This window comes from Pseudophryne corroboree, chromosome 9 (assembly GCF_028390025.1).
Source record: "Pseudophryne corroboree isolate aPseCor3 chromosome 9, aPseCor3.hap2, whole genome shotgun sequence".
NCBI lineage: Eukaryota > Metazoa > Chordata > Amphibia > Anura > Myobatrachidae > Pseudophryne > Pseudophryne corroboree.
The window spans coordinates 255,552,217-255,840,574 of NC_086452.1; the positions used below are offsets into that span (position 1 = coordinate 255,552,217).

Here is a 288,358-nt window from a genome sequence, read left to right on the forward strand (position 1 = left end):
CATGCTGTTGGCCCTGGCCTGGGCCAGGCGCGTGTCAGAATTGGCGGCTTTATCCTGTAAAAGCCCTTATCTGATTTTCCATTCGGACAGGGCGGAATTGAGGACTCGTCCTCAGTTTCTCCCTAAGGTGGTTTCAGCGTTTCACCTGAACCAACCTATTGTGGTGCCTGCGGCTACTAGGGACTTGGAGGACTCCAAGTTGCTAGACGTTGTCAGGGCCCTGAAAATATATGTTTCCAGGACGGCTGGAGTCAGAAAATCTGACTCGCTGTTTATCCTGTATGCACCCAACAAGCTGGGTGCTCCTGCTTCTAAGCAGACTATTGCTCGTTGGATTTGTAGTACAATTCAGCTTGCACATTCTGTGGCAGGCCTGCCACAGCCAAAAATCTGTAAATGCCCACTCCACAAGGAAGGTGGGCTCATCTTGGGCGGCTGCCCGAGGGGTCTCGGCTTTACAACTTTGCCGAGCAGCTACTTGGTCAGGAGCAAATACGTTTGTAAAATTCTACAAAATTGATACCCTGGCTGAGGAGGACCTGGAGTTCTCTCAATTGGTGCTGCAGAGTCATCCGCACTCTCCCGCCCGTTTGGGAGCTTTGGTATAATCCCCATGGTCCTTACGGAGTCCCCAGCATCCACTTAGGACGTTAGAGAAAATAAGAATTTACTTACCGATAATTCTATTTCTCGTAGTCCGTAGTGGATGCTGGGCGCCCATCCCAAGTGCGGATTGTCTGCAATACTGGTACATAGTTATTGTTACCAAAAAATCGGGTTATTGCTGTAGTGAGCCATCTTTTCTAGAGGCTGCTCTGTTATCATGCTGTTAACTGGGTTCAGATCACAAGTTGTACAGTGTGATTGGTGTGGCTGGTATGAGTCTTACCCGGGATTCAAAATCCTTCCTTATTGTGTACGCTCGTCCGGGCACAGTATCCTAACTGAGGCTTGGAGGAGGGTCCTAGGGGGAGGAGCCAGTGCACACCAGATAGTCCTAAAGCTTTCTTTAGATGTGCCCAGTCTCCTGCGGAGCCGCTATTCCCATGGTCCTTACGGAGTCCCCAGCATCCACTACGGACTACGAGAAATAGAATTATCGGTAAGTAAATTCTTATTTTTACTTACATACAAGGCTATTAACCAAACTGCACCATCATACATCTCTTCACTCATCTCAAAATATCTCCCTACCAGACCTCTCCGCTCTGCACAAGATCTGCGTCTCTCATCCACATGTATTACCTGTTCCCACTCAAAATTACAGGACTTTACCCGGGCTTCACCCACTCTGTGGAATGCACTCCCACGCACAATAAGACTCTCCTCTAGTCTCCAAACCTTTAAACGTTCTCTGAAAACTCATCTCTTCAGACAAGCCTACCAAACTTCAGACCCACACACATAACCTTCACAGCTTCCCTATCAAGTTACATCCCCTCTGTACAGTCCACATAAACTCACATTTTGTCTTCCAACATTGCTGGGTGATCATATCATATAAAAGAAATTTAATACAATACCAGAGTTGCGCAGTGAAACAGAATAAGCTGCCCAGACACACTGTTCAGTTGGGGAAAAAACACCAATTCCCAATGTTACAGAGAGAAAAGAATGGTGAACAGAGTACCACTGGCGCTGGATCCGTATGGATGTATATGGGCCCCCAATAACGGGATCCTGTACCCCTATAATAGGATTTAGTCCTTAAGGTGGTAAACAGTAACTCAATAACCATTGATGTAAAATCACATGTAAATATTTATTATTAAAAACATACAATACGTGAACACTGAAAGTGCAAGGTGACCATGGATAATCCAAAAAAAGTGACTTGTGCTTTTTTTCTTTAAAACCCACAAAGATGCTCTCACCCTCTTACTGTGGTGCGGTGGGCTAGCTTATGAATAAGCTGGTGTGGTCCTAGGCTGAGTTAGCCAAGCACCACCGCAGAAGGATTATCAGCATGGATTCACTTCCAGTTCACCTGTATTTCTCCTCAGTCCAAAGCTTTGGTACTCTGTTCACCATTCTTTTCTCTCTGATCATATCATATACAACCCATTAAGAACCTAGCAACCTGGGGAACCATTATGTAACAGGTAGCATCTATCCTTGTGTATCAATGCCTATTTCCCTACGGAATATGCTGCGCTATATAAGAAACTGCTAATAAATAAATAATAAATTACACAGACAGACTGGCAGGGAATCGCAGCTCCTCCACAAGGACTCCAGATTACCTCAGCAGTACCAGAGGGTCATAGCAAGAAAGGGGAGCAATATTAGAATACTAAGCCCCTATTAAGGGTACTTAGTTTGCGACGCAGCTAAGCTTGGAACTAGCTATAAGGGCGCGGTGTGGCTGGCTCCATCATACTCTGTTTCTCCCTAGAGGGCTCTGTGTGGGTTAACTGTGCTTTTAACCTTTCTCCTGTGTGGGTGTGTTCTTTCACATTTTACAATGTCAAAGGAGAGTGTCTCATACATGGCAGAGTGTTTTTTTCCCAGGGGGATCACTGCAGTGTACTCAGGATAGTATACATTCTCAGGCTAGTGGGTACGAACCAGTATGGTTGGATTCATTTAAAGGGAGGATCTCAAATATTTCACATAAATTGTCCCAAAATGAGAGAGACGCAATACTTAAGACAGTCTGTGGATGACCTGATGAATTGAGATTCAGTGTCCATACCAGCGTCTCAGACCCCTACCATTTGTCCAAATCCTGCAGGCTGACACTGATGATGATGTATCAGATGCAGAGGAGGGTGAGGTGGACTCGGGAGGGGGGGATGCAGCTCTGTCACAAGGAATACAGGCCCTGATAGAAGCTATTAGAGATGTCCTGCACCATCCTGACAAAGTGACAGAGGAAGATGAGGAATTTATTTTAGTGTAAAAAAGAAATCCTCTGCTACTTTCCCTGCATCTAAGGAATTAAATTCCCTATTTGAAGAAACTTGGGTAAATCCTGACAAGAAGTTTCAGATCCCTAAAAGATTAATGGCATCCTTCCCTTTTCCTCAGGATGATAGAAGAAAATGGGAAAACCCACTGATTGTTGATGCATCAGTATCTAGGTTGTCACGTAAGATAATCTTACCTGTCCCGTGGGGCAGCCTCCTTAAAGGACACTGCTGCCCGCAAGATTGAGACAACTCTCAAATCTCTGTACACATTTACAGGGGTGGCCCAAAGACCCAGTATAGCTTGTGCATGAATCACTAGGGCAATTGCTAAATGGTCATGTAACCTAATTGAGGGGTTAGATTCCTTACCCAGAGGGGAGATAGTTTTACTCCTACAGCATATACAGGACTCTGCAAATGTTATGGTGGAGGCCATAAAAGAGATAGGCTTGCTCCATGCACGCACCACGGCCATGGTAGTGTCAGCACGCAGGGGCCTATGGCTAAGTCAGTGGACTGTGGATGCAGATTCCAGAAAAGGTGTGGAAAGCCTACCATTCACAGGTGAGGCCCTGTTTGGAGATTAACTGGATACGTGAATATCCAAGGCTATGGTAGGTAGGTCTACATACCTTCCGTCTGCAGCCCCCCAGCTAGGAAGACCTACTCTGCTCCAACTCTGCAGTCCTTTCGGACAACAACATTTAAAAATAAAGCCAAAGGTTCTTCCACAGCCTTCAAAGGCAATAGAGCTAAACCCAGAAAAGAAGCAACTGCAGGTTCATAGAAACAGAACTCAGGTTCTGTTTCCTCAAAGCCTTCAGCATGACGGTGGACCGCACTGCCTGGAAGACAGGCAGGTGGGAGCCCGATTAAGAGATTTCAGTCACATATGGGCGACATCATGCCAGGATTCCTGGGTCAAAGAGTTCATCGCCCAGGGGTACAGACTGGAGTTTCAGGAACTCCCACCTCACAGATTCTTCAAATCAGGCTTACCAGCTTCTCAGGAGGCAAGTCTAATTTTACAGGATGCAATTCAAAAACTGGTACAGATTCAGGTCATTGTTCCAGTTCCACCTCAGCTACAGAATAAAGGTTATTATTCCAACCTGTTTGTGGTACCGAAACCGGACGGTTCGGTAAGACCCATTTTAAACCTCAAGTCACTGAACCCGTATTTACGGGAGTTCAAATTCAAGATGGAGTCTCTAAGAGCGGTGATCTTAGGTCTGGAAGAAGGGGAATTCCTGGTGTCTCTGGATATCAAGGATGCGTACCTTCATATCCCAATCTGGCCGCCTCATCAGGCTTATCTAAGGTTTGCATTACAGGACTGTCACTGCCCGTTCCAGGCCCTGCCATTTGACCTCTCCACGGCACCGAGGGTGTTCACCAAGCTAATGGCAGAGATGATGTTTCTCCTCCACATACGGGGAGTGGACATAATTCCGTACCTGGACGATCTGCTGATAAAAGCACCATCCAGGGAGCGGTTGTTGGACTACATTGTCCTCTCAGCTCGACTACTCCGGGATCACGGGTGGATTCTGAACCTATCAAAATCTCACCTGGAACCAACATGGAGCTTCCGTTCCTGGGGATGATACTCGATACGGAGGCACAGAAGGTATTCCTTCCATTGGAAAAGGCATTGGTAATCCAGTCCATAGTGCGGGATATTCTAAAACCAGCCCAGATATCGGTGCATCTATGCCTCTTACGAGATGCTGAAGTACGGAAGGTTTCACGCAAGGCCCTTCCAGCTGGATCTTTTGGACAAATGGTCCAGATCACATCTACACATGCACCAGAAAAATCATCTGTCGCCAAGAGCCAGGATTTCTCTTCTGTGGTGGCTTCAGACTTCTCATCTGACAGAGGGCCGAAGGTTCGGGATTCAAAATTGGATTCTGCTAACCACAGATGCAAGCCTCAGAGGTTGGGGAGCAGTCACCCAGGGGGAACACTTCCAAGGAAAATGGTCAAGTCAGGAAACCATTCTTCCAATCAACATTCTGGAACTAAGGGCCATATACAACACCCTTCTACAGGCATCACATCTTCTTAGAGATCAGGCCATCCAGGTTCAGTCGGACAATGTGACGGCGGTAACGTAATAAACCGACAGGGCGGAACGAAGAGCACAGCTGCAATGTCAGAGGTAACAAGGATTTTCCTCTGGGCAGAAAGACACGCTGTGGCGTTGTCCGCAATCTTCATTACGGGAGTAGACAACTGGGAAGCAGACCCGGAGGCCTTCACCCGGAGGTGTTCGGGTGCTTGACACGTCGGTGGGGAATTACACAGATCGAGATGATGGCCTCTCGTCTCAACAAGAAGCTGTGTTCCAGGTCGAGAGACCCACAGGCAGTGGCGGTGGATGCTCTGGTGACTCCATGGGTCTCTCAGATGGTGTATGTGTTTCCTCCACTTCCACTGATCCCAAGAATTCTCAAAAGAATAAAAAGGGAAAAGGTTCAAGCAATTCTCATTGCTCCGGATTGGCCAAGAAGGGCTTGGTACGCGGATCTACTGGAAATGCTCCTGGAGGATCCGTAGCCTCTACCTCTTCAAGAGGATCTTCTGCAACAGGGGCCATTCGTCGATCAAGACTTACCGCGGTTACGTTTGACGGCATGGAGGTTGAGCGTCATATTCTAGCCCGGAAAGGCATTCCGGACAGGGTAACTCTTACCTTGATCCAAGCCAGGAAAGGGGTAACGTCTAAACATTACCACCGTATTTGGAGAAAATACATCTCTTTGTGTGAAAACAGGAAATTTCCTGCGGTGGAGTTCAACTGGTACGTTTTCTACTTTTTCTGCAGTCAGGTGTGGATGTGGGCCTACGCCTGGGCTCCATAAAAGTCCAGATTTCGGCCTTATCCATTTTCTTCCAGAAACAATTGTCTTCTCTCCAACCGCCCTTTGGGATCTCAACGTGGTGTTACAGTTCCCTCAATCGGAATGGATTGAGCCTTTACAGGAGGTTGACGTTAAGTTTCTTACGTGGAAGACCTTCACACTGTTGGCCTTGGCTTCTGCAAGACGTGTGTCGGAATTGGGGACGTTGCCTCAAAAGAGCCCCTATTTGATTTTTCATGAAGATAGAGCTGAACTCAAAACTCATCAGCAATTTCTTCCAATGGTGGTGTCTGCGTTTCACATCAACCAACCTATTGTGGTTACCGACACCTCTACTACTTCAAAGTCTCTGGATGTTGTGAGGGCTTTGAAAATCTATGTGAAGCGGACAGCGCGTCACAGAAAATCGGATTCGCTGTTTGTGGTCTATGGTCCCAATAAAATTGGGTGTCGTTGCTTCAAAGCAGTCTATTGCTCGCTGGATCAGGCTTACTATCCAGCATGCTTACTCTACGGCAGGTTTGCTGGTTCCTAAATCTGTACAGGCCCACTCTACTATGCCGGTGGGTTTTTCCTGGGCGGTAGCCCAGGGTTTCTCGGCTTTACAGCTCTGCCGAGCGGCTACTTGGTCAGGTTCGAACACGTTTGCTAAGTTCTACAAGTTCTATACTTTGGCCTCTGAGGACCTTCAGTTTGGTCAATCAGTTCTGCAGGAACCTCAGCACTCTCCCACCCGGTTTGGGAGCTTTGGTACATCCCCATGGTACTAAATGGACCCCAGTATCCTCTAGGACGTAAGAGAAAATAGGAATATAATTACCTAACGGTAAATCCTTTTCTCATAGTCCGTAGAGGATACTGGGCGCCCGCCCAGTGCTTCGTGTGTTCCTGCACTGTTACTTGGTTAAGTATTGTTGTTGGTTCAGCTGTTGCTGTTCCTCATCAAGTTTGGTTAGCATGACTTTCCTCTTGTTTGTGTGTGCTGGTTCGAATCTCACCACTGTCCTTTAAATCCTTCTCTCAAGATATGTCCGTCTCCTCGGGCACAGTTTCTAAACTGTCTGGTAGGAGGGGCATAAAGGGAGGAGCCAGCACACACACTTGATTTCTTAAAGTGCCTAATGCTCCTAGTGGACCCATCTATACCCCATGGTACTAAATGGCCCCCAGTATTCTCTACAGACTATGAGAAAAGGATTTACCGGTAGGTAATTCAAATCCTATTTTTTCTCAATTTATGTTTATTCACCTAGCCCACTTTCTCAACTCTCTGCAGTCATTCTTACACTCTCATTATTCTGCAGTCTCCACTCTCAAAAAATAATCAGTCATCTACTTCCAACAAATTTTAAGAGTCACTTCTGTAAACTAAACCTGCAGGACATCGCTGCTGCTTTTGACACTGTCAGTCACCATCTTCTCCTGTACACCCTTTACTTCATTGGTCTTAATGACACCGTTCTTTCCTGACTTGCTTGTCAAACCATTTTTTTTTCTAGTGTGCCTACGTCTCTCACATTCTCCTGCCCATTCCCACTATTTGTGGATGTGGATTCAGATTACTCTTAAATCTACAGTACCTCTCCTTTCCTGATGTGCCATTTATTTGCCATTCCTTATATCCAACTATTCCTCATTCTTTCCATTTTAAATGCCATCTTCCTCTCCTGACACTCCATATGTCCTTCAGTATCTAATTCAAATTACCCACCCTACCCTACAAAACATTGAATAATAATCTCTTCTCAAAATACTCTTCATCTCACCCTGTTACCTCTGTCTCCTGTAATCATGTCTTAACTCCCACCTACAAGACTTCTATTCTGCTGCTACCCTTTAACAGAATTCAATACCAACAAAGTCTCAAATATCAAACCCAACTATGTTTATTATTATTATTATTACTAATAACAATAATAATAATAATATCTTGTAGTTATTTAACGCTGCCAAGTGTCTATATTGTTGTACAGGGAAAATTAGAATAATGCACAGAAACAATGCAGTACTAAAATTAACAAACAAAACAACGTGCTGGCAAGAATGCACAAATTAAAGTGCAATTAAACATACTTCAAAGAACTGTCATATACATATGCAGCTGATAAAAAAACAGGTAGTGTCCTGGTATATATATCACAGATAAGCAAGTAAAATATAAACAAGCGCAATCAATTGTCAATTAACCTAATGTAGATAGTATGTGATTACAATAAAGATTTTTTTATTCACGTAAAATCTGTATATATATATATCTATATATGTATATTAGTTCGTTATTGAGCTGGATCGTAACTTCAGGTATAAAAATAAGGTAAATATAAATTCATATAAAGTCATATAAGGTCAGACAGGTAGAGGATACTTAATCCCTCTCGGTACATTCCTTGTGCACAATATGAGAATATGCTAGAGTAAATTTTGAAACGCAGTCCTGTGACATTTTTAGTTAATGCAACAGATTTTATAGATTTTATTTGGAAAAACAAATCTTTTTATTGTAATCTCATATTATCTACATTAAGTTAATTGACAATACTCTGATTGCGCTGGTTTACATTTTACTTGTGTAGCAGTAATAAAATTGTCTAATAGACAAAAAAAGGGTAAAATTAATTATTAGAACTTACCCTACTGCCAGCTATACTTCCCAAACTACTGGTGTTCCAGTCTGAGGAACAATCGCTCATTTTGTTTCAGTGTACCCTTGTAATGGTTATATGTTCAGGATCCCAGCAGCCGAAATACTGACGCTGGAATCCCTTCAGCCGTCAGAACACCGATGCCGGCATCCCAACCAGGTCAGCACCCCGACGCCGGTATACCAACAGCTGGAATCCCGACCAGGCACCACCCAGAGAGGTTAGGGTTCGGCTGTGGGAATGTGTGTGTGTGTGTGTGTGTGTGGGGGGGGGGGGGGGGGGGGGGGTTAGAGTTAGGCACTAAGCAGGAGGTTAGGGTTAGGCTGCGGTAATGAGGGTAGAATAGTTGCCGCTGGGATCACATACTGATCACCCCGTACTGTACCCTTCGTTTTCATGGCTGTATTTATTTAGGCCATCTTTTATGTTTTGTTTCACCCAATGTGCTCTGCATTGCACTGTGACATCTCATACGCCAGTAATAATAACAATTGTATTTTGCTCGACAAACCACATCCTGTTTAGTTTTACTGTGTTTGGATTAACATAAAGAAATATAAAAACTGTAGCTTGTGTGTTCGTGATATGCCATGCCTCCTGAATGTAAGTATTTGTATATCTGTGGTTTCTTCATAAATTGCACTTGGGTATTGCATAACACAGCTGCAAGAATGTTATTCAAAAAGTAAGTGTTTAAAGTGGAAAAGCTGAGTAGCAAGTTAGATAATATTTAGAAATTCACTGTAGTTTTTTTTGCAAATTAAAACTACACTGAAAAGGGACAAAAGTTTGTTCATCTCCCTTTTTCAATCAGTATTTAGCATGAACTATAATCTCAACTTTCTGTGGTGTGAATAATTGTATTTTTTTTAGAATCAATTTTATTAAACTTTTTCTAGATGCTGACATTACTGCATGTAGAAAAAGAACAAGGGTATGTATCACTTATGGTGTATATACACTTTTCACAAATATAGACGGTGTGAGATAAAATAGTCCATAATTTATTTAAAATAAAAATTTAAAAATGCAATTTCACATTAGAAAAACACTGTACACAGAATGGGGTCTGGTATGGAAGGTAGATAGTAACTAAGTCGACCACTATTGGTCGATAGGGTCTTTAGGTCGACATTGTCTAGGTCGACAGGTCAAAAGGTGGACATGAGTTTTTATGTTTTTTTGGTGTCGTCTTCTTCGTAGAGTGACCGGGAACCCCAATTAGTGCACCGTGTCCCCTGGCATGGCTCGCTTCACTTGCCATGCTTCGGGCAAGATTATCCACGTGGATCGTTAAGTATGAAAAGGTTCAACAAAGAAAAAAATTGTGAAAAACTCATGTCGACCTTTTGACCTGTCGACCTAGTTACTGTCGACCTAGAGACCGGATCCCCACAGAATGATGTACCTTTAGATTAATATGGTATACTAAGATTCCCCATAAACGGATCTGCAGTATTAGTTTGATCAAATATGTCCAGGATATTATGTCCTGTCAGGACTAGAGTCCTGATGGTGTATTGTATAATGGGGGACAGGTTTTCAATGTTATCTTATCCTCAGTTCTTACACCCGGTACCTGCTCTCATAGGGTCCGTGAAGATGAAGGGAGCCAGCCAGCACCTCTCCTGCAAGAAAGCGGCACAAGCAGGTTTGCTTAGCGGCTTATCGTGCACCCGCTCTCCGGCTTCTGGAATTGCTGGATCTTCCGTCCACAGAACTAAAGCTCCCAGGAGGTGTGGGGCTAGGACGGAGCCGGGAGGTGTCTCTTCTGCAGGAGTTGTGATGCCGCAGATATACTTGACAGCTAGATGCACACCTACTCTCCCGGTTGCTGGAAATGCCGGGTCTCCCGTCCATGGACCAAGGCTCCCAGATGGTGTGGGGAGCAAGGATTGCATACACTATCCCTACAGCCAGGGAGTCTGTAGGAACTATCTGCTCATAATCTGGACAAGGAGCCTATCTCTATCACAGCCCCACGTCATCTGGGAGCCTTGGTCCGTGGACAGGAATCCCGGCATTTCCTGCAGCCGGGAGAGTAGGTGTGCACCTAGCTGTCTAGTAAACCTGCGGCTTCACAACTCCTGCAGGAGAGACTCCTCCCGGCGATCCATGCCAGATCGTCCTAGAAATGCCCACCTTCAGGTAGAACTTTCTACGTATTGAGGTTCCTTGAATCAGTCTGTTGGTTGATAGGTTTGATTACTGCATCACGTGAAGTGTCTCTAAAAATGGGTGAGGTGTGATATGTTGACATTCATAGGACAATATTTAAATTATATTTCTCTTACGTCCTAAAGGATGCTGGAGTCCATATTAGTACCATGGGGTATAGACGGTCCACCAGGAGCCACCATGGGCACTTTAAGAGTTTGATAGTGTGGGCTGGCTCCTCCCTCTATGCCCGTCCTACCAGACTCAGTTTAGTTTCCCGGTGGAGCGGGCACAGCTAGGGGAGCTCCTAGAGTTTCTCTAGTTTTATTATTTTTTAAGAGTAAATAGGCACAGGGAGGCTGCTGGCAACAGCCTCCCTGCTTCGTGGGACTTAGGGGGGAGTAGTGCCCCACCCTCTGAGGTTAATGGCCACTATCTCCGCTGACAGGACATTAAGCTCCTGAGGTTGATGATCGTTAGCCCCCGAGGCGACCGCTCACTCCCGCAGCATGCCGCCACCCCCTAACAGAGCCAGAAGATTGCAGTGGTGAGTGTGTCACCAGTGACCCGACAAGCGGGGAGCCAGTGTGAATGGCGGCAACAGGGAGGGATCGCAGTTCTGACACTACGCTCCAGACAGGCTCAGAGGTACTTAGGTGCGGCACTGTGAGGGGCGCCCTGGGCCAGCGCAATACCTTTGAAAAAATGGTCACTCAGGCTATCGGGGACTTAGGTACCGCTGCTAGCGCCATTACCTCAGGCCAGTATAAAGATTTAAAGTGCGGGAAGACACGCCATGTTTGGGGGCGGAGCTTCTCCTCAGAGCGGACCCAGCAGCTCACCAGCGCCATTTTCTCCCTGAAGATCCACACCAAGAGACGCTGACAGGGAGCGCTGTCCCTCCACATAACTCTAGGTATCCTGTGCGGAACCAGGGGATTGTAGAAGGTGGGGGAGACTATATATAACTGTTTAGTCTATTAAGGGTGGACAGTCAAAGCCAGGCAGTTATTTCATAACTGCCTACTGGGGCTCTGTGTATGCTGGCTCCATTAACTCTGTGTTTCTCTGAAGGTACTCGGGGGAAACTGTGACTGACATTTTCGTGTGTGTGTGTGTGTGTGTGTGTGTGTGTGTGTGTGTGTGTGTGTGTGTGTGTATGCAAATTTCTCACATAACAATGTCCAGGGACTCTGTGTCCTGTGCGGCAGAATATGTATCTTCAGAGGAATTCATTCCCTGTACTCAGGAATGTAATATCATGTCTCAGCCTTCTGACTCTGAGCCGCATTGGTTGGCTTCCATTAAGGGAATGTTATCCCAGATTTATTCTAGGGTAGCCTATGAGACTGAAACACAGGTTTTAAGAAAATCTGTGGAGGTTTTGTCTGGTTCCCCACTACCTCATCAAAATCCCCAAGTATATACCCAAAGAAATGTGTCCTTGCCCAGATTACGCAAGTCGACACTGATACCGACTCTGACATGGCAGACGGTGATGGGGATATGCAAGGGGGGTGAGGCTTCCCTTGCTAAAGGGGTACAGCTCATGATTGAGGCCATTAGGGATGTTTTATACATTACTGACAAGCCCCCTGAACAGGTTGAGGAGGCTTATTTCACTGACAACAAGAAGCCCCTCTTAACTTCCCTGCATCTAAAGAATTGAACGCATTATTTGAAAAATCCTGTGAAAAACCGGAGAAGAAATTCCAGATCCCAAAGAGGGTTCTTGTTGCTTTTCCCTTCCCTGAGGAGGATAGGAAAAAGTGGGAAAGTCCACCTATAGTGGACGCATCTGTCTCTAAGCTGTCGAAAAATGTGGTTTTACCTGTATCCGGGTCTACAGCATTGAAAGAACTGGCAGACCGCAAGATTGAGACTACGCTCAAATCCATATACACTGTTTCAGGCGTGGCTTTAAGGCCTACTATTGCCTGTACATGGATTTCTTAAGCCATAGTAAAGTGGTCATGCGCATTGCTTGAGGAATTAGATACTATGGATAGAAGTGACATTGACATGTTTTTACGTAACATACAGGATTCTGCAGGGTCCATGGTGGATGCAATGAAGGACCTGGGTAATCTGACTGCAAGGACATCGTCCATGGCTGTCTCAGCACGCAGGGGACTCGCTACGCCAATGGTCTGCCGACGCAGAATCCTGGAGAAGTGTGGAGAACCTACCCTTCACAGGTCAGGCTCTATTTGGGGAAGCATTGGATGCGTGGCTCTCCACGGCAACCGCTGGTAAGTCAACCTTTCTTCCCTCAGCCACTCAGACGACGAAGAAAAACCTTTTCTACGTCCACAACGCAGTCCTTTCAGACCGCAATGGCTAGAAAGTCCAAACCTCCTACCACTTTCTTCAGAGGTGGTCGAGCAAAATCCAAAAAACCTGCACCCGCAGGTTCCCAGGAACAGAAGCCTGTCTCGGTTTCCTCAAAATCCTCAGCATGACGGTGGACCTCACTGCCTCAAGAATGGGCAGGTGAGAGCGAGACTCAGACGTTCCAGTCACGTCTGGGTGTCATCCGGCCTGGATTCCTGGGTGCAGGATATTGTGTCCCAGGGGTACAGACTGGAGTTTCAAGAGCTCCCATCTCACAGATTCTTCAAATCAGGCTTGCCAGCTTTGCTGACAGACAGGGCTATCCTTCAGGAAGCCATTCAAAAATTAGAAAGGTCAGATGTCATTGTCCCAGTTCCATCTCATCTGATAAACAAAGGTTATTATTCAAACCTATTTGTGGTACTGAAACCGAATGGTTCGGTCAGGCCAGTTTTGAACCTAACGTCGTTAAACCCTTGTCTAAGGGAATTCAAGTTCAAAATAGAGTCTCTGTGAGCGGTGATCTTAGGGCTGGAGGAGGGAGAGTTTCTGGTATCTCTAGATATCAAGGATGCGTACCTGCACATTCCAATTTGGCCGCCACACCAGGCTTATCTCAGATTTGCGCTGTTGGACTGTCACTATCAGTTCCAAGCACTGCCATTCGGCCTCTCCACAGCACCGTGGGTGTTCACCAAGGTAATGGCAGAGATGATGATTCTCCTCCTCAAGCAGGGGGTGAGTATAATTCCGTATCTGGACGATTTACTGATAAAAGCATCTTCCAGGGAGAGGTTGTTGCAGTCCATTGCTCTCACGACTCGACTGCTCAGGGAACTTGGATGGATCCTGACTCTTCCAAAGTCACATTTGGAGCCGACAAGGAGATTGTCTTTCCTAGGGATGATCCTCGACACGAAAGTGCAGAGGGTATTTCTACCGGTGGAAAAAGCTTTGGTGATACAAACAATAGTTCGGGATGTCTTGAGACCTGCCCGGGTATCGGTTCATCAGTGCATTCGCCTTCTGGGTAAGATGGTTTGCTTCCTACGAAGCTCTACAGTATGGAAGATTTTATGCACGGTCTTTCCAATTGGATTTCCTGGACAAGTGGTCGGGATCTCACCTACACATGCACCAGAGTATACGTCTGTCGCCAAAAGCCAGGATTTCACTCCTGTAGTGGTTACAGCTGCCTCACCTTTCGAGGGAAGCAGGTTCGGGATTCAGAACTGGATCCTTCTAACCATGGATGCAAGTCTCAGAGGGTTGGGCGCAGTCACCTAAGGGGAAACCTTCCAAGGAAGGTGTTCAATTCTGGAATCCATTCTTCCAATAAACATCCTGGAACTAAGAGCCATGTACAACGATCTTCTACAAGCGGCACACCTTCTACAAGATCAGGCCATTCAAGTACAGTCGGACAATGTAATGACAGTGGCCTACATAAACCGACAGGGTGGAACGAAGAGCAGAGCTGCAATGTCAGAGGTAACAAGAATCTTCCTCTGGGCAGAAAAGCACACAGTGGCGCTGTCAGCAATCTTCATTCCGGGAGTGGACAACTGGGAAGCGGACTTCCTCATCAAACACGATCTCCATTCAGGAGAGTGGGGTCTCCTTCCGGAGGTGTTAATGGGAAGTAACAAGTCTTTTGTACCTCAAATAGACATGATGGCTTTCCTTCTCAACAAGAAGCTTCGGAGGTACTGTTCCAGGTCTAGAGACCCGCAAGCAGTGGCGGTGGACGCCCTGGTAACTCCGTGGGTATTCAAGTCAGTGTACGTGTTCCCTCCACTTCCACTCATTCCAAGAGTTCTAAAGCTCATAAGGAGAACAAGAGTTCATGCAATCCTCATTGCTCCAGACTGGCCGAGAAGGGCTTGGTACGCGGATCTTCTGGAATTACTGCTGGAAGAGCTGAGGCATCTTCCTCTTCGCAAGGACATTTTGCTAAAGGGGCCGTTCGCTTATCAAGACTTACCACGGCTACGTTTGACGACATGGAGGTTGAGCGCCAGATCTTAGCTAGGAAGGGTATTCCAAGCAAGGTCATTCCTACCCTGATACAGGCTAGAAAAGGAGTAACGTCAAAGCATTACCATTGCATTTGGAAAAAGTATGTGTCTTGGTGTGAATCCAAGTAGTTTCCTACGGTGGAGTTTCAACTTGGACGGTTTCTCCTCTTCCTGCAATAAGGTGTGGATGTGGGCCTGCGTTTTGGATCCATAAAGGTCCATATTTCGGCCCTATCCATTTTCTTCCAGAAACAACTGGCTTCCCCCCCTGAGGTTCAGACTGTCTTGAAAGGGGTTCTGCACATCCTGCCTCCCTTTGTGCCTCCTACGGCACCCTGGGATCTTAACGTGGTGTTGCAGTTCCTGCAATCAAATTGGTTCAATCCTTTACAGGAGGTTGATGTCAAGTTTCTTACGTGGAAGGCTGTCACCTTGTTGGCCTTAGCTTCTGCTAGATGTGAGTCGGAATTGGGGGCTTTGTCTTGTAAAAGACCCTACTTAATCTTTCATATCAACCAGCCTATTGTGGTGCCAGTGGCTACTGACTCCTCAATTCAATCAAAGTCCATGGATGTTGTAAGGGCTCTGAAGATCTATGTGAAGAGTACTGCTCGTCACAGGAAATCGGAATCTCTGCTTGTCCTGTATGATCCCAAGAAAATTGGGTGTTCTGCTTCTAAACAGACAATTTTGCGCTGGATCAGGTTCACTATCCAGCATGCTTATTCTACGGCAGGATTGCCGTGTCAGAAATCTGTTAAGGCCCAATCTACTCGTAAGGTGGGTTCTTCCTGGGCGGCTGCCCGGGGTGTCTCAGCTTTACAGCTTTGCCGAGCGGCTACTTGGTCAGGGTCGAACACGTTTGCTAGGTTCTACACGTTTGATACTTTGGCCTCTGAGTACCTAAAGTTTGGTCAATCAGTTCTGCAGGAGCCTCCGCGCTCTCCCTCCCGTTCTGGGAGCTTTGGTACATCCCCATGGTACTAATATGGACCCCAGCATTCTCTAAGATGTAAGAGAAAATAGGATTTTAATTACTATACCGGTAAATCCTTTTCTCGTAGTCCGTAGAGGATGCTGGGCGCCGTTCTCCTGCAGTTGTTATTTGGTTCAGTACTGCTTTGTTCTTAGTTGAGTACTGTGTTGTTAAATGGTTAAGTATGGTTCTTCAGCGGTTGCTGAGTTTTCAAGCTGCTTAGCTTGGTTTGCCTTGTTTGTTTGAGCTGGTGTGAATCTCCCCACTATCTGTGTAAATTCCTTCTCTCAAAGTTGTCCGTCTCCTCGGGCACAGTTTCTATACTGAGTCTGGTAGGAGGGGCATAGAGGGAGGAGCCAGCCCACACTCTGAAACTCTTTGCCCATGGCTCCTGGTGGACCCGTCTATACCCCATGGTACTAATATGGACCCCAGCATCCTCTACGGACTACGAGAAAAGGATTTTCCGGTAGGTAATTAAAATCCTATTATCACACCCAATCTTCTTTCTAAAGTGATCCCCATTATCACGCATATCGTACCCATAGTAATCAGGTTAGATGCGTAAAGGGTTGGGTGCCTTGCTACCCCAGGAGTAGCGAGCTGAAATGATGAATCTACACCCGTCAGCAGAAACAGAACGGGTGTGGAAGGGGGCAGAAAGAATTGAATACCACCCATAATGTCAACATTGGCATAATGTCGACATTGATTAAGACAATGTTCATCATATAGACAGTGATGAAACGTCCAACAAGATTTGGATATACAGCGCTCAATAGGTATTAGATGGTATGATATCCTTAATAGCCATTATCAAGTATGAGCTGTCCTTGCATTATATGCAATACACCGTATCAACAATGTTAGCAGGGCACTCCAGGGAATTTTATCAGTCCTGTAGCAGTGTTTTGTATTACCACAGAATATGGTGTAGTAATAGAGTACAGTGCCAATTAATTGTAAAAAAATGCAACATGTTAATAATCTACCATATTACAGGTCAAGTATCCCTTATCCAAATATTCCAAAATACGGAATTTATCCAGTGAGATAGTGAAACCTTTGTTTTATGATAGCTCAGTGTACACAAACTTTGTTTAAAACACAAAGTTATTAAAAATATTGTATTAAATGAGTTTCAGGCTGTGTGTATAAGGTGTATATGAAACATAAATGAATTGTGTGAATGTACATACACTTTGTTTAATGCACAAAGTTTTTAAAAACATTGGCTAAAATTACCTTCAGTCTGTGTGTATAAGGTGTATATGAAACATAAATGTATTCTGTGCTTAGACTTGAGTCCCATCTCCATGATATCTTATTATATTATGCAATTATTCCAAAATACGGAAAAATCCGATATCCAAAATACTTCTGGTCCCAAGCATTTTGGATATGGGATACTCAACCTGTATCTAAGTCTAGAGTTGCATGATATTACAGTTTATTGACAGGGGGTGATTCAGACCCGATTGCTGGGCTGCAAACTTTGCTGTCCTGCGTTCAGATAGTCGCCGCCTCCAGGACTTACTCTTAAAGTGTGATCACAACAGGCTGATCGGGGCCGGAGCTGACATCACACACCCTCCCTGAAAACGCTCGACCACGCCTGCGTTTTTCCGGACACTCCCAGTAAACGGTCAGTTACCTCCCACAAACTGCATCCTCTTGTCAATCACCTCGCGAACGCCCGTGCGATCTGATTTTTCGCACCATCACGTCGCTGACCAGCGATGCCCTTTGTTGCTGTCCGACGCCTGTGAGCATTGCAGTGCATACGCATGCGCAGCCAGTACCTGATTGCCTGCTGCCTGCTGTGCCACAACGCACAGCAACGATCAGATCTGAATCACCCCCACAGTACAATATTCTGCAGTAATACCAAACACTGCTATAGGATTGATACTATACCTTCCAATATCCTCGAGCGCCCTACCGACATTTATGATATTGATGAAATATCGACATGTTAGAATGACAAAATATCGTCCCTCATTGGTTTGCAGTAACTTACCTGCTCCAGCTGCATCTTAAGGGTCCCAGAGGTCATGTGAGTGTGATCCCCATCAAAGGGGTGTTGTATGGTTTGCCGGCGGTTGGGGTCCCGGCGACCAGCATACCGGCGCCGGAATCCCGACTGCCGGCATACCAACAGCTGGGAAAGCGCAAATGGGCCCCTTGCGGGCTCGCTGCGCTCGCCATGCTGCAGGCATGGTGGCGCATTATGCGGGCATGGTGGCGCGCTGTGCGGGCATGGTGGCGCGCTATGCGGGCATGGTGGCGCGCTATGCGCGCCACGCTATCTATTCTCCCTCCAAGAGGAAGAAAAGTTGCCGGTTTGCCGGCAGTCGGGATTCCGGTGCCAGTATGGTGGTCGCCGGGAGCCCGGCCGCCGGCAACCTGAAGACCACCCCCATCAAAGTCACCTGATGGAGCAGCATTCCAGTGACTATACCAGCCCATAACATAGGGCCTAATTCAGACCTGTTCGCAGCAGCAAATTTGTTAGCTAATGGGTAAAACCATGTACACTGCAGGAGGGGCAGATATAACGTGCAGAGAGAGTTAGATTTTGGGTGGGGTGTGTTCAAACTGAAATCTAAATTACAGTGTAAAAATAAAGCAGCCAGTATTTACCCCGCACAGAAACAAAATAACCCACCCAAATCTAACTCTCTCTGCACATGTTATAACTGCCCCCCCTTGCAGTGCACATGGTTTTTCCCATTAGCTAACAAATTTGCTGTTGCGATCGGGTCTGAATTAGGCCCTTAATCCCTACTGTTAACCCTCCTTCTAGTGCCTAACCCTAATCTCCCTCCATAGCCTAAAAATAACCTCCCGTCCCGCAGCCCACCCATAATGTTGACATTCTGATAATGTTGACGACATAGCTATTGGAAACGGTCTGCTTAATAACTACAGATGTGGCCATGATCACCCGACCCTCGATTATTCACAATCTGTGTCGTTTTCCACGACCAATGTGCCCGTGGCCATGCGCAGACACGTGTACCAACCCGCTTATATATGTATAAGTTATATGTAATGTTGTATGTTTGTACTGTATTTCAATTTGACCCATGTATTTCCCATCATTGCCAATGGTAGTACATTTCTTATTAAAATGCTTATTATGGTTTTTTTACACTGAACCAGTGTAAATAATACTGTAAATATATCCGCATGTAACTGAGCAACTACAAATAGTTGTCATTTTCAGTTTCTGGGGGAAGGGGATTGTTTGTATTTTAGAATTTATGAAAATGACGGTGTAATACAGTGTATTATGCAAACACTACAGTCTGTCACTTAGGGGGTAATTCAGACCTGATCGCTGCTGTGTGTTTTTGCACAGCAGGCGATCAGGTCCAAATTGCGCATGCGTATGCACCACTATGCGCAGGCGCATCGCACGGGTACAGAGCAGATCGCCACTCAGCGATGGTTTTGTGCAATGGATCCGTTCGCACAGGCGATCGCAAGGAGATTTACAGGAAGAAGGCGTTTGTGGGTGTCAGCTGACCGTTTTCAGGAAGTGTCTGGAAAAACGCAGGCGTTTTCCAGACACTCCCGGTCCCGGACAATCTTATGTGATCGCAGCGGCTGAGTAAGTTCTGGGCCGTGCAGAGACTGCACAAAATCTGTTTGTACAGCTCTGCTACACATGCATTCGCACATTTGCACAGCTAAAATACACTCCCCCTGTAGGCGGCACTATCTGATCGCAGCAGTGCAAAAATCGTTTCCTAGCGATCAGGTCTGAATTAGGCCTTTAGAGTCAATTGCAGATTGTTACATAATTTTACATAGTAACGGTTAGTAGTCAATCCTTATACAAGTAAAGTATAATCAAAGAGAAGTCTCAGTGTTCTATATCTAACGTCAGACATTTCTGATACATAACCTAACAGGGACATTTTCTAATTTAATGGTCTTATAAAATATGAAAATAGCACATTAGTGTGCATGATTACTTAGTAAAAACATTACACGCACGTAAATAGGAAAATATCTGCATGCTAAATTGCTCAAAAAGGATTGGCATTTAGGCTTCTCACAGATGGCTTATATCAAGCTATCATGTTTTATTATACAATATCCGTTTTAGGATACACTTATTTGTTGTATTCAGCCATTATTGTGTGTCAGACTCATACACTGGATGTATTCAGCAGGCATGAGAAGTTACCTCATCATGTATCACTCATTTTTTTGTTTTAGATATAATGTTATGTGGGGGAAACATAATGTGGATAATGTTTTAACCTTCACAGAAACTTTTTAATATTTTGCTAATCACAGAGTACTTCACATACTTATACTGAGATGCTGCTACAGTACAATACATTGTGCACATGATGACATTCAACTCTTGCCAGATAGAGCTCTGCTGTAATGCAATACATTGTATAAGGTGAAATTCAAATTTGCCAATAGAGGGTGCTGCTATAAAACAATATGAATATGCTGTGTAATGTGAAAAGGTCATGTGTAAATAGCAGCATTCAGCCAGTGGCAAACTAGAGAGTACTGGTCCGAGGTGCAACAATATATTTCAGCCCCAGCCCCCACCCACTTATATTCCAAACAGGAACAGCTTGCGCCTTCAACGAGCACCCTAAACAGTGGGTGTGGTCTCATTGAGAAGGGCGTTATCACACAATATTACCCCAATACAAATTACGCCACACAGTAGTGCAACTTTATTCGCATTACACTGAACAGTAGCTTTTTCAAGTGACGCCACATAGTGGACCACACAATAGTGCTCCTTAGACACGTTATGCCACACAGTAGTGCTCCTTATACACATTATGCCACTGCACTGCCGCAAGTTCTTCCAATGCATCCAGAATCACTCTATTGATCTGAAATCAATATTATTTTATTTATTTATTATGAAGCAAAATGATTAGTGAAGCTACCAAATCAGTTTTCACTAATATCCCTGGCATATTTCCCATATGGTGGGAAATTTTACTTAGCGACAAACACTGAAACACACTTTTCCAAAGTATATAAACCACCATATTTAGTAAGCAGTTTATTCTCAAATGCTGCAAAAATGCAGCAAAATTGTTCTAAATCATGAGTAGACTCTTAGGAAGTGTGTTATATAGGAGCTGCATGGATATGTCACCCATAAATTTTAAGCAGTCCTAGGTGGGCACTATAGAAGGAGAGTACACTGCCTAGGGTCCCACCACCATAGTGCCCACCAGCCATAAACTAATCAGCATGGGGCTATATTCCATAGGGAAATCAGTGTCCAAATATATATTATGCATCCCCCGCAATAGGAGAAACCATCCCCACGCTGAGAGTTCTAAGGCTCTTCCAACACCTGTGCAGCAGTGAGTGTGAGACAGTCATTGATTAAATACAGAAAATCAGTACAATTCATTTTGCGGTCTGTTAAAACAAACCCGGTAGGCAGATATGTATTTTTGGACTGAAAATTTTTATCTCAACCCTTAATTATTCTAGCAATATATATGGAAACATAGAATTTGACGGCAGATGAGAACCACTTGGCCCATCTAGTCTGCCCCTTTTTTATCCTTTAGGCAATCTCAACCCTTTTTGAACCTTAATTCTTTGTAAGGATATTCATATGCCTATCCCAAGCATGTTTAAATTGCTCTACAGTCTTCGCCTCTACTACCTCTGATAGGAGGCTATTCCACTTATCCACTACCCTTTCTGTGAAGTAATTTTTCTGTAAATTTCCCCTGAACCTGCCTCCCTCCAGTTTCAGTGTATGTCCTCAAGTTCTAATACTTCTCTTCCTTTGAAGAGTGTTTCCCTCCTGAACTTTGTTAAAACCTTTGGAAAATTTGAAAGTTTCTATCATGTCTCCCCTTTCCCTTCTCTCCTCCATACTATACATATTAAGATCTTTTAGCCTTTCCGGGCAAGTTTTGTGATGTAGGCCATGCACCATTTTAGTTGCCCTTCTTTGTACACTCTCTAATGTATTTATATCCTTCTGGGGATATGGTCTCCAGAACTGGACACAGGATTCCAGATGAGTCCGCACCAATGACCTATACAGTGGCATTATTACTTCTCTTTTCCTGCTACTGATTCCTCTCCCTATGCAGCCAAGCATCTGACTTGCCTTTCTCATTGCTTTGTTGCATTGCTTTCCTGCCTTAAGTCACTTGAAATAGTGACTCCTAAATCCCTTTCCTCCTCAGTAGTTTCCATTATAGTACCCTTGATACTATATTTAGCCTTTGGGTTTTTGAGACCCAAGTGCATGATTTTGCATTTTTTAGCATTAAACTGTAGTTGCCATGTTCTTGACCATTTTTCAAGCCTAGCTAGGTCATCAATCATTTGTTTTACCCCTCTTGGTGTGTCTACGCGGTTGCATATCTTTGTATCATCTGCAAAAAGGCATACTTTCCCTTCAATACCATTTGCAATGTCACCAACAAAGATATTAAAAAGAACTGGTCCGAGTACAGATCCCTGGGGTACTCCACTGGTAACTCTTCCCTCCATAGATTGCACTCCATTTACTACAACTGTCTGTTTCCTATCCTGCAACCGGGTTCTTATCCATTTAACTATTTTATAATCCACCCACACACTTTCAAGTTTATTTAGCAGTCTGCGATGTGCGACAGTGTCAAATGCCTTACTAAAGTCTAGATATGCTACATCTACAGCTCCCCCTTGATCTATTATTTTCATCACAGAGTCAAAAAAGTCAATAAGATTTGTTTGGCATGATCTCCCACCAGTAAATCCATGCTGTTTTGGATCCTGTAAGTTGTTTGATTTAAGATATTCCACAACTCTTTCTTTTAATAGTTTTTCCGTTACTTTCCCTACTACTGATGTAAGGCTTTCTGGTCTATAGTTACTTGCTTCTTCCTTGCTTCCACTTTTATACAGTGGAACTACATTTGCTCTTTTCCAGTCCTCTGGAATGGCACCTGTATTTAGTGACTGGTTAAATAATTCTATTAATGGTGCCACCAGCACATCTTTTAGCTCTTTTAGTATCCTTGGGTGTATCCCTTCTGGCCCCATTGATTTATCCACTTTTAGTTTTGAAAGTTCAGTTAGGACCTTCTCCTCTGTAAATGTACTTTCATCTACCTTATTTTTATGAATGTCCTTGCAACTTAACTGTGGCCCCTTCCCTTCTCCTTCTGTAGTAAATACTGAGCAACAATAATTATTTAGGGGATCTGCTATTGCCTTGTCTCCCTCCACCAAATTCTCACTCTCTGTCCTAAGTCTTATTATTCCTCCATTTGATTTTCTCCTTTCATTTATATACTTAAAAAAAAGTTTTGCCCCCTTTATCTACTGACTGGGCCATTTTCTCCTCAGCTTCTGCCTTTGCACGTCTGATCACTTTCTTAGCATCCTTCCGTCTGTCAAGATACACCTCTTTGTCATTATTATTTTGAGTCTGTTTGTATTTCCTAAAAGCCATCTTTTTTGCTTTCACACTAGTTGATACTTCTTTTGTGAACCACACTGGCTTCCTTTTCCTGGTGCTTTTCCCAACCCTTTTGATACAAATGTCTGTTGCCCTTAGTATTGCACTTTTCAGTTTTTCCCACCTCTCCTGCACCCCTTCCAAGTTCCTCCAGTCCGCCAATGAATCACTTAAACATCTCCCCATTTTTGCAAAGTCAGCATTTCTAAAATCCAACACCTTTGTTTTTGTGTGACGGGTTGGATCCTGTCTTTATACTAAACCATACTGCTTGATGATCACTGGATCCCAGGTGCTCACTCACATATATGTCTGATATCCTGTCACCTTTTGTAAGAATTAAATCTAATATTGAGTCTTTCCGAGTGGGCTCCCTCACCAATTGCTTGAGAGATGATCCCTGTAAGGAATTTAGAAATTTGCCACTTGTAGCTGAACTTGCAAAGGACCCCTCCCAATTTACATCAGGTAAATTAAAGTCTCCCATGATTATGACTTCTCCCTTTAAAACCATTTTAGAGATGTCCAACAATAGGTTCCTGTCCAAATCCTGCCCCTGGCCTGGTGGTCTATAGATCACCCCAATGCGAATAATGTCCTTCTCCCCGGTTTCTGTGGTGACCCAAAGGGCCTCAGTTTTGTCCTCAACATTTTGTATTAAAGTAGCATTTATGCTTTTTTTCACATACATTGCTACCCCTCCTCCTATTCTTCCCATTCTGTCCTTCCTAAATAAATTGTATCCTGGTATAGCTATGTCCCAGTCATGATTCTCATTGCACCATGACTCAGTAATTGCAACAGTATCCAGGTTATCCCTTGTCATTATCGCAATTAGCTCTGGAATTTTGTCTCCTAAGCTCCTAGCATTTGCACACATAGCTTCAAGAATTTTGTCTGTGCATCTGTTATTAGTAGCCATGTCCAGACAGTACAAAATAAATGACAAGTTTAAAGTTGAAATTACCTGTTTGGTGATGTTGTTCAGTGTTTGGTATTTTTTTTATTTTCACTAATCAGGAATCTCTGCCCCCTTTAACTATGAAGTGTTGAAACTGGCCGCCACTTTCATAGCACAATTGCTCAATTCCCCTGTAATATGCCTTGGTGACTTCAACAACTTAATGGATCATAGACTAGATAAATGGAAGGGGTCTAGTACAACTGAGCTGGCGAACGAACCCTACAATTTTGCAAAACGCGTCGAAACTTTGGGCCTAAGAGATGCTTGGAGACAAATCCATTAATCACGCAGTACTCGTGCTTCTCCAAAACTCATCACTCCTTTTCCCGTATCGATCTTATCCTGACTTCACCCACATTATTAGCAAAAATTATTGATATACATTACAAAACAAGAGGACTGTCTAACCATTCTCCCGTGGTTATGTTATTAGATTGGGAGTGCCGGAGGGGACAGATATTCTGGAAATTGCATCGTTCATGGTTAATACAATTAAAGTCTGCCTCTGTCCTAATATCGTTGTGGGAGGACTATTTCTCTAATAATGAGGCTACTGCAACTGCATCGGTCGTATGGGATTCTTTTAAGGCCTAAATGCGAGGCACCTTAATACAGCGCATAGCCGATCTCAATTTGTTTTTCAGAAAAAGAGAATCAGAATTAGAAATGACTGTATGTCATAAACTTGAGGCTCAATATTTGGAGGATGGCCTTGAGGATACCAAACCTAGTTAGGATGAGGCTCGGAATACCTGGCTTTCACACTTAAAAGAACATAATGCACGTAGTCTTTTGTTTCGATCGCATCAACAATACATGTATGCAGACAGAACAGGCAGTTACCTGGCCCACTTAGCTCGCTTTGACCACCCTTCCAATATAATAGTCTAGCTTTTTGACTCCAAGGGCAATGAAGCTAACACCACACCAGCTATTGCAGATATGTTTCTTTCTTTCTCTAACGTCCTAGAGGATGCTGGGGTCCATTTAGTACCATTGGGTATAGACGGTTCCGCAGGAGCCTTTGGCACTTTAAGACTTTTTTACAGTGTGAACTGGCTCCTCCCTCTATGCCCCTCCTCCAGACCTCAGTTTAGAAAATGTGCCCGGTGAGACAGGACGCACGGTAGTGGAGTTCTACAGAGTTCTACTGGAAAATACTTTATTAGATTTTTTATTTTACAGGGAAGTTGCTGGCAACAGCTTCCCTGCTTCGTGAGACTTAGGGGAGGAAGTAGGAACCAACTTCTCATTAAGGTTCATGGCTCTGCTTCCGCTGACAGGACACCATTCGCTCCTGAGGGGTACTGAACATAGCCCAAGCCTGGCTAGCGCTCACTCCCACAGCACTGCCGGAAGTCAGAAGAGTGGTGAGTATATCACCGGAGACCTACAGAGAGGGGCCCTCTGGTCATCATTGGTGGCAAAAAAGGTACAGCGCAGCGGCAGGACGCTGTGCGAGCATGCATCTCAAAACACACAGCCCTTCACAACACAGGGTGCAGGGGGGGGCACCCTGAGCTGCATGGAAAATCCTTACTCTCTCTGGCAAAATGGTAAATACATGTATATCCTCTGATTTACAAACCCCAGCCAGTATAAAAATCATTGTTGCTGAGGCAGGATCGCGCCGTTACAGGGAGCGGGGCTTCTCCTCAGACTTGCCAGACACTCACTCAGCGCCATTTTCTCCTGCACACAGAGAGAAGCTGACAGATGCTGTTTCCTCCTCATAACAATGCTGAAACAAGTACCAGGGTGTTATAGAGAGGGGGGGGGGGGGGGAGTGTTTATTACATTAGGTGAGCGTGCCTAAAATTGAAATAAAGCGCTGAAGGTTTTGTATAATAAATATACATATACAATTCTCTTCATATAGGGCGCAGTGTGTGAGCTGGCAAATCTCTCTGCGTTTCTCTGACAGATTTTAGTGTGGGTCTGTCACCGATAGCTCCCCTGTGTGATTGTGGTGTGAAAGTGCACGTTTGTGATATGTCAGACAATGGAGAGAGCTCTTCCCCTGAGGAAGCCATTTTAGATACGCAGGAGTGTAATGTGGTGGCCCTTCCCTCACAGAAGGAGCCAGAGTGGGTGAGAAAATTACAAAGTAATATGTCAAAGCTTTATAGAAAATTCTCTGAGTCTGAACAACAGACAAAATACTGGAGAAAGTCAGTGGAGGATGTACTATTTGCTGATCCCTCCACGTCATCCACACGGGACCCCTCAAATTTCCAAAAGAGGTCACTTGCGCAGATTATGCAAATTGACACAGACACAGATTCCGACACAGGTGTCGACACTGGGGATTTGAGAAGGGTGGACCCCAAGTTAGCAAAAAGCATTCAATGTATGATAATTGCTATTAGGGAGGTGTTAGAGATTACAGAAACAACACCTGTACCTGAGGAAAAGCCTTATTTTAATTTATATAAGAAACCGGTGAATACTTTTCCTCCTTCAAAGGAATTGAATACATTCTTTGAAAAATCCTGGTCTAACCCAGAAAAGAAATTTAATATTCCTAGAAGAATACGTTTAGCGTACCCCTTTCCTGAAGAAGACAGGAAAAGATGGGAGTCACCCCCATGGTAGACACCTCAGTTTCTAGTTTGTCTAAGAAAATTATTTTACCTGCCCCAGGGTCGGCTTCATTAAAGGAGCCTGCTGACCGTAATTTAGAGACAACATTAAAATCCCTTTATATGGCTACCAGAATGTTACTCAGGCCCACCATTGCTTGTGCATGGGTAGGTAATGCTATTGAAAAATGGTCAGACAACTTGCTAGCAAATATAGACACAGTTGATAAGGATGATATGGTCTTAACTCTCGGTCACATAAAGGATTCTGCTGGATACTTGGTGGAAGCTATGAAGGATATTGGTTTATTAGGATCAAAATCCTCAGCTATGGCGATTTCAGCTCGCAGAGCACTGTGGATTCGCCAATGGAATGCAGATGCAGAATCAAAAAGGAATATTGAAGCGCTTCCCTACAAGGGTGAGGCGCTATTTGGGGACCAGCTGGATGCAATGATTTCAACGACTACCTCAAGTAAATCAGCATTTCTTCCTTATGCAGCGGCACCTGCAAAGAAAGCCTATCATTCGCATCCGATGCTGTCCTTTCGGCCCAACAAACACAAAAAAGCCAAAGGTACCCCCTTCTTCGCATGAAGAGGGCGGGGAAGAGGTAAGAAACCTACAACAGCATCAGGATCACAGGAGCAGAAGTCAGCCACTGCTTCTGCTAAAACCACAGCATGACGCTGGGGCTCCCCTGCGGGAGTCCGCTCAGGTGGGGGCGCGTCTTAAACTCTTCAGTCAGATCTACAAATAGTATCCCAAGGTTACAAGTTAGAGTTTCAAGATCTCCCCCATGCCGATTTTTCAAATCAGCCTTACCAGTTTCTGTTCAAGACAGAATAAATATATCGGAAGCAATACAGAAACTATGTCAGGACGAGGTAATTACCTTAGTCCCTTGTCTACAACATGAAAAAGGATTTTATTCAAGCCTGTTTGTGGTACCGAAGCCGGATGGCTCGGTCAGACCGATTTTAAACCTAAAATCTTTGAATCTTTACCTAAAAAGGTTCAAATTCAAGATGGAGTCCCTGAGAGCAGTAATCTCCAGCTTGGAGGAGAAGGTATTTATGGTGTCGGTGGACATCAAGGATGCTTACTTGCATGTTCCCATTTACCCTCCACATTAAGCATACCTGAGGTTTGCGTTTCAGGACTGCCACTACCAGTTCCAGACATTGCCATTCGGGCTCTCCACAGCACCCAGAGTATTCACCCAAGTGATGGCACAGAGATGATGGTTCTCCTTCGCAAGAAAGGAGTCAACATAATTCCTTACCTGGACGATCTCCTGATAAAAGCGAGATCCAGGAAGAAGTTAGTGCAGAACATTGCACTATCCCTGACGGTGCTTCAAAAGCATGGTTGGATCATAAACTTTCCAAAATCACAGTTGGAACCGACGATGAGATTATCATTTCTGGGAATGATACTGGACACCGAGGTACAGAAAGTATTTCTACCGGTGGAAAAGGCTCTGGAAATCCAGAAGATGGTCAAACAAATTTTGAAACCAGCACGTGTGTCGATTCATCAGTGCATCCTCCTGCTGGGGAAGATGGTTGCAGCCTACGAGGCTCTACAGTATGGCCGATTCCATGCCAGGGTGTTCCAGTGGGATCTACTGGACAAGTGGTCAAGATAGCATCTACACATGCACTAGAGGATACTCCTGTCGACAAAAGCCAGAGTCTCACTCCTGTGGTGGCTGCGCAGTTCTCGCCTTCTAGAGGGAAGCAGGTTCGGGATTCAAGCCTGGATCCTAGTGACCACGGATGCAAGTCTCCGAGGTTGGGGAGCAGTCACGCAAGGGGAAAGCTTCCAAGGAAGATGGTCAAGTCAAAAAACACTTCTTCACATAAACATACTGGAGTTGAGAGCCTTCTACAAGCGGAGCATCTTCTTCAAGATCGTCCCATACAGATCCAGTCAGACAATGTAATAGGAGTGGCTTACATAAACCGTCAGGGTGGAACAAAAAGCAGAGCGGCAATGGCAGAGGTGACAAAAATACTCCTCTGGGCTGAAAGACATGCAAGAGCTCTGTCAGCAATCTTCATTCCGGGAGTGGACAATTGGGAAGCGGACTTCCTCAGCAGACACGATCCCCATCCAGGAATATGGGGCCTCCACCAAGAAGTCTTTTCAGAGGTAGCAAGTCGTTGGGGCGTTCCTTAAGTAGACATGATATCATCTCGTCTCAACAAGAAGCTTAAAAAATATTGTTCCAGGTCGAGAGACCCACAAGCAATAGCAGTGGATGCACTGGTGACCCAGTGGGAGTTCCAGTCGGTGTATCTGTTCCCTCCACTTCCACTAATACCAAAAATTCTCAAGATCCTAAGAAGAGAAAAAGTTTGTGCGATCCTCGTTGTCCCAGACTGGCCAAGGAGGGCTTGGTATACAGATCTTCAGGAGTTACTGATAGAAGATCCTCGGCCTCTTTCTCTTTGCGAGGACCTGCTTCAGCAGGGGCCGTTTGTTTATCAAGACTTACCGCGGCTACGTTTGCCGGCATGGCTGTCTTAAAGTGCCGAAGGCTCCTGCGGACCTGTCTATACCCCATGGTACTAAATGGACCCCATCATCCTCTATGGACTACGAGAAAAGGATTTACCGTTAGGTATATTAAAATCCTATTTCTCTAACGTCCTAGAGGATGCTGGGACTCCGTAAGGACCATGGGGTGTAGACGGGCTCCGCAGGAGACATGGGCACTTTAAGAAAGACTTTGACTCTGGGTGTGCACTGGCTCCTCCCTCTATGCCCCTCCTCCAGACCTCAGTTTGAGACTGTGCCCAGAGGAGGATGGGTGCACTGCAGGGAGCTCTCCCGAGTCTCCTGCTATGAAAGTATCTTTGTTAGGTTTTTATTTTTCAGGGAGCCTGCTGGCAACAGACCCTGCATCAAGGGACTGGGGAGAGAGGAGCAGACCTACTTAAATGATAGGCTCTGCTCCTTAGGCTACTGGACACCATTAGCTCCAGAGGGATTGGAACACAGGTTCGTCCTGGGCGTTCATCCCAGAGCCGCGCCGCCACCGTCCTCCTCACAGAGCCGGAAGAAAAGAAGAAAGAAGGCTTCAAAGGCGGCAGAAGACTTTGTGAGCTTCACTGAGGTAACGCACAGCACTGCAGCTGTGCGCCATTGCTCCCATACACCTCACATACTCCGGTCACTATAAGGGTGCAGGGCGCAGGGGGGGCGCCCTGGGCAGCAATATAAACCTCTGCTATGGCAAAATGAACTATATACATGTACAGGTGGGCACTGTACATGTATATTTCTCTATCGTCCTAAGTGGATGCTGGGGTTCCTGAAAGGACCATGGGGAATAGCGGCTCCGCAGGAGACAGGGCACAAAAAAGTAAAGCTTTACTAGGTCAGGTGGTGTGCACTGGCTCCTCCCCCTATGACCCTCCTCCAGACTCCAGTTAGATTTTGTGCCCGAACGAGAAGGGTGCAATCTAGGTGGCTCTCCTAAAGAGCTGCTTAGAGAAAGTTTAGTTTAGGTTTTTTTTTCTTTACAGTGAGTCCTGCTGGCAACAGGATCACTGCAACGTGGGACTTAGGGGGAAAGTAGTAAACTCACCTGCATGCAGAGTGGATTTGCTGCTTGGCTACTGGACACCATTAGCTCCAGAGGGATCGAACACAGGCCCAGCCGTGGAGTCCGGTCCCGGAGCCGCGCCGCCGACCCCCTTGCAGATGCTGAAGCGTGAAGAGGTCCGGAAACCGGCGGCTGAAGACTCCTCAGTCTTCATAAGGTAGCGCACAGCACTGCAGCTGTGCGCCATTTTCCTCTCAGCACACTTCACTGGGCAGTCACTGAGGGTGCAGAGCGCTGGGGGGGGGCGCTCTGAGAGGCAAATATAAACCTTATACAAGGCTAAAAATACCTCACATATAGCCCATAGGGGCTATATGGAGATATTTAACCCCTGCCTGACTGGAAAAATAGCGGGAGAAGAACCCGCCGAAAAAGGGGCGGGGCCTATCTCCTCAGCACACGGCGCCATTTTCTGTCACAGCTCCGCTGGTCAGAACGGCTCCCAGGTCTCTCCCCTGCACTGCACTACAGAAACAGGGTAAAACAGAGAGGGGGGGCACATTAATGGCTATATATATATATATTAAAGCAGCTATAAGGGAGCACTTAATATAAGGATATCCCTTGTATATATAGCGCTTTGTGGTGTGTGCTGGCAGACTCTCCCTCTGTCTCCCCAAAAGGGCTAGTGGGTCCTGTCTTCATTAGAGCATTCCCTGTGAGTTTGCGGTGTGTGTCGGTACGTGGTGTCGACATGTATGAGGACGATATTGGTGTGGAGGCGGAGCAATTGCCAAATATGCAGATGTCACCCCCCAGGGGGTCGACACCAGAATGGATGCCTTTATTTGTGGAATTACGTGATGGTTTATCTTCCCTTAAACAGTCAGTTGAGGACATGAGGCGGCCGGACAATCAATTAATGCCTGTCCAGGCGCCTCAAACACCGTCAGGGGCTGTAAAACGCCCTTTGCCTCAGTCGGTCGACACAGACCCAGACACGGGCACTGATTCCAGTGACGACGGTAGAAATTCAAACGTATTTTCCAGTAGGGCCACACGTTATATGATTTTGGCAATGAAGGAGACGTTACATTTAGCTGATACTACAGATACCGTAAAACAGGGTATTATGTATGGTGTGAAAAAACTACAAACAGTTTTTCCTGAATCAGAAGAATTAAATGACGTGTGTGATGAAGCGTGGGTTGCTCCTGATAAAAAGTTGATAATTTCAAAAAAGTTATTGGCATTATACCCTTTCCCGCCAGAGGTTAGGGCGCGCTGGGAAACACCCCCTAAGGTGGACAAGGCGCTCACACGCTTATCCAAACAAGTGGCGTTACCCTCTCCTGAGACGGCCGCACTTAAGGATCCATCAGATAGAAAGATGGAAGTTATTCAAAAGAATATATACACACATGCAGGTGTTATACTACGACCAGCTATAGCAACTGCCTGGATGTGCAGTGCTGGAGTAGTTTGGTCAGAATCCCTGATTGAAAATATTGATACCCTAGATAGGGACAATGTTTTACTGTCGTTAGAACAAATAAAGGATGCATTTATCTATATGCGTGATGCACAGAGGGATATTTGCACACTGGCATCTCGGGTGAGTGCTATGTCCATTTCAGCCAGAAGAGCCTTATGGACACGACAGTGGACAGGCGATGCGGATTCAAAACGTCACATGGAGGTTTTGCCGTATAAAGGGGAGGAGTTATTTGGAGTTGGTCTATCAGACTTGGTGGCCACGGCTACTGCCGGGAAATCCACTTTTTTACCTCAAGTCACTCCCCAACAGAGAAAGGCACCGACCTTTCAACCGCAGCCTTTTCGCTCCTACAAAAATAAGAGAGCAAAGGGCTTGTCGTACCTGCCACGAGGCAGAGGAAGAGGGAAGAGACACCAACAGGCAGCTCCTTCCCAGGAACAGAAGCCCTCCCCGGCTCCTGCAAAAACCTCAGCATGACGCTGGGGCCTCTCAAGCGGACTCGGGGACAGTGGGGGGCCGTCTCAAAAATTACAGCGCGCAGTGGGCTCACTCGCAGGTAGACCCCTGGATCCTGCAGATAATATCTCAGGGGTACAGGTTGGAATTAGAGACGGATCCTCCTCATCGTTTCCTGAAGTCTGCCTTACCAACCGTCTCTTCCGAAAGGGAGAGGGTGTTGGAAGCCATTCACAAGCTGTACGCTCAGCAGGTGATAGTCAAAGTACCCCTATTACAACAAGGAAAGGGGTATTATTCCACTCTATTTGTGGTACCGAAGCCGGATGGCTCGGTAAGGCCTATTCTAAATCTGAAGTCCTTGAACCTCTACATAAAAAAGTTCAAGTTCAAGATGGAGTCACTCAGAGCAGTGATAGCGAACCTGGAAGAAGGGGACTTTATGGTATCCTTGGACATCAAGGAGGCGTATCTACACGTTCCGATTTACCCCGCACACCAGGGGTACCTCAGGTTCATTGTTCAAAACTGTCACTATCAGTTTCAGACGCTGCCGTTCGGATTGTCCACGGCGCCTCGGGTCTTTACCAAGGTAATGGCCGAGATGATGATTCTTCTTCGAAGAAAAGGCGTATTAGTTATCCCATACTTGGACGATCTCCTAATAAGGGCAAGGTCCAGAGAACAGCTGGAGACAGCTTTAGCACTATCTCAAGAGGTGCTAAGACAACACGGGTGGATTCTGAATATTCCAAAATCCCATTTAATCCCGACAACTCGTCTGCTGTTCCTAGGAATGATTCTGGACACGGTTCAGAAAAAGGTTTTCCTTCCAGAGGAAAAAGCCAAGGAGTTATCCGATCTGGTCAGGAACCTCCTAAAACCAGGAAAAGTGTCAGTACATCAATGCACAAGAGTCCTGGGAAAAATGGTGGCTTCTTACGAAGCAATTCCATTCGGCAGATTCCATGCAAGAATATTCCAAAGGGATCTGTTGGACAAATGGTCAGGGTCGCATCTGCAGATGCACCTGCGAATAACCCTGTCACCAAAGACAAGGGTGTCACTTCTGTGGTGGTTGCAGAAGGCTCACCTATTAGAAGGCCGCAGATTCGGCATTCAGGATTGGATCCTGGTGACCACGGACGCCAGCCTGAGAGGCTGGGGAGCAGTCACACAAGGAAGAAACTTCCAGGGAGTATGGACGAGTCTGGAAAAGTCTCTTCACATAAACATTCTGGAACTAAGAGCAATCTACAATGCTCTAAGCCAGGCGGAACTTCTCCTGCAAGGAAAGCCGGTGTTGATTCAGTCGGACAACATCACGGCGGTCGCCCATGTAAACAGGCAGGGCGGCACAAGAAGCAGGAGTGCAATGGCAGAAGCTGCCAAGATTCTTCGCTGGGCGGAGAATCACGTGATAGCACTGTCAGCAGTGTTCATCCCGGGCGTGGACAACTGGGAAGCAGACTTCCTCAGCAGACACGATCTTCATCCGGGAGAGTGGGGTCTACATCCAGAAGTCTTCAACATGTTAATAGACCGTTGGGAAAGACCAATTGTAGACATGATGGCGTCTCGCCTCAACAAGAAACTGGACAAATATTGCGCCAGGTCAAGAGATCCACAGGCAATAGCTGTGGACGCACTGGTAACTCCTTGGGTGTACCAGTCAGTGTATGTGTTTCCTCCTCTGCCGCTCATACCAAAGGTATTGAAGATCATACGGCAAAGAAGAGTAAGAACAATACTAGTGGTTCCGGATTGGCCGAGAAGGACTTGGTATCCGGAACTTCAAGAGATGCTCACGGACGAACCGTGGCCTCTACCTCTGAGAAGGGACCTGCTACAGCAGGGTCCCTGTCTTTTTCAAGACTTACCGCGGCTGCGTTTGACGGCATGGCGGTTGAACGCCAGATCCTAAAAGGGAAAGGCATTCCAGAAGAAGTCATTCCTACCTTGATTAAGGCACGGAAGGAAGTCACCGTGAAACATTATCACCGCATTTGGCGAAAATATGTAGCGTGGTGCGAGGATCGGAGGGTTCCGACGGAGGAATTCCAACTGGGTCGTTTCCTACATTTCCTGCAATCAGGATTATCTATGGGTCTCAAATTGGGATCCATTAAGGTTCAAATTTCGGCCCTGTCAATATTCTTCCAAAAAGAATTGGCCTCTGTCCCTGAGGTCCAGACTTTTGTCAAGGGAGTACTGCATATACAGCCTCCTGTGGTGCCTCCGGTGGCACCGTGGGATCTAAATGTAGTTTTAGATTTCCTCAAATCCCATTGGTTTGAACCATTGAAAAAGGTGGATTTGAAATATCTCACATTGAAAGTGACTATGTTACTAGCCCTGGCCTCTGCCAGGAGAGTATCTGAATTGGCGGCTTTATCTTATAAAAGTCCTTATCTAATCTTCCATTCGGATAGGGCAGAACTGCGGACTCGTCCGCATTTTCTCCCTAAAGTGGTATCAGCATTTCATCTGAACCAACCTATTGTGGTGCCTGCGGCCACTAGCGACTTGGAGGACTCCAAGTTGTTGGACGTTGTCAGAGCCTTAAAAATATACATTGCAAGGACGGCTGGAGTCAGAAAATCTGACTCGCTGTTTATATTGTATGCACCCAACAAGTTGGGCGCACCTGCTTCTAAGCAGTCGATTGCTCGTTGGATTTGTAACACAATTCAACTTGCACATTCTGTGGCAGGCCTGCCACAGCCTAAAACTGTAAAAGCCCACTCCACAAGGAAGGTGGGCTCATCTTGGGCGGCTGCCCGAGGGGTCTCGGCATTACAACTCTGCCGAGCAGCTACGTGGTCGGGGGAGAACACGTTTGTAAAATTTTACAAATTTGATACCCTGGCAAAGGAGGACCTGGAGTTCTCTCATTCGGTGCTGCAGAGTCATCCGCACTCTCCCGCCCGTTTGGGAGCTTTGGTATAATCCCCATGGTCCTTTCAGGAACCCCAGCATCCACTTAGGACGATAGAGAAAATAAGAATTTACTTACCGATAATTCTATTTCTCGGAGTCCGTAGTGGATGCTGGGCGCCCATCCCAAGTGCGGATTATCTGCAATACTTGTACATAGTTATTGTTAACTAATTCGGGTTATTGTTAAGGAGCCATCTTTAAGAGGCCCTTTCTGTTGTCATACTGTTAACTGGGTTTAGATCACAAGTTGTACGGTGTGATTGGTGTGGCTGGTATGAGTCTTACCCGGGATTCAAAATGCCTCCCTTATTGTGTATGCTCGTCCGGGCACAGTACCTAACTGGAGTCTGGAGGAGGGTCATAGGGGGAGGAGCCAGTGCACACCACCTGACCTAGTAAAGCTTTACTTTTTTGTGCCCTGTCTCCTGCGGAGCCGCTATTCCCCATGGTCCTTTCAGGAACCCCAGCATCCACTACGGACTCCGAGAAATAGAATTATCGGTAAGTAAATTCTTATTTAAAGAGCCCCCGCAATGTTTTACATATTTTGAGCGGGACAGAAGCCCGCCGCCGAGGGGGCGGGGCTTCTCCCTCAGCACTCACCAGCGCCATTTTTTCTCCACAGCACCGCTGAGAGGAAGCTCCCCGGACTCTCCCCTGCTTGACACACGGTGGTAGAGGGTTTTAAAGTAGGGGGGGGGGGGGCACATAATTGGCGCACATATATATATATAATACTACAACAGCGCTACTGGGTAAACATTCTGTGTTTTTTCCTGGGTCATTTAGCGCTGGGGTGTGTGCTGGCATACTCTCTCTCTGTCTCTCCAAAGGGCCTAAAGGGGGAACCTGTCTTCAGAAAAGAGATTCCCTGTGTGTGTGGAGTGTGTCGGTACGCGTGTGTCGACATGTTTGACGATGAAGGCTCACCTAAGGAGGAGGGGGAGTGCATGATGGTCAGGTCGGCGACGCCGACACCGGACTGGATGGATATGTGGAATGTCTTGAATGCTAATGTAAATTTATTACATAAGAGATTAGACAAAGCTGAGGCTAGGGAACAGTCAGGTAGTCAGACCGTGCCTGTTCCAGTGGCACCGGGACCTTCCGGGGCTCAAAAGCGCACATTATCCCAGATCACTGACACAGATACCGACACGGATTCAGATTCCAGTGTCGACTATGAGGATGCAAAATAACAGCCAAAAGTGGCTAAGGGTATTCGTTACATGATATTGCTATTCAAGAAGTTTTGCATATCACGGAGGAACCCCCTGTCCCTGACACGAGGGTACACATGTATAAAGAGAAAAAGCCTGAGGTCACCTTTCCGTCCTCATATGAGCTGAGCGAATTGTGCGAAAAGGCTTGGGAATCTCCAGACAGGAGATTACAAGTTTCCAAGAGAATTCTTATGGCGTATACCTTCCGACAAAAGGACAGGATACGATGGGAATCTTCGCCTAGAGTAGACAAGGCGTTGACACGCTTATTAAAGAAGGTAGCACTGCCATCCCAGGATACTGCTACCCTCAAGGATCCTGCTGATCGTAAGCAGGAAGTTACCATGAAGTACATTTACACACATTCTGGTACTATTATTAAACCGGCTATGGCATCGGCCTAGGTTTGTAGTGCTGTCGCAGCATGGACAGATTCCTTATCTACGGAGATTGAGACCCTAGATAAGGATACCATCTTAATGACCCTAGGGCATATCAAGGATGCTGCATTATATATGAGGGATGCTCAAAGAGACATTTGTTTACTAAGCTCCAGAATAAATGCTATGTCTATTTCTGCTAGGCGACTCTTGTGGACCCGGCAGTGGACGGGGGATGGCGACTCAAAGCGGCATATTTAGTCGTTGCCTTACAAGGGGGAGGAGTTGTTTGGTGAAGGCCTCTCGGACCTTGTCTCTACTGTTACAGCAGGTAAATCAAATTTTTTGCCTTATGTTCCCCCACAACCTAAGAAGGCGCCGCATTACCAAATGCATTCCTTTCGTTCCAATAAAAGCAAAAAGGTACGGGGTTCGTCCTTTCTTGCCAGAGGTAAAGGCAAGGGAAAAAAGCTGCACACAGCTAGTTCCCAGGAGCAGAAGTCCTCCCCTGCGTCTGCAAAATCCACCGCATGACGCTGGGGTTTCCCTGGGGGAGTCAGCTCAAGTGGGGGCACGTCTTCGATTTTTCAGCCACATCTGGGTCCACTCACAGGTGGATCCCTGGGCAATAGAGATTGTTTCTCAGGGATACAAGCTGGAATTCGAAGAGATGCCTCCTCACCGGTTTTTCAAATCGGCCCTGCCAGCTTCTCCTTCAGAGAGGGAGTTAGTGTTAAATGCAATTCAAAAATTGTGTCTCCAGCAGGTGATAGTCAAGGTTCCCCTTCTGCAACAAGGGAAGGGGTATTACTCAACCCTGTTTGTGGTCCCGAAACCGGACGGTTCGGTCAGACCCATTTTGAATTTAAAATCCCTAAACCTGTACTTAAAAAGGTTCAGGTTCAAGATGGAATCGCTCTGGGCGGTCATCGCCAGCCTGGAGGGGGGGGATTGGATGGTTTCCCTGGACATAAAGGATGCATACCTTCATGTTCTGATATTCCCTCCTCATCAGGCGTTCCTGAGATTTGCGGTACAGGACTGTCATTACCAATTTCAGACGTTGCCGTTTGGGCTTTCCACGGCCCCGAGGATTTTCACCAAGATAATGGCGGAAATGATAGTGCTCCTGCGCAAGCAGGGTGTCACGATTATCCCATACTTGGACGATCTCCTCATAAAGGCGAGATCTCGAGAGAAGTTACTGGACTGCGTTTCACTGTCTGTGAGGACGTTACAGCAACACGGCTGGATTCTCAATATTCCGAAGTCACAGCTGGTTCCTACAACGCGTCTGACCTTTTTGGGCCTGATTCTGGACACAGACCAGAAAAAGGTTTTTCTTCCGATGGAAAAGGCTCAGGAGCTCATGGCTCTGATCAAAAACCTATTAAAGCCAAAGAAGGTTTCAGTGCATCACTGCACACGTGTCCTGGGGAAGATGGTGGCGTCTTACGAGGCCACCCCCTTCGGCAGGTTCCATGGGAGGACTTTTCAATGGGACCTACTGGACAAGTGGTCCGGGTCTCATCTACAAATGCATCAAAGGATCGTTCTGTCCCCCAGAGCCGGGGTATCCCTCCTTTGTTGGCTGCACAGTGCTCACCTCCTAGAGGGACGCAGGTTCGGCATTCAGGACTGGATCCTGGTGACCACGGACGCAAGCCTCCGAGGTTGGGGAGCAGTCACACTGGGAAGAAATTTTCAAGGTCTCTAGTCAAGTCTAGAGACTTGTCTTCACATCAACGACCTGGAATTGAGGGCCATATACAACGCCCTATGTCAAGCGGAGGCATTGCTTCGCGACAAGCCAGTCCTGATTCAGTCGGACAATGTAACAGCAGTGGCTCATGTAAACCGCCAAGGCGGCACAAGGAGCAGGGTGGCGATGGCAGAAGCCACCAGAATTCTTCGCTGGGCGGAAGGTCATGTAAGCGCACTGTCAGCAGTGTTCATTCCAGGAGTGGACAACTGGGAAGCGGACTTCCTCAGCAGACACGACCTGCATCCGGGAGAGTGGGGTCTTCATCAGGAAGTCTTCGCACAGATCGTGGGTCAGTGGGGACTGCCCCAGATAGACATGATGGCGTCCCGTCTCAACAAAAAGTTAAAGCGGTATTGCGCCAGAACAAGAGACCCTCAGGCAGTAGCGGTAGACGCCCTGGTGACACCTTGGGTGTTCAGGTCGGTCTATGTGTTTCCTCCTCTTCCTCTCATACCCAAGGTGTTGAGAATTATAAGACAAAGAGGAGTGAGAGCAATCCTCGTGGCTCCGGATTGGCCACGAAGGACTTCGTATCCAGATCTGCAGGAGTTGCTCACAGAAGATCCGTGGCCTCTTCATCTACGGCAGGACCTGCTGCAACAGGGGCCCTGTCTGTTCCAAGACTTACCGCGGCTGCGTTTGACGGCATGGCGGTTGAACGCCGGATCCTAGCGGAAAAAGGTTTTCCGGATGAGGTCATTCCTACCCTGATCAAGGCTAGGAAGGACGTGACATCAAAACATTATCACCGCATATGGAGAAAATATGTTTCTTGGTGTGAGGCCAGGAATTCTCTTACGGAGGAGTTCCATTTGGGCCGTCTCCTTCACTTCCTTCAGACGGGAGTGAATTTGGGCCTAAAATTAGGGTCCATAAGGGTTCAAATTTCGGACTTATCCATTTTCTTTCAAAAGAATTGGCTTCTCTTCCTGAAGTACAGACTTTTGTGAAGGGAGTTCTGCATATTCAGCCCCCGTTTGTGCCTCCGGTGACGCCTTGGGACCTTAATGTGGTGTTAAGTATCCTTAAGTCACATTGGTTTGAACCTCTCAACACGGTGGAGTTGAAGTACCTCACTTGGAAGGTGGTCATGTTGTTAGCCTTAGCTTCAGCAAGGCGAGTTTCGGCACTAGCGGCTTTGTCACATAAAAGCCCCTATCTGGTTTTTCATGTGGATAGGGCGGAATTGAGGACTCGTCCTCAGTTCCTTCCTAAGGTGGTCTCATCTTTTCATATGAACCAACCTATTGTTGTGCCTGTGGCTTCGCGTGACTTGGAGGATTCCGAGTCCTTGGATGTGGTCAGGGCTTTGAAGATTTATGTGGCCAGAACAGTTGGGTCAGGAAGACTGAAGCACTGTTTGTCCTGTATGCAGCCAACAAGGTTGGCGCTCCGGCTTCTAAGCAGACTATTGCTCGCTGGATCTGTAACACGATTCAGCAGGCGCATTCTACGGCAGGATTGCCGTTACCAAAATCGGTTAAGGCCCATTCCACTAGGAAGGTGGGCTCTTCTTGGGCGGCTGCCCGAGGGGTCTCGGCTTTACAGTTGTGCCGAGCTGCGACTTGGTCGGGTTCAAACACCTTTGCAAAGTTCTATAAGTCTGATACCCTGGATGAGGAGGACCTCCTGTTTGCTCAATCAGTGCTGCAGAGTCATCCGCACTCTCCCGCCCGTTTGGGAGCTTTGGTATAATCCCCAAGGTCCTTACGGAGTCCCAGCATCCTCTAGGATGTTAGAGAAAATAAGATTTTACACCTACCGGTAAATCTATTTCTCTGACGTCCTAGTGGATGCTGGGAACTCCGTAAGGACCATGGGGAATAGACGGGCTCCGCAGGAGACTGGGCACTCTTAAAAGAAAGATTAGGTACTATATCTGGTGTGCACTGGCTCCTCCCTCTATGCCCCTCCTCCAGACCTCAGTTAGAATCTGTGCCCGGCCAGAGCTGGATGCACCTAGTGGGCTCTCCTGAGCTCACTAGAAAAGAAAGTATTTGTTAGGTTTTTTTATTTTCAGTGAGATCTGCTGGCAACAGACTCACTGCTACGAGGGACTGAGGGGAGAGAAGCAAACCTACCTGCTTGCAGCTAGCTTGTGCTTCTAAGGCTACTGGACACCATTAGCTCCAGAGGGATCGAACACAGGGCCCGACCTCGATCGTCCGTTCCCGGAGCCGCGCCGCCGTCCCCCTTGCAGAGCCAGAAGACGGAAGATAAAGATGAAAAACGGCGGCTGAAGACTCCTGTCTTCATGAAGGTAGCGCACAGCACTGCAGCTGTGCGCCATTGCTCCCATAGCACACCACACACTTCGGTCACTGTTGGGTGCAGGGCGCTGGGGGGAGGGGCGCCCTGGGCAGCAATTAGTTTACCTTTTTGGCACAAATAGCACATAATACAGTGTATAACACTGTATATGTGCAAAAAACCCCGCCATTAACATTATAAAAAGCGGGAGAAGCCCGCCGCTGAGGGGGCGGGGCTATCTTCCTCAGCACAGCCAGCGCCATTTTCTCTTCACAGCTCCGCTGGAAGGACGCTCCCCAGGCTCTCCCCTGCAGTATCCAGTACAACAAGGGTAAAAAAGAGAGGGGGGGCACATAAATTTAGGCGCAATTTGTGTTAATAAGCAGCTATTGGGAAAAATCACTCAGTATAGTGAAAATCCCTGTGTTATATAGCGCTGTGGTGTGTGCTGGCATACTCTCTCTCTGTCTCCCCAAAGGGCTTTGAGGGGTCCTGTCCTCAGTCAGAGCATTCCCTGTGTGTGTGCGGTGTGTCGGTACGGCTGTGTCGACATGTTTGATGAGGGCTACGTGGAGGCGGAGCAGGAGCCGATAAGTGTGATGTCGCCCCCTACGGGGCCGACACCGGAGTGGATGGATATGTGGAAGGTATTAACCAACAGTGTCAACTCTTTACATAAAAGGTTTGATGACGTAACAGCCTTGGGACAGCCGGCATCTCAGCCCGCGCCTGCCCAGGCGTCTCAGAGGCCATCAGGGGCTCAAAAACGCCCGCTAGCTCAGATGACAGACACAGATGTCGACACGGAGTCTGACTCCAGTGTAGACGAGGATGAGACAAATGTACAGTCCACAAGGGCCATCCGATGCATGATTACGGCAATGAAAAAGGTGTTGCACATTTCTGACATTAACCCGGTTACCACTAAAAAGGGTATTATGTTTGGGGAGAAAAAGCAGCCAGTGACTTTTCCCCCATCTGATGAATTAAATGAATTGTGTTAAGAAGCGTGGTGTTCCCCTGATAAGAAACTAGTGATTTCTAAGAGGTTACTGATGGCGTACCCTTTCCCGCCAACGGATAGGTTACGCTGGGAGACATCCCCTAGGGTGGACAAGGCGCTCACACGATTATCTAAAAGGGTGGCACTGCCGTCTCAGGATACGGCCGCCCTAAAGGAGCCTGCAGATAGAAAGCAGGAGGCTATCCTGAGGTCTGTATATACACACTCAGGTACTATACTGAGACCTGCTATTGCTTCAGCATGGATGTGTAGTGCTGCAGCAGCATGGTCTGATACCCTGTCAGACAACATTGATACCCTCGACAGGGATGCTATTTTGCTAACCATAGAACATATAAAGGACGTCGTCTTGTATATGAGGGATGCACAGAGGGACATTTGCCGGCTGGCATCTAGAATTAATGCAATGTCCATTTCTGCCAGGAGAGTATTATGGACTCGGCAGTGGACAGGTGATGCTGATTCTAAAAGGCACATGGAGGTTTTGCCTTATAAGGGTGAGGAATTGTTTGGGGACGGTCTCTCGGACCTCGTATCCACAGCAACAGCTGGGAAGTCAACTTTTTTACCTCAGGTTCCCTCACAGCCTAAGAAAGCACCGTATTATCAAGTACAGTCCTTTCGGCCTCAGAAAGGCAAGCGGGTCAGAGGCGCATCCTTTCTGCCCAGAGGCAGGGGTAGAGGAAAAAAGCTGCACCAGACAGCCAGTTCCCAGGAACAAAAATCCTCCCCTGCTTCCACTAAGTCCACCGCATGACGCTGGGGCTCCACAGGTGGAGCCAGGTGCGGTGGGGGCGCGTCTCCGGAACTTCAGCGACCAGTGGGTTCGCTCACAGGTGGATCTCTGGGTTCTACAAGTGGTATCTCAGGGATACATGCTGGAGTTCGAGGCGACTCCCGCTCGCCGTTACCTCAAATCAGCCTTGCCAGCGGCTCCCAGGGAAAGGGAGGTAGTGCTGGCGGCTATTCACAAGCTGTACTTTCAGCAGGTGATAATCAAGGTTCCCCTCCTTCAACAGGGACGGGGTTACTATTCCACATTGTTTGTGGTACCGAAACCAGACGGTTCGGTGAGACCCATTCTAAATTTAAAATCCTTGAACACTTATGTAAGGAAGTTCAAGTTCAAAATGGAATCGCTCAGGGCGGTTATTGCAAGCCTGGAAGAGGGGGATTTTATGGTGTCGCTGGACATCAAGGACGCTTATCTGCATGTCCCCATTTATCCACCTCACCAGGAGTACCTCAGGTTTGTGGTACAGGACTGTCATTACCAATTCCAGACGTTGCCGTTTGGTCTGTCCACGGCACCGAGGGTATTTACCAAGGTAATGGCCGAAATGATGATACTCCTTCGGAAGAAGGGAGTTATAATTATCCCGTACGTGGACGATCTTATAAAGGCGAGGTCCAAGGAGCAGTTGTTAGTCAACGTAGCACTATCTCGGGAAGTGCTGCAACAGCACGGCTGGATTCTGAATATCCCAAAGTCGCAGCTGATTCCTGCGACGCGTCTGCTGTTCTTGGGCATGATTCTGGACACAGAACAGAAGAAGGTGTTTCTCCCGGTGGAGAAGGCCCAGGAATTGTCATCTCTGGTCAGGGACCTCCTGAAACCAAAACAGGTGTCGGTGCATCACTGCACGCGAATCCTGGGAAAGATGGTAGCTTCTTACGAAGCAATTCCCTTCGGCAGGTTCCATGCAAGGATCTTTCAGTGGGGTCTGTTAGACAAGTGGTCCGGATCGCATCTTCAGATGCATCGGCTGATCACCCAGTCCCCGAGGGCCAGGGTGTCTCTGCTGTGGTGGCTGCAGAGTGCTCATCTTCTCGAGGGCCGCAGATTCGGCATACAGGACTGGGTCCTGTTGACCACGGATGCAAGCCTCCGAGGTTGGGGGGCAGTCACTCAGGGAAGGAACTTCCAAGGACAGTGGTCAAGTCAGGAGACTTCCCTTCACATAAATATTCTGGAACTAAGGGCCATTTACAACGCCCTGAGTCAAGCAGAACCCCTGCTTCAAAACCAACCGGTGCTGATTCAGTCAGACAACATCACGGCGGTCGCCCATGTAAACCGACAGGGCGTCACAAGAAGCAGGATGGCTATGGCAGAAGCCACAAGGATTCTTCGATGGGCGGAGAATCACGTGCTCGCACTGTCAGCAGTGTTCATTCCGAGAGTGGACAACTGGGAAGCAGACTTCCTCAGCAGGCACGACCTCCACCCGGGAGAGTGGGGACTTCATCCAGAAGTCTTCACGCTGATTGTAAATCGTTGGGAACGGCCACAGGTAGACATGATGGCATCCCGTCTCAACAAAAAGCTAAAAAAATATTGCGCCAGGTCAAGAGACCCTCAGGCGATAGCTGTGGACGCACTAGTGACACCGTGGGTGTACCAGTCGGTTTATGTGTTCCCTCCTCTTCCTCTCATACCCAAGGTACTGAGGATTGTAAGAAAGAGAGGAGTAAGAACTATACTCATCGTTCCGGATTGGCCAAGAAGAACTTGGTACCCAGAACTACAAGAAATGATCTCAGAGGACCCATGGCCTCTGCCTCTCAGACAGGACCTGTTACAGCAGGGGCCCTGTCTGTTCCAAGACTTACCGCGGCTGCGTTTGACGGCATGGCGGTTGAACGCCGGATCCTAACGGAAAAAGGCATTCCAGATGAAGTGACTCCTACGCTGATAAAGGCTAGGAAAGACGTGACAGCACAACATTATCACCGTATATGGTGAAAATATGTTGCTTGGTGTGAGGCCAGGAAGGCCCCTACAGAGGAATTCCAGCTGGGTCGATTCCTGCACTTCCTACAGTCAGGAGTGACTATGGGCCTAAAATTAGGATCCATAAAGGTCCAGATTTCGGCCCTATCTATTTTCTTTCAAAAAGAACTGGCTTCACTGCCTGAAGTTCAGACGTTTGTTAAGGGAGTGCTGCATATTCAGCCCCTTTTGTGCCTCCAGTGGCACCTTGGGATCTTAACGTTGTGTTGGATTTCCTGAAATCCCACTGGTTTGAGCCACTTAAGACCGTGGAGCTAAAATATCTCACGTGGAAAGTGGTCATGCTATTGGCCTTAGCTTCGGCTAGGCGTGTGTCAGAATTGGCGGCTTTGTCGTGTAAAAGCCCTTATCTGATCTTCCATATGGACAGGGCAGAATTGAGGACTCGCCCCCAATTTCTCCCTAAGGTGGTATCAGCGTTTCATTTGAACCAACCTATTGTGGTGCCTGCGGCTACTAGGGACTTGAAGGACTCCAAGTTACTAGATGTAGTCAGGGCTTTGAAAATCTATGTAGCCAGGATGGCTGGAGTCAGGAAAACTGACTCGCTGTTTATCCTGCATGCGCCCAACAAGCTGGGTGCTCCTGCTTCAAAGCAAACTATTGCGCGCTGGATCTGTAACACGATTCAGCAAGCTCATTCTGCGGCAGGATTGCCGCATCCTAAATCAGTAAAAGCCCATTCCACAAGGAAGGTGGGCTCTTCTTGGGCGGCTGCCCGAGGGGTCTCGGCTTTACAGCTTTGCCGAGCTGCTACTTGGTCGGGTTCAAACACATTTGCTAAGTTCTACAAGTTTGATACCCTGGCTGAGGAGGACCTTGCCTTTGCTCATTCGGTGCTGCAGAGTCATCCGCACTCTCCCGCCCGTTTGGGAGCTTTGGTATAATCCCCATGGTCCTTACGGAGTTCCCAGCATCCACTAGGACGTCAGAGAAAATAAGAATTTACTCACCGGTAATTCTATTTCTCGTAGTCCGTAGTGGATGCTGGGCGCCCGTCCCAAGTGCGGACTTTCTGCAAGACTTGTATATAGTTATTGCTTTAATAAGGGTTATGTTATAGTTTCATCGGTTTGGACTGAGACTATGTTGTTTATTCATAATGTTAACTGGGTAGTTTATCACAAGTTATACGGTGTGATTGGTGTGGCTGGTATGAATCTTGCCCTTGGATTAACAAGAATCCTTTCCTCGTACTGTCCATCTCCTCTGGGCACAGTTTCTCTAACTGAGGTCTGGAGGAGAGGCATAGAGGGAGGAGCCAGTGCACACCCAGAGTCAAAGTCTTTCTTAAAGTGCCCATGTCTCCTGCGGAGCCCGTCTATAACCCATGGTCCTTACGGAGTCCCAGCATCCTCTACGGACTACGAGAAATAGATTTACCGGTAGGTGTAAAATCTTATTTTTTTTTTAAAGATATTTATCTGTCCCGTCTATTTTGCGCTGCAGCTGTCACTCCTCTGTATGCTATGCCCCCTCTCCTTCTCCTGCCATGTCTCCAGGGACTTCTGCCATGTGCAGGAGGGACTTCCCATAGGAGCATAGGAGCCATTTGCAGTAGCTGGGATCAGAGTCTCCGTTTGATCCGCACTGATATTGAGGCACGGAGAATGTGAGCTATGTCCTCTCTCTTTCTCAGGGGGCTGTCACCCTCCGGCTCTCTTCCTCTGTTCTACCAATGGTCAGATAATTTAGAAAGTAATAGAGGCAATAAGAAGTTCCCCATTTGTGCCACTTTCTCTCTCCACATCTGTGCCTCTTCTACACACCATTATCTGTTCTCTTGCCCCCTTCCATTATCAGTGCATCTGCCCCCACTCCTTTATCTGTGCCTCTTCTACACAACATTATCTGTTCTCTTGCCCCCTTCCATTATCAGTGCATCTGCCCCACTCCTTTATCTGTGCCTCTTCTACACACCATTATCTGTTCTCTTGACCCCTTCCATTATCAGTGCATCTGCCCCACTCCTTTATCTGTGCCTCTTCTACACACCATTATCTGTTCTCTTGCCCCCTTCCATTATCAGTGCATCTGCCCCCACTCCTTTATCTGTGCCTCTTCTACACACCATTATCTGTTCTCTTGCCCCCTTCCATTATCAGTGCATCTGCCCCACTCCTTTATCTGTGCCTCTTCTCCACACCATTATCTGTTCTCTTGCCCCCTTCCATTATCAGTGCATCTGCCCCCACTCCTTTATCTGTGCCTCTTCTACACACCATTATCTGTTCTCTTGCCCCCTTCCATTATCAGTGCATCTGCCCCACTCCTTTATCTGTGCCTCTTCTCCACACCATTATCTGTTCTCTTGCCCCCTTCCATTATCAGTGCATCTGCCCCCACTCCTTTATCTGTGCCTCTTCTACACACCATTATCTGTTCTCTTGCCGCCTTCCATTAAGAATAAGAATACTTTATTGTCATTAATAAGACAAGACAAATTAAATGTCAATGAAATTTTCCAATGAACATCTTGCACAATAAAACAAACAATAAAACAAGTCTTACTTATAATTTATCTCATTTTGGGGGTAATTCCAAGTTGATCGCAGCAGGATTTTTGATAGCAATTGGGCAAAACCATGTGCACTGCAGGGGGGGCAGATATAACATTTGCAGAGAGAGTTAGATTTGGGTGGGTTATTTTATTTCTGTGCAGGGTAAATACTGGCTGCTTTATTTTTACACTGCAAATTAGATTGCAGATTGAACACACCCCACCCAAATCTAACTCTCTCTGCACGTTATATCTGCCTCCCCTGCAGTGCACATGGTTTTGCCCAATTGCTAACAAAAATCCTGCTGCGATCAACTTGGAATTACCCCCTTTGTTAAACCGTTTAGTGCACGTATAGCTGTTGGGAAAAAACTATTAAGTATACATTTTTAATGCGTACGTACACTTCTAAAGAGTTTTTGTGATGGTAATCTCTCAAAAACTAAGTAATTTGGATGACTAGAATCTGCCAATATGTTTCTAGCTCTTTTTAACACTCTCTTTTCATAAAGATCATGTATACATGGAAGGGACACACCAATGACCCTGCCTGCAGTTCTGACCACACGTTCCAAGGAAATCTTCTCAGCCACTGTACAGTTTCCATTCCATACTGTTACTCGTAACACTCTCTACTATACTGCGATAAAACTTAATCAGCATATCTGTACTCAAACAAGCAGCTTTAAGTCGTCTTAAGAAAAAATGGCGCTGCTGCGCCTTCTTAACTAAGAAGGTACAGTTTAAAGACCAGGTTAGGTCTCTGGAAATATAGATGTCCAAAAACTTGAAAGAATCTACCTCCTCAATTTGCATACCATCCACAAAAACAGGAAGTAGCGGTCTTCGACTACCTCGCCTAAAATCAACTACCAACTCCTTCGTTTTAGATGTATTTAAAAGCAAACAATTTTCCTTACTCCATTTTAACAATCTAAAAACCTCCTGTCTATACGCATCCTCATCATTTTTCACTAATCAAACCGACTACCGCTGTATCATCTACCTTAACAGATTCGACAGCTGAAAAACAATCGTATGTAAATATGGAATGTAATAATGGGCTCAGGACAAACCCCTGATGCACACCAGTTTTTAGCTGCACCTCGCTAGAAACAAAACTACCTAGCTTAACTACTTGGGGGCGATCAGTCCAAAAATTTAAAATCCAATTGCACGTAAACCCATTTAAACCTAGAGAAAAAAACTTAGAGACCAGAGATACTGGTATTATGGTATTAAAAGCAGAACTAAAATCCACAAATAAAATTCTTACATATGTCCCTTTCTTTTCTAAGTGGTTCTGCGCCTGGTGTAATACAGTCAAAACTGCATCATCAGTAGAGCGATTCTCTCTATATGCAAATTGCAAAGGATCAAAATTTGCTGAAAAATTAGATTTAATATGTCTTAGCATCGGGCGTTCAAAGCACTTCATAACCAATGAGGTCAATGCAATAGGACGATAATCGTCTAGACATTTAGGCACGCTCTTTTTTACCACAGGAATAATGGTCATTGCTTTGAAATATTTGGGAACTATACAATGATATAAAGAAACATTAAAAAGCAACGTAAGGATACCCACTAACTGATCGCTACAGTCCCTAAGGATTTTACCCTGAATCATATCAGGACCAGCAGCTTTACCTATAGTGACACCACGCAAACATCTCAGGACTTCTTGTTCGTCAAGTATTATGGGGACCTCACCTAGTCTAGTCTCCAGGGCTTCAACACTGAAATTATTTTTCTTGTCAAATCTGGAGTAAAAAGTATTTAACTCTTCTACTAGGGAACTATTCTCTACCCTTTGCTCTATCTTTTTTTGTTTATAATCAGTGATTTCCTGCAGACTCTGCAACATACTCCTAGTATTGTTACTTTGACTAACCTTGACCTCCATTCTTCTGGAGAAATCAATTTTAGCCTTTCTAATTCCTTTCCTCAGATCAGCCCTAGCTGCTGTATACATCACTCTGTCCTTTGTTTTAAAGGCCTTGTCTGTAGCCCTGACTAAAGAGCGTACCTCAGCATTCAGCCAGGGTTTCTCATTGGCATAGACCCTAAAACTCTGTTTCATAGTTACACTCTCAACACAACAGCTTATATAGCCTAATACCGTAGTTGCTAGGAGATCAACATCAATATCCCCTCCTATACTAGACTCCTCAATTAGCAATTCCCAATCTGTAAATGCAAAGGTATCCTGTAATCGCACCACCGCATTCTGGAGCCATGTTAAGACAGACTTTCTAGTGGGCCTAATACGCCTAACCAACTAACTAACAAACCGTACATAGGAATCAGAAATAATGAGATTTGATCTGATTTCCCAATATGTGGAGAGGCCATACTCTCGTAAGCAAGGTCCATGTTTGTATAAACTTGATCCAAAATGTTTACACCCCGTGTCGGAACATGGACATACTTATAAAACTTCGGAATAAGTAGTTGTAAATCAGTCTGGTTAAAATCCCCTGCTATAATAAAAGCACAGTCCACGTATTTGGATTGTAACCCTGCTAGAAAATCATACGAGATATTTAACGCACAATCCTTATTTGCCTGAGGACAAATATAAACAACCATCACTATGACAATAGAATATACCCTAGGCAAATAATGGGGCCTACATTTAATCGTCATATACTCTAAATCCTCTGAACAATAAGATTTAATCAAAATAGCATCTAAGCACCACTTATTATTCACATACATGCAGACTCCGCCACCTCTAACTTTACCCGAGACACTAGTTCTGTCTGCTCTAAATAAAGTCCTATCCACAAGAGTCAGTGCTACATCAGGCACAGAACTATTTAACCACGTTTCAGTAAAAATCATTAGTGAACTGTTCCGCAAATGTCACTTATTGGCTATTTTCATTTGAATGTCATCCAATTTACTAGGCATGGACTGGAGATTTGCCAGGAATAAGCTAGGCAAAGAAGGGCTTTAGGGGGCGGAGCTGTAGCCTGGTTTTAACCCCAGACCTCTTTCCTCGCTTCTGCCGCCTCTTCGTGGGCACCGTTTCCAGCCTCCAGCAAAGTCGGGCTCCCAGCGTACCCCCCCAGTACCTTAATCCTTGGCCAGCTCTCCTATGATGTTGATAATGGTAGTGACTGCGACTACCTCCACCTTCCTGGCCAGTATCCACATCCAGATGCTGCTGATCTTGCCATGCCCTCCATCTGGAGAGTGTAACCGGCGTCCTGGATGCACCCCCCACCGGGATCTCACCGCTAGCCGCCGCTGCGTCTCCTGCATTCACGCCGGCAGCCCAGGCACCTTGACCACCGGTCCTAGCTCCAAAGCCAAAGGTCACTTCTGCCCCGGTAGACAGGATCCCCGGCTCCTTGCAGTGCTGCCGCAGCCCTAGCAGAACCTCCCGGGGGTAAGCAATCCCCATTGTACCGGAGTAGATTCAATTAATTAATAACAAAACTTGCATTCAGCTTGCTTTCTTGTATGTACCATTGCAAATAGCATAGGTACAAGGTGTTTAAAGCCGATGCGACCAGGCACGCCGCCATTCCGTCTCCTCCTCCTGATGCCCTCACATTATAAGTGCGTCTTCCCTTACTCCTTTATCTGTGCCTCTTCCACCTCCACCCCTCCATTATCTATACTTGTACCCCTCTCCATTTATATGTGCATCTGCCACCCCTCCATTATATGTGACTCTGTCCCTTCTACATCTATCTGTGCCTCTGTCTCCTCAGTTATCTGTGCCTCTGCCCCCCTCATCTTATGTCCCCCCTCTCCATCTGTACCTCTACACCTCACCATATCTGTGTCTCTACCCCTCATCTTACCAGTGCCTCAAACCTTCCCCCCTCTCCTCCTCTCCCCCAATTGGGGACAGGCTACTGCTGATCGGGGACAGGCTGCTGCTGCTGATCATGAACGTGGTGTCCTGGAGAATGATTCTTAGTGCAGTGCCACTGAAAAGGTTTGGTCCCTCTGAGTGCAAGGCCACTATATATAATATACACACTAGTATAATGGTTGGACCTATTCATGTCTCTGCCCCCTTCATCACAAATCTTCATTACTTACCTAATTCCCGGCATTCCAGACGTGATTAAGGGGACTACTGTGTCGTGTAATGTGAGTAAGGGGCACTTCAATGCTGTGTAATGTGAATAGCCAGGACTACTTAGTTGAATAACGCAGAATAGCAGACACTACTTGGTGGTGTGATATGAATAAGGTTGCACTACTGTGTTGCGTAATTTGAATTGGTACTAATTTGTGGACACGCCATATCCCCATGAGGCCACACTACTTTATGTTTGGCGCCGCAGCATGCTTATTTAGAATATAGGTGGGGGGGTGCCAGTCCCTTACTTAGTCAGGGGCATTTAGACCCCCTAGATACAACCCTGCTGGTCACTAATGATTGTGGTGATTATATTCCCGAAAAATCTTTCACTTTTACTTCCCTACAGTATTTGAAGGAAAAATCTAAAGCATGGTGTAAATTGCCCCTCACCGTGATGGGACAGGTAAACCTTATCAAGATGATAATCCAACCTAAAATATTATATGTTCTTCAGCAATCCCCTGTCTATGTCCCTGCATCCTTTTTTTAGGCAACTAAACAGCATGTTATCATCCTTGACTTGGGCTAATAAACATCCTAGAGTCAGTATAGACACTCTTACCAGGACTAGATCAGAAGGGGGCCTGGCTCTTCCTCATTTTGGATTATATTATTATGCTGCCCAACTAGCGCATATTAGATTATGGGTACAGGACCTTAGCCCAGCATCCATTCCTGTTGTCCTAGTTCAACATGAAGGCCTACCGCCGGTCACATGAATACCACCCATTCAAAATATGTTATACATATACAGATATAATACAGCAACAACCAAAATATCTTTTATTGGTTTAATAAAAACTTTAATTTATAGTTTGCCAGCGCTTCCTCTTTTGTTTGTTGCTCTTTTTATTGGAAAAGGGTTTGTACACCCTATATGCAGGGAGACTATAGTGGCACTGGGAAATTGGCCGGCGCTAGGTTTTTCTTTTATTCCTTTTAGATATAATACAGGTCATGCATTAAAACCTCTTCTTTTTGTTCTTTCTTCTACTTTCTTTTTTCTCTCTCTGTTTTTAGATTGGTTAGATGTAAAAATATTTTTTTTCTTTTCTTAAATTCCCCATAAACCCACATCTCTTTATTTAATTAATGACAAACACAGAGTTTAATCTGATATTTTTGTTTATTCACTCAATGAATCATATTACATTAACTGGTGCAGTCTTATGTACAGTTGTACAATTACTTTTTATATATATTTTTTTCAATTGATATCGTTAAATAGTTGGAAATATAATTTGAAGGATACAAATTTCCATTTTTGTTTTCTTTGTGAAGGTAATATTGACTGAATATCTGTTGGTATCTATTGTGCTTAATGATTGTACAGGTTACAATGTATCCTCTTTTTCTAATCAGCAAACAATGCTACACTCTGTAAACTGTTGTGCCTAATAAAAAATTACTTAATTCAAAAGAAAATACAGAAAATATTTTATTTTATTATACTTTATTAGTGCACTAGTTATTTTTAGACATGGAAAGCTGAGGACCTTGTCTCATGCAGTAGAGACAAAACTCTTACCTCTACTTATTGCTCCCTATGTGCCTCTCCCCATCGCAGCCATCACCAACCGCTCACATGATAGGAGTGGGAGAGAGAGGGGAGTATTCAGTTATGTATAAGTGCTGCCTCTGGTGGAACGCCCCTCTGGTCACATATGTCATTTTTCACTGGTAATTGGAACCCCCCCCCCCCCCCCATAGTGATGATGCATCTAAAAGAACAAATTTAAAGTAATTTACAGGTTTGTAGGACAATACTGATATGTATTTTGCAATCATGTTTTCTCTAACGTCCTAGTGGATGCTGGGAACTCCGTAAGGACCATGGGGAATAGCGGGCTCCGAAGGAGGCTGGGTACTCTAGAAAGATCTTAGACTACCTGGTGTGCACTGGCTCCTCCCACTATGACCCTCCTCCAAGCCTCAGTTAGATTTCGTGCCCGGCCGAGGTTGGATGCACACTAGGGGCTCTCCTGAGCTCTTAGAAAGTTATAGTCTTAGAATTTGTTCTTTTCAGTGAGACCTGCTGGCAACAGGCTCACTGCAGCGAGGGACTAAGGGGAGAAGAAGCGAACTCGCCTGCTTGCAGCCGGATTGGGCTTCTTAGGCTACTGGACACCATTAGCTCCAGAGGGATCGACCGCAGGCCCAGCCTTGATGTTCGGTCCCGGAGCCGCGCCGCCGTCCCCCTTACAGAGCCAGAAGCAAGAAGATGGTCCGGAAAATCGGCGGCATGAAGACTCAGTCTTCACCAAGGTAGCGCACAGCACTGCAGCTGTGCGCCATTGCTCCTCTCACACACTTCATACTCCGGTCACTGAGGGTGCAGGGCGCTGGGGGGGGGCGCCCTGAGGCAGCAATAAAAACACCTTGGCTGGCAAAAATACCTCAATATATAGCCCCAGGGGCTATATATGAGGTAAATACCCCTGCCAGAAGTCCATAAAAAACGGGAGAATAGGCCGCGAAAAAGGGGCGGAGCCTATCTCCTCAGCACACTGGCGCCATTTTCCCTCACAGCTCCGTTGGAGGGAAGCTCCCTGGCTCTCCCCTGCAGTCTACAAGGGTTAAAAAAAGAGAGAGGGGGCACTAAATTTAGGCGCAGTATACATTATATATATATATAGATATAAAGCTATAGGGGACATAACTCAGTTAGTCCCTGCAGTATATAGCGCTCTGGTGTGTGCTGGCATACTCTCACTCTGTCCCCCCAAAGGGCTTTTGTGGGTCCTGTCCTCGTTTAGAGCATTCCCTGTGTGTCTGCGGTGTGTCGGTACGGCTGTGTCGACATGTTGAATGAGGAGGCTTATATGGTGACGGAACAGAGGCCGATATATGTGATGTCGCCCCCTGTGGGGCCGACACCAGAGTGGATAGAGAGGTAAAAGGTATTAACCGACAGTGTCAACTCCTTACATAAAAGGGTGGATGACGTAACAGCTGTGGGACAGCCGGCTTCGCAGCCCGCGCCTGCCCAGGCGTCTCAAAGGCCATCAGGGGCTCAAAAACGCCCGTTCTCTCAGATGGCAGACACAGATGTCGACACGGAGTCTGACTCCAGTGTCAACAAGGTGGAGACATATACACAATCCAACCCGTGACTTGATCCCGGCAATTAAAAATTTGTTATACATTTCTGACTTTAACCTCTATAAATGGGTTTTAGGTTTGGGGAGAAAAAACAGGCAGTGTTTTGTTCCCCCATCAGATGAATAAATGAAGTGTGTGAAAAGCGTGGGTTCCCCCGTTAAGAAACTGGTAATTTATAAAAAGTTACTGATGGCGTACCCTTTCCGGCCAGGAGGATAAGTTACGCTGGGAGATATCCCCTAGGGTGGATAAGGCGCTCACACGTTTGTCAAAAAAGGTGGCACTGCCGTCTTAGGATACGGCCACTTTAATAGGTACCTGTTGATAAAAAAAAAAAAAAACAGGAGGCTATCCTGAAGTCTGTATTTACACACTCAGGTACTAGACTGAGACCTGCAGATAGTGCTGCTGCAGCGTGGTTGGTGACCCTGTCAAACAGGGATAATAGTGGGCAAACATAAAAACATATTAAAGACGTTGTCTTATATATGGGGGATGCACAGAGGGATATTTTGCCGGCTGGCATCCAAAATAAATGTAATGTCCATTCTGTCAGTAGGGTATTAGAGACCTGTCACTGGACAGGTGATGCTGACTTAAAAAGCGCATAGAGAGCCTTATAAGAGTGAGGAATTATTTGGGGATGGTCTCTGGGACCTCGTATCCACAGCAACTGCTGGGAAGAAATAATTTTACCTCAGGTTTCCTCACAGAAAAAGGTACAGTCCTTTCGGCTTCAGAAAAGCAAGCGGGTCAAATGGCGCTTCCTTTCTGTACAGAGACAAGGGTAGAGGGAAAAAGCTGCACCAGTCAGCCTGTTCCCAGAATCAAGATTCTTCCCCCGCCTCCTGTGAGTACACACCATGACGCGGGTGCTCCACAGGTGTAGCCAGGTACGGTGGGGGGCCGCCTCAAAAATTTCAGCAATTAGTGGGCTCGCTCACAGGTGGATCCCTGTTTCTTCCAAGTAGTATTTCAGGGGTACAAGCTGGAATTAGAGATGTCTCCCCCCAGCCGTTTCCTAAAATATGCCTTGCTGACAACTCCCTCAAGCAGGGAGGCTGTGCTAGAGGCAATTAATAAGCGGTATTCCCAGCAGGTAATACTCAAGGTGCCCCTACTTCAACAAGGACGGGGTTACTATTCCACACGGGTTGGGGTACCGAAACCGCATGGTTCGGTGTGACCCATTTTATATTTAAAATCCTTGAACATAAAAAAATTCAAGTTCAAGATGGAATCGCTCAGGGCGGTTATTGCAAGCCTGGACGAGGGGGATTACATGGTATCCCGGGACATCAAGGATGCTTACCTGCATGTCCCCATTTACCATCCTCGCCAGGAGTACCTCAGATTTGTGGTACAGGATTACCATTACCAAGTCCAGACACTGCCGTTTGGACTGTACATGGCACCGAGGGTGTTTTATCAAGGTAATGGCCGAAATGATGATACTCCTTCAAAAAAAGGGAGTTGTAATTATCCCGTAATTGGACAATCTCGTTATAAGGGCGAGGTCCAAGGAGCAGTTGGTAGTCGGGGTAGCACTATTTTGGAAAGTGCTACAACAGCATAGGTGGATTCTAAACAGTCCAAAGTCACAGCTGGTTCCTATGACACGTCTACTGTTCCTGGGGATGGTTCTGGACATAAACCAGAAATAGTGTTTCTCCCGGAGGAGAAAGCCAAGGAGTTGTCATCTCTAGTCAGAGACCTCCTGAAACCAAAATAGGTAGCGGTGCATCATTGCTCGCGAGTCCTGGGACAAATGGTAGCTTCTTACGAAGCAATCCCATTAGGCAGGTTCCATACAAGAACTTTTCAGAGGGACCTGTTGGACAAGTGGTCCGGATCGCATCTTCCGATGCATAGGCTGATAACCCTGTCTCCAAGGACCAGGGTATCTCTACTGTGGTGGCTGCAGAGTGCCCATCTTCAAGAGGGCCGCAGGTTCGGCATACAGGACTAGGTCCTAGTGACCATGGATTCCAGCCTTTGAGGCTGGGGGGCAGTCGCATAGGGAAGAAACTTCCAGGGACTTTGGTCAAGTCAGGTTATTTCCCTACACATAAATATTCTGGATCTGAGGGCCATTTACAATGCCCTGAGGCCAGCAAGGCCTCTGCTTCAAAACCAGCCGGTACTGATCCAATCAGACAACATCACGGCAGTCGCCCATGTAATCAACAGGGCGGCACAAAAAGCAGGATGGCGATGGCAGAAGCCACAAGGATTCTCCGATAGGCGGAAAATCATGTGTTAGCACTGTCAGCAGTGTTCATTCCCGGAGTGGACAACTGGGAAGCAGATCTTCTCAACAGACACGACCTCCACCCGGGAGAATGGGGACTTCCTCCAGAAGTCTTCCAATAGGATTGTACACCATTGGGAAAGGCCACAGGTGGACATGATGGCGTCCCGCCTTAACAAAAAGCTATAAAAGATATTGCTCCAGGTCAAGGGACCTTCAGGCGATAGCTATGGACGCTCTGGTAACACCGTGGGTGTACCAGTCGGTTTAAGTGTTCTCCCCTCTGCCTCTCATACCAAAGGTACTGAGAATAATAAGAAGGCGAGGAGTAAGAACGATACTCGTGGATGGCCAAGAAGAGCTTGGTACCCAGAACTTCAAGAATTTATATCAGAGGACCAATGGCCTCTGCCACTCAGTCAGGACCTGCGGCAGCAGGGGCCCTGTCTGTCCCAAGACTTACCGCGGCTGCGTTTGACGGCATGGCGGTTGAACGCCGGATCCTGAAGGAAAAGGGTATTCCGGAGGAAGTAATTCCTACGCTTACTAAAGCCAGGAAAGAGGTTACAGCAACTCATTATCACCGCATATGGCGAAAATATGTTGCATGGTGTGAGGCCGAAAGGGCCCCAACAGAGGAATTTCAACTAGGTCGATTTCTGCATTTCCTGCAAGCAGGAGTGACTATGGGCCTTAAATTGGGTTCCATTAAGGTACAGATCTCGGCTCTGTCGATTTTCTTTCAAAAAAGAACTAGCTTCAGTACCTGAAGTTCAGACATTTATAAAAGGAGTGCTGCATAGTCAGCCCCCGTTTGTGCCTCCTGTGGCACCTTGGGATCTCAACGTGGTGTTGAGTTTTCTTAAAATCACTTTGGTTTGAACCACTAAAAACCGTGGATCTGAAATATCTCACATGGAAGGTGGTTATGTTATTGGCCTTGGCTTCTGCCAGGCGAGTATCAGAATTGGCGGCTTTGTCTTGTAAAAGCCCTTATTTGATTTTCCATATGGATAGGGCAGAATTGAGGACTCGTCCCCAGTTTCTCCCTAAGGTGGTGTCAGCGTTTCACCTGAACCAGCCTATTGTGGTGCCTGCGGCTACTAAGGATTTGGAGGACTCCAAGTTGCTAGACGTTGTCAGGGCCCTGAAAATATATGTTTCCAGGACGGCTGGAGTCAGAAAATCTGACTCGCTGTTTATCCTATATGCACCCAACAAGCTGGGTGCTCCTGCTTCTAAGCAGACTATTGCTCGTTGGATTTGTAGTACAATTCAGCTTGCACATACTGTGGCAGGCCTGTTACAGCCAAAATCTGTCAATGCCCATTCCACAAGGAAGGTGGGCTCATCTTGGGCGGCTGCCCGAGGGGTCTCGGCTTTACAACTTTGCCGAGCAGCTACTTGGTCAGGGGCAAACACGTTTGCAAAATTCTACAAATTTGATACCCTGGCTGAGGAGGACCTGGAGTTCTCTCATTCGGTGCTGCAGAGTCATCCGCACTCTCCCGCCCGTTTGGGAGCTTTGGTATAATCCCCATGGTCCTTACGGAGTTCCCAGCATCCACTAGGACGTTAGAGAAAATAAGAATTTACTCACCGGTAATTCTATTTCTCGTAGTCCGTAGTGGATGCTGGGCGCCCATCCCAAGTGCGGTTTATCTGCATTACTTGTACATAGTTATTGTTAACTAAATCGGGTTATTGTTGAGCCATCTGTTGAGAGGCTCTATTGTTTCATACTGTTAACTGTGTTTCATATCACGAGTTGTACGGTGTGATTGGTGTGGCTGGTATGAGTCTTACCCGGGATTCAAAATCCTCCTTATTGTGTACGCTCGTCCGGGCACAGTACCTAACTGAGGCTTGGAGGAGGGTCATAGTGGGAGGAGCCAGTGCACACCAGGTAGTCTAAGATCTTTCTAGAGTGCCCAGCCTCCTTCGGAGCCCGCTATTCCCCATGGTCCTTACGGAGTTCCCAGCATCCACTACGGACTACGAGAAATAGAATTACCGGTGAGTAAATTCTTATTTTAAATTGCACTGTAATTTTTTTCTCATTGATACAGAACAACAACATGATTCATATAAATCTGATAACCCTACAAGCACTGAGACATGCACTTTGAAAAAAGACATGCTATCTTCTAAAGGCCATCAGAATATGGGTAGGTGTGAAGTATACTTTTCTATAAAGTGTAGTTGACTGCATCATTAGAATGAATTATTGTGATGTTATTAAACATGTACAGAGTGCAAAAGAACATTTTATCCATTCTAGTAGAAACACCCAGTCACACATTATTGATATGCAGCATTAAAAGTTTGTGTAATGCTACAACTACAAGCCAGCAAGCTCTGGTTTTTATCATACTCTCTAAATTGCTGGGTCATTTGGAGTATAATGTAGATTTCTCTGACGTCCTAGTGGATGCTGGGGACTCCGTCAGGACCATGGGGAATAGCGGCTCCGCAGGAGACAGGGCACAAAAGTAAAAGCTTTAGGATCAGGTGGTGTGCACTGGCTCCTCCCCCTATGACCCTCCTCCAAGCCTCAGTTAGATTTTTGTGCCCGGCCGAGAAGGGTGCAATCTAGGTGGCTCTCCTAAAGAGCTGCTTAGAGTAAAAGTTTTGTTAGGTTTTTTATTTTCAGTGAGTCCTGCTGGCAACAGGCTCACTGCATCGAGGGACTTAGGGGAGAGAAGTGAACTCACCTGCGTGCAGGATGGATTGGCTTCTTAGGCTGCTGGACACCATTAGCTCCAGAGGGAGTCGGAACACAGGTCTCACCCTGGGGTTCGTCCCGGAGCCGCGCCGCCGACCCCCTTGCAGATGCCGAAAAGTGAAGAGGTCCAGAAACCGGCGGCAGAAGACTTTTCAGTCTTCATAAGGTAGCGCACAGCACTGCAGCTGTGCGCCATTGTTGTCAGCACACTTCATAGCAGCGGTCACTGAGGGTGCAGGGCGCTGGGGGGGGGCGCCCTGGGCAGCAATGATAGTACCTTATTCTGGCTAAAAATACATCACATATAGCCCCTGGGGGCTATATGGATGTATTTAACCCCTGCCAGGTCTCAGAAAAACGGGAGAAGAAGCCCGCCGAAAAGGGGGCGGGGCCTATTCTCCTCAGCACACAGCGCCATTTTCCCTCACAGAAATGCTGGTGGGAAGGCTCCCAGGCTCTCCCCTGCACTGCACTACAGAAACAGGGTTAAAACAGAGAGGGGGGGCACTTATTTGGCGATATGACTATATATATTAAAATGCTATAAGGGAAAAACACTTATATAAAGGTTGTCCCTGTATAATTATAGCGTTTTTGGTGTGTGCTGGCAAACTCTCCCTCTGTCTCCCCAAAGGGCTAGTGGGGTCCTGTCCTCTATCAGAGCATTCCCTGTGTGTGTGCTGTGTGTCGGTACGTGTGTGTCGACATGTATGAGGACGATGTTGGTGAGGAGGCGGAGCAATTGCCTGTAATGGTGATGTCACTCTCTAGGGAGTCGACACCGGAATGGATGGCTTATTTAAGGAATTACGTGATAATGTCAACACGCTGCAAGGTCGGTTGACGACATGAGACGGCCGGCAAACCAATTAGTACCTGTCCAGGCGTCTCAAACACCGTCAGGGGCGTTAAAACGTCCTTTTACCTCAGTCGGTCGACACAGACACGGACACTGACTCCAGTGTCGACGGTGAAGAAACAAACGTATTTTCCTTTAGGGCCACACGTTACTTGTTAAGGGCAATGAAGGAGGTGTTACATATTTCTGATACTACAAGTGCCACAAAAAAGGGTATTATGTGGAGTGTGAAAAAACTACCTGTAGTTTTTCCTGAATCAGATAAATTAAATGAAGTGTGTGATGATGCGTGGGTTTCCCCCGATAGAAAATTATTGGCGGTATACCCTTTCCCGCCAGAAGTTAGGGCGCGTTGGGAAACACCCCTTAGGGTGGATAAGGCGCTCACACGCTTATCAAAACAAGTGGCGGTACCGTCTCCAGATAGGGCCGCCCTCAAGGAGCCAGCTGATAGGAGGCTGGAAAATATCCTAAAAAGTATATACACACATACTGGTGTTATACTGCGACCAGCGATCGCCTCAGCCTGGATGTGCAGCGCTGGGGTGGCTTGGTCGGATTCCCTGACTGAAAATATTGATACCCTTGACAGGGACAGTATTTTATTGACTATAGAGCATTTAAAGGATGCATTTCTATATATGCGAGATGCACAGAGGGATATTTGCACTCTGGCATCAAGAGTAAGTGCGATGTCCATATCTGCCAGAAGTTGTTTATGGACACGACAGTGGTCAGGTGATGCAGATTCCAAACGGCACATGGAAGTATTGCCGTATAAAGGAGAAAAAGACAACGTCTTTTCAGCCTCAGTCCTTTCGTCCCCATAAGGGCAAGCGGGCAAAAGGCCAGTCATATCTGCCATGGGATAGAGGAAAGGGAAGAAGACTGCAGCAGGCAGCCCATTCCCAGAAACAGAAGCCCTCCACCGCTTCTGCCAAGTCCTCAGCATGACGCTGGGGCCGTACAAGCGGACTCAGGTGCGGTGGGGGGGGTCGTCTCAAGAGTTTCAGCACGCAGTGGGCTCACTCGCAAGTGGACCCCTGGATCCTACAAGTAGTATCCCAGGGGTACAGATTGGAAATTCGAGACGTCTCCCCCTCGCAGGTTCCTGAAGTCTGCTTTACCAACGTCTCCCTCCGACAGGGAGGCAGTAGTGGAAACAATTCACAAGCTGTATTCCCAGCAGGTGATAATCAAAGTACCCCTCCTACAACAAGGAAAGGGGTATTATTCCACACTATATTGTGGTACTGAAGCCAGACGGCTCGGTGAGACCTATTCTAAATCTGAAATAGTTGAACACTTACATACAAAGGTTCAAATCAAGATGGAGTCACTCAGAGCAGTGATAGCGAACCAGGAAGAAGGGGACTATATGGTGTCCCGGGACATCAGGGATGCTTACCTCCATGTCCCAATTTGCCCTTCTCACCAAGGGTACCTCAGGTTCGTGGTACAGAACTGTCACTATCAGTTTCAGACGCTGCCGGTTGGATTGTCCACGGGACCCCGGGTCCTTACCAAGGTAATGGCCGAAATGATGATTCTTCTTCAAAGAAAATGGACGATCTCCTGATAGGGGCAAGGTCCAGAGAACAGTTGGAGGTCGGAGTAGCACTATCTCAAGTAGTTCTACAACAGCACGGGTGGATTCTAAATATTCCAAAACCGCAGCTGTTTCCGACGACACGTCTGCTGTTCCTAGGGATGATTCTGGACACAGTCCAGAAAAAGGTGTTTCTCCCGGAGAAGAAAGCCAGGGAGTTATCCGAGCTAGTCAGGAACCTCCTAAAACCAGGAAAAGTGTCAGTGCATCATTGCACAAGGGTCCTTGGAAAAATGGTGGCTTCTTACGAAGCGATTCCATTCGGTAGATTTCACGCAAGAACTTTTCAGTGGGATCTGCTGGAAAAATGGTCCGGATCGCATCTTCAGATGCATCAGCGGATAACCCTGTCTCCAAGGACAAGGGTGTTTCTTCTGCGGTGGCTGCAGAGTGCTCATCTACTAAAGGGCCGCAGATTCGGCATTCAGGACTGGGTCCTGGTGACCACGGATGCCAGCCTGAGAGGCTGGGGAGCAGTCACACAGGGAAAAAATTTCCAGGGAGTGTGATCAAGTCTGGAGACTTCTCTCCACATAAATATACTGGAGCTAAGGGCAATTTACAATGTTCTAAGCTTAGCAAGACCTCTGCTTCAAGGTCAGCCGGTATTGATCCAGTGGGACAACATCACGGCAGTCGCCCACGTAAACAGACAGGGCGGCACAAGAAGCAGGAGGGCAATGGCAGAAACTGCAAGGATTCTTCGCTGGGCGAAAAATCATGTGATAGCACTGTCAGCAGTGTTCATTCCGGGAGTGGACAACTGGGAAGCAGACTTCCTCAGCAGGCACGACCTCCACCCGGGAGAGTGGGGACTTCATCGGGAAGTATTCCACATGATTGTGAACCGTTGGGAAAGACCAAAGGTGGACATGATGGCGTCCCGCCTGAACAAAAAACTGGACAGGTATTGCGCCAGGTCAAGAGACCCTCAAGCAATATCTGTGGACGTTGTACCAGTCGGTGTATGTGTTCCCTCCTCTGCTTCTCATAACCAAGGTACTGAGAATTATAAGACGTAGAGGAGTAAGAACTATACTCGTGGCTCCGGATTGGCCAAGAAGGACGTGGCACCCGGAACTTCAAGAAATGCTCACAGAGGACTCATGGCCTCTGCCGCTAAGAAGGGACTTGCTTCAGCAAGTACCAGGTCTGTTCCAAGACTTACCGCGGCTGCGTTTGACGGCATGGCGGTGGAACGCCAGATCCTAAGGGAAAAAGGCATTCCGGAAGGAGGTGACCGCAAAACATTATCACCACATGTGGCGAAAATATGTTGCGTGGTGTGAGGCCAGGAAGGCCCCACGAAGAAATTTCAACTCGGTCGATTCCTGCATTTCCTGCAAACAGGAGTGTCTATGGGCCTCAAATTGGGGTCCATTAAGGTTCAAATTTCGGCCCTGTCAATTTTCTTCCAGAAAGAATTGGCTTCAGTTCCTGAAGTCCAGAAGTTTGTCAAGGGAGTATTGCATATACAACCCCCTTTTTGTGCCTCCAGTGGCACTGTGGGATCTCAACGTAGTTCTGGGATTCCTCAAATCACATTTTAAACCGCTCAAATCTGTGGATTTGAAATATCTCACATGAAAAGTGACCATGCTGTTGGCCCTGGCCTCGGCCAGGCGAGTGTCAGAATTGGCGGCTTTGTCTCACAAAAGCCATATCTGATTGTCCATTCGGACAGGGCAGAGCTGCGGACTCGTCCCCAGTTTCTTCCTAAGGTGGTGTCAGCGTTTCACCTGAACCAGCTTATTGTGGTACCTGCGGCTACTAGGGACTTGGAGGCCTCCAAGTTGCTAGATGTTGTCAGGGCCCTGAAAATATAGGTTTCCAGGACGGCTGGAGTCAGGAAAACTGACTCGCTGTTATCCTGTATGCACCCAACAAACTGGGTGCTCTTGCTTCTAAGCAGACGATTGCTCGTTGGATTTGTAGCACATTTCAACTTGCACATTCTGTGGCAGGCCTGCCACAGCCTAAATCTGTCAAGGCCCATTCCACAAGGAAGGTGGGCTCATCCTGGGCGGCTGCCCGAGGGGTCTCGGCATTACAACTCTGCCGAGCAGCTACGTGGTCGGGGGAGAACACGTTTGTAAAATTCTACAAATTTGATAGCCTGGCTAAAGAGGACCTGGAGTTCTCTCATTCGGTGCTGCAGAGTCATCCGCACTCTCCCACCCGTTTGGGAGCTTTGGTATAATCCCCATGGCCCTGACGGAGTCCCCAGCATCCACTAGGACGTCAGAGAAAATAAGATTTTACTTACCGATAAATCTATTTCTCGTAGTCCGTAGTGGATGCTGGGCGCCCATCCCAAGTGCGGATTGTCTGCAATACTTGTACATAGTTATTGTTACAAAAATCGGGTTATTATTGTTGTGAGCCATCTTTTCAGAGGCTCCGCTGTTATCATGCTGTTAACTGGGTTCAGATCACAGGTTGTACAGTGTGATTGGTGTGGCTGGTATGAGTCTTACCCGGGATTCAAAATCCTTCCTTATTGTGTACGCTCGTCCGGGCACAGTATCCTAACTGAGGCTTGGAGGAGGGTCATAGGGGGAGGAGCCAGTGCACACCACCTGATCCTAAAGCTTTTACTTTTGTGCCCTGTCTCCTGCGGAGCCGCTATTCCCCATGGTCCTGACGGAGTCCCCAGCATCCACTACGGACTACGAGAAATAGATTTATCGGTAAGTAAAATCTTATTTTTTCTTCTCTGGATAATGCATCACCTTGTGTATTTTCTTTCATGTTTTTTCGTTTCAGGTCTTGTAATAGCGACAGCTGTTGCTCTTTTAGCAGTTCTAATATCCTTTCATTACCTAAGTGAATGAATAATACAAAGTCACATTGACATGTCCTGTTCTTCAAGACCTCTCATGTGGAATGCATATACCAGTTGTAAAGGAGAAGTATGATAGCGCATTTTATTTGCTGATATTTTGCCATTTAAACTTTGGATTAATTGTTTGCTATAATGTAAAGTTATACCATTGCATGTATTTGTAATAGTTAATCACAATAAAATGTTCACTTAATGCTGAAAATAATTTGCCATCATTTTTATTTACCTATTTCTTTCCAATTTCAAATACAAAATGCTTTTTAACCTAATTAATAAAATGGCAGTGTCCCACTTATTTTCCCCTTATGACCAATACTATTGTATGCAATAGGCATTATTTTGTGAGATGGAGTAGTATAAGCAAATAAAGTGATTCAGTTGTGGCAGTTAAATATGGTGACAAAGTAGCCTGATCTTTCATGTACATTGTATTCTTGTGAATACCTACAGTAGGTATACTGTATTTGTTTTCCTTTTGAGCTGACATGTACTGTATATTCATGTAAACATTGTCAATTTGTCTATTGCTTTGCAAAATAAAAACATAAATAAAATAATAAAATTAAACTTTAGTCACAAAGTAGCCTAGTCTATATTTGTGGCCAAATCAGATGTTACAAGACAAACAGAGTAGTATTTAGCCCCTTCAGTGGTGGGTTTTACAAAAAAGGACACACCTCCCATGGCGAGATTTTACATTTTGGGAGTGCAGGGGTTAAAGTACGGGGGAAAGTGCAGAGGGGCGATTGCTCATGGGGAAACACCCGTGGGCATCTCCAGCGTCAGTGCTGATGCAAAAAAAAAACCTAAAACACTGGGTTTTTAGCTAAAAAAAATACACACCTAGCATGGTGTGTATTTTATTCCTGGGATGCAGGGGTTAAGTGCAGGGGGGGGGGGGGGGGTGAGCTGGAGGGGATTTAGCAAGTGCAGGTGGGGCGGGGTGAGCAGGCAGGGATCGCCCGTGTCAGCGCTTATCCCCGGCCGCATAGCGGCGCCCGGGAAGCAGCATAAGCCATTACACTGTTAAGCATGCCCCCGACACATAGGAGTCCGGGGGTGGGCTTAACTTAACTCTGTAATAGCTTATGCTGATTCCCGGGCGCCGTCACGCTGCACGGCTGTACCTGGGGAATCAGTCAGTAGCATGCCTGGAAATCTTCCGAGGTACCCCGGAAGATTTCCAGGCATACCACTGAAGGGGTTAAATGTGTTCCGATCAAGTCATAAAAATAAATAGAAAGTACCCATTAAATAAAATAAGGCACAGAAGGATATGTTTTTTCATGAATTCACAAAATGATCCTATTAGAACTGTCTGTTTGTAGTGTGTCCTTGTTGTATTCTTTCTAACCATCAGGGGTCACTAGGCCCTTTTAAATAGTGATCTGCAGTTCTGGTTTCTGCCAGAGGGGCTGCTGTCTGGACAGTGCTGTAGATCAGGTGCCTGGTGATTGATTACTAATAAGCAAAGCATGGACTTTGGCTTTGTGCTAGCCTTATGCTGCTTGGGCCCAGCATTCATTGCTGGTCATTAGTGTTGTGTTCCAGTCTTCATGTGGAAAGGTTGCTGGTCCTGCTCTGACTTCCTGGACTTCTGAAGCCGCATAACCCGTCTACCCTGCTGTTTCTCAAAGAGGGAAAACTTTGTGTCGGTCCTGAGTCTGTGCCTGAAGCCTGCTGTTATCGGTCATTATTTGTCTGATTACTGGACTCTTGTTGCTACATACTGCTTTGTTCTGAACTCTGTATAAGTGTGCTCCAGTGCTCTAGAGAACTTTGCATCTCTCCAAACTACATCTTTGTAAGCTTATATCCAGCTCCTCAATCTGCCATCTGTTCATAATATTTCAGTAGCTGCAAATCTAGCAAACTACATTCGTGAACTGCTACCTTGTCATATTTACAGCGGTATCATAGTATTCCTCATTCGTGTATGCCAGCATGTCATCTGCTTATTTGTATTCCTAATGTTTCTGCATATCCAGCTACTGTGTATCTCCAATACTAAGTTGTCTGTTATCCAGCCACACCCAAGTTGGATTCCTTGTACTGTTGTGTGTCCTACAATAAAACACCTCAAGTTACTCTGCTACACTTTGTGATGCTGCGTTTCTGGTACTCTCCGGGGGTATGGGAGGGGGTTCATAACAGATCCAACATTTGCAGAAAAAGTATGTAAACCTCTAGGGTTGAGGTATGACAACATTGAACTGCAATGACTTTAAACATTAACAGTACTTTCTCTTACGTCCTAGAGGATGCTGGGGACTCCAAAAGGACCATGGGGTATAGACGGGATCTGCAGGAGCTTGGGCACACTGAAAAGACTTTGACTGGGTGTGAACTGACTCCTCCCTCTATGCCCCTCCTCCAGACCTCAGTTAGACTTTGTGCCCAGGACTGACTGGACACACACTATAGGGGAGCTCTCCTGAGTTTCTCTAAAGACTTTATGTTAGTTTTTTTATTTTCAGGGAGACCTGCTGGCTACAGGCTCTCTGCTTTGTGGGAGTGAGGGGAGAGAAGTCAGACCTACTTCTTCTTAGTTAAGGGCTCTGCTTCTTAGGCTACTGGACACCATTAGCTCCAGAGGGTTCGATCACTTGGTGCGCCTAGCTGCTTGTTCCCGGAGCCGCGCCGTCACCCCCCTCACAGAAGCCAGAAGAAAGAAGTCGGGTGAGTATGCAGAAGGCAGAAGACTTCAGGACGGCAGAAGACTCCAGTAACGAGGTACAGCGCAGCGCTCCATGCTCCCACACACTAGAAATTGCATCCGGGGGAAAAGGAATCAAAAAGTTAGTATTGGGTGTATGCTATAGGCCGCCTGGTATCAACGTATCTGATGAGGAATTGTTACTAAAGCAAATTGAAAGAGCAGCAGGAGTAGGAGACATAGTAGTGATGGGAGATTTTAACTATCCAGAGATAAACTGGAAAAACGATTCATGTGATACTGCTAGGGGCAATATGTTTTTAAACACGCTTAATGATAACTACTTAGTTCAACTAATTGAGGAACCAACTAGGTACAATGCAATCTTAGACCTGGTATTAACAAACAATGGGGATTTGGTATCAGGTAGGGGGAACCCATAGGAAACAGCGACCACAATATGGTCACATTCAATATCAGTTTTCATAAACAGCCCTAAACTGGCTCAACTAGGACTCTAAACTTTAGCAAAGCGAATTTTGAAAAGATGAGGGTATTTTTCAGGGATATTGAATGGGAAGGTTTGTTTTTAGGAAAAAATACTACGGAGAAATGGGAGGTACTAAAATTCCTGCTAGCTAAAAATACACTCAAATTTATTCCTACGAGCAGCAAAAAAAGGAAAAAAATCATAAACCGATGTGGCTTAACAAAAAGATAAAGGAACTTATGGGCAAGAAAAGGCGAGCATTTAAAAAATACAAATCTGACGGGGAAGCAGAGTCATTTCAGCACTATAAGGAATGTGACAAAATTTGCAAAAAGGAAATAAGAGCGGCTAAAGTAGAAACTGAAAAACTAGTAGCAAAGAAAAGCAAAGCGAATCCCAAAAAATTCTTTAAATACATTAATAGCAAGAGATTAAAGAAAGAGAATATAGGCCCTTTAAAAGACAAGTTGGGAGTCTTAAGCAAAAATGATAATGACATAGCGGACACACCAAATGAGTTTTTTTCAACAGTATTTACTAGAGAGGACCCAATTCAGGGACTAACACATAATCTCAATAATGAGAATATCCCACTGATAGGTACTTATTTATGCGAGGAAGTAGTCTGTGACCGATTAAAACAAAGATTAATAAGTCACCAGGTCCCGATGGTATTCATCCAAGGGTTCTAATGGAGCTTCACTCTGAACTTGCAAAACCGCTATTTTTGATCTTTAAGGATTCAGTAATATCAGGTATGGTTCCCAAAGATTGGCGTATAGCGGAAGTAGTGCCTATATTCAAAAAAGGAAGTAAAGCTGAACCAGGTAATTATAGACCAGTTAGTCTTACATCTATAGTGGGGAAAGTATTGGAAGGTATTCTAAGAGATAGTATTCAGAAGTTCCTTGAAGTCAATAAGGTCATTAAAAGGAATCAACATGGGTTTATAAAGGACAGATCCTGTCAAACCAATTTACTTGGCTTTTATGAAACAGTAAGCGCAAACTTAGATCAGGGTAAAGAGGTGGATGTAATCTTTTTAGATTTTGCCAAAGCATTCGACACTGTACCACACATGAGACTTATCTACAAGCTACAAGAATCAGGGCTAGGAAGCACAATATGCACTTGGGTCAAAAACTGGTTAGATAATAGGGAGCAGCGCGTTGTGGTTAATGGATCTTTTTCAACTTGGACTGAAGTGCTAAGTGGTGTGCCGCAAGGCTCAGTATTAGGACCGCTATTCAATATTTTCATTAACGACCTAACAGAAGGTCTAGAGAGCATGGTGTCAATTTTTGCAGATGATACCAAATTGTGTAAAGTTATAAATGCGGAGGGGGATGCTGAGTCGCTTCAGAACGACTTAGTTAAATTAGAAGCTTGGGCAGCGAAATGGAGAATGCGCTTCAATACAGACAAGTGTAAGGTAATGCACTGTGGTAACAAGAACAAAAAAAACACCTACCTACTAAATGGGGTAAAATTAGGGGATTCTGTACTGGAAAAGGACTTAGGTGTCCTCATAGATAGCAAACTAAGCAGTAGTACCCAAAGTAGGACTGCAGCAAAGAAGGCTAATAAGATATTAGCATGCATAAAACGGGGAATTGATGCTAGGGACGAGAGTATTATACTCCCGTTATATAAATCACTTGTGAGGCCACACCTTGAATACTGTGTACAATTCTAGGCACCTTACTACAAAAAGGATATCCTGGAGCTAGAAAAGGTTCAAAGGCGGGCGACCAAACTAATTAAGGGTATGGAGACGCTGGAATACGAGGAAAGGCTTGCAAGACTAGGCATGTTTACACTGGAAAAGAGGAGATTAAGAGGGGACATGATCAACATTTACAAATATATAAGGGAACATTATACAGATCTGGCGCAGGACCTGTTTTTGGTTAGATCAACACAGAGAACTCGTGGACACTCGCTCAGGTTTAGAGGAGAGGAGATTCCGCACAATACGGAGTAAAGTCATCTTTACGGTAAGGACGATACGTGTTTGGAATTCCCTGCCTGAGGGAGTTGTAATGGCAGACTCAGTCAACACCTTTAAGAATGGGTTAGATAAATTCCTAATGAATAAGGATATCCAGGGTTACGGGGCATAGTCACGCACTATGGTTATTATAAAAAAAGAGGGGTAAAACATAACGGCAGTCATCAACTTCAGTCAAAATTTTCTACAAAATAATCGTAAATAGGAGACCACAAATAGGTTGACCTCGATGGACAATTGTCTTTTTTTCAAACTTAGATACTATGTTACTATGTTACTTCACCAACGGCACTCACAGGGTGCTGGGGGGGGGGAGCGCCCTGGGCAGCATGTTACTGGGTCTGGGAGCTGGCAAAAGGCTTTTCGGTGCCTCTGCACCTTTTTCAGACCCCCGCCGGCATTTTCATATTTCAAATTTTAGCGGGCTGAAGCGCGCCGGGAAGGGGCGGGGCTTAGCCGCACAGCTCACCGCCATTTTCTCTCATCCACGCCGCTGCAGAGAACGCTGGCCCGGGACCTCCAAGCTCCACTACAAGTTACAGGGAGCTAATCGGGGGGGAGGAGGGGCACAGTTATTGGTGCATCATTATTGTTTTCCATAACAGCGCTTTCAACATATATTGTGTTCTGGGATATATGAGCGCTGGGGTGTGAGCTGGCATACTCCCTCTGTGCTTCTCTATCTAGGCTTCCTTGTGGGTCTGTCCCCTGGCTGAGGCGGCGTGTGTGTGTCGGTGTGTCCATACTCCATGTCGGCATACTCCATGTCGGCATGACGCTGAGTGTTATTTCTCGGAGGAGGTTGCTGGGGGAGCAGATGTGGGTCTGGAGTTGGCCCTGTCGGCGCAGCTGACACCTGATTTACTTACAATGTTAAGTACGCTTAATACAAATGTGGCCTCTTTGTCTAAAAGGTTGGATAAATCGGAGTCTCAGACTAAGGTATGGAGGAAATCCATGGAGGATGCTTTGTCTCAGGTACAGACCCAATCAGGGTCGCAAAAGCGGCTTTTTACTCAGGTGGTAGATACGGATACCGACACGGATTCTGATTCCGATGTCGACTTCACTGAGGCTGCTTTACATCCACGATTAGTTAAGAGTATTCAATACATGATTGTGGCTATAAATGATGTTTTACATATTACTGACGAACCTGCGGTGCAGGAAACAAGGATTTGCTTGTTCAAAGGGAAAAAACCCGAGGTGAAGTTTCCCCCCTCTCATGAAATTAATACTCTTTGCGAAAAGGCTTGGGAGTCGCCGGATAAGAGATGGCAGATTCCCAAGAGAATTTACATGGCGTATCCTTTCCCCTCTGATGACAGGGAAAAATGGGAGTCGTCTCCAAATGTCGACAAGGCTCTATCCCGGTTGTCTAAGAAGGTGGCGCTTCCGTCCCCTGACACGGCAGCTCTCAAGGATCCGGCGGATCGTAAGCTGGAGACGTCTCTGAAGTCCATTTTCGCTAATACGGGTGCATTGCTCAGACCTGCTGTGGTGTCGGTATGGGTGAGTAGTGCTATAGCTAAATGCTCTGAGAATTTAGCTGCTGATATGGATACGCTTGATAAAGATAATGTTCTTTTAACTCTTGGTTATATCAAGGAAACTGCAGATTACCTGAAGGATGCGGCGAGGGATGTTGGGATCAAGGGCCAATGCCATGGCGATCTCGGCCAGGAGGGCGCTGTGGATTCATCAATGGAATGCTGATGCCGACTCCAAGAGAGCTATGGAAGCTCTCCCCTTCAAAGGTAATGTCTTGTTTGGTGACGCTTGGCTGACCTGGTGTCTACGCAACGGCGGGTAAGTCATCTTTTCTTCCTTATGTTCCACACAACAGAAAAAGACACCACATCAGCAGATGCAGTCCTTTCGTCCCAATAAATACAAGCGTGGAAAAGGTTCGTCCTTCCTCGCTTCAAAGGGTAGAGGAAGGGGAAGAAAGTTGCCTGCAGTATCAGGCGCCCAGGACCAAAAGTCCTCCCCTGCCTCTACCAAGTCCACCGCATGACGCTGGGACTTCCCTGGGGGAGTCCGGACCGGTGGGGGGCCGTCTGCGAATCTTCAGTCAGGTCTGGGTTCAATCAGGCCTGGATCCTTGGGTCCTAGATATAGTATCTCAGGGATACAAGCTGGAGTTTCAGGAGGTGCCCCCTCACCGGTTTTTCATTTCGGACTTACCAGTGTCTCTTCCGGACAGGGAGCTGGTGAAGGCAGCAATACAAAAGTTGTGTCAACAGAGGGTCATTGTTCCCGTTCCCCCGTCCCAACGGGGGGAGGGGTTCTACTCGTGCCTCTTTGTGGTACCGAAACCGGACGGTTCGGTCAGACCGATTCTGAACCTAAAGTCCCTCAATCCATACTTGAAGGTTTTCAAGTTCAAGATGGAATCTCTTCGAGCTGTGATTTCCAGCCTAGAAGGGGGGGACTTTATGGCGTCAGTCGACATAAAGGATGCCTACTTACACGTCCCAATATATCCTCCGCATCAAGCTTTCCTCAGGTTTGCGGTACAGGATTCTCATTACCAATTTCAGACGTTGCCGTTTGGGCTTTCCACGGCCCCGAGGATTTTCACCAAAGTCATGGCAGAAATGATGGTTCTCCTTCGCAAGCAAGGGGTTACCATTATCCCGTACTTGGACGATCTCCTGATAAAGGCGAGGTCCAGGGAACGGTTGCTGAGAAATGTGGATTTGTCTCTGTCCGTTCTGCGACAGCACGGTTGGCTGCTAAATCTGCCAAAGTCTCAGTTGATTCCGACCACCCGGTTGCCCTTTCTGGGCATGATTCTGGACACGGGCTTACGGAAGGTGTTTCTTCCGGAAGACAAAGCTCTGGAATTGCAGACGATGGTCAGGGAACTTCTGAGGCTGAAAAGTGTGTCGGTTCATCAATGTACTCGGGTTCTGGGGGAAATGGTTGCGGCGTATGAAGCCATTCCGTTTGGCAGGTTTCATGCCCTGGTGTTTCAGTGGGATCTGCTGAGCAAGTGGTCCGGGTCTCATCCGCACATGCTCCGGAAGATAAGTCTATCTCCCAGGGCCAGGATTTCTCTCCTGTGGTGGCTTCAAAGTTCTCACCTCCTAGGAGGGCGACGATTCGGTATCCTGGATTGGGTCCTGTTGACAACAGATGCAAGTCTCAGAGGCTGGGGCGCAGTCACCCAGGGAAGAAATTTCCAGGGGAAATGGTCGCTCCAGGAGTCTTGTCTCCACATAAATGTTCTCGAGTTAAGAGCCATTTACAACGGCCTGCTACAAGCAAGAAGCCTTCTTCAGGGTCGGCCTGTCCTGATACAGTCGGACAACATAACAGCGGTGGCGCATATAAACCATCAAGGCGGAACAAGGAGCAGGGCGGCTATGGCGGAGGCCACAAGAATCCTTCGCTGGGCGGAACAGCACGTGAGCGCTCTGTCAGCAGTCTTCCTTCCGGGAGTGGACAACTGGGAAGCAGACTTCCTCAGCAGACACGATCTCCATCCGGGAGAGTGGGCTCTTCACCAAGAGGTATTTGCAGAAGTGACAAAGCGTTGGGGAACTCCGCTGATCGACATGATGGCGTCTCGCCTCAACAAGAAGCTTCCGAGGTATTGTTCCAGGTCAAGGGACCACCAAGCCAGTGCAGTGGACGCCCTGGTAACTCCGTGGGTGTTTCAGCCGGTGTATGTGTTCCCTCCACTTCCTCTTATTCCAAAGGTACTGGGAATCATTCGACGAGCAAGAGTGCAAGCGATTCTTGTCGTTCCAGATTGGCCAAGAAGGGCCTGGTATCCAGATCTTCAGGAATTACTTGTGGAAGATCCTTTGACGCTCCCTCTAAGAGAGGACCTGTTATTGCAGGGACCATGCGTGTTTCCAGACTTACCGCGGCTGCGTTTGACGGCATGGAAGTTGAGCGCCAAATCTTAGCTCGGAAAGGTATTCCCGGGGAGGTCATTCCCACTCTCCTTAAGGCGAGGAAGGAAGTTACGGCGAAACAGGAAGTTACGGCGAAACATTATCACCGTATTTGGAGAAAGTATGTTTCGTGGTGTGAGACTAAAGCTGCTCTTGCGGAAGAATTTCACTTGGGTCGGTTTCTCCATTTTTTGCAGGCGGGCGTCGATGCCTGCCTGAAATTGGGTTCCATCAAGGTGCAGATTTCGGCTTTATCTATCTTCTTTCAGAAGGAATTGGCTGTTCTTCCTGCGGTTCAGACTTTTGTGAAGGGAGTGATGCATATGGTCATGCTGTTGGCTCTGGCATCTGCCAGGCGGGTGTCTGAGTTGGCGGCCTTATCTCACAAGAGTCCGTACTTGATCTTCCATTCGGATAGAGCAGAATTATGGACTCGTCAACAATTTCTGCCGAAGGTGGTTTCTTCGTTTCACATTAACCAACCTATTGTGGTACCTGTGGCTACAGATGCTGTGGCAGTTCCAAAGTCTCTTGATGTTGTGAGAGTTTTGAAGATATACATCGCCAGAACGGCGGTGGCCAGGAAAACAGAGGCGCTGTTTGTCCTGTATGCTTCCAACAAGATTGGTCATCCTGCTTCGAAGCAGACTATTGCACACTGGATTTGTAGTACGATTCAGCAAGCTCATTCTTCGGCTGGGTTACCGGTGCCGAAATCAGTGAAGGCCCATTCTATCAGGAAGGTGGGCTCATCTTGGGCGGCTGCCCGAGGGGTCTCAGCACTTCAGCTTTGCCGAGCAGCTACGTGGTCGGGTTCAAACACCTTTGCTAAGTTTTACAAGTTTGATACCCTGGCTGAGGAGGACCTCATGTTTGCTCAATCGGTGCTGCAGAATCGTCCGCATTCTCCCGCCCGGTCTGGAGCTTTGGTATAGACCCTATGGTCCTTTTGGAGTCCCCAGCACCTACCGGTAAATCCTTTTCTTCTAGTCCGTAGAGGATGCTGGGCGCCCATCCCAGTGCGGACGGTTACTTGCAGTATATTCTTATTAGTTGCATTGGTTTACACACGGGTTGTGTATTGGTTGTTTCAGCTTGTTGCTGTAGTTAAATTCATACTGTTATCTGGTATACGGTTACTCCGGTTGTTCGGTATGTTGTGCTGTGGGCTGGTATGTTCTAGCCCTTAGTTTGAACAAAAATATTTTCCTCGAAATGTCCGTCTCTCCTAGGCACAGTTCCTATAACTGAGGTCTGGAGGAGGGGCATAGAGGGAGGAGCCAGTTCACACCCAGTCAAAGTCTTTTCAGTGTGCCCAAGCTCCTGCGGATCCCGTCTATACCCCATGGTCCTTTTGGAGTCCCCAGCATCCTCCACGGACTAGGAGAAAAGGATTTACCGGTAGGTACTAAAATCCTATTTTATGATCAGTCCAACACTTTACATACCCTGATCCTGCCCAATATTTCTATTGGATTGAGCTATGGACTTTGATTTTCCTTTCATAAACATGCAAATTATTTTGCACTAATCTTACAGACGGATGTGTTTTAGTTTTTTTGGGGGGGGTTTTGTGGCTCCTGCAGAATTCATAACTCCATCACTGATGCTAAGCCGTCCTTTTCACATGACCGCATATCAGCCCCAAATGATGATCTTGCTATACTCCCACCACCACGTTGAACAGATGATATCAGATTCTTTACTGTATGTTAGAATGCATTAATCAAGTTTTATCCAAATATAAAATTTCTCATTTAAGCCAAAAAGTTCTATTTTAGACTCATACTTCCACAGAAAATTCTTCCAATAATCTTCAGGCACAACCAGGTGGGTGTTAGCTGTATTTAAACAGGCAGCAATGTTCATTTTTGAGAGTAGTAGCTTTCTCCTTGCTATTCTCCCATGCACATTTTTTCCATTTTTGCCTGATGGAGGAATCCTGAACACTGACATTAACCGGTACAAAAGAGGTCTGCAGATCCTCTAATGTTACTCTGAGGTTCTTTGTAAACTCCCAAAATATGATATGCCTTGCTCTTGAAGTAGTTATTGTTGGAAGACCACTCATAGCGAGAGTATTGATGCTGTGGAATTGTTTCCATTTAACAAAGTGACAGCGGAATGTTGTAGGACATAATTTTAAGAAATTGTTTTGTTATCTTTTCCAGCCTGATGAGTATCACAGCGTCGTTTTTTGTGAGATCTTCAAGAATCTCTAAAGGCATTGCATGCATTCAAAAACATATGTTAAAGACCACTTTAGTAAATTAAGACTTTGTATTGTGTTTTTGAAATAAGACCGGTCCACTCAAAGTCACACTCTATTGACTTTTTAATACATTTTAATATAATAATAATTTTATATAGCGCTCTTTCTCCAATAGGACCAAAGGCGCTTAACAGATAGACTGAACATAATACAGTACAGAAACAGTGAGGTACACAAAAGCTTTTCATAAAATAAAGAAAGTATGGAGGTACTATAGGGATAATAAGGGAATGCTTGAATAAACAGGAAAGTCTGAAGTCTATTTTTGAAGGATTCTAGAGTGGGGACCTCTCAAACTGTGCAGGGAAATTAGTTCTAAAGAGTCAGAGCCACATGGTTAAAAGCTCGACCCCCAGATATATTATGGGAGATTCTAAGTACTGCTAAAAGTCTTTCACCTACAGATCATAGTAATCGAGCAGTGCAGTATGGAATAAGAAGCTGCTTCAGGCCCTGATCATGTAGGGCTTTGAACGTTAGTAAGCCAATCTAGAAAGCCATTTGCCAAATTACATGCAGCCAGTGGTGGGAGTAGAGAATAGGTGTTATGTAGTTGGAATGGGTCTGTTTGGTTAACAGTCTGGCAGCTGCGTTTTGTACCAGCTGTAAATGGTGCATTTGTTTTGCTGGGAGACGAAAGTAGAGGGTGTTGTAGTAGTCTAATCGAGATGATACAAATGCATGTATGGCTCTTGGTAGATTTTCAAAGGGAAAATAAATGCTTGATTCTAGATATGTTCCTCAGATGAAAGAATGATAAGTGTCAAGCCACCATCCGGGACAATGCCAAGATTCCGTACATTAAGAAACTATAGGATAATAATCCTTTCACTAGTATTGGGCGCTGAATAAATTAAAATTGTGTGTACATATGTATATACTCTTAGAAAAGTACCTATATCAAAGATCATGCTGCTCCTAAGGGCAATCTGGACACCATAAAACAGATAAAACAGAATAATCGTTTGTATTGTCAAACAATTAGGAGCGCTTAAAATTCACAGATTTTATTACACTTATACTGTACATACATTATAAAACTCTTATAAGATCAGCAGTGATTCCGTACATGATTAGTGTTTTGTAATTCTGAACCCCTCAAGTGTAAGTCCAGTTGGTTGGCTATGCTGCAGTCTTGTCCTTTGATGTTGAGATCCTGTCTTAAGGACCTCTGTTTTATCAGGATTCAGTCACAGCCAGCTGGCACTAATCCACTCCTGGAACTCAGCTAGGCAGTCATTTAGGATTGTTATTGGATTCTCGGTACCTATTATTTGAAATCACTTCTTACCCCTCCCACACCCAACCCTATCAGTGCACAAAACCTTGCTTCCTATTTCAAGGATTAAGATTGATAAAATTCAAAATGAAAGGGAAATGGTATATTCTTCCTCACCCAGCAACGCCCTCCATTCCTTCCCTGAATCCCTCTGGCACCATCTCTTCTTTGATCCCACAAATGTTGATGAAATATCCACACTTCTCATTCTCCTACTCTATTACCTCTCTTTCTCTTACGTCCTAGAGGATGCTGGGGTCCACATTAGTACCATGGGGTATAGACGGGTCCACTAGGAGCCACTGGCACTTTAAGAGTTTAAGAGTGTGGGCTGGCTCCTCCCTCTATGCCCCTCCTACCACACTCAGTTTAGAAAATGTGCCCGGAGGAGCCGGTCACAGCTAGGGGAGCTCCTAGAGTTAGTTTAGGCACAGGGAGGCTGCTGGCAACAGCCTCCCTGCTTCGTGAGACTAAGGGGGGAAGTAGTGTCCGGCCCGAGGGGTCTGAGCCACTATCTCCGCTGACAGAACACTGAGCTCCTGAGGATGCTGATGGTTAGCCGCTCCAGGCGACTGCTCACTCCCGCAGCATGCTGCCACCCCCTTACAGAGCCAGAAGATTTCAGTGGCGAGTGAGTCACCAGCCCCCCTGGCAAGCGGGGAGCCGGTGTGAAGATGGCGGCAACAGGGTATGGAGCGCAGTACAAACTGCACTCCGGGGCTCAGCGGTACATAGTGCGGCGCTGTGAGGGGCGCCCTGAGCCAGCACCTATACCCTACACTGGCCAGCAAGCCTGTCAGGGTCCCCGGATCACTGCCAGCAGACATCCTCAGGCCAGTAATATAAAATGAAGAGCGGGAATCAGCGCCATGTTTGGGGGGCAGAGCTTCTCAGAGCGGACCCAGCAGCATTCTGCGACATTTTCCTGCCTGCAGTTCCTGTACAACAGATGCTGACAGGGAGAGCTGTCCCTCCAAGCAACTCCAGCTATCCTTTGCGGTACCAGGGGGTTGTAGAAAGGGGGGGGGGGGGAGGCTGTGTAAAGTCTGTGTAGTCTGGTAAGTTACACAGATAGCGCTTGTAGTTTTATTAGTTCTACCTCAGAAAGCGCTGTGTGTGGGTTGGCTCCAACTCTGTGTCTCTCTGTGGCATACTTGGGGGGAAACTGTGTCTGACATTTCCCTGTGTGTGGGGGTGTTTAATATCTCCCATAGCCATGTCTAGGGACTCTGTGTCATATGCTGCAGAAGATGTTTCCTCTCAGGAGGGATCCATTCCATGTACACAGGATTGTAATGCTTTGTCTCAGATCCCTATTGTTGAGCCTGAGTGGTTAACTTCTATCACAGGAATGATCTCTCAGATCTCTACTAGGGTAGCTAATACTGAGACTGAAACTCAGGTGTTAAATAAGTCTATGGCAGTTTGGTCAGGCTCTGTTCCTATTCCTGCAAAATCCCCCAGCATGTTCCCACAGAAACGTGCCCTTGCCCAAATTATGCAAGATGACACTGATACCGATTCTGATACTGCAGACGGTGATGGGGGTGTGCTGAGGGGGGCGGCATCCCTTGCTAAGGGCGTGCAGCTCATGATTGAGGCCATTAGAGATGTGTTAAATATTACTGACACAACACCTGAGCAGGTTGAGGAGGCTTACTTCACTGACAATAAGAAAGCCTCGCTAACCTTCGCTGTGCCTAAAGAATTAAACGCTATATTTGAAAAATCCTGGGAAAACCCAGAGAAAAAATTCCAGATCCCAAAAAGGGTTCAGGTTGCTTTTCCCTTCCCTGAGGAGGATAGGAAAAAATGGGAAAACCCACCCATTGTTGACGCATCTGTCTCCAGACTATCTAAAAAGGTGGTTTTACCTGTCCCTTGATCTACCGCATTAAAAAAAACGGCTGATCGTAAGATTGACACTACACTCAAATCCATTTACACTGCTTCAGGAGTGGCGTTACGGCTCACTATTGCCTGTGCATGGATTTCTAAAGCCATAGTAAAGTGGTCAGACACATTTCTAGAGGATTTGGATACAATGGATAGAAGTGACATTGAATTGTTTTTACGTAACATACAGGATTCTGCGGGGTTCATGGTGGAATCCATGAAGGACCTGATTACGCTAACTGCACGGATATCTTCCATGTCGGTCTCAGCCCGCTGGGGACTCTGGCTACGCCAATGGTCTGCAGACGCGGAATCCAGGAGAAGTTTGGAGAACCTACCCCACACAGGTCAGGCTCTATTTAGGGAAGCGTTGGTTGCGTGGATTTCCATGGCAACCGCGGGTAAGTCACCTTTCCTTTCCTTTGCTAAACCTTCTACGTAGAAACCATTTTCTTCAGCTGTGCCGCAGTCCTTTCGGACCGCAAAGGCAAAAAGTCCAAGCCTCCTACCACTTTCTTTAGAGGTGGTCGTGCAAAATCCAAAAAGCCTGCACCCGCAGGCTCTCAGGACCAGAGACCTGCTTCTGGTTCCTCAAAATCCTCAGCATGACGGTGGACCACAAAGCCTGGAGGACGGGCTGGTGGGTGCGAGACTCAGACGTTTCAGACACGTCTGGGTGTCGTCCGGCCTGGATCCCTGGATACAGGATATTGTGTCCCAGGGGTACAGACTGGAGTTTCAAGAACTCCCGCCTCACCGATTCTTCAAATCAGCTTTGCTGACAGACAGAGCTATCCTACAGGAAGCCATCCTAAAATTGGAAAAGTCACAGGTCATTGTCCCAGTTCCAACTCATATGCAAAACAAGGGTTATTATTCCAACCTTTTCGTGGTACCGAAACCGGATGGTTCGGTCAGACCAATTTTGAACTTGAAATCGTTGAACCCTTACCTAAGGGCGTTCAAATTCAAAACGGAGTCTCTCAGAGCAGTGATTTCAGGTCTGGAGGAGGGAGAGTTTCTGGTATCCCTGTATATCAAGGATGCGTACCTCCACAATCTGATTTGGCTGCCGCACCAGGCTTATCTCAAATTTGCACTGTTAGACAGTCACTATCAATTTCAGGCACTGCCGTTCGGCCTCTCCACAGCACCGAGGGTGTTCACCAAGGTGATGGCAGAGATGATGGTTCTCCTCCGCAGAAAGGGGGTGAACATTATCTCATATCTGGATGATCTGCTGATAAAGGCACCGTCCAGGGAGAAGTTGTTGCAGTCCATTGTTCTCACGACTCATCTGCTCAGGGAACACGGTTGGATCCTGAACCTTCCAAAATCACATTTGGAGCTGACAAGGAGGTTGTCTTTTCTGGGAATGATCCTCAACACAGACGTGCAGAGGGTGTTTCTGCCAGAGGAGAAAGCATTGGTGATTCAAACAATGGTCCGGGACGTCCTGAAGCCAGCCCGGGTATCGGTTCATCAGTGCATTCGCCTTCTGGGGAAGATGGTTGCCTCTTATGAGGCTCTACAGTACGGAAGGTTTCATGCTCGGCCCTTCCAACTGGATCTCCTGAACAAGTGTTCGGGATCTCATCTTTACATGCACCAGAGAATACGTCTGTCACTGAAAGCCAGGATTTCACTCCTCAGGTGGCTGCAACTCCCTCACCTTTTGGAGGGCCGCAGGTTCGGGATTCAAGACTGGATCCTTCTAACTACAGATGCAAGTCTCCGGGGCTGGGGCGCAGTCACTCACGGGGAAACCTTCGAAGGAAGGTGGTCAAGCCTGGAATCCAGCCTTCCAGTAAACATTCTGGAACTAAGAGCCGTCTACAACGGTCTTCTCCAAGCGGCCCATCTTCTGCAAGATCGAGCCATTCAAGTGCAGTTGGACAATGTAACGACGGTGGCCTACATAAACCGACAGGGCGGAACGAAGAGCAGAGCTGCAATGTCAGAGGTAACAAGAATCATCCTCTGGACAGAAAAGCATGTGTTGGCGCTGGCAGCAATCTTCATTCCGGGAGTAAACAACTGGGAAGCGCACTTCCTCAGCTGACACGATCTCCATCCAGGGGAGTGGGGACTCCATCCGGAGGTGTTCACGAAGGTAACAGATCTTTGGGGAGTACCTCAAATAGACATGATGGCCTCTCGTCTGAACAAGAAGCTTCGGAGGTATTGTTCCAGGTCAAGGGACCCGCAAGCCGTGGCAGTGGATGCCCTAGTGACTTCGTGGGTGTTCCAGTCGGTGTACGTGTTTCCTCCACTTCCACTCATTCCAAGAGTTCTAAAACTCATAAGGAGAACAAGAGTTCAGGCAATCCTCATTGCTCCAGACTGGCCAAGAAGGGCTTGGTACGCGGATATTCTGGAATTACTACTGGAAGATCCAAGGCCTCTTCCTCTTCGGGAGGACCTGCTACAGCAGGGGGCGTTCGCTTATCAAGATTTACCGCAGCTACGTTTGACACCATGGAGGTTGAACGCCAAATATTAGCTCGGAAGGGCATTCCAAAAAAGGTTATTCCTACCCTGATACAGGCTAGGAAAGGAGTAACGTCTAAACATTACCATCGTATTTGGGGGAAAAATATGTATCTTGGTGTGAGTCCAAGAAGTTTTCTATGGTGGAGTTTCAACTGGGACGGTTTCTCCTCTTCCTGCAAGCAGGTGTGGATATGGGCCTGAGATTGGGATCCGTAAAGGTCCAGATTTCGGCCCTATCCATTTTCTTCCAGAAACAATTGGCTTCCCTCCCTGAGGTTCAGACTTTCTTTAAAGGGGTTCTGCACATCCAGCCTCACTTTGTGCCGCCTACTACGCCCTGGGATCTTAACATGGTATTACAGTTCCTCCAATTGGATTGGTTCGAACCTTTACAAGAGGTTGAGGTCAAGTTTCTTACGTGGAAGGCAGTCACTTTGTTGGCCTTAGCTTCTGCTAGACGTGTGTCAGAGTTGGGGGCTTTGTCTTGTAAGAGCCCCTATTTGATCCTCCATGAAGATAGAGCTGAGCTCCGAACACGTCAGCAGTTCCTTCCAAAGGTTGCATTGGCATTTCATATCAACCAACCTATTGTGGTGCCAGTTGCTACTGACTCCTCAATTTCATCAAAGTCCTTGGATGTTGTAAGGGCTCTAAAAATCTATGTGAGGAGGACTGCTCATCACAGAAAATCGGACTCTCTGTTTGTCCTGTATGATCCCAAGAAACTTGGGTGTCCTGCTTCTAAGCAGACGATCTCTCGCTGGATCAGGTTCACTATCCAGCATGCATATTCTACGGCAGACTTGCCGTGTCCTACGTCTGTTAAGGCCCACTCTACTCGTAAGGTGGGTTCTCTCCGGGTGGCTGCCCGGGGTGTCTCGGCTTTACAACTTTGCCGAGCGGCTACTTGGTCTGGGTCGAAAACGTTTGCAAAGTTCTACAAGTTCGATACTTTGGCCTCTGAGGACCTGAAGTTTGGTCAATCAGTTCTGCAGGAGCCTCCGCGCTCTCCCTCCCATTCTGGGAGCTTTGGTACATCCCCATGGTACTAATGTGGACCCCAGCATCCTCTAGGACGTAAGAGAAAATAGGATTTTAATTACCTACCGGTAAATCCTTTTCTCGTAGTCCGTAGAGGATGCTGGGCGCCCGCCCAGCGCTTCGTGATCCAGCAGTGGTTACTTATTCAGTACTGGTTAGTTCTTGGTTAAGTACTGTTTTGTTACTTAGTTAAGTAATATTGGCCCTCATTCCGAGTTGATCGGTCGCAAGGTGAATTTAGCAGAGTTACACACGCTAAGCCGCCGCCTACTGGGAGTGAATCTTAGCTTCTTAAAATTGCGACCGATGTATTCGCAATATTGCGATTACTAACTACTTAGCAGTTTCAGAGTAGCTCCAGACTTACTCTGCCTGTGCGATCAGTTCAGTGCTTGTCGTTCCTGGTTGACGTCACAAACACACCCAGCGTTCGCCCAGGCACTCCCACCATTTCTCCGGCCACTCCTGCGTTTTTTCCGGAAACGGTAGCGTTTTCAGCCACACGCCCCTGAAACGCCGTGTTTCCGCCCAGTAACACCCATTTCCTGTCAATCACATTACGATCGCCGGAGCGAAGAAAAAGCCGTGAGTAAAAATACTATCTTCATAGTAAAGTTACTTGGCGCAGTCGCAGTGCGAACATTGCGCATGCGTACTAAGCGGATTTTCACTGCGATGCGATGAAAAATACCGAGCGAACAACTCGGAATGAGGGCCATTATTCAGCCGTTGCTGATTTTTCAAGCTGGTTAGCTTGGTTTGCCTTGTATGTGTGAGCTGGTGTGAATCTTGCCACTATCTGTGTAATATCCTTCTCTCGAAGTTGTCCATCTCCTCGGGCACAGTTTCTAGACTGAGTCTGGTAGGGGGGGGCATAGAAGGAGGAGCCAGCCCACACTCTGAAACTCTTAAAGTGCCCATGGCTCCTAGTGGACCCGTCTATACCCCATGGTACTAATGTGGACCCCAGCATCCTCTACGGAATACGAGAAAAGGATTTACCGGTAGGTAATTAAAATCCAATTTTTTGATCCTGTACCCTCACTCATTAGTAAAGCTATTGTCTTTTGTTCTCATCCCACCGTAACTGAAATCTGTAATCTCTTTCTCTCTCTCTCCACTTCTAAACATAGAAACAGCTCCCCTCCAATCTGTCCTCAACTCTGCAGCTAGGCGTATCTTCCTCTCCCTTCGCTCCACTTCTGGCACACCCCTTCGACAAAATCTTCACTGGCTCCCATTCCCCTACAGAATTCTCTTCAAACTCCTCACCCTCACATACAATACCATCTCTATTTTCACTGCTCCCTACATCTCCAATCTCCTCTGCCTTCATACTCCCTCCCGCCCTCTACGGTCGGCCAATGACCGTCTCCTCTCCTCACTGTTTCCCATGCTTGAATTCAGTATTTTGCTCATGCTGCACCTATTCACTGGAACGTGCTCCCTCGCTCCATTAGCCTCTCCCCGACCTTGCAAAGCTTCAAACGGGCACTGAAAACCCATCAAAGCATACCCTTCCGCTGTATAACCTAATCCTGAGGCTGCTCCTCCAACCCCCTGCCTCATGTCTTAACTATCTCTGCTGTGCTTACATCCTGCCATTACGCTACGTCCCACTTGCTTGCACCTCATGTCATCTGTCGCCCCTTCTCACCAGATTGTTAGCTCCTCAGAGCAGGGCCCTTTTCCCTCTTGTTGTCAAAGCCCTCTTCGCCTCACATTTCACTTACAGCGCTCTCCTACTCAGCAACCATCTTTACCCACATATTCTCCTGCTGGTAAATGCTCATCTCTATCTATGGCCGCCAGGCCCAAGTAGTACAGTGATTACTCCCTCGCTACTTACATCTAATCTGTACTGAGAATTGTGGTGCTCTTTGTTACCTGTACTCGATCATTATTATTTATTTACTGTAATGTTAAGTCCTGTCTCCCTGTACTGTTCTATTGTATGCCCTTTGTACGGTGCAGCAACACACTTGTGGCGCCTTATAAATAAAATGTTATAATAATGATATCCAGAACTGAAAACAGTATTCTAGATGATGACGTACCAATGACCTATATAGTGGCTTTATTACTTCTTTCTGCTGCTGATTCCACTACCTATGCAAACAAGCATCTGACTTTTCTTCTTCATTGATTTGTTACATTGCTTTCCTGCCTTTAAGTTCCCTGAAATAGTGACTCCTAGATCCCTTTCCTCCTCAGTAGTTTCCAGTGCCTATAATACTATATTTAGCCTGAGACCCAAGTGCATGATTTTTAGTTTTTTGGCAATAAACTGTAGTTGTACGAATTCCCAAAGAGAGGGAAGAGGAAAAGAAAACTAGTTAATGCTAGTGTGCACACAATCCCCAACTAGAGAATACATTTTAAATGTATAATGTTTATTGTTCCACTTAAAAATAAACAATCCCCAAATAATAAGTATTGTGCCTTTAAATGCTTGATGAAAATGCTTAAAAGTTTGATGTTGAATGCGTATTAATAATATGAGTTTATAACATTCAGGCTACTGCTAAAGGGAATTTTTCCCAATAATTGCATTGAGGATTGAATTAATATTGTATTACAAGTAGAAAGCATCCACCCATATATTCATTATTATTCTTGCTCTGGACATATATAATATACAATACCAATTTGTTCTTGTTATCTGCTCCCTATCAGTATATAAAAGGAGTGCCTTACATGTGAGTTACTGTATGTCTTTTTTAACTTTCCAGCCACTTGCATTAAAAGTATCCACTTATGACCACTACATGCAGGATTTGGCAGAAGTTATAAACTTTATTTATTAATACATTCATATACGTTTAAATCCCAATTGTTGCAGATATAGTACTGTACACAAATTATCCACTACAAGAACATCTGTAAAATGTCCAAGGTTATATAAAAAGCAGGCTCTGTATCCAGGTAAACACATCAATTAAGTACTATCACAGTACAATAAGTGTTTATGATACCAGAATCTAACGCTCATGAATGGTAAATCAACAAAAACATGGAAACACAAATAAGGAAGCACATCAGCTCTTGTTTTTAAATCTTTATTAAAATGTAATTTTTTTTTTACTTTTTCACTTATTCATATCTTTCCTTACTTATTTTAAAATTTTGCATGTTGAATTGACATAATAAAAGATAGGTATATCCCGGAACTAATAAGACATATATATTTCCTCTACAGATATAATAGGAGCTTTCAAGCCTATACATCATATACTGTACATATTGGGGATTGTTTATTTTTAAGTGGAACAATAAACATTATAACTTTTACATTTATTCTCTAGTTGGGGATTGTGTGCACACTAGCATTAACTAGTTTTCTTTTCCTTTTCCCTCTCTTTGGGAATTCGTACATATATTGTATGTGTCAAACTAGTTGGTAGCACCATTCTTATCTTTGTATATAATTTTATACTGTCATAAGGTACCCCTAATCAGTGGTGCTGAGAGAGGGGGGGGAGGGTACAAATTACCTGTGCCCAGGTCTGATGGAGGAGCCCTGTGGGGGCCCAGGTGTCCCACTCCCCCTCTTACCTGGATGCAGCAGCTGCAGCTTTTTTTCTCAGCCAATCACATGCTGCTGTGTGCTGGGCTGCAGTGTGTCCAGGGAAGTGCTTAAAATACAATTTTATTCTTGTGATTAGGCCATGTCCCCTGAAAAGTACCTGACTCAGCCGGGCTCTCTACTGCCCTGGCTGGTAGGTATGCCATGTGCTAGACACCCCCCCAAAGAGGTGTGCCCATGCCCCCAGCATGTTGTGGTCACACCCCCTGCAGAGGGGGCACAGGGGCCTTGGAAGTTGTTGTACCGGGGCCCAGGATTTCTCTTGGCAGCCCTGCCCCTAACATCTATACAATCTAAATATTAATCTCGGTGCGGGTTATTCTCCTTAAAGGAATTCTACTAAACTGTAGTTGCCACACGCTTGACCATTCCTGTAGTCTAACTAGATACATCATTATTTATTTTTTACCCTTCTTGGTATGTCTACCCTGTTGCATAACTTTGTGTCATCTGCAAAAAGGCATACTTACCCTTCAATATTATTGGCAATGTCACAAATAAAGATTTTAAAAAGCACTAGTCCAAGTGCAGATTCCTTGGGTACTCCACTGGTAACATTTCCCTCCTGTGAATGCACTCCGTTTACTACAACTCTGTTTTCTATCTTGTGACCAAGATCTTATCCATTCAACCATCTTAGAATCCAATCCAAAGCTTTTAAGTTTATTTAACAGTCTATGATGTAGGACCATGTCAAAAGCCTTAATAAAGTCTAGATAAGTTACATCTATGCCCCAAACCCCCTTCCCCCTTTATTTATTCCTTCTGTCACTCAGTCAAAAAAGTCAAATAATTTGTTAGACTTAATCTCCCCCAACTAAATCAATGATGTTTGGGATCTTGTAAATTGCTAGATTTGAGATATTCTACAAATCTTTATTTTAACTCCCTCAGTGGTGTATTTTTACAATGTTAAACCTCCCAGGGTTTTTTTTTTTTTTTTATAAATTACCTGCTTGTTGGCAGGTGTTTCATGGGCTGTGTGTCATGCTCGTTGCCAGCAGTTTCACGCAGTGGGTGTCATGCTCGTTGCCAGGGGTTTCATGCTCTGGGATCCATGCTTGTTGCCAAGGGGAATGCTTGTTGCTAAGGGTAATGCTCATTGTATAGGGGGTGTAGAATCACTGGCAGGCACTAGCCCACCAGCATTGACATCTCTCTCCCCCTCCTCTCTCTTCCGTAATAGTCTGATCAGGGCAGCGGAATGACGCAGTTGCGTCATGACATCACAACGCAATCGCTTAATTCAGCAAAACTCCGCAACCCGATCAGTCTACTAGGGAAAAGGGAGGAGGGGGATCGGCATGGAGGAGCAGCTTTAGCATGCCTAAAAATCTTCCGGGATAGACAGTCTGTCCAGTGCAGCTGGCCCTGGAGATTTTCCCTGCATGCCATGTGGTTGAGTGTTTACATCAAATTCCCTACTACTTCTATCTTCCCATTATTGAAGCATGCAGTGATTACTCCTATTCTGAAAAAAAAAACAGAATTCTGACCGTAACTCTCAAATTTACCATCTAATCTCTCATCTCTCATGCCCCTCCAAGCTACTTGAGAGACTTGCCGACACCCACCTCACATACTTTCTTCACTTGTACAACTTATTGCACCCACTTCAGTCAGGCTTTTGTTCCCAACACTCCACAGAGACAGCACTGACTAAGGTAGTGAATGATTTGATCACTGCTTAGTCCAGGGGTGGGGAACCTGCGGCCCTCCAGCTGTTGTTGAACTGCACATCACAGCATGCTCTGCAACAGTTTTAGCATGGCCAAATAGCATAACTGGAGCAGGGCATGCTAGTTTGTGTGGTTCAACAACAGCTGGAGGGCAAAATGTTCCCCACCCCTTGACTAGTCTAAAGCAGACATGTGAAACTCACGAGCAGCGGGCCGCATGAGGCCCCTAACACCTACTTTTGCAGCCCACGCACTGAACACCTGAGGCAGCCTTCTGCTATTTCAAATCAGGTGTCAGTTCGCCAAACAATCAGAGCTTGTGGACTGGCAGCAGTGGCTTTTGATTGGCTGTCAGACCGCGAGCTATGATTGGCTCACGAACCGGCGCCTGATTTCATTCACCCGCCGCCGGAGACCCTCGGACAACTGCCACAGCGGAGGCGGTGCCAGCAACGCGAGCAGAGCTGTGAAAACAGCGTTGAACGCACTGCTGGGGGCACATGTGTTATCTGGCACCGAGGGGGCATATGTGTTATTTGGCACCGTGGGGGCAATTATGTGTATCTGGCACTGCCGGTGGTGATATATGAAGGGGAATAACAGCTCCTGGCACACACTGAAATATGGTATTATTATTATTATATAGGGGAGAGGAGACAGCACAGTTATATATGAGTGGGAATAACAGCTCCTGGCACACACTGATATATGGTATTATTATTATATAAGGAAGAGGGGACCACACAGTTATATATGAGGGGGAATAACAGGAGAGGCACCCTCACTGTGTGCACGTCTGCCCTTGAAGAGCAGGAGGAATCATCTGCAATGCAGATTCTGCATTCTACATGGAAGAGGAATTGATAGCTATCAAAGAGGAAGTTAAATTGGAGGGGGCTGGCGCAGAAGTTGGAGGTACAATATGTAGAAACTCGCAAGTTCGCATGTGAAATTATTTCCATGTTCGGAAGTACCCATCAGTGTGAGCAATTATTCTCATTAATAAAAGGAAATAAGTATCCTGCTAGGTCCAGATTGACAGACTTTCATCTTGGTTCAGTTTTTAAAAGTTACACATCCAGTAAGATTTCTCCTTAAATTGGAAGGTTGGTGACAGCAAAGAAATGTTAAGTATCGGGAAGAAAACATTAAAGTACTGTAATTGTTTTCTTCATGATACTTGACCTCTCTTTGATTATACTTTATTGTTGGTTTTTCTAATAAACCTTTGAAAATTGCATATAAGATTCTTTCTTTTTCTTGTAACCCACACAAGACTTAAACCTTGATTATTAAGCGGCCCAGTTGGGATTTTGAGTTTGACATGCCTGGTCTAAAGGCTCACTTGCTTATTTTTCTGGATCTCTCTGCTACATTTGACACTGTTGACCACTCTCGTTTCTTATAAACACTACAATCCCTAGGTTTTCAGGGCATAGCCCTATCCTGGTTCTCATCCTACATATCTAATCACTCTTTTGGTGTTAGTTTTTCAGAATCCACCTACTCTTTGCTACCTTTATCAGTAGGAGTACCACAAGGCTCAGTCTTAGGTCATCTCATTTTCTTTGTCTATGCAACATCTTTTAGCAAACTAATCAGCTCCTTTGGATTTCGGTATCATCTGTATGTACTGATGTGTCCTACCCCCTTGCTGTGAGAGGCAGCGTGTCACAGCACTGACAGTGCAGCCTCCCACAGCTAGCAGCTCTCTGATTCACTTCAGTGGGTAGCATGAGGATACGCACGGTCCGGCTTCCCCTGGAAAAGCTACGGGTAGTGGGAGCATAGGTTCATGCTAACTGAGCTGAAGGACCTCCGCCAGGTCCCACTAACATATGAGTAGCGGGCGCATTGTTGCCCACTACCTCCTCTGGCTCTCCACCCCTATATGCTGTACGGGTAGCAGGACCCTGTGTATGCATGCTCCCGCTACTATATGCTGTGCCACAGCATTTAGCCCGCGATGCAAATGCATCGCAGGCAACAATGTATGTGGATATATCTGTAGATGATATGAAATCTACCAATCCTTCCCAAATTTGACACCATCTGTATTTGTCCGCTTTACTAAATGTCTTTCTGCCAGTTCATCTTGGATGTCATCTCACCATCTCAAACGTAATCTTTACAAACAGAATTAATATTTCCACTGGCCAATAGTAGTTACCAACCTAATAACTCTATCACTGTTGATAACTCAACGATCAACCCTACCCCACAAGTGTCCTTTGTACTCCACATTCAATTTGTTTTCAAAACCTACAACACGCATCTAAAAAACATATCTTGGATATGCCCATATCTTACACAAGACACTGCAAAACTCTAATTCATGCACTCACTATCTCCAGCATTTATTATTGCAATAGTCTCCTTACTGGTCTTCCCCAAAACAGACTTTCACTATTACAATCCATTTTGAATACAGCTTTGAGACTGATCTTCTTTGCTAAGCATTCATCATCTGCTGCTGCGCTCCGTCAGTCCTTCCATTGGTTACCTGTTTTCTAATGAATTCAATATGCAGTAAAATACTTTTACTTACATCTAAAACTGTTAATCCACTTATCTCAAAATATCTCCCAGCTCTCCAATCAGCACAAAATCTGTGTGTCTCATCCACACTCACTACGTGCTCCCATTCACAGTTACAGGACTTTTTTCGGTCTACACCCACTCTGTGGAATGCCGTCCCACGCACAATAAGACTTTACTCTAGTTGCCAAACTTTCAAGCATTCCCTGAAAACTCACCTCTTCCGGTTAACTTATCAAATTCCAGAACAACCCACGTAACCTCCATAAGCTGTCCTACCAAATTACATCCCCTCTATACAGTCCACACACAACTTTGCATGTTTTCTCTTCACATTCACATCCCGCTAACCCAACACCAGCATTCCCATGGGACTGGATCATGCAGCCCATCAAGAACCTCTGCAATCTGGCTGGACATAGACTATGTGGACAAAAGTATTTGCCACCCCTATTAATTATTTCATTCACTTGTTTCAGTCAGACCTGTTGCCACAGGTGTATAAAATCAAGCACCTAGGCATGCAGTCTCCATTTGCAAACATTTGTGATACAAAATGGGTCATTCTGAAGAGCTCAGTGACTTCAAGCATGGTAGTTTGATAGGGTGCCACCTCTGCAATAAGATAGTTTATTAAATTTAATCCCAACTGGATATACCATGGGCAACTGTAAGTGATATTATTAGAAAGTATAAGCAGTTAGGAACAACAGCAACTCAGCCACGAAGTGGAAGACCACATAAAATCACAGATCGGTGTCAACGACTGGTAAATCACATGGTGCGTAAACTCTCCAAACGCTCTGCAGATTCCATAGATGAAGAGTTCCGAACTTCCACTGGCATTAATGTAAGATGTCCGTGGCCAAGCAGCTGCATGTAAGGCTCACATCACCAAGCGTCGGATGGAGTGGTGTAAAGCACACTGACACTGGACTGTGGAGCAGTGGAAATGTGTTCTGTGGAGTGACGAATCACGGCTTCTCTGTTTGGCAGTCACATGGGCGAGTCTTGGTTTGACGGATGCCAAAACAACGTCACCTACCTGACCTCATTATGACAACTGTGAAGTTTGGTGAAAAAGGAATAGAGGTATGGGGCTGTTCTTCAGTGTTTTGGCTGGGCCCCTTATCTACAGTGAAAGGCAATCTTAATGCTTCAGCATACCAAGACATTTTGGACAATGCTATGCTTCCAACTTTGTGGCAACAGTTTGGGGAAGGCCCTTTTCTATTCCAACATGACTGTGCCCCAGTTCACACAGCAAGGACTGTAAAGACATGGGCCAATATTTACTAAGAATTCGAGTTTGTCCGTTTTGTGTTTTTTTTTCTAAGTCCCAATCCGGGAATTCACTAAGCACCAATCTCGGCAGTGTTTGGACTATTCGTAATGGTTTGATTTGCAAAGTTCCGAAATACGAATGAATAGACCATCGGTCAAACGCGGCTGTTATTTCATACAATACGGGAATTCACTATTCATTCGTATTTGGGTGTTAGTTTCTGAGTGCTCAATTGCGGTCGTATTTTTTTGCGAATTGGTAAAAAAAAGCGGCAAAAAAATAGACCTGCTTTTTTCAATCGTGTTTACATGTGTTGCAACTCAAAAATCAATCACACCTGAATTAGGATGCCTATAAAAGGATGTTAGGCCCATTTCAATACACCTACACTCAGAAATGGCAGCAGGACTGTGGGCCAGTGATCTTTTGTGTGCTGTGGGATTCCTCAGACTCAGACATCAGCCTGTAAGTACCCAGGGCCAAGAAACTGAACATGGTCAGCAGGTTGTACAGGTTCCGTGGAAGCTGCGCAGGCCTCGTTTTTTTAGGGGGCGTTTAAACTTGAACGCATTGTCCGATGATAAGGTCATACAGATGTTCCGTCTAAATCGTAACAACATTTTCCGTCTGTATGACCTTGTCAAACTGGGCCTAGACCCTGAGACAGCACGCTCTCGCTCTGTCTCAGGCCTGCACAAACTCCTGGCTGTGTTGCACTTTCTGGCTACTGGCAGCTTTCAGGCTGTGTCTGGGGATGTCATAGGAATCTCACAGCCCTCATTTTCCAGAATCTTAACACAGGTGATGTATACCTAACTACCTCTTCTGTTTTTTGTTTGTTTTAATTTCTCGGTGGCCAGTTCTGTCCTAAAATCTCATGTTTATTGTTCTTTAAAATATACACACAGGTGTTGGCTGTTTTGCAGCCCCACATCGAGGCCTCAATCTGCTTCCCTACACAGGAGTCTCAATGGCATGCCGTCAGGGTAGATTTCTATGAGCTGGCTGGCATGCCCAATGTGCTTGGAGCCATAGATTGCACACACATTCAGCTGAGACCACCTAGGGGCAGGCAGCACATATATACTAATCGCCATTTCGAACACTCCACAAATGTGCAGGTGGTTTGTGATGCAAATCTCAAAATAATGAGTGTTGTTGCTGGTTACCCTGGGGGCTGCCATGACTCCTTCATCCTCATTCAGTCATCCCTCTTTGATAAGTTTGAGGACGGACAAATGCCAGATGGATGGCTGCTGGGTATGTAATTTGATATGTGTAGGCCTGCGTATACTTTGTCCAAATACAGGTGCAGATGTATTAACCTGTAGAAGGCATAAGGAAGTGAGAAACCAGTGATCTGTGCAAGGTGATAAAGGCACCAGCCAATCAGCTCCAATATGTAAATGAACATTTAGGAACAGATTGTCTGCTGCCTTTATTACCTTGCACATATCACTGGTTTATCACTTCCTTATGCCTTCTACAGGTTAATACATCAGCCCCACAGTGTGTTACTTATGTGTTGCTGTATCTTAACATGAATCACGTTACTATATCTGTCTTTTAGGTGATGGAGGATATGGCTGTTTCTCTTGGCTTTTAACTCCATTGTCCCGACCTGATACCCCTGCTGAACACAATTACAATCATGCACATAAGTCCACGCGGAATGTGATAGAAAGATGTTTTGGTATGCTGAAATCTAGGTTTCAGTGTCTGGATAAGTCTGGTGGCCTTTTGTTGTATAGTCCCTCCAAGGTGACTCAAATTGTATTCTGCTGCTGCTTTCTTCATAACATGTGTTTACAACAACATCTGCCACATGTTGAGGAGGAGGAAGAAAGCAGCCAGCAAGCAGAGGAATTAGAGACATCTGGTGATACTTGGAATACAGATGTAGGGAGGCAGGTTAGGCAAGAGCTCATCACTCGCTATTTCTAAGGTAAGTTTGGTTTGCTTATTTCATTTGTTGTGTAATCATAAATAGATGTTTTGCCATTGTTATTGGCAAAACCATTACTCAGAATGTGTCTGTCTCCTTGACACATACAAACATACCCTCGCTTTATGCAAAACAAATGTCTCATGTATTGTGTGTATTTTTTAACTCAAAACAACAGATTATGAGTGGCATGCATTAAGTCTGAATAAGTGATCGTAAACTTGCAGTGCTAATTTATTACAAGCCCACATAATCCATTTATCATTGTGTTAGGTCCTAATGCACAGGTTCACAAATTCGGCCCTCAGGACCACACACAGTGCATGTTTTTCACGTAACACAGTAGAAGCACAGGTGTATGAATTACTCACAGACATATGTTAAAAGGTTCACAGGTGGAGCTATTTATGTCACTTGTGATTCTGTGACTAGACCTGCAAAACATGCACTGTGTGGGGTCCTGAGAGCCGAGTTTGAGAACCTGTGTTCCCAAAATACACTCCTCAACATATAATATGTTAGCCTTGAGGAATACATGTGTCCCTATGTGTGATGCTCCATCATATTTAAGAGACACAAACCTACTGTAATCAGGAATAATTTATTTCTCTGACGTCCTAGTGGATGCTGGGAACTCCGTAAGGACCATGGGGAATAGCGGCTCCGCAGGAGACTGGGCACAACTAAAGAAAGCTTTAGGTCACCTGGTGTGCACTGGCTCCTCCCACTATGACCCTCCTCCAAGCCTCAGTTAGATTTTGTGCCCGGCCGAGGTTGGATGCACACTAGGGGCTCTCCTGAGCCCTTAGAAAGAAAGTATAGATTTAGTTTTTTTATTTTCAGTGAGACCTGCTGGCAACAGGCTCACTGCAGCGAGGGACTAAGGGGAGAAGAAGCGAACTCGCCTGCTTGCAGCCGGATTGGGCTTCTTAGGCTACTGGACACCATTAGCTCCAGAGGGATCGACCGCAGGCCCAGTCCTTGGTGTTCGGTCCCGGAGCCGCGCCGCCGTCCCCCTTACAGAGCCAGAAGCAAGAAGAGGTCCGGAAAATCGGCGGCAGAAGACATCAGTCTTCACCAAGGTAGCGCACAGCACTGCAGCTGTGCGCCATTGCTCCTCATGTACACCTCACACTCCGGTCACTGAGGGTGCAGGGCGCTGGGGGGGGGCGCCCTGAGCAGCAATATTAACACCTTGGCTGGCAAAAATACCACAATATATAGCCCCAGAGGCTATATATGTGGTAAATACCCCTGCCAGAATCCATAAAAAAGCGGGAGAAAAGTCCGCGAAAAAGGGGCGGAGCTATCTCCCTCAGACACACTGGCGCCATTTTCTCTTCACAGTGCAGCTGGAAGAAAGCTCCCCAGGCTCTCCCCTGTAGTTTTCAGGCTCAAAGGGTTAAAAAGAGAGGGGGGGCACTAAATTTAGGCGCAATATTATATATACAAGCAGCTATTGGGGAAATTTCACTCAGTTATAGTGTTAATCCCCACATTATATAGCGCTCTGGTGTGTGCTGGCATACTCTCTCTCTGTCTCCCCAAAGGGCTTTGTGGGGTCCTGTCCTCAGTCAGAACATTCCCTGTGTGTGTGCTGTGTGTCGGTACAGCTGTGTCGACATGTTTAATGAGGAGGCTTATATGGTGACGGAGCAGATGCCGATAAATGTGATGTCGCCCCCTGTGGGGCCGACACCAGAGTGGATGGTTAGGTGAAAGGTATTAACCGACAGTGTCAACTCCTTACATAAAAGGGTGGATGACGTAACATATGTGGGACAGCCGGCTTCTCAGTCCGCGCCTGCCCAGGCGTCTCAAAGGCCATCAGGGGCTCAAAAAAACGCCCGCTCACTCAGATGGCAGACACAGATGTCGACACGGAGTCTGACTCCAGTGTCGACAAGGTTGAGACATATACACAATCCACTAGGAACATCCGTGACTTAATCCCGGCAATAAAAAATGTGTTACACATTTCTGACATTAACCCAAGTACCACTAAAAAAGGGTTTTATGTTTGGGGAGAAAAAGCAGGCAGTGTTTTGTTCCCCCATCAGATGAATGAATGAAGTGTGTGAAAAGCGTGGGTTCCCCCCGATAAGAAACTGGTAATTTCTAAAAAGTTACTGATGGTGTAACCTTTCCCGCCAGAGGATAAGTTACGCTGGGAGATATCCCCTAGGGTGGATAAGGCGCTCACACGGTTGTCAAAAAAGGTGGCACTGCCGTTTTAGGAACGGCCACTTTGAAGGTACCTGTTGATAAAAAGCAGGAGGCTATCCTGAAGTCTGTATTTACACACTCAGGTACTAGACTGAGACCTGCAGATCGTGCTGCTGCAGCGTGGTCGGTGACCCTGTCACACATGAGAACATATAAAAGACGTCGTCTTATATATGAGGGATGCACAGAGGGATATTTTGCCGGCTGGCATCCAAAATGAATGTAATGACCATTCTGTCAGGAGGGTATTAGAGACCTGTCACTGGACAGGTGATGCTGACTTTAAAAGGCGCATAGAGACTCTGCCTTATAAGGGTGAGGAATTATTTGGGGATGGTCTCTGGGACCTCGTATCCATTACCTCAGGTTTCCTCACAGACTAAGAAAGCACTGTATTATCAGGTACAGTCCTTTCGGCTTCAGAAAAGCAAGCGGGTCAAAGGCGCTTCCTTTCTGTACAGAGACATGGGGAGAGGGAAAAAGCTGCACCAGTCAGCCTGTTCCCAGAATCAAAATTCTTCTCTCGCTTCCTCTGAGTCCACAGCATGACGCGGGGGCTCCACAGGTGTAGCCAGGTACGGTGGGGGGCCGTCTCAAAAATTTCAGCGATCAGTGGGCTCGCTCACAGGTGGATCCCTGTTTCATTCAAGTAGTATTTCAGGGGTACAAGCTGGAATTCGAGATGTCTCCCCCCCGCCGTTTCCTCAAATATGCCTTGCCGACAACTCCCTCAGGCAGGGAGGCTGCGCTAGAGGCAATTAATAAGCTGTATTCCCAGCAGGTAATACTCAAGGTGCCCCTACTTCAACAAGGACGGGGTTACTATTCCACACGGTTTGGGGTACCGAAACCGCATGGTTCGGTGTGACCCATTTTATATTTAAAATCCTTGAACACATACATAAAAAATTCAAGTTCAAGATGGAATCGCTCAGGGCGGTTATTGCAAGCCTGGACGAGGGGGATTACATGGGATCCCGGGACATCAAGGATGCTTACCTGCATGTCCCCATTTACCATCCTCGCCAGGAGTACCTCAGATTTGTGGTACAGGATTACCATTACCAAGTCCAGACACTGCCGTTTGGACTGTACATGGCACCGAGGGTGTTTACCAAGGTAATGGCCAAAATGATGATACTCCTTCGAAAAAAGGGAGTTTTAATTATCCCGTACTTGGACAATATCCTTATAAGGGCAAGGTCCAAGGAGCAGTTGCTAGTCGGGGTAGCACTATTTTGGAAAGTGCTACAACAGCACGGCTGGATTCTAAACAGTCCAAAGTCACAGCTGGTTCCTACGACACGTCTACTGTTCCTGGGGATGGTTCTGGACACAGAACAGAAATAAGTGTTTCTCCCGGAGGAGAAAGCCAAGGAACTGTCATCTCTAGTCAGAGACCTCCTGAAGCAAAAACAGGTATCGGTGCATCATTGCACGCGAGTCCTGGGAAAAAATGGTAGCTTCCTACGAAGCAATCCCATTCGGCAGGTTCCATGCAAGAGGGCCGCAGGTTCGGCATACAGGACTAGGTCCTAGTGACCATGGATGCCAGCCTTTGAGGCTGGGGGGCAGTCACACAGGGAAAAAACTTCCAGGGACTTTGGTCAAGTCAAGTGACTTTCCTACACATAAATATTCTGGAACTGAGGGCCATTTACAATGCCCTGAGTCAGGCAAGGCCTCTGCTTCAAAACCAGCCGGTACTGATCCAATCAGACAACATCACGGCAGTCGCCCATGTAAACCAACGGGGCGGCACAAGAAGCAGGATGGCGATGGCAGAAGCCACAAGGATTCTCCGATGGGCGGAAAATCATGTGTTAACACTGTCAGCAGTGTTCATTCCCGGAGTGGACGACTGGGAAGCAGATCTTCTCAGCGGACACGACCTCCACCCGGGAAAGTGGGGATTTCATCCAGAAGTCTTCCAAAGGATTGTACACCATTGGGAAAGGCCACAGGTGGACATAATGGCGTCCCGCCTCAACAAAAAGCTATAAAAGATATTGCGCCAGGTCAAAGGACCCTCAGGCGATAGCTGTGGACGCTCTGGTAACACCGTGGGTGTACCAGTCGGTTTATGTGTTCCTCCCTCTGCCTCTCATACAAAAGGTACTGAGAATAATAGGAAGGCGAGGAGTAAGAACGATACTCGTGGTTCCGGATTGGCCAAGAAGAGCTTGGTACCCAGAACTTCAAGAAATTATATCAGAGGACCCATGGCCTCTGCCGCTCAGACAGGACCTGCGGCAGCAGGGGCCCTGTCTGTTCCAAGACTTACCGCGGCTACGTTTTGACGGCATGGCGGTTGAACGCCGGATCCTAAAGGAAAAGGGCATTCCGGAGGAAGTCATTCCTACGCTGATTCAAGCCAGGAAAGATTTAACTGCAAAACATTATCACCGCATATGGCGAAAATATGTTGCTTGGTGTGAGGCCAAAAAGGCCCCAACAGAGGAATTTCAACTAGGTCGATTTCTGCATTTCCTACAAGCAGGAGTGTCTATGGGCCTAAAATTAGGCTCCATTAAGGTACAGATCTCGGCTCTGTCGATTTTCTTCCAAAAAGAACTAGCTTCAGTACCTGAAGTTCAGACATTGTAAAAGGAGTGCTGCATATTCAGCCCCCGGTTGTGCCTCCAGTGGCACCTTGGGTTCTCAACGTGGTGTTGAGTTTCTTAAAATCACATTGGTGTGAGCCACTAAAAACCGTGGATCTAAAATATCTCACGCGGAAAGTGGTCATGTTATTGGCCTTGGCTTCGGCCAGGCGTGTATCAGAATTGGCGGCTTTGTCATATAAAAGTCCTTATCTGATTTTCCATATGGATAGGGCAGAATTGAGGACTCGTCCCCAGTTTCTCCCTAAGGTGATATCAGCTTTTCACTTGAACCGACTATTGTAGTGCCTGCGGCTACTAGGGACTTGGAGGATTCCAAGTTACTGGACGTAGTCAGGCCCTTGAAAAATTATGTTTCCAGGACGGCTAGAGTCAGGAGAACTGACTCGCTGTTTATCCTGTATGCACCCAGCAAACTGGGTGCTCCTGCTTCTAAGCAGACTATTGCTCGCTGGATTTGTAGCACAATTCAGCTGGCGCATTCTGCGGCTGGACTACCGCAGCCAAAATCTGTAAAAGCCCATTCCACAAGGAAGGTGGGCTCATCTTGGGCAGCTGCCCGAGGGGTCTCGGCTTTCCAACTTTGCCGAGCTGCAACTTGGTCAGGGGCAAACACGTTTGCTAAATTCTACAAAATTGATACCCTGGCTGAGGAGGACCTGGAGTTCTCTCATTCGGTGCTGCAGAGTCATCCGCACTCTCCCGCCCGTTTGGGAGCTTTGGTATAATCCCCATGGTCCTTACGGAGTTCCCAGCATCCACTAGGACGTCAGAGAAAATAAGATTTTACTCACCGGTAAATCTATTTCTCGTAGTCCGTAGTGGATGCTGGGCGCCCATCCCAAGTGCGGATTGTCTGCAATACTTGTATATAGTTATTGCCTAACTAAAGGGTTATTGTTGAGCCATCTGTTGAGAGGCTCAGTTATATTAATACTGTTAACTGGGTATAGTATCACGAGTTATACGGTGTGATTGGTGTGGCTGGTATGAGTCTTACCCGGGATTCAAAATCCTTCCTTATTATGTCAGCTCGTCCGGGCACAGTGTCCTAACTGAGGCTTGGAGGAGGGTCATAGTGGGAGGAGCCAGTGCACACCAGGTGACCTAAAGCTTTCTTTAGTTGTGCCCAGTCTCCTGCGGAGCCGCTATTCCCCATGGTCCTTACGGAGTTCCCAGCATCCACTACGGACTACGAGAAATAGATTTACCGGTGAGTAAAATCTTATTTTCCTAATGTTTGATGCAGTAAACTTGATGATGTGTAAGTAAATACACAGTTTGCCACATATATACATTATTATACACATTCTTTGTTTTTTGGTTAAAAAGTTCTTATTTGTTGGTTTCTGCATCATGTGTAATAACATTCTTACTCATTTTTAACACACACAAACATGTCCCAACAATACTGACATTCATTTTGTCAATGTTTTTTTAAAAATTCAATGCCAACATATTAAAAGCTTTTTACGCAACTCAATTGTGTTCTTCTTGTAATGTTGTATAGAGAAGAAAGGTAAAATAGTTATCAATAACATTGTAATTTGGATTGTCTGCAGGAAAAGAGAATGATTGGAATCTAGAAAGAGTAATGATTAGAAAAAAATCAAGTGGTCAGTTTACTTCCTGCTAAAGACATTCTGCTTGGCTGCCAATTATTGTGTCTGCAGGAAAAGAGAATGATTGGAATCTAGAAAGAGTAATGATTTGAAAACAATCAAGTGGTCAGTTTACTTCCTGCTAAAGACATTCTGCCTGGCTGCCAATTATTGTGTCTGCAGGAAAAGAGAATGATTGGAAACTAGAAAGAGTAATGATTTGAAAAAAATCAAGTGGTCAGTTTACTTCCTGCTAAAGACATTCTGCCTGGCTGCCAATTATTGTGTCTGCAGGAAAAGAGAATGATTGGAATCTAGAAAGAGTAATGATTAGAAAAAAATCAAGTGGTCAGTTTACTTCCTGCTAACATGTATGTGCGGCTCCATCAACATTTCCCTCCTCCAATACCAAAAAAAAATGGTAAAGAATAAATGTGCGTACAAATTTTATGTTGTTGTTTGTACCACTTATAATTAATGATGTTGTAAAAATTGTCAAGGAGCTAAGTGTTATATATTTTTTGCCAAACATACACTTACTATTTTGAGTTACTTATCACAAATGTCTAACTTGTATTATTTTCACATTTTTTTTGGTGGCTGCTTGTCCTGCCCTTTTCCTTTAGCACTGTCATGTTGTCGTGCTCTGGTGGAGCGTCTTGGTGGTGATGAGACTGGCGTGATATTTGGAGTAGTCGTACCAGAACTGCTGCTTGTTTGCTGTTGGTGCATGCATCTGAGTGTTTCATTCAGGTTAGTGAGGGTGGCATTGAGTTCACGTGTAGCAGCATTTTGATTGTCTACAATTCGGAATAAACTTTCATTAATCTTTTAATTGTTTTGAAAAATGTTCATATAACTTTGCTGTTGTCTGTGCTGTTCTTCCATTAGTCTGTGCTGTTCTTCCATTATGCGCTGTAAGTTGCCCATGACCTGTGTAATGTCTGTACGCATGAGTTCCATGGTATTGCCTATTCTGGTTGTTTGTTAATTTTGTCTACTCAGATTTCTTGATATTCTTCTGAGGTGAGATGGTAGGCTTGCAAACATTTGTGTCTGCCTACGCAGGCAATCTTCATTAGTGGCCTGTTGTTTAGCCCAAATGGACCAAAACACCTGATCAGGGCCTTGTGTTACTGGTGTTGTTGTGCTGTGTTGTGGTGGTGGTGTGCTTTGCTGTGGTGGTGTACTCACAGGTGCTGGGGGGCTTATTCCTTGCCTTAATGGCTGCATTTCTAAGATGTTTGTCTCCTCCATGTCACTGTGTTGCTGTTGTTGCGGAGGGATACTGTTCCCAGGACTAGAAGCTGAAATGTTAAACAAATCTCCGTTAGCTATCCATATGTTTGAAAAATGTAAACAAATCACTACACATGGAACACATGTCATTCACTGTTGCTTTCAACTATTCTGCCTAGCAACATCGTCACTCATAACTTAAATACATACATATGCCTGTTTGTGGCAAATGTGTCTGGTTACTTAATTGTGAAAGCAAACACTTTAGTTTTATTGTAGCTCACACATACTCCACCATAAAAACACATTGGAATCCATAATGTGTTACCTTATAGCTTTGGTCAAACAAACATAGTAATGTTTTTATATGTATTTTGCAATGTTACCTCAAACACACATGTGAAATTTGGAAAAACAACCATACTTTTTTCAATAAAAAAAACATGCTTTTTTGTTGCAGCATCTTACACACAATGTCATACTGTATGGCTCAAGTGGACATACATATCTTTACTGGATGTGGACAAGGCCATTTAGCTTGGATTCCATTTCAGCTTTTACTTACTGCGGTAAGTATCTACGTTTTTGATGTGTTTTGCCTTAATGCGGTTATGAAAAAATTTGATTACGTTCTGAAATTTTTAACATTTATTTCAGTTTGATACTCACAATCAAGATGAGGGGAGTGTGGATGACGTCTTGGAGGTGTGTCCAAAATTTGGAGTGGGGGGACAGAACATACGGATGATAATCTTCGTTGCGGGGCAGCCTGATGTGGTTGGGCCGGGGCATACGACCTTGCTTTCTTTTCGGCCACAGGTTTTTTGTGGTGATGTCTTACAGAAGTGCCACTTTTGCTGCTCCATACTTCTTTTGATGGACCTTTTAATGAAAGTGCAATTTTGTTATGGCCATTCCTTTACAAGCATACCCTATACTACAATGGACACTTTACCTGCTTCCGCAGCGTCATCATCATCAGATGTGATAGGAGTTACTGGCCGACGAGTAGTACTGCTTTTTTCAAACACTGTATAAAATAAAATAAAACAATTATTCATGCTATTGTGGATACATCCACCCATTATGCTTATAAACATTTATTCTTTAAGAAATGCTTGTTTTGTTTTGTTTTTAAAACATAAGGACCGGAAACAAAAACAAAAAACCATAAAAAAGTAAACATTGTCCAATAGACATATGCACTATGGCAAAATCAACACAGGAAAACATGTACAGGACACTGACATAGGCCACAAGTAAAAAAAAAAAAAAAACATTACCAACCAAAAACACACACATCTTCATTTTGTATTGAAAGGATAAATATTACAGATGCAATATATAAATTGCTCTGTTATGTGGCACTCCAAACACACATTACCACTATATGAGCCAAACCAAAATGTAGCAATATTTTAAAAATGACACTGCAGTGTGGTGTCACGGTACAAATACAAGCTAAAAATTATCAATGAAATAGTGTTATTTTGTTTAAAAAATTTACATTATCTAATAATGACATTACACATGTAAGTGGTTTCCAAACTACTTTCCACTACTCCAGCCTCTAACATGACAACCACTGTTTTTTAAACATTACACATGGATCACAAAAATATAAAACATAGTCACAATTTTTAAATAAAAAACGCCCAAAAGGAAAACATTATTGCAGGACAATTCAGAGACACACCAAGTCCAAACTACACATGCAAAATATCTTTCATAAAAACACATGACATACAATAAAGTAAGATGTTACATTGGCTTTTGTATAAAACATTAACTAAAACAATGTATTTGCTGACACACACTTGAAGATGGGAGTAATATGCAACGTCACATGACACACATTTAAAAAAAAAAAAAAAAGTCATAGAATGTAAATGCAAATACACATGCTCACCATTCTTCCTGGGCCTATCTGAATCCCGGACATGGGTTGCAGAGACAACTTCAGGAGGTATTACACTCCGCATGGGCTCCTCATACTCCAGATATCTTGAAATATAGGGCTGCTCACCACCGGTTTTCTGAGTCGACTTGGCCTCCTTGGCCATTTTGGACTTGACACGTCGCTTTATGTCATAGTACCGTTTGCGGCACGGGTCCTCCGTCCGCTTGACCAGCCCCTCACTATTGACAGCAGCAACAACTTTCGCCCACAACACCGTCTTCCTCCGTGTTGGCACCTTGGCAGACTCAGGGCCAAATAGCTGCCTCTGATACTTCATCAGCTCACGATCCAATGCCACATTTTCAGCAAAACTAAACTTTACATTCCGCCCAGTCTTAGTAGTGGTGCGTGGCTGCGGAGCACTCTGACTGTCACTATCACTTGAGGTTGCTGCAGCAACCTCACCCACCTCCTCCACCTCACTAACCTCACTAACACTCACCTCCTTCACCTGACCAACCTCCTCCCCCTCACTCACACCTTCCACCTCACCCACAAACAACACACTCCTCCACTACCACTACACAACTCACACACACACACACACACACACTGACAAGGGACTATAAAGAAAAATAACCTGGACTAAAAATGAAACAAAACCACAAAATACAAGACAACAAGAATGACAAGACGACTTTCAAACACAATACCACACTCAGAAATCGCTACCAACACTCCTCACCAAACCACAAATTCACCTACCTCCACAGCACAACCTCCCTCCTCCTCACCACTAACTAAACCCACGAGGTGCGGACGGTTTGGGGCGTATTTATATGGTTGCGCACAGACACTCCTACCATCTGAAACACAACCAATCACGAACGGGGATGAAAATCGAAACTGAAAGTGAAAATGCGGCCGCGGGAAAAAAAAACCCTGCCGCGTTAAACTTAGGAAAAAAAACAGCAAATACAACAAACGACAATGACGGCCGTAAATGTGCCCAAAAAAAACGACTGGCATCGACATCGGAAAACACGAAAACCATAAAGTCGACTGCTTCGTAACTTTGCGTATATGGATTCAAAAAGTTGCATGAAAATGCACCCGATACAAAACGAGTTTAAACACTACACAAACTGACTCAAACACGAATATTAGTAAATATTGCCCATGGTTTGGTGTGGAAGAACTTGACTGGCCCGCACACATCCCTGATCTCAACCCCATTGAGCACCTTTGGGATGAACTGGAACAGAGATTTTGAGCCAGGCCTACTCAGCATCAGTGCCTGACCTCATAAAAGCTCTACAGAATGAACGGGCACAAATTCCCACAGAAACACTCCAAAATCTTATGGAAAGCCTTCCAAGAAGAGTGGAAGCTGTTATAGCTGCAAAAGGGGGACCAACTACATATTAAAGTATATGTATTAGAATACAATGTCATTACAGTCCCTGTTGGTGTAATTGTCAGCCGCCCTAATACTTTTGTCCATATGGTATATACTGTATGCATTATGTAGCATCTAAATTGTAAGCTTGTGAGCAGAGCCATCTTACCTCTATGTCTGTCTAATTACCCAGTCTTGTTTTATTACTATTTTGTTCCAAATTGTAAAGCACATCAGAATATACTGGCACCATATAAGTAACTGTTGTTAATAATAATAATAATAATAATAATAATTTGTTGTCTCATTGAGTGAAACATTTGACTGTAACTGTCCTCTGAGCTAATAATCATAGAGGCTCACATACTGTACTTTAATGTTGGATCATTTTGATCAATAAATTAAGTATATCATTTTTTTGAAATTTGATGTGGAGGCAATCACGAGACCGCAACAAATATACTAGATGTAGCCCTGCGCTGCAATGAAAAGCTGCTGGTTTAAAATCAATGGAATTTACCCTTCAAAAATTCCCAAATATGGACTCATGCAAACAAATAAACAATAAAAAACTAGCGCTGCTGATGTTTTATAAATTATTAAAACATTAAAACAGTAGAACTTTCACAATGAAACATCTGATGGGGGAGTTTTAGAAACAAAATGCTTCATCCACAAATCTGCCCTCAAATGGCTCCACGTATTTAGAAAGACACTCACATCAATATTCAGCCTCGCGTTCCTATAAGGGTATCTTTATGGCTATAGGAAATAGCTGGTGCTCTTTTCAATCACAGTGAACCATAAGAATGACACTTACATTGAAGTTCAGTCTCGAGTGCACTGAAAGGTTTATTTTTATTTCTCCACTCACTGCAGACAGGAGACAGGCAGACGGTAGTGCTTAAAAATGTACACAAATTTATTCATGAAGCATAAAAACACACGAATACTGCAACACACATCCCGCAGCTGATGGATGGTCGTCACAGCATAAAACTTCAACCGGTTTCAAGGATTATCTCCCCTTTGTCAAGAAGTGCTGTATGGATCCCAGGTTCCCAACTTTATCCTGGGTGAATGTTGGTCACATGGTGTCTTCTAGCCAATCACAATATACTGCCCATACACAGACAGGTGATACATAATTGCTGAACAGATCACATGCATTTAACCATGTATACACCAAACAGACATAGTATTTACTTACACAAACAATAAAAGAGTACAACACCCTCTTACTTAAATGTGCCTTGCACAGTTACAAAACACTTACATAATATACATTCTGATCGCTGAAACCATACTGTCAGGAAGCCCAAAATATATTTACACTACACATATATTGTGCTACGAAATATTATTTGGGCAGACAATAGAGCGCCCCTGTGTCCCCGTGAACATATTAACGCTGCACAAATAATGTGCTGCGGGATATAGTAGATAGATACCCATATAACTGAACAAACTATTATGAATGTATAAGATAGGACAAAGATGGAACTATTTTACAACCGTGACACAACACGGAGATTAGTTGCTTTCTTTGTATACCTAGAATAAAAGATATTTTGGATTCCCAACTGTAGAGTATCATTTACATAATATAGAACGCTCTGAGTACATACATTTTGTCTGTAGCTTGTTAAGATATTATAACCATAATGGACAAAACAAATATATACAGATACTGGATGTCAGACATAATGGATATACAGCTGTGCTTTAGTCCATGCCGATGTTTCAAATGTCCATATGCGTTCAGTAGTAAGTCTCACAAAGACGAACAAAACACATAAAGAGAGGGAGAAACAAAACAAACAATTAGTGAGGTATTTCCCATCACATACAGGGAAGTATATTAGATAAACCATTTCATTTCGAATTCAAGGTTTAACCCATCAGGTGCCAGTGTTTTTAACTGATGTATGGTTTTCATTTCTAACTGAGCCATGCACCTCTCAGTGTTATGTGTTCTCCAACTCCCTTTTGCTAATTTAATGCCTATAAAACTTTTTAGGCCTTTCAAGTTGCAGTTGTGTTTCTCCTTAAAATGTGCAGACACACTATGTAATTCATAACCCTTTTTGACATTTCTAGTGTGTTCCGACATTCGCTCTTTCAACATTCTGCCCGTTCTCCCTGTGTATTGAAGCCCACAAATACACTCTAGCAGATAAATCACATTTTTGCTACAGCAAGTGATAAAATCTTTAATCGGATACAGAGCCTGGGTTTGATTATTATTATTATTATTATTATTATTATTGGTATATGCGCTGTAAGTGGGTAATATTTCCACAATTCACAATAAGGCTCAGTGTGTGGAATGGCAAATCCCTCTGTGTCTCTCTGACAGACTTTAGTGTGGGTCTGTCCCCAATAGCTCCTCTGTGTGATAGGGCCGTGTGTGTGTGTGTGTGTGTGTGTGTGTGTGTGTGTGTGTGTGTGTGTGTGTATGTGTACAAGTGTGTAACATGTCAGACATTGGGGGAAGAACCCATTTTAGATGCACAAGAGGGTAATGTGGTGGCCCTTCCCTCTCAGAAGGAGCCGGAGTGGGTGAGAATGTTGCAAAAAAAGTCAATGCTTGCAAAGAAATTCTCTTAGTCTGAACAACAGACTAAATATTGGAGGCAGTCTGTGGAGGATGCACTGTTTACTGACCCCTCCATATCATCCACTCAGGTCCCATCCAGTTTCCAGAAAATGTCTCTGGCCCAGATAATGCAAGGGGACACAGACACAGATTCCGACTCTGACGTCGACACTGGGGATTTGAGAGGGGTAGACCCCAAATTAGCCAAAAGCATACAATATATGATAGTTGCTATAAAGGAAGTGTTGGAGTTTCCTGAAACAACACTGGTCCCAGAGGAAAAGGATTATTTTAAATTAAATAAAAAGCAGGTTGTGACTTTTCCTCCTTCAAAGGATTTGAATGCGTTCTTTGAAGAATCCTGCGCTAACCCTGAGAAGAAATGTACCCTTCCCAGAAGGATACGTGTAGCGTACCCTTTCCCTGCGGAAGACAGGCACAAATGGGAGACACCTCCAATGATAGACATCTCAGTTTCTCGGCTGTCTAAGAAAATAGTTTTGCCTGCCCCTGGTTCAGCCGCTTTAAAAGATCCAGCTGACCGTAAATTAGTAACAACCCTAAAATCCATATATACGGCTAACGGAACGGTACTCAGGCCCACCATTGCTTGTGCGTGGGTAGGTAACACTGTGGAAAAATGGTCTGACAACTTGCTTGTTAACATAGACACTGTTGACAGGGATGAAATAGTCCTAACTCTCGGCCATATCAAAGATGCTGCAGGTTACTTAGTTGAAGCTATGAAGGATATTGGGTTGCTGAGTTCAAGATCCTTCGCTATGGAGATTTCAGCCCACAGGGCTCTGTGGATCCGCCAATGGAATGCTGATGCGGAATCAAAAAAGAATATTGAGGCGCTTCCTTACAATGTAGAAGCCCTCTTTGGAGACAAGCTGGATGCCATGATTTCATCAACTACATCAGGCAAGTCAGCATTTCTGCCTTCCACAGCTGCTTCACCTAGGAAAGGATTTCATTCTCATACGATGCAATCCTATCGGCCGAACAAATCCAAAAAGGCAAAGGGTACCCCCTTCTTCGCAGGAAGAGGATGAGGAAGAGGTAAAAAATCTACAACACCATCAGGCTCGCAGCAGAAGTCAACAGCTACTTCTGCTAAAACCTCAGCATGACGCTGGGGCTTCCCTTCGGGAGTATGATCGGGTGAGGGCACATCTACTGTCTTTCAGCCAGGTCTGGGTTCACTCAGATCTGGATCCTTGGGTATTGCAGATAGTATACCAAGGGTACAAATTGGAATTTCAGGACCGTCCCCCATGCCGATTTTTCAAATCAGCCTTACCAGCTTCTGTTCAGGACAGAGCAAAAGTGCTTAATGCAAAACAGAAATTATGTCAAGACAACGTAATTTCCTTAGTTCCTGTGTCACAACAGGAAAAAGGATTTTATTCAAGCCTGTTTGTTGTGCCGAAACCGGATGGCTCGGTCAGACCGATTTTAAACCTAAAGACTCTGAACCTTTATTTGAAAAGGTTCAAATTCAAGATGGAATCCCTGAGAGCGGTGATCTCCAGCTTGGAGGAAAAGGAGTTTCTTTATCATCCACTAGGGGTCACTGGAGTACTCTTGGGATATGGACGGGCGTAGCCGAACAAAGGCACTGAATATTCAAATTTAGGACCCTCCCCCCCCTCCATATCCCCAAGTACCTCAGTGTACTTTGCCAGTGTTTTTTCGGTGCTCACAGATGAACATCGGCTTGTGGCAATGGCCACTTTTCAGAAGATTTTTATTTTTAATTTTTACACTTCCCGTCCCAGTTTCTGGAAAAACTTGGGTCCGGGATGGTGCCGCTGCAAGGCAGCGTATGGCGTGTCGGTCCTCACAAAGAGCACCCTCACAGCCACAGGCGCTATAGGGCAGCGCATGGCGTGTCGGTCCTCACAAAGAGCACCCTCACAGCCACAGGCAGCCACTGTCTCCTGCAAGCTGAACGGAGCTTACAGAAAGAAGATCCGTTACAGCCAGGATGTGACAAAGAGCTGGAAGAAGGACTGAAACGGAGCTTACAGAGAGCTCGTCACAGCCAGGATGGAGCAAGGTATGGGTGTCAGGGCGGTCAGCTCACGCTGCCGCCCTGCTGTGTGAGTGTTATACTGTACAGGGAGCTGGCCGCCGCTGAGCACGCCGCTGACGGGTCCCGCTGAAGTAGTAAGGACCACTTCTTATATATGAAGTTCCACCTCACTCGTACATGACTCTCCCTGCGCTGAACTAAGCAGAGCGGCCGCACGTCACTCAGACGCCGGCCGCTCTTACTGCTCTGATGGCCCGGCACCGCTACATAAGCAGAGCGGCCGCACGTCACTCAGACGCCGGCCGCTCTCACTGCCCTGATGCGGCACCGCTACACGCCGCCGACACTCTCCGGGCGCTGAACTAAGCAGAGCGGCCGCACGTCACTCAGACGCCGGCCGCTCTTACTGCTCTGATGGCCCGGCACCGCTACATAAGCAGAGCGGCCGCACGTCACTCAGACGCCGGCCGCTCTCACTGCCCTGATGCGGCACCGCTACACGCCGCCGACACTCTCCGGGCGCTGAACTAAGCAGAGCGGCCGCACGTCACTCAGACGCCGGCCGCTCTCACTGCTCGGATGGCCCGGCACCGCTACACGCCGCCGAGACTCTCCTGGGTACTAAAGAGTGGCCGCACGTCACTCAAGGACGCCGGCCACTCTCCCAGTGAAACACCGCAGACACAGGGAGACTGTGTACTGCTGTAGGAAGGAGCTTCCGGTCAGCTCCCCGGCGCTACATTCAGGCTCTCCTGCTCTCCCTGCACCCGATCCCCGTACGCTGCAGGTAACATGGGGATGCAGGGGGGGGAGGGGGAATAATACCCATAGCAGCAGCAAAGGCTGCATGGGTTCAAAATAAACAAGCAGCGCAGCACTTTAAACAATGTACATGTGTACTGTGATATATGTTTCAGCACGTTTTATATATATAATATATAATGAAGCTTTTGCTGGCAGAACTGTCTATAATATCAGCATGAACTGTGATTATATGTGTAAACACTTTGTATATATATATAATATATATATGAGGCTTTGGCTGGCCATGGGTTAGCAGTGGCATAACCTATTGCACGTTTAACCATGTTTTCTGTTATTTTTGGTTAAGGTTGCAAGATAAATACACTGCAGGCAGTGCTCATATTAATTGACTAAATGCATATATTTTACTGTATCCTACACCTGGGTTATCACTGTATAATAGGCTATTAAGCATAGTAACTGTATAATAGGCTATTAAGCCTATATTAAAACTGCAGCAAGTAACCTGTACTGTGATTTTCTGTGAAAGCATGGCATGACGGCCATTTTAATCATTGCTGGTTTTCCAGTTATAATTCCAGACCATACACCTCTACTCCACAAGGAGGCGCAGGGGTGTTAGTGGGAATTTTTTACTTCAGGATAATCTAGAACATTCCTGCCCTACATCTTTAAGCCACCAGAAGGCGCAGGGGTGTTAGTAGGAATTTGGTTCGGGTTTCATGCCTATGTGAACTGCTTTTCACATAAAGAACACTTTAGTTTCCTAATAAATATGCTGTTCAGCAATAACATATATATATATATAGATATATATGCCATATAATAATGTTATTAAGTCGTGCAAGTGTCTGTCTGTTGCCTATTATGATGTCTGTCTACATAGCAAATAAGGCTCTAGTGCAGACTAAAAATGTTAACATTGGCAATTCAAATTAAAACAGCGGTAATCGGAGTCTCAGAATAACTCCGCCAGCGCTAACAAAAGACAATCTTTCCAAAGTGACAATTTTCCTTTGGGTACCAGAGTGTTTATTTCACTAGTCTTATAATTTAATGCACGATTCTATGTCAAATCTCACACCAATAACTACAAGTGAGAAGGGTACATTAGTCCAGCATTCAGATAGTGCGGGGTTTTGGACAACCATACATAATCGTTTCCAAAAGGACGCGATCCGCCATTGGTATATGCGTTTCTGTCAAACATTATAAAAACCACAGATACATTTGGGTCACTAGAATCTATGTATGAAACCATGCCGATCACGGTTCAAAAAAGCTGCAGAGTATATCTGTAAAGCTTCTGCTAACGCCGGTTATTTTCATTGTCTCTAGTTAAGCGCGACAAGGCCAGAGCTTGTTTGCGCCTGAATTTGATATATGTGTAACGGCATTTTATCCCTATAGGATATTCTGCCATTAGCGCATACAGTATACTTGTAACGGTGTTTTATTCCTTTATAAGAAACAGTCACGCCTTGTAACGACAGGACGTTACAGTCAGCAAGCCAGTGGTTTGATGACCTCTTTTACAATTGTGGAAGTGCGTCTTTTCATGTTACATTTGCGAGGTTTCATGACTTCAACTCATATATGTCTCAGCTATTTACAGCTTAGAGTACAAAACTGCTTCTGGCGAACGGTTTGGCAGGTTGTCATTTAGTCTTTGCTGGTTTATAAACCAGGCAATAGTACGCCAACAGAGTCAAAGTTACTTATTCCCCTCTGTTTGAGCAAAATCAAACAGCTCCGTTGCAATATCAATCAGCAAGTCATTTACTACAGTTAGAAAATGGATTTTCTGCAGTTAGTTTTTGCTTATTGCAGCCACAAAATTGTATAATTGCATTTGATCTTCACAATGCGTATTTACCCAGTCCGGTTTCTTCATCATAGGTTCTAGCGTTTGAAAATCGCCACAACCATTAACCATTTCATTTATACCGTTGCTTATCGCTTCCGGTATTTACCAAAGTGATGTTGGAATAATAGCTCATCTCACATAAGAACTATGTATCAACAAAGTTCCTCTATCTTGCGCTACTAAGTTATACTGCGGTAGCAGATTAAGTTCGAAAACAATCACATCTAAGTCTGTCTAAACGATGTCAATTCCTAGGTAAGATTATAAATACGGTAAATCAAAGACTTTTACCTACTACACCAACAAGAACAAAAGTACACGCACACTAGCGGTACATTGGTGTATTCAATTATTAAGAATAAAGATGTGTTTTCAATTTAGTGCACCACCCTTCAATCGCGTTTCCCACAGAGGGACAAGGGTGCGTATACTCTGGACGACAGTCACAGAGAGTCAGGATTTGTAGTTAAAATCAACGCAAAGGTTCTAAAACACGACAGATTCCTGTCGATAAAGGTACTAGAACTCTGTGCATTTTACAATGCAATAGATAAATGTCCTACATCTCTGTGCATTTTACAATGCAATAAATGATTCGCTTTCAGTCTGACCAGGGATAGACTCTGGTTTCTCTTCATAACAAATAAATCTTTCGTTTTTTACTAAAGATTTCTGTGGAGAGGAACAACCGTGAGTTTCATGTAATTTTTTTTTTTTTTTTTTTTCATGCCTGGCTCACGCTGCCCTTAAGCAGTCAAACAAAGCAAAGGCAGTTGCATACTCAACAACCAGTGAGAACCAATAAGCCGCATGGCAAGGCGGTAGGTAACTCAAATCTTCAATGGCTCAGAACGCTATTATGTGAAAATGTCAAGACATCAATCCGTGAGTGGACATCTGTTAGACAGGCGATCTCAACCGTCAGGGTTTGGATCTTAAAAACTGGACATTAAATCCAGAGGTGTTTCATATGTGAGTCCACAGAAGGGGGTTACCCTCAGGTATACATGAGGGCATCTCGCCACAATTACAAAAGCTCAGTATGTGTACATCACATTCATGGGGTCATTCAGCATCGTGTATCTGGCTCCACCATTGTCCGCTTCTTTCTTCGTTGCCAAAACGGATCAGAAGACAGTTCGTCACAGTCATACTGGTGGTATCTCATGGGTTTCAGAGAAGTTTGCTTCTCGAATTTTCAAGGAATACTTGCACACGATCTTGGCCCGCTCATAATACGTCCAACCTGTTACATCAGGGAACGTTCTTTTACCCATAGTTACCTATGTACCTATTATCTATGTACCGCAGCTGCGGTTGACGGGGTGAGGGTTCAGACCGCCCTCTTAAAAAAATAGAGCATTACAGTATCGGTTATACCAACCATGTCACGAAATACTAAGCCGCTTAAGGCAGCTCATGACTAAAAAAAAAAAAAAAAAAAAAAAAAAAAATTTCGTGTGCTTACATAGGGTGTAAACCTCGGAAGTTTCCAACATCATACTTCAAGTACCCGTATTCTGTTAAACAGGATGGGATGGCAAACTGCGTTCATCTGCACTAAGAGGGCAGGTATCTGTGTGGTAAACTTATTTTCAAAGCGTTTGCCTCTATTTGCGTCTGTCAACATCTTTCTACAAGGTGTCACCAAAGTTCAGACTCTATTTATCCCACCTACAGCGCCAGGCGATTTGAGGTTGGGTTTAGATTTTCTTACAGTTTCATATTTTGGAACCCTTTCAACAAATGGGGATTAAGTTTCTCACTTTGGAAAACATTTTTCTTCTAGCCTTGCCTTCGGCAATGGTGCTTCGACAAGGGGTTTGTTTTCATATTTGGGTGCCTTGTATTCCAAGCCACCGTATTTGAGTTTTCTCATGACAAAGCAGATCTTCGGACGAAATCCGCTTTCGTATTCTTCACATCAATATACCAATAGTGGTTCCTGTGTGGACAGCACATTCTAAAATTCTGAATGTGGTACACGCGTTACGCGTTTATATATGTACCGAACGTCTACAGTACGTGATATGAATACGTTGTTGTTATATATGATACTGTAAACTGGGGTTAGCCAGTTTCTCAGCAGACATTATCCAGTTGAATAATAATGACTACAAGTCAGGCTTACTTTAAGGCTAAGTTACAATCGCCTACGTCAGTAATAGTTCATTCCACAGGTTCTGTGGGAATGTCAGACCCAGCGGGTCGTGGAGAGTCTACGACGCGGCTACATAGCCTTCAGTGCACCACGTTTGTGCACGTTTACACGTTATAAATGGTGGCGCCATCAGCATTTAGCTTTGGCTGCCTACTGTTACAAGTATCAAACAGCTCTCCCGCCCACGAGGGAAGCTTTGGTACGTCCCAAGAGTACTCCAGTGACCCCTAGTGGATGATAAAGAAAATAGGATTTTGGTACTTACCAGGTAAATCCTTTTCTTTGAATCCATAGGGGGCACTGGACGCCCACCCAGAGCAGTTTTACCTGGGTTGTTTTAAGCTCAAGGGAGCTTAGTGAACAAATTTAACTTGGATGGTATTAAGCTCAAAGGAGCTTATGGTAACACATTTTCACCGGTTGGTTCAAATTATAAGTTCTATCGGTTAAGCTGTCAACTTTTTAGTTGACAATAAGGTTACGAGTCAACTTTGTGGTTGTCCGTTATGTTATAGGGATTCTCCATTGTCAACCTCTCTATATCCTGTTCGCTCAGTAAAAAACACTGGCAAAGTACACTGAGGTACTTGGGGATATGGAGGGGGGGGAGGGTCCTAAATTTGAATATTCAGTGCCTTTGTTCGGCTACGCCCGTCCATATCCCAAGAGTACTCCAGTGCCCCCTATGGATTCAAAGAAAAGGATTTACCTGGTAAGTACCAAAATCCTATTTTCTGGTATCGATGGACATCAAAGATGCTTATTTACATGTTCCCATCTACCCTCCGCATCAGGCATACCTGAGGTTTGCAGTGCAGAACTGCCACTACCAGTTCCAAACATTGCCTTTCGGGCTCTCCACGGCTCCGAGAATACTCACTAAGGTGATGGCAGAGATCATGGTTCTTCTTCGTCAAAGTCATCCCATACTTGGACGATCTCCTCATAAAAGCGAGATCCAGGGAGAAACTAGTGCAGAACATTGCACTTTCCCTGACGGTACGGTTGGATCATAAACCTTCCAAAATCACAATTGGAACCCACAATGAGGTTATCATTTCTGGGAATTATATTCGACACGGATGCACAGAAAGTATTCCTACCAGTGGAAAAGGCTCTGGAGACCCAGAGGAAGTTTTAAAACCAGCACGCGTATCGATTCATCAGTGCATCCGCCTGCTGGGGAAGATGGTAGTGGCCTACGAGGCTCTACAATTTGGCCGATTCCACACCAGGGTGTTCCAATGGGACATACTGGACAAGTGGTCCGAATCGCACCTACACATGCACTGGAGGATAATCCTGTCAACAAAAGCCAGTATTTCACTCTTGTGGTGGCTTCAAAGTTCTCACCTCCTGGAGGGACGCAGGTTCGGGATTCAGACTTGAATCCTTGTGACCACAGATGCAAGCCTCCGAGGTTGGGGAGCAGTCACGCAAGGGGAAAGCTTCCAAGGACGATGGTTAAGTCAAGAAGTACTCTTCACATAAACATTCTGGAACTGAGAGCTGTGTACAACAGCCTTCATCAAGCGGCACACCTTCTTCAAGGTCGCCCCATACAGATCCAGTCAGACAATGTAACGGCAGTAGCTTACATACACTGACAGGGCGGAACAAAAAGCAGAGCGGCAATGGCAGAGGTGACAAAGATACTCCTCTGGGCAGAAAGACATGCAAGAGCTCTGTCGGCAATTTTCATTCCGGGAGTGGACAACTGGGAAGCAGACTTCCTCAGCAGACACGATCTCCATCCAGGAGACTGGGGCCTCCTCCCAGAAGTCTTTGCAGAGGTAGCAGATCATTGGGGCGTTCCTCAAGTAGATATGATGGCATCACGTCTCAACAAGAAGCTTCAGAAATATTGTTCCAGGTCGAGAGACCCACAAGCAATAGCAGTGGATGCACTGGTGACCCAGTGGGTGTTTCAGTCAGTGTATCTGTTCCCTCCACTTCCACTAACACCAAAAGTTCTCAAGATCATCAGAAGAACAAGGGTTCGAGCAATTCTCATTGCTCCAGACTGGCCAAGGAGGACTTGGTATGCAGATCTTCAGGCGTTATTACTGGAAGATCCTCAGCCTCTTCCTCTTCGCGAGGACCTGCTTCAGCAGAGGCCATTCGTTTATCAAGACTTACCACAGCTGAGTTTGACGGCATGGCTGTTGAGCGCCAGATCCTAGCCTGTAAGGGTATTCCCAGTGAAGTCATTCCCACTCTTTTTCTGGCCAGGAAAGAGGTAACGTCCGAACATTACCATCGTATTTGGCGAAAATATGTATCTTGTGGAAAGATAATAATATCCCCAGGGGTCAGTTTGTCCGTATACGGAGAAATTGTACATCAGTTTCTACATACCAAGTACAGGCAAGAACTCTTATGCAGTCATTCCTAGAACAAGGCTACCCAGTGACATTACTAGAGGAAGCAATAACAGAAGTTGAACAGATGGATAGAGTTGTGTTATTGGAACCAAAAAGAAGGAAAAGTGGTGGTGTAAATGATAAAATAAATATGTTGTTCGTCACACAATATAATAGCTGTGCTCATCAGATTGAACAAGTTATAAAGAAAAATATGTCCCTCCTAATGCTAGATGAGACTTTAAAACCCCAATTAGATCCAAAGTGGTCTATAATCTTTTGTAAAGCCGAGAATTTACGCTCTAAATTAGTGCCTAGTCATTTTGAAAGAACTAAAAAACAAAGAACAGAAGGTATGTGGCTACCTGAGAAGCCACCAGGTTTTCATAAATGTGGGAAATTGAATTGTTTATCATGTAAGAAGATATCGAGAAAAAGTACAGTATTCTGTTCATCTAATACTGGTGAGGAATTTCGGATAAAAGATTTTCTGACTCGATATACGTTATATATCTAATCACGTGCCAATGTGGCAGACAATATATTGGGCGGACCACATGCACCATGCATATCAGGTATATGGAACATAGACGTAATGTATGCAAAGGCGATAGACATCCATTGTCCAGCCACATAATACACTGCCAGAATTCCAACTTTGACAATTGTGTTATGATAGCTGTGGAACAAATGAAGAATACAACACGGTGGGGAGATCATTATAGTCTTTTATGTAGGCGAGAAGCTTATTGGATCTACAAAATGGACACTTTGGTGCCAGGTGGTTTGAACGATACAGTCGAACTGAATGGAGTATGAAAGTATGCTGATTATTAATAGAATGTTGTTCTGGTATAGTCATTAATATGGAAAACTGTTGGTATATTATGTACAGGTATATAAAATTAATAGATGGATAGCTGGTCTAACATAAACAATGATTAAAATTAATATTATGAGGAGAACATATGACCAAATTTATAATCATTAATATGTGGTGAATGAATTGGTGAGTCTGTTATGGGTTAAAGTCAATTATATGTTAGGTAATGCTCACGTAATAATGATATATAAAATAATATAATAAATTAAGTAGGTAACAATATTAAATAGTAATGGATTAATTTAATAATCGATATTTATGAATGATTAATATGACATCTGAATGTGGATAAAGGGGTCCGTCCATACATATATTGGAATAATAAATAAAATATACATACATAAAATCTTAAGAAATTAAATCTTGAGAAAATTTAAGGTATAATGTGTAATTGATATTGGTGGAGATACAGGTCAATTGTGTAGTCTGAGTCTGAACCACTAGATGGCATTATATTCATAATAAATACATCAGGGTTGATACAAGTGTGGCAAAATAGATGTGTAATTTACATATATATTTAAGATACTGTCTGTGACATTCTAAAGTATTATATATATATATTGAGAAAGACAGGGATAAAGCTGTCTATTAGGCTTGCAGAGTATCTCCCGATTAAGGGAGGTGAAAACGAGGCTTGGAATAATTAATTCATGCTATGTACATCCTCATAGCGCTACTGAAATGGAGGCTTAAGCCGCATGTGCATTGCGCATGCGCGAACTGGGCACTCCGGTATTTAAAGTTCTGAGGAAAGAGGAAGGCATTTTAAACACGGAGGAAGCCGCTGACACCTGATGGTAGGCGGAGAGAAACGCGTTTGTGGGACACAATACTTGCTGTCATTGCAGCATTTATCCATACAATTCCAGAATATATTTGAACCTGGCTGGTTCACTGCAAAGAATCACTTCACGGTAGTGTGAAAGGGAGTCACACAGGAGTCCAGTCACCAGCCTGTAATCCTTAAAGGGAGCTGCCATGCTCATGTAAGAACAAGGAAATATATCTATCTGGGTGCATAGCTCATGTGCTCTAGGTGTCTTTTGGATCCTGGTTTCGGTGCTGCATTATATGGACACAATATAACCATATTTAGAGTGCTTGTTGGTTAAAATACTGCCTGTCTAACAGCTTATGACTGCTCTGCATGTGGATTCACTAATTACTAACCAGTTTGTAAGCGCTTCTTGGCTGAAAAATTGCACGCCTAATCATCGTTTTATTGGCTTATCCTCATGTGGCATTTAAAGATGGAATTCATTTAAATAGAAGCCTAATTGAGACTGTAATTGAATATATCTACTTATGTAGAAATACATGCGCTAATGAGTATTTAGTGTGGTTTTACCTTAGCCGCCACAACTGCCATCATTAGTACAGGCACCTGCACCAGTCCCATGCTAGCTGCAAGAGATCCATCTGAAACTGGCTTCCCTTCCCTGTACATCACACAAAGCTTTTGATACATGCCTATGACATGCCCAGGACACTCACACAAGTAAGGGTGATTCTGTGCGACCGCTTTGCCACTGACCAGTTCACAGGGGCAGATTAGGATGGAAAATCAGCCCTGTAAAATTATTGAAGCAGTCCTAATGAAGGCAGGGTCTGTTGTGGGGTGGGATTCGTCCTCATAGGGTCTGATTCTGATTTGGACGCAGTTGCAGCCTTTCTTGCCACTTTTGTTGCAGTTGCCTATGTGACTTTATGCCAATGACACTTTAATGCAGTTCTCTAGTGTACATCTGTGCATCCAATTATACAAGGACTGAGATGCCCACTTTAGTGTCTACAAATGCTGTAATCATGCTTTGTGCATCATTAAAACTTCCACAAGCCCTATGCTAGAGCAATTCAACGTCTCTATATGTAACCACTATCAGAAACACGCCCATACTAAATTACATCTGCGTCTGATTAGCCAACCCCCTGTAACCACACAGGAATGCCCAATACATTTCTAATACACTTCTTGGTGCGTGTGCCTGATTCTGTACTGTAACTTAGTATGAACACCATTGCAGTGCATGCATGTGCGGTGCAATTCAGACACAAGTGCACATGAAAAACATTGCACAAGGAAAAAAATAAAACAGATTAGCCCCAACAGAAAACAATAAAACAGATTGGCCCCCACATGGGAATAAAAAATATATATAATATAGCTTTTGGTATTACAATTTGTTTCAAATTTCCACTGTTGTTTGATAGGTCCAGTGACACAGGGATCCGGTCTGAAGATCAACAGTGTCTAGGTCGACCACTATAGGTCGACAGTCACTAGGTCGACAGGGTTGGAAGGTCGACATGTACTAGGTCGACAGGTCAAAAGGTCGACATGAGTTTTTCTATTTTTTTTTCTTTCTTTTTTTACTTTTTCATACTTAATCATAGTCAACATGGATTGTTATCTGTGCCGAGCGAAGCGAGCCATGCAAGGGGACATGGTGCACTAATTCGGCTTCCCGGTCACTGTACGCGGAAAATGACACCAAAAAAACTACAACAACTCATGTCGACCTTTTGACATGTCGACCTAGCACATGTCGACCTATAGTGGTTGACCTATACATTGTTGACCTAGACACCGTCGATCTAACGATCCACACCCGTGACACCAAGAGGTTTTATAATTCTTGGCAGTAACATCTATATATTAATTTGTTAATTAACATTTATGTAACACCAGCATATTCCATTGTACTTTCTTTAAAAGTCGGCAGGGGCGGATTGGGAACTGAAAGGGCGCTGGAAAAATTTGTAGAAGTGGTCTCACATGGGCAGCACCAGAGGTAAATCGTGTAACCATGGCTGCAACACCAACCCTCACATATAAAGAAACAAAAACAGGCTCTATATGCACATCTTCCCTGTGAGCCCTATGCCTAATCCGCCCCTGCAGTTCATGACATAGGCAAGAATTTGTAAACTTGCTTCTGCACCTGCAGGGGTACATTTACTAAGATGGGAGTTCTATTTCAGATGGGATGTTGCCCATAGCAACCAATCAGATACTACTTCTCATTTATCTAGCACCTTCTAGAAGATAATACCTGGAATCTGATTTGTTGCTGTGTGCAACATCCCATCTTAAATAGAACTCCCATCTTAGTAAATTAACCCCGTTGTAAGCAAAACCTGGCCTCATAATCGAGCTCTTTGGGGTAAATTTACTAAAATGGGAGTTCTATTTAAGATGGGATGTTGCCCATAGCAACCAATCAGATTCTACTTCTCATTTATTTAGCACTTTCTAGATGATAATACCTGGAATGTGATTGGTTGCTATGGGCAACATCCCATCTTAAAAATAATTGCAATTTTAGTAAATTTACCCCTTTGGGTCCAACTCGTAACAGGGAATGCATTCTTCTTGTTATCACTATGAATTACTGTGCATTATAAAGAAACAGAAGAGACAAAATTTGTGTTAAAATAGTGTTTATTATACTATTCTTAAGCTATACAGTTTTCAACCATTATTATGAACTGTAACTCTGGAATAGAGAATGTCAGGGAATAATAATATGAATGTATTTATTCTAATAATTTTAAGAACTGAAAATTAAGCCAAAGTTGATGAGTTTCTAAAGTCAGCAAGCGTCCAGTGATAGACATAGCCTCACTAATGAAACGCAATGAAACAATATATTTGAATTTGCTGCAAAGAAAGTTGCACATTACTGTTAGCTGTCATATTTCCCTTCCTTAAATATCAGGACATCTCTATGTGATCTATAGAAAAACATTCAGAGGTTGCTGACTACAGGTCTCTATAAAACGTCCATCACATATTTCACTGATAGACTTAACAAAAAAAGAAGCCATCAGTATAAATGTGTCCTTTAAAAAAAAATATATATATATATATATATTTTTATTTTTTTTTCTTGATGATACAGTGCATATTTTTCTGTGTTCATGTACCTGACATTTCTGTTCTTTTAAGAAGAGTTAATACTTAAATCAACAATCAGCAAAATCTGAGGTAAACTAGCACTATAAGTGTGCATCAGCTTATTACATTGTATATCTGAATGGGATATAGTTATGTAACCAACGGTCACAATAACTCCCCCTGCATCCCGAAGCCTCAAAATACAGATGAGAAGGGACTATTCCCACTCGTAGGAGTCCACGACACCCACAGAGTGCACTTGCCACCGAGTCTGCGGCGATCGCAGCAAGCCAGCTAGGGGCTTTGTTCTGCTCGCCCCCCACCGGCATTCTGCTGCCGGGATCCTAGCATCAGGATGCTGACCATTGGGATCCTGGCAACCAATAACGCAGCCCCAACCCGTATGAATAGGTGTCTCATAATAAATTAAAATTTCAAAGGTTTAGTGTAACATGATACTAATATCATAAGTGTGCTTAATTTTTGCAGCACAAAATGCTAGGTCTTTTCTTTAAAAAAAAATTCCAGATTTAAATCATACAGCAAATATTGCTGAAAATCTGATCTTGACAAGTCTCAGCTCACTGGATCACCCCCTGTATCCCCTTTTAATGTACTAGTATATCATTAGAGTTCTTTCCTTGGGATCAAGACAATACATGTGGACAGCAAAAGCAATTGCCAGATTCACATTTAAATCCTTATTTCCTCTGCACCTGAAAGAGTGGTTATGTTCAACAGAGCTGTAACTAGACTTTTTGCTGATCATTTTTTCACAAAGTACAAGGTAAGCTTCAAATAGTGAGCATTCTCTAGCTTAGAATTCTCTAGCTTTCTAGTCAAGGGCAGATAGCTCAATGAATATTTTGTCTGACTGCAATGCCACAGGCAATGGATTCGAATCCCAGGTATGTTAGCATCTTGGAATGTAATAAAGGACAGTGTGACTGAATAACAAAGAAATCTCAAGTTGAGTTCATGAATGTTGTATAGGTATTAGCAACAGAAGGGCTCAGGGTAGGAGACAGTGGCGGTTGGAGATGCAGGGCTTCAAAAAAGGGGTAAGCTGCAAGTGGAAGCAATTAAAACAGCTAATTGACAAGTGCCGCCAACAGCACCCCCTACCCTGCAGCGCTATGTGCGATGCCGCTTCTGCACACACCTAGTTACGGCCCTGATGTTCAATGTGTGGACAAATTGCTTTCAGATTTAATCATTTTACAATCAAGTTGAATATCATATTTCAATTTAAAATACCTATTGGGTAATTTTTCTAAGTAGCCCTTTATCTATATGCAGTCATTGGCTTGCATCAAGCATCACTATCTATTGGTGTCTGTCTAAAGGTGTGTACACATGGTGAGATTTGGGCTAAACCCCAATTCTCACTATGCGATAGGGACTAGGGGGGTAATTCAGACCTGATCGCTCGCTAGCGTTTTTTGCAGCGCTGCAATCAGGTCAGAACTGCGCATGCGTATGCACCGCAATGCGTAGCAGTATTGCACGGGTACAAAGCGGATCGTTACTGTGCGATGGGTTTTACGAAGAATCCATTCGAACAGCCGATCGTAAGGAGATTGACAAGAAGAAGCTGTTTGTGGGTGTCAATTGACCGTTTTCAGGGAGTGGTTGGAAAAACGCAGGCATGTCCAAGCGTTTGCAGGGTGTGTGTCTGACGTAAATTCTGGCCCTGGACAGGCTGAAGTGATCGCAGCGGCTGAGTAAGTCATGGGCAACTCAGAAACTGCACAAAGTTTTTCTATGCCGCTCGGCTACACATGCGATCGAACACTTGCACAGCTAAAATACACTCCCCAGTGGGCGGCGACTATGCGAACGCAGAACTGCAAAAAACAGCTAGCGAGCGATCAGGTCTGAATTACCCTCTAGGTCGGTATCACAAGCAATGATAACTGTGCTTGTGATACTGGCTTTGTACGATTTTGGCTAAGTGTCAGTTTTGATTATCTTTTATACTAGATAGTCAAAATTTACTTGCCTGTATATTATCTGGGCTTGCGATACCGACCTGGCGGGACCGCGCATCGGGATCGCAAGGTGACTTTCACCTTGCGATCTGCATTAACTTTCTTTGCGATTTTGACTATCTAGTCAAAATCGCAAAAAAATATCTCACCGTGTGTACACACCTTTACAGTGCCTGCCAAATCCTGCCTGTTGCTTCATTAGGGCAACGAGTATGTCACCTGCACCCACAGCTGCTGAGATTTGAATCTGTAAATGGCCACAAATGGTATGTCCATGAAATGTTAATCTTACTGGAAAATCATGACATTTAACCCCTTTTTTATTTTTTATAATTTTGATATGTTCTATTTTAGATGTAAGAACACATTGTTATATGTTGTACTCATAGCAATATTTATAAAAAAAAGTACATTTCTTATAGTTTTTCATTATTTGCAGATTCCTTGTCAATAGTAAGCTAATGATTATCTGTGTAAAGCCTGAGACCTAACAAGAGTACAGTAACAAAATCTGATAGTAGTTATGCTGTAAAACTTGTACTCTTTATTAGAAAACTTATGTTATTTTTTTTCCCATGCAGTTTTTGCGTAATGCGCTCATTATACCGGTAGATCACATTGTGACCAAAAATATTCCACGGAACTTAGTAACTAAACTCTATGACATCTTTAGTAATGACAAAGTTCATAGTAATGATATGCAAATTAATGAAACATATTTAGAAAGTCATGGAGAAAAAGATATACTAGATGTTATACATCACAATAACAGAATGCTATTACATTTTGACCATGCTGGATATATAGATACATACGAACAAACGTACATACATGATTCTAAAATGTTCACTTTCTTTAATCACTGAGCCTAATCCTTACAGTAAAATGTAGCTCTATCTGAGAAGCCTGTTTACTCTGGTTAACATAACCATAAACATGCTTCAGACCACTCTATGGTACTCCAGTGAGCAAAATACATTTAATAAAAATTCCTAATAATATTAAGGTATGTTACTGTTAATGGTTCTACAGTTTTACACTATTCAATATCCCCTTCTCCGTCATCACATGCTATGCCCTGGACTTCTCTCTCAGGTAAAAGCCCATATTCATTAAAAAAGGACTCCACATCCCCAGCAAAGAACTCTTCATTTAAATTCTCAGTAACATTGATGAAATTGCTAATGAGTTCACCTGCCTTATAGACCAATATGGTTGGGAGAACATCTCTAGAGAACCGTTCCCCTGCTCCTGTGTCTGCTGACTTAATTTTGCAGAACTTGACTGATGGATACTCTAAAGCAAGACAAGTTAAACAATTATTTAGTGCCTCGCAAGCTTTGATCTCATCAGCAAAAATATGAACAATAACTGTAGTGATCTTTCGTTCCTTCTCTATTGCTTCTAAAAATTCATCCCCACTTTTGAGCTCACACAGGTACCCATATTTAGGACCAAAACTCAACCTCTGGTGCATGTCCTGCATACTCTGTTTACGGTATTTTTGCAGACAATTTTCATCCTCCTTGTCATGGATTAGTTCATATTCTTGCATGCTCATCTGTAAGGACAAAACATAACTATCAACTGCATTCCAAGTATGTTTAAATATCTATCTAATGCATTCATAATAATTAAAAGAAGTACAGTCATTGCGGAGATGATCATTTATACTCACATGACCCATTTTCAAGTATCAAAAGTAATAGCACAAATGTGCAGTAACCTATTGCAATCGCTCAGACATATACATAGTTAATGTACCCTAGACTGTTCAACACTAGCATCTATTTTTTTGGGTTGTTCTGTAGTATAAAACAAGCCTGTTGTAGTAAATTATTAAAGTAACTATATAATTTATATCATAATTTCAGTCCTTAGAATTTTTTAAACATAAAATTGTATCTTAAAAGGTCCATGCATCTTATTGGCCAAATACCTGTCCACCTATCATGTTTCTAAAAAATGTTTCAACCTGTTTCTGATTCCATGTTACAGTTCTCTTCAGGTTTTGCTACCCAAAATTATCATCACTATCATCATCTCCAAAATTATTATCGCTGTCTTACAAGCATTCCTTTGCTGTAGTGTTGCTCGGACATGTGAGCTTAAGCTGGAATAAAGGGGTGGTCTTCAGGTTGCCGGCGGCTGGCCTCCCGACGGCCACCATACTGGCGCCGGAAACCCGACCGTTGGCATACCGACATCTTTTTTCCTTCTTGGGGGTCCACGACCCCCCTGGAGGGAGAATATGCGTGCCACCGTGCCCGCAGCGTGGCAAGTGCAGCGAGCCCGCAAGGGGCTCATTTGCGCTCTCCAAGCTGTCGGTATGCCTGCAGTCGGGATTCCCGAGATTCCTGTGGACTTCGGAGAAAAAGTTGTTGCTTTTCATGAGGTTGGAAATGGTTACAAAATTATTTCTAGGCAGTTCACCAATCCTCTCTCAAACAGATATGGCCAAATGTAATAACTAGCAATTTGCTGGAGCCAGTGTGATTCCAACAAAATAATAGATTTAAAGGAGCAATTCATTTAAAGGCAAAAGTTATTATTGTATTTTTTTTTTTAAATACTTATTTGCCGCTTAAAATCTAAGGAGTATATTTCCGGTATCACACTGGCTTCTGGGCTATTATATTTGCATATAGTATAAAACAAAAGTATAACACCACTATTACTCCCCAGGATTGGTCATCCAACAAAAATCATGCATGTAAGGATAGCAAAGAGGAAGCGTCTCCTCTCCAAGAAGAAAATTGCTGTCTGTTTAAAGTTAACTAAAAACCATCTCGATTAGCCATAAGGCTACTAAAGCATGTTCTGTAAGTGGTTGATTTAATACAGAACTTTTCGAGCTAAATGAGAAATTTTAAATTTGAAGAAAATCAAACACTGCTTTGCAACATGAACTACATCCCAGACGTGAAACACGGTAGTGTTCGTGTAATATCCCTTTCAAACATACAGAAAAACCCAGGGATTTTTACTATGTGTGAACACAAATGACCAGTCTCGAAGTCCCAGGTTCACGCCTCTGTAACAGGGTCAGACTGAGACCCGGGAATTTTCCGGGATGATATACCCAGGTATATTCCAGGTCTTATGTCTGAAAGGGATATTAGAAAGCATACAAACATCTGGGATACCTATTTCAGACATCCGACCCAGCAATTTTCGAGCTCAGACACGGTTTTTTGAACATGACTGCGCATGCGCAAACCCCAGCTTTTATGGGCAGCAGCCTATACCATCCTTAGAAACCGGGGGGAGGGGGGGGGGGGGGGGTTGCTGCGCATGCGCAATCAAGCCGTCATTTGACTCCACATGTGCGGACCCGGCCGGCGGTAACAGCAGTAGCTCTCTCCCCTTCCTGGGACCCAGCCGGTGGCGGCAGCGGCTCTCTCCCTTACACGGGACATGGCCCGCAGCAGCCCCCTCCCCCTTAAAGGTAGGAGCAGCCGCTGATTATACCCCTTTTAGACATCAGAACCAGCAAATTCCCGGGTTTGAGCTCCATGACCCTGGTCGGGACTTAGTCCCGGGTCATTTGCATGTAGACATACAGTATCAAAATCCTGGGTTGATGCATGTTCACATGCATAAACCCATAATTTTGATGCATGTCTGCAAGGGGTCTTATTCAGCCTTTGCTATTTGTTAATGGCAAATATGTGGTTTTATTTACTATTTAAATACATTTCTCTTACGTCCTAGGGGATACTGGGAATCCACTTAGTACCATGGGATATAGACTAGTCCACTTGGAGCCATGGGCACTATAGAAGTTTGATAATGTGTGCTGGCTCCTCCATCTATGCCCCTCCTACCAGACTCAGTTTAGAAAATGTGCCCGAAGAAGCCAGTCACATATCTGGAGCCCAACCCCACTAAGCGTTAATGGTTCCGTTCCCCGCTGACAGAACACTAGCTCCTGAGGGAACTATTCGCAAGCGCCACCACAGCGAGCGTACATTCCCGCAGCATGCCGCCACCCCTAACATAGCCAGAAGAAAGAAGAATGGTGAGTACTAAGCCGGCATCCCGGTTAGTGGGTCGCCAGCCATTATGGTGGCATAAAGGTACGGGACACACGGCTTCTACACAGGGCAGAAAGAGTCTCCAGACTTAGTACACTGTAGTGTACACAGTACCCAGACTGGCAATACAGGCTTACTCCATTTTATGCACACAGACACATAAAGTCAGTATAAAGAAGAGCGGGAAGACCGCGAGCCATTGAAGGGGCGGGGCTTCACTATGAGCAGATCCAGCAGCTCACAGGCGCCATTTTACCCTACTGCAGCTACACAGATGCTGACTACAGGTACGTGCAACTCCTCCGGAGAGCCTCCATATTACCTCAGCAGTACCAGGGGATCATAGCAGAGGGGAGTGTTATACTAGTGTACTAAGGGGGTCATTCTGACCTGAACGCTTGCTGCAGTTCTTCGCAGTGCAGCGTTCAGGTCAGAACTGCGCATGTCGTTGCCTAGCGATCGCCTCTGCCTGATTGACAGCTGGGCGGGAGGGGGTGCATGGCAGCATTTGACCAACATTTTGTGGGCATGGTCCGGCATGCGGGGGGTGGGCCGCAGCGGCTGCATGATGTCACACGCAGCCGCTGCGAGCCAGGCAGTGACAATGCTTTTGTACCTCAGGAGTAGCTCCCGGCCAGCGCAGCTTTTGCGTGGTGGCCGGGAGCTACTCCTGAGGTACAAAAGCATCGCCGCTGAGCGATGCTTTTGTATTTCAGCGACGGGGCAGGGACTGACATGCGGGACGGGCTAGCCCTGTGCTGGGCGTCCCCCCGCATGTCTTTGTTCCTGATCGTGGCTGTACTAAATTTAGCACAGCTACGATCAACTCGGAATGACCCCTAAGTCCTAATCTAGGTACTTAGTCTGCGACCCAGCTAAGCTTGGCTTTAGTGATACGGGTGCCGTGTGCTGGTTCTATCCTCTCTGTGTCTCTCAGTAAGGGCTCTTTGTGGGTTAATTGTGCTTTTATCCTTTTCCTGTGTGTGTGCTGTCACTGCTGCAGTATGTCAGGCAAAGACTGTGTTTCATGTAGAGCACAGTGTTCCTCTTCTCCATTGGGTTCACTAGTGTGTACTCAATATGGTATCTCTTCTCAGGCTAGTGGGGCGGAGTCAGCATGGCTGGACTTCATTAGGGGGATGATTTCCGCCATCTCTACTAAATTATCTCATAATGAGAAAGAGACGCAATACTTAAGACAGTCTATGAGTTTATGCAAAAGGACTCAGTACTCTACCATTTGTCTGCAAAAACGTACTTTGGCCCATATCCTGCATTCTGACTCTGATAATGAAGGGTCAGAAATGGAGGAAGGTGAGGTGGACATAGAGGTAAGGGAGGGCACTCTGTAGCAGGGTGTAGAGGCTCTCATAGATTCTATCAGAGAAGTCCTAAATATCCCTGATAAGGTGACAGAGGAGTGTGATGAAACTTACTTTAATATAAAGAAAAAATCCTCAGCCACTTTTCCTGTATCAAAGGAACTAAATACCCTGTTTGGAAAACCGTGGGTTAATCCAGATAAGAAATTTAAAATTCCTAGGCAGTTATTACCATCTTTTCCTTTTTCCACCTGAGGATAGGAAAAAATGGGAAAAGACACCGATAGTGGATACATCAGTCTCCAGGCTCTCACGTAAAATAGTATTACCTGTTCCTGGTGCAGCCTCCCTAAAGGATACAGCTGATTGTAAGATTGAGACTACACTCAATTCTTTGTATATAGCTGCAGGGGTGGTCCAGAGATCTACTATAGCATGTGGGTGGATTACACGAGCCATTGCTAAATGGTCTGGTAATTTAATTGAGGGGTTGGACACCTTACTTCAAGAGTAAATTGTGTTACTCATGCAGCTCATAATAGACTCTGTGAACTTTATGGTGGAAGCCATTAAAGAGATAGGTTTGCTTAATGCGCGCACTACAGCTATGTCAGTGTCGGCACGGAGGGGATTATGGCTACGTCAGTGGACTGCTGATGTGGACTCAAAAAAAGGTGTGGAAGGCCTGCCTTTCACAGGTGAGGCCTTATTTGGCAACGAACTTGACAAGTGGATCTCACGAGCTACTGCGGGTTAGTCCACTTATCTACTTTCTGCAGCTCCGCCAACCAGGAAGGCCTACTCAGAAACCAATTTACAATCCTTTCTGACTGCCAAGTTTAGGAGCAAGGCCAGAGGTTCTTCTACCGCCACCAGAGGTGCTAGAGGTAAACCACGCAAACCAGCAACTGCTGGTTCACAGGAACAAAGCTCAGGCTCTGCCTCCTCATAACTTTCTGCATGATGGTAGACTGCAATGCCTGGGAGACAGGTAGTTGGGAGGCCGGCTATAACTCTTCAGTCAGACCTGGACATGAGCTTGCCATGATCCCCGGGTCATAGACCTTATAACCCAGGGCTATAGGCTGGAGTTCCAGGATCTCCCACCTCACAGATTCTTCAAATCAGGCTTACCAGTTTCACAAGAAGCAAGAGTAACCTTACAAGAAGCCATTCAAAAACTGATACAGACCCAGGTCATTGTTCCAGTTCCACCTCATCTACAAAACAAGGGATATATTCCAGCTTGTTTGTAGTTCCGAAACCGGACGATTCGGTAAGACCGATTCTGAATCTCAAATCATTGAACCTATACTTATGAGTGTTCAAGTCCAAGATGGAGTCTCTGAGAGCGGTGATCTCAGGTCTGGAAGAGGGGGAATTCCTAGCGTCTCTGGATGTCAAGGATGCATACCTTCACATTCCGATCAGACTTATCTACGGTTTGCACTGCAGGACTGTCACTACCAGTTTCAGGCCCTGCCATTTGGCCTCTCCGCAGCACCGAGGGTGTTCACCAAAGTGATAGCAGAGATGATGATGTTACTCCGCAGATAGGGAGTAAACGTAATTCCTTACCTGGACGATCTTCTGGTAAAGGCTGTGTCCAGGGAGCAGTTGTTGGAGAACATTGGTCTCATGACCAGATTACTCCTGGATCATGGATGGATTCTGAACCTACCAAAATCTCACCTAGAACCAACGCAGAAGCTGCATTTCCTTGGAATGATACTGGAGTCTAAGAGAGTGTTCCTTCCCTTGGAAAAGGCAATGGTGATCCAGTTGATGGTTCGGGCTGTCTTGAAGCCGACCCGAATCTGAGTACATCTCTGCATCCACCTTCTTGGGAAAATGGTGGCTTCTTACGAAGCAATTCAGTACGGGAGGTTTCATGCGAGGGCCTTCCAGCTGGATCTGTTGGACAAATAGTCCGGATCGCATCTTCACATGCATCAGCGGATTCATCTGTCGCCAAAAGCAAGAATATCCCTCCTGTGGTGGCTACAAACTTCTCAACTAGTGGAGGGTCAAAGGTTCGGGATTCAGAATTGGTTTCTTCTAACCACAGATGCAAGCCTCAGAGGTTGGGGTGCAGTCAACCAGGGGGGGCAGTTTCAAGGAAGATGGTCAAGTCAGGAAATCATTCTTCCAATAAACATCCTGGAACTCAGGGCTATCTACAATGCCCTTCTGCAGGCCTCATCTCTTCTTCAGAATCAGGCCATTCAAGTTCAGTCGGACAATGTGACAGCGGTGTCTTACATCAACCGACAGGGTGGAACGAAAAGCAGGGCCGCAATATCAGAGATGTCAAGAATTCTTCAGGTGGAAAAACACGCCGTGGCATTGTCAGTGATCTTCATTCTGGGAGTAGATAACTGGGAAGCAGACTTCCTCAGCAGACACGACCTGACACATCGGTGGGGTAATCCACAAATCGACATGATGGCCTCTCCACTCAAGAAGCTCAGGCGGTATTGTTCCAGATCGAGGGACCCACAAGCTGTAGCGGTCGACGCCCTGACAACTCCGTGGGTGTGCCAGCTGGTGTACATGTTTCCTCCCATTCCTCTGATCCCAAGAGTACTCAAAAGAATAAAAAGGGAAAAAGTTCAAGCAATTCTCATTGCTCCGGGCTGGCTGCAAAGGGCCTGGTATGCGGATCTTCTTGAGATGCTAATGGAAGATCCGTGGCCTCTGCCTCTTCGAGATGATCTTCTGCAACAGGGCCCGTTCGTCTATAAAGACTTACCACGGCTACGTTTGACGGCATGGAAGTTGAATGGCTGATTCTAGTCAGTAGAGGGATTCCTGACAAGGTTATCCTGACTATGATCCAAGCCAGGAAGGGGGTAACATCGGAACATTACCATAATATCTGGAAGAAATAGGTCTCTTGGTGTGAGAGCAGACAATATTCTATGGTGGACTTTCATCCCGGACGTTTCCTGCTTTTTCTGCAGTCGGGAGTTGACGTGGGCCTACGCCTAGGCTCCATAAAAGTTCAGATTTTGGCCTTGTCTATTTTGTTTCAGAAACAATTGGCTTCTCTCCCTGAGGTTCAGATGTTCTTGAAAGGGGTTCTTCACATCCAGCCTACCTTTGTGCCTCCAAGGTCACCTTGGGATCTCAATTTGGTTCTGACTTTCCTTCAATCGGACTGGTTTGAACTGTTACAGGAGGTAGATGTAAAGTATCTTACATGGAAGATCGTCATGCTGTTGGCCTTGGCTTCAGAAAGGCGCGTGTCGGAGCTAGGGGCGTTGTCTCACAAGATTCCCTACTTGATTTTCCATGAGGACAAGGCTGAACTCAGGACTCGTCAGCAATTTTTCCCTAAGGTGGTGTCGGCGTTTCACATCAACCAGCCAATTGTGGTCCTGGTTGTTACTGACACCTTTGATACTTCAAAGTCCAAGGATGTTGTTAGGGCTTTAAAGGTATATGTAAAGCGGACTGCTCATCACAGGAAATTGGACCCGCTGTTCGTTTTATATGATGCCAACAAGATTGGGTGTCCTGCTTCAAAGCAGTCAATTGCTCGCTGGAAAGGGCTCACTATCCAGCAAGCTTATTCCACGGCAGGCTTGCAGATTCCAAGATCTGTACAGGCCCACTCTACTAGGTCGGTGGGTTCCTCTTGGGCGGCAGCCCGGGGTATCTTGGCATTACAGCTCTGCCGAGCAGCTACTTGGTCGATACCTTGGCCTCTGAGGACCTTCAGTTTGGTCAGTCAGTTCCGCAGGAGCCTCAGCACTCTCCCACCCAGTTTGGGAGTTTTGATATGGTACTAAATGGATTCCCAGTATCCCCTAGGATGTAAGGGAAAATAGGATTTTAATTATCTACCAGTAAATCCTTTTATCGTAGTCCTTAGGGGATACTGGGCACCCGCCCAGTGCTTTGCTCTTCCTGCAAGGTTACGTGTTTAAGTACTGTTGTTTGGTTCAGCTGTTGCTGTCCCTGTTTTCAAGTTTGGTTAGCATGGCTTTCCTGTTGTTCTGGTTGTGCTGGTTCAGAATCTCACCACTTTCCTTATCTATTTCCTTCTCTTAAAGTATGTCCGTCTCCTCGGGCACAGTTTCCTAGACTGAGTCTGGTAGGAGGGGCATAGAGGGAGGAGCCAGCACACGTTATCAAACTTCTATAGTGCCCATGGCTCCAAGTGGACCCATCTATACCCATGGTGCTAAATGGATTCCCAGTATCCTCTACGGACTACGAGAAAAGGATTTACCGGTAGGTAATTAAAATCCTATCTTTGCTTTAAAGCTGTGCTACTTACTAGGTAATTCTTTTTTCTTACTAAGGTTCTCCCACCCATATTCCCCCTCCCACACCCAGCTATCAGCCAGTATTTCCATTCCTCAGTTACAGATCTGCCCTTCTCGTGTGTGAACTTCCTGTAAGTGTACAGCATTTGCATAGTCTGCTGTGTAATAGTCTAACCTTAGCTGGGTTATGTTGTAGCCATTAGCCGAACAGCCAACCAGACACTTTTCTTCTAACCCGGGTCTAAAAACCTGGGTTGGATGGTCTAAAAACCCTGGTACAGTGCATGATCAACGACCCGGGATTTCAATCCGGGTCATTTCTGTTCGCACATAACAAAAACCCGGGTCGATGCTTGTTCGTGGGCAAAAACCTGGGGTTTTACTGTAGCTTTATAGGAGGTATAAAATGTAGTTTGTACTGTACCCGTTTCCTGGGTTTAAATCTTCAAGTTATTAAGTTATCAATGAGTTGGATGTAACTGTCAACATTTTAAAAATAATTAGCAGTTTAGCAGCTCTTCCAGCACACCCAGGAGATGGCTGGCCAGTATATTTTTTTGTGGGATGTCAACAGTAGCCCTAATCCCCAGCTTTTCTTTCTTTTCTGTTTTATACTCACTTTTACATTGCGAGATTGATTTAAAGTTTTCCTTCTGCTATCAGTGTTGCTATTCCAAAGCTTTTGGGTACACAATATTTTTTGTCTTGCCACCTACATTTCAATCAGTTATTTTAGTTAATTGAATTATGGTTATTTCTGTTGGTTTTTACATTTCGTTAACGTTTTCATCCAAATCCATCAAGTGGAAGGCCCAGAATAGGCTCACTGGGTCAAATTGCTGCCTGGTAAACACTAACAGGAGGTCCAACCAGGACCTCAACCTCCTAGTATGTCTTCTGGGATCCAATATTACCACTCTGTGAAGTTTTCATCCAAATCCATCCAGTGGAAGGCCCAAAACAGGCTCCCTGGGTCAAAGTTCTGCCCAGCGTAACCAACAGGAGGTACGACCAGGACCTCATCCCCCTGTTATGTTTTCTGGGATCTAATGTTACCACTCTGTGAAGTTTTTGTCTGAATCAATACAGTGAAAGGCTGAGAAGAGCTTCCGACCAGGACCCTAACCCCACTCAAACCTGGCCAGGATCCAACTGGACCACCTTGTATTGGTGTCATGTCAATCGGTGCAGTGGTGTACGAATGCATAACTGGACACACAAACAAACAGACCAATTTATTTTATATATAAGATTTTGTTATGAAAGACTAGATCCTTGGACTTGCTTGATGCAGTGAATAGCTCCTCAGTAGGATTCTTGGACTTCCAAGATGCTGTGGAGAACTTCAGTACTATTTGAGAACATAGCGACCTTGGATTTGCTTGCTTGAAGTTGTGGGAAGCTCTGGCTCTATTAGGGTTAGTGAGGCCAATCCCAGGATTCTGGCTCCAATCCCGGGATTCACGGGATTAGATTGTGCATGCGCAGTTTTGCTGGGCAGCGCTAAGCACTATATCACAGCTTCCCGGCTGTGCGGCCCGGGTGGCACCTGGGTGTTTAAAGCCTAGGTGGGCAGCCATGAACACACACTGACCACGCCGGTGGCATTTCAAATGTAGTGCCGGCTGCTAGCCAATCGGAGCTGGTGTACCGGCAGCCAATCAGGGAATACCCCGCAGCAGCGTCTCCTGATTGGCTGCCGGACTGCCCGTTGTGACTGGCTGGCGGCCAGCACTACATTTGAAATGCCACTGGCGCTGTCAGTGTGCGTCGATGGCTGCCCGCCTAATAGCAAGTATTGCTACCTACACCCACCCTACCTCACTGCTCACTACATCCTCCCACCCATGCTGCTCCCCACCTACACCCACCATCCCACGTTGCTCCCTTGCTCTTCCATACACCCTTCTTCACTGCCCTCCACTTCCACTCTCCCTGCTTCCTACAGAGAGTGTTTTTCAATCCCGAATCCCAGGAGTCATGTGCGTGCAAACATTTAGTGGTAGAAACCATCAATGGTATTCCATACCATAGCTGCGTACCATCAATGAGTCATGCAGTTTTACCCATTGATGGCAACCATTGATGGTACTGTCACCGATGGCCATCCCTAGCAACCAGTCAGAACATGATGGCAGATGTGTACTGTGTACCGTGATAAACTTATTTGTAAGCCAGCGTCATTGATTTGTACTGTACTTTTTTGTACTAACATCTCTAAATGTTGGTAAAAGAGCTGTGAATTATTATTTTAACCGGTTTAAGATTTCAAATGCCTAGGAGAAAATTTTCACTTGGTCATGTCAGTGCTGAGGGTAAAAGGGTGCGCATTGCGAGTAGGCTTGCTCTGAGAGAGAACATTGGTACGAATAAGGTAGGTGGTATGAATTTTTTATGTAGAATATTTTACTTTACCTCTGTAAATTTATTGAATAAATATTTATTTTATTGCACTAACTAGTGTATATTGTATTAATAAGGTTTTTGTTTAGCACCAGAGGCACCACAATCGGGGAGCGAGAACATTGCCTCATGAGGATAGCCTAGAGAGAGAACATTGCCACTCAGAAGACCGAGAGAGACTAGTTTCTCGCGTCAAACAGAAACTCTGTAGCAGAGAAGTACTGTACTCGCCTATTCTTTCAAAGAAAGCGAACCTGTTTACATAGGCAAGGTGAAACCTCTGAAGAAAATATGGCTCACCTTTCTTTACAAAGACAGAGTACCTGTATAAATAGGGAGAAGGAAACCTCTGAAGAAAAAGAAACCCGCCTCTCTTCACAAACAGAACGTACCAAGGTAGATAGGGAAAATGAAACCTCTGAAGAAACAGAGGCCCGCTAAGCGCAATCAATACCTTTTCACGTATTACACATTTTACCAACACCCTCAATCCCGCTCTAAATACTGTACTTCCAAAATCTGAAAACACTAACGGGTATATTTACTAAAATTCCGAGTTTGTACGATTTTTTATTTTTTTTCTAAGTGGCAACACAGGAATTTACTAAGCACAAATCTCAGCAGTGTTTGGGCTATTCGTAATCATTTTGATGGCAAAGTTCAGAAATACGAATGAATAGACCATTGGTCAAACGCGGCTGTTTGTTCATACAACACGGGAATTTACTATTCATTCGTATTTGGGTGTTAGTCTCTGAATGCTCAATTGCGGGTGTATTTTTTTGCGATTCGTTAAAAAAAGCAGCAAAAAAATAGACCTGCTTTTTCCAGGCGAGTTTGGATAATCATGCACGGATCAGATCTGTGCATGGTTATCTATGGGAAAGGGTCTGTTTAGTGTAAAAATAAAAAATTAAAATTGCGTGGGGTCCCCCCTCCTAAGCATAACCAGCCTTGGGCTCTTTGAGCCGGTCCTGGTTGTAAAAATACAGAGAGAAAACTGACTGGGGTTCCCCCATATCTAAACAACCAGCACCGGGCTCTGCGCCTGATCCTGGTGCCAAAAATACGGGGGACAAAAAACGTAGGGGTCCCCCGTATTTTTTTACACCAGCACCGGGCTCCACTAGTCCGAGAGATAATGCCACTTTTATATTGGTCCCTGGCATTAAATCCCCAACTAGTCATCCCTGGCCGGGGTACCCTGGAGGAGTGGGGACCCCTTAAATCAAGGGGTCCCCCCCTCCAGCCACCCAAGGACCAGGGATGAAGCCCAAGGCTGTCCCCCCCATTCGTGGACGGTAGATGGGAGGCTGATAGCCTTTTGTGTCAAAATAGAATATTGTTTTTGTAGCAGAACTACAAGTCCCAGCAAGCCTCCCCCGCAAGCTGGTACTTGGAGAACCACAAGTACCAGCATGTGGGGGGGGGGGGGGAACGGGCCCGCTGGTACCTGTAGTTCTACTACAAAAAAATACCCAAATAAAAACAACACACAGACAGTGCCGTTTCTAGCGGCGGGCGAGCCGTGCAACCGCACGGGGCGCCCGCCGCGCCACTTTAAGTGTTATTTCCTCCTCTCCTCCCTCTCCCCGAGCGCTCCTGCTCGAGGGGGCGGAGTTTCGCGAAATGACGCGTTTGCGTCGTGACGTCATGACGCAAACGCGTCATTCCACGAAGCCCCGCCCCCCGAGCAGGAGCGCTCGGGGAGAGGGAGGAGAGAAGCCTGGAAGGAGGCGGCGGCGGCGGCGGCCGGCGCGAGGGACGTCCGGCGGCGGGATCCGAAGAGCGGAACATGTAAGTATATCTCTCTCTCTCCCCCTTCCTTCCCCCCCACCACTTGACACCTGCCTGCCACACTGGGGATACCTGCCTGCCACACTGGGGATACCTGCCTGCTGCACTGTGTAAAATGGGGACACCTGCCTGCCACGCTGTGTAAAATGGGGGCCTGCCTGCCACGCTGTGTAAAATGGGGGCCTGCCTGCCACGCTGTGTAAAATGGGGGCCTGCCTGCCGCACTGTGTAAAATGGGGACACCTGCCTCACTGTGTAAAATGGGGACACCTGCCTGCCGCACTGTGTAAAATGGGGGCACCTGCCTTCCGCACTGTGTAAAATGGGGTCACCTGTCTTCCGCACTGTGTAAAATGGGGACACCTGCCTGCCGCACTGTGTAAAATGGGCGCCTGGCTGCCGCACTATGTAAAATGGGGACACCTGCCTCACTGTGTAAAATGGGGACACCTGCCTCACTGTGTAAAATGGGGACACCTGCCTGCCGCACTGTGTAAAATGGGGACACCTGCCTGCCGCACTGTGTAAAATGGGGACACCTGCCTGCCGCACTGTGTAAAATGGGGATACCTGCCTGCGTACTGTGTAAAATGGGGATATCTGCCTTCCGCACTGTGTAAAATGGGGATACCTGCCTGCCACACTTTGTAAAATGGGGATATCTGCCTGCCGCGCTGTGTAAAATGGGGATATCTGCCTGCCGCACTGTGTAAAATGGGGATACCTGCCTGCGTACTGTGTAAAATGGGGATATCTGCCTGCTGCGCTCTGTAAAATGGGGACACCTGCCTGCCGCATTGTGTAAAATGGGGACAACTTGGCTGCTGTAATGTGTAAAATGGGGACTTTTTTTATTTTTTCCCCCCTGTGGTGGGCGTGATGATATCAGATGAGGCCACGCCTTGTCGGGAGCGCGCGCGCCTCAGGCGCGCGCATACTTTTTCTTTTTATAGCTATATGGGGGGGGCGCAATTTTTTTTATAGCAATGGGGGGGGGGGGGGCGCATTTTTAAATCTCGCACTGGGAGCCAAATTGTCTAGAAACGGCCCTGCACACAGACACCGTGAAAGTAAAAGTTTAATAAACATACATGCACACTTACATACATACTTACCTATGTTGACACGAAGCACTCGGTTCTCTTGACCAGTAGAATCCAGGGGTACCTGTAAATAAAATTATACTTACAAAGAATCCGGTGTAGACCGGTCTTCTTAAATGTTATAATCCACGTACTTGTAAAAATTAAAAAATGAAACACCCGGTCCACGAACTGAAAGGGGTCCCATGTTTACACATGGAACCCCTTTCCCTGACTGGCGGGACCCCCCTTGACTCCTGTCAAAGAGGGTCCCTTCAGCCAATCAGGGAGCGCCATGTCATGGCACTCTCCTGATTGGCTGTGTGGTCCTGCACTGTCAGTCAGGCGGAGTAGAGTGGATACAATGTAGCGCAGTGGCGCTACATTATATCCAATGGTGGGAACTTTGCGGTCTGCGGTAGACGGTGAGGTTAAGTGGGTCACTCTTGTGGTTGGCCCCACTTAACCTTAAAGCTCATAATCACTGTGTAACTTGCTATTAAAATGCTATTACCTTACGGGTGAATTTTTCTCTTGTGTCCTTTTCCTCTTTGCTTATTGATTTGTACGGGGAAGACATTTGCCGGATGATTTCCTTTTTGCTCGCAGCTAGTGCTTCTTGGTCTTCACTGACTAGCTTGAACTTTCTCCAGTCATGTATGACACCTTTAGGTCCTGTATAAATAAGCAGTGTTAAATGCAGCAACAAATAATACATACTGTATCTTAACAACACTACACTATATTAAAATTAAATTGGTTAAAATAGAGGCTAATTTGATAATGTGAAAGTTATGGAAGTAAGTGAAAGTAAATTCTGCAAGTCTGTCCATAGTAATCATCAGTATTTACTATTTTCAATCACTGCTCAATATATTTCTGTTTCTGTAGCTCCTTATTTGTCACAAAGTGTATGTAATATGGGTACATCTGTAAGTAAAACAACAGTTAAGCAAGTTAAAGTAGTATTTTAAAGCTCAAAGCTCATTTGTTTGGATACTTAGAAAATACTATACTACAGTATGTGTTGCATGAACTATATGACATTCACTCATCTTGTTTAATGGAACGAGGTAACTGTAGACTGTACAGTAATTTAGTTTTATCTTTTAATGAATAGTATTAGCAAATAAACCAACACCAGAACACAAACTAAAATATTATAATCCTACTCAGTAAGCAATGTATATGTGATGAGATGAAGCCCAAAAACTAGAATAATAAACTCCCTTTGTATATTAGTATGGCAATCGACCTCCAGTGGCATCTATTGTACAAATGTTGGCAATATGAAAAAGTAGAAGACAGGCTCGTTCATGTACAGTCATTTAAACATACTCTTGTCACGTTTAAAGGTTTTTGTGAATTTGGATCAGGACCCATGGAATTAACTTTGTATGTAGGAGGATAGCTGAAGATTTGAAGCTTACTATGTCTTGTAGAGAGATAAAGTGGATGAAGATAAAGTACTAGCCAATCAGCTCCTAACTGCCATGTTACAGACTGTGTTTGAAAAATAACTTTGTCTCCATCCACTTTATCTCTCTCCAAGGCTTAGTAAATAGGCACCTAAGTCTTGATTAGACTCCTTCTCATTATACCAATGTTCGGGGGAGATGTCACCTCTTGACCTGGTTTGTGTATGAACAGACTTAGGGGGGATTCAATTAGCCCTGTTAATTTAATGGGGGTGAAAAAGGGAGATAGCCTCAAGCTACCACAGCTAATTGAATTTCCCTGTTAATGTAGTATTTGATAGTTACTGTACTGAGAGCTATAATACATAGCATGTACAGGTTGTAGAAGTGGCCACAATGAAGTGCCTGTTGTACTGTTGACAGCATGCAGGAGAATAGATATTAGTGTACTGCACAGTACTGAGAATAAGATGTAGATGAAACTCCAGAGGATAATTGCACACCTGGATTACTGGATTGAGTGTGCAGGACAGTTTAGATGATAGATGTTTAAGATTAATGTGGACTGAACAAATGCTGGTGTTACCACATCCCCCCAGTCTTCATTCAGATACGCCAATCTGTCACAGATGGGAGGTCATGACGTGAGTTTTTTTTTTCAAGTTGCCACCACGCAGATTATTTAATGGCATTCTTGGAATGGCCTGATACTAAAGTCACACTTATAGATCCACAGTTATTACATATATGTAGCATGGGTCTTTACAGGCAAGTGAATTCATAAAAGACACAGAGAGACGCTGATAAATTCTTAGGATTTATTGAAAAATATCTCCAGAGTTAAGTTATACAGAAAAACAGGTAAAAATCAAGACATACAATTATGGAATGCACAATTAACTTCAAGCAAATAAAAAGAACTAAAGTCGAAAAAACCTAACATAATCTTACGCTGAGATTTCAGTTCATCTGAGTGGAGGGAGACCACGGAAAGCAGAAACTGGGGCTTACTCTTAGCATGATGTTACTCCCTTGCAAGTGAACACTTGGTGCTGACCTCAGCCCCTTCTTATCCCTGGCAGCTACTCCAGGAAACAGCTCCCACCCTTGGGTTTTAACTCTCTTGTTGCTGGACATTAATGAATCAATCAGTCACCTCTTGACCTGGTCTGAAAGATCTGGTTACTTGAGTAGTGATGCAAGAAGCTTTAGTACACAACCTTTTATTACTGATACAAGCTTATTTTCTGTTTCCAGACTCCAAAGAAGAGCATGAACTATCTCCCTCCACCCCCCAGGTCATATTCAGGACACAGCACAGTGGATATTTTTATACACAAAATCAAATCACTTTTAAAATCTTAGGTAAAGAGAGTGCCGCTTACCCAGGGCACACAGTATGCATGCAGTCATGACATGTGACTTTAAGGAATCGCCAAAACCCATGGCAACGCCACAGCAGGATCCATTTGTATGAAGGTAGCTGGAGATGACATCCTTGTTACAGTATGCTCTGAAGACTGGTGTACTGTAGATGCACTCTGTGAGTGCAGGTCACTGATGCAAAATCAGATGCAGATGCACTTTGTAAATGCAGGTCACTGGAGACAGTGGTGGAGTTGTACTAAGTCTTATAGAGTGATAAAGTTGAGAGAGATAAAGTACCAGCCAATCAGTGGTGGAACTTGTGAGTGGTGGGCCCAAAAATATAATTTGGGCCCCTCTCCTCCACCCCAACTCAAGTTCACAATATGCCACACAGAAGTGGGTGACAGCATAAGGCAGGGGGAGGCAGAGGTTCACATAGAGAGACAGATGGTGACAACGGAAGGCAAGGGGAGGCAGAGGGTGACAGTGGAAGGCAGAGGGTGATGGGAGAGCCAGTGAGTGACAAGGAGAGACAGTGGGTGACAGGGTTACAAGAATAATGTCCGGTGCATTCAGATAACAGGAGGTATGTACCTTGGTGGGGTAGGACACAGCGGCCTCTGATCTTTCTGTGACAGGGGACCTCACTCAGTCAGGCAGTCTCTGACAGTGCAGTTAATACCGGTTATGAGTTGCCTTTAATTCACAGCAGTGAATCAGAAAAAATGTACAGCTATCTACTGATTAGAGGCAGTATGTGGCTGTGATCATTAGCACTGATACAGTATGTGGCAGGACTCCTCCATCAGTCCATCACACACCAGATCAGTACTGCCTCCCTAAGGTAAAGGGCAGGTGTTACTATTGTAGGGACTTCTTCTCTGCAGTGGATGGGTTGCAGAGGATCTTCTGGGCAGTAACCTGTAAACACCCAGGGTTGAGACTTGTAGAACTCACCAGCGGGTCTTCTTGCCTATAACAGCCACTTTTCCCATAAGGCAGAACATGCCTACCGGTACTGGGATGCCACCAGGTCATACAAAGCTGGCGGTAGTACGAGCTCAACCCAAAGTGACCTGGATCAATGCCGGTAAAAATACAACAAAGACAAGACCAAGAATACAAAAAGACAAGAACGAGACAAGGGAAAAATTAATTAATAACAAAGAATAGTAATAGGGTAAAGGTACTAACAAGATACCTGGGTATTGACAGATACAGAATGAGTGGTGCACCAATGATAACAGCAATGAGGAAGTAGTCTGGAGAGATGGCAATAACCGACTAATACCCCTTTTCCACTAGCTCAAAAAACACGGGTAAATGCACGGGGGCGCGCATTTACCCGTGTTTTTGGCAAGTGGAAAAGGGTAAACCCGGATCAAGTGACCCGTGAATCCTACCCGGCTATTTACCTGGGTAGGACACGGGAATGATCCGGGTAGGGTGTAGTGTAAACGGGAGCCGTGTCGATGCGACACGGCTCCCGTTTACACTGTATGGATGGGCGGCGCTGGGAGATCATGTGATCTCCCTGCGCCGCCCCTGCCGTGTAGCTAGAAGCGTCACCAACCCGGCATATGCCGGGTTGTGACTGCTAATGGGAAAGGGACCGAGCACGGGTCGCAGCAGGGGGCAGCTCCCGTGTCAGGCTCCCGGCTGCGACCCGTGCTCGTAGGTGTAAAAGGGGTATAACAGACAGGGTAATCTGATTAAAGAGACAGATAAGGAACATATATCAAATGGTACATAATAAATAATAAGGAATGCTCTATACCAGCAGTAGTAACTTCTGGCAACAACAGAAGTAAATAACAATGGAGTTCAGACAGAGAGAACAGAACAGATATACAAATAACACAGAATGCTCCATGCCAGTGGATGTTACTCCTGGCAACTTCAATAACTGACACTAAGGAGCAATACTACTGTTAGGAGATTATTACAGCATAGCAGAAGTGCTAGATACTCAGGTGGTGTTTGCTGTTTAGTATCCAATGAACAATACAATATACTCCTACAGACAGCACATGAAACAGGAGCACAAATGATGGACTGGTTACAGGAACAAACAACAGGGAATCTGCAGAGCTGCAGCTGTGGAAGAATGGAAGACAATATTCATACAATGTACTCCTACAGACAGCACATGAAACAGGCACAAAGGATAGCCTGGTTACAGGAACAAACAACAGGCATTTTGCAGAGCTGCAGCTGTGGAAAAATGGAAGACAGTATTCCAACAGAACTAGGACCTGACACAGAGGGACAAGGGCTCCCGCTGCAACTAAGCTCTATGACCAGCAAACAGTGCAAGGCAGATTCAAGAGATAAAGGGAATAGGAGCCAACCAACAGACTTCTGCAGCCAAGCCTCCAAAGATCACTAATCCCATGCAGCCACTACAGCAAATAAGCAGACAGATCAGAGCTGCAGATCTGTATCAGCAGGTCACTCTGGCATTGGAGCCCACATTGCTCTCTGTACTAGGCCATTCTTCTGACATTGCTCAAAATGGTCCGTGGGGAAGGGGGGCAGGGGACAACTCATTACAGGACTGGGCAGCAATGGGCCCCTTGGTCCTCAGGGACCCCAGTGTAATGCACCTGCTGGACCAATAGTAGTCCCGCCCCTGCAGCAAATCATTTCCTAACTGCCATGTTACAGGCTGTGTTTGAAAAATAACAGGATCAGGTTGATTGGTTGGTACTTTATCTCTCTCTTAGTCTTATTACATCTGCCCCTCTATGAGATGAAGACACACTTTGTGAATGCAGATCACTGAAGGCAGAATCAGCTACAGACAGTGTCAGACTGGGGAATGAATGGCCCACTGGGTGAATGCAGTGGTAGGGTCCATGCTTAGGGGTGTGGTCAGTTTCAGAGAGGGTGTGGCTAGTCACCTCAGAGGCTTGACTAACCATTAGATATATAGAGTAAAAATCTAATGCATGCATGATAATGTACCAGAGTAATAACAGAAATGCACTGTAGAAAATACACCATAGTTCTGTACAGTATAATGTAAGATATTTATAATGTATAATTAGTGCACAGTCTGGAGCCTGATCCCTAGGGAAAGTGGGGCCCCAAACTGTGGGGCCCGCCGGGGGCTTCCCCATGTGCCCCTGTGGGCCAGTGTGGCCCTGGCTACAGGTTCACTTGGTTAATGCAGATCTCTGACGATAGAATCAGATGCAGGAACTTGAACAGTCTGGAAGCCACTGCAGCCAGCAAAACTACAACTCCTTTCTCTGGCATGCGGGGGGCCGGGTCCTCCCCCCTTCCGTTGAAATGCAAACGCTTCGCTAAACAGTAAATCACTCGCATCTTTAGGGTAGTCCCTTGTCCCAGGGCCGCCATGTTTTGGGTCACAGCGGCTGCGTGTGACATCGCGCAGCCACCGCGGCTCGCCCCACAAGAGGCCCGTAAAAGTCTCCATTGTCCGTACCACACATCCCCCAACACCGCGGTGACACCCCTAAATGCTGCAAAGCTGTCCCCATCACCGCTTCCCACTTGGACTTAGACTGTGATCGCAGTTTAAGTCCTCACACCTGCGCACATGCACAGAAGTGCGGAAATCACCGAATAGTGATTTGTATACTTCTACAATCGAAGCTGGATCGGGCCCAATGTCTATGCATTATAAATGATTCAATTTTTTATTCATTTTAGCTATCTGGTGAAGTCTATTTCTGTGATGAAAAATGAAATGAACAATACTTCAGTTTCCTCTGATTGTGTAATACCTCCCCTATTAACATCTGATTTGAGCTAATTTACTGTATGAACGCTAAAGAGTAAAGAGCTTCGGATAAGCAGTTACATTTATTATTTGATGTATGCATATTGGGGTTTTTGTATTATATAAACAAAATAATAGCCATTATGGTTGAGTATCCCATATGCAAATATTCCGAAATACAGAATTTTTTGAGTGAGAGTGAGATAGTGAAACCTTTGTTTTCTGATGGCTCAATGTACACAAACTTTGTTTAATATACAACGTTATTAAACATATTGTATTAAATGACCTTCAGGCTGTGTTTATAAGGTTTATATAAAACATAAATGAATTGTGTGTATGTATACAAACTTTGTTTAATGCAAAAAGTTATTAAAAATATTGGCAAAAATGACCTTCAGGCAGTGTGTATATGGTGTATATGTAACATAAATGCATTCTGTGCTTAGACTTGGGTCCCATCTCCATGATATCTCATTATGGTATGCAATTATTCCAAAATACGGAAAAATACGATATCCAAAATACTTCTGGTCCCAAGCATTTTGGATAAGGGATACTCAACCTGTACTACAATATATAGTCTCTCTTTGACTATGTTCCTTGTTTGAAAAGAGATGTCACCCAACCTGTAAGGAGTAAATACTTGGGTCCACAAGAGTAAATTTTAATAAGACTGCTTTTATTTTTATATGGGGTTATAGTACACACATTTTTCAATGATGTTTGTTTAAAAGTATTGAACCAGAAGGGGTACTCTCATACATACATACTGTACATGCGTACATATACCAGACCTGAACTGCCAAAGAGTTGAAATAAAACAAAGAAATGCTATTTGTATCAGCTTCCTGTATACACTCTTTGGAAATTATCCTATTAATGTATACATGTAACAGTTCTAAATGATGGATATCCAAACATGTTGTTTATCTTTGACAGCAGTTGCATAGGGTATGCGGTTAAAATACCTCCCTTTGGGATCCCGGCTGTCTCAATACATATGCAGGGATCCTGACAGGGGTACTATACTGCCACCAGAATACTGGCAAAGTTGGTTGATTCCCCCTCTGTGGGTGTCCATGACACCCATAGAAGGAGAATAGAACCTGTGGTGAGAACTACTGTAGTATCTATTGGATTGATACCAAGTATGTAAACGCATTTAGCACCATTTGTTTGTATTGGACATTGTGCTAATTTAAATATACATTAATATGTAGCTTTGCTTTCATTATACTCTGTGCTATTTAGAAATAGTATGCACTACATGATCCTTTATATTGATATCCGACATTTAGAACTGTTACAAATGTATACCAATATAATAACTGTGAAGTGGGCATATCCATTTAGTTGGCTGTAAACAGCTGTTACTGTACCTTTTTTGTTAGCAGATTGAAGTTCTTTGAATTGCAGTTTATGTATGCAATTAGCTCTGTTTTTTTTCCGCAGCTCCATCTGTACATTTTTTTGCTGTTGTTTGGAACTCACATTTACCCTTCTGGTTCAGCACCAATATACACTTTATTACTTTTACCCTAAGATATGCATTGGGTCCACAAAATATTTTTTGTATGTCCATTCAGATTCATGATCAATCCTTGCAGCTAATTACTTTTCATTGACTGTAGCTGTTCATTTGTTGTTGACAGAGAGGTGAGTTTGTTATACTGTAAAAAAACTAGGTGGTTGTATAAGAAAGTAATAAGAAAGGAATAGAAACTTCTGTTTGAGAATTGGTAGCTCTAAGGGGTCTATTTATTAACACCATTTCACATTTTCTAAGGATTAACACAAAAATGTAATATCCCAATAATGTATGAAGAGGGATATTGGACTGATATCTTCTGCGGTCGCTCCATTTTTGTGTGCGAAAAGCAGCCCCCGTAAGATTCTATTGGTGCTGTTATATTATGAAACTAAATTGGATACCCAGCACGCCTGGATTGAAGAATGGACCTTGAAGTACATCTGCAGCATTCTGTTTTTTTACATTGTCTTTGCCTATAACCCCATTCACATTGGGAAGTAGCAGCAATGATCCTACGCGATGGTAGACTCAGAAGCGGATTTACCGCTAGGCAATATAGGCTGCCGCTTAAGTCCCGGCAGGTGTCGGGGGGCTCACTGACAGGGTTGTATTATACACTGCAGCTACATCAATAATTGTGCTGGCCGCTCTTGCTGAATACTTCCAGACCCGACCTGCCTTCTTCCCTGCACCCAGTTATTATTATTATATTTTATTTATAGGGTGCCACAAGTGTTTTGCAGCACCGTACAAAGGACAGTACAGGGTGACAAAACTTAGCATTGCAGTAAATAAATAACAAAAATAGAGTACAGGTAACAAAGAGCACCACAGTTCTCAAAACATAATACAGGTAGGATGTAAGTAGTGAGGGAGTAATCATCGTACTACTAGGAGTTGGTGGCCATAGATAGAGATGGGCTTTTGCCAGCAGGAGAAAAAGCGGGTAAAGATGGTCGCTGAGTAGGAGAGAGCTGCGAATGAAATTGTCAAGAAGAGGGCTTTGACAACAAGATGCAAGAGGGCCCTGCTCTGAAGAGCTAACAATGTAGTGGGAAGGGGCAACAGACAGATGACATGAAGCAAGCGGGAGGTAGCCTGGTAACAGTATGTAAGCAAAGATGTTCTAGGCATGAGGCAGGGGGATGGAGGAGTAGCCTCAGGACTAGGTTATGCATTGGAAGGGTATGCTTTGATGAATAGGTGGGTTTTCAGTGCCCGTTTGAAGCTTTGCAATGTCGGGGAGAGTCTAATGGAGCGGGGGAGTGCTTTCCACTGAAGGGGTGCCACATGGGCAAAATCTTGAACTCGAGCATAATAAGCAGTGACCAGGGTAGAGGAGAGGCGATGGTCATTGGCCGACCATAGTGGTCGGGAGTGAGTTTGAAGGGAGAGGAAGTTGGAGATGTAGGGAGCTGTGGAATTAGAGATGGCCTTGTATGTGAGTGTGAGGAGTTTGAAGAGGATTCTGCAGGGGAAAGGGAGCCAGTTCAGATTTTGTCAAAGGAGAGTGGCAGATGTGGAGTGGCAGGAGAGGAAGATAAGCCTAGCTGCGGAGTTGAGGACAGATTGGAGGGGAGCAAGATGGGAGCAAGTGAGGAGAACATTGCAGTAGTCGTGAGATGACCAGTGAGTGGATGTGGGGTGCAAAGGAGAGGGAGGAGTCAAGAGTGATGCCCAAGCAGGAGAGTTGGGGAACAGGGGAGATGATGGTGTTGTCAACAGTGATAGAGATATTGGTAGGGGGTGTTACTCTGGCTGGGGGAAAGATAATGAGTTCAGTTTTTTCCATGTTGAGCTTCAGAGAGTGCTCAGACATCCAGAAGGAGATGGTGGAGAGGTAGCTGGAAACCTGAGAGACGACATAGGGGGACAGATAAGGAGAGGAGAGGTAGAGTTGTGTGTCATCAGCATAGAGGTGGTATTGAAGGCCAAAGGAGTTAATGAGCGCAACCAGGGAAGAAGTGTACAGGGAGAACAGTAGGGGGCTTAGGACAGAACCTTGAGGGACACCAACAGGAAGGATGGAAGGGTGTGAGGTGGTGCCAGAGGCAGACACAGAGAATGAGCGGTTAGTGAGGTAAGAGGTAAACCAGTCAAGGACTGTGCTAGTTTAGCCGACGTTTTGGAGTGTGTGGAGGAAGAGAGGATGATCCATGATGTCAATGGCAGCAGAGAGGTCCAGAAGGATGAGCAGAGAGAAATGGCCCCTGGATTTGGCCGAAAGCAGGTCATTGGTGACTTTCACCAGGGCAGTCTCAGTGGAGTGGAGTGGGTGAAAGCCAGATTGTAGTGGGTCAAGGATGGAGTTGTCAGATAGGTAGGTTGTGAGATGGCTGTAGACCAGATGTTCACGTAGTTTGGAGGCGAATGGGAGAAGAGAGATGGGGCAGTAGCTAGTGGGTGATGAAGGATCAAGGTTGTTATTTTTAGAATAGGTGAGACCAGAGCATGTTTGAATGGTGAGGGAAAGATGCTGGTAGAGAGCGAAAGGTTAAAGAAGTGAGGAAGGTGGGAGCAGGCAGTGGGGGAGAGGTAGCGGAGAAGAGTCCAGGGGGCAGGCTGAGGGGGGGAGTATAATACTTGGTTGTAGTGGGATGGAAGGAGGACAGGGTGGGATAGATGGAGGAGAAGGATGATGGGGCAGAGGGGTGACGGGAGGAGATATGTCGGATATCCTCAATTTTGGAGATGAAGGAGGCAAAGTCAGTGGCAGTGAGGGAGGATGGGAGGGTAGGAGGAGGTGGGTGAAGGAGAGAGTTGAAAGTTTCAAAGAGACAGCGTGGACTCGAGGACTGAGAAGAGATGAGTACTTGTAAAGGATTGCTTGGTGAGGGAAAGAGCAGAGCTGTAGGAGGAGAGAATAAACTTGAAATGGAGGAAGTCCGCAAGAGAGTGAGATTTCCTCCAGGACCGTTCAGCGGAGCGTGAACATTTTGTAAGAATCGTGTTAGTTTGGTGTGCCAAGGTTGGGGTTTGGAGTGGCGGAGGGGGACAGAAGAGAGGGGGGCCAAAAAGTTGAGAGCAGCGGTTAGGGAAGAGTTATGGAAGGAGGCTACGTGGTTGGGACAAGTCATAGTGGAAAGAGGAGAGCGGAAAGTGTCGAGGGAGGACAGGATAGCGGGGTCGGGAGACCCGAGATTGCGTCTGGTGGATGGTGAGAGGAGAAGGGAAGATGAGAGGGAGAAAGAAAGCAGAAGGTGGTCAGAGAGAGGGAAGGAAGAGTTTGAGAAATCAGAGAGATCACATCGGTGGGTGAAGACAAGGTCGAGGGAGTGGCCAAGATTGTGAGTAGGGGTGGAGGTCCAATGAGAAAGTCCAAAGGAGGTGCAAAGGTCAAGAAGATTAGTGGAAGCAGCATTAGTGATGTCAATAGGGATGTTAAAGTCACCGAGGATGATCAGGTGGGATGACACGAAAGGTGCAGTTTGGGGAGAGAAGGATGCCCACACCTCCACCCTGGTGGTCATCAGGTCTGACCGAGTGGGTGAAGGAGAGGCCTCCATAGGAGAGGGCAGCAGGGGAGGTGATGTCAGATGAGGAGTGCCAGGTTTCAGTGATGGCAAGAAGGTTAAAAGAGTGGGAGATGAAGAGGTCGTGGATAGTTGGCTGCTTGTGGCAGATTTATCTAGCAATCCAGAGTGCACAGGAGAAAGGAAGGGAGGGGACAGGGGAGATGGGGATCAGGTTGGCTGGGTTCTGAATGCATGTGGGTGGTCTGGAAATTGAGAAGAATGTGACCTAGCAGTGAGGATAGGTATTAGTGATGAGCGGGTTCGGTTCCTCGGAATCCGAACCCGCCCTAACTTCAGGTTTTTTTACACGGGGCCGAGCGACTCGGATCTTCCCGCCTTGCTCGGTTAACCCGAGCGCGCCCGAACGTCATCATCCCGCTGTCGGATTCTCGTGAGGCTCGGATTCTATCGCGAGACTCGGATTCTATATAAGGAGCCGCGCGTCGCCGCCATTTTCACACGTGCATTGAGATTGATAGGGAGAGGACGTGGCTGGCGTCCTCTCCGTTTAGACTAGAGTACTAGAGAGAGACACAAATTTTGGGGAGCATATTATTAGGAGGAGTACTACTTGCTGCTGATAGTGTGACCAGTGACCACCAGTTTAATTAATCCGTTCTCTGCCTGAAAAAAAACGATACACAGTGTGACACAGTCACATACCATATCTGTGCTCAGCCCAGTGTGCTGCATCATATGTAATACTGTATATCATTATCTGACTGTGCTGAGTGCTCACTGCTCACACAGCTTAATTGTGGGGGAGACTGGGGAGCAGTTATAGCAGGAGTACATATTTTAAGTACAGTGCACACTTTTGCTGCCAGAGTGCCACTGCCAGTGTGACTGACCAGTGACCACTGACCACCAGTATTGTGATTGTCTGCTGACCACCAGTATATTGTGATTGTCTGCCTGAAAAAGTTAAACACTCGTCGTGTGGTGTTTTTATAAACGCATTCTGCAGACAGTGTCCAGCAGGTCCGTCATTACATAATATATACCTGTCCGGCTGCAGTACTAGTGTGATATATATATATTTTAATTTTATCTCATTATCATCCAGTCTATATTAGCAGCAGACACAGTACGGTAGTCCACGGCTGTAGCTACCTCTGTGTCGGCAGTCGCTCGTCCATCCATAATTGTATACCACCTACCCGTGGTTTTTTTTTTTTCTATCTTCTTGATACTAGTAGCTTACTTTAGGAGTCTGCAGTGCTGAGTCTGACAGACAGTGTCCAGCAGGTCCGTCATTACATAATATATACCTGTCCGGCTGCAGTACTAGTGTGATATATATATATTTTAATTTTATCTCATTATCATCCAGTCTATATTAGCAGCAGACACAGTACGGTAGTCCACGGCTGTAGCTACCTCTGTGTCGGCAGTCGCTCGTCCATCCATAATTGTATACCACCTACCCGTGGTTTTTTTTTTCTATCTTCTTGATACTAGTAGCTTACTTTAGGAGTCTGCAGTGCTGAGTCTGACAGACAGTGTCCAGCAGGTCCGTCATTACATAATATATACCTGTCCGGCTGCAGTACTAGTGTGATATATATATATATTTTAATTTTATCTCATTATCATCCAGTCTATATTAGCAGCAGACACAGTACGGTAGTCCACGGCTGTAGCTACCTCTGTGTCGGCAGTCGCTCGTCCATCCATAATTGTATACCACCTACCCGTGGTTTTTTTTTTCTTCCTATCTTCTTGATACTAGTAGCTTACTTTAGGAGTCTGCAGTGCTGACAGACAGTGTCCAGCAGGTCCGTCATTACATAATATATACCTGTCCGGCTGCAGTACTAGTGTGATATATATATATATTTTAATTTTATCTCATTATCATCCAGTCTATATTAGCAGCAGACACAGTACGGTAGTCCATGGCTGTAGCTACCTCTGTGTCGGCAGTCGCTCGTCCATCCATAATTGTATACCACCTACCCGTGGTTTTTTTTTTCTATCTTCTTGATACTAGTAGCTTACTTTAGGAGTCTGCAGTGCTGACAGACAGTGTCCAGCAGGTCCGTCATTACATAATATATACCTGTCCGGCTGCAGTACTAGTGTGATATATATATATATTTTAATTTTATCTCATTATCATCCAGTCTATATTAGCAGCAGACACAGTACGGTAGTCCACGGCTGTAGCTACCTCTGTGTCGGCAGTCGCTCGTCCATCCATATTTGTATACCACCTACCCGTGGTTTTTTTTTTTCTATCTTCTTGATACTAGTAGCTTACTTTAGGAGTCTGCAGTGCTGAGTCTGACAGACAGTGTCCAGCAGGTCCGTCATTACATAATATATACCTGTCCGGCTGCAGTACTAGTGTGATATATATATATATATATTTTAATTTTATCTCATTATCATCCAGTCTATATTAGCAGCAGACACAGTACGGTAGTCCACGGCTGTAGCTACCTCTGTGTCGGCAGTCGCTCGTCCATCCATAATTGTATACCACCTACCCGTGGTTTTTTTTTTTCTATCTTCTTGATACTAGTAGCTTACTTTAGGAGTCTGCAGTGCTGACAGACAGTGTCCAGCAGGTCCGTCATTACATAATATATACCTGTCCGGCTGCAGTACTAGTGTGATATATATATATTTTAATTTTATCTCATTATCATCCAGTCTATATTAGCAGCAGACACAGTACGGTAGTCCACGGCTGTAGCTACCTCTGTGTCGGCAGTCACTCGTCATCCATAAGTATACTAGTATCCATCCATCTCCATTGTTTACCTGAGGTGCCTTTTAGTTGTGCCTATTAAAATATGGAGAACAAAAATGTTGAGGTTCCAAAAATAGGGAAAGATCAAGATCGACTTCCACCTCGTGCTGAAGCTGCTGCCACTAGTCATGGCCGAGACGATGAAATGCCAGCAACGTCGTCTGCCAAGGCCGATGCCCAATGTCATAGTACAGAGCATGTAAAATCCAAAACACCAAATATCAGTAAAAAAAGGACTCAAAAATCTAAAATAAAATTGTCGGAGGAGAAGCGTAAACTTGCCAATATGCCATTTACCACACGGAGTGGCAAGGAACGGCTGAGGCCCTGGCCTATGTTCATGGCTAGTGGTTCAGCTTCACATGAGGATGGAAGCACTCAGCCTCTCGCTAGAAAAATGAAAAGACTCAAGCTGGCAAAAGCACAGCAAAGAACTGTGCGTTCTTCGAAATCCCAAATCCACAAGGAGAGTCCAATTGTGTCGGTTGCGATGCCTGACCTTCCCAACACTGGACGTGAAGAGCATGCGCCTTCCACCATTTGCACGCCCCCTGCAAGTGCTAGAAGGAGCACCCGCAGTCCAGTTCCTGATAGTCAGATTGAAGATGTCAGTGTTGAAGTACACCAGGATGAGGAGGATATGGGTGTTGCTGGCGCTGGGGAGGAAATTGACAAGGAGGATTCTGATGGTGAGGTGGTTTGTTTAAGTCAGGCACCCGGGGAGACACCTGTTGTCCGTGGGAGGAATATGGCCATTGACATGCCTGGTGAAAATACCCAAAAAATCAGCTCTTCGGTGTGGAAGTATTTCAACAGAAATGCGGACAACATTTGTCAAGCCGTGTGTTGCCTTTGTCAAGCTGTAATAAGTAGGGGTAAGGACGTTAACCACCTCGGAACATCCTCCCTTATACGTCACCTGCAGCGCATTCATAATAAGTCAGTGACAAGTTCAAAAACTTTGGGCGACAGCGGAAGCAGTCCACTGACCAGTAAATCCCTTCCTCTTGTAACCAAGCTCACGCAAACCACCCCACCAACTCCCTCAGTGTCAATTTCCTCCTTCCCCAGGAATGCCAATAGTCCTGCAGGCCATGTCACTGGCAATTCTGACGAGTCCTCTCCTGCCTGGGATTCCTCCGATGCATCCTTGCGTGTAACGCCTACTGCTGCTGGCGCTGCTGTTGTTGCTGCTGGGAGTCGATGGTCATCCCAGAGGGGAAGTCGTAAGACCACTTTTACTACTTCCACCAAGCAATTGACTGTCCAACAGTCCTTTGCGAGGAAGATGAAATATCACAGCAGTCATCCTGCTGAAAAGCGGATAACTGAGGCCTTGGCATCCTCGGTGGTGAGAAACGTGGTTCCGGTATCCATCATTACTGCAGAGGCAACTAGAGACTTGTTGGAGGTACTGTGTCCCCGGTACCAAATACCATCTAGGTTCCATTTCTCTAGGCAGGCGATACCGAAAATGTACACAGACCTCAGAAAAAGAGTCACCAGTGTCCTAAAAAATGCAGCTGTACCCAATGTCCACTTAACCACGGACATGTGGACAAGTGGAGCAGGGCAGGGTCAGGACTATATGACTGTGACAGCCCACTGGGTAGATGTATGGACTCCCGCCGCAAGAACAGCAGCGGCGGCACCAGTAGCAGCATCTCGCAAACGCCAACTCTTTCCTAGGCAGGCTACGCTTTGTATCACCGGTTTCCAGAATACGCACACAGCTGAAAACCTCTTACGGCAACTGAGGAAGATCATCGCGGAATGGCTTACCCCAATTGGACTCTCCTGTAGATTTGTGGCATCGGACAATGCCAGCAATATTGTGTGTGCATTAAATATGGGCAAATTCCAGCTCGTCCCATGTTTTGCACATACCTTGAATTTGGTGGTGCAGAATTATTTAAAAAACGAGAGGGGCGTGCAAGAGATGCCGTCGGTGGCCAGAAGAATTGCGGGACACTTTCGGCGTACAGGCACCACGTACAGAAGACTGGAGCACCACCAAAAACGCCTGAACCTGCCCTGCCATCATCTGAAGCAAGAAGTGGTAACGAGGTGGAATTCAACCCTATATATGCTTCAGAGGTTGGAGGAGCAGCAAAAGGCCATTCAAGCCTATACAATTGAGCACGATATAGGAGGTGGAATGCACCTGTCTCAAGCGCAGTGGAGAATGATTTCAACGTTGTGCAAGGTTCTGCTGCCCTTTGAACTTGCCACACGTGAAGTCAGTTCAGACACTGCCAGCCTGAGTCAGGTCATTCCCCTCATCAGGCTTTTGCAGAAGAAGCTGGAGACATTGAAGGAGGAGCTAACACAGAGCGATTCCGCTAGGCATGTGGGACTTGTGGATGGAGCCCTTAATTCGCTTAACAAGGATTCACGGGTGGTCAATCTGTTGAAATCAGAGCACTACATTTTGGCCACCGTGCTCGATCCTAGATTTAAAACCTACCTTGGATCTCTCTTTCCGGCACACACAAGTCTGCTGGGGTTCAAAGACCTGCTGGTGAGAAAATTGTCAAGTCAAGCGGAACGCGACCTGTCAACATCTCCTCCTTCACATTCTCCCGCAACTGGGGGTGCGAGGAAAAGGCTCAGAATTCCGAGCCCACCCGCTGGCGGTGATGCAGGGCAGTCTGGAGCGACTGCTGATGCTGACATCTGGTCCGGACTGAAGGACCTGCCAACAATTACGGACATGTCGTCTACTGGCACTGCATATGATTCTCTCCCCATTGAAAGAATGGTGGAGGATTATATGAGTGACCGCATCCAAGTAGGCACGTCAGACAGTCCGTACTTATACTGGCAGGAAAAAGAGGCAATTTGGAGGCCCTTGCACAAACTGGCTTTATTCTACCTAAGTTGCCCTCCCACAAGTGTGTACTCCGAAAGAGTGTTTAGTGCCGCCGCTCACCTTGTCAGCAATCGGCGTACGAGGTTACTTCCAGAAAATGTGGAGAAGATGATGTTCATTAAAATGAATTATAATCAATTCCTCCGTGGAGACATTGACCAGCAGCAATTGCCTCCACAAAGTACACAGGGAGCTGAGATGGTGGATTCCAGTGGGGACGAATTGATAATCTGTGAGGAGGGGGATGTACACGGTGATATATCGGAGGATGATGATGAGGTGGACATCTTGCCTCTGTAGAGCCAGTTTGTGCAAGGAGAGATTAATTGCTTCTTTTTTGGTGGGGGTCCAAACCAACCCGTCATTTCAGTCACAGTCGTGTGGCAGACCCTGTCACTGAAATGATGGGTTGGTTAAAGTGTGCATGTCCTGTTTATACAACATAAGGGTGGGTGGGAGGGCCCAAGGACAATTCCATCTTGCACCTCTTTTTTCTTTAATTTTTCTTTGCGTCATGTGCTGTTTGGGGAGTATTTTTTTGAAGGGCCATCCTGCGTGACACTGCAGTGCCACTCCTAGATGGGCCAGGTGTTTGTGTCGGCCACTAGGGTCGCTTATCTTACTCACACAGCTACCTCATTGGGCCTCTTTTTTTCTTTGCGTCATGTGCTGTTTGGGGAGTGTTTTTTGGAAGGGCCATCCTGCGTGACACTGCAGTGCCACTCCTAGATGGGCCAGGTGTTTGTGTCGGCCACTAGGGTCGATTAGCTTACTCACACAGCTACCTCATTGCGCCTCTTTTTTTCTTTGCGTCATGTGCTGTTTGGGGAGTGTTTTTTGGAAGGGCCATCCTGCGTGACACTGCAGTGCCACTCCTAGATGGGCCAGGTGTTTGTGTCGGCCACTAGGGTCGCTTAGCTTACTCACACAGCTACCTCATTGCGCCTCTTTTTTTCTTTGCGTCATGTGCTGTTTGGGGAGTGTTTTTTGGAAGGGCCATCCTGCGTGACACTGCAGTGCCACTCCTAGATGGGCCAGGTGTTTGTGTCGGCCACTAGGGTCGCTTAGCTTAGTCATCCAGCGACCTCGGTGCAAATTTTAGGACTAAAAATAATATTGTGAGGTGTGAGGTGTTCAGAATAGACTGAAAATTAGTGGAAATTATGGTTTTTGAGGTTAATAATACTTTGGGATCAAAATGACCCCCAAATTCTATGATTTAAGCTGTTTTTTAGGGTTTTTTGAAAAAAACACCCGAATCCAAAACACACCCGAATCCGACAAAAAAAATTCGGTGAGGTTTTGCCAAAACGCGGTCGAACCCAAAACACGGCCGCGGAACCGAACCCAAAACCAAAACACAAAACCCGAAAAATTTCAAGTGCACATCTCTAAATTAGGTATGGGACAGGATCAAGGAGCAATAATTCCAGTACAGTAGTATTGTTCAGAGGAATAATATAGAATGGAGTGGGTGTAATATAGAATGAACAATAAGAAGGGGGTGTAGTAAAAGCAAAGACAGTGGAAACAGGAATTTTTGGGAAATAATGGAAGGAACAGAAAGGCTTATATTGTTACAAAGAGGATGTAGATAGTATAACTGAGGAGCAGAAAGCAATGTGTGAGAGCAGTAGGGCTGTTAGTTAATCAGACAGGGAGGTCAGTGTCCAGGCTGCGCAGTCTGCAGGCATTGGTAGTAGTGGATTAGGTTATTCACTGTAGTATGTTGATTGCAGTTCTTTTTGTGGAGGTGGGGAAGATAGTCTGCTGTCCTTCTGTTTCTCTCCTGTTTCTCTCCGTATATCTCCGATGTTCATATTAATATTATCCTCATACTTTACACTAACATACTTCACAGCTAAGAAACTTTGCAGCCAGAGGCTTTACAGCCAAATATGTACTGATTAAATAGAAATGCAGTTATATATTAGCCCTCCGCTGCAATAAGGGGGGAGGCATGCATCTGTGTGCATCTGCTGTTTCTTGAGTGCTCTGACCAATGCAGTCAGTATGGGAGGGGGCATGGCTGACAGTGTTGGGGAGTGTATCCTGTGGAGAGGATTGTGCGGGGACCGGAGCATGTGGTGCTCTGCTCCCGCCGGCAATGCTGCAGTAATCAGCACAACATGGCTGTGGTCACAGGGCAGACAGCCTGAAGAGAAGGAGACAGCGGAGTCAGCATGTAGATCTTGCCTTAGCACAGAATGTAAGATGCCTGGGTAAATAGGCTGAGGGGGAAAGAGGTCATCAGAGTAAATAGGCCGAGGGGGGAGGAGGAGGAAGAGAGGATCTGTACTACAGCACTGTAACTTGTTAGAGAATAGAGCACTCAGTGATCTGTCTCCGTCTGAGTTCTTCCTGGAAGAGACAGACTGCACGGACGTGCAGCTTATACTCCCCTGTGTATTGTGACCTTGTGTGACCGCAGCTGCACCCTGCATATGTATAGCTGCTGTGAAACCGCTGTCCCGCACTGTCACGTTGGTGTAAGTTCCTGCTGCTGCAGTGCTTCTTATGTTTATTATGAACTATTACCTCTGTTCTCTGAATAAACCTCCAATCTCGTTAAATGACGTTATGTGGACTAACATCCATATCCAACACCGCAACACTCTGCCAACAGGTTATGGGACCAGTACCCCAAGTTGGAAAAGCATTCTGATCAAGAAAGGAATACTTTTTTATTAAACGCAAGAAAGAATGTACAGTACAGCGTGAACTTCACAAAACTAAAAGGCTCAGAGAATTACACAACGTGGAAATTCACCATAGAAATGGCGGGAAAAGTTGTGGAAAGTCACAATTGAGCCAGGAGCAGATCCAAACCCTGTTAAAGTGGATAGAGCCATCGGAACAATAGGTTTGGCCATGGAACAACATGTCTACTCCATTATCAGCGGGAAAGTGTCAGCCAAAGACATGTGGGCAGCTCTGCAAATGGCGTATGAGGACAAAGGTCTGATGAGAAGAATAAACTTGAGACGTATGCTGTACGGGACAAAGTTAAGTGCCTGTAAAGACATGAACTATTACATTGATAAAATACTGTCAATAGCTCAGCAGTTGGCATCTGTAGGAGCACAGGTGGATGACGAGGAAGTGGTGATGGTGATGTTATAAAATCTGACACCAGAGTTCGATTTCCTTGTAGTAGCTTTTGAGTCTAAGGATACCAAGCTGACAACAGAAGTTGTAAGAGCCAAGCTGCTGCAGTTCCAAGAACGTATTCTTGTCAACACACATGCTGAGGGTTCTGCCTTACTCACAAAAGGTACTAAGTCCAAATAGTCCAAGTTTAAGTGCTTTGTATATCACAAGGCGGGGCACAAGGCCTCAGATTGCAGACTGAGAAATTGCAGTGGTACGCAGAAAAAGCATGACAAACCAAATGAGTCAGCATTTAATGTAGCAGAAAGTCACAAGAAGGATTGCTGGTACTGTACATGGACTTGGGGGCCACTAGGCATTTTAGTTGTAGTCAGGAGTGGTTCAATTCACTGACAGCATGTAAACCCATTACAATAAAAGGGATTGGAGGCAAAGTCCTTACTGCTTCAAAATTTGGGACAATCACAGTGCGTCTAAGAATTAAAGGTGAAACAGTTATTACAGACATCCAAGACCTCTTGTTCATGCCACATTTGGGGAGCAATCTTAATGCTATAAGCGTCCTGGAGAAAAAGGGTTACATAGTCCAGTTTGGAAAATATATTGTGCAAAATGAGTAAGGTACTGCAACTTGATGCAACCAACTGTATGTCCTAGACACAGAGGAGTGTTCTGCAATGGTGGCCTCTAATTCAAACCAGTCAATGAAGCTATGGCAGAGGCGCCTAGGTCATTTGGAATATTACAACGTCCAGAAACTATTTGATGGAATGGCAACTTGGAATCACTGTAATACTGAGAGACCTGTGTGTGACTGTTGTATAAAAGGAAAGCAGATTCGCACCCCATTCCCAAGTCAGTTAGTAGAGCAGAAAAACCACTAGCTCTAGTGCATGCTGATGTATGTGGTCCAATGGAGATGGAATCAATTAGTGGCTACAGATACTTTATAACATTTATTGATGATGCCACAAGGATGACACATGTATATTTTATTAAAGCTAAAAGTGAAGTTGGCAGTAAAATTATGTAATACAAGAGCATGGTAGAGACTCAGACGGGTCTGAAATTAAAAGTCTTGAGATCCGACAATGGCGTGGAGTATGACAACAGAGTAGCTGAGTTCTGAAGAAATATGGCATACAGCATTAACAATTGCCTGCATGCCAGAAAAAAATGGTGTGAGTGAGCGAGCAAACCGTACAATTGTTGAGAGAGCATGGACTATGTTGAGTGACACAGGCCTGGAGAAAAGTTTTTGGGCGGAAGCAGTGTCTACTGCAGTATACTTTAAAAACCGTGCACCCACAGTAGCAGTAAAAGGTGAAATGCCACTGGAGGCGTGGTCCAGGAAAAAAACAACTGTCAGTCATCTCAGTGTCTTCGGTTGTAAAGCTTATGCACATATACCTATGGAGAAAAGATGAAAATTAGATCCATAGTCAGTGGAATGTGTCATGCTAGGATACTGTGAGGAAAGCATAGGATACAGGCTTTGGGACATTACAAACAAACATCTTCTAAAGTCTAAAGATGTAGTGTTCCATAAGACAGCACCAATCACTGGAACAGTGGAACAAAAATCACAGCAACAATATGTATCGCTGGATATACAGGCAGCAGAAAGTGTGTCTGAACCTGAAAGTGTTAATGCGGGCACCCAATCAAGAAACAGGAGTTCCATGAGGAGCAATAAAGGTGTTGCATCCAAAAGATATTGTGAGGAATATGAAAATATTGCTTACTGTGAACCCCAAAATATACAGGAAGCAAAATCAAGTAGCGACTGGAAAGAATTGAAGTCAGCAATAGATACAGAGCTGTCAGCTCTGGATGATTACAGTACATGGACTGTAGTTGACAGGCTGAATTACCATAAGACAATCAAGAACAAGTGGATCTTTTGCAAAAAGCTGAATGCGGACGGGACTATTGCTCGTTATAAAGTCCACCTTGTTGCTAAAGGATACACACAAAAAGCTGGGATCGACTATGGAGAGATCTTTTCGCCTGTTGCAAGGTACAGCACCTTGAGGTTAGTTATTGCCATTGCTACACTTCATGATTTATTGTTATATCAGTTAGACTTTGATTCCGCATTGCTAAATGGAGAGTTAATTGAGAAGATTTATATGGGACCACCTGAACATTGTGATGAGAGTATGTTCCAAGAGGGAAAAGTTTGCCTCTTAAAGAAATCTTTGTATGGCCTAAAGTAAAGTGGTCATTGTTGGTTTATAATGCTGGATGCTGTGCTGCTAGAAATTAACTTTGTTAGGTCAGAGACTGATCACTGCTTATATCACAAAACTATAGAGGAAAAACTGTTCATCATAGTTGTATATGAATGTGGATGATCTATGGCTAGCATGTCAAGAAGAGCACATTACTGATGTAAAACAGCAGCTGAAACAAAGATTCAAGTGAACGGATCTAGGCTCTACAAATCATATGTTAGGCATGAGGATTGTACAAAACTTGAAAGATGGGACTGTCACAATTGAGCAACAGACATACATTGAGGCAATACTTAGCAAATATGGAATGTCTGATGCAAAACCAGTGAGCACTCCTATTGATAAAAGCATAAAGATGGTAAAGGCCATGTTACCAACCAGCCAGGAGGAGATATAGGAAATGAGAGAGATTCCTTATCAAAATGCTGTTGGTAGCTTGATGTATGCAAGTATTGGGACTCACCCCGACATCACACATGTAGTGAGTTGGGCAAGCCAGTTTGCAATCAATCCTGGGAGGCAACACTGGATTGCAGTAAAAAGAATCTTAAGATACCTGAAAGGTACAAGTTCATTAAAGTTGGTGTTTACAAAATCTGAAGATTCAACTTTAAAAAGTTTTAAAAGTTTTCTGTGATGCCGATTGGGGATCAGATGAGGATGATCTTCATTCCTATATGGGATACTTGTTCGTTTTGGCAGACGGAGCCATCAGCTGGGCGAGCAGAAAGCAACCCATTGTTTCCCTATCCACCACTGAAGTGGAGTACATGGCACTTACAGAAACTGCAAAAGAAGCTTTTTGAATAAAGGAGACTTTATATGAACTTAGCCTTCTTTACCAAAGTGAGACCATCAACATTGTGTGTGATAATAAGGGTGCAACTGATTTGTCTTCCAGCACCAAGCATTATGGACGGTCCAAACACATTGCCATTAGACATCACTTTATCTGTGAGTTAGTGCAAAATAAGTCTGTCAATGTGGATTACATAGCAAGCGAGAACAATGCTGCTGCTATGTTAACTAAGGGACTGTCATCACACCTGCTGAATATGTTCCTGACAAAATGTGGACTGGAATACATTTGAAAAATTTTGATTTGTTTTACTATTTGCTTACCAAGCTTTATTAATATGTTTTTGGTTACAGGAACACTTTATTGGAAAAATGTTTTGATAAAGTGTTATGTTTATATATGTAACCAGAGACAGCCTTGAGTGTGACCTTGTATGACCGCTGTATAATGCTGTCACCTTGGTGTAAGTTCCTGCTGCTGCAAGTGTATAACAAACTGTTACCTCTGTACTCTGAATAAATCTCCAATATGGTTAAGTGCTGTTGTGTGGACTAACATCCATATCCAACACCACAACACTCTGCCAACATAACTTTCTATATTTACTTTACACTGGTTCATAATGACATTGCTGACCCCACTCTCCCCCACTAGACACCCCCCCACCATGGCACCCCCCCTGTGGCACCCCCCTCCCTCCCGCGGCACCCCCTCTCCCCACCTGTGGTGTAATGTGAGTAACAGGCATCAGTGGGTGCCGTGAGTAATGGATGCCAATGAGTGCTGTAATGTGATGCCGCTATGCACTGAAATTTGAGTAACAGATGCCAGTGGGCACTGTAATGTGATGCCACTGTGCGCTATAATGTGAATAATGGAAGCTGATGGGCACTGTAATGTGAGTAACGGATGCTGATGGGCACTGTAATGTCATGCTGCTGTGCGCTGTAATGTGAGTAACAGACGCCAGTGGGCGCTGTAATGTAATGGCACTGTGTGATGTAATGTGAGTAACGGATGCTGATGGGTGCTGTAATGTGAGTAATAGTTTCTGATGGGCACTGTAATGTGATGCCGCTGTGCACGGTAATGTGAGTAACGGATGCTGCTGGGTGGTGTAATGTGCGTTACGAACGCCGATCGGCATTGTAATGGGAGTAACAGATGCTGCTGGGTGGTGTAATATGAGTAACAAACAACGCTGGGCATTGTAATGTGAGTAACAGACGTTGCTGAACATTGTAATGTGAGTAACAGATGTCGCTGGGAAGTGTAATGTAAGTAACGAACGCCACTGGGCATTGTAATGTGAGTAATGGACATCGCTGTGCACTGTAATGTGAGTAACGGACATCGCTGGGCATTGCAATGTAACGGATGGTGCTGGGCGATGTAATGTGAGTAATGGACATCCTGGGCGGTGTAATGTAAGTAACGAACGCCACTGGGCATTGTAATGTGAGTAACAGACATCGCTGTGCACTGTAATGTGAGTAATGGACATCGCTGGGCATTGTAATGTAACGGATGGTGCTGGGCGATGTAATGTGAGTAACGGACATCCTGGGTGGTGTAATGTGAGTAACGGACACCGATGGGTGTTGTAATGTGAGTAACGGATGTCACTGGGTGCTGTAATGTGAGTAACAGACACCGATGGACGTTGCTGTGCACTGTAATGTGAGTAACAGATGCTTCTGGGTGGTGTAATGTGAGTAACGGACACCAATTGGATTTGTAATGTGAGTAACGGACATCGCTGTGCACTGTAATGTAAGTAACGGATGCTGCTGGGCGGTGCCATGTGAGTAACGAACGCTGCTGGGCATTGTAATGTGAGTAACAGACATTGCTGTGTGCTGTAATGTGAGTAACAGATGCTGCTGGGTGGCGTAATGTGAGTAATGGACACTGATGGGCATTGTAATGTGAGTAACAGACGTTGCTGTGTGCTGTAATGTAAGTAATGGATGCTGCTGGGCAGTGTAATGTGAGTAACGAACACTGATAAACATTGCAATGTGAATAACGGATGTCGCTGTGCACTGTAATGTGAGTAACGGATGTCGCTGTGCGCTGTAATGGGAGTAACAGACGTCGCCATGTGCTGTAATGTGAGTAACGTTTGTTGCTGTGCGGTGTAATGTGAGTAACGAACGCTGCTGGGCATTGTAATGTGAGTAATGGAAGTCGATGTGCGCTGTAATGTAAGTAACGGATACTGCTGGGCAGTGTAATGAGAGTAACGGACACTGATGGGCATTGTAATGTGAGTAACAGATGTCGCTGTGTGCTGTAATGAGTAACGGACATTGCCATTGCGCTGTAATGTGAGTAATGTTTGCTGCTGGGGCGGTGTAATGTGGGTAACGAATGCTGCTGGGCATTGTAATGTGAATAACGGACATCACTGTGTGCTGTAATGTGAGTAACGGACATCGCCATTGCGCTGTAATGTGAGTAATATTTGCTGCTGGGCGGTGTAATGTGAGTAACGAATGCTGCTGGGTATTGTAATGTGAATAACGGACGTCGCTGTGTGCTGTAATGTGAATAATGGACGTCGCTGTGTGCTGTAATGTGAGTAACGGATGTCGCTGTGCACTGTAATGTGAGTAACGTTTGCTGCTGGGTGGTGTAATGTGAGTAACAAACGCCTCTGGGCACTATAATGTTAGTAACAGACATCGCTGTGCACTGTAATGTGAGTAATGGATGCCGATGGGCATTGTAATGTGAGTAATGGACATTGATGTGGTCGATGTGCATGCTACAATCAGTTTGTGGAAGGGGGACCCAAATCAGTGTCTTGCTTAGGGCCCCATGAGGTCTAAATCCGCCTCTGGGTAGACTTGACCCTGAACTTTACTTTTTCCATACATGTATGTTCAATCATCCACTGGACCTGTTGCTCCAAAGTATGTCATTTGGAAATCAGAATTATATTTTTGAATGTCTGAGCAAAACACTTGATTTATTGCGTGTTCCAGCTACCAGAGACTTAAGTGGCTTAGGTGTGACCAACTGTGGCGGAAGTTTCACCTTGACACCACAGCAATACATCCCAGGTGCTTCTCTGCCCATGTCTTAGCACTGCAGTGCATGCATTGCCTGGACATGTTCCCAGTATTTACCTTAGGGTGCATCTAATACTGGGTATTTGCATCATGTTTCAAAACTTGCCATGGTTTTAATGTGAGAACTGCAGTTCTTGCAGCATTAGCAGATTGTCAGATTTGTGTTGCTGCTGGAGTCTCTACGGCTCTTGAGTCTATTGTTTGTATAGCATTGGCTGACTGACGGGTTTGTCTTCCAGCTGGGGAGTCCATGGCCCTGGATGTAGCAGTTTGTGCAGCCTTGACTGACTAACATGTTTGTCTTGCAGCTGCCAACTCCATGTCCCTTGAGCCTGCATGTCTAGCAGCATTGGTTGACTGATGTGTTTGTCTTGCAGCTGAGGACTCCATGGCCCGGATGCCGCATGTCTAGTAGCATCAGCAGATTGGCAAGCTTGTCTTCCTTTAAGTGTTTCTCTTGAGTGGCTCCCTGTCTCTCTTGTTGAGCAGCCATGCGTGCTTGTACTTCCTCTGAAGTCTCCTCACATCTTGCCACTCTTTTACTTCTAGCAGCTGAGGAGCTGTGACCCAGACTGGATCGTTTTATTGGTGGCATGGCTTTTCTGAATCACTGCAGAACAGAAATCATTGCCGAGCAGAAATAACAGTGCAGGTACAGTGTGACAATTGATCTTCAACTCACTGCTCTTCCGTTGGAGCTCTGCCTGCCCTCCACTGGTACATATCAGCCTGTGCCTTCAGATCAGTTCAGTTTTCGGCACTGGGAGACATCCTGAGCAAAGTTGCTTAAATTAAAATTTCAACTCAGAGACTGCATGGCCTAGTTGGTGGCTACCATGTAGACCTCCGTGGCCCTGACAAAGTTCAAACCTAGGCAAACACCTAATCCTGGTCAAACTACACCACCATGACAAAATTGGTGGAGCTAGGTACAAAACTCTGGCCATGGATAAAGGACAACCAGACAGACAGATACACACACTTTCTCGCTTATTATATAGAAACTGTATACCAAATTCCTGAAAAAACAACTCTTTTTTGAGATTGGCCGCAATAGCTGATGCCATCTATAGATAGTGTTAGCCATTGTAGCCTATGGGCTACATTTAAGCTACAGTAATTCGTTGGGAGAGGATTCCAAAGGATTCTTCTCAGTAACTGCCGATTGCACACGCATTGTCCGATGACCACTGTCAGGTCTGTAACTGTGTCTGTTCCCGTAGGGGGCACTAGTGGGTCAGTGGTGGTACGGTGGAGGAAACGAGGAGGCTGTAGGAGATTCCTGTGCATGTGCACAATTATATTTATTTAGCACACAGAGGTATGAACAGTCACTGAAGCACAATAACAATACTGATGGTTTAAGCATGGAGGCTCACAAAGGTATAACAACAGTCACAGGTGATGATCTGTAAACCAGTGAGAATAACAACAGTGATCACCGGCCTGGAAGCCGATGGCAAACATTGATGGTCTACTTGGAAGTCGATGGCAACAGGATCAAATATGCAGATGATATTAATGCAGCCGATGACAGTGAACACAGGCAATAGTAAATCCGGTGATTGGTGTGGAAACCAACAGCAATAGATTCACACAGTCTGTATATATGCACAAGTCCACAAAGCCAAGCAAGGCCAAAGCAGGAGACAGTTTGTAAATTGCAAGCTGGTTGTTTTAAGTGCCAGATGGAATAGCACAGTGCTGAACGCAGATAAACAACACACAGGTGAGAATGGTAAGTAGCACCTGGAGAGAGTCTCTTACTGCATGCAGAGGTGGAAGCTGACTGTGGAAGGAGTTGTAGCAGAGCTGGATGGCTCAATCCTGTAGTTCCACGGAGACACTGGAGCAAGGAAATCACTGGAGACAGAAGACTGGAGACAGGAGACGCTGTACACTGGATGTGACACGTTGTTCAAGGCAATGAGTATGAGCCGATGTTCTGGATTTATACTTCCTGGTCAGCAGGCATTGGATGCTTGAATCATGTGTGCAGACACAGCGCAGGATTGGGTGTTACAGCTCAGCTGACCGCAAGTGTCATGGCGGTGCCCATGCTGCACAGATGGTGGGTACACACTGGATGGACTTCAGGGGTACACAATGACAATGGGCACTGCGGCCACGGACAGATAATTCATGCAGCCGCAAACTGGGGCCGTGACCTCTGGAGGCCTGCACACCAGCGCGCCGGTAAGTGAGATGCCACTGAACGCTGATTCCTGGCAACCACATATACACAGTAAGTTAATGCCGTAAGCTATCGCTGTACTGTTTTGTCTTGCAGAGACAGGCTCCTATCATAGTCCGTGTCCATGCAAGACATTTTTCATACATTCTACTGAAAAAAAACATTTCTATATAGCAATAAAAAATTATTCTTTTGGGGTAAAATTGGGCTATAATAAAAATGCCCTTAAAGTATTTTATGGAACTTTTATTTTATCCACTAGTGTACAGTACAGCATAGCATTTCCCAAAAATATCTGAATACCTAGAGGCATTACCAATAAACGCACCCTAATATCACATTCACTCCACCCCATCATTAATTATGATGTTTCCATTTTTTCATCCATTATACTGCAATATATTGCTTCTAATTAAATCCTCATTTATATCACATATATTTCTTAAAAGTAAGTGGACAAAAGGTTGGACTTTACTTCCACGATTAAATGAATTTCTCCAATGTGATTTAAATGTTTGCCCAATTTGTGTGGTCTTGTAGCACCTCACAAAACAGGAGCCTCTCAAGCCAGTTAAATATCTCATCCAACATAACAAAATAGACGGTGGAACACTGCACTCATCTTGTAGCAATGAAAAAAGACTCTTCATCTGTCAATACAGTCTTCCTGCTACCTTTTTTATAACCTCCTACCAAAACCTCATTACTTAGTACAGATATGTCCTCATCAGTGGCAGAACTTGTGAGTGGTGGGTCCAGGTGCAAAAATAAAATTTGGGCCTCTCATCCTCCACCTCAACTTAAATTCACAATGTGACAGCGTAAGGTGGGGGTGGTAGAGGGTGACAACATAAGGCAAGGGGAGACAGAGGGTGACAGCAGACTGCAGGGGGAAGCTGACAGTGGCAGGGGGAGGCAGTGGGTGACAATGAGAGACAGTGGGTGAAAGGAGTACAAGCACAATGTCCTACGTGGTGTGGAGAACTGGGGGCTTATACCTTGGTGGGGACAGGAACACAGCAGCTTCTACTCTGTCCCTGACAAGCACCCCTGCCCCTTGCGCTTTCCTCAGTTTGGCACTCGGTGAGGAACACACTGCAAGTTACACCAGTGGTGAGGTGCCTTTAATTCACAGACAGCAGTGAATCAGAAAAAAATGTACAGCTGTCTGTTAATTAGAGGCAATATGTGGCTGTGATCATCAGCACTGATAGGTGGCAAGACTCCTTTATCAGTCCATCACACACAAGGTCATCCCTGCCACCCTAAGGTAAGGGGCAAGTTCCTCAGACAGTGGGGCCCACCCTTATCTCTTCACTGGCCAGTCATCCGACATTGCTCAAAAAGGTCTGTGGGGCGGGCCAGGGAATAACTCATTTCTGGTCTGGGAGCAGTGGGCCCCTTAGTTCTCAGGGGTAATGTACCTGCTACACAAAACAAAAGTGGACAGCCCCTCTAAAAGATTTTACTCTTAATTATCAGTGCTGAAATATCAAACTATATATTTAATCATCTAAAACAGAAATTCAGTTGTGTTAGATAATTGCAACTTTGTCTATTTTTTTTTTTTTTTTTTACCTGTGTTTGTAGCTGATCCTTCAAAATCAGTTTCCTCTTCGACACTCTGTGTGTCAATGTCTTCCATGGCTACAGTATGTGTGCTATCTGCAGAAAAATAAAATATCAGCTTTAGCAAACATTGGGCTGAGAGCAGATATTGTGTCTTGACTATGCAATTGTCATACGTTGTTGTAGATGTTATTATGCTTTTATTAGCACCAGCATACAGTATTACATAGGGAATGTTTCATTATTCTAAACAGTCCCTCTCCCAGTGTAACATACAATGTAAATTCCTACCACACAAACTCCCACTAGACTTAATTTAGTCATAAGCCAATTAGCCTAACCAGATGGGCTTGAGCCATGAGGGGAATTTAGAGTATCAGGAAGAGGTCTTGGAAAACCTGCCAACTCCAAAAAGAGTGCTCCTTTAACAGAATAAAACACAAGAAATTCCATAAATGAAGCAGATGTATCTGATATGTAATGGTTCCATGTAAGGACAAAATCATCCTCCATTTTGGCAATAATGTTGCCACGTGGCATGATTTATAGTTTGTTGTTGTTGCTCTCCAGAGTTAGTATGATCCAATGTATTAAAATGGTAGAGGATAAAAAACACATTTCTCTAATGAAAAAAATTATGTATGTTGAAATTTTTTTCTTAGGGCTACACACACACACACACACACACACACACACACACACACACACACACACACACACACACACACACACACACACACATACACTGCTCAAAAAAAATAAAGGGAACACTTAAACAACACAATGTAACTCCAAGTCAATCAAACTTCTGTGAAATCAAACTGTCCACTTTAGGAAGCAACACTGATTGACAATCAATTGCAAATGGAATAGACAACAGGTGGAAATTATAGGCAATTAGCAAGACACCCCAATAAAGGAGTTGTTCTGCAGGTGGTGACCACAGACCACTTCTCAGCTCCTATGCTTTCTGGCTGATGTTTTGGTCATGTTTGAAAGCTGGCGGTGCTTTCACTCTAGCGGTAGCATGAAACGGAGTCTACAACCCACACAAGTGGCTCAGGTAGTGCAGCTCATCCAGGATGGCACATCAATGCGAGCTGTGGCAAGAAGGTTTGCTGTGTCTGTCAGCGTAGTGTCCAGAGCATGGAGGTGCTACCAGGAGACATGCCAGTACATCAGGAGACGTGGAGGAGGCCGTAGGAGGGCAACAACCCAGCAGCAGGACCGCTACCTCCACCTTTGTGCAAGGAGGAACAGGAGGAGCACTGCCAGAGCCCTGCAAAATTACCTCCAGCAAGCCACAAATGTACATGTGTCTACTCAAACGATCAGAAACAGACTCCATGAGGGTGGTATGAGGGCCCGACGTCCACAGGTGGGGGTTGTGCTTACAGCCCAACACCATGCAGGACGTTTGGCATTTGCCAGAGAACACCAAGATTAGCAAATTCGCCACTGGTGCCCTGTGCTCTTCACAGATAAAAGCAGGTTCTCCCTGAGCACATGTGACAGACGTGACAGAGTCTGGAGACGCCAAGGACAACGTTCTGCTGCCTGCAACATCATCCAGCATGACCGGTTTGGCAGTGGGTGAGTAATGGTGTGGGGTGGCATTTCTTTGGGGGGCCGCACAGCCCTCCATGTGCTCGCCAGAGGTAACCTGACTGCCATTAGGTACCGAGATGAGATCCTCAGACCCCTTGTGAGATCATATGCTGGTGCGGTTGGCCCTGGGTTCCTCCTAATGCAAGACAATGCTAGACCTCATGTGGCTGGAGTGTGTCAGCAGTTCCTGCAAGACGAAGGCATTGATGCTATGGACTGGCCCACCCATTCCCCAGACCTGAATCCAATTGAGCACATCTGGGACATCATGTCTCGCTCCATCCACCAACGCCACATTGCACCACAGACTGTCCAGGAGTTGGCGGATGCTTTAGTCCAGGTCTGGGAGGAGATCCCTCAGGAGACCATCCGCCACCTCATCAGGAGCATGCCCAGGCGTTGTAGGGAGGTTATACAGGCACGTGGAGGCCACACACACTACTGAGCCTCATTTTGACTTGTTTTAAGGACATTACATCAAAGTTGGATCAGCCTGTAGTGTGTTTTTCCACTTTAATTTTGAGTGTGACTCCAAATCCAGACCTCCATGGGTTAATGAATTTGATTTCCATTGATAATTTTTGTGTGATATTGTTGTCAGCACATTTAACTATGTAAAGAACAAAGTATTTAATAAGAATATTTCATTCATTCAGATCTAGGATGTGTTATTTTAGTGTTCCCTTTATTTTTTTGAACAGTGTATATATATATATATATATATATATATATATATACAGTGGGGCAAAAAAGCATTTGGACAGCCACCGATTGTGCAAGTTGACCCACTTAAAAAGATAAGAGAGGTCTGTAATTTTCATTATAGGTACACTTCAACTGTGAGAGTCAGAATCTGGAAAAAAACAACAACTAGGAAATCACATTGTATGATTTTTAAACAATTTATTTGTATATTCTTGTGGATAATAAATATTTGGACAATCAAAAAGTTTAACTCAATACTTTGTAATATAACCTCGGTTGGCAATTACAGAGGTCAAATGTTTCCTGTAGTTCTTGACCAGGTTTGCACACACTGTAGCAGGTAATTTGGCCCACTCTTCTATGCAGATCTTCTCTAGATCTGTCATGTTTTGGGGCTGTCGTCGGGCAACACAGATTTTCAACTCCCTCCACAGATTTTATATTGGGTTGAGGTCTGGAGACTGGCTAGGCCACTTCAGGACCTAAAAATGCTTTTTACGGAGCCACTCCTTAGTTGCCCGGGCGGTGTGTTTGGGGTCATTATCATGCTGGAAGACCCAGCCATGTTCCATCTTCAATGTTCTTACTGAAGGAAGGGGGTTTTTGCCCAGAATCTCACGATACATGGCCCCATTCATCCTCTCCTTAATACGGATCAGTTGTCCTGTCCCCTTTGCAGAAAAGCAGCACCAAAGCATGATGTTTCTACCTCCATGCTTCACAGTGGGTATGGTGTTCTTAGGATGCCATTCATCATTCTTCTCCCTCCAAATACCGCGAGAGGAGTTTATACCAAAAAGTTCGATTTTGCTCTCATCTGACCACATTACATTCTCCCAATCTTCTTCTGGATCATCCAGATGGTTACTGGCAAACTTTAGACAGGCCTGGACATGTGCTGTCTTAAGCAGGGGGACCTTTCAGGCACTGCAGGATTTCAATCCATGATGACGTAGTGTGTTACTAAAGGTAACCTTTGTCACTGTGGTCCCAGCTCTCTTGAGGTCATTGACCAGGTCCCCCCGTGTAGTTCTGGGCTGATTCCTGATTCCTCACCGTTCTCAAGATCATTGATACCCCACGAGGTGAGATCTTGCATGGAGCCCCAGGTTGACGGAGATTGTCAGTGATCTTGTATTTCTCCCATTTTTTTATAATTGCGCCAACAGTTGATCTCTTCTCACCAAGCTGCTTGGCTATTGTCGAACGAATCCATTGAAATGGATTTATGTTAATACTCATCAGCCTTCCCCAGTCCCTCTCTTCTCGTTCACACATGTATTTTTTATTTTTTTTATTTAAACAATTAAAAATCCTTTTATGTTTTATTAGTATGTAACTTAGATATTAGTGATATTCGGTATGACTTTATATCACCTTTTATCTAGCATTCAATATATTTATAATTTTTCTGTGCATCTATTAAATCAATCTGTGTATACTTATTGTTCTTTTTATCCTCTATTTTATTCATTAATAATTTTTGACACCTATTGTATCTTATAGATATGTTATGAGTCTGATCTCGAGACACAGTTGCCATATATATCAGCTATCTTATCAGCTGTTAACATTACTCTCTTTTATGAGTCTGATCTCGAGACACAGTTGCTATTATATCAGCTATCTTGTCAGTTGTTAACATTACTCTTTTTAGTGGAACTTACTGATGAGACCTGTGGTGTATCTGGTATGCTGACTACTCTTTGACTACAGACTTTAATGCTTTTTGGTCTGACCGGGTGTTCGATTCCCAACATCTTATTACTTTATATTTTAGTTTATTTCTATGTCTGTTATAATTATCTCAATATAAATCATAGACATTTACTATCTCTCTCTTTGGTCAGTTATACTACTATCATGTTTATTAACATTGATATATAATCTGCCATTATCGGTTTTCAATGTTTAATCTTGCACATCCAGACAAACATATTATCTGTATTTTTATATTTTTACATATTTTTTCATTATATATATTAAGTCTCTCTAATTTCTGTTTATTGTATTCATCATTATCTGAAATATGTGTGCTATTAGTGAGTGAATTTCTTATGAGCTGACGTGTAATTATCTCTTATACTGACTGATTGATTAGTCAATTGTTGACACATGTTTACAACAACACTTACGCTTTAAATACTGAGAGCTCTAGAGGCTGGATATACCTTTGATAAAGTCACATGACTTGTGACGAAACGCGTCAGGACCCCGCCTCCCTGCTCACCTTGATCGTGTTACCTACTTGGTAGCAAGCTGCTTATTGAGCTACTGATATCCTGGTTCCATATCCCGGGTTATTACACGGCCGCCGGCAATCTCCCTCTGTACGCCGCGGATACTGCACTTACTACCGCTGGCTGTTTGGCCACAGTACATCCACCTCCCTGCCGCACAGACGGGCACTGGGCACTGCAGGACCGCATTACTGAGGATGCTCGGTATGGACCAGCCCGAGGAGAGGTATTCAATCATCTGTAAAACCACAGCTTTCTTTTGCCTTTGAAGCCACCATTACGGCATTTACTATCAGCATGATACTGACTGGCTGCTAATTGGAACTGTAGACACTCAAGTAGAGTTAATAATTGGATTTCATGCTTCTTTCCTCCAACAAAAGACACAACTTTGCAGCTCAACTATTCATTTGATCGAGGTGTTGTTACATTTAATCTATGTATGAATGTTTCTATTGAATTTTATACTTAGTTTCAAAGTGTTATAACCAATGTTATTAATATAATAAATTCTCTTTTACTACACGTCAGCTCTTATTATTAACTACTCACTATAAATTCTTAATAATTGCTCTTATACATTTGCGCAGCCGTTCTCTTTTTCTTAATTTATTTACCTGTAACAAACACACACACACACACACACACACACACACACACACAGTGTTTTACGGCAGCGTAGCTGATAGAGCAATTATATACCCACATATTTATTTAATAATATCATTACTTGAGGCGCTACTCAGCAGTTGTCAGTTTTTTCTTGCCTATTGTCGAGTAGCTCATCCCAGCCTTGTACAGCTCTACAATTTTGTCCCTGGTGTCCTTAGACAGCTCTCTGGTCTTGGCCATGGTGGAGAGGTAGCAGTGTGACTGTTTGAGGGTGTGGACAGGTGTCTTTTATACAGATAACCAGTTCAAACAGGTGCCATTAATACAGGTAACAAGTGGAGGATAGAAGAGCTTCTTAAAGAAGAAGTAACTGGTCTGTGAGAGGCAGAAATCTTGCTGCTTGGTAGCTGTCCAGATATTTATTTTCCACAAGAATATACAAGTAAATGGTTTAAAAATCACACAATGTGATTTCCTGGTTGTTTTTTTTTTTCAGATACTGTCTCTCACAGTTGAAGTGTACCTATGATGGAAATTACAGACCTCTCTCATCTTTTTAAGTGGGTCAATTTGCACAATCGGTGGCTGTCCAAATACTTTTTTGCCCCACTATATATATATATATATATATATATATATATATACTGTGTATGGCTTGCAACAGTGGGAGACGGTCCTCCGTTCCCAGGGAACAAACACAGGCGGCACTCCACGGACTTAAACAAATGGTGATGTTTATAAGTGAAAATAAATCACAGCATGACAGGTCCGACGTTTCAACACCGCGCAGGGTGTTTTTTTCAAGGACTCATGGTGAGCAAAAACACAATGTGATTTCCTGGTTGTTGTTTTTTTCAGATACTGTATCTCACAGTTGAAGTGTACCTATGATGGAAATTACAGACCTCTCTCATCTTTTTAAGTGGGTCAATTTGCACAATCGGTGGCTGTCCAAATACTTTTTTGCCCCACTATATATATATATATATATATATATGTATATAATTAGTCACTCCTGGTTTATTAAATTTCAATATGGTGAAATATACATATGATTTCATTATTATTTAATTAATACATATATATTGATTTTTTTAATCTCTTTATGACTCCTGAATTGACTCTTCCTCTCTTCTTGTCATCAACAAGTAATCAAAAATTTACATCACTGCAGAGTATCTCAGCTGTTGCACTGCATTATTACATAGGTAATCAAATTTTCAACATCAATGCAAAGTATTTCAACTATTGTGCTGCATTATTTTATAGGTAATCAAAAATTGATCATCATTGCAGAGTATCTTAACTGAGGTATTGCATTATTATATAGATAATTAGGTAATCAAAATTTGAACACCCTTATAGGTACAGGTATCAGGCATCTGCTTTTGAACTAAAGTGCCTTAGATCTTATTGTAGATAAATAGGAATAATTACTATCTCTAGACAGTCCTAGATGTTTGGTATGTTTGTTTAAGGCGATTTATTGCTAGCCATTTCAGTGGAAGTGCATTGGAGGTTGTTTGCAATCATTGCAAACACATACCCGGTATAGCTATTTAAAGAACATTGATGAGGCTGGGCATATTTACAGTATACACACAGACTTGGTATCTGCACACTCTTACAATATTACAATATCATGGGTATGTGTAAGTCATCAACCTATACCCACTTAATGGAAACCCCTTTTCCCCAATAATTAATGATATTATTATATAAGGGGGTGCTGTCAACTGCAGTGTATATGAACAAGAATTTGGGAGAAAAAACAAGAAGAAATCTGCACTGTTGACGCACTGGACAGAACGAATGAATCATAAAATATAACCTTTATTAAGTATGTATTAAAATTGGATAAATATTAATATTATTATCCCAAACTGCAGTGAAACATAAAGGTTAAAATCACAGAACTAACATACATGTGCATAAGAAGAATAAAGAGATGTGAAAAAAAAGGTTTAAAAAGCGTGTCCGTGTGTGATTATTTTTGAAGGCACAACCCTGGCGGGGTTGTTTATATAGATATATATGTTGCTAATAATCACTTTCTAGCGTAATGTTATTAAATAGCTGTTAGTATCTATGTCGTCAGGTACCACTGGGTCGTATCCTATATACTCCCTTCACTCAATAGGGGTTACCTCCCAGGAAGCCATCCCCATTGGCGAATTTATGGGGGTGATTGAGTATAACCGGTAAGCTAACCTCCAATTTGTGGGGTGCTTGGGTAGATGGGGATCACTTATTTCTCTGTGTCCCCTAAGACTATATTCCTAAATTCAGTACCACAGGGGGATAGCTTTCTATATCGGATAAGGAATCACTTGATAGGGAAATCTCTATGCATCATGGAAAGATCATATTTATTAATATCCAAACGAAAAGAATGATGAATAGCTTTAATTTAGCTGTTTAGATATAGTTAATTGGCGAGATATACCAACAGGTGCGGTTGCCTTAAGGAATATGGCAATTCCAATATAAATAGCAGCCCTCCTTCATATAATCAGCCAGATCTTATTAAATCTGGTCCAGATATAGCCATTCAGATATACTTAATTGACAACATATATCAATCGGTGGGGTTGCCTTAAGGAATATAGCAATTCCAATTCTCATATAAATAGCAACCTTCCTTCATATATTCAGCCAGATCTTATTTAATCTGATCTAGGCGTAGGCAATAATGCTTTCCTTAGAGGTATAGCCACCTCAATTCTTATTAGGAAGCAAAGTGTCTGTCATAATGGTTTATCCAATTCATCTAAGAAATAATATATTCCATGTGTCAGAGATTCATTACTCTCTATTTACACTGTTAAAGAGTTAATTCTTATTATGTTACAGTGTAATGAAATTATCATATAGGGAGATGTGGCAATTCCATGTGCTATATATATAATAACCCTTAGTGGTCCAGATTCCACAATGAGGAATTTTCTTATAAACCGCTGAAACACACAGCTGTTTGACTGACTTCCAAATATATCTATCTCACTTTGTAACAGTCTTATGATAGAGAAACTGTTACATATTCGGTCACTTAGTTATCTAAAGGTAAACAGACTCAGTATGAGGGTAATATAATATATCAAATGCGCTGTCAATAATCGTGGTAACTGGTGTAATAATGTGGTATACTGAGTATGCTAGTAAGGCATATAACTGCTCTCCAGCCTTTAAGTGTTACCAATCAATTTGTTACACTGTAAAGGATTTATAGTGTCCTGTTAGGACATGCAGCTGCTAGGCTGACTCAAAGATTTATCCATTTGTAACAATTATGTAACAGTTATATACATGTTACTGGTATTACATAGAAATAGTATGACATAGGCCAGCAGACACATGGGACTGCTGGCCTATGTCATACTATTTCTATGTAATACCAGTAACATGTATATAACTGTTACATAATTGTTACAAATGGATAAATCTTTGAGTCAGCCTAGCAGCTGCATGTCCTAACAGGACACTATAAATCCTTTACAGTGTGACAAATTGATTGGTAACACTTAAAGGCTGGAGAGCAGTTATATGCCTTACTAGCATACTCAGTATACCACATTATTACACCAGTTACCACGATTATTGACAGCGCATTTGATATATTATATTACCCTCACACTGAGTCTGTTTACCTTTAGATAACTAAGTGACCGAATATGTAACAGTTTCTCTATCATAAGACTGTTACAAAGTGAGATAGATATATTTGGAAGTCAGTCAAACAGCTGTGTGTTTCAGCGGTTTATAAGAAAATTCCTCATTGTGGAATCTGGACCACTAAGGGTTATTATATATATAGCACATGGAATTGCCACATCTCCCTATATGATAATTTCATTACACTGTAACATAATAAGAATTAACTCTTTAACAGTGTAAATAGAGAGTAATGAATCTCTGACACATGGAATATATTATTTCTTAGATGAATTGGATAAACCATTATGACAGACACTTTGCTTCCTAATAAGAATTGAGGTGGCTATACCTCTAAGGAAAGCATTATTGCCTACGCCTAGATCAGATTAAATAAGATCTGGCTGAATATATGAAGGAAGGTTGCTATTTATATGAGAATTGGAATTGCTATATTCCTTAAGGCAACCCCACCGATTGATATATGTTGTCAATTAAGTATATCTGAATGGCTATATCTGGACCAGATTTAATAAGATCTGGCTGATTATATGAAGGAGGGCTGCTATTTATATTGGAATTGCCATATTCCTTAAGGCAACCGCACCTGTTGGTATATCTCGCCAATTAACTATATCTAAACAGCTAAATTAAAGCTATTCATCATTCTTTTCATTTGGATATTAATAAATATGATCTTTCCATGATGCATAGAGATTTCCCTATCAAGTGATTCCTTATCCGATATAGAAAGCTATCCCCCTGTGGTACTGAATTTAGGAATATAGTCTTAGGGGACACAGAGAAATAAGTGATCCCCATCTACCCAAGCACCCCACAAATTGGAGGTTAGCTTACCGGTTATACTCAATCACCCCCATAAATTCGCCAATGGGGATGGCTTCCTGGGAGGTAACCCCTATTGAGTGAAGGGAGTATATAGGATACGATCCAGTGGTACCTGACGACATAGATACTAACAGCTATTTAATAACATTACGCTAGAAAGTGATTATTAGCAACATATATATCTATATAAACAACCCCGCCAGGGTTGTGCCTTCAAAAATAATCACACACGGACACGCTTTTTAAACCTTTTTTTCACATCTCTTTATTCTTCTTATGCACATGTATGTTAGTTCTGTGATTTTAACCTTTATGTTTCACTGCAGTTTGGGATAATAATATTAATATTTATCCAATTTTAATACATACTTAATAAAGGTTATATTTTATGATTCATATTTACAGTATCTAAGTGCACATTTTTCAAATTGTAATTAGATTTTAAGCATAATTTTGGTGTAATACCGAAAACAGAAGGATCAATCAGCAATCTCTACTACAGAAGGACTGCTTTGAAGCAACAAATGTGAGATAACTATTTACGCTTTCACATTGCAATTCCGGGTCCCACCCAGAAATTGGAAACAGGTCCTTCCCGGGTGGGACCCAGCATTGGACCCTACACACCCCATCCCGACCTGGCAATATGCCATCTGGGGGTGGGGGCGAATGCAGAGGCGGTGCTGGGAGATGACATCATCTCCACACCGCCTCTCCCTATGCAGCGAACGGGTACTGGGTCGCATCGATCCGGGTAACCCGTTCACACTGTGCCTGACCCGGTAATAAACTGGGAATAACCATTCTTATAACCTGGGTTGAATTACCAGGTCAGACGACCCGGGATTTCTGGGTTATTTGTGGTCGATACTGGGTTATTTGTGTGGTGTAAAAGGGGTATAACTCTCCAAAACAAAAACCTTCTATCTGGATAATCTGGACACTCAACACTGAGCTCCCTGCCTGGACACACAGGAACCTATCACTTTGCTTACTACTATTTGGACTGGCTTTTTGTTTTTCAAAAATATCTGACTGCATTACTGTACCATTGTAAATTTGCCTTTATACACTTGAAAGTCCTGTCTTAATCACCATTGCTTTTTTGCATAGCCTCACATCCTCTCATTTCTTACACAGTTGACTATAATATTTAATTTCTGCACCTATAAAATCTCTGCATTTATTCCGTTTAATAATAAACTATTGTCATTGTACAAACACATTACCAACACTGTTCTTTCATTTCTGCAAATCTACTACACTGTCTCTCCATACAGCCTCAATTATTACTTTCTGTTTTCCACCCCCTATTTACTGTACCTTATACACACCATGACCATGTTTTCTTCAACTCCCCAATCACTTAGTGTCTACGTAATCCTTTAGTTTGCCTCCACTTTTGTCTTCACTTCTATCCTCCTCCTCTTCTTCCCTGCCCCACCATTCCAATTCCTCCATTTTCATTAACTTCTCGGCCTACTTGGTCCTACTACTCCACTACTAAACCTTATTCCCTCCCTCTTCTCCCTGTCACCTTAACTCTCCTCCATCTGCATCACACTAAACTCCCTGCCACCTCCTGCAGTTTCCCTTCCTAGCTCAGGATCCTGCAACAGCACTACTTTTTCTTCATCTCTGCCTCTCCAAATGAATCTCACCTCAACACTACAGCAACCCTGATAATCTCATACACATCTCTCACACTAATGAATGCCCATCCATGACCTTTTTATCTCCAACTCCCTGAATCTCCTGGCCATTACTTAAGCCTGGATTTCCCCCTCTGTCACCATTTCTCCCACAGCTCTCTTCTCTGTGGGCCTCACATTTCGCTCACACACCCTGGCCCAGTGGTTGCCATAGTGGTGATGTTGGTGTCCTTCTATCCTCCACTTGCTCCTACAAGCTCATACCCTTAGAACCACCCCTAACATTCTCTACATTTGAGGTTCATGTTATACGTCTCTTCCAATCTTTTCACCTTTGAATAGCTGTATTTACGATCACCCTGACAGTCCCTAAACATTCCACCACAACTTTGCTTCCTGGCTCCCTTATTTTTTCCCTTCAGACATTCCCTCCATTGTCTTAGTTGATTTCAACATCCTAATCGACATCCACACAAAATCCTCTTTCTCTAAACCTCTTATCCTCACACCAATGCTTGGTGTCTCCGAGGTTGACCTCCTTGCCCTTCCATGTGAGCGGGCACTCACTCGATCTGGTCTTCACTCACCGTTGTGATATTTCTGATTACTCCAACTCCCCATTCCCCCTCTCTGATTCTCACCTGTTATCTTTTATCTTATTCCTCTTTGCTTTTCCGTCTCTTTCTACTGAGGCTACCTTCACTAAGCATAGCCATCTAGTTTCCTTATCCCCCCCACTTGACTCACTTCTCTCTCCTATTCTTGCTCTCTCTCCTGACCTGATCAAGCCATATACCTATACAATGCCTCCCTTCCTTCTGCTCTTGACTTTGTTGCTCCAGCAACCACTATTCACCTTCACAGATCAACGCCTCAAACCTGGCATTCCAAATTCACCAGAAACTGTAAAAATGTTTATGTACCATGAGGGAGAGTGGAGTAAATCATGGCTCTAAGGCGACATCCTTCATCTCAAATTTATGCTCTCATCCTACAGTGCTGTCCTTTCCCTCTCTTAACAGTCATACTTCAAGAATCTCATCTCCTTCCAAACCCCCATCATCTCTTTGCCACTGTGAACTCCCTTCTCTGCCCTTGACTTGAGACCTACTTCACATCCAAAATTTACTCCGTACATCAGGACATTACATCACACCTCTCTTACTGCTTTTTCACCTTTATCTGGAGATGATGTTATGGCCCTCATCATACAGTCCTTCCTCCTTTGACCTCCCCCTTGGCACAATCCTCTCCCTCCTCCTACATTACCTCTCTCCTTCTGCCTGTTCCTATTTTGCCCTCCTCCTCATTCTCTCCTGCTTTTCAGGCACTGTCCCCTCTTTATTCAAGCATGTTCTGGTCTCTCCCATTCTTAAAAACCTGCCCTTGATCCTAACACTCTCTCTAACTGTCAAAACATCTTCATCTTCCCTTTTAACTCTAAGCTCTATGAGGGTTTTATCATCAACCACCTTACTGCCTTTATTTCCTCTCACTCCCTGCTTGACTCATTCGATCTGGATTCGGTCCTCTCCACTCCACTGAAACTGCCCTCATGAAAGTCATCAATAACCTCCTTGCTGCCAAATCCAAGGGCCACTTCTTTTAGCTTTTCTCTTCTACCTCTTTGCTGCTTTTGACACTGTGGACCAACTTCTCCTCCTGGAATCCTTCACTGCCTTAGTGTTTGTGATACTATCCTCCTCTGGCTGCCCTCCTACTTCCCTTACCATTCCTTCTCCATCTCTTTCATGACTCCAATCCCCCCTGCCCCAACTTCCACTAACAGCAAGAGTCCCCCAAGGTTCTGTTCCTTGACCTCTCCTATTCTCCCTCTACATTCCTTTTTAGCTCTATTGACCTCCAATATCATCTCTATGCTGATGATACTCAGAAAAACTTTTTCTCCCCTGACCTCTCCTCCTCTCTCTTCACTCTTATCTCCAATTATCTCTCTGCCATCTCTACCTGGATGTCCCAGCACTTTCTTAAACTTAACATGTCTAACACTGAGCTTATCATCTTCCCCCATGCACATAACCTCACCTCCCACAACTTCATTATCTATTGACAGTACTATCATCTCCTCTATCCTCCATGTGCGCTATCTTGGAGTGATCCTTGACTCCCCCCTCTCCTTGAAACCAAACATTCAGTACTTTTCACAGTCCTGCCATTTCCATCTCAAAAATATTTCTAGGATCAGACCCTTTCTTGCCCTGGTTGCTACTAAGGCCCTCATCCACTCATTGGTCTGCTCCAGATTGGACTACTGTAACCTCCACCTATCTGGCCTTCCTGACTCCTTCCTCTCTCCACTCCAGTCTGTTCTCAACGCTGTCACCCATGACATCTAAAATCTCATTGCAATGGAGAAAAAATGTTGAACTGCTGGAATTTTATAGTATATACATTGGTGGATAACTGGGCAAGGAGGAGGGAGGTGAGGTGAATTATAGATGACACTAAAGTACAAGTCTATGTCTGGAATAGAGGACATTTTCATAGTTCAACATGCATATGACATATTAGACAATAATATCAAAAAGGAAGAGAAAAAAAAATTCTTATCTGGGGAAGATAGCATGGGTGCACTAGATAGCAGGGAAACCTGACTGCTCTTGAAGCCAACTGTAAAGTGATACCGTGCATGACTGTGACCTGACATGTTCTGCCTTGGTTCTGGCTTGATCACAATCAACGGAGCACCTCCTCTAAACATATTACTTTGTATATATTATTTAATTTGCACTTGTTATTTTAACGAACTATTAAAAGTTTTTTCTTGAACACACATGATTTTTTTCAAGAGTGCCCAAGAAAAACAGTTTTCCTTTCTCTTCCTTTGTGAAATTATTTACTAAAATATTAAGAGAGCAGAGGACATTTTATATGTAAGAGTAACATAAAATTCTGAGTAAGTTGACTGTATACAGTAAGTGAATGAGCAATGGAGTGAGGTATTAAATTACCATAGTTACAGGCCAGCCTATGATCTGGCATTAAAATCAGGTGATAGGCGTGGTTATGTGAATATGTGGGGAGGATCAATTATGTTCTCCCTCTTTTCCTGTTGGGCGTTGACTCACCCACCTGCCTTGGTGAGATATATGGTGTCGGCTTGGTGGGTTGGGACGGCTTGGAAAATGTGGCTGTGGGTAATAATTATTTATAGGTGCCCATGGTATGGGAGGGTGTAGACGTTTGATCCATAAGGGGGCCGGAGGGGCTTCGGTCTCCTGCGGAGTGGGGAGATACCAAGCATCTTTGTTTTGAGTTTGGGAAAGACGTTGAGTGGAGAGTTGGCCATGGTCTTCCAAAAAAGTTGCGTTAACACAAGGTGTGGCAAATGGCCTTATATTCCCCCTTGTGTATGTGATGGAGGCGGGGCTGGAGTTGGGCCCTTGCCTCTTCTTGTGGTCTTCATTTTAGGGTTTATGCTTGTTCAGCAATACATATGTTGCAATTTAAATAGGGACATAGATTTAAATAGGCCTTCCCTCCTTTGCCACCATACCTATTTACATAAAAAAAGCTGACAATTTATATTGCCAATTTATCTGGTTGTCCGTGTCCTTTATTTCTTTAGAGTATGTTTGGGTATGCGAATGAATGCAGTCAGTCTACGATAGACATTTTATAGCAATTTTTGCTATTATATAGCCTGTAAACCAGAGTAACAAATCATATCCTGATAGTTTGATCTAGTACAGTTTATAAAATCAATGCAACTACCTGATTGTCTGCTAAGTGTTACTCAAGAGTCTCCCAACTTCAGCATAGACAGGCTTAATTCAAATCTGAGCAGAGACGAGAGATTGTAAAATGGAATCCTGGGGCGGGGAGGACTACAACTGGGTACATGCTTCTAGACTATATAACATTATTATTGTCACAATCCTGACTTTCAACGCTTATATACTAAGTGATTTATCATGTGACTTACTTGGCTACCTGTCCTGCAGGTCAGGTTTTCTAGTTGCCTTTATTGTGTAGCTGATGCATAGATGTCACCATATTGGATCTTGTCAGCTGACAGCATCTTCTCCAGTCAATGTGTTCCTTGTCTCATCTTACTCTGGCAGTCAATCCATGACCTGCAGCTCCTAAATAAACCTTCCCAATTGATGAGCTCACTGCCAGAGCAAGAAGTCATTCTGACTTCCTGTTTCCTGATTTGCAGCTTGCCAACAGTAATCCCTGAGTTCTCTTCATTGCTGGGTTACCGCTCTCCAAGATTCAGTGCTGCCAAGCTTTCCAGTGTTCTTCAGTAATTAGCTAAGCCTCAATTTCACCTGCTACATATCTCCCACAAGTCTAATTGTTAATCCTGGCTCCTTTTAGTAGAACATCTACAGTTCAAACTTCACTACAGTACCATCAGTATTGCTGGGTGTCTGTCCTGCAAGCTTTCCAAGTCACAGATTTTTCCTGTGCACCTTATGAGTAGTGTCTCAGTAATTCAAGATACAGATTACTTGGTACCTGTCTCTCAGACCTGTGCAAGCCCAACAGTACCCAACTGATTGGATTACAGAACTCTTAAGTGTAATCAAGTTCCCTGCCTGCTGAAATCCCTCCAGAGTATATTGCCTGTAATTTCTCAAGTATTTTAGAGTTTAGAGCTTTTCATGACTTACAAAGACTATTGAAACACGATTTTGATTTTCTTTGGCGCCCCAAATTTATTTGGTATTTGGGTATACAAGTGATAAAATCTTACGAGCAACTGTATAAAACTAATTATATTCCTCTCCTTCACACACTTAAAAAATATTTTTTACGTTGGAACCCATTATATGGCTCTTGGACAGGTTGAGTAAACTCTATTAAAATGAATATCCTACATAAGTTGTTATATATGTTTCAAACAAATCCTATAGTGGTTCCTGCCTACTTTCTTAGTGAAATCCAGTCACTGTGTGACTCTTTTATTTGGTCTAATAAAGAATCTAGACACATGCTGTCCAAATTCTGCACTAAATGGCAGCTTTCCCATATTCGAATGATATTTTTCTGCATCACATCAGAGTAATGTAGTGTCCAGGCACATGGCCAATGGTGGTAAAAAATGGGTGATGTTTGAGAATGACTTTGTAGATGTCAGTCCCACTAGTTTTCTTCCTTGCCTTCTCCTTGAGAGATCAGCCTCAGTTCAAGATGTTCCCTGTGTAAAGGCTGTCTTACATGTATTGGACAAATTTAATAAACATATGGATCTAGCACCTTTTCCGGGCTCCTCTTTCTCTGATTTGGTGGCACCCTGATTTCCCGTTGGGTTGCATGACCTCATACATGAACTCATCGGTTTGTGCCCTGCAACTATACTGCTCTCTATAAAAAGTATTGCATGACTGACACCCACCAGTTTGCCTATTTGCAAATTAGTAATTCCAAAATATCGAAACCCCACTCCATTCGAACAATGCTGTATTTACAATTGGTGGGAGTCAGGGCCATCTTTTCATATAGACTCAATGTGCAGTTGCCCAAGGGCCCCAGGAGTATAAGGGCCCTGTGAAGATAGCCGAGGGTAACCTTTTTCCAGGGGTACCAGATTTTTGAAAATCAGCCATGGGGAACCTGGAGATATCCTACTTCAAAGCAGTGGTCCCCATCCAAGCATGTTAATTGCTCTTTCCAGCCAGATATCTTGGGTTCTGTCTGACTTAAAGGGTATACTCCAAAAGCTGAGATGCTCCCCTTTCGGTGGACAGTGGCAGCTTGTCTCTACTATGCCCAGAACCAGATATATCAGCCTTCCAGCAGCTGGTCCCTGCTCCAGGTCCACACGCCTGGTATGCAATTTTATATTTTCGTCAGTGGATTGCTCTTGCTCCTGAACTCTTATCCCCAAGTCTCCAATACCTCCTGAAGGTGGGACTCTCTATGTTTTTTTTTATTCCATTGATAGCTAAGAAGTCTATTTACAGGAACTGGAGATATCTGAAGTCAAGCAAACTGCCCTCCCTTAAAAATTATGAATATTAAGAACACTCCACTATCCACCCCTCCCCTCCCCTGCACATTAAACACCCCTACCACCCTGGAAGCAATGTACCAGGGCCCCTTCATTCAGCCCAATGCCACTTCTACAGTTTAGTTTTCTTCTTCCCATCCCATCTCCCACCATCTGTGCAGTAAAGGAGTAGAAATTACTACTCCAGGTCCTACATGCTGAGTGGAGAATAGAACACCCCTTACAGCCCACAGGACATCAAAGCTGCTGCTGATAGCACTCCCCACCCCTACTGCTGGAGCATAGGTAGGAGCCCCAGTGCATTGCTTTGCCCAGGGGCCTACACTGCTGTTAAAACGGCCCTGGTGGGAGTGTCCTATAATCTCCAAATGTTGGGATGAAGTACTAGACTTGGTATCTAATGTAGTTGGTATTTCACCTTCTAAAGACCCTCTACATGTACTCTTATGTAAACCCCTCAGATCACTGTCTAAATCACAAAACAAGTTAAGTAGCCATGTTTTCAATGCAGCAAAAATGTTGATTGCTCTGAATTGAATTGATTGACCTGCTCCATCGGTCTCTAATTTGCTTAACAAAGTGTGGTATTTAGCATCCATGGAATATATAACTGCTTTGCTACATGATACTGTACCAACATTCCACACCACTTGGGACCTCTGTGTCATGGTTGTTGGTACTTGTGGAACCGGACGAGGTATAGTAGCTAGTTGGCTCTAGTCCCGAATACGGAATAGTGCAGGCTTGATATATGACCTGCTCATACAGGCGTGGCAGGTTCGGCTAAAGTCTATGGCTGGCCACAGGTGTTCGTACAACTACGGGAAACTATAACACTGGGGATACCAGTGCACAGGGCTGTCTTTTCATATGGGCTCAATGGGCAGTTGCCCAAGGGCCCCAGAAGTTTAAGGGACATAGGCTGATAGCTTTCCAAAGGTACCAGATTTATGAAAATCGACCCTGGGGAAGCAGAGTAATCAGACTTCAACGCAATGGTCCCCAACCAAGCCTGTTAATTGCTGGTCCCAGCCAGTTAACTTAGGTTCTGTCTAACTTAGAATTTTTCTGAGGGTATTCTCCAAAAGCTGGTACTCTCCCCTTTCCATGGACACTGGCAGCTTGTCTCTACTATGCACAGAACCAAAGATATCAGCCTTTCAGCAGCTGGTCCCTGCTCCAGCTCCACACGCCTGGTATGCAGTTTTATATACAGTATTTGTCAGTGGATTGCTCTGGCTCCTGAACTCTGATCCCCAAGTCGCCAGCACCTCCTGAAAGGTGGGACTCTCGTTTCTAAACCATTGAAAGATAAGAAATCTATTTCCAAAAACTGGAGATATATGCAGTCAAGCAAGCTGCCCTCCCACCGGAAAATTATGAATATTATGCCCACTCCACTATCCACCCCTCCCCTGCATATTAGACACCCCCTACCACCCTGGAAGTCAGTACCGGGGTCCCTTCATTCCCTTCTACAGTTTAGTGTTATCCCTTCTGCCCCATCTCCCACCATCTATGCAGTAGAGGAGTAATTAGCAGAAATTACTGCTCCAGGTCCTACATGGAACACCCCCTACTGCCCGCATATAGCACCCCCCACCTCTACTGCTGGAAGATGGGTAGGGGCCCCAGTGCATCACTTTGCCCAGGGGCCTACACTGTTGTTAAGACAGCCATGCCAGAGCAAAGATAGTTGAGTGACACTTGTGGTAGAAATTGATATCTGGAAGCTGGGATTGAACCAGCAGTTCAGGATAGCTGGATAGGATACTCAGTGATACAGGCTTGCAGATAAACCGAAGATTGTATTGACCAGCGGTGAAGGTTTGCAGGTATACTGGAGATAGGACAACCAGTGGTGCAGGCTTGCAGATATCCTGGAGATGAGATAACCAGCAGTGCATGTTTGTAGATATCCTGGAGATGAGATAACCACCGGTGCAGGTTTGCAGATATCCTGGAGATAGGAGTCAGAAAGTGCTGAAGTTGGTAATGCACTGTCTCTTTAAGCAGGACATTGCAGGAGCTCTCTACAGGCTTGAGGACAACAAAGCACTGACAGCTTCCCAGTGCTTGGAGCTGGAATATATACTCCTTACTCTCTGGTGATAGGCTGAAGGGATCACATGTCAGGGAAACACTACCTGGTTGGAAAGTTCTCCGCAGAGTCAGCTGATCAGGAATTAACATGCAGTACTCCAGACTAGGCTTCAGAGTGGACTGAGGCCTAGCAAGCTGGGAAGGAGCCGAAGCCTAACTATCCTGAAATAGATACTGTGACTGACATCGCGGGACGCAGGATGGACCAGCGAATGGCGGACAGTGCTTTGGACTGCGCCGCAGGTAGGTCAAAGTGCGACTGGGAAGCGTTGTAAACCTCTGTTTTGTGACACTCTGGTATTCTACATATCATAGATGCTTACCTGGGTTTGACTTCACTCTCTCTTTGAGTAATACAGCAAATTGCCTTTCTTCCCAACCCCCCTTCCTCCCCCCTCTTCACCCCTTTCTTCATTGATATGTGTTTATTTGCCTTCTGATACTGTGATTTTCTTCATTTTGTTTTGTTCCTTATACTTACTACAAAAACGTAGTTGATCATTTACATTGTTAAATCAACAAGCTATTTGTTTGAATTACTATCTCCTGTTGATTAGATGATGTCTGATGCATTTCTGCATTTTATGTCTGATCGACTATTTAAAAAAAAAGAGAGAGAAAAAAAGGTGTATTTGGTCTGAGGGGTCCTGGCAGAGTAATGACTATACTACAAGTGACTTTGGTATACCTTAAAAGTCATTTGGAAAAAATCGGGATCACTTAGGTAAATAACTAATTCATGTTAAATACTGTGTGTGAGTGATTTGGGTGACATGCATGTGCAGATGTATTTATGTATAGCCGAGAGGTAAGAAGTTAATGTGATTGGATTAAGATAAACAAGTCAGGCTGAAATGACGAACAATGCCTCCATATTAGCTACAAATAACTGCAGTTGATAAGAGGTTATTGGCTTACTTGTTCTATCCGATTTGAAAGAATTACTTCATAGTTAGAATCCATGTGAATCAGTGGAACGTTAGTTGTTTAATGTCACGTACCTCAAGTCATATAATTGAAACCATTAATTTATAGTAATAGTCTATGTAGTAGTAGGTTCCTGTATCATTTTATCTTGAATGTAAAAATCATACTTGCTGTTCAGTGAAAGTCTCTAAGGAAGTCTCTATAAATATATATATATATATATATGTACATTTTGAAATATGTTTGTGAGAAACTATAGTAATATGATTTAGTGACTATACTAATTGCTTGCTCTGTCTGGGTTAATGGTGGTCATTCCGAGTTGATCGCAGCCAGCAACTTTTTGCTTCTGGTGCGATCAACTAGTCCACGCCTATGGGGGAGTGTATTTTAGCTTAGCAGGGCTGCGAACGCTTGTGCAGCCCTGCTAAGCTAAAAAAGTTTTGTGTAAAAGAAGACTAGCCCTAGACCTACTTACCCTGTGCGATGGCTGCAGCGATGCAGGTCCCGGCTTTGACGTCAGACATCTGCCCTCCGTTCTTCTGACCACGCCTGCGTTTTCTCCACCGCTCCCCGAAAATGGCCGCCAACGGTCTGGTGACGCCCAGGAACGCCTTCTTTCTGTCAATCTTCTTGCGGCTGCCGCTGTGACAGCTTTCTTCATAATCCGCGTCATAACCCGGCGACCCCTGTCACGGGCAACGACGCACGTGCGCAGTGCGCACGCTGCACATGCCCATTCCGGACCCGTTCGCACCGCAGCGACAAACCGCTGCGTGCGGACGGGTCGGAATTGACCCCCCATGTTAACTAGTTTGTCTGACGAGTTTCTTAATTCCACTGCAATTGATAATTTTATGCCCCATAGTAGTGCCCTAGTTCATTTTCTGAACCATAGTAGTGGCCTAGTTCACATTATGTCACAGGGCTGTAGGGCTGCCAGTACACATTATGCAATAAAATACCCCCAATTCACATTATAACATACAGTGTCCCTAGTTCATATTATGCCACATTATAGTGTCCTCAGTTCATATTATACCATACTATAGTGCCCCCCCCCCCCCCCCCCCCCAGTTTATATTATACCATTATAGTGCCTCCACTTTATATTGTGGCATATTACAATGCCCTAGTTCATCTTTTGTGACATTATAATGCCCTCCAGTTCATTTTATACCACATTACAATGAGAAGGCCCAGGTTATACCAAGATATATTGCAGACCCAAAGGCAACTTTTTTAAGGACACCTATGTATCACCCAGTGATGAAAAATGTATATAACACATGTAACTTTGGAAGGGACGGTGGACCCCTCTCAGCTCTGGGCCCCTTAGCAGCTGCATTCCCTGCACATATGGTGGCTACATCCTTGATTATATGTTTTTCTGCTGACAAATCATAAGTGTTTCCAAAAGTACTTTGTCACTAGACAACTTTCAAAGACGTTTTTCTAAGCAATATATCATGTTGTAAATGCCTTTAATGACTTGTACACAACACAATGCCTGTTTTACAGGAGAGAAGCACAAATCACTTGCCATTTAACATAAAACACTCCAAAAACTTCTCATATTTGTGTTCTCAGAGTATCTCAGATACTCTTAAATGGGCATCCTTCATTTCAAACCTACCAAAACATTTGTGTTGTACAACCACTTGCAAGACAGGGAATTCCAGCTGTTATTAATGTGCTTCTCAACTGCAAGTCTGTGGTAGCTATCCATGAGACTTCCTTTCTTGACTGGGACTACAGCCAGATTTCACAGACTCTTGACAAAAACCGTTAAGTATCTCACCATTTTTTCAGTCCAGGGGGCATATTGATGATGAAAAAAAATTGTGTAAGCAGAATTTTTATTTTTACATTCTCATTGTATTATCTCACAATTTTTTGATTATTCATCATGGACACCTCTTAAAATTAGCACTCCCAAGAATTTGGACTTTTTGCACAGTCAGTTTTCTGGGAAGTGATCATTTTCCCTTTGGCTGCCTGGCTGCAGAAGGGAACACTGCAGCCTCCCCCCCAGGACCTTGCTGCCCGGCTGCAATGATTGCTCTGCAGGCATCACCCTCCCCCCCCCCTACCTCTACCCCTGCTGCACAAGCTGAAGAGATTCAGGGGCTGTTCGCCATCTAAGGATAACGAGCAGTTTCACTTTCTAAATCCAGAAAAAATGCTTTTCCGGAGTTTGATGAATGTCACAGTTTCTATGTCCCCTGGGGAGTGTAGAAATTGTGACATTTAACGGATAATAAATATGCCCCCAAACCTATTCTATAGAAATGGTGTATAGCAATAACAAATGTCTTAAACCTGGGAAGAGGTACAGTATTTAACAGTTGCAGAGAGATATGTGCACATGGAGAGAGAGAGAGAGAGAGAGAGAGAGAGAGAGAGAGGGATATACAGTCAAAGGCAAAAGCAGAATCTGCAACGGCTTCTGTAGCATGCTGGGGGCCACCCAGCAAAGGACAAGGCAGGCCAGCATTCTTATTGGCGGCCAGCGATGCAGTCACAAAACAGTTGTGATTGCATCGCTGATGCAGAAATTAATGATGACCGCCGGCATATGCAGCTAGACTGCATATGCAGCTAGACTGCATATGCAGGCAGTCTGCTGCCATTTTCTTCATCGAAGCATCTGCGTGTGATGTCATGTAGCCACCCCGAAATGGTACGTCGCTGTCCACGTTACCACCTCCCGACGCTCGACGCTGTCACCCAAAGTGTGATTGCATCCCTCTGGGATGTGAATGCACTTTGCTAGTCACGCATATATACTTTATCTAACCTGAATAGGGGCCAAAGTGAGCAACATGCAAAGAGAGAGAGAGTAAGAGAGATAGTTGCAAGATGTCTGACAAAGCATGGTACTCATTTTGAGCAATGTCGGATGAATGGCCTGGTACAGAGAGCAGGGTGGGCCCCACTGCTTGAGGAACCTGGCCCTTATCTTAGGAAGGCAGGGCTGACCTTGCGTGTGTGTCGGACTGATAGAGGCGTCCTGCCACCTATCAGTGCTGATGAACACAGCCACATCCTGCCTCTAATCAACAGATAGCTGTACATTTTTTCTGATTCACTGCTGTTTGTGAATTAAAGGCACCTCTTACCAGTGTTAACTGCACTGTCAAAGTCTTCCTAGCCGTGTGCCAAACTGAGGAAAGCACAAAGAGCGGGGTCCCCTGTCACAGACAGAGCAGAGGCTGTTGTGTTCCTGCCCCACCGTGGTACAAGCCCCCTCTTCTCCGCACCACACAGCACATTGTGCTTGTACTCCTGTCACCCACCATCTCTCTTTGTCACCCACTGCTTCTCCTTGTCACCCCCTGCCTTCCACAGTCACCCTCTGCGTCCCCTTGCCTTCCACTGTCACACTTTGTCTCTCTATGTGAACCTCTTACTCCCCCTGCCTAATGCTGTCACTTTCTGAATCACCCTGTCACCCACTGCTGTGTGGCATATTGTGAACTTGGGTTGGAGTCCCGAATTATATTTTTGCACCTTGGCCCACCACTCTCAACTTCCGCCACTGCAAGGTACAGATGGGTCCTCTGTTATCTTGACTGTTTCTGTGCCTAGACGGAGGTTTAGTCACGCCTAGGCGATAGCTTAGATTGTTGAGTTTAATCACGGGCAGGCGCGACTAGATACTCAGCATGCAATACACATCTCCACCTCTGGGTGGCTAATGCTCCACTAATCCAGTACTTTAGTTTGAATAGCGGCGGATTGTTCTGCAGTACAAGCTCTGGCAAATGGTCAGTGACGACTGTAATGTTAATATACAGTCCTATACTGCATAGTGTACACACAGATGGTGACCAATGGTCAAATGGAGAGAGTAAAAATAAAAAATGTGTGAACACTTGTGTATGTAGACGCAACTAACGTGTGAAAGGAATAATGTAGCTCATTGACTTTAGAGTATGTACAGTGCACTAAATGAGTGTCCGAGTCCCCTAACGGCATAAACGAACACCAATGGGAAGGAATTGCTGCTTGCATTACTTTTACACAGGAACTTGTGTATCTTCCATGCAGCGATGGAGGCTAGCGGTGAAGGCTCCCACCTCCCATGCTGAGGGTCCCGGGTTCGATTCCCAAAGTGCCAACCTATATATTTTTTCCCCCTGACATTCACTTTATTATATATTTTTTTTTTGTGTAATCCATTGTAAAACATTCAATGGCAGGGTGCACACAGGTTTCACATAAATCAGGGTAAATCTGCAGGAGCAACTCATTCCACTATCTAAAATACACAGCGGTAATGAGCAGCTGTAGACATACCAGTAAATATAAGTTTGTGTATTCTGACGCAACTAACTGATCGAGCAACACAGTACTGTAGATCGTCGGCATTAGAGAATCTCTGTTGTACTTTTTACAACTCAATATTTACTAAGAATTTGTATTCTCAGTCACTGCCGACAATAGCCAAACACTGCTGGGAATAGACCTGCTTTTTGCTGGTGTGTTTAGATAGTCATGCACGGATCAGTGAGATCCGTGCATGCTTCTCTTTGGAAAAAGGGTCAGAAATAGTTAAAAATGTCAAACAAATTTTTTGCGTGGGGTCCCCCCTTCTAAGCATAACCAGCCTCGGGCTCCTTGAGCCGGTCCTGGTAGTTTAAATACTGGGGAAAAATTGACCGGGGTCCCCCTGTATTTAGACAACCAGCACCTGTCTCTTGGTCCGGCCCTGGTTCCAAAAATATGGGGGACAAAAGACGTAGGGGTCCCCCTGTATTTAGACAACCAGCACCTGTCTCTTGGTCCGGCCCTGGTTCCAAAAATATGGGGGACAAAAGACGTAGGGGTCCCCCGTATTTTTAAAACCAGCACCGGGCTCCACTAGCCAAGAAGATAATGCCACAGCCAGGGGACACATTTATGTAGGTTCCTGCGGCCGTGGCATTACCCCCCAACTAGTGTTTTGCAATATCAGCATCCGAGTACCCTAACAGCATAAAGGGGAGGGGGAAGGGTGAGTGGGGAGGTGGGGATTAACCAGCGGAGATCAGAGACACTGTCAAAAATATTAATTGTCTGTCGGGACCCAAAAAAAGAAACACAAGAGTGATCCCAATTAACCTCGCAGTTAGCTGCAGACCGCAAAGTTCCCATCATAGGCTAGAATAGAGCTGCGCTAAGCTCCATTCTAGCCGCTGCGCTCTGCCTGATTGACAGGCCAGGAGCACACAACCAAGCAGGAGAGCGCCATGACGTGTGCTCCCTGATTGGCTGCTTGGATCTCCAGTGACAGGAGTCACGGGGGGTAGCGGCATTCGGGAAAAGGGGTTTCATGTGTAAACATGGAACCCCTTTAGTGCGCTGGACCGGGTTTTTTTCGTTTTTTTTTTAACCCTGTGGATTCTACATGGAACTAAGAGGACCGATTATCACTGGAAAATAGGTGAGTATTTTGGGCTTTTTTTTATAGGTTTCCAATTGGATTCTACGTTGATAAGGGGACCGAGGGGCTCCGTGGGACACTAGGTAAGTATGTGTGTAAGTGTGCATGTATGTTAATTAAAGTTTTACTTCCACGGTGTGTGTGTTCTGTTTTTATTTGAGTATTTTTGTAGTTGTAGAACTACAGGTACCAGCAGGCCCATTATTTCCCCACATGCTGGTACTTGTGGTTCTCATTTGCATCTGTATAAACTATTCACACAGTTATTTGGCATCCAGGAACTTAGGGAGGAGCTTTTATCTCTCCCCATTATACTTAATACTACGGGATTTGGATGCTCACATATCCCTAACATCAATAGACCATACTGTATCTGTAACAAATTCATTTGCATCTGTATATGCTGTACTATTTGCATCTGTACTGTATATACTGTTATATACTGTATGACATACTGTAGCATAATGTAGCATAATGTAGCGTAATGAGACGCACCAGTAAAGTAGTTCTTATGCTGTAGTTCAGTATTGTATTTTAATGGAGACCACACGCATGCACATTGGTGATTTTAAAAAGTGACATCTGGTGGATGATCTTAGGTATTACACTCAAAGGTAATGCCAAAAGCTCTGTGCGCCTCCATTCGACTAGGCGCGCCTCCTTGCACCCAGGCACGCTGCGTATGCCTGATCGCGACTAACTCCTCAGTCAGCCAAGATAACGGAGGACCCATCTGTACAATGGAGGGAGGAAAAGCATTGAGAGATGGGAAAAAGAGAGAATAAGATACCAAGATTGTGAGACACGCAAAGAGATAGAAAAAGTGACAGTTGGAGAGAGATATACCACATAGCTGACAGATATGCCCAACAAATCATGGAGGGAAAGCTTTGCTAGAAACAAACATGTAATAGCAGAACAAAGCATAGTAAAAAGAAAGCATAGAGAAAAAACATGTATAATATTGGAGGAATCAAGAGTGAGAAATCATAGTCAAATCAAATCACTACTTGAGGAAGAGGCAACGTGCTAGTTTCAACTGAGAATATCATTTTTCTTTTATAGTTTATTTCTATGCCTGATTTTTGATACTGTGTATTTAACTTATTTTGACATTATTTTTTTAAAGAATTATTCTAACCATTGTTGTGTACAATAGTGAAAACAATTTTTTTTTATTTTCAAATTTTGTTTATGAAGATGAAGAGTCTTTATTCTCAGATTTCTATTTTCACCCTGCAAAATGAGGCTTACATATTCGAAATGCTACATTTAAGGAAGTCTGTCAGATTTTAGTTTACTATTCCGTGAATGCTATCAGTAAAAGGACTCAGTAATTCTGCTTCGGGATCAGTATGAGAACCCAGCGGTCAGAAGACCGACTCTGGGATCCTGACAGCCGTGATCCCAGTGGTGAGTTCAGCATGTCCCATCGTGGGCTCGCTGCGCTCGCTGTGCTTCGGGACTGGTTCTATTCCCCCTTTCGGTGGTTGTGTGGACCACCACCCAAGTGAGGAAACCAGCCAGCGGTCGGGACTCCAACCGCCAGTATTGCAGATGCTGTTGGGATTCCAGCATCGGTATATTGACAGCATGCTCATTGCTAAACATGTACAGTAGTTCCAGAACAGCTTTAACTGAAAATCATAACAATACAAACAAGATTCTAAAATAAGGAATTATCTATTAATAGAATTAGTTTAATAAACATCCACAAGATGCCTCTTTCCCCACTTTGGCCCTAATTCTGATTTTGAAGTAAGGAAAAAAAAAAAGTAACTGCGCACTTGGGCAAAGCCAGGTGGGACAGATGTAACATGTGTAGAGAGAATTAGATTTGGATGGGGTGTGCCCACACTGAAATCTAAATTGCAGTGTAAAATAAAGCTGCATAACATTTGTGGGCTACATGCAAAAGCAGCCAGTATTTACCATTCACAGAAAAAAATCTAAATGTATTTGTTTCCCTTGCATTGCAACATGGTTTATTTCAGACAAGTTACTTGCTTTTTGCTTTACTTCCAAATAAGAATCAGGCCCTTTAATAACAAAATATGTTTAACAGCCAAAAGGGAAACTTAATACATGGCATTATCCAATTGCAAATAAATAAAACAAATTGCAACTCTAACTTTGTAGCCACTCAGCCAATCAAAAGAGTCCAACAAAGGAAAACCTTTGCAAAGATATGACAGTTATCATTATGCCTTAAAGTGCATCCAACTCAAATCCAGATGTATTATTAGCACTATTATTATTATTATTATTATTATAGTTGTATTTATATAGTACCAACAACTGTCTCCAGTGCTACACAGGAACAATTACATAAATGCACATAAACAAAACAACATAAAAGTTTCAAAAAGGTAGTACACTGGGAAAAAAAACAATGGGATAATGAGACAACTAAGTAAGAGACAGTGAATTAATCTGGGTACACACCTTTGCGATTCCCAGCCGATGCAGTTAAACTCTTCTGATCAGTCGAGCGGTATGTATGCAGCCGTGACCCCTTGTGAGGCAGTGGCAGCAGCAGTGAGGTATCACAGTCCACTATGGGGATTGGGAGGTCGGCTGCTCAGCACATAGGATGCGACCTCCCGGTCCCGACTGTTATAAGCCATTTATTGGCTAATCTCCTGCATTGATACTGCATACACGCCAATACAATCGTCAGACATTCACCTGATATCGGAAGAACAGGCCAACAATTGTATAGGTGTGTACCCAGTTTTACAGTAGTACTCACTGACTCATTGCCCTGGAAAGGTTGGGATAAAGGACTAAAGTATCAGAGTTGCTGACTGTGAGGGTGTGCACTGAAAATAACAATAGTGCAGGGTGATAACAAAAGGTAGAAACCCAGGTGAATAATTAGCAGATGAACTGGGAAGAAATAAAGAGGGAGGACAGAGGATGTGAGGAGATTAAGTAGGCTTTTCTAAAAAAGGTGCCTTTCCAGGGCATATTTCAAACAACATAGTTGACAGACTGATAGGTTGAGGGAGTAAGTTCCGAAGGAGGGAAGAGATTTGGCAGAAGTTTTCAGTGTAAGAGAGGGAAGAAGTAATTGGCATGGAGGCAAGGCAACAACCATAGAGTAGAGAGGTCAAATGGGATTGTAGACTGTGTTGAAGTTGGAGATTTAGGAAAGAGAAGAGTGTTTGAATGTCCTGAAGTTGAGGGTCAGTACTGTAGCTTAAATTGGATTCTGTAAGGAAAGGTGAGCTAGCGAAATTGATGAAGGTCAGAAGATAATGAATCTGGATGCAAAAGTGTTAACATTAGAAGAGCAGCAGAGTTGAGGATTTAGGGAAGATGTGGCAGACAGGAAGACCAGATATATAGGAGGTTACAGTAATCCAGACAGGAGAAGATAAGGATATTGATAAGCTATTTGGTAGGCTCCAGGGTGAGGAAGGTTAGATCCTGGAAATGTTGTGAAGGTGAAAGCATTAGGAAGGTGAAAGCATAAGGGGGGATAGAATTACTGTGGCTAAAAAGGAGTAGATATTGACACCTTGACAGCAGGCATGATGCCAAGAGAGATATTAGTGTTAGCAACAGTGAGACAGAGAGAGGGAGAGAGGAGGGAATGAAAAGGGACTCTAAATAGGGGAAGACAAGTAATCATGGACATATTGTGCCGGATTGAAATGATATCGCACCCGCTATCTCCCGCCTAAAGCGAAGGGAGATAGAGGGAAGATATTCTAATGTGCCCTGCTATCGCGCTGCTTGCGCTCATTCCAGTCTGGTTTAGGCACGTCGAGCACCTAAACCCTACTAAAGTAATGGGCGCCATTGTGAAGAGACCCATTTGGGCACCCAAAACAGGTCTCTTTACACACATTTCAGCTCACTACCTCTGGAGGTAGCGAGCTGAAATGAAGTTGTTACATCTGTCGGCAGTAAGATTAGAAAAACGCCGGCTGGCGTGATAGGTGGTGGGAGGGAGGGTTGAACATTTAAATCTGGCCCATTGAGTTTAAGTGCAGGAACATCCAGAAAGAGATGTGAGAGAGGGTGGATGGGCAGGGGAAGAGAAGTAGGTCTGTGTATCCTCAGCTTAAAGGGAGAGGAAAAGGCATGTTTAAAGGAGGAGGGTACAGTACCATTGGAAAGAGAGAAGTTAAAGAGGTGGGCAATGTGGGAGAAAGGACCAAGAGAGAGGGAGCACAGGAGATAGGAGGGTATGGAGTCAAGGGAGAAGAGGATGAACGTAGGTAATACACTTCCTCACCAGTGTTAGGGGAGAAGGAAGAAAGGGTGAGCTGGCTGACAATGTTTGAGGAGTGGGAGAAAGATTTTGAAAGGAAATTTCCTGATGGATGGAAACAATTTTGGAGGAGAAGTATGTAGTTGTGAAGAAGGAAGGGAGGGCAGAGGAGGGAATTAAGTCAAGAAGAGGCTGTGGGGGTTTGAAAATTGGGAAGAGAATTAAAAGAGTATTGGAGAAAGAGCATGAAGTTGAAATGAAGAAAGTCAGAGAGGGATATTCTCCAATGTTGTTATGCAATGCAGGAACATTTTTGGGGTAGCAGGTCAGTCTAGAGTGCCAGGTTTGGGTTATTGCCTGTCAGACAACATGAGTAAGCTCTGATGAATAGATGCCATATGCATCCGCGTGGCATCTATTTAGTAGAAAAAGGGACTGGCGACATGTCCGGCATCTCCCGGAACGCTGGACATGCTCTCAGCATGACAAAATGATGGGGTGTGGCTCGTGGGTACAGCATTTCACACAATGCCACTCCCCTTTCCATAAAGCCAAGCCCCTTTTTTGAACTGGTATGCTGCAAAAGTCCCATTAGGAGATATAGTTGATGTGGTTGCCACTAACTCAGTAGGCGGCATGGCTTCTTGCTTGCAAATTCACAGATGCTCACATTAGCTAAACAGAGATTTGCATTAGATTTGCTATGACTGGATTTGGTTCACAGGTAAGCTTTACTTTTGTCAGACTCACTCTCCTCCATCTAGTTTTTCAGTGTCTCTTGCCCACTTTATCCTTTGTCTTATTTTTTCCAGTGTTTCTGTCTATCTGATGTAGTGCGGAGAGGTGTAGTGTAGTATATAGAGATGTAGTGGAGGGATGAGTAATGTAGTGTAGTATATAGAGATGTCAGTAATGTAGTGTAGGGTATAGATACTTAAGTAGTGTAGGGTATAGAGGAGTGAATAATGTAGTGACGATATAGAGGGGTCAATAATTTAGTGTAGGGTATAGAGGTGTCAGTGATATATTGTAGGGTTCATAAAAAAACCTATTCCTATGTACTTACTGTAATACTATTATTGAATTAAGACACAAAAAGTGTACAATCTGGGTGAAAAAAGGTCAGCATTCCAAAATGAGTGACCCACTCCATGGCTTGCACCATGTATCGCTAGTCTTAAACTGAGATATGTTAATTTTTTGTTTGGAAGGGGAAAGGGGTATCAAAGGAAATTTTTGCCTTGGGCTCAGCTTGGTCTAGTACCAGCCTGACCACTTATAATACTAAACATTATTTACAAGATCAGCTATCTTAGCTCACAATACATTTTTATATGTTTAACTGCTTATCATGATTTTATTTATATGTTAAATATTTTGTTGTGTTTTTTTATAATAGTTTTCTTTATTGAAGCATCAAATGGTTAATGCAGTATTGTGTTTGTTCTTTTCTTATTTTATTTATTTATTTTCAGTCATGTTGTGTTTTTCTATATTTTGCCTTTAAGTTGTTTGTGTTTACAGGATTTTGTCAGTTCCTACCTTTTTAACGTATACCTAATAAAGTTAATAACTTTTATAATTTTTTCATACTATAATTGTTGACCTTAGGGAATATTTTTTTGCCTTTGGAGTCTGCCCAACACACTGAGTTATAGTTCTACAGTATATACCATTTCAGAGTCAGACACACCTTTGAGTACCTTCAAAAAGGAAAAAGGGGGAAAAGGGGGATGTCTTCTGCACCAGAAAATGTTTTTATTAATTATAAGTAAATGAATCCCCAAATTTTGTTATAGTATGGAATTTATACATATGTTTGTATAGGGGGTGCTGCCATAGACAATAAGAGTGAAGGACAAAGTTGGACAGAAAAGGATTGTCTCTTTGTTGGCGCACTAAGAAGAAATAGAATGTACTTAATTTATTAAATTCATTAAAATGTAACTTTTATTAATTAATCAATAAAAAGACTGCCCAGCAAATGAGAAACATATATGTGAATAAGTGATAAATTGTGTACTATAAGTGAATAAATAGTGTACTTAGTGTTCATTAAAAACTAACCAACTGTGCTAATTGTCTAATTACGCTCATTATTAATTGTTTTTTATTATGATTGTACGAATTGTTAACTGCTATGTACTGCGTATGGGAATAAACAGCAGCAAGTATAACACTGGTAATAGGGATATGGTATCAAATATGAGTACCTGGAGGTGAGCAGTAAGTCCTAATATTGATAGGACATGAGTTAATCCTCTGTGTGTCTAATATGATAGATAAATGTTCACAATTTGAAAAAACAGAAAACTATTAGGCAACTTAAATATAGGAAGAAATATATCTTCCTTTCAGACCTTTCTGAGCGGTGCTTCTAAGCCCGCTCACACTGACCACTGTGTTTTAAAAAATGCTCTAAATATTAGATAAATGTATATAATATGTTGAATAATTGCTATGTAGGGCTAATCTAATTGTTAGAGGTATATCTCTACCTTAACAGCCGCCGATCAGACCTAATATAAGGAAATACAGAGTACCGGCTGTGAGCTCAGTGGAGCATAGGAAATGTAGAGCCCTGAGCGGCATATAAGTATAACAGATAGCATCGAGTAGCCATCTGCAGACACGCTGGGTAATATAAATTGAATATAAGAATAATGGTTATGATCTTTAGTGATACATATAAAGTCCCACAATAGGCTATAATAAAAGATATACTCTTTGACATAAGCCGCTAAAGTGCAATTGAATGCCACGGATTAATTACTGTCGCTTACGCTGTGTTGGTTTAAACACTGGCAAGCACCACAGATTGCCCCATAACAATATCAGAACCGCGGGGCGCACTGGTAATCCCGGGGGACTAACGAGCGGTAATTTATTATAAAAGTTAGCAGACAGAGGCATTCTTGTTTTCACAGGGGCTAGCTTAATAGCGAGGGTGAATGTATGGTAGTACCCACCAGGAGTATCAATAAAACTATACTATTATTCCTAAGGGACTGAAACTCCAAATGTATCATGATATGAATGCTTTTTCAACCACCAGCTTATACATGTGCAGCAGTGTTTTTCAAGCTATAGGGATATATTAATGCAGGCTATTCATTTTTGGTAATGGTGGTGAGCGGGTAATATACCTCTTTAAGGTTCACAATAAAACAATCCTAGCAGATAAATCATTGAATTAGCTATATAAATTATTATTTGAAAACTATGCACAACAATTTGTTATTTGGCTGAGGAGATTTAAGCACAGCAAAGCAGTTTGCGGATACCTTTAACCGCAATCCCTGAATTTATTATTATTGAACTCAATAGTAAGGACTAATCTGTATAAATAAATTGGACCTAAATAAATAGAGGCTGTGACAACTGATTATTCAGAGTTCATTACTAACGGAGTCATTTTACATGCTTTGTCTAGACCCGTAAAAATGTTTTGAACTTGTTGCTTATAGAATAATCAACAGCATATATACGAGGGCTTTACGCCAACAGTGGTCCATTACAGTAACTATATATGGGTATATGTTCTGTCGATCAGTCCTAAAGGAAGATCGTATTCTCCCCATAACTTAGCTGTTAAAGAGTAATCTTATTATTGAATTCATTTAGTAGGGTTTACCTGTATAAAGTTTATAAACAGATTGGACCTAACTTATTAATTGAGGCTGTATTAGTAGATTATTCAGAGGTCACTACTAACAGAGTCATGATGCATGCATTGCCCAGACCCATAAAATCGTTCTGACCTTGCTGCTTATAGAATAATTAACAGCAATCACACAATAGGTCCTCTGTTAACAGAAGTCTATTTCAATAACCATTAATATATGGTTTTTTTTTTTTGCTGATCAGTCTGAAAGGAAGATATATTTCTTCCTATATTTAAGTTGCCTAATAGTTTTCTGTTTTTTCAAATTGTGAACATTTATCTATCATATTAGACACACAGAGGATTAACTCATGTCCTATCAATATTAGGACTTATTGCTCACCTCCAGGTACTCATATTTGATACCATATCCCTATTACCAGTGTTATACTTGCTGCTGTTTATTCCCATACGCAGTACATAGCAGTTAACAATTTGTACAATCATAATAAAAAACAATTAATAATGAGCGTAATTAGACAATTAGCACAGTTGGTCAGTTTTTAATGAACACTAAGTACACTATTTATTCACTTATAGTACACAATTTATCACTTATTCACATATATGTTTCTAATTTGCTGGGCAGTCTTTTTATTGATTAATTAATAAAAGTTACATTTTAATGAATTTAATAAATTAAGTACATTCTATTTCTTCTTAGTGCGCCAACAAAGAGACAATCCTTTTCTGTCCAACTTACACCTTTGAGTACCCCATTTACTAAATAGTATAGTCCTGTGCTACTTACATTGTGAGAGCTAGAAAACAAAAGTCAGTTATTCATGATATTTATTTAAGTGTAGTTATTGCAACTTTCTTTGCTTGAGGTAGACAGATGAAAATTCAGACTGTGATCATGCAGAAGCATATAGTAAATACAAACTGATACATTCCACCGACGTTACCTATAGTCGCGGGTGGACCGGATCAGAGGCGACCCGGAAGCGGATGTGAGGAGAAGTCAGGGAGCCGGGGAAGAGGCGCCAGGTGGAGCAGAGCGGGCAGCGGGGGATCGCCAAGCGCCTGCCGGAGCGGAGTGGGCAGCGTGTAGCTGCTGCCACTCTGGTCTGTGTGTGAGCGTCTGGGGAGCGGAGCGGCTGGGAGCAGAGTACAGTGGAGCAGGCAGCGGGGGATTGCTGCTGCTGCCGCAGTTGTGTGAGTGTACGGTTGTTGGGTGAGCGGCTGCAGGCTACATTCAGTGCTGCGTGATGGTGTGTGTGTGATTGTTTGAGTGAGAGGGCACTGATGGACCGCTGCTACAGCGGCTTGTGGATTGTGTGTGTGTGAGGAAGAAGGAAAGGGGAGTGCTGCTGCTGGGTGAGTGACTGGGGGTGAGCTACTGGGGATAAAAAAAAAAAAGCGAGAGTGCTGCTGCAGGGAGAGAGGAGTGAGAGAGTGCTGCCAGGGGAGTGAAAGTGTGTGAGGGCTTCTGGTACTTGGAGTGAGTGTGTGCTGCTGCAGCCACAGCCTGCGCAAGTGTGGTCTGTGGACGAAGCAGGAGCCGGAAGCCGAGTGAAAAGGAGGTGCAGAGAGCTGGAACAACTGCAACTCCTAGGTGGAGTATCAGTGCCGCAAGAGAGGTCCCACTCAGATAAGTATTGATTACTTACTTATTGTGTATTGATTGTATTGGCTAGTTAGTTTTTATTCTCTTTATTGTACTTTCGAAAGGTAATAGGGAGTTGAGTTCTCAAACAATGGGAGGGGCAGTGATTGAGAGTCTCTCTCAGTACGTGTTATGCAAGATGTATGCGCACCTGGAGCAGCTGACCCAGGGCGAATACATATGCACGAGATGTGAGCGAACGGTTGCCCTGGAAGCCCAGGTAACTGATCTAGAGCAGACCGTTACGTGACTGAGGGATATTCACAATCTCGAGCGAAGTTTAGATAAAATGGTGGAGGAGTTGCAGCAGGGGTCACTGGTAGATGAGGAAAATCAGGTAGGCAGTTGAGTCACTGTTAGAAGGAAGAAAAAGAGGGGGAGGCACGACATCTCGGATCTATCAAACCCGAACTTATTTGTCCGATTGGACGAAGATTCGGTGGATGATAGCGACGAAATGACGGAGCCGGAGGAGACTACTCCCTCTAGCAACCGGAGGAGTGGTCCCTCTGGCTCAGATGGGATGAAAGCTAGAGAGGCGCCCAGGCAGATGGTGTTGGTAGGGGACTCTATCATTAGGAAGGCAGATAGGGCAATCTGCTACCGGGACCGTAATCGCCGTACGGTCTGTTGTCTCCCTGGTGCTTGGGTACGGCACATCGCGGACCGGGTAGATAGATTGTTGGGAGGGGCTGGAAAAGACCCGGCGGTCTTGGTGCACATTGGCACCAACAGCAAAGTTAGTGGTAGGTGGGATGTCCTTAAGAAAGATTATAGGGACTTAGGCCAGAAACTAAAAAAAAGGACATCTAAGGTAATTTTCACCGAAATATTACCAGTGCCACGCGCTAGCCCAGGGAGACAGATGGAGATTAGGGAGGTAATATGTGGCTCAGAGACTGGTGTAGGAAAGAGGGGTTTGTGTTCTTGGAACACTGGGCAGACTTCTCAGTCAGGTGCCATCTTTTTTCTCGTGACGAATTGCACCTGAATGAGGAACGGGCTGCGGTGCTGGGAGGTAGGATGGTTAGTAGGTTGGAGGAGCTTTTAAACTAGGAGCCTGGGGGGAGGGTTTAGCTAGAAACTATGGGTCATGCAGTGAGTATAGTAGGGATGGTGGTAGGGAGATAAAAGGGGGTGGAGAAGGGGGGAGGGAAAGTGCAGCAGGTAAGGGTATTTACATGGGTTCTAATAAGGGTGTTAAGAAAGGTATTGCTAAAGCATTAAATAATAACAATTATGTGTCATCATTACAGCATATAGAAAATGTTGTACGGGACTTAAGGGAAAATACATATGTCAGGGCGGTGAATTTAGACGGGAACATTGGGTTGACCAAAGAGAAAAGTAAGGTGGGCAATACTAAGTACGGTGGGGTTGGAGAGGGAGCAAGAAGGACAGTCTGTATCAGTAACTCTACGGATGCACTATTTAACCAGGATGGGAAATCTTAAGGAAAACAAACAAAGGAATCGATAAACTAAAATGTATGCTTGCAAACGTAAGAAGTCTAGCAGGTAAAATGGGGGAATTGGAATTGTTAGCATCAAAGGCTGAGTATGACATTATAGGTATTACGGAAACATGGTGGGATGATTCTCACGACTGGGTTGCTAACTTGGAGGGGTATTCTCTTTTCAGGAGGGACAGGGCTAACAAAAGAGGAGGAGGTGTATGCCTTTATGTTAAACCATCACTTAAACCATACCTAAAGGAGGTTAGCTATGAGGAGACTGGCGATAATGTGGAGTCACTATGGGTTGAAATCTCAAGTGGGGGAATTGATGCAATAAAAATAGTCATAGGCACGTGCTACAAACAAACAGATATTAGCATACATGAGGAAGAACAACTATTGCAGCAAATCAAAATGGCTGCTGGATTGGGGGACATCCTTGTGATTGGGGATTTTAATTAGCTGGATATAAACTGGAGTAACGATTCATGTGCTAAAGCGAGGGGCAGCAGGTTCTTAAATATGTTTAGGGATCACTTCTTGTCTCAATTAGGCGAGGACCCAACTAGGGGTAAAACTACCCTGGATCTAGTAATTATTAATAATGTGGACATTGTATCAAACACTAAAGTTGGTGAGACTTTGGGTAACAGTGATCACTATATGATCACATTCGACATCAGTTTCAGGAAACATAGCTACAGGCAGAGCTGGCGCTAGCCGCTCAGCAAAGGGATGCAGTGCAGGGAGGCGCCAAACTGAAGAGGCGCTCAGCCTCTCCCTGCTCTGCATCCCTTGCTGCTGCCAGCTACCGCTGCACCTGTCACCCTGGATGATAGGAAGCGGAGCTGGCAACTTGCAGCGCGGCTCCCCCTCCTCCTCCTCCCCAGAAAGTGTGCACGCAGTGTGTGGCCACCCACAGCCTACACACAGCGCCGCTGCCGCTGCCATCCCGACCCCAGCTGCCTAGAGGGTTGGGGGCGTGGCCTAATCGCGGGAGCCGTGGCCACGCCCCTTTCTGAAAACAAAATCGTGTTTTTTTTAAAGTGTTTGCTGTTCAGAGCAGGGTAGGTGTAGTCTCTGCTCCCTGAGACCCCAGCACTCAGCACCTGAGCCCTTCAGCCAGGGTCAATTCAAGGGGGGACTGTGATCACTGTGATCACAATACCCCCATCCACCCATACAGGAACAATAACATTAGCAGCAGCCTCTCAGCCCCACTGCAGCACAGCACAGCACACTGCAGCATGTGCTGTGCTGCCAAGATGAGAGCTGCTGCTGCCCAGTAAGGTGGGAGGGGGTTGGGAGTCCTTCCATCAGTCCCAGGCCCGGGTAATTAGCACCCGCTCCCGCCCCCTCTCGGGGTCACAGACAACATCCTACAGAGCCAGTGGAGTAACGGAGCCTGCGAGAAACCGGAGAAGAAGGGAGAGGAGGAGCAGCGCCCGAGCCGGGACCTCCTGCAGGTACCGGGGCCGCACTGTGTAGGGAATGAAGGCTGTACCTGACATAGGAGGTCATTCAGAGATGAACGCAGATCGCTGCATATGCAGCCGGATCTGCGTTCACCTCTGCACATGCTCAAGACCGCACAGCTGGACACTACTGTGCAGTGTAATGTGACTAACGGACACTACTGTGCAGTGTAATGTGACTAATGGACACTACTGTGCGGTGTAATGTGACTAACGGACACTACTGTGCGGTGTAATGTGACTAATGGACACTACTGTGCGGTGTAATGTGACTAACGGACACTACTGTGCGGTGTAATGTGACTAACGGACACTACTGTGCTGTGTAATGTGACTAACGGACACTACTGTGCGGTGTAATGTGACTAATGGACACTACTGTGCGGTGTAATGTGACTAACGGACACTACTGTGCTGTGTAATGTGACTAACGGACACTACTGTGCTGTGTAATGTGACTAACGGACACTACTGTGCGGTGTAATGTGACTAGCGGACACTACTGTGTGGTGTAATGTGACTAACGGACACTACTGTGCGGTGTAATGTGACTAACGGACACTACTGTGCGGTGTAATGTGACTAACGGACACTACTGTGCGGTGTAATGTGACTAACGGACACTACTGTGCTGTGTAATGTGACTAGCGGACACTAGTGTGCGGAGTAATGTGACTAACGAACACTACTGTGCGGTGTAATGTGACTAACGGACACTATTGTGCGGTGTAATGTGACTAATGGACACTACTGTGCGGTGTAATGTGACTAACGGACACTACTGTGCGGTGTAATGTGACTAGCGGACATTACTGTGCGGTGTAATGTGATTAACGGACACTACTGTGCGGTGTAATGTGACTAATGGACACTACTGTGCTGTGTAATGTGACTAACGGACACTACTGTGCGGTGTAATGTGACTAACGGACACTACTGTGCGGTGTAATGTGACTAACGGACACTATTGTGCGGTGTAATGTGACTAACGGACACTATTGTGCGGTGTAATGTGACTAATGGACACTACTGTGCGGTGTAATGTGACTAACGGACACTACTGTGCGGTGTAATGTGACTAACGGACATTATTGTGCGGTGTAATGTGACTAATGGACACTACTGTGCGGTGTAATATGACTAACGGACACTACTGTGCAGTGTAATGTGACTAACGGACATTATTGTGCGGTGTAATGTGACTAATGGACACTACTGCGCGGTGTAATGTGAAGTGGCATGTGTAAAAGGGAACTCTACCTGGCTCAGTGTAAAAGGGAACTCTACCTGGAATAATGTGTGACTGGCTCTACCTGGTGCAATATGTAAAAGGGGGCTGTATCTGGCGTAATGAATATAAAGGGCACTACCTGGTGTAATGTATATAAGTGGTACTATTGTGTGGTGTAATTTTGAATAATGGAGACTACTGTGCATCATAATTATTTTACGCCCCTATACTTTAGGTAATTTTTTTATGACCGTATATTGATGGATCTTGAGGGGAGGGCACCTAAATGTCTAGTTACAGCTCTGAGGATGAGATCGGTCACATTTGTATTTGTAGAAAGGCGCAAAATTGATAGGTTGCAGGAGGGCGCCGAACACCCTAGCACCGGCCCTGGCTACAGGGTTCCACCAAAACTTTTAACTTTAAGAACGCTAATTTCAGTATGCTTAGATGTGCACTTAACGACATAGAGTGGGAGGTTCTGTTTACTAACAAGAACACTTCGGAAATGTGGGATGTTTAAAAAGGGTTGCTGGATAGCAATATTCATAACTTTATTACCATGGGCAGTAAATGCAGGAGTATTAAACTCAAAGCGATGTGGCTTAACAAGAAGGTTAAGGCAGAAATGGATAAAAAAAGCGGGCTTTCAAAGCATTTAAATCTAATGGAAAGGAGGAGTCTTTCAAGTATTACAAGGAGTGTAATAAGAAATGCAAAAAAGCAATAAGAGCAGCTAAAATGGAAAATGAAAAGCAAATCGCTATAGAGTAAAACCAATCCTAAAAAGTTTTTTAAATACATAAATGATAAAAGGTTAAAAAAGGAGAATATAGGTTCATTAAAAGATGAATTAGGAGAATTGATAAATGATGAAATAAAAGCAGAAATACGATCAAATTCTTTTCATCAGTATTCACCAGTGAAGAACTGATGGTGGGAGTAGAGTTGTGACAATTGTGACAGTAATGATTCATGGTTAGATACTTGTTTAAGCGAAGAAGTAGTCCGGGAGAGACTAAGCAAAATCAAGATTAATAAATCACCTGGTCCTGATGGACTTCACCCGAGGGTTCTTATGGAGCTTAGTTCACAACTAACACGACCCCTATACTTGATTTTCAATAGTTCAATTAGATCAGGCATGGTACCGCAGGATTGGCGTATAGCTGAGGTAGTGCCATTATTTAAAAAGGGATCCAAAAATCTTCCGGGAAACTACAGACCAGTTAGTTTAACATCTATAGTGGGGAAAATATTGGAAGGAATTCTAAGGGATGGCATACAGGAGTATCTACAGTCCGCTAGGATTATTAGCAAGAACCAGCATTGGTTTGTGAGGGACAGGTCATGTCAGACTAACTTAATTAGCTTCTACGAGGAAGTGAGCAATAATCTTGATCAAGGAAAAGCAGTGGTTGTGTTTGCAAAAGCCTTCGATACAGTTCCTCACAGGAGACTGATGATCAAATTAAAGGAGCTTGGCCTAGGAAAAACTTTGCACATGGATAAGCAACTGGTTGGACAGCAGGGTACAGCGAGTAGTGGTCAATGGGAAGTCCTCAACCTGGTCCCCAGTAGTCAGCGGAATACCACAAGGGTCCATACTCGGACCACTACTGTTCAACATATTTATCAATGACCTAGAAATAGGCCTGAAAAGCACAGTGTCAATCTTTGCAGATGATACTAAACTGTGTAAGGTAATTAATTCAGAATTGGAGGTGGAGTCCTTGCAGAATGATCTATCTAAACTTGAACTTTGGGCGTCTAAATGGAAAATGACTTTCAATACAGACAAATGCAAGGTTATGCATTTTGGGACTAAAAACAAATTTGCATCCACATATTAAATGGGGAACGCCTAGGGGAAACAGAGTTGGAAAAAGATTTGGGGGTATTCATTGATAATAGGCTTAATAACCATACTCAATGTCAAAACGCAGTAAAGAAGGCAAGTATGGTGCTAGCGTGCATAAAAAGGGGAATTGAGACAAGGGACTCGGATGTAATCATGCCGCTGTATAAGGCATTGGTACGTCCGCACCTGGAATATTGTGTTCAGTTTTGGGCACCATTGTATAAAAAAGACATCAGTGAACGTGAAAGGGTTTAAAGGCGAGCTACCAAATTGATTAAAGGCCTAGAAGGACTGGACTATAAGGAAAGACTTACTAGGTTGAATATGTATACACTAGAAAAGAGGCGCCTAAGAGGAGATATTATTAATATCTTCAAATATGTAAAGGGACATCACAAAGAGTTATCAGAGGAATTATTTATTAAAAGAACACAGTTTAGGACACGTGGGCACTCGCTGCGACTGGAGGAGAGAAAGTTCCGAACGCAACGGAGGAAAGGGTTCTTCACTGTTAGGGCAATCAGGATGTGGAATTCCCTGCCAGGGAAGGTGGTAATGGCGGACTCTGTAATTGGATTTAAAAAAGGAATGGATACATTTCTGAATGAAAAAGCTATCCAAGGTTATAATACTTAAAATATCAACGTTGTTAATCTGGGGGTAACATGAGTTATAATAGCTAACTAGTCATAAAACATTAATCAGCAAGTATGTAGAATCATCACAACTTAAAACAGGTTGAACACGATGGGCAATTTGCCTCTATTCGACCTCAAATACTATGTTACGTTGTTACTATATGAATCTGTTCAAACTCTCAAATTGGAAACAGGCAGAAGTCTGTTGCAATAACCTAGGGTAATAAAAAATCAAGGGTAATTAAAAAAAAACAGAGCCATGATCATTGCCGGAGTCGGAAATGTAGTCAGAACAAAAACAAAGTCCCGGAAATCCAAATAGCAGAAACAGAATCCAAGAGCAGTTGGAGTGTGTGAGCACAGTAATCAGGCTTTAAGTGTCATGTTATCCAGCCTTAAATACCCATAGAGTGGCTGTGGTCAAGGGGAGGGCAGAAAATAAGCACATTGACGTTGTACAAGATTACCTAAACAAGTGCTAACCTAAACAGGAGCTGCTATGGCTAATGTGACTGGAATGCTGGTCTTAAGTGCACAAAGTACTGGGATCAGATCCAGCGGAGCGTGACACTGTATATACTGTATATTATAAACAAAAAAAAGAGCATTCTTAAAACCTTAAAAATATACTCCAAATTTAGATATTTATAATAAATATACAATAATAACATTATATCAAACTTTATTCCAACCATGGGGGTCATTCTGACCCATTCGCACGCAGCGGTTTGTCACTGCGGGGTTACGTCGCATCCTACGAAGAAAGCGGTCGCAGAGCCGACCGCAAGAAGCTTGACAAGAAGAAGGCGTTCCCGGGCGGATCTGGACTGTTGGCTGCCGTTTTCGGGGAGTGGTAAGGAAAACGCAGGCGTGTCCAGCAGATTGGAGGGCGGATGTCTGATGTCAAAGCTGGCTCCAGCATCGCAGAGATCGCCACACAGGGTAAGTATCTCCAGGGCTAGTCATGTTCTGCTTGAAATTTATTTAGCTTAGCAGGGCTGCACAAGCGATCGCAGCCCTGCTAAGCTAAAATACACTTCCCCATAGGCGTGTACTAGTTGATCGCAGCAGTAGCAAAAAGTTGCTGGTTGCGATCAACTCGGAATGACCACCCATATCCCTAATAATAAAATTGTCGCAATAGGAGCAGTATGCTACACAGTAACCAGGGGTATTTAGCTGATAAACCCAGGGAAGTCATGTATTTGGAGGATATCTGCAGCATATTATCTGTAGCACATTTCTCCCCTGCAGCCTGCTGCAGCTGAGAGCATGTAGATGATCAACCAGAGCACCTGTGAGGAACTGGCAGTGGTGCCTGAGAGGTAGTCAGTCCCACTGATAAAATAGTAAGATGACACTAATGAGAATATCCCAGACCGCAGAAGCACCAAACACTCCAGAGCAAATAGGTAGCATCTCCCTTGGAAAGGGATGCAAACCAAGTGGAGAGATTGGAATTCACGGTGTGTGCTGCTGTTTTCCAATACAGCACGGAAGGGATGGCACCTACTGTAAATTTAAGGTACTACCTTTGTGGCTCAAAGAAGCCTATTTATACACACCTCTTTCATATGACACACTATATAACCTGAGTAAAGAATGCAAACTTCCTATTAAACTTCTATGAGCGGAACTGAAATCACCACGTCTTCTGTGCATGTGTGGCTCACCACAGCATCTTTCCTCCTTGCCATCCTGTTCAGTGGATGTTCAATTAATGAGTGTATAATGGAATGCTCCATGACACCTGCAGTAGCACTGTGCCACCACTCAGTAGCAGCTCTTGTCACGGGCAAGCAGGCTTTTTGCCCGGGGCGCCGCTACCCCGATGGCGCCGCCACCGCCGTGGCAAGAGCCGCTACTAATATACCCTCCCCGGCCCCGGCTGCTGCGGGCGCACGCAGTCGGCATCGCTGTCTGACGCTAGAGGTCAAAATTGACCCCTAGTGCCTATGCGGCGCTGCTATGGGAGAGACATCATGACGTCTCTCCCATAGAGAGGAGCCGGTGCCCGGAGACAGCAGCAGCAGCAGCGGTCCGGAAGCAGGAGCGAGGCTGGTAAGTATTGTTTTTTTTTGTTTTTTTTTAGGGTTTCAAAGCGGTGCTACTACAGGGGGCACTACTACAGGGGGCACTACTACAGGGGGAACATACAGGGGGCAAATCTACAGGGGGCACAACTACATGGGGCACATACTGGGGGCACTGCTACAGGGAGAACAGCTACTGGGGGCACAGCTACAGGCAGCACTACTACAGGGGGCACAACTACAGGGGGCACTACCAAAGGGGGCACTGCTACTGGGGGAAAATTAACTGGGGGCACAGCTACAGGCACAGCTACTGGGGGCAAATCTACAGGGGGCACTGCTACAGGGTGCAAATCAACTGGGGGCACAGCTACTGGTGGCACTACTACAGGGGGCACTGCTACAAGGGGCACAACTACAGGGGGCACTACTAAAGGGGGCACTGCTGCAGGGGGAACAGCTACTGGGGGAAAATTAACTGGGGGCACAGCTGCTGGGGACACAGCTACTGGGGTCACAACTACTGGGGGCACAAGTACAGGGGGATAACTGTGGGCATGCCCCTTCCCCATGAAGAAGCCACTCCCCTGTTTTGGGGTTCGCGCCCTCGGCGTGTACCAACTGTAGGGGAAGGGGGGGCGCCACAGGAAACTTTCGCCCTAGGCGCCACAAGGTCTAGAACCGGCCCTGCCACCACTGCTTACTATGGCCCTCATTCAGCATGGATCACATTTGTAAAGCTGCTTGCAGGCAGCTTTGCAAATGCAATCCATAGTAATGCAAATGCAGTATGCTGCATTTGCGTTCCCATCACTGCAACCGCGTTGCAGCATAGGGCCAACATCTCAACCATCAGTTGTGATGTTTCCCGCAGACTGCCAGCCTCAGTTTACTCACGCTGGCTGTAGCAGGGGACCTTGCGAGGCCAAGAAATCTGTGTCCTAAACGCAGACCTTGGCCTCGCCACTCCCGGAAAATGGGGGCAATACTCCCCCATTTCCGGAAATGACGTCCATCTCTGTCCCCACTCGCTAGACCCGCTCTGCACATACACAGAACAGGTCCTGCGTCTGCGCAGTTTCCCGATATTTGGAGGACTGAGCAGGGGATTGAACAAGCGATCCATACTGAATTAGCTCCTATATTTAGCATCCTGCCAGTGCCTCCACTTTGCATATAGCCCAGGTGATTTACACCTGATGCACAACAATACCTAGCATGACCCTGATGCTCCCGGCTGCAATTGAACAGTCTTTAAAACCTGTACTTTTCATTAATCCTGTTACCTGTTCTGGTCTTCTACCTTGATAGTAAAACACCCTCTGATTAAGTCATCTGCATGTAGGCGGGTCTAGAACTGTCCCTGCAAGGTGTTCTGAATGTTTTCTATCAATGTCTTGAGATGATTTGTTCAAAATAAAATGACAGGTCATACAAGCAGATATGTTGTACTGAAAATAACCTGATGGATTTTAGGATTTGGTTATATAGTCATGGATCTTGTGCCAATGGTTGTTCCCAGTGTATGAGGGTAGAAATTGATGCGAAAAATAAAATAATAATGTGTTAAAATAAACATAATAACCTCCAAACAAAAAGTCACATCTCATTACTGCAATTAACAAAATAGTCAAAAGAAAAGTCTGAATCGCAACAACTCATGTGGAACTGGTAAAGTGCACATAGAAATTCACATCTAGCCAAAATGCAACTTCAGTGCATTAAATGTGCCATATTAAATAAATAAGTTGATACCTTGATTTCTGGCAGCTGAGAGATGATGTAAAAGTCAAATATTTGCAGACAGGAAATAGTCAAGTGCCCATCTGCCCCTTCCTCTTTACAAAAACCTACACAAAATTAAATCTCACTGATCGGCTAAACAAGCTTTATCATTGCCAACAGTCCTACTATCAGGGACGTAGCCAGAACTTTGTGGGCCCCATAGCAACATTTTGAAGGGGCCCCTGTCCCAATGCTTCTAGAGAGACACTTCTCTGTAGCAGTTGTTAATTTTATGCCCTATAATAGTGCCCTAGTTCATTTTCTGAACCATAGTAGAGCCTTATTTAATGTTATGCCCTATAGTAGTGCCCTAGTTTCTTTAATGAATCGCAGTAGTGCTTAAGTTCACACTATGTCACATTTCAGAGCTGCCAGTACACATTATGCCGCACAGTACACCCAATTCACATTATGATATATAGTGATCCCCATTCATATTGGGCCTCATTACAGTGCCCCGGGTCATATTATGTAACATTAAAATGTCCTCCAGTTTATTTTATACCACACTACAATGAGCAGGTCCAGGGCATACCTAGATATATTGCAGGCCCCAAGAAAAAGTTTTAAAGGACCCAGTGGTGAAAAATGTATATAACTCATGTAACTTTGACAGGGAAGGTGGGCCCCTCTCAGCTCTGGGCCCCATAGCAGCTGCACTAACTGCACCTATGGTAGCTATGCCCTTGCCTACTATTATAGGAATGCCATCACTCAGCCAAACTCTGACCACTGCAATGATCTGCTCTGCTCCAAATGCTGCCCAATGCCTCTGTAAGCCTATGCACTTTGGTGAATATTTAGGTGACCTTGTGTGAATGGAGAGGTGCACTGAAACACCAAAGAGGGGTTTGCACTGTGCCTCAGCGAGCTTGCACTTTGCAAATGAAGCTCAATGACAGTAAAATTAAAATAATTGTAATTGCTGGCTATTAATAATGTTTCACGTTTTTTTTCAGTATAATGTCCTTTTCTCTCTTAACACTACATTGATAATTAACTTTAATAAAGATCTTTAACTATTCAGTGTACTCTAAGTTGGAACTTTAATGAGTGGTTCTATAATATACAGGTAGTGGACAAAATCTTCTGGGTGAATGAGGGACACTAAGCATAATAAGAGCAATGACTTCCATGCAGGTACTCATGCTTTCATAAAATAAAAAACATCCCAGCATGAAAACATGCTGGATTGTCCTGGCTGCCTACAATTATGGCTACCATGGCTACAAATGGAGACTTCAGTAGCATTAAAGAATGGGTGACTGTTGGGGTTCATATAGCACTAGTTTCAGTGACCAGTATGCAGCTAAAAGGAAAAAGCATCATCAGTAAATGTAAAGAGTGGGCGGAGGTGCACAAACAATGGACTACTAAGCAATGGTGGATGTTGATGTGGTCAGTTGGATAATCTTGCAGAATGCTCTTGACAAATGGATGAGTGTACACATTGGGCCTAATTCAGACCTGATCGTAGAAGTGCTATATTTAGCACATCTATGATCAGCTTCCCAGACATGCAGGGGTCCGCCGCAGGCGCCAGGGACGTGCGGTGAGCTAAACAGCTCAGGAGGCACTGCCTAGCACCAGAGCCAGATTTACATGCAATATATGATCCAAAGCGTACATCTGGGCATTATACACAGGTGCAGCAGTATAAAAGCCTGGAAATTTGGTGAGTTTAGATCAGAGATGTGCGGAAAAGTTAGCCAGGTGAGGCACTGCCACCTGCCATAGACTTTTTACTCCAGAGTTTTGGCTATAAAAATGATTAGAATAATGCAAAGAAGATATTTCATATTCATATTCTTTGTATTTTTTTATATACTTTATACAGTAAAAACTGGCACAAACGTTAGTATGACAGAAAAGGCTCTGCCTCACCTGCCTCACCTCACCGCACGTCACTGCGCCGCACAAGTACAAAAGCATTGCACGCTGGCAGGGTCATCGCTGTCAGGGTCGCAGCGGCTGCGTGTAACGTCATGCAGACACCGCGGCACGCCCCTCACTTGGTCCGGGCACGCCTGCATTGCCCGGACCGCGCCCCAAAAATTGTGGCCACCTCCTCCTGGCCAGCGACCGCCTCTGCCTGTTAATCAGGCGGAGGTGATCACAGGGCTGAGACGGACATCGGCTGTCTGGCATGCGCCGGTGCACTGGGGCGCCGGCGCATGCGCAGTTCAGACTTGATTGGCTGCTGTGTGAAAATGCTCAGCAGTGATCAGGTCTGAATTAGGCCCATAGTTCCCTCTTAAAAAATCTACACTGCTTGCTTCCAATACTCAGGTGATTCCATAATATTGTGGTTTGTGTTTTCCTGCATGGCTTAGGCGCAGACATTATCTGGGGCAAGTAAGAATTCTGCTAATAGCTGGTTAATGGTAATGTTCATTTCTAACCCTTGTTGAAGTATTTAGTGAAAAAAGGGATTTAACCTATTAAGTCACTGTTTTCAGTTGTCTAAATAATGGTGTCTGTCTACTAGCTATACCAGATCAGATGCATTTGCTAAGTTGTACTCAAGATCAAGAGCCATTCTCTACAGGCTCTACAGAACAAGAAAGATACAATAAAAATTAATGGGCAGGATTGAAATGTTCCTCCCTCCATCCCTCCCCCTAATCCTTTGGTACCATGCCTGATCTAATTGAACTATAGAAAATCAAGTATAGGGGTTTTGCTAGCTGTGACCTAAGCTCCATAATAACCCTCGGATGAAAACCATCTAGGCCTGGTGATTTATTAATCTTTATGTTGCTTAGTCTCTCCAGGCATACTTCCTCACTTAAACAAGCATCATGCCAAGAGTCATTACCTTCACTATCGTTATGCACTACTCTCACCGTCTCATCCTCCCTGGTGAATACTGAGGGAAAAAAATTGTTCAGTATTTCCACTTTTATTTTGTAATCATTAATCAAGGCTCCCAGTTCATTTTTTAATGGGCCTACGTTCTCCTTCTTTAACCTTTTACTGTTTATGTATTTATAAAACTTTTTAGGATTGGTTTTACTCTCTACAGCGATTTGCTTTTCGTTTTCAATTTTAGCTGCTCTTATTACTTTTTTGCGTCTTTTATTGCATTCCTTATAATACTGGAATGACTCCTCCCCTCCATTAGATTTAAATGCTTTGAAAGCACGCCTCTTTTTAGCCGTTGCTTCTTTGACCTCATTATTAAGCCACATTGGTTTGTGTTTAGTACTCCTGCGTTTTATAAGAATGAATTTGTGAATATTGCTATCAAGCAACCCTTTTAAAGCATCCCACATTTACGTTGTGTCTTTACCATGAAACAAAACTTCCCAGTTAATCTCGTTTAGTGCCCGTTTCAGGATATTGAAGTTAGCTTTTCTAAAGTTTAATGTTTTGGTTGATCCCCTATAGCTATGTTTCTTGAAACTGATGTTGAATGTGATCATATTGTGATCACTGTTTCCCAAGGTCTCCCCAACTTATGTGTTTGATATAATGTCCACATTATTGGTAATAACTACTGTAGGTCCAGAATAGTTTTACCTCTAGTTGGGTCCTCGACTAATTGAGACAAGTATTGATCCTTTAATGTATTTAAGAACCTGCTGCTCCTAATTTTTACACATGAATCGTTACTTCAATGTATATCTGGATAGTTAAAATCCCCTAACACTAGGATGTCCCCCATTCCCACAGCTTTTTCAATTTGCTGCAAGAGTTGTTCCTCTTCATGTATGCTAATATCCGGTTGCTTGTAGCACGTGCCAATGACTAGTTTCTTTGCTTCACTGCCCCCACTTGTGATTTCAACCCATAGCGACTCCACGTTATCTCCAGTCCCCTTATAAATAACATCTATTAAGTTTGGTTGTAGAGATGGTTTAACAAAGAGACATACCCCCCCTCCCCTTTTTGTAGCCCTATCCCTCCTGAAAAGAGAATATCCCTCCAAATTCGCAACCCAGTCGTGAGAGTCATCTTACCATGTTTCCGTAATACCTGTAATATCATACTAAGACTTTGATACAAGCCATTCCAATTCCCCCATTTTACCTGATGGGCTTCTTGCTTTCGCAAGCATACATGTTAGCTTAGTATTTCCCTCGCCCATTTGTTTTAATGGTATCTTATCTATATTTACAAGTGCCTTTCTCCAGTGCCACACTGCAGGGAGAGAGGTGCCTGGCTGGGGGAGGGCCATCAAGGTACCTGCCAGTCCCACTCCCCGTAGCCCACCGCACCACTCCCCATAGCCAGCTGCAGCGCTCCCCATAGCTCACCGCACCACTCCCCGTCTCCTCACCTAAATCCAACTTTTTTTTAAAGTCGGATTGAGATTGTCGGAAAGGGGGCCAAAACCTGTTGGATTGGGCCCCGTTTCCGACAGAAGCACATGGATCGGCGACTATTCCGCCGATCCATGTGTTTTCCAACAAGTCAGGAATTCCCCTTCTGACCGAAATCTGTCGGAAACTGCTGTCTTTCCGACAAGACGGCAGCTTCGGACAGCTATTGAATATGGCCCTATGTATAAGTGTGCTGACTGCTGGAATGCTATGAATCCAGAATTACTTTCCCCTAAGGGAAACCTGCAATTGCCTAAAGTAGAAAGTACTGGAGAGAAAAAAAAGATGTAGCACTGATAAATGAAAATTAAAAAGTTAATACTGAAGATAATCTGTACAATAAAACCAAGTGCTCATAAAATAAATAGACTTATGAAGAAAGAGATTTAATAAGAGGGGAGAAAGAGGAGAAGAAAAGAGTGATGAAGAGATAGAGGAGACAGAAAGGCAAGAGGAAAGAGAGGAAGAGAGAGAGAGAGAGAGAGAGAGAGAGAAGCCAAGCAGCACAGGAAAGAATATGTATATATATATATATATATATATATATATATATATACAGTACAGTGAAAAAACTTGCCCTTTATCAGTGCAATTTGCTGTGAAATCCAAAAGTGGTGAACTGGCTCAACTATATCTTCAGAAACAATGTGTCTCTTCATTGTTAAAATTCTGACACCAAAAATGCAATTTTTAAAATCTGGTGCCAAACTGTGAAACAAGCAAGGCTGCCTCGAAAATCAGTCCGTGTAGCTGATATTTTCTGTTGCTTCTATTTTTTGGAAGACTCAGTCCTGGTGCTACAGCAAAATTTCGGAACAAAACTTTTAGTGAGATTAAATGCTCAAGTTTTACTCATCTTTATTCATCCCTATACTGCAAAGGATTTAGCAGTAAAAATCTATTCAGTAATATTCAATCTATTATTGATTACAAATACAGCGATACATACTCAGGGTGTGAACACCAAATATTTAATGGTAATGGTTATGCAACCTTTAAAATGTGTGACTGTGCCCAGGGTGAGACTAGGCCACATGGGAAACCCCCGGTGGACCTCAATGCCTTTAGGCCAACCTTCTCCTCTAGGGATCAAGTTTCAGACTATGCACTTGTATTATACGGGTGTAGTATGTTATGCCGGAGGTCGGGCTCCTGGCAGCCAGCATAGCATCGCCGGAATCCCAACCGCCGGCATACCAACAGCTGGTCGAGCGCAAATGAGCCCCTTGAGGGCTCACTGCGCTTACCATGCTGCGGGCACGGTGGCACGCTACGCGCGCCACGCTATCTATTCTCCCTCCAGGGGGGTCGTGGACCCCCAAGAGGGAGAAAAGCTGTCGGTATGCCGGTGGTCGGGATTCCGGCGCCGGTATGCTGGTCGTCGGGAGCCCGGCCACCGGCAAACTGAAGACCACCCATATTATACATTATACATATGTTATCTTATACTGCACAGAACTATGGTGTATTCTCTACAGTGCATTGCTGTTATTGATCTGGTACATTATCATGCATTTACTTATATATAGTATTATATACAGTATATAGTATTTACTATATGTACAGTATTTTTATCTAGGGGCCCTGACCATACACTGGTCAGCCAAGCCTCAGTGGTGGCTGGCCACAAACCCTGTAGAGACTGGCCACACCCTTAAACATGGGCCCCTATTTCTGCATTTCCCCGGTGGGCCTTTCATACACCATCCGACACTGTGCCGTAGGAATGTAACATGGTAAGCAGCTGTGTTAGTTGTTGCTTTTCACAAGTCCAATGTCATAATTTCTGGTGAATATATGATACAAGGTAATTGGTAGAGGAAAATATTGCATATAATAAAATAATAATGTTACTTAAATAAAACCTAAACAGCTTCCACTAATTAATCCAAAGAAACAATCAAAAAGCTTAAAACTTAAGTTTTTATATAAGGAGCAAATTTACTATCTTTTTTTTACTCACATTTTATCCAAAGGAAATGTACTGTAACTGGGGCCAATGAATTAACGAGTGATAAAACTTGTTGCGATTGATAAAACTTGTTGCGTATGATAAATGGTGTTCCAGTTCCAGCCAATCAGCTGCCAACTGTCATTTTTCAAACACATGACAGGAGCTGAACACATGACATTTAGGAGCTGATTGGCTGGTGCACCATTTATCATATGCAACGAGTTTTATCATTCACAATGAGTTTGATCATTATCATTTTATCGTTGCTATTTGAGCCCCATAATGAGGTATTGGCAGTTTCACTGTACTGACTGTGTGTACTTACATGTGCATGGCTTAGTCTTTGAGACTAGAAGATACAACTGGAAGGATTAGCCAGTTAGCTCTCGGTTCGAGAGAAAAAACAAATAATCATAGTGTAATACTAAAACACACAAAAAACACCACCAGTGCAAAGAAGGAAAAAAGGTGTCCCAAAACATAAAGTACAAATAATTCCTTTAACTAAGGTAACAAAGTAAGTGCCACACCAAAAAGTACTCAGATAACATTTTCACCCCTTATGGGTGTACTATTACTCATTTAATAAAGATAATAGAATGTCACAAAATCATATTCACAGACTGCATAACGGTATACTGGGGTCTCGGATGGCAGCGGTGTGAAAATGTGGATTACTGGTGGGCCACCAGCCTGCTGCTGCTGGTGCACTGGTAGGCAGCGGCAGCCGTAGAAAGAAGAGTCAACGGCATTTTGTAGTCCTCATGCCTAAGTCATACATCCCAACTTTCTTCTTCTTCAAAGAGGGACGCTCCCGAAAAACGGGGCGTGACCTCAAAAAGGAGGTGTGACTTCGTGGTGATGCCGCGATTGTAAGCCATGCCTCCCTTATCCTTCAGTGAAGGGGGCATGCCCAGCACTCTGTGAGCTGCTGGCATGCCCCTTCTCCCTCTGTCACTCGTGAATAGAAGCTGTGCGCACGCGCACAGCATCTATTCATCGCTGCTCTGCTAAGCAGAGCAGCAGTGACAGGAGCCTCCCAACTGTCCTCCCCCACCGCGGGACACTGCGGCCCACGTGTGGGACAGCGAGACAGTCCCAAAAAAAGGGACTGTTCCGCAAAAATCTGGACTGTCCCGCGAAAATCGGGACAGTTGGGAGGTATGCCTAAGTGGTGTGGGCTGTTTCACTGTTCTGAATAACTCCACCCCCTAATGCTATACCTCCACCTCCCCAGCAAGTACTTCCCGCTGTGCAGGGAGGATTGGAGTCTCTGATGGTGGCTGCTGGGTGCTATCCTATGTCCGGGAATGGACTGGGGTAGGTTTAATTATTTCCCAGAGGGCCTCACTGATTTAAGCCTCTGCCCCTTTCCATGAGGTGGCAGGGGTTAGCGGGCTACGATCACTCCGGGGGGTGTACTGAGGACGCTACTACCAAGCTTCAAACTGCTTAAACACTAGCAGCATGCAGCTGGTCTGTGGGTGTCAACAGAAGATGTGCCCATCATGTCGGTGATGTGGCAGGAGCCACACAATGCATGCAGTCTAGCAAGCAGCAGCACCATACAGTAGGAAGACAGACCCAGCACAGGCGCTATTCCAGGTCTGGATTTAAACCCTTTACTTGGCTCAGCTCCAGACATGAAACTTTGCCTGCTGCTCTCTCACCCCCATCACTGAGTTCCCCATCTCTGTGTATAAACTCTCTCCCGACCACCTGCATTACAGCCACGTGTAAGACATTGCTGATTTTATGGCAGGGTGTGTAGTGCATTTTTACAGGTTTTCTAGTCTCCCTGATTTAGTGAACATGGCAAGGTTGTATTTATAAGAGAATATTTTTGTTTCTTTCTAATCTGTTAATGTGCACATACCTTATGTTGTAGAGAACTGTGGGCCCGATTCAGCATGTATCGCTGTTGTGGTGAAATTGATATTTGGCTTCAGAATGTAGTCTAAGTCCTGGCGGGGGGTGGTGACGGGTTGTCAATGCCGCATTTTGTGCCCGTCGATGCACTGTTTGGGGGGTACGGTCCGGACAATGAAGGCGAGTCTGGACCATTTGTGGGCCAGGCCGTGGTGGATGAGTAACATCACACACAGCTGCTGCAAAGGCTAGGGGCTACCCTAATCATTTGAGTGCTTTACTGCTTAGCAAAGTGCTCGCATGTTAGCCAGGGAGGGGAAGGACCCAGCATGCGGGACGGACTTGCCCTGTGTTGGGCTCCCCCCGCATGTTAGTGTAAAGTGTTGTAGTTACAGCTCATGCTGAATTAGGCACTGTGCTCACTATCTGGTAAGTAATAGACTGGTGGTGCTGCTATACCCAAATTGATCCAACCGTCTCGAGATAGAGATGAGTATAATGTGGTATAGCGCAACTCAGGATAGGTAAGTGAGGGGAGGGGTGGATGGTAAAGTCTGGTATGTGTGTGCTAAAATATGTTACTGGAAAGGTTAATCCATAGTGTATGTAATTTGATAATGTTTAGTGTGACTTTGGAACGTGGGAGGGCGGGAAGGGGTGCTTTTATGAATTACACTGGATTCTGCACTGTAAATTATAGTGTATTTTATTAAAACCAGAGGAGTTTAATAAACAAACACACTAACACAATAAATTCAGAAGACATAACTCAATAGTCTCCTACCAGAGTAAGGGGTGAAATGAAGCATTAAATAATGTAGGGCTGTCACTGTCCCAATTTCTAAGGTGGTAAAGTCCCTACCGTTCCAGACCCGATCAGGTAGTTATATGATGAGCACAGTAGCCCTGCTAATGAGTTTGGATTTGTTCTAAATCTTTTTCAGTGAGCATACCATGTGCCCCACTGCTTGTTGAGCTTTATTGGTGATTAAGGCCTGTGGGGGCCCTGGGCAACAAACTTTTGGGGGCCCATGTGTGTGTGTCAACTAACTAGCTCTGATCCTCCTGCAGCCTCTGTCTATTCCCCTCTGCACCCTGCAGCCTGGCTAAATACTTCAGATCTCCTCTGGACTCTGCACACATAACTCACGCAACATGCTGCGAAACATGTCTGCAGTGAACCTTCGCGGCGGCTGCTGAATACAGTACAGGTGAGGTGGATGAAACTGGCGGTACTCCACTGTCCAGGTAATTGCAGACACTGTGGGGGCCCTCTATGTGTGGGGGCCCTGGGATGCCCCCCTCCTGCCACCCCTGTTATTGCGGCCCTGACTTAGGACCTAATTCAGACCTGATTGTAGCAGCAACTTTGTTTGCAGATGAGCAAAACCATGTGCACTGCAGAGGGGGCAGATATAACATGTGCAGAGAGAGTTAGATTTGGGTGTGGTGTGTTCAAACTGAAATCTAAATTGCAGTGTAAAAATAAAGCAGCCAGTATTTACCCTGCACAGAATCAAAATAACCCACCCAAATCTAACTCTCTCTGCACATGTTATATCTGCCACACCTGTAGTGCACATGGGGGGTCATTCCGAGTCGATCGCACATACACTGTAGCAACTTTTTGCTGCTCGTGCGATCAACTAAACGCCGCCTATGGGGGAGTGTATTTTAGCATAGCAGGGCTGCGATCGCTTGTGCAGCCCTGCTATGCTAAAAAAGTTTCTAGCAAAACAAGAGTATTCCTATACCTACTTACCCTTTGCGACAGATCCAGCGATGCAGGTCCCGGATTTGACATCAGACATCCGCCCTCAAAACACCTGGACACACCTGCGTTCGCTGGACCACTCCTGGAAAACGGTCAGTTGACGCCCCGGCACGCCTTCCTCCTGTCAGTCTTCTTGCGGTCGCCACTGCGACCACTTTCCTCATTCCTGGCGTCATTGTCCAGTGACGCGCATGCGCAATCCGCACGCCGCGCATGCGTAGTCCCGACCCGTTTGCACCGCAGAGAAGAACTGCTGCGTGCGAACGAGTCGGAATGACCCCCATGGTTTTGCCCATCTGTTAACAAATTTGGTGCTGCGATCAACTCTGAATTAGGCACTTTATTCATAGCAAGAACTAATCTAAAGAGTTGCCAAAGTCAGTGGGAGCCGGGAGAAGAAACGTTTTTATTCTCTGCATTCCAGTAATTTTTTTATTCTATGTAAAAAGGTTCTGGTACTCAGAAAAAAGGTGCAGCTACTCGCATATAGGGGGTCATTCTGAGTTGATCGCTCGCTAGCAGTTTTTAGCAGTTGTGCAAACGCATTGTCGCCGCACACCGGGGAGTGTATTTTCGCTTTGCAGAAGTGCGAACGCTTGTGCAGCAGAGCGCCTGCAAAAAACATTTTGTGCAAAGCAAGACCAGCCCTGTACTTACTCTTCGTGTGCGTTGATTCTAACGTTGGAAGGTTGGCTTTTGACGTCACACACCCGCACAGCCACGCCTGCGTTTTCCCTGGCACGCCTGCGTTTTTCTAAGCACTCCCTGAAAACTGTCAGTTGACACCCTGAAACGCCCCCTTCCTGTCAATCTTCTTGCGGCCGCCAGTGCGAAAGAAAATGTCGCTAGAACCTGTGCAAAACCACAAAGGACTTTGTACCCGTACATCGCGCATGCGCATTGCGGTGCCTATGCATGCACAGAAATGCAGATTTTTTTGCCTGATCGCTTCGCTGCGAACAACAGCAGCTAGCGATCAACTCGGAATGACCCCCACAATGCAAATAGATGCAAGATTTATAGTACTTTTTACATTCTGGTTAAGTGTTCAGATGTTAATTCTACTCAATGATTTCACTTATTTCTTCCTGCTTCTGGAAATAGTTGTAAGAGTTAAACATTACACCAGAAAACTGAGTACCCCCACAGAAAGCTGCTGCATTTTATTGTAACCAAACAGGAAGTCCTTTCCTTTTCAAGCACCCAGTCGATTGCGGTCTTCCTTAATCATTATTAAAGTGCTCATGTAATAATTACTTATTTTTCATTGTGTATATATTATATATGAATAAAAATAATAATTATTGGTAATTAATAACAATTAGGCACCTATGATACTGAATGTCCACCACAATATTTAGATTATAAATCGTTAACGACAAAATATCCTCGGCAAGTACAGGATTTTCTAATTTTCTTAGTCTGTTCCACCAACGACTATGGTCAGGAAACCTTTGCGGGAAAATGTAATAGCTTCCGAGTTCCGGAGGTGCGAGAATTCTGTGCGTGTCTGCCCTTTTGTTTAAAGCAGCAATCATCTTTCACGTGAAACCAACCTGGTTTTGCCTTGCAAAAAGTGTCGGACTGGGGCAAGAAAAGCCCACCGGGGAAAAACAGTGGTAGGGGCCCATGCTTAAGGATGTGGCCAGGCAATAGTGGTGGTATGGCCAACCACTACAGAGGCCCACCTAACCATAAGAGAGTGTATGGACTGGGCCCATAGTCCTGTGCAGTATAAGGTAAGATATGTATAATTTATCATTAAAGTTCACTAGGATACAGTCTGGAACCTAATCCCTAGGAGGAGGTGGGCCCACAGGCAGTGGGGCCCACCGGTGGTTTCCCCTATTTCCCTGTGGGCCAGTCTGACCCTGCTTGCAAATGATTGCTGCTTTAAAAAAACAGGCAGACTCGCACAAAATTCCTGCACCTCCGAACTCAGAGGCTATTACATTTAGCCATTAGATGCATAAAGCACTGCTATGTAATAAAGTTTCATCACATGCCTCACCTGCTGGAACAGGATCCAAAAAATAAAGTGTTTTCACATGTCAATGAAGGTAACTAGAAAGTGCAGTTCTGTAGAAAAAGAATAAGAGAAAGAACCTGGCGCTTATCGACAGTATAAGCAATTAGCAACTCCACATACAGCAGCTACTCATGGGGGGAAACTCTACCTCAATACTGATACAAGAACAAACATACAAATGTAGCAGAGCTGTCGGAAGAGCTATTCTTTTAATACTCTCAATTTAAAAAAAACACATAAATAACAGTATAGTTCATACCACATCAGCCGGCATGATTTCACTCAAATTAAAGAAAAAACAAATTCACAGATCTTATTTTAAAATGATAAAAAGTCCATATACCTAATAGATAGGGTAATTCATATCTATACCCTCATATTCAGGTTGCAGGGTTCTCAATTAATGCTGAAGTCTGTATTGTTCGTATGTCTTATGGGCCCTACACGCTTTGTGATCAGCCGCCGAGCTGCCCGACCCAGCGGCGGGGGGGAGGGGGGGGGGCGGGGAGAGAGAGATGTAGTGTTGGGGGGAGCCAAGTTTCTTCACTCCCCCTGTCACCCGGCTCCATAGCAATGCAGGCAAATATGGACGAGATTGTCCATATTGGCCTGCATGCACAAGCGACGGGGCACCAGCGATAAATGAGTGCGGGGCCGCGCATCGTTCATCGCTGGTGCCTCCACACTGAAAGATATGAGCGTTATCTTGTTCATTAATGAACAAGATCGTTCATATCTTTCAGTATTATCGCCCAGTGTGTAGGGCCCATTAGTTGATTTTTCAACTCCTATTAATCTTTTGTTAGGAAAGCACTATAGACGAAGATATGAGTGAATGTCCATGTTCCTGGCCGGTAAAAAAAGAGAAAAAGGGTATATGGAGGAGAATGGTCTCTGAGGAAGCTGCTGGAGTATCTAAAGGCTGAGAAACGCGTAAGCAGTCTGTTCCTAATCACCTTACTGGCTGACAACCGCATGCTGTATAGAAGGGAGACCTGATGGTAAACTCTCTGGATAAGGCTACCGTAATAAGGTGAAGCACTAGGAGGTGGGAGATGCCGCAGCTAATTCCCACGTGTGAGTGGAAGATTCTGGAGACCATTCTCCTTCATATACCCTTTTTTTCTTTTTTTCCTGGCGAGGAGCACGGACATTCACTCATATCTTTGTCTATAGTGCTTTCCTAACAAAGGATTAATGGGAGTTTAAAAATCAACTAAGACATATGAACAATACAGACTGCAGCGTTAATTGAGAACCCTGCAACCTGAATATGAGAGTATAGATATGAATTACCATATCTATTATGTATATGGACTTTTTATCATTTTTAAATAATATCTGTGAATTTTTTATTTTTTATTTTATTTGTGTGAAATCATGCCGGCTGATGTGTTATGAACTTATACTGGTTTTTACGTGTGTGTTTTTTTTTTTAAATTTGAGAGTATTAAAAGAATAACTCTACCAACAGCGCTGCTACATTTGTGTTTGTTCCTATACAAAATGAAATTGGAAGTTGCACTAAAAAATTACTTAGATGAGGGAAAGATACCTGATATCTCTTGTCCAGAACTATCTGTTATAGGGCATTGGTGGTAACAGAACAGTCACTGTATTATTGTTCAGGGAATGAGCATTCAGTAAACCTGCTTTACAATATAGTAATGGTAAGTTTTGTAATACTGTATGTTTAGTAACTGTTTAATGCACATCAACATTTTTCTTTACCTGATTATGCAAAGAACTACAATATCATTGAGATTCAACTCCCCCATTGTAAATGGGTGTGTAACACTTTACAGGCGGCTGGGATCCCGGCCACAGAATGCCGGTGGTGGTGGTGGTGGGGCGAGTTCAGCAAGCCCCTTGCGGGCTCGGTGACGAGCTGCACTCGCCACAGGTTTTATTCCTACTCTATGAGTGTCGTGGACACCCACAAGTGGAAATAGTCCCTGTTGGTCGGCATGTCGACCGTCGAGATAGTGAGGGGGCAGGATGTAGGGGAGGTGTTGTGACTGGCGGTCTCCAGACCACCAGTCACATAACTGCAACCCTTCTAAACATATTTAAATATATGATAGTGAAAGTATTACATTTCTCAATTGTTTTGTACATTTTGTTTTCCTGAATAAGTTTAGATCAGGTCAGTGGCGAAACTTGTGAATGGTGGTCCAGGTGCAAAAATATAATTCGGTCCCCCCTCTTCCACCCCAACCCAAGTTCACAATATGCCATATGACAGTGGGTGACAAAGTAAGGCAGGGGAGGCAGAGGTTGACATAGAGAGACAGAGGGTGACAACAGAAGGTAAGAGGAAGAAGAGGGTGACAGGGGGAGGCAGTGGGTGAAAGGTACAAACAATGTCTTGTGTAGTGTTGAAAAAAGAGGACATATACCTTGGTGGGGGCATGAATGCTGTGACCTCTGCTCTGTCTGTGATAGGAGCCCCCGCCCCTTGTGCTTTCCTCAGTTTGGCACTCGGTGAGGCAGACTCTGACAGTACCACTTACACAAGTTGTGAGCTGCCTTTAATCCACGGACAGCAGTAAATCAATAATAAGTGTACAGATGTCTGTTAATTGAAGCAGTAAGTGGCTGTGATTATCAGCTTTGATAGGTGGCAGTACTTCTCTATCAGTTCAGCACACACAAGGTCATCCCTAGCTACCTAAGGTAAGGGCAGGTCCCTCGGGCAGTGGGGCCCACCCTGCACTCTGCACTGGGTCATTCATCCGACATTGCCCAAAATGGCCTGCGGGAGGGTTAGGGGATAACTCATTGTTGGTCTTGCCATAAGTGGGCTTCTTTGTCCTCATGTGCCCCGGAGCTATGCAACTGCTGCACCAATGGTAGTTCTGCCTCTGGACTTACCCCCTTACCCTACCCCCCCTGGTTTATACAAGTGCAATTATTACATTTATATTCAATGTACTTTTTTTTGTTATATTTTGTTTATGCACCAACTTCACCAAGTTTATTTCCTTGTCTGTGCAAATATACTTGGCAATAAAGAGAATTCTGATTGTGATTCTGATTTCCCACATGTCTCCAACCATGTATTCATGACTAAAATGAAATCATGCTCCAGTAGTACAATAGTGTGCACAGCTCGACTGGTCATTTGGCATTTCTGCCAAATGCTGGAAGGGCCAAACTGACCATCTGAAGGCCTGGCTGAGCATTACTGCCTCCCACTGCTATGCTTGGCTGGCATGTCTAGACAGGGCATTCCACAAGGCCACACCTTGTGACTAGTAAAACGTTGCAATATATTTAATACAGTGACGTGCGGTGAGGTCAATGATTGGGGAGGCACTGGCTAATAACATAACTTGATTTACACCAACATACAGCTAGGGGGTATTATCCTCTCTCTCAAACCCCCTAATCCTCCCTTTCCAATCCCGTAGCCTAACCTTAACCTCCCCCTATAGTGCCTAACCCTAACATCTGTGCAGCATTACCTAATCTCCCCCGCAGCCTAACCCTAACCCTCTCCGTGGGTGCCTAACCCCCCCTCCCTGCAGCCTAACCCTAACCCTCTCCGTGGGTGCCTAACACTCCTCCATGCAGCCTAACCTCCCCACGCAGCCTAACCCTAACCTGCCCCTATAGTGCCCAACCCTAACATCCCTGCAGCATTGCCTAAACCTAACCCCCCACCCCGCTGACTAAACTTAACTCTCCCTCCCCCACAGCGCTACCCTAACCCTCTCCGTGTGTGCCTAACTCTCCTCCATGCAGCCTAACCTCCCCACGCAGCCTATCCCTAACCTGCCCCTATAGTGCCCAACCCTAACATCCCTGCAGCATTGCCTAAACCTAACCCCCCTCCCCGCTGACTAAACTTAACTCTCCCTCCCCCGCAGCGCTACCCTAACCCTCTCCGTGGGTGCTTAACCCCCCTCCCTGCAGCCTAACCCTAACCTCCCTGGGGGGGAGGGGAGGCTAAACTAACCCTGCTGACCCTAAAACTATTGGTGGCACTATACTTACATAGGTCGGGACACCAACTGTCGGGATTTGGACGTCTGTATCATGACCAAATCAGATTTCTGGCAACGGCATTGTGGCGGGGGGCAGGATCCCAACTGTCAGTAAACTAACCGCATTCCCTACCAATAAGCTTGACATACAGTACAGTAGGTGACCAGGCCAAATCAGGCCATATTGCAGCATTTATATTTAACTGTAATAATATACTGTACCATCCGTTTTTACAACATCTTCACAACAACACTTAAGGGCCTTACACACTGGACGATTTTCAGTCGAGGTGCATGACCGCCGATACGGCCGACGGATGCCCCGGCGGCAAGGGGGGGTGACGGGGGAGTGACGTTTCTTCACTCCCCCGTCACCCGGCCCCATAGCCATGCATGCTAATATGGACGATATTGTCCATATTGGCTTGCACGCATAAACGACACGGCACCAACGATGAACGAGCGCGGGGTCGCACATCGTTCATCGTTGGTAAATACACACTGAAATATATTTTAGTGTAATCGGCCAGTGTGTAGGGCCCGTTACTCAGGACTTGCAGTGCCAGTGACCAAACAAAAACTGGAACAGAAAAGAACGGAGTACAAATATAAGAAATTAATGAGTACTCCAGTGTACAGAACAACAAGTAATGAGCCCCAGCATCCGTCTTCCTCCCACCCCCAGCCAGGGCTGTGCTGCTGCTGCTGCATGTGTGTGGGAATGGAGAAGGTATCAGTAACACACATCCACAGGCAGCAGCTGAGGGCTGGGAAACTAAAGGCTGGAGCAGACAGTGACACGCAGCCTGCTCCTGCCATATCCCTGACCCTGACAGCAGCAGCCTGACACTACTGTCCGTGGCTATAGTAGCCATGTGCAGGAAACCGGAGGTCCCCACTCCCCCCTGATAACAGTGCTACCCATGCTGTGGTGCACCCTGACAGCTCACCTCACATCTGTAAAACGACCAGCACCTGGAGAGAGGGAGATCCGGACTCAGCACTGAGAGTGCATCAGGAAACAGTCACAGTCACTGGCCAATCAAATCTGCCTCACTGACAAGGGCGGGCTCTGAGGTGGGATGCAGGCACGCCCCTGTCACTGAGGCAGATCTGCTGCTGCCTCTACTGCATGTTTTTTCAATGGGCTTTTCCTGCCCTCCGTTTGGCCACGCCCCCTGCCCGCCCCCCAGCTCGGACACTTTACCATTGTCAGTGGGAGGCAGCACTCTCAGCTGCCTCCCACCCACCGTTGACTGTGTTTCCACACAGCAAATATGATTAGAAAAATGCAAAGAGGATAATTATGACGCAGGACGTGTTATAAATATCTTCTTTGTATTACTGCAGTCATTATGACAGGGGAGGCACTGCCTCCCCTGCCTCCCCTGACTGCACGTCCCTGATTTAATAAAATAAAAAGAGTTCTATATTGATAAAGCTCCAACAGAGCAGCCTAATACAAAGCAATTATTGTATTATCACTTTCTTATGGCTATTTTTGACCTGGATAAACTTTGCTGTGTTATCCAAGCAGGACATAGTTAGCCCATGACTATTACTATTGTAAGTCTAAACACTGGCTATCGGATGGAGGTAAAGACAAAATTATTTAGCTGCAAAGAATTTAAAAACATGAAAAGCTAAAATTACTAATGCACAGTTTTTCCTTTGTTGTGTGGTTCTGTCAGGACTGTTATTATTTTGTGCTGCTTGTCATTTGGACATTCTTCTTCTCGTGTATTGTAGGCATTAATCTGGTGTCTACTGCAACTACCTATACCTGGTCCACTTCTACATAACCCTGCCGCTCACCAGGCTCCTTGCTGGTGATTAATATTAATGTTTCCAGGATGGGGAATGTAATAGGGTGTGAGAATCAGATAATGAGAGATTTTGTCAGAGTTCTCCTATTTTTTTAAAGTGGCAATCATTTATATGGTAAAATCAACCTGGTTTTGCCATAGAAATGATTACTACTTTAAAATAAGCAGAACTTTAAAAAAAACTCTCACTTTCTGATTCTCAGAAAGGGAGGGTTGTGTCGTCAGGTGGGAGGAGAAGATGAGGAGAGAAGAAGGGGGACATCATCTGCAGAAACCATATGATGTCCCGACCCTTCTCTCATCCTCCTCTCCTTCCACCTGACAACACAACCCTCACTTTCTGATGGTGTAATTCTAACCATTACACCGTTCATGCCAATATCTGACCCTTTCTCACCCAACTCTCATTCACTGCTTCACTATATCTTGCCTAGATTACTGTAACCTCCTTCACCCTTGCTTTCTCATATATTACATCATCCTACTTTAATCTATCCTACACAAGTTTAAACTCCTCATCCTTACTTACAAAGCCCTCAGTTCTCTGCTGCCCTGTTTGTGTCTGCTCCTTCTCTTTGGATGTAAGCTTTCATGAGCAGGTGTTATGCACACCAGTGCCTGCAGGAATGTACTGGTGTCAGAACTGTTATGCACTCCAGTGCCTGCAGGAATGTACTGGTGTTTGAACTGTTATGCACACCAGTGCCTGCAGGAATGTACTGGTGTCTGAACGGATAGGTATGCAAAGCAAATGAACTCACAGACAGACACAGAAGGTGATAGGGTAACAAAATACACACAAAGTGAACAGAGAAGCCCAGAGGCTAAGGAACTGGGTGTCTCCCTCGTATTAGTAATGCTCAGATGGGAAAAGCAAGATGTTGTGTTTTAATACGTAGAGAACCCGAAATGCTGTTGCTAAGGGCAACAGCAAAACCCTAAAGGGTTACCAACGGGTGTGGCAGTAAACTCCTTGGTCAGAGATGGAATGATAGACACAAGGAGAGTCTCCACAATCCTAATTCTCACTTGCAGTGCACAGGTTCAGCTTACTGCCACTAAACTGACACCTGACACCTTGCACAGTGAGACAGGATTTAGGCAGGCAAGTCTTAGAATACAGCCGCAAACTTGCTAAGTTCACAGAGTAGTAAAAGAACCCCAGCAAGCTAAACGACTGACTCCAGTCTTACTGCTAGGTCTGGATTGGCAGAGTGTAGTACCAAATCCCCAGGCCTATTTGCAGTAAGCAACAACAAATACAAAGCTACACAGTACTGGCTAACTTTCAGGAACTGACTAACCAACAAAGATTCAGCCGCATCTGCTTAACCTGAGAAGAGGCCTTATAAAGCAGGTGCTGTCCACGCCCCACTCAGACCTCACAGACTGTGGGCACAAAAACCAGCACCGGATCCCCTGCCGTGCACAGAGCCTGTAACCACTGCACAGCAAAAGACCCGAACCGGAGTATCAGCTGCGCTCAGGTTACTCCGCTAGCACTTGTCTCCCGGTTGCCATGACGACGTGGCAGCACAGGGCAGGAGACCCTAACAGTACCCCCCCTCTGACGAGGGGTCAAAGAACCCCTACCACCGGGTTTATCGGGGAACTGCGAGAAGAAAGAGCGTATCAGTCTGGGGGCATGAAGATCACAACTGCGCACCCACGACCGCTCCTCCGGGCCATACCCCTTCCAGTGCACCAAAAATGACAGCCGACCCCGAACCATCTTGGAGTCAAGAATCCTTTCAACAACAAACTCCCTCTGGCCACGTATCAGAAGAGGGGAGGGTTTTCCACTGGAAGAAGGATTACTAATCGCCCGTTTTAAAAGGGAACAATGAAATGTTTTATTGATACCCAAAGAACGGGGCAGATCTAACTGAAATGCCACTGGATTGATAACCCTGGTGATCTTATAAGGGCCGATGAACCGGGGGCCTAACTTATGAGATGGCTGTCTCAACTTCAAATTCTTGGTAGACAACCAGACGAAGTCTCCTAATTTGAAGCTGCAGGGTCTTTTCCGCTTATCAAAAACCCTTTTGGTCACTAATGACACAGACACAAGGGCTTTCTTCACTTTCCGCCAAATACCTCTAAGGACCGAAACCACAGAGGAACCACCAGGCGTGGAGTCCAGGGGGTCAAAAGAATTGGCCTTAGGATGATGCCCATACACACAAAGGAAGGGAGAGATCCCTGTAGCAGAGTGAGCCGCGTTGTTATAGGCAAACTCCGCCATGGACAGATGAGCAACCCAGTCAGTCTGACACTTGGAGACATAACACCTGAGGAACTGCTCCAAGGACTGGTTCACCCTTTCAGTCTGCCCATTAGACTGCGGATGGTAGCCTGACGACAAGCTGACAGAAATCTGGAGATCGGAACAAAATGCCCTCCAGAATTTGGCCACAAACTGGGATCCGCGGTCAGAGACCACATCAAGTGGCAACCCGTGGAGACGCACAACATGCAGCATAAATAATTCAGACAGGCGTCTGGCCGATGGCAGCCCAACCAGTGGAACAAAGTGCGCCATCTTCGAAAACCTGTCAACGACAACCCAGATGGCTGTCATCCCCGAGGATTTGGGCAAGTCCACCACAAAATCCATTGAAATGTGGGTCCATGGCTTAGATGGGATAGAGAGTGGATGTAATGGGCCAACAGGAACCCCTCTAGGAGTCTTATTTTGGGCACAGATGTCACATGCCCGAACCCACTGATCCACATCCTTAGCCACCGAGGGCCACCACACCGCCCTAGATAGCAACTCCCGAGTTCTGGCAATACCCGGGTGACCTGCCGACTTCTTGGCATGGAATTCCAGGAACACTCGCTGTCTTAACCTAGGAGGCACAAACAAAAGACCTACCGGAAGGTCTGGAGGAGCCTGCTCCTGTGCTCTAAGGACTAATGATAAGAGGTCCTGGGTAATGCCCACTTTAATACATGATGGGGACACAATGGGCAACGGCTCCTCGGTGGTCTCCTGGATTGGAGCAAAACTCCGCGAGAGCGCATCAGCCTTGATGTTTTTTGACCCAGGGCGATATGTTATCAAAAAATTAAAGCGAGCAAAAAACAAAGCCCATCGTGCCTGCCTGGCATTGAGACGCTTCGCTGACTCTAAATATGCCAGATTCTTATGGTCGGTGAGAATTGAGACCACAAACTTAGCCCCCTCAAGCCAGTGTCTCCACTCCTCGAGTGCATCCTTAATAGCCAACAATTCCCGGTTACCCACGTCATAATTCATCTCGGCAGGCGAAAATTTACGGGAAAAGTAAGCACAGGGATGAAGGCGATTATCAGACACTCCCATCTGAGAAAGCACTGCCCCAATACCCATCTCAGAGGCATCCACCTCCACCACAAAAGGACGCTCTGGATCTGGGTGTCGCAGCACCTTGGCCGATACAAATGCCCTTTTGAGACGGGCAAAAGCCGCTTTAGCCTCACAAGACCAGTGAGCAACATCCACCCCTTTCTTAGTGAGTGCCACCAAAGGCGCCACTATAGACGAAAATCCAGCGATAAATCGTCTATAAAAATTCGCAAAGCCCAGGAAACGCTGAAGCGCCTTCAAACTAGTGGGCTGCACCCAATCCAGGACTGCCTGTACCTTGGAACCCTCCATTTGGAAACCTTCTGGGGAGATAATATATCCTAGAAATGCGATTTGCTGAACTTCAAATTCGCACTTCTCCAGCTTCGCCCCAAGCCGGTGGTCTCTGAGTTTCTGGAGGACTAAGCGTACATGCTTCCGATGTTCCTCCAGGGAATGGGAGAAGATTAGGATGTCATCTAAGTATACAACTAAGAATCTATCCAAATATTCCCTGAGCATATCATTCATGAAATCCTGGAAGACTGCCGGGGCATTACAGAGCCCAAAAGGCATCACCAAATATTCATAATGCCCTGAGTGGGTATTAAAGGCAGTCTTCCATTCATCCCCCTCTCTTATTCGGATTAGATTGTACGCACCGCGTAGGTCAATCTTAGAAAAAATGGTGGCAGTACGAAGCTGGTCAAACAAGACCGAAATGAGAGGCAGTGGGTATGAGTTTTTAATCGTGATACGGTTCAATTCCCTGAAGTCGATGCAGGGTCGCAACGAACCGTCCTTTTTACCCACGAAGAAGACCCCGACCCAACTGGAGACTGTGAAGGTCTGATAAATCCCTTAGCCAAGTTCTCCTGAATGTACTCTGCCATAGCCTGAGTCTCAGGACGTGACAGGGAGTACAACCTGCTCTTGGGAAGCTTAGCATTTGGCAACAAATCAATGGCACAGTCATAGGGGCGATGGGGAGGTAGTACCTCTGCAACTTTTTTGGAGAACACGTCCGCAAAATCTGCATAACACCCTGGCAATCCTGGCAAACTTAGCTGCGAGAGCCTGACTGGAAGGCTCAAGCAACTCCTGAAACAATCAGTACCCCAACTAAGAATCTCCCCAGAGACCCAGTCAAATTGAGGATTGTGGGCCCTTAACCAGGGTAACCCCAACACCAATGGGGCAAAAGTACAGACAGTCACATAAAAGGACAATTTTTCAGAGTGTGTGGCTCCAATAAACAAAGAAATCTGGCTAGTGCAAGAGGTAATTTTACCTTGGGATAATGGTTCCCCGTTTAACCCACAAATCTCAATTTCCGATGCCAAGGGTACTGTCACAACTGAGGGCCTGAGCTGACGGGAGGCAGCCTCAGTTGTAGGGGCTGAGATGTACCGGAACCTGGGAGGTTGTATCAGACCCCTGGACATGTAAGTAACATGAATAATAACTGCCCGAAGGCGTGACCACGACAACTTGGATAAAAGTCAATGATGTTTATTATGACAACTCCGCAACACAGCAGCAGTAAAAGAAAACGTAAAAGTCAGCAAAGAATAAATACAGTTCCTGGGTACTACAGGATGGCAGGAGCCACAGGGCACTGGTAGTGTGAGATAGTTCTTATAATCTTCTAGATGGAAAGTCCTTACCAGGCCCGACTGTAGCAATGGAGATAACCCAGGATTGTGCCAGCTGGTGTTTCAGGAAAAGCTGGGTTGCTGAAGATAAAACGGCTGCTGTGGATACTGGCTGGAACCAGACTGTTGTTAGCACGGAGTGAATACTGGCTGGAACCAGTTAAATAATAAATGAACTTGGGAGCGATGAAATATGAACTGAAATGTAGAACTTGAGAGCGGAGAAATAATAATACCGGTGGAGAGTGGTAAAGTGTAGAAAGGACACCGGCCCTTTAAGAGAAGCTGTACTCTGCTGGAAGCTGAGCTGGAAGCAGGTAATGTTGTAGCTGGAAACAGATGAATCCACAATGGATTGGAGAGTCAGGCTACACCGCAGGTGGAATGCTGGTGCGGGTCTCTATGGTGGAAGTCTTGAGACAGGAGCTGGAACCTGGAAGACAATCACAGGAGAGAGACAAACAGGAACTAAGTTTGACAACCAAAGCACTGACGCCTTCCTTGCTCAGGCACAGTGTATTTATACCTGCAGCAAGGAAGGGATTGGCTAGGCAATTATGCAGATTATCAATACTGAGAACAGATTGGTGGAAATGATCAGCTGACAGAATCCAAGATGGCTGCGCCCATGCAGACACTTGGAGGGAAGTTTGGTTTGTAATCCATGTGGTAATGAAAACAGTAATGGCGGCGCCGGCCACCGGAGACAGGAGGCGCCAGGCTGACAGATGCACATCCAACCACGCGGACACAGCGGAGGCCGCGGCTGACGTAATCGCCACTCAGACACTCTGCATGCAGAAGTTCAGGGACGGCGGCGGAGGCCGCGGGAGACGCCATGCCAGGTGTAATATGGCGTTTACTGTGACAGCGTCCCAGAGTGACAGGAGAGGATACAGGAATGTACACATCAGGATAACAGATGGGATCCGGTCCTGGAGCGCTGAGCCAGCCTTAGGAGGCATCTGATGGGTAAGACATGGCGTCCAGATACCCGGATCGTGACAGCACCCCCCCCTTTAGGAGTGGCCCCAGGACACTTCTTTGGCTTTTGAGGAAACTTGGAATGGAATCTCCGGACCAAGGCAGGAGCATGGACATCAGAAGCATTGGTCCATGAACGTTCCTCAGGACCATAACCCTTCCAGTCAATAAGATATTGTAGTTGACCGTAACGGTGACGTGAGTCCAGGATCTTGGCCACTTCATACTCAACGCCTCGTTGAGTTTGGACTTTCGGAGTTGGAGGAAGTGAGGAATGAAACCGATTCAAGATCAGCGGTTTCAACAGGGAAACATGGAATGTCCTGGGTATTTTTAAGAAGGGAGGCAACTGGAGTCTGTAAGCAACAGGATTGATGACTTGTTCAATCTTGAAAGGACCGATATAGCGAGGTGCAAACTTCATACTGGGAACTCTTAACCTCAAATTCTTCGTGGATAACCATACCCGATCACCCACCTTGAGAGCAGGAACTGCTCGACGCTTCTTATCCGCAAACTTCTTGTACCTGAACGATGCCTTGAGCAGAGCTGATCGTACGCTCTTCCAGATATTGGCAAACTGATGCAAGGTGATATCCACTGCGGGAACAGAAGTTGCTGGAAGCGGTTGGAACTCAGGGACTTTAGGGTGGAATCCAGTTAGTGAAGAATGGTGTTGAAGCAGATGAAGAATGATACTGGTTGTTATGACAGAACTCGGCCCAGGGAAGTAATTGAACCCAGTCATCTTGAGAGGAGGACACATAGATGCGGAGGAAGGCCTCCAAGTCCTGATTCACCCTCTCGGTTTGACCATTGGTCTGAGGATGGTAAGCCGTGGAAAACTTTAGCTTGACTTGGAGGACTTGACATAAACTTCGCCAGAATTTGGCTGTGAATTGAACTCCTCGATCTGAGATAATTTCTTCAGGAAGACCGTGGAGTCGGAAGATCTCTTGTATGAATACTTGAGCCAACTTGGAAGCTGACGGAAGACCGGTGAGAGGAATGAAGTGTGCCATCTTGGTGAACCGGTCAACTACCACCCAGATGGTATTGAACTTGTTGCACATGGGTAAATCTGTAATAAAATCCATCGACAAATGGGTCCAAGGTCGACGGGGAACAGATAGTGGAACCAGTTGCCCCGCAGGCGACTGGCGGGATACCTTATGCTGAGCACACTTTGGGCAAGATGCAATAAACTCCAAGACGTCCTTTTTCAGAGTTGGCCACCAATAGGACCTAGAGATAAACTCCAGGGTTTTTTGGATACCTGTATGTCCGGCAAAACGGGAAGCATGGGCCCAATGCATGAGCTTCTTCCTTAGCATCGGTTTCACAAAACTTTTCCCTGATGGGGGCGTAGAGTCCATCCCTACCGTGGAGAATGCCAACGGATTTATAATAGGATGCTTGTCTGAAGACTCTGACTCATTTTCTTGCTCCCATGAGCGGGAAAGGGCATCGGCCTTGCGATTCTGAGAGCCCGGACAGAACTGGAGTTTAAAGTCGAACCTGGAAAAGAAAAGTGCCCATCTGGCCTGACGAGGGTTGAGACATTGTGCGCCTTTCAGATATAAAAGGTTCTTGTGGTCTGTAAGTATGGTGATTGAATGAGAAGCTCCCTCCAACAGATACCTCCACTCTTCTAGAGCGAGCTTGATGGCTAGCAACTCCTGGTCGCCAATGGCATAGTTGCGCTCAGCTGGGGAGAACTTCCGGGAGAAGAAACTGCAAGGGTGTAAATGGCCATCTTTAGCCCTCTGAGATAACACCGCTCCTACTCCAACGGAGGAGGCATCCACCTCTAAGATGAAAGGAGAGTCGATATCAGGCTGTTTCAGAACAGGCGCAGAGATGAACCTTTGTTTTAAAAGATGAAATGCTTGCATGGCTTCTTCAGACCACTTGGACGGGTTAGCACCCTTCTTAGTGAAAGCAGTAATAGGCGCCACAATGGTGGAAAAGTCTCGTATAAACTTTCGGTAATAGTCGGCGAACCCTAAGAACCTCTGGACCCCTTTGAGGGTTAAGGGTACCGGCCAATTTTGGATTGCTTGTAGTTTCTCAGGATCCATCTCTAGTCCGGAACCGGACACAATGTACCCTAGAAACGGAATGGACTTGACTTCAAAGACGCATTTTTCTAATTTGCAATAGAGATAATTGACACGGAGACGGGACAGAACCTCTTTAACCCAAAAACGATGTTCCTCTAAATCGTTGGCAAAAATGAGGATATCGTCTAGATAGACCACGACATGACGGTATAGAATGTCTCTGAAGATCTCATTGACAAAATGCTGGAAGACAGCTGGAGCATTGCTCAATCCGAAGGGCATGACGAGGTACTCATAATGTCCGTCACGGGTGTTAAAGGCGGTCTTCCACTCGTCACCCTCACGGATCCGGATGAGATTGTATGCACCTCTCAAGTCCAGCTTTGTAAAGATGGTAGCTCCGCTAACTCTGTCAAAGAGCTCAGTAATCAGGGGTAAAGGATAACGGTTCTTGATGGTAATGTCGTTCAAACCTCTGTAGTCGATGCACGGCCGCAGACCACCATCTTTCTTTTTTACAAAAAAGAAGCCTGCGCCGGCTGGAGAAGAAGAAGGTCGAATGAACCCCTTTGCTAGGTTCTCTTTAATATATTCCTCCAAAGAATGCGTCTCAGGCAGAGACAACGGATAAGTTCGGCCTCGAGGTGGAACCTTCCCTGGAACGAGATCAATCGGGCAGTCCCATTCTCTATGAGGAGGAAGGATATCAGCAGAAGCTTTACTGAACACATCCGTGAAATCTTGATATGGAGGAGGTGGAACATCAGACGACCTGGGGGAGGAAGAACAGACAGGCAATACTTTAAACAAACATGTCTCAGCACAGGAGGAACCCCATGCCAGGATTTGCGTAGTCGTCCAATCAATTGTAGGATTGTGAAGACGGAGCCATGGAAGGCCCAGGACCACAGGATGTGTGGCTCTTGGAATCACTAAAAAAGAAATAAGTTCGGAATGAAGAACTCCCACTCTCAGACGAACTGGTAGAGTCCTTAAAGAAATAACTGCATCAAAAATTTTGCTGCCATCCACGGCAGTTAAAGAAATGGACGAAGGAAGTCTCTCGGTGGGTAGGGACCACCGTTTAACATAGGCTTCGGTAATAAAGTTCCCAGCTGCTCCGGAATCAAGGAGGGCAATGACGTTCCGATAACGTTGAGCAACTTGAAGCGAGACTGGGAGATTACAATCTTGAGGAGATGGAGAGGAGATCATTACTCCTAGCCGGCCCTCTCCTTGGCGAGCTAGGATTTGGAGTTTCCCGGACGTTTGGGACAGGCATTAATGGTGTGAGACGGAGCTGCACAATAGAGACAGAGAGACTCGGAGAGACGTCTTCGGCGCTCAGCAGGAGTTAAACGGGAACGGCCAAGTTGCATGGGCTCATCTTTAGATGGTGACAGTTGACGAGGAGGAGGAGCAGAAGATTTTGGAGCAGATGATCTTCCACGCTCAGTTGCTCTCTCTCTGAAACGTAAATCAACTTTCGTGCAGAGTGAGATTAGCTCATCTAACTTAGAAGGTAAGTCTCTGGTAGTTAACTCATCTTTAATACGCTCAGATAAGCCATGCCAGAATGCAGCATACAGGGCCTCGTCGTTCCATGCCAGCTCGGATGCCAGGATCTGGAACTGTATCAGATATTGTCCTACAGTACGTGACCCCTGGCGCAAACGGAGAATCTCGGATGAAGCTGAGGTTACCCGGCCTGGCTCGTCGAAGATGCGCCTGAATGCTGACACGAAGGCAGTGTAGGAAGATAGCAGGGTGTCGGACCTCTCCCATAACGGTGATGCCCAATCAAGGGCTGAGCCACTGAGAAGAGAAATAATGTAGGCAATTTTTGTACGGTCACTGGGAAAATTGCCAGGTTGTAGCTCAAACTGAATCTCACACTGGTTGAGAAATCCCCTGCAGAATCTTGGAGATCCGTCAAATTTTGCTGGCGTTGGAAGATGAAGACGTGGAGCAGAAATGGGTAAGGTGGGTGGGGTTATAGCTGGAGTCACTGTGGTTGACGCACCAGACGCGCCTGATCCACGGAGAGTTGTCTGAATCCCATCCAGCCGAGTAGAGAGATCCTGGAGACAGCGGATGATGTGGCCCTGTGCAGCCTCCTGATGTTCTAGTCGGGCTGCCAGTTCTTGCATCGGCCTGGCCGCTTGATCCTGGTCTCCGGCTGGATTCATTAGGTCAGTGCTTACTGTCACAACTGAGGGCCTGAGCTGACGGGAGGCAGCCTCAGTTGTAGGGGCTGAGATGTACCGGAACCTGGGAGGTTGTATCAGACCCCTGGACATGTAAGTAACATGAATAATAACTGCCCGAAGGCGTGACCACGACAACTTGGATAAAAGTCAATGATGTTTATTATGACAACTCCGCAACACAGCAGCAGTAAAAGAAAACGTAAAAGTCAGCAAAGAATAAATACAGTTCCTGGGTACTACAGGATGGCAGGAGCCACAGGGCACTGGTAGTGTGAGATAGTTCTTATAATCTTCTAGATGGAAAGTCCTTACCAGGCCCGACTGTAGCAATGGAGATAACCCAGGATTGTGCCAGCTGGTGTTCCAGGAAAAGCTGGGTTGCTGAAGATAAAACGGCTGCTGTGGATACTGGCTGGAACCAGACTGTTGTTAGCACGGAGTGAATACTGGCTGGAACCAGTTAAATAATAAATGAACTTGGGAGCGATGAAATATGAACTGAAATGTAGAACTTGAGAGCGGAGAAATAATAATAATACCGGTGGAGAGTGGTAAAGTGTAGAAAGGACACCGGCCCTTTAAGAGAAGCTGTACTCTGCTGGAAGCTGAGCTGGAAGCAGGTAATGTTGTAGCTGGAAACAGATGAATCCACAATGGATTGGAGAGTCAGGCTACACCGCAGGTGGAATGCTGGTGCGGGTCTCTATGGTGGAAGTCTTGAGACAGGAGCTGGAACCTGGAAGACAATCACAGGAGAGAGACAAACAGGAACTAAGTTTGACAACCAAAGCACTGACGCCTTCCTTGCTCAGGCACAGTGTATTTATACCTGCAGCAAGGAAGGGATTGGCTAGGCAATTATGCAGATTATCAATACTGAGAACAGATTGGTGGAAATGATCAGCTGACAGAATCCAAGATGGCTGCGCCCATGCAGACACTTGGAGGGAAGTTTGGTTTGTAATCCATGTGGTAATGAAAACAGTAATGGCGGCGCCGGCCACCGGAGACAGGAGGCGCCAGGCTGACAGATGCACATCCAACCACGCGGACACAGCGGAGGCCGCGGCTGACGTAATCGCCACTCAGACACTCTGCATGCAGAAGTTCAGGGACGGCGGCGGAGGCCGCGGGAGACGCCATGCCAGGTGTAATATGGCGTTTACTGTGACAGCGTCCCAGAGTGACAGGAGAGGATACAGGAATGTACACATCAGGATAACAGATGGGATCCGGTCCTGGAGCGCTGAGCCAGCCTTAGGAGGCATCTGATGGGTAAGAAATGGCGTCCAGATACCCGGATCGTGACAGGTACTAAGGGAACAGAGTGTTTCAGGGCGAATTGGCGGTCCATAAAAACCCCGTCGGCCCCACTGTCCACAAAGGCCTCAGTCTTGACAGTTTGACCGAGGATCTTCAAGGTCACCGGAATGATAAAAGTCTTCTTGGGAAATTCTGACTTCTGGCCTGACAGGATATTTCCCATCACCCTCAGGCCCTGAAGTTTTCCGGCTTTTCTGGGCATGATACTACCACATGACCTTTATTCCCACAGTACAAACACAACCCCTGCTGTCTCCTCCGCGTCTTCTCACGCGAGGAGAGGCGGGTAGCCCCAATCTGCATAGGCTCCTCGGAAAATTCCTCAGAGTCTGAGGTTCCCTTGGGAAAGAAGGAAACCTCAGTCTCCCTTTCAAGCCTACGCTCTCTCAGCCGTCTATCCACCCGGATGGATAACTGCATGAGCTGATCCAAGCTATCAGGCAAGGGATATTGTACCAGTTGGTCCTTTATCTGGTTAGAAAGACCTCTTCGGTACTGGTGTCTCAGGGCTGGGTCATTCCACTGGGTATCATGGGCCAACCTCCGAAACTCCGTACAGTAAACCTCAACTGGCCTTCGCCCTTGCTTAAGGATCGAAATCTGAGCCTCGGCTGAGGCCGTCTTGTCAGGGTCATCATACAACATGCCCAGTGCCGTAAAAAAAGCATCAACACTTTTAAGCGACGGACAGTCAGGCTGCAACCCATATGTCCAGACCTGTGGGTCTCCTTGTAGCAAGGAAATCACTATGCCCACCCGCTGAATCTCCGACCCAGAAGACTGAGGCCTAAGCCGGAAGTATAGCTTGCAGCTCTCCTTGAAACAAAAGAACTGCGAGCGATCTCAAGAAAAACGATCCGGGAGATTTACTTTCGGCTCCTTAACCCCTGAAGGTGCTGCTGCTGCGGGAGCTCCGCCAGCGGCCTGGGAGGTGTGCATTTTAATGGACAAATCATTAAATTGTCGAGTCAGGACCTGCACCTGATCGACCACCTGTTGCAATGTATTTTGAGGGGTATGCTCCATATTCCCACAAAATTTCAACAGGAGTATTAGGCTGCTGAATATGTTATGCACACCAGTGCCTGCAGGAATGTACTGGTGTCAGAACTGTTATGCACTCCAGTGCCTGCAGGAATGTACTGGTGTTTGAACTGTTATGCACACCAGTGCCTGCAGGAATGTACTGGTGTCTGAACGGATAGGTATGCAAAGCAAATGAACTCACAGACAGACACAGAAGGTGATAGGGTAACAAAATACACACAAAGTGAACAGAGAAGCCCAGAGGCTAAGGAACTGGGTGTCTCCCTCGTATTAGTAATGCTCAGATGGGAAAAGCAAGATGTTGTGTTTTAATACGTAGAGAACCCGAAATGCTGTTGCTAAGGGCAACAGCAAAACCCTAAAGGGTTACCAACGGGTGTGGCAGTAAACTCCTTGGTCAGAGATGGAATGATAGACACAAGGAGAGTCTCCACAATCCTAATTCTCACTTGCAGTGCACAGGTTCAGCTTACTGCCACTAAACTGACACCTGACACCTTGCACAGTGAGACAGGATTTAGGCAGGCAAGTCTTAGAATACAGCCGCAAACTTGCTAAGTTCACAGAGTAGTAAAAGAACCCCAGCAAGCTAAACGACTGACTTCAGTCTTACTGCTAGGTCTGGATTGGCAGAGTGTAGTACCAAATCCCCAGGCCTATTTGCAGTAAGCAACAACAAATACAAAGCTACACAGTACTGGCTAACTTTCAGGAACTGACTAACCAACAAAGATTCAGCAGCATCTGCTTAACCTGAGAAGAGGCCTTATAAAGCAGGTGCTGTCCACGCCCCACTCAGACCTCACAGACTGTGGGCACAAAAAGCAGCACCGGATCCCCTGCCGTGCACAGAGCCTGTAACCACTGCACAGCAAAAGACCCGAACCGGAGTATCAGCTGCGCTCAGGTTACTCCGCTAGCACTTGTCTCCCGGTTGCCATGACGACGTGGCAGCACAGGGCATGAGACCCTAACAGCAGGTCCTTCTTCCATTGTGTTTTATTTTATAACAGAGCACTTGTCTCTCTGTTTCTTAAGCACTGTATCTTAAGCACTGGCCTACCTCCCACAAGATGTTCACTGTTTTGTTAAGAGCTGGATCTGCAAATTTGTGTTCTGTTTATACTCAATTTGTTGTGGATTGGTAATTTTGCATTGTGGAATTATGTATTATTCATTGTTGTCTGTACTGTCAGATTGTGTTTGGGCTGTGTCCCCGGAGGGGGCGCTAGTGGGTCAGTGGAGGTAGATGGGAGAAAACGAGGAGGCTGGATAACGTTCCTGCGCATGAGCGCAATGGTATTTTATTTGGCAGATGATATAATACAGAATGGTAGCAGAAACAATAATAACAGATGAATAAAGTCAATCACTCAGTATGATAACTGAAAGTCTATGGCAATGGATGACAGATGACTTGAGAAAATAATATCCGGTAAAATATAAACAGAAGAACAAGTGCTTGTGAAATGGTTCTGGTTTGGAAACCAGTGCAGGTTTTAACACAGGAAACTTAGGCAGCAAGGTGGAAATGGCAAACCTGAGCAGAGGCAGGAGTCTGACTTCACAGTGCAGGTGATGAAGCACTGGCAGCAGCAAGCTGTATCACAGGTGGAGGAATGAAACACACCTGGAGTCAGTCTTCAACTGCAGGCTGAAGCACACAAGGTGGTGATGAGTGTGAAGCCTTGTTTGCAGGTTGCAGGTATTGCTGGGCCTTGAAGTTCCACGGAGCTGTGCAGAGTAACCAGGAGTACAAGTTCTTAACAGAGAACCAGGAACACAGGAGGAACAGGAACAGATCCTTTCACATGGGTCGCTGGAGTGACACAAAGTCCAGGATGCCTGCAGACTGATCCTGCAGTCTCTTATGTACCCCATGGTGCACAGGGATTGGGTGAGTGAAGGAAAGTGGGTGCGGCCAAGCACCGGATTGGCCGCAGTATACTGGCTGTTTGCAGACTGTCATGGCGGCGCCCACGCCGCGGCCTAGCGGGGACGCGGCGCGCTACACGCCCGCTGTCTCAGGAGTGTTCCCAGGCCCTTGATGATGTCCCATGGCAGGGGCATAGGTGACAGGTGACCGCAGGGAGCCAGGACAGAGTCCGCAGCGGCGGACGGATGTCAGCCTGGTAAGTCGATTCCTGACAGTACCCCCTCCTTTAGGGGTGGACACCGAACACCCACGTGGCTTGGAGGGATGAGTGCTGTGGAAGACACGGACCAACCTAGGAGCATGGACATCGGACGAATTCACCCAACTTCTCTCCTCTGGGCCATAACCGGACCAATCGACCAGGTACTGGAGACGTCCATACCGGCAACGGGAGTCCAGAATTTTGTTGATCTCAAATTCCACGCCCCGCTGAGTTCGAACCTTGGGACCTACTGGAAGAGTATTCTGAAAGCGGTTTAGGACTAGAGGTCTGAGGAGAGAAACATGAAAAGCGTTAGGTATACGAAGGGAAGATGGTAACTTCAATTTGTAGGCCACTGGGTTGATGACTCTTTCGACAGGGTAAGGACCAATGAAGCGTGGTGCAAACTTCATGGATGGGACCCTGAGACGGAGGTTACGGGTTGATAGCCAAACCTTGTCCCCAGGTTTCAAATGAGGAGCCGCACGTCTCTTGCGGTCGGCAAAGACCTTGTACCGACTGGAGGCCTTTTTGAGAGAAACGTGAATTTTTCTCCAAATAGATGAAAACTGAGTCAGAGCAGTAGTGGCAGCAGGAACATCCATATGAGGGAGTTCTTGGAAATCAGGTACACGGGGATGTTGCCCATATACTGCAAAGAATGGTGTCGTTTCAGTAGCAGTATGGTATCGGAAGTTGTGGGCAAACTCGGCCCATGGGAGCAGATCGAACCAGTCATCCTGGGAAGATGAAACATAAAATCTTAAAAAAGTCTCAAGTTCTTGATTAACCCTCTCTGTCTGCCCATTCGTCTGAGGATGGTATGATGACGAAAACTTCAGTTTGACCTGCATGGCAGAACAGAGGGCCCTCCAAAACCTCGCTACAAACTGTACCCCCCGGTCAGATATTATTTCTGAGGGTAAACCATGTAAGCGGAAAATCTCCCGTAGGAAGATTTGGGCAAGTTTCGGGGCAGAAGGGAGACCCTGGAGAGGAACAAAATGAGCCATCTTGGTGAATCTGTCCACTACAACCCAAATGGTATTATGTCCTTGAGAAGGAGGAAGGTCGGTGATAAAATCCATGGACAGGTGTGACCAGGGACGACTAGGGACAGACAATGGTTGTAACTGACCTGCTGGAGACTGACGAGGAGTCTTGTGCTGCACACATTTAGGACAGGATGCCACGAAATCCTGGATGTCCATTTTCATCTTTGGCCACCAATATGTCGCAGAAAGGAACTTGAAGGTCTTCAGGACACCAGGATGACCAGTGAACTTGGATTGATGGGCCCAAGATAGCAACTTGGGACGGAGTTCTGGGGAAACAAAAGTCTTACCAGGAGGAGGAGCTGGGGAGACTTGAGATGCAGCGAAAACCACGGGACTCAAGATGGAATGTGGCACTGAGTCAGATGTTCCTTCTTCAGATTCCATGGATCGGGATAACGCGTCGGCTTTCACATTCTGCGAACCTGGGCGGAAATGAAGCTTGAAATTAAAACGTGAGAAAAACATAGCCCACCTGGACTGGCGAGGGTTAAGGCACTGAGCTGCCTTTAAATATAGCAGGTTTTTATGATCCGTGTAGATGTTAAACGGATGTTTGGCCCCTTCTAGGAGATATCTCCATTCCTCGAGAGCCAGCTTGATCGCCAGTAGTTCTTGATCTCCCACGGAGTAGTTAGCTTCTGCAGGAAGAAACTTGCGAGAATAAAATCCACAAGGGTGGACTTTCCCATCGGATCCCTTCTGGGAGAGAACAGCTCCAACCCCAACTGTAGAGGCATCTACCTCCAACTCGAACGGTCTGTTGACATCTGGCTGAGACAGCACTGGAGCAGACATAAAGGCTAGCTTGATCTTCTGGAAGGCTGCCAAGGCTTCTTCTGACCAGTTGGAATGGTCTGCCCCTTTCCGAGTCAGGTTGGTAATAGGAGCGATGAGAGTGGAGAATCCTCGAATAAATTTTCTATAGTAGTTGGCGAAACCCAGGAATCGCTGGATAGACTTGAGAGAATTTGGAATGGACCAATTGGCAATAGCTTCCAATTTTGTCGGGTCCATCTGAAGATCCGATCCGGAAATTATATAACCCAGGAAGGGTATAGAGGGAACTTCAAAGGTGCATTTAGATAGTTTCCCGTAGAGCCGGTTCTCACGAAGACGTCGGAGAACTTCACAGACTTGTAGACGATGAGATGGAAGGTCTTGGGAGAAGATAAGGATATCATCTAAGTAAACAACGAGGTACTTATACAGGACATCACGAAAGATTTCGTTCACAAAGTGTTGGAACACTGCTGGAGCATTACTCAACCCAAATGGCATTACCAAGTATTCATAATGGCCATCTCGAGTGTTGAAAGCTGTCTTCCACTCGTCACCACTCCGGATTCTGATGAGATTATAGGCACCGCGGAGATCTAACTTGGTGAAGATGCGGGCTCCTTTAACTCTGTCAAATAATTCGGTAATGAGTGGTAATGGATAACTATTCTTGATGGTAATGTCATTGAGACCCCGATAGTCAATGCATGGACGCAGTCCTCCATCCTTCTTTTTAACAAAGAAGAAACCTGCACCAGCGGGTGATGATGACGGACGGATGAATCCCTTCTGAAGATTCTCTCTGATGTAAACACTCATCGCCTCAGTTTCAGGAACAGACAACGGGTAGGTGCGCCCCCTAGGTGGCTTCTTGCCAGGAAGGAGATCGATGGGACAATCCCATTCCCTATGGGGCGGCAGGATATCAGCAGCCTTTTCACAGAAGACGTCTGAGAAGTCTTGATAAGCTGCTGGGAGACTTGACTGTGTCTTAACTTCGGTAGACTTTATGGGACACACTTGGGCTAAGCAGGATTGATGACAATGTGAACCCCATGAGGTAAGCTGCAACGTTGACCAGTCAAACTGTGGATTATGTAGCTGGAGCCAGGGCATGCCCAAGACAATCTCCTGGGTGGCTTGAGGGATGACCAGGAACTTAATCAGTTCAGAATGGAGAAATCCAACTCCCAGAACCACTGGGGCAGTTTGATGAGAAATGTTCCCCTTGGAGATTCGACTACCATCCACAGCAGTAATGTAAACTGGACAAGAAAGTTCACAGGTAGATAGGCAAAATTTATTTACCGCAGCTTGGGTGATAAAGTTTCCTGCAGCACCGCAGTCCACTAATGCTGACGCAGACTGGAGCCCAACTGGAGTCTCTAGCGTCACTGGAAGGATGAGGTCTTGTTGAGAAGGAGCTTGACTGAAAGATCCTAACTTGACTCCTCCCTTACAAGTTAGGATCTGGCGTTTCCCGAACGCACCGTGCAGGAGTTAATCTGATGGCCCGCAGCAGCACAGTATAGGCAAAGTCTCTCACGTATTCTTCTTGCCCGCTCTTCAGGAGTTAGGCGGGACCTATTTATCTGCATAGGCTCGTCAGAAGAGGGAGACTGGAACTGTACAGAAGGTATGAACCTTAATCTGCGTGGCTCACTCCGAGCGCGTTCATTATTGCGTTCGCGGATGCGAGAGTCCAACTTAATGCACAGGGAGATCAAATCAGACAGTTGAACAGGAATGTCACGGGTCGCCAGTTCATCCTTGATCCGATCCGAGAGTCCGTGCCAGAAAGCTGCTACCAGAGCTTGGTTGTTCCACTGAATTTCTGCAGCCAACGTCTGGAACTGGATGACATATTGTCCCATGCTTCGGGTACCTTGACGAAGTTGGATCAGGTCTGCCGAAGCTGATGTTGCACGACCAGGCTCGTCAAAGATCCGTCTGAAGGTTGACACGAAGTCTGTGTAGTTGTTAATCAGAGGGTCAGCACGTTCCCACAGAGGAGACACCCAACTCAGAGCAGATCCAGAGAGTAAGGAGATGATGTAGGCAACCTTGGATCTTGGCGTGGGGAAATTATGTGGCAATAACTCAAACTGTATTTCACATTGGTTGAGAAACCCGCGACATAACTTTGGACTGCCATCATACTTGCTCGGCACGGGCAGGTGCAGACGTGACACTGGAGCTGATGCAGCCAGCATAGAAGAACTCACAGCACTGGCAGGTGCTGGAGTAACAGGAACAGTAGGAGAGAGTACACTAGGCAGGGATTGCTGTAGTGTATCTAATCGGGAGGACATCCCTTGCAGGAATTGAAGCATCTGCTGCTGCGCAACCTCTTGACCATCCAGACGGGAGACCAGATTTTGCAAGGCCTCTGACCCCACACTCCGTCCACCATCCGAGTCCATCGATCCTGGACTTACTGTCAGATTGTGTTTGGGCTGTGTCCCCGGAGGGGGCGCTAGTGGGTCAGTGGAGGTAGATGGGAGAAAACGAGGAGGCTGGATAACGTTCCTGCGCATGAGCGCAATGGTATTTTATTTGGCAGATGATATAATACAGAATGGTAGCAGAAACAATAATAACAGATGAATAAAGTCAATCACTCAGTATGATAACTGAAAGTCTATGGCAATGGATGACAGATGACTTGAGAAAATAATATCCGGTAAAATATAAACAGAAGAACAAGTGCTTGTGAAATGGTTCTGGTTTGGAAACCAGTGCAGGTTTTAACACAGGAAACTTAGGCAGCAAGGTGGAAATGGCAAACCTGAGCAGAGGCAGGAGTCTGACTTCACAGTGCAGGTGATGAAGCACTGGCAGCAGCAAGCTGTATCACAGGTGGAGGAATGAAACACACCTGGAGTCAGTCTTCAACTGCAGGCTGAAGCACACAAGGTGGTGATGAGTGTGAAGCCTTGTTTGCAGGTTGCAGGTATTGCTGGGCCTTGAAGTTCCACGGAGCTGTGCAGAGTAACCAGGAGTACAAGTTCTTAACAGAGAACCAGGAACACAGGAGGAACAGGAACAGATCCTTTCACATGGGTCGCTGGAGTGACACAAAGTCCAGGATGCCTGCAGACTGATCCTGCAGTCTCTTATGTACCCCATGGTGCACAGGGATTGGGTGAGTGAAGGAAAGTTGGTGCGGCCAAGCACCGGATTGGCCGCAGTATACTGGCTGTTTGCAGACTGTCATGGCGGCGCCCACGCCGCGGCCTAGCGGGGACGCGGCGCGCTACACGCCCGCTGTCTCAGGAGTGTTCCCAGGCCCTTGATGATGTCCCATGGCAGGGGCATAGGTGACAGGTGACCGCAGGGAGCCAGGACGGAGTCCGCAGCGGCGGACGGATGTCAGCCTGGTAAGTCGATTCCTGACATGTACATTGTTTAAAACTGTTAAATGTTTTCTCTGTTCACCCCCTATGTATGGTTTTGCAATGCATTTGTGGTGCCTTACAAATAAAATATATAATAATAATAATAATAATAATAATAATAATAATAATATATGGCAGCAACATAATGTGGCAGTAAGTGTTTAAACCATCCCTAGGACAGCACTACCTCAAATGGTCCACTGTTGTCCAGTGGCAAATTAGTTTTATTCACCCACCACTATCTAATTCATATAAATATTGTTTCATTCAGATTTAACAACTTTTGTAACTGGAATGAGGCCTACCACTCAAATACTCAGTCTTCAACTAAGGAAAGGAGGCTGTGTACATCACTGAGAATTATGTTCTCGGTTACCATGAGGTACTGTAGAAATGGCCAGAACATTGACAACTTGTAGTCATTATGGCAAGTTGGCTGCCCTTTAAGAATGTGCAAGTTGCTAGCAGTAATTATTAATCAATTCCCTTAACACATTGTATATAATGCCCTTCTGTCTTAAGTCAAGAGTTGGGAATCTCCTTCACTATTCAGCCAATCACAAATAGCCTTAGAGACTGCTCCTGATTAGCTACCAGAATATGAAATAGCCATGGTCACAAGAGTTTGATTCATTTTGCATTGTGTGCTTCACTTGACCAGTCAGCTTGTAACATGCTTGTAAACAATTTCTCCTATGGTTTACAAGATTCCTATTGGATTATGCCAAAAATCTTGGTGACCTCTACCCAGCTGTCTTCATGCCAGATCTGATTTTACATGATTTTTATAGCAAATAATAATATGCTGATGCTACATATTCTCAGTGAGAAAAATTTAAGTACAGCGACATCCCTGCCATTCAGTTCTTCCAAGCATTGGATAATGCATTCAATTAATGGGTTTATTTTATGCAATGTGTAATGCATGTCTGTCTCTTTACACTTGTTAATCTCTTCATATAAACCTAACAAAAAAAGATTGTCCCTTCATTGCAAATTTGGCCCAATTTTTTAGAAGTGTTAAGTGTACTGGCTTCTTCTTAATGTAACAGTATTGTTTGATTTCAATATTATTTTTCCATAATGATGTTTTTTGCAATTTTAATATACCAGAATTTTTGTTATGTGTCCATTGTTGTCCATTGTGGACATTTCCATATTAAAAATATTGACCCAAAAGTTTTCCTTTTCAAATAAAGGTTCCTAGCTATATACAATCAGCGTAGTAAAGTCTGTATCTAACATTACTTAAGTCACTTGGATCAGATTTGAATTGTACTGCTAGATACTGTAGCTGTCCATTTCAGGCAATTATATAAGTGGTGTAGCTAATCACCATACACCTCCCCCCCCCCCTCCCCCCAATTTAGCAATAAGTAGTAGCATTTTAATTTAAACAAAATTATACATGAAAAATTACTTTCTTACAAAGTAGAATGGGACTGACAGAAGATGGCAAGAGCTGAGCAGTCTACACCAGTGCCTTACCTCTGATCTTCTGGTTCTCCCTCTCCCCCTCTCCCTCCTCCTCCTCCCTTCCTTCTCTCTCTCGCTCTCTCTCTCTATATATATATCCCCATCTGTCTCCCATTGTGTGTTTCTCAATGCTTCCATTTACTGGTTATAAAAATTATATATTTCAAAATCTTAAAGAAGTTTTAATAAGATATCAAAACAAAAACATACAACCTTTCATTGGCAACAATGTTTTTTTATTTTTATAATGAACAGGTGAACTTGAGAGCACTGACATCATTGGGGGTCTTTCCGACCCATTCGCAGCGCGCTTTCATTCGCACAGCTGCGACCAGGTCACTACTGCGCACGCGTAGGGGGCCGTAATGCGCACGTGCGTCGTTGCCCAGCGACGGCCGTCGCCGGGCAATGATGCTGACTATGAAGAAAGCGGTCGCAGCGGCAACCACAAGAAGATTGACTGCAGGAAGGCATTCCGGGGCGGAAACTCACCGTTTGGAGCCGTTTCCGGTGAGTGGTAAGGAAATGCAGGAGTGTCCAGGTGAAAGGAGGGCGGATGTCTGACATCAAAACCGTACCCATCATTGCTGGATCTGTCACACAGGGTAAGTATGTCCAGGGTTGGTCTTGTTTTGCAGGAAACTTTTTTTGCATAGCAGGGCTGCACAAGCGTTTGCAGCCCTGCTATGCTAATATACACTCCCCCATAAGCAGAGATTAGTTGATCGCACCAGCAGCAAAAAGTTGATTGGTGCGATCAACTCAGAATGAGGGCCATTGCACGATGCTGCTGCAACAATGTAGAACAAAATTCAGAGTAGAAAAGTGTTCATCTATAGGACAGGCTGAAACCACAGTGTTTCAGTAGATGAGAGAACTTTATTACGTGTAATAGGTCTTATCGATAGAAGGAGAGAGACTAATGAGGCCCAGTATTGGATTTTACTTGGATTATTGGTCTTTATCTACTGTGCAAAATATTGGATGTTTATTATAGTGAAGTTATTCATAAAATTTAAATTTTAATTAAGCAAAGATTTATATACTGTATTATAGTAATTCACATGAAGCAAAATATGTAGATATGTGATCAACAAAAAAAGAAAAAATACATTTTTAATTGGTAATTAATTTGTGTAAACCAAAAATAATTATTTTTCAACTAGTTCTAAATGAAATGCACATAATTATCAACAATTATTACTAGATATTTTCTAAGTTTGATATGCATGTTTTCATGCATATGACTAACCAAAGCAAGAGTGTTTAGCAACATTCCTCAGATAAAGTGCAGTTAAAATACTATAATAGTTAGCACAAAAGGCAACTAGTTCTATTAAAATATTTGTAAAACTATAACAACATTTTGTATATTCTTATTACATTTATTAGCTACATAATGTTGTTAATTTTTGTATATCACCAATAAACATTTATATTTTTACACGACTACAGTAATTATGTAATTATGTACAACAAGTAATTATGCTACGGTATGTGTATCAAGTTGATTTGTTAATGTATTACATTAATGTAATGTATTCATGTAATACTGTAGTTTATATTTAATGTATGTGTCATTTTATTACCCAATACATTTACATATAAAATAAAAGAACATTATTAAGCATACATAATTAAAATAATATTCCACAAACTATGTGAAATAAAAAGTAGCCCAAATGAAAGATCTATCAAGTTCAGCTACTGTATTCCAATATTTGATTATGCTCAGAATCATGACATGGGGGAAACATATTGTCCAATATTATAGATTATTGCAATTTATAAATAGGAAGTAAAACAAATTAAGAAATAAGTAATCCGTATACTGTATATTAGCTAATTAATGAATTCATACATTTCTAGGTACTAATTCATAAAAGCTATTTACCTTTGCTGATACTCAGCGTCAGTTTTCTGTGCTGTCCAGTGTCCTTGAGCAGGGAGGGATTAACCAGCTGCAGAACTGTACTTGAGAGCAGGTGGCCAGATTGGGAAGGAGGTTTAGCTTTCTGGATAATAATGATGACACTTGCAGAAATAGCTCTGTGTAAGTAATAGGATTATCAGAGAGGGACTTAGAAAATGTTGTTCATTAGTGCAGACCAATAAGGAAGCTCCTGATGTCCGTTTTCTAAAGGAGAAGAAAACTTTAAAAATAGCAAGACATTAGGAATGAAAGATGGAGCCTTGCATAGTAACATTCCACTATTGCAGCAATATTAGATCATAAGTATACAAATTTAATTTTGACAGCTTTGCAGAGTACGTTGTTATATGGTCAATACATGGTGCATCATTTCAAACAGGTTTATTGGTTGTAACAAGGGTTGGCCTAACCCACAGGGGTACAGGGGAAACTGCTGGTGGGCCCCACTGCCTGAAAAATACACACTTGTAATTATTAATTATATTGTTCTTGATATTTGAAGAAATATGTTTGATGTCAGTTTAAAAAGTGCTATTTAAATGATGACGTGACTATGTTTTATTTCTTATACTTCTGGCAAAAGTCTGGACAGTTCTCTTTTTATTTGTTTAGATTGGTTAGATTGACAATATAGAAATTATATGTAAGATTAAAACACAGTGAACATAGAGAAAAAAAAAAAAACTTAGCGGACGATAAAACCAAAAATCAAAAAGGGGCGGAGAAGGTATCAAGGAATCAAGAAAGATCACCTACGGGGATAGCTCTTTTTACATGTATTACCAGTTCAGAAAAATGCAATGATCATGACCTTCAAAATAATAGGAAAAGAAAAGTATGAGAAATAAATATGTGTTTTTTCTACTTGTATATCTATTTTTTTCTCACAGTGAGTTGAATACTTACTCATGGATGGCCATCAGGTACCCAATAATAAATAGGCCCCATAGTTCCATTTCTGCTTCTGTCTACAAAAAGACATTGGATAAGAGTGGTATATTTTGTTGATGATCAGAATTTTGGAATTTGGAATGTCAGTAAATTAATATCGGCATTTTCTGAATTTCAACATTCAGGATACCGAAAAGAAATGAATGTTGTTATGTCACATTGAGAATGTCGACAGTCGTTATATTGGCAATTGGAATTTCTGTAGACCTTTGCTACAAACTTAAACCTGTCCCTAATGACATTATTTTAGTGTTGACATTCTGTACATGTTGAAATTCAGGGGTCTGGGACTCAGGGTCGAAAACAAAAAGGTCGACACACCTTAGGTCGACGCCAATTGGTCGACACACCATAGGTCAACATGGACAAAAGGCCGACATGGACAAAAGGTCGACATGGACAAAAGGTCGACATGAGTTTTTTATGTTTTTTTGGTGTAATTTTCTTCGTAGAGTGACCGGGAACCCCAATTAGTGCACCGCGTCCCCTCGCATCAATCGCTTCGCTCGCCATGCTTCGGTCACGGTGCCTTCGCTTCGTTCGGCACAGATTACCGTTACAATCGTAGTCCACGTGGATCGTTAAGTATGAAAAGGTTTGAAAAAAGAAAAAAAAAAACATAAAAAACCCATGTCGACCTTTTTCCATGTCGACCTTTTGTCCATGTCGACCTAAGGTGTGTCGACCAATTGGCGTCGACCTAAGGTGTGTCGACCTTTTTGTTGTCGACCTGGAGTCCGGATACCGAAATTCAGAATGTGCCAGCATTATGCTGTCAACATTCTGAGTGTCAACAGTGACTGCATAACTATGGGATGCATTAGTGAGCATATCATACTATATATTTTAAACATATGATCTTTAGTTGTAGACACTCTTACTAATACAACTCAAACTGAACAAATGTTGTCCAGATCTAAAACAAACTTTCAAATATTTTGTCCATACAAGGGCATATCTACCATAGGTGCAGGGGGAGCAGCTGCTATGGGGCCCGGAGCTGAGAGGGGCCCACCTTCTTTGTCAAAGTTACTTGTCGGAAAACCACTTGTACTACTTACTTCCAGTAAGCAATTGACTGTCCAACAGTCCTTTGTGAGGAAGATGAAATATGACAGCAGTCATCCTTTTGCAAAGCAGATAACTGAGGCCTTGACAGCTATGTTGGTGTTAGACGTGCATCCAGTATCCACCATTAGTTCAGTGGGACTTAGAGAATTCTTTGAGGTACTGTGTCCTCGGTATCAAATCCCATCTAGGTTCTACTTCTTAAGGCTTGTGATACAGAGAATGTACACAGACGTCAGAAAAAGAGTCACCAGTGTCCTAAAAAATGTGGTTGTATCCAGTGTCCACTTAACCACGGACATGTGAACAAGTGGAACAGGGCAGACTCAGGACTATATGACTGTAACAGCCCACTGGGTAGATGTATGGCCTCCAGCAGCAGCAACAGCAGCGGGCACCATGGGCAACATCTCGCAAACGCCAACTCGTTCCTAGGCAGGCTACGCTATGTATCACCGCTTTCCTTAAGAGGCACACCACTGACAACCTCTTATGGAAACTGAGGAACATCATCGCAGAATGGCTTATCCCAATTGGACTCTCCTGGGGATTTGTGATATCGGACAATGCCACCAATATTGTGCGTGCATTACATCTGGGCAAATTCCAGCATGTCCCATGTTTTGCACATACAATTAATTTGGTGCAGAATTTTTTGAAAAATGACAGGGGTGTGCAGGAGATGCTGTCGGTGGCCCAAAGAATTGCGGGCCACTTTTGACATTCCGCCACCGCGTGCCGAAGACTGGAGTGCCAGCAAACACTCCAGAACCTGCACCGCCATCAACTGAAGCAAGAGGTGGTAACGAGGTGGAATTCAACACTCTATATGCTTCAGAGGATGGAGGAGCAGCAAAAGGCCACTCAAGCCTATACATCCACCAACGATATAGGCAAAGGAGGGGTAATGCACCTGACTCAAGCGCAGTGGAGAATGATTTCCATCTTATGCAAGGTTCTCCAACCCTTCGAACTTGCCACACGTGAAGTCAGTTCAGACACTGCCAGCTTGAGTCAGGTCATTCCCCTCATCAGGCTTTTGCAGAAGCAGCTGGATAAATTGAAGGAGGAGCTAAGACGGAGCAATTATGCAAAGTATGTGGGACTTGTGGTTGGAGCCCTTCATTCGATTTGCCAGGATTCAAGGGTGGTCAATCTGTAGAAATCAGAGCACTACATTTTGGCCACCGTGCTCGATCCTAGATTTAAAGTCTACATTTTATCTCTCTTTCCACCAGATACAAGTGTGCAGAGGTGCAAAGACCTGCTGGTTAGTAAATTGTCAACTCAAGCGGAACGTGACCCGTCAACAGCTCATCCTTCAATTTCTCCTGCCACTGGGGCTGCAAGGAAAAGGATAAGATTTCCTAGCCCACCCACTGGCAGTGATGCAGGGCAGTCAGGAGTGAAAGGTGACATCTGGTCCGGACTGAAGGACCTGCCAACGATTACTGACATGTCTACTGTCACTGCATATGATTCTGTCACCATTGAAAGAATAGTGGAGGATTATATGAGTGACAGCATCCAAGTAGGCATGTCAGACAGTCCGTATGTATACTGGCAGGAAAAAGAGGCAATTTGGATGCCCTTGCACAAACTGGCTTTATTTTACCTAAGTTGCCCCCCCCCCCCTCTGGTGTGTACTCCGAAAGAGTATTAAGTGCAGCCGGTAACCTTGTCAGCGATCGGCATAGGAGGTTACTTCCACTAAATGTGGAGAATATGATGTTCATCAAAATGAATTATAAATTCCTCCGGGAAGACCTTTACCAGCAATTGCCTCCGGACACTACAGAGGGACCTGTGATGGTGGATTCCAGTGGGGATGAAATAATACTCTGTGAGGAGGATGTACACAGTGAAAGGGGTGAGAAATCGGAGGATGAGGTGGACATCTTGCCTCTGTAAAGCCAGTTTGTGCAAGGAGAGATTGATTGTTTCTTTTTTGGTGGGGGTCCAAACAAACCAGTAATTTCAGCCACAGTCGTGTGGCAGACCCTGTCGCTGAAATTATTGGTTTGTTAAAGTGTACATGTCCTGTTTATACAACATAAGGGTGGGTGGGAGTGCCCAAGAACAATTCCATCTTGCACCTCTTTTTCTTCTTTGCATCATGTGCTGTTTGGGGACTAGTTTTTTTTGTGCCATCCTGTCTGTAACTGCAGTGCCACTCCTAGATGGGCCAGGTATTTGTGCCGCACACTTGTGTCGCTTAGCTTTTCCATCCAGCTACCTCATTGCACCTCTTTTTCAACTTTGCATCATGTGCTGTTTGGGAGCCTATTTTTAAATCTGCCATCCTGTCTGCCACTGCAGTGCCACTCCTAGATGGACCAGGTGTTTGTGCCACACACTTGTGTCGCTTAGCTTTGCCATCCAGCTACCTAGTTGCACCTCTTTTTCTTCTTTGCATCATGTGCTGTTTGGGGACTAGTTTTTGAATAGTGTCATCTTGTCTGCAACTGCAGTGCCACTCCTAGATGGGCCAGGTGTTTGTGCTGCACACTTGTGTCGCTTAGCTTAGTCATACAGCCACCTCTGCGCAACTTTTAGGCCTAAAAACAATATTGTGAGGTGTTCAGAATAGACTGGAAATGAGTGAAAATGAATGTTACTGAGGTTAATAATACTGTAGGAACAAAATTATCCCCAAATTCTGTGATTTTAGCTGATTTTATGTTTGTTTTTTTTTAAATCATCCAGATCCAAAACCAAAACACAAAAGGGTGGTTTTAGCAAAACCAAGCCAAAACCAAAACGCGAAAGTGGAATTAGAACCAAAACCAAAACACAAAACACGAAAAGTGCCAGCAGTACATCTTTACTGTTAACTAGATCACTGCCAGAACAATAAGTCATTGCTGAAATCCTGACTCCTGTTTAGCAGTAAATCTGCAGATCCTAGATTCACTAAAGTGCCTTGTTGTTGCTGGGTTTCCTTTCTGAAAGCATCAGTGCTGCTGCAGCATCCCACGCCACAGACTTTTCCTGTGTTTCCAGATCATCTAAATAGCTAAGACTCTGTATTCCAAGATTCAGATATTACCTGTTACTTTTGTCTTTTTTTAGTTCGGCTGTAACTAATTCCTGATTGTGTTTCCACTTGAGAACTTCACCTAATCTATTCCAGTGTATCTTGCGTTCTGAGTTCAGCCCATATCTGTTAATAACCAGCTTCATTCTGCTTCTGGAGTTGTGCACGCTTGCTTTCTGCAGATCTTCTGAATCTCAGTGTGCAGGTAACCTCTCATATTCCTGCAAGCAGGATATCTACCTGCTCAGTGCCAGATTAAGGTCCTAATGGGTCTGGAGCTGAAATTTATGAAGAGCCTATTGTGTGTCACCGCAAACGGTGTGGCCAGCATAGTGGGGGTGTGGCTAATGGTATTGGGGCGTGACCAGTGCTATATATATGTGTGTGTGTGTGTGTGCGCGCACGTGAGTTTGAAACAGGGAAATCTCAGTACTTAAATAATTATATTACAATAATAATTTTATTAAGAGTGGAGGAAAAAAGGGGGAAGAACAGTGGAAGATGGGAGGAAGACAAGAGGAAGAACAGGGTCTAGATGGAAGGAAGACAAGAGAAAGACAGGGAGAAGAATAGGGGCTAGATGGGAGGAAGACAGGAGGGATATAGGGGGAAGAACAGTAGGAGATGAGGGAGACAGGAAGATGGCAGGAAGAAGGGAGGGAGCAGCGCTGGAACATGCGCCGGTGCATTGCACCGAGGCCTGCCGCTGTGAAGGGACCCACAGTCGGTAGCAGTATAATGAGTCAGACTGACTCATTACATGCTGCCCGCTATTTCACTGCAGGCCCTAACAATGAAGGAAGCCCGAATGCGGTCCCCGGCACCAGCAAAGGAGAAGGGTGATGAGATCAATCATCACCCTTCTTTGAACTCTGCACAGTGCGCACGGCTGGCTGTCACACTCTCCTCTGACCAGCTCCATACCTCCCAACATTTTGAATCCCTAAATAGGTACCTCTCATGAGTCGAAGGTGCGTGCTCCCGAAAAGGGGGTGTGGTCTATGTAAAAGGAACGTGGCTTTGCGGCAATGCCACAATCGTGAGCCACGCCCCCCATTTTCTGTCACTCTGGGTGAATGTCCAGCACTCTATGAGCTGCTGGCATGCCCCCAGTCTCTCTGTCACCTGTGCACATGGGACTGTCCCGCGAAAATTGAGACAGTTGGGAGGTATGCAGCTCTGTCTCTGCTGGCCGAGGGTCCACCACTGAATTCTGGGAGAAGGGGGAGAGAGAGTCTGGGAGCATGCAGTGTCCAAGAGACATCAGCAGTTGCCCTGAAGAGCGTTGCTGGAGCCAGAGAGCTAGCCAGGAGGGGCGTACAGCACAGTATGTTGTGGAAAAAAACCCCATAAACTGTAAATACCAGAGTGTGTACAGTATATATGTGTTTTGCTGTGTGTGTTTTGCTGTGTGTTTGTGTGTTTTACTATGTGTGTGTTTTACTTTGTGTGTGTTTTTTACTATGTGTGTATATATTTAACTATCTGTCTATAAAAATAGTGCACTCACAGACTGTGTCATAACGTGTATAAGGAGTACTACAGTGAGTCGCAACGTGTATAAGGCGCTCTACTGTGTGGCGTTGTGTATAAAGAGCACTACTGTGTGTGGCGTTACATGTATAAGTAGCACTACTGTGTGGCGTGTATAATGAGCACTACTGTGTGTGGCGGGACATGTGTAAGGAGCGCTGCTGTGTGACGTTACGTGTATAAGGAGTGCTGCGGTGTTGAATTACATGTATAAGGAGCACTGCTATGTGGCATTATGTGTATAAGGAGCACTGCTGTGTGGCATTACGTGTATAAGAAGCACTGCTGTGTGGTGGGACATGTGTAAGGAGCGCTGCTGTGTAACGTTACGTGTATAAGTAGTGATGCTGTGTGGGATTACAAGTATAAGGAGCGCTGCTGTGTAGTGTAAGGTTTGTAATGAGCGCTGCTGTGTGGTGTAAGGTGTGTAAGGAGCACTACTGTGTGGCGTTAGGTGTGTAAGGAGCACTGCTGTGTGGCATAACGTGTAAAATGAGCGCTGCTGTGTGGTGTAAGATGAATAATGAGCGCTGCTGTTTGGTGTAAGGTGTATAATGAGCGCTGCTGTGTGGTGTAAGGTGAATAATGAGGGCTGCTGTGTGGTGTAAGGTGTAAAATGAGCGCTGCTGTGTGGTGTAAGGTGTAAAATGAGCGCTGCAGTGTGGTGTAAGGTGTAAAATGAGCACTGCTGAGTGGTGTAAGGTGTAAAATGAGCGCTGCTGTGTGGTGTAAGGTGTAAAATGAGCGCTGCTGTGTGGTGTAAGGTGTAAAATGAGCACTGCTGAGTGGTGTAAGGTGTAAAATGAGCGCTGCTGTGTGGTGTAAGGTGTAAAATGAGCGCTGCTGTGTGGTGTAAGGTGTATAATGAGTGCTGCTGTGTGGCGTAAGGTGTATAAGGAGCGCTGCTGTGTGGTGTAAGGTGTATAATGAGTGCTGCTGTGTGGCGTAAGGTGTATAAGGAGCGCTGCTGTGTGGCGTAAGGTGTATAATGATGGCTGCTGTGTTGCATAAGGTGTATAATGAGCGCTGCTGTGTAGTGTAAGGTGTATTAGGAGCACTGCTGTGTAGTACAATTTGAGGGTACTATTGTGTGGTGATGCCCCTTCTCAATGAGACCAAACCCCACTTTTTGGGTGGACCCTATTTTGTATATGGGAGGGGGGGTCCAATGCATATTGATGTGCCTGGGCCCACCACTCTCTAGTTCCACCACTGGGAGGTAAACAGGTGGAAGAACAGGGGGAAGATGGAAGGTACACACAGGGGATGGGAGGAAGAATAGGAGCTATATGGGAGGAAGACAAAAGGGAGATATGGGAAGAGCAATGGAAGATGGGAGGAAGACAGGGGGAAGAACAGTCAGGTGTTCTGGTGGATGGGGGAATCAGCCTGGTGATGAGGGAGGAGGGGGATTAGCCTGGTGACAAGGGATGGAAAGGGGATTAGCTTGGTGAGGAGGAGTGGGGGTAGCCTGGTGACAGGGGGAGGGGGGATTAGTCTGGTGAGGGGGGGGGGGTGTTTTAGCCTGCTGACAGGTGGAGGAGGGGAATTAGCCTGGTGATGGGGGGAGGAGGGCAGATTAGTCTGGTTGGGGGGGTTAGCTTGGTGACGGGGAGGAGGGGGATTAGTTTTGTGAGGGGTGTTACCCTGGTGAGTGGGGGCAGGTTAGCCTGGTGACAAGGGTAGGAGGGGGATTAGTCTGGTGAGGGGTGTCGGTTAGCCTGGTGACAGGGTGAGGAGGGTGGATTAGGCTGGTGAGTGGGGGCAGGTTAGCCTGGTGACAAGGGTAGCGGGGGATTAGTTTGGTGAGGGGGGACGGTTAGCCTGGTGACAGGGTGAGGAGAGTGGATTAGGCTGGTGAGGGGGGTGGGTTAGCCTGGTGACAGGGTGAGGAGGGTGGATTAGGCTGGTGAGGGGGGGGGGGGGGGTTGGCCTGCTGACAGGGGGGAGGAGGGGGATTAGCCTGGTGATGGGGGAGGAGGTCAGATTAGTCTGGTGGGAGAAGTTAGCCTGGTGATGGGGAGGAGAGGGATTAGTTTTGTGAGGGTGAGGGTTAGCCTGGTGACGGGGGAGGAGGGGGATTATTTTTGTGAGGGGGGTTAGCCTGGTTATAGGGGTTGGAGGGGGATTTGCCTGGTGACAGGAGGAGAATGGGAGGATTAGCCTGGTGAGTGTGGGCAGGTTAGCCTGGTGACAAGGGGAGGTAGCCTGGTGACAGGGGTAGGAGGGGGGGAGGGTTAGGCTGGTGAGGAGGGGGTAGCCTGGTGACAGGGGAAGGAGGTGGGGTTAGGCTGGTGAGGAGGGGGTAGTCTGGTGACAGGAGAAGGAGGGGTATTAGTCTAATCTTGGGGGGGTATTAGCCTGGTCTGGGAAGGGGGAGGATTAGCCTGGGGACAGGGAGAGGAAAGGGGATTAGTCTGGTTAGGGAGGGGAGGGGGCGCAGGAGGCACTTTCACTTGTGCTGCTGGTGCTACATATTGCAGGGCTTTGGGTTACGTAATTTACACTGTATATGAAATTACCTGTCCCTTGCAGATGGCGGCTCCAGTAATGCTATATTAGGAGGCTCTGGGGTTTCTGACTTACTTGCACCGGACACAGTGAGGGGGACACCCGGCATTCCACAGCCGCCAATCACTGCACAGTTACGGACGGCCCGTCTAGCATCTAAAGGGAGTCGCGGCTGAGAAAAGAACAGCGTGGGAGCCGCCTGAGCCGGAAATGCAGCAAAGGCTTCCTGGTAGGCTGGGGTCGTGGTGCAGGTTGCTCGGCGCGTACGCGGTGTAATGGTAAGGCCTGCCTTGTCCCCACCCACTCATCCCCACTGCGGAAATGCCGCCAGCAGCAACAGCAGAGCAGTGCTGGGTCCTAGTGCCGCTGGCTAGATCATCTTGCCCTGCAGCCAGCAGTAAATAGAGGTGCGGGCGGGGTGGCTCTGCACTGCAGCTGTGCTCACCGCACTGCAGCGTCACTGGCAATCTGCTGTAGCAGGAATTTTTTTCCTGTTTACAGCAGCACAGCAGTATGCAGTTGCTGTGGTCCTATTTTGAAGGTGGGCCTGGAGCTGCAGCTCCATCAGCCCAATTGTTAATCCAGCCCTGTACCTGCTACATGTGTAAGTTCCAGCCTACTATTAAATGCTCATTCTGTTTTGTTCATATGTTTGTAAATCCAGCCATCAGGACACAGGGACATGTGAGTTCACTGCTGTGCTGTTTATACCATCACCAACTCCAGGCACACTGCACACTGGACCACCCACTTCCCAGCATCCCCCTGGTCCTAGGGACCATCACTGAAGATTCAGGCTTACAAATGTCAGTAAGGGAGTGTCTACAAATATTAAGCATTCTAATACACTAACATCACATCCTCTTTTCTTTAAAGATAAGCCCTGTACGCTTCAATGCAACAATTAACAACGTCATATTAAGAACATCATCTAACACGTTTCAATGAGTCTCCCAGGTCTGCGTATTTCCCTATTGGGTCTTTCATACACAGTCTGTGTTTCATCGACCATGTTGGACCTTTCTAGAATTGTGGTTTGTTCACCATTATGAGGATCATCATACATGTCAGATGAAGGGTATTCTTCAGTCATGTTGTCTTCATTATGGTTAGGTTGAGATCTTAAATCCACCCGATTTCTTCTTACTTCTGTTCCATGCTCTGTACGTATAGTATAAGATCTTGGTGCTACTTGTGCTTGCACAATACCTTTCTGCACTCAAATACCTTTCTCGTGATCTCTGAGACGGACTTGGTCACCCGATTTTAGATCAGATAAGCTTTTTGCTCGCCTGTCATGGAACAGTTTCTGTTTTGCCTGTTGACGTTCCTTACTCAGTCTGACCAATGCTGAGTTATGTGTATTAAGCAGTTCATCATGTATCGGGAGATTTGCTGTAATCCTCCTTCCCATCAGCATTTGTGCAGTAGAAAGTCCATTCTGTAAAGGTGTACTGCGGTAGATTAAAAGACTTTTGTAGAAATCTTCTTTACCTTCTTGAGCTTTTTTCATGAGACTCTTTACAGTTTTTACTGAACTTTCCACCAACCCATTTGATCGTGGATAGTGGGGACTTGACGTAGTATGGACAAATTCCCACTCATCAGCAAATTGTCTAAATTCAGCACTGGAAAACTGAGGACCATTGTCAGCGAACACTTCCATAGGAACACCATGCCTTGCAAAGATTGACTCCATGCAATTGATTACGGCTTTACTAGTAGTTGTATGTAGTGTCTTCACCTCAGGGTAGTTAGAGTAATAATCAGTCACGACAATGTACGTTTTCCCATTACAATCAAACAAATCTGCGCCAACTTTCTGGTACGGTCTCTCTGGCACTGCATGAAGACTCAGTGGCTCGACCAGTGGTTTAGGTCTATACGTAAGACATAAATGACATGTAGCTGTAGTCTGTGCTATGTCTTGGTTTATTCTTGGCCAATACATAACTTCACGCGCTTTCCGCTTACATTTTTCTTCTCCTAAGTGGCCTTCATGTATCTTGCACAGCATAGTTTTTCAAGGTCGTGCAGGTATGACAAACCTATTGCCTTTGTAAATAATACCAATGACAATAGTGCAAATATGTACACCTGGTGCTGTCACCTACAAAGTGAGGGCAGCTGATCTTAGGGAACTTGATCCCAATTTTCCCCAAATAATGACAAGAAACAACCAGACAATAAGACAGCGCTTCTCACTTTGTATCAAAACATTTTTACTTTTTATATATATATGTATAATTATCACAATAAGGCACCGGCCAGTACCAATACTAAAACATACAGATGATTAAAAGAATTTTCCACATACAAATACTATATATTGCACACTGGTATCAGATATATTACTGGTTAAAGTCCATCCATGTTAGTAAGTTATTTAGCTAGTGCACTTTATAGAAAGTTGTTAATATGGCTGATAAATCTGAGCTCAGCTAATACAAAAGCACATATGTGAAAGGCAATATTTGAACACTGCAGTCCAAAGTCCACCTAGGGTACACTTACTATGTACCCAAATTGATACCTCTCCTTAGTTGTTTAAGGGCATTGCAGCCTGTTCCATGGAGTCTGGTGGACAGATGAAGACCTGCACAGCGTTCCCTTTTAGGTAAAAGCCTCTCTCCAGTGCAGCAGCAGCGGCCAATTTTCCAACACTTCTATGGGCAGCAAAGTGCGGTATTCCAACGACCAAAGAGTAACCAGTAATATCTGTTTAAAAACAACCTGCCTGATTAACATCACGACTCACCTGCATGTGGACTGGCTCACTAATGCTATGCTGCTTGCTGGACTAACATTATGCATTATCACATGTGGGTTTATTAGCAAATGAAGATCTCCTTATATAATCTTGATATGTGTTACTAAGTAGAGCTCTTTTATATACACTGTAAATGTCTAATTTCCTTTTTAAATAGAGCCTCATTGGGATTGTAATATCTATATAGTGCATCCAGGGTAAATTCATGATACCAGTGTGCAATATATAGTATTTGTATGTGGAAAATTCTTTTAATCATCTGTATGTTTTAGTATTGGTACTGGCCGGTGCCTTATTGTGATAATTATACATATATATATATATATATATATATATATATATAAAAAGTAAAAATGTTTTGATACAAAGTGAGAAGCGCTGTCTTATTGTCTGGTTGTTAATACCAATGACAACTGTAAAGGGAAAAACAAATGTATACGTAAAGAGAAAAGTATGACTCTTGTTTGGGCGCACTCTTCAGTTAACTAGATGTAAAGAGATAGTATCTAAAAATTGATTTAATCTTTATTTCAACTTTCTAAAATAAACTAAGAAGCAGAACAAACTAAATGGTGTTGGGACAGGTATAGGTGTCCCTGCTGGAGAGAGAGATCTCCCAGGATGGGAATAAAAATGTTCAGATCTCAATTATGCCTGGATAACAGCATATCGGAAGATGGCTACATGTTAAGCTACTTCCGTCTGCTCAAGATCTGTACAAACTGTGTTTGTATTGATGCAGCCCTAAAAAGGGTTAATTCGTGAGTGGGAGAACCCAAACACTGAATAACAATTCTATTAGGCACCACTGTTGTATTGATGCAGCCCTAAATTGGGTTAATTCGTGCGTGGGAGGACCCAAACATTGAATAACAGTTTTCTTAAGCACCACTGTCTAGGTGAGAGGAGGAAGAATAAAGAAGGAGGAAAATTAGGTGTAAGTGGTGATACTGCTGTTGGTGTGGTTTTCACAGGAAAACGGAGTCTTCCTACTTCACTGGGTATTCCCTAGTGGTCGCCCATCTAGGTACTAACTCAGCCCACCTAGGTTTAGCTTCCAAGATCGGACGAGATTGGGCGTGAACGTAGGGGTATGGTCGTAGGAATGTAATCCTATGGCACCAGTGAGAGTGCACCGAAGAGGAGGATTGATTCCTCCTGGGAAACGGAATGCTAAGAATGCATAAGGGAGGAGAAAGATGAGGGCTAGATGAGTAGGTGTGAATCTGCTGTCCACGTTAGACTGGAGAGACGTGTCTCCTGGGGGACACGCACCCCAGAATCATGGATGAGAGTTCACAGAAGGAAGGGAAGTGGGAAAAATTGGAGAATAAGGACAAGTGGTTATCACAGGGCCGTTGTGTTAGATTGAGTCCCTTTGGGTCACCTCTATTATTGGAAAATATCGGATCCAGGTTCAGAAAATGATAATAACAATGTAATTAATGTCTGCAACAAATTCACAGGAAGAATAATAATGCTGTTGAATCAAGGTAATGCAAGTTGCATATAGAAGGTATCAGATCACTGGATATGTCCGACACCTCTGTTACATGCAGATTTCAACAAAATCTAATGGATGAGGTTCTATCTGGTGCACCGTGCCTAGGCAGACACTTGGTGATATTATCCGGAAGTCGTCTATAGACAAAAATGTGTGTGTATATCATATGAACCAATATATGAGGCGGAGTGACTATCACCTATACGAACATCGCTTTGGTGATATGTCCCCAAAGAAACAAATAGACATGATACATACAGTTTGCAAGACACTTGGCAGGCTATAAGGCGGGATTACATAACATCTGTTCAGTATTTTGAATGAGAGAGACAAATATGTTTATGTAGCAAAAGTGGGCAAAAAACATAATAATGAATAACCGTGGAAATATTAAGCTCGTTCACTGAAAAATATCAGAGAATCTATCAATGATTCTTCCAATAACCAACATATAGCATTTTTTGCTGGAATGGAGAGAATGAGCTGTCACAGACAAGTAATGGATGTCGTTCATTCAATTAGTAAGTGATCAGGGTGCCCGTACTAGGGGCTGGGTGATCAAAGAAGCCCTGCCCCTATCACAGGGTTAGATCACAATGTACCTAACTGGCAGTGTACATATACATGCAATACAATTTGGCTGGAGCCACCAGCAATATAGATAATTTGTGATATGAACAAGATATGAACTTTTTAAGTTAGGACAGGTACAATAAAATATTGAATAAGCATCTAATATCACCCATTCAGTTGTCAAATCGGTAAGGTGCCCATAAGGAACAGATGTCAGGTAGGTAGAGTGCCCGCTAGGAAAACGCGTTTCACCCGGTTCCGGGCTTGTTCACTTCCATTCTGAGCAGCTCAGAATGGAAGTGAACAAGCCCGGAACCGGGTGAAACGCGTTTTCCTAGCGGGCACTCTACCTACCTGACATCTGTTCCTTATGGGCACCTTACCGATTTGACAACTGTATGGGTGATATTAGATGCTTATTCAATATTTTATTGTACCTGTCCTAACTTAAAAAGTTCATATCTTGTTCATATTAGAAATTATCTATATTGCTGGTGGCTCCAGCCAAATTGTATTGCATGTATATGTACACTGCCAGTTAGGTACATTGTGATCTAACCCTGTGACAGGGGCAGGGCTTCTTTGATCACCCAGCCCCTAGTACGGGCACCCTGATCACTTACTAATTGAATGAACGACATCCATTACTTGTCTGTGACAGCTCATTCTCTCCATTCCAGCAAAAAATGCTATATGTTGGTTATTGGAAGAATCATTGATAGATTCTCTGATGTTTTTCAGTGAACGAGCTTAATATTTCCACGGTTATTCATTATTATGTTTTTTGCCCACTTTTGCTACATAAACATATTTGTCTCTCTCATTCAAAATACTGAACAGATGTTATGTAATCCCGCCTTATAGCCTGCCAAGTGTCTTGCAAACTGTATGCATCATGTCTTTTTGTTTCTTTGGGGACATATCACCAAAGCGATGTTCGTATAGGTGATAGTCACTCCGCCTCATATATTGGTTCATATGATATACACACACATTTTTGTCTATAGACGACTTCCGGATAATATCACCAAGTGTCTGCCTAGGCACGGTGCACCAGATAGAACCTCATCCATTAGATTTTGTTGAAATCTGCATGTAACAGAGGTGTCGGACATATCCAGTGATCTGATACCTTCTATATGCAACTTGCATTACCTTGATTCAACAGCATTATTATTCTTCCTGTGAATTTGTTGCAGACATTAATTACATTGTTATTATCATTTTCTGAACCTGGATCCGATATTTTCCAATAATAGAGGTGACCCAAAGGGACTCAATCTAACACAACGGCCCTGTGATAACCACTTGTCCTTATTCTCCAATTTTTCCCACTTCCCTTCCTTCTGTGAACTCTCATCCATGATTCTGGGGTGCGTGTCCCCCAGGAGACACGTCTCTCCAGTCTAACGTGGACAGCAGATTCACACCTACTCATCTAGCCCTCATCTTTCTCCTCCCTTATGCATTCTTAGCATTCCGTTTCCCAGGAGGAATCAATCCTCCTCTTCGGTGCACTCTCATTGGTGCCATAGGATTACATTCCTACGACCATACCCCTACGTTCACGCCCAATCTCGTCCGATCTTGGAAGCTAAACCTAGGTGGGCTGAGTTAGTACCTAGATGGGCGACCACTAGGGAATACCCAGTGAAGTAGGAAGACTCCGTTTTCCTGTGAAAACCACACCAACAGCAGTATCACCACTTACACCTAATTTTCCTGCTTCTTTATTCTTCCTCCTCTCACCTAGACAGTGGTGCTTAAGAAAATTGTTATTCAATGTTTGGGTCCTCCCACGCACGAATTAACCCAATTTAGGGCTGCATCAATACAACAGTGGTGCCTAATAGAATTGTTATTCAGTGTTTGGGTTCTCCCACTCACGAATTAACCCTTTTTAGGGCTGCATCAATACAAACACAGTTTGTACAGATCTTGAGCAGACGGAAGTAGCTTAACATGTAGCCATCTTCCGATATGCTGTTATCCAGGCATAATTGAGATCTGAACATTTTTATTCCCATCCTGGGAGATCTCTCTCTCCAGCAGGGACACCTATACCTGTCCCAACACCATTTAGTTTGTTCTGCTTCTTAGTTTATTTTAGAAAGTTGAAATAAAGATTAAATCAATTTTTAGATACTATCTCTTTACATCTAGTTAACTGAAGAGTGCGCCCAAACAAGAGTCATACTTTTCTCTTTACGTATACATTTGTTTTTCCCCCATTTTTGACTCTGGGCGCACCGCCATACGGACTGATAGGAATTGCCTAAACTATATTGTCCATCTCTGGTTTCCACATTATCACTTTTGTACTTTGAATCTAGGTCGGTGCAGGATCAAAAACCCTCCTCTTTGTACAACTGTAAAGGGCCCTACACATTTCCCGATGCGCCGCCGAGGTGCCTGACGGCCGATACGGCCGACGAGCGGCCCAGCGGCGGGGGGGGGGGCAGTGACGGGGGGAGTGAAGTTTCTTCACTCCCTCCGTCACGCGGCTGCATTGAAGTGCAGGCAAATATGGACGAGATCGTCCATATTGGCCTGCATGCACAGCCAACGGGAGACCAGCGATGAACGAGCGCGGGGACGCGCATCGTTCATCGCTGGAGTCTCCACACTGAAAGATATGAACGAGTTCTCGTTCATTTATGAACGAGATCGTTCATATCTTTCTGAAAATCGGCCAGTGTGTAGGGCCTATAAGGTCACTGCGGTACATCCAATAATCATGGATAAACAGCGGGCACGCATGTTTTTCTGCTGGCCAACCTTTCAAAATGATATCTTTCAACACTTTTATTGTGTCATCTGTCTCAGTTTCTTTCCTAATCTGTTCTTGTCTTGCAAGAGACACTGGTAGAGAAGCTACGATCAAATTAGCGTAGGCTTCTATCTCTTCATCCATCAGACTTTTGGAACTTTCACTTTTGTCCACAGCACGAGAAAGTGTATCAGCAATGTACATGTATTTGCCAGGACAGTACAGCAAGTGTACATCATATTTCTGTAGTCTGATAAGCATTCGTTGAATTCTCATGGGACAGTCATGCAATGATTTAGTCATGATAGCTACCAATGGCTTGTGGTCAGTTTCCACTGTAAATGTTTGACCATACACAAACTGATGAAATCGCTCACATGCATATGTGATCGCTAGAAGTTCTTTTTCTATCTGAGCATACCTTGTTTCAGCACTTGTCAGTGCTCTTGATGCATAGATTACTGGTTGCCATGTATCCTCAATTTCTTGTATCAGCACTGAGCCTAGACCAAATTATGAAGCATCTGCTGAAATTCTTATTCTTTTCGCAGGATCAAAGAATTTTAGCACTGGTTGCTCTGTAATGATCTGTTTCAAGTTTTGCCAACTTTCTTCTTGTTCATTTGACCACATCCACTCGTTATCTTTGTCCAACAACCATCTAAGAGAGGCTGTTCGTTCAGAGAGTTGAGAAATAAACTTTCCTAGGTAAGTAATCATTCCTAGGAATCTTCGTCGTCTTTGTTGTTAGGACGTTCCATGTTCACTATGGCTGATATTTTCCTTGGGTCTGGTTTTACACCTTGATCCGAGACCACGTCGCCCATAAAGGTAAGTGTATTCACGCCAAATTCACATTTGTCCTTGTTTAGCTTTAGATTCACTTTCTTGACAAGTTCCATTACTTGTCTCAATCTAGAATCATGTTCTTCCTTTGTAGATCCCCAGACAATAATGTCATCCATCATTGTTTCAACACCTGGAATATGTTAAAAAATCATGTGTATCTTTTTGTGATATACTTCTGGAGCAGACAATATTCCATATGGTAGTCGAAGAAATCTGTATCTACCTTCTGGTGTATTAAATGTACAAAGCTTTGAGCTGGCCTCATCTAGCTTCATTTGCCAGAATCCTGAAGATGCGTCCAATTTACTGAACCATTTTGCTCCCGCAAATTGCGACATGATTTCATCTCTGGTTGGTAGTTTGAAATGTTCTCGTTTAATAGCTTTGTTTAAATCTCTGGGGTCTAGACATATTCTGAGTTGTCCATTTTTCTTTTCAACAATTACTAAGGAGCTTACCCATTCAGTAGGCTCATCAACTTTCTGTATCACACCCAAGGCTTCCATGCTATTTAACTCTTGTTTCAGTTTTTCTTTCAGCGCAAACGGCACTTTTCTACAGGGGTGTATCACTGAAGAAACTTGCGTGTCTATATTTATTTTATGCTCTCCAGGCAAACAACCTAGACCTTCAAACAAGTCTCTGTATTCTGTAAACATCGATTTGCAGTCATCTTCTACTTGTGATGTCACCATAAAAACTTTCTTTAGCAAGCTTAGTTTCTCACAGGAACTTAATCCTAGAATCGGTTGCACATTTTTATCCACAATCAGTAGAGATGTTTTAAACTGTTGTCCCTTATATTTCAGTGTCACTAAGCATGTACCTTTCACAGGAATTTCCTCCCCAGTGTACCCTGTAACTTTCACTTTGGCTGGGTGAATTTTAGGTTTTACTCTAAAAGTCTTATAGTCTTGAAATGATATTAATTCACCTGCGCACCAGTATCAAGCTTAAAGGGAATGACAATCTCGTTCACAGTTAAAGGGACAATCCATTCTTTCTTATCTGCACTGCAAAGTTCAATGCAATCCACAAAGAATTCCTCTGTTTGTTTAACAGCATGCACTTTGGTTGTTTTACTTTTAATTTTACAGCATTTGGCAAAGTGATTAAGTCTACCACATTTCATGCAGGTTTTACCATAAACCGGGCACATTTTAGGATTGTGAGCATTTCCACATCTACTACACATTTCCTTATTAGACTGTGGTTTAGACTGCTTCATTCTTGAAAATGGAGGTTTGCATGGCTCTGTTTTCTGCACTACATGCACATCAGCTTTCTTGTGTAACTTTTTGGCTTGAAATCTAGTTATTTCTGCAGATCTACACATAGTCACTGCCTTTTCTAGTGTTAGGTTTTGCTCTCTCAGCAATCTCTCTCTGAGTCCATTATCAGGTATTCCACAGACAATACGATCTCTAATCAGTAAATCCTTTAAATCACCAAACTCACAGGTTTTACTGAGTGATTGCAGCTCTGTAACATACTGATCAAATCCATCTACAGACTTCTGATCACATGTGAAAAACTTATATCTTTCATATGTCACATTTTTCCTTGGCACAAAGTAATCTTCAAACTTTTGCATTACAGAAGATAGCACCATATTCTGCCCCTCAGCAAACTGAAAACTATTATAAATGTCCAGCACATCCTCTCACATGGAGGAAAATGGATGCCTTCATTTTGTCAGTCTCTAAATCAGCTCCACATGCAGTAAGATATATATTAATCCTTTGCTTAAATCTTTTCCAGTTTTCAGTCAAGTTACCAGACATCAGCATGCCGGTTGGAGGAGCTAGTTTATCCATGGTTACTCACTGTTTGAAGATAGCAGCACACGGCAGGCTTTGCAGACAAAGAGTATCACAGCCACAGACTTCTGCAAGATTCTTTCACACTCTGAGAGCACTAGCAGTCCAAGTTAAACCTCTTCTGACACCATGTTTTGTTCATATGTTTGTAAATCCAGTCATCAGGACACAGAGACATGTGAGTTCACTGCTGTGCTGTTTATTCCATCCAACTCCAGGCACACTGCACAATAGACCACCCACTTTCCAGCATCCCCCTGGTCCCAGGGACCATCACTAAAGATTCAGGCTTACACCTATTAGTAAGGGAGTGTCTACAAATATTAATACACTAACATCACAGTGCATGCCTACAACTGCACTAAGAATGAATCCACTGGGTACTCCCCATATGAATTTATGTTTGGGTGGGAAGCCCGACTGCCCATAGATGTTTCATTAGGACTTCCCTCCCGGGATGCTTATGGACAAACTCATTCCCAGTTCATAATTAAATTACGAAAAGAGCTCAGATATGCGCATATGTTAGCACAGGAAGCTTCCAGAAAAGCAGGGGCTAAGAACAAGATCAGATATGACCTGCGAGTAAAAGAAAATGTATTGAGAATAGGAGATTGAGTGCTAATATAGCATCTAGGACTTCCCAGACGACAAAAATTATCTTATCGGTTGAGGCCTGATCCATATGTGGTAATAGACCAACTACCCAACATACCAGTTTATAAACTAAGGCCAGAGTCGGGGGAGGGACCAGTTCTTACATACCACCGACAGCATCTTTTGCCTATATCACAAAATCTTCGTCTCCCTGACTTTGCTGAAGATGAGCCACACTTAAGATCTAATTGGAGAGACGGTAGTAGATTACGATCTTCTCATGGCCAATGCCAATCCCCAGAAGTCTCAGTAGGTCATAATGAAGATGCAGAGGACAGGGAACAAGGCCCAGGATATTTTTATTATGATAGTAATACTGATAGCTCTGTTCCCTCATTCTCCGATTTTTACCACACCTCAGGTGTTGAATGTGAGCTCCCCGGAAAATGATTGTAATATATCCGTTAATCCTAATAACGAGGAAGGTGGGTTGGAATCTGAGTGGGGACTTAAATCAGAAGGTGGTATAGGTGATACTGATGTTAACCCAAGTAGGGATCCTTGTAGTGAGTCCAGGATCTCAGATGCTGGTGAAGATATAGTGTATATTCATAGACCATCCAGGGAACGAAAACCTCCCTTAATATTAACATATCCGGAATTAGGTAAACCTGCATATTTACCTCAAATAATTCACCCAAGTATAGTACTTACCTGGCATGGGAATGGGGAGGATATTTGCTGATCTGACAAAATGGGAAGGAGAGATATACCGATCACCAGGGGGAGAGTGTAACATGAATATTAGTTATTATTGATTGTTTAGCCTTAAATTAATATATAGTTATTGTTAGTACTAGAAAGAATGTGTGGTTCATTTAAAATCCAATTTGTCTGAGGTTCATATGAGTATATTGTGTTAGGAGAAATGAACAATAAATATATTAGGTGTAAATATATGAAATATATATATATATATATATATATATATATATATAGTGTTAGTAATGAACTGGAGCAGTTGTGCCATCCATTGTGACAGTGGTCAGCAGCTGCCATAATTGCTTTAATATAGCAGTTGTTGTGTGTACTTCAAGGTGAGCACGAGCCATTGTGAGATAGCAATAGCCTGCAGGGCAGCAAAGGCGGCAAACAGGGTCCCTAGCATTGATCGCGCGCTGCGGGAGCAACAACCTACAGGGCGGGAAGAGTAGTTCCATGAGGGGGGTTCAAGGCTGACCGCGAGCTGCTGAAGATAGGAGACACTGGTTGGCGGTGGCTAAGGACGGAGGACCAATGGAAGACGGCTGCGTGGCGCGAGCCTATCCATCGGTGGGTATAAAAATAGCTTACCTGCGCTGCTCGGGAGGCTGCTGTTCCCCTGGCTAGTGTGTGTGCTCAGATCTCCAGCGTGCCGCTAATAGAGCTGTATGCTGTAAACATACATCGGCGCTGCTGGGACTGAGTAGCGCCACCCACGCCGGGCAATACCTGAAGATAGGAGTGGAGGCAGAGCAGGGGTGATGCCGCTGGAAGCTGCCCGCTACTCGAGGAAGCAGGAGGCAGCGGTAACTGCTCCCGGCCTGGGGGGCCGACGGTCGAGGGGCGGAGGTGGATGGAGAGACGTCTCCATGGCATTGCGGGCAAAGTGTAGCTGACTGAAGCCGCCGCCTCCAACAAGGGACAACCCAGCGCCATTGCTCACCCCCTCACGGGGGAGGAGTCGGGGGAGCGTCATCCAGCCGCAGCAGCAGCATAGCTAGGGAAGTGTAAGTGAATTAAAACCACACTGCCCTCTGCAGTCTGCACACACTTGGCATCATAGACTACAGCTGACAATCTGCTCTAAGTAATTTTAAGACAGCAGATAACAGTTCTTGGTGGCATAAGTCAGCAATAAGATTGTAGTAGCCCAAAAGAGTAACCGAGGGGCATAATAGGCTGGAAGCCCAATTCAGGCAGCAAATATAGCTGTAAAAAAACTCATAGACTGGCCAGCAAATAGAGTGAACTGCATTTGGCATTTATGACTAATTTCAACTGTCATCACAGCGGGTAGTCTTCAGTATGCCGAATGTCGGGATCCCGGCGCACAGTATACCGGCGCCGGAATACCGACGCCTGGCATACCGACAGCTATTCTCCCTCGTGGGGGTCCACGACCCCCCTGGAGGGAGAATAAACTAGTGTGGCAAGGGGCTCCTTTGCGCTCGCCCCGCTGTCGGTATGCCGACGGTCGGGCTCCAGGCGCCGGTATGCTGGTCGCCGGGAGCCCGAGCGCCGGCATACCGTACTACACCTATCACAGCCCTGCAATAGCTTCAATGAGGGAGAAACATCATATATAAGACGGTGATCAAATTTACAGTCTCATATAGGCTATTAATATGGATAAATCCCAGGGAGCCTAGAGAATAATAGCAATACCGGATTAGGTGTAATCAGAAATATTAGATGTGTCTGAAGACTGTGTATTTACAAAATGTAATGGTAGCAGATTACAGTAACTATATAACAGAGTGAAATACTACAATACTTTCAGTCAACATATTTGTTGAACTAGTGTTAACCAAAACACCAAAGTTAATCTACTAGATAAAAATAACTTGTTTCATAGGAGTATACAGTGAAGCTGAAGGATTGGTACTCTAACTGTATTTCATGTATGGGATAGTGTAATTCTGCACTTCGTAAGAAAGAGGAGATATTGCTTATCATTAGTCTATACAATAATATATGTTTCTATTCACACTCTTTCAAGAGGATACAGCTAATTTAGATACCACCGCATTAGACTCTACAGGGAGTAAGAGCAGTATTAATTTGCTACTGTAACATCTCATCTCACTAAGTGAAGGAGACAGCTGAAATTGTTACATAAGTGTCAGAGAGCTAATGCTTTCAGTAGCCCAAAGAGAAACACAAGTAACAACGTACTGTGACTAATAGAAGTTAGAGCTACAGTGTTCCATGAACTGAGATATCATTAATCAGTAAATAACCACAACACTATCGCAGGAACAGTAGTGATAATTAAACCTATGACACTGGAATATAATTGCAAATTGGGAGCATCAACCAAGACCTAAATAATTCCTGTTCCATATATAAAATATAGGATACCACAGTCAGCTCAAGGAAAGTACTTTTATATATGAAATGTTTTTTTGTTTTTTTTGTATGGGCCCCAATTGTGCACAGCAGGTGTAAAGAGTACCCGGGTAACTCAGTCCCAATTGAAGACAGGAGAGAGTTTTTTTTTGTATTGCATGCAAACTAATATGTATAGGAGTAGTAGTAATATATAGTGAAAGTATTACTGTCTTTATGTCTAACAAGACAATTTATTAATGCATAAGTTTTCAAGTGTGATTCAGTAATTAAATTACACTAAGTACGTACAATGGGGGGTTATTAAGATATGGATGCAGATCTTGCTTCTGCAGCAATATTGGCGTCCATCCACTCACATGCTGGGGGCCACCCAGCACAGGTTAAGGCCGCCCAGCATATGTGTGGGGCCACCCATTGAAGCATTTGCGATTAAACTGTGAATGCATCGATTAGAGGACGACTCCTGCCTGCACAGCCTGGCTGTGCTGGCAGGCGGTCCAGCTGCATTTTTTTTTCTTGTGAAATTATGCAGCCACCCTGAAAATGGCCCGAGCATGCCTGCGTTGTCCGAACTGCAACCACTAAAAGACGCCCCCCCCCCAACAACCGCCGCTTTCAATCACCTTGCAGTTATACCCTTCCGCGATGCGACCACATGGTGATGGGTCGGGTGCACACGCTCTATGGCCAGTGTGTGTGCACAGACCCGAAGGACACGCCCACTGCATGTGAACACAGCAGCTAAGTCCATCTCTGAATAAGGCTCAGTGTGTGTGTGAGTGTGTGTAATAAGTATTACAACCTAAGATGTGTGTGTTTATTTTAATATTTATTTTACAGGAGGACTATAGGTACCAGCGAGCCTTTAATGCCCCACATTCTGATATTTGTGGTTCTTCAAGTACCAGCTTGCGGGCGAGGCTTGTAGGGACCTATTGTCCCCTTGTAAAAGATAATATTACTCAAATCTATTTTTCACTGTTGTACACTGGAGAGGAGGGACACACTCCTTTTTTTGGGGGGGATCCCCACTCCCCCAGAAATCCAAGGCCTGGACTGACTAGTTGGTGGGTGGGTGGTGGTGGGGTGTTAATGCTTTGATTGGGGTAGTCAAGTGAAATGTGCCCCCTGGTTTTTCATTAGCCCCCTGCTAATAGAGTCTTCTGCTGGTTGTAAAAATACGGGGGACCAAGGCCAGCTGCAAGAGCCCAGTGCTGATCTGTTATATACAGGGTACTCCTACACATTTGTTTCCCAGAGCCAGCTCAAAGTGCCCATGGCTGGTTATGTTTGTGGAGGAAAATGTCTGTTTAAAAAGTGAATTTTGGGGGTCACTCAGACCTTGCCACTGTTGCCAGTGCTGGAACACTGCATTTGCTGACAGCCCCATTGTGGCTGCATGGACATACAGATTGCTGCCGCATCCATGAAGGATGCGGCCGCAATGTGATTGATAGGAGTGAATGTTTGTGGGGTGGCAACGTGGCATTAGGGGGGCAGGGCGGGATGAACAAGGATGGGCTGGGACCATTTTTGGGGCAGCTGCATGATATCACATGCAGCTGCTCCGAAAAAAAGAAGGCTTCTGATCGTCTGACAGTGCAGCAAGGCTGCGCTGCCAGGGGTCAACCTTAGATCCAATGCATCCGCAATCTAATTGCGGACACAATGGGGGTTAGCCTCACACATGCTGGGAGGACCCCAGCATGTGCAGAGATGAATGCAGATCTTGCTGCGTATGCAGCCATCTGCGTTCATCTCTGAATAACCCCCTTTGTCCCGAGTTTGCTCTGCATTTATAAACACGATTCTTAGTAAATTTCTGTGTTTTATTCTTTTCTATTGAAAGTACTGCCGAGTTGATTTAATGATACATTGACGTCTATTTGCAGATTTGGGTGTGTTTTGCAGTTCAAAACGTAATTTTACTTCCATGTTTCACTTTAGTAAATCTCTGAGTTTGACTAAAAAGGCAAACCAGATTTTTAGTAAATGTACCCCTTATTGTTCATTGGGCCTAATTCAGACCTGTTCACTCGCTATGGGTTTATTGCAGTCCTACGTTTGCATAGTCGCCGCCCATAGGGGAGTGTATTTTTGCTTTGCAAGTGTGCAAACAGATCTTGTGCAGTCTCTGTGTAGCCTAGGACTTACTCAGCCGCTGTGATCACTTCAGCCTGTCCTGGACTGGAATTGACGTCAGGATCCCTCCCTGAAAATGCTTGGACACGCCTGCGTTTTTCCAACCACTCCCAAAAAACAGTCAGTTGACACCCACAAATGGCTTCTTCCTGTCAAATCTCCTTGCGAACGCCCGTGCGAATGAATTCTTCATACAAACCCATCGCTGAGCGGCGATCCGCTTTGTACCTGTGTGACGTGCCTGTGCATTGCAGTGCATATGCAGTTTAGACCTTGACGCACCTGTGCATTGCAGTGCATATGCATGTGCAGTTTAGACCTGATCGCCCGGTGTATGAAAACGCAGCCTAGCGATCAGGTCTGAATTAGCCCATTGATACATTTTCCTCATAATGCCTAAATCAGTGGTTTCCAAACTTTTTTGAATCACGGCGCCCTAGAATATCAGAATTTTATTCACGGCACCCCATGGCCAATAATTTCTTATTGAGAAATTTAGAAAGAAATATTACATTAAGTAGATAGCGTTTATATGTCATCCTTAGGGTCAGTGGTTTGGTGAGGGACAAGATTTGCTTCTGTTTGGCCACATATTTTATGACTGCCAGCCATCAGCACTGATTTTGCCTATTATATTGACCATGAATAATTTGAATTGGTCCTGGACCACCAACCCAGGGCACCCCTGCAAGTGTTCCGAGGCACCCCAGGGAGCCACGGCACACAGTTTGGGAACCTCTGGAAATAATTCTCACTTTTCCCTGTAATACATTTTATAATACAGGCTGCCCACAGAAAATCAATTTAGTTTAAGAAAACAGACAAAAAAAAGGACTATTTGGGGTGCTGGAACTACTGTTGGATGGAAAAGAAAAATGGATTGGGAGATGAGGTGCTGAATGTTGAGTGGGGAGGAAGAGCAGAATGTGAGCAGGGGTGCTGGTACTTGGAGGGTAAGTAGGGATGGCTATCGGTACATCTCCCATTAATGGCTGCCATTGATGGACATTTTAGCAGGGACCTTTAATGTTTAGAAAGTTGATGGATAGAAAGTATTCTACCATCGATGGTTCAGGCTATCGAATAACCACATGCACAGAAGAGGCTTTGCTAGAGAAAATCAGCGCTGGGCAAAGCTTTCTCTGCTCATCTGCGGTGTGGCTCCTGTAAAAGTAGATAATATTTGAAACCAGTGCAATCGTTGTTAGACACGGATGCAACTTGTATCAATTAGTGTATTGCTCCTCCGGTTATGAGATGTGTGTCATTTTAACCTTGAATGAAGACTTCACAATTCTATCTATCTGTCTATCTATCTGTCTATCTATCTATCTATCTATCTATCTATCTATCTATCTATCTATCTATCTATCTATCTATCTATCTAGAACACAAATAAGGTCAGTGCGCTACTTCACTCCACATTCATTTAAGTCCGTTGTGGTAGAAATTTCTTTGCTCTGTCCAAAGTGCACACAATTACCACAGGTAGTCCTTCAAGGTGCCACCTGTTAAAGTCAATGGATATTCAGCACCTCAACAGGTATTATGCGTACCAAACAGTTGAAATAATCAAGCATATCATAAGGGGTCTTTATCCTCCAGTTTGTTGTTCACAGCACAGAAGGATCTGCTCAAGTTGCAGTTCCCCAATCCATGCACTTGATATGCAGCAATCCTAATTAGAGATGAGTGGGTTCGGTACTCCGAGATCCAAACCCCCCCGAACTTCACGTGGTTTACACGGGTCCGAGTCAGCCTTGGTTCTTCAAGCTTGACTCGGTAAACCCGAACGAGGCAAAACGTCATCATCCCGCTGTCTTATTCTCGCGAGATTCGGATTTCATATAAAGAGCCGCGCGTCACCGCCATTTTCACTCGTGCATTGTCGAGATAGCGAGAGGACGTGGCTGCGTTCTCTGAGTGGAAAGCTCAATATCAGCTCAATATCAGTGCTCAGTATCTGTGCTGCATTGTGGTGACCAGTATACTACAGTACAATAGTCCAGAGCTGTTCTCGCTGCCCAGTGTCAGTTCTAGTATCCTCATCAGTGCTCATTATCTGTGCTGCATTGTGGTGACCAGTATATTACAGTACAATAGTCCAGTGCTGTTCTCGCTGCCCAGTGTCAGTTCTAGTATTCTCATCAGTGCTCATTATCTGTGCTGCATTGTGGTGACCAGTATATTACAGTACAATAGTCCAGTGCTGTTCTCGCTGCCCAGTGTCAGTTCTAGTATCCTCATCAGTGCTCATTATCTGTGCTGCATTGTGGTGACCAGTATATTACAGTACAATAGTCCAGTGCTGTTCTCGCTGACCAGTGTCAGTTCTAGTATCCTCATCAGTGCTCATTATCTGTGCTGCATTGTGGTGACCAGTATATTACAGTACAATAGTCCAGTGCTGTTCTCGCTGCCCAGTGTCAGTTCTAGTATCCTCATCAGTGCTCATTATCTGTGCTGTATTGTGGTGACCAGTATATTACAGTACAATAGTCCAGTGCTGTTCTCGCTGACCAGTGTCAGTTCTAGTATCCTCATCAGTGCTCATTATCTGTGCTGCATTGTGGTGACCAGTATATTACAGTACAATAGTCCAGTGCTGTTCTCGCTGCCCAGTGTCAGTTCTAGTATCCTCATCAGTGCTCATTATCTGTGCTGCATTGTGGTGACCAGTATATTACAGTACAATAGTCCAGTGCTGTTCTCGCTGACCAGTGTCAGTTCTAGTATTCTCATCAGTGCTCATTATCTGTGCTGCATTGTGGTGACCAGTATATTACAGTACAATAGTTCATTGCTGTTCTAGCTGCCCAGTGTCAGTTCTAGTATCGTCATCAATGCTCATTGGGGGTAATTCTGAGTTGATCGCAGCAGGAACTTTGTTAGCAGTTGGGCAAAACCATGTGCAGTGCAGGGGAGGCAGATATAACATGTGCAGAGAGAGTTAGATTTGGGTGTGGTGTGTTTAATCTGCAATCTAAATTGCAGTGTAAAAATAAAGCAGCCAGTATTTACCCTGCACAGAAACCAAATAACCCACCAAAATCTAACTCTCTCTGCACATGTTATATCTGCCTCCCCTGCAGTGCACATGGTTTTGCCCAACTGCTAACAAAGTTCCTGCTGCGATCAACTTAGAATTACCCCCATTGTCTTGCTGCTGCATTGTGGTGACCAGTATATTACAGTACAATAGTCCAGTGCTGTTCTCGCTGCCCAGTGTCAGTTCTAGTATCCTCATCAGTGCTCATTATCTGTGCTGCATTGTGATGACCAGTATACTACAGTACAATAGTCCAGTGCTGTTCTCGCTGCCCAGTGTCAGTTCTAGTATCCTCATCAGTGCTCATTATCTGTGCTGCATTGTGGTGACCAGTATATTACAGTACAATAGTCCAGTGCTGTTCTCGCTGCCCAGTGTCAGTTCTAGTATCCTCATCAGTGCTCATTATCTGTGCTGCATTGTGGTGACCAGTATATTACAGTACAATAGTCCAGTGCTGTTCTTGCTGCCCAGTGTCAGTTCTAGTATCCACATCAGTGCTCATTATCTGTGCTGCATTGTGGTGACCAGTATATTACAGTACAATAGTCCAGTGCTGTTCTCGCTGCCCAGTGTCAGTTCTAGTATCCTCATCAGTGCTCATTGTCTTGCTGCTGCATTGTGGTGACCAGTATACTACAGTACAATAGTCCAGTGCTGTTCTCGCTGCCCAGTGTCAGTTCTAGTATCCTCATCAGTGCTCATTATCTGTGCTGCATTGTGGTGACCAGTATATTACAGTACAATAGTCCAGTGCTGTTCTCGCTGCTCAGTGTCAGTTCTAGTCTCCTAATTAGTGCTCATTGTCTTGCTGCTGCATTGTGGTGACCAGTATATTATACATTACATTACTAAAAGTCCAGTGTCTTGTGCTGCATCTTGCTGCTGTAGGGTGCTGTGGTAGTATCCTGTCACTGTGCATAGGTCATCATCATTCCAGTCACAGTCTAGTGGTATCTAATTCCAGACATTACTGCCGTCTAATTCCAGATATATTACTGGCATATAATTCCACACATTAAAAAATGGAGAACAAAAATTTGGAGGGTAAAATAGGGAAAGATCAAGATCCACTTCGACCTACTGCTGAAGCTGCTGCCACTAGTCATGGCAGAGACAATGAAATGCCATCAATGTTGTCTGCCAAGGCCGATGCCCAATGTCATAGTAGAGAACGTGTAAAATCCAAAAATCAAAAGTTTAGTAAAATGATGACCCAAAAATCTAAATTAAAATTGTCTGAGGAGAAGCGTAAACTTGCCAATATGCCATTTATGACACGGAGTGGCAAGGAACGGCTGAGGCCCTGGCCTATGTTCATGGCTAGTGGTTCAGCTTCACATGAGGATGGAAGCACTCATCTTCCCGCTATAAAAATGAAAAGAGTTAAGCTGGCAAAAGCACAGCAAAGAACGGTGCATTCTTCTAAATCACAAATCCCCAAGGAGAGTCCAATTGTGTTGGTTGCGATGCCTGACCTTCCCAACAGTGGACGGTAAGAGGTGGCTCCTTCCACCATTTGCACGCCCCCTGCAAGTGCTGGAAGGAGCACCCACAGTCCAGTTCCTGATATTCAAATTGAAGATGTCACTGTTGAAGTACACCAGGATGAGGATATGGGTGTTGCTGGCGCTGAGGATGAAATTGACAAGGAGGATTCTGATGGTGAGGTGCTTTGTTTAAGTCAGGCACCCGGGGAGACACCTGTTGTCCGTGGGATGAATATGGCCATTGACATGCCTGGTCAAAATACAAAAAAAAAGTCACCTCTTTGGTGTGGAATTATTTTAACAGAAATGCGGACAACAGGTGTCAAGCCGTGTGTTGCCTTTGTCAAGCTGTAATAAGTAGGGGTAAGGACGTTAACCACCTAGGAACATCCTCCCTTATACGGCACCTGGAGCGCATTCATCAGAAGTCAATGACAAGTTCAAAAACTTTGGGTGACAGCGGAAGCAGTCCACTCACAACTAAATCCCTTTTTTCTCTTGTACCCAAGCTCCTGCAAACCACCCCACCAACTCCCTCAATGTCAATTTCCTCCTTCGACAGGAACGCCAATAGTCCTGCAGGCCATGTCACTGGCAAGTCTGACGAGTCCTCTCCTAACTGGGATTCCTCCGATGGATCCTTGAGTGGAACGCCTACTGCTGCTGTTGTTGCTGCTGGTGCTGCTGTTGTTGCTGCTGGGAGTCAATCGTCATCCCAGAGGGGAAGTCGGAAGACCACTTGTACTACTTCCAGTAAGCAATTGACTGTCCAACAGTCTTTTGCGAGGAAGATGAAATATCACAGCTGTCATCCTGTTGCAAAGCAGATAACTCAGACCTTGACAACTATGTTGGTGTTAGACGTGCGTCCGGTATCCGCCGTTAGTTCACAGGGACTTAGAGAATTGCTTGAGGTAGTGTGTCCCCGGTACCAAATACCATCTAGGTTCCACTTCCCTAGGCAGGCGATACCGAGAATGTACACAGACGTCAGAAAAAGAGTCACCAGTGTCCTAAAAAATGCAGTTGTATCCAGTGTCCACTTAACCACGGACATGTGGACAAGTGGAGCAGGGCAGACTAATGACTATATGACTGTGACAGCCCACTGGGTAGAAGTATTGCCTCCCGCAGCAACAACAGCAGCAGCGGCAATAGTAGCAGCATCTCGCAAACGCCAACTTGTTCCTAGGCAGGCTACGCCTTGTATCACTGCTTTCCATAAGAGGCACACAGCTGACAACCTCCTACGGAAACTGAGGAACATCATCGCAGATTGGCTTACCCCAATTGGACTCTCCTGGGGATTTGTGACATCGGACGACGCCACCAATATTGTGCGTGCATTACATGTGGGCAAATTCCAGCACGTCCCATTTTTTGCACATACAATGAATTTGGTGGTGCAGAATTTTTTAAAATACGACAGGGGCGTAATGGAGATGCTGTCGGTGGCTCAAAGAATTACAGGCCACTTTCGGCATTCAGCCACCGCGTGCCGAAGACTGGAGCACCAGCAAACACTCCTGAACATGCCCTGCCATCAACTGAAGCAAGAGGTGGTAACGAGGTGGAATTCAACCCTCTATATGCTTCAGAGGATGGAGGAGCAGCAAAAGGCCATTCAAGCCTATACATCTGCCTACGATATAGGCAAGGAGGGAGATTGCACCAGAGTCGAGCGCAGTGGAGAATGATTTCAACGTTGTGCAAGGTTCTCCAACCCTATGAACTTGCCACACGTGAAGTCAGTTCAGACACTGCCAACCTAAGTCAGGTCATTCCCCTCATCAGGCTTTTGCAGAAGCAGCTGGAGAAATTGAAGGAGGAGCTAAAACAGAGCAATTCCACTAGGCATGTGGGACTTGTGGAAGGAGCCCTTCATTCGCTTAACCAGGATTCACGGGTGGTCACTACATTTTGGCCACCATGCTCGATCCTAGGTTTAAAGCTTACGTTGTATCTCTCTTTCCGGCAGATGTTCAAAGACCTGCTGGTGAGACACTTGTCAAGTCAAGTGGAACGTGACCCACCAACAGCTCCTCCTTCATTTTCTTCCGCCACTGGAGCTGCCAGGAAAAGGATAAAATTTCCAAAACCACCCGCTGGCGGTGATGCAGGGCAGTCAGGAGCGAAAACTGACATCTGGTCCAGACTGAAGGACCTGCCAACGATTAGTGGCATGTCGTCTACTGTCACTGCATATGATTCTGTCATCATTGAAAGAATGGTGGAGGATTATATGAGTGACAGCATCCAAGTAGGCATGTCAGACAGTCCGTACGTATAGTGGCAGGAAAAAGAGGCAATTTGGAGGCCTTTGCACAAACTGGCTTTATTTTACCTAAGTTGCCCCCCCTCCAGTGTGTACTCCGAAAGAATGTTTAGTGCAGCCGGTAAAGTTGTCAGCGATCGGCGTAGGAGGTTACTTCCAGAAAATGTGGAGAAGATTATAATCAAAATGAATTATAATCAATTAATCCGTGGAGACATTTACCAGCAATTGCCTCCAGAAAGTACACAGGGACCTGTGATGGTGGATTCCAGTGGGGACGAATTCATACTCTGTGAGGAGGAGGATGTACACAGTGAAAGGGGTGAAGAATCGGATGATGAGGATGAGGTGGACATCTTGCCTCTGTAGAGCCAGTTTGTGCAAGGAGAGATTGATTGCTTCTTTTTTGGTGGGGTCCAAACCAACCAATCATTTCAGCCACAGTCGTGTGGTAGACCCTGTCGCTGAAATGATGGGTTTGTTAAAGTGTGCATGTCCTGTTTATACAACATAAGGGTGGGTGGGAGTGCCCAAGAACAATTCCATTTTGCACCTCTTTTTTATTTATTTATCTTTGCATCATGTGATGTTTGGGGGCTTTTTTTTATATATATCTGCCATCCTGTCTGACACTGCAGTGCCACTCCTAGATGGGCCAGGCGTTTGTGCCTCCCACTTGAGTTGCTTAACTTAGTCATCTAGTGACCTAGGTGCAAATTTCAGGACTAAAAATAATATTGTGAGGTGTGAGGTGTTTAGAATAGACTGTAAATGAGTGTAAATTATGGTTATTGAGGATAATAATACTATAGGATCAAAATTACCCCAAATTCTATGATTTAAGCTGTTTTT

General features: G+C 44.9%; 2 protein-coding genes, 1 non-coding gene and 2 pseudogenes across 10 annotated transcripts in view; 3 read left to right on the forward strand and 2 right to left on the reverse strand.

Moving 5' to 3' along the window:
• The window catches only part of ODR4 (odr-4 GPCR localization factor homolog), a 370,494-nt gene extending 305,106 nt beyond the window's left edge, over positions 1-65,388 (forward strand). For 7 of the 8 annotated variants that reach the window (XM_063940235.1, XM_063940234.1, XM_063940236.1 and 4 more), the window contains 3 exons: positions 8,480-8,641; positions 58,840-58,938; positions 64,730-65,388. In XM_063940235.1, the coding sequence (XP_063796305.1) occupies positions 8,480-8,641; positions 58,840-58,938; positions 64,730-64,797 (329 nt within the window). In that variant the 3' untranslated portion in view covers positions 64,798-65,388. The remainder of the gene's footprint in view (positions 1-8,479; positions 8,642-58,839; positions 58,939-64,729) is intronic. The other variant, XM_063940239.1, reaches the window with a different exon arrangement.
• A 47,378-nt stretch (positions 65,389-112,766) lies between these two features.
• Positions 112,767-112,881, forward strand: LOC134959519 (U5 spliceosomal RNA). Its single transcript, XR_010187544.1, has one exon. It is a non-coding gene; the product is annotated as a U5 spliceosomal RNA (small nuclear RNA).
• Positions 112,882-121,076: 8,195 nt separating this feature from the next.
• Positions 121,077-231,292, reverse strand: PDC (phosducin). The gene is made up of 4 exons (XM_063938781.1): positions 231,182-231,292; positions 168,572-168,658; positions 138,877-139,037; positions 121,077-125,008 (listed from the first exon to the last, which is right to left on the reverse strand). Exons 2-4 carry the CDS (start codon positions 168,636-168,638, stop codon positions 124,487-124,489), a joined length of 750 nt encoding a protein of 249 aa, XP_063794851.1. The 5' UTR covers positions 168,639-168,658; positions 231,182-231,292; the 3' UTR covers positions 121,077-124,486.
• A 37,017-nt stretch (positions 231,293-268,309) lies between these two features.
• On the reverse strand, positions 268,310-268,428 carry LOC134963599 (5S ribosomal RNA; annotated as a pseudogene).
• A 2,515-nt stretch (positions 268,429-270,943) lies between these two features.
• On the forward strand, positions 270,944-271,062 carry LOC134963600 (5S ribosomal RNA; annotated as a pseudogene).
• The last annotated feature ends 17,296 nt before the right edge of the window (positions 271,063-288,358 follow it).

Coding starts and splice junctions, on each gene's coding strand:
- PDC (XM_063938781.1), bottom strand. CDS start 168,638: ATGGAAGACATTGACACACAGAGTGTCGAAGAGGAAACTGATTTTGAA. Junction 139,038..168,571: donor AGGATCAGCTACAAACACAG/GTAAAAAAAAAA, acceptor TTATTTATACAG/GACCTAAAGGTGTCATACAT. Junction 125,009..138,876: donor GAGAAAAATTCACCCGTAAG/GTAATAGCATTT, acceptor TTGTCCTTACAG/ATGAGCATGCAAGAATATGA.